Source organism: Loxodonta africana, chromosome 5 (assembly GCF_030014295.1).
Source record: "Loxodonta africana isolate mLoxAfr1 chromosome 5, mLoxAfr1.hap2, whole genome shotgun sequence".
NCBI classification, from domain to species: domain Eukaryota; kingdom Metazoa; phylum Chordata; class Mammalia; order Proboscidea; family Elephantidae; genus Loxodonta; species Loxodonta africana.
In genome coordinates this window covers 30,371,227-30,659,584 of record NC_087346.1, presented here as the reverse complement: position 1 = coordinate 30,659,584, position 288,358 = coordinate 30,371,227, and the positions used below count along the sequence as shown (strand labels likewise).

The 288,358-nt window shown below is 37.5% G+C and overlaps 1 long non-coding RNA gene and 1 pseudogene across 1 annotated transcript; one reads left to right on the top strand and one right to left on the bottom strand.

Moving 5' to 3' along the window:
• Nucleotides 1-54,575: 54,575 nt before the first annotated feature.
• On the bottom strand, nucleotides 54,576-55,962 carry LOC104845946 (uncharacterized protein C11orf16-like; annotated as a pseudogene).
• Nucleotides 55,963-56,731: 769 nt separating this feature from the next.
• Nucleotides 56,732-179,124, top strand: LOC135231420 (uncharacterized). The gene is made up of 3 exons (XR_010322031.1): nucleotides 56,732-56,870; nucleotides 155,578-155,715; nucleotides 176,014-179,124. It is a non-coding gene; the product is annotated as an uncharacterized LOC135231420 (long non-coding RNA).
• The last annotated feature ends 109,234 nt before the right edge of the window (nucleotides 179,125-288,358 follow it).

Below are 288,358 nucleotides of genomic sequence, written 5' to 3'. Positions count from 1 at the left end.
AAAGCTTAAGTGGTTTAGGTAAAAAGCCAGAAAAACCGCTGTCATCGAGTCTATTCTGACTCTTAGTGACCCTACAGGAAATAGTAGGTTTTCCAAGGAGCAACTGGTGGATTTGAACTGCTGGCCTTTTGGTTAGCAGCTGAAATTTTAACCCACTGAACCACCAAAACCAAGAAAACTAAACCCATTGCCATCAAGTCGATTTGGGCTATATAAAACCCTATAGGACAGAGTAGAATCACCCATAGGGTTTCCAAGGAGTGCCTAGTGGATTTGAATTGCCAACGTTTTGGCTAGCAGCCAAAGTCTTAGCCTCTACACCACCAGGGTTCCCCACCAAGCCACGAGGGCTCCAAAGAGTCAGTAACAGCATTAAAACTAGAATCTCAGTATCAGTTATCTAACCATTATTGCGAAATCAATATTAAATGCTTTGTTTTAAAAATATAGTGTTTCTTAAGCTCTATCCTATTTTTAACTAATCTCACAAGCAAGTGAAAATATTGCTTCATCAACAGCTTTTTGTTGTATGTATCAGTGCATTACCAAAAAAAAAAAAAAAAAAGCCTCAAAACAAATCTGTTTTCATCCCATTGATTTCAACTCATAGCCACCTTATATTAGGCTATATAAATACTGTAGTGTCACCTATTTTTTAATTTACCGATAATATTAGTGCTAGTATTATTGGAAAAAGTAGTTTAATAATTTTCTTAAACTGCAGGAACTTTAAACATATGCAACTATTAACCATATAAAGTCAAATATCAAACTAGCAAAAAACATTATAAAGTTGGAAGTGGTGATTGAAGGTATTGTAAGTACAGTAAGGATGCCTGTACAGGATTTGGAAACCCTGATGGCGTAGTGGTTAAGTGCTACAGCTGCTAACCAAACGGTCAGCACTTCAAATCCTCCAGGCGCTCCTTGGAAACTCTATGGGGCAGTTCTATTCTGTCCTATAGGGTCGCTATGAGTCGGGGTTGACTCACAGCAGTGGGATTAGAATGGGTTTGGTATAGGATTTATTTGAGACGATTGCAAAAGTTACCTATGCCCTTTTCTTAGTACATTATGAAAAACTGTTACACACCTGTCTCTTTTATCATATTCACAAGCACAAGTCAAAATTTATTTACATATTTATATCCAGTTACTGTCCTAAAAAAAAGATCATGATTTTCTTTTAATCACATAATATAGGGCCCTGAAAAAGACCGGATTAAGAGAGGTAGAAGTGGTAGCTGTGAAAATGTTCTGTAATGTTATGATACAGGAAGAAAACTTTTCATACCCAGACTGGACTGATTTTGTTAGATTTTATGTGGCCTGGGATGAAAGAAAATAGAGTGAGAAAAAAAGGAATTTTCTGTAGATTTTAATTGTTTTTCTATCAAACACACCATGAACAAGAACTATAAAAGTTTATCATCTGCTAAAATTTCCCCTTTTACTAACGTATAATCTCAGATTTATAAGTCATTGTTTTCTAACCTGCTGGCTCGAAGCTGCCATTCTGTTAGGAAAGTGCACGCGGAGCCACAACGCTTTGCATATGGTGAAATTTATGTGTTACTGCAGCTTTGAAATTGCCAAAAGCCACCCTCAAGCAACTGGTGATGCTTAATTAAGTACAGACTGAAAACATCTGTAAGTCCCCTGTAACTTCTCTCTTAATGATTCCTGTGACAAACTCAAAGAAAATCCCATCCTCAAGGAGTCTATGAAAAAGAAAGCTGCCATTTATAAATCAAGGATTGGTAAATAATACATTCAATTAAAGTGACAGAGTGAGGACTCCTTCTTTCATCTCTGCGGAATTAGCTGTAGGATAAATACCTTGCCACTACAAAAAAAAAAAAAAAAAACAGAAAAACTGGCAAAATGTATAGAAATGAGTTTCAGATTTTGGCCACAGGCGGGAAAGGACTGTGATAACTCAGAGGAGATAGGTAAAGAGTTTAGCACCGTATTTGCTCCATTTTACAGCCTGGAGGCAGTTTCCAAGCCATAGGGTAGAGTTGTTTTTATTAGTTGCCCTCCAGTCAGCAGACTCAAGGTAGCCTTACATATAACGGAACAAAAATGTGCCCAGTCTTGTGATCCATAGGGTTTTCCTAGGCTACTTATTCAGGTTTGGCTATGGATCACAACAGCGTAATCCACAATCCACCATGAGGATAGCAAAGGAGGAGCTCTATTTAGTTACCTTGTGCTTAGAGTTACCAGGTTTGGGGGCTGACTCCATGAGAGCTGACAACGCCAACAAAGTTCACAATATGATTCCTGAGTTTTCATGGCAGGGTAGTGATTTCACAGGCCGTAATGACACTGGTGGAAAAGCCATATACTGAGAAAAATACAGTGATGAGAAATTCATGAAGAAACTAACTGGTCCTGACATCTTGTTTGTAGCAAATGTTGTAATTGTTGTTGTTGTTAGGTGCTCTCCAGTCAGTTCTGACTCATAGCGACCCTATGCACAACAGAATGAAACACTGGTCTTGCACCATCCTCACAATTGTTGCTCTGCTTGATCCCATTGTTACAGTCACTGTCACTGTGTCAATCCGTGTTGTTGAGGGTCTTCCTCATTTTCACTGAACCTCTACTTTACCAACCATGATGCCCTTCTCCAGAAACTGATCCCTACTAATAACATGCCCAAAGTATGTGAAATATAGACTCATCATCCTTGCTTCTAATGAGCATTCTGGTTGTACTTCTTCAAAGACAGATGTATTTGTTCTTTTCCAAGTCCATGGTATATTCAATATTCTTCACCAACATTGCAGTTCAAAGGTGTCAATTATTTTTGGGTCTTTCTTATGCATTATCCAGCTTTTGCATGCATATGAGGCAATTGAAAACACCATGGCTTGAGTCAGGTGAATCTTAGTCGTCAAGGTGACATCTTTGCTTTTTTAACACTTAAAAAAAGTCTTTTGCAGCAAATTTGCCCGATGCAATGGGTCTTCTGATTTCTTGACTGATGCTTCCATGGGTGTTGGTTGTGGATCCAAGTAAAAGGAAATCCTTGACAACCTCAATCTTTTCTCTGTTTATGATGCTGTTGATCATTGGTCAAGTCGTGAGGATTTTTGGGTTTTTTATTTTGAGGTGTAACCCAAACTGAAGGCCGTGGTCTTTGATCTTCATTAGTGAGTGCTTCAAGTCCTCTTCACTTGCAGCAAGCAAGGTTGTGTCATCTGCGTAACACAGGTTGTTAATGAGTCTTCCTCCAATCCTGATGCCCTATTCATATAGTCCAGCTTCTTGAATTATTTGCTCAGCATACAGATTGAATAGGTATGGTGAAAGAGATCCATCTGACATCAGCAATGATATCCCTGGTTCCACATCCTCTTCTGAATCTGGCTTGAATTTCTGGCAGTTCCCTGTCAATATACCGCTGCAGCCATTTTTGAATGATGTTCAGCAAAATTTTGCTTGCATGTGATATTAACAATATTGTTCATTAATTTCTGCATTCAGTAGGATCCCCTTTCTTGGGAAAAGGCATAAATAGGGATCTCTTTCAGTCCATTGGCCGGTAGCTGTCTTCCAAATTTCTTGGCATAGACGATTGAGCACCTCCATTGCTGCAACCCTTTGTTGAAACATCTCAATTTGTACTCTGTCAATTCCTGGATCCTTGTTTTTGTTTTTGTTTTTTTTTTTGCCAATGTCTTCACTGCAGCTTGGACTTTGTATATTACCACGTGAAGGGTTGAATATTGACCAGTTCTTTTCGGTATACTGACTCAATTTATTCCTTCCATCTTCTTTTTTTTTAATTACTATTCATTTAATTTTATTGTGCTTCAAATGAAGGTTTACAGAGGAAATGAGCTTCTCATCAAACAATTAACACACATATTGTTTCTTGACATTGGTTGCCAACCCACTGACATGTCAATACTCTCCCCTTGTCAACCTTCGGTTCCCCTCTTCTATCCATCCATGTTCCTATCCCCTCTTGCCTTCCGTCCTTGCTTTTGAGCTTGTGTACCCATTTAGTCTTCTATACATGGCTGAGCTACATGTATTATTTATTGTTTTATGGACCTGTCTAATCTTTGTCTGAAGTGACCCTCAAGAGTGACTTCACTACAGAGTTAATTATTGTCCAGGGGCCATATTCTCTGGGTTTCTCCAGTCTCTGTCAGACAAGTAAGTCTGGTCTTTTTTTTGTGAGTTTGAGTTTTGTTTTAAATTTTTCTCCAGCTCTGTCTGGGACCCTCTATTGTGATTCCTGTCAGAGCAGTCAGTGGTAGTAGCCAGGCACCATCTAGTTATGTTGACTCAGCCTGGTAGAGGTTGTGGTAGTTGTGGTCTGTTAGTCCTTTGGACTCATTTTTCCCTGCGTCTTTGGTTTTTCTTTGGTTTTTTTCATTCTCCCTTGTCCCAGAAGGGTGGGACCAGTGGAGTATCTTAGATGGCCACTCAGAAACTTTTAAGACCCCAGACGCTATTCACCAGAGTAAGACGTAGGATTTTCTTTATAAACTATGTTATGCCTATTAAGCTAGATATCCCCCTAGACCATGGTCCCCAGCCCTCTGCCCAGTCCCTCAGGAGTTTGGTTGTGTCTATGAAGCTCCTGTGATTTTCCACTGGTCAAGCTATGTTGGCTTCTCCAGTATTGTGCACCATCTTACCTTCAGCAAAGTTACCACTTACCTATTATCTAGTTGATGTTTCTTGCTCTCCACCTCTCCCATCTCTGGTAATCATCAAAGACTGTTTCTTTCTCAGTGTAAACCTTTTCATGAGTTTTTATAATAGTGGTCTCATACGTATTTGTCCTTTGTGATTGACTTATTTCACTCAGCTTAATGTCCTCCAGATTCAACCACGTTGTGAGATGGTTCACACTTCATCATTGTTCTTTATCAGTGCATAGTATTCCATTGTGTGTATGTACCATAGTATACATGGTTGAGCTACTTGTATTGTTGTTTGGGACTAGCTGCTGCAGCCCCTGGTCTACTTTCGTATCCTGGCGCCTTTTTGCTTTTACTTGTTGCCTTTCTTTGTCTTTCATTCCCTTATCTGCTCCCTAATTTTGACTGAACTACAGGGTAAAGTTTGCATATTAAAATAAGAGATACAGTTCTAAAATTATATATAAAGGATGTATGTCTACAAGAAGCACAGGGAAGTGAGCTGGTGGTCTGAGATCCACTAATCTGGTGGTGGAGGTGGGGAAAAGAGCTCCAGTGAATGTGAATGGAGCTCAGTAACAAAAAATAGTATTATGAGAGAACCAATAACAACACTTAAGGACCATGCAAGATATTAACCACTTACTATTTATGAAAACGATGGCCCTAAAGGCTAGGCTATTCTTAGGAACAAGATAAAAGTCCTCTTATGTGTTGTGGGCCAGAGTAAGCCTAGCAGAAAGGACACGCAAGTGTTGAACTATGTACGTGATTTATTGCAAAGCCTAAGGAACCGATCAATGTAGTGATAGGGGTTTGGGAGACCCGGATACATAGATTAGATATCTAGAAAGATGGATTAAAGGAAGTTACTACAACATGAAATCAATTGAACATGCAGAAATTGATTTGTATTTGTAATTTTGTTGTATATTTAGATCTAGGTAAAAATTCCTGTGTACTTTTTTCATTATGATTTGATTTAAGACATTTTCTAAGTGGTTACTTTTTATCATCATAGTTAGAAAAGAATTAAGTATTTAATGATTATACTACTTTTTACCTTCACTGATTTAAACAAGAAATTAAGTTAAAGGTCATAACAGACCTAAAATCTGATAGTCTCCCAAAGTACGAAAATTTTATATATTTCCTGAAGTTAATCAACTCTATGCTGAGCATAGCATGATTTGGAACTGAAGAAAAATTTCATTAACATTAGGAATTCTTGGTTTTACTTAAGTCTGTCAATCTCCCTGGTCAGACAGAAGAAAACAACATACTGCATGGACACAAAATGGAAAACTATTTTTCTTTGATAAATGACCGTAAATTTTTTTTTTTGGCATTTGATTTTTCCTGAGTTTTCAATTATTTCCAGTTCTAATATAGTATAAAATTTGAACATCAAGGAAGCTGGACAAAGTAGAGCAGAACATCACAGTAAGGACGTTGACTGAACCCCAGAGGATTTATCTGTAGATCAGATTGGAATGCATCTCACACGCAGAGCTCACTCTCATATACTTCAGATAAATCCAGCTTAATTGTGAAATTCAGAAACTGCTAAGGTTGGCTAGCAATGCTGCTCAACAAGAAAAGAAGTATGTGGGAAACCAAGAGGCTTAGAAGACAAAAACTTACTTCTTTACTTACCAGTTGTCTCAGAATGGGTTGGCTGAATTCAGAATTACTGTTCTCAGGCTGAATATTTTCTTATAAAACTCAAACTATCTGATTGCATTGGAAATGTACTAGAAACAATCTTTTTGTTAAAAAAATATATATATTTAAAATATATATATCAAAGAATAAATAGGGGAAAATATGAACAAAAGGTAAAATGAATAAATCAAATCAATTTCAATTGTGTTTTCTGGAACCAAGTCACAGTGACAAAAGTTTCAAATACTGTCACAAGATATAAAGCATAGTCTCTACTTTAAAAGCAGCTTATGTTTTAACCTAGTAGTGAAGGGATATACATACATGGAGTTATAAATTACTATACATGCTAGAAATTACAAATAATTTCTGTACAAAAGACATGAGGTAATACATGACAAATTACCAATGAAAGGAACAATCAATAGAGAATAAAAGAAATTGTTTAAACTGTGGGCATTTCAGAAAAAAAAAAAAGTTATAATAATGTAGAATTTGAATTCAGTCTTGGAGAACAGTTGTTTGTAGAGATATATCATACTTTACATATTAGATATGTAAAAAAATATATAATTATTTTCTTAAAGTCAGTGCGGCCACTTGATTGTAAATGAACACTGCTTCTATGCTCATTTTGGACACAAAAGTTTGGACACAAAACTCTTTGCTTCTGTTGGAAACCTCTTACCTAAGTTCTCTCCTTTTTGTGGGTACTAGGAATCAAGTCATTCTCTTCTGATATGTGGCCACCCTTCCTGGCCACTGCCAGTACTGTTCTCCGATACTCATTAATTTCTAATTTCCTTCATCTCCCATCTCTTTTTTTTTCTCTCCCATTAACATAAGTAGAAACCCCTCAAGGCATTTGGCCTTAGGAGACAAACAAAGCTAAGAAAACAAGTTCTATGAAGTGCTCCTACTTTCTTCCTGGGAAAACAAATTTCCCTTTGTCAAGAATCTATGTGCTTGGGAAGCTGCTTGACATCCAAAAACACACACCAAACTCTTTGCCCTTAAGTCAATGCCAACTCATGGTGACCCTATAGGACAGAGTAGAACTGCCCCATAGAGTTTCCAAGGAGTGGCTAGTGGATTCCAACTGCAGAGCTTTTGGTTAGCAGCCAAGCTCTTAACCACTGTGGCACCAGGACTCTTGCTTGAAATGTTGTTGTTAGGTGCTGTCGAGTTGGTTCCAACTTGTAGCAGCCCCATCCATGAACAATGAAACACTGTCCGGTAATGCACCACTCTCACAATCATTGTTATGCTTGAAAGAGTGAGAGGAAAATACAAGGAAAGCAAAATGTGAAGTAAATTCTGAAAAAATTATCCTGGCAAATGTGAAAAAGAATAGGCTGGGAAAAAAATTTTGGAGAACTAACAATGAAAACAGTGGCTTGAATGATAAGGTTCAAGAGACAATAAATACACCAATCTAATATCTAAGGATAATCAATTTTAATTCTCTTTTAGAGAATTAAAATAGGAAAATGGTTTAAATAATATTACAATTAATTTTCAGCAAAATTTAAAGAACACTGGATACAAAGATAGGGCTTATACATAACACTAACTACTAAGGATAATTAAAGACTGGCAAAATAATTTACTCAAAGCAATGTCTTAAAAATTATTGAAATTAGAAAACGGGATAGTTTGAGGAAGGAAAAGACTCAAAAAAAGAAGAGTAGACAGACACAGAAATAAGGGATTAACTTTTTTTAGCCTGTTCCTTTTATGACCATTGTGTTTCCTTACGTGAAAATCCATTGTAACTGAAAGTGCCTGTCTTAGTCATCTAGTGCTGCTATAACAGAAATACCACAGGTAGATGGCTTTAACAAACAGAAGTTTATTCTTTCACAGTTTAGAAGGCTAGAAGTCCAAATGCAGAATGCCAGGTCTAGGGGAAGGCTTTCTCTCTTCTGTCAGTTCTGGAGAAGGTCCTTGTCTTCAATCTTCCCCCTGGTCTAGTAGCTTCTCAGCACAGGAACCCTGGGTCCAACATGCTCTGCTACAGACTCTGCTTTCTTGGTTTTAGGAAGTCCCCCTGCCCCCCATCTCTCTGCTCATTTCTTTCTTTTATCTCTCAAAAGAGATTGACTCAAGATATAACCTAATCTTGTAGATTGGGGCGTGTCTCATTAACACAGCTGCCTCTAATCCTGCCTCATTAACATCATAGAGATAGGATTTACAACACATAGGAAAATCATATCAGATCACAAAATGATGGACAATCACACAATACTGGGAATCATGTCCTAGCCAAGTTGACACACATTTTTTGGGAACACAATTCAATCCTTAACAGTGCCATTCAGTTGACTGGCAAAGTTGGGGGCAGTAAATTAATGAAAAAAAGGAGTGAGGAAAAGGGAGATGGCATTGAGAAGAAATTCAGAATACAAGTGGCAACTTAAAGCTAGTACAGAGAATGTAACCAATTATTCATAAGAAAATTTAAAATATAAATGAATATTGCAAATCATTTATTGTTCTAAAAACTGCAAGAATGCACAGAGGTCAACATACTGAAAATCTACTGCTTAAGGTAGAAATTTGAGAAATAAGCTAGGCTGCACAAGAAAGCTCTTCTTAAATTATGTCTTATGTGCCAATTTATTGGGGTGTAGAAAATGACAAAGTTTCAACATTTCATACAAAATGCAAATTTGTTGGTCAAATTAATTTTCATTTAATTTTAAGATTAAAAGAGTTGTTGGCTTTAATATCAGCAGAAGGATTCACTTTTTTTTTTTCTTAATTGGATTGAGCTGTTAAGAAAAAATTGGGGTTTAGAAGATTTAATAAAAAAGGAGGTTTTGAAACAAAGCATTTGAATTGCCAGTTACTCAGAGGGAAAAAAAAAACTTAATGCTTTATACATTTAAATATTTAGGAACGTTAAAAGGTATTTTATTATAATTCTCATTTAAAAATTAAAATTGCATTTGTTTGTAAATTTGGCATGCTTAGTAATTCTTAATTAGCATAAAAATATATTGTGTGGCAAAAACAATCCAGGAGCCTTGTGTGTCAGTACTAGCCATGTGCTTAATTAGCTCTGTGACCTCCAAGTAGTTGTTTCACTTCATAAAACTTACATCTTAATTTAAAAAATATAAAAATTTGAGGTAGAATCAAATTACAAACTAGATATGACATGCAAACATGGCCATGGTTTACTTGGCATATGATATATTAGTATGTGTGTCTGCATATAGATATACATATATATGCACTGTGTATATATGCACACATATATAGGTGGAATAAACCATACATATAGGGTTTCCTATATAAGTATATATGTATATACACACATATATATGCACATAGGTGTATGTGTGTGTGGTTTATTCCTACATCAAACACATCCCTAGGCTGCACAAATGGTTAAGTGCTCCTCTACTAGCTGAATACTTGTTAGTTTGAATCCACTCGCAGCCACCTTTGAAGACAATCCTAACAATCTGCTTCAAAGGATCACAGCATTACAAACCCTGTGGAGCAGTTCTATTCTGTAACAAATGGAGTCGTTATGAGTTTGAATAGACTGGACAGCAACTAACAGCAATAACATTAAACAAAACAATTTTTTCATCAAAATCTAGATATCTAGCCTCTTTTGAGCACTGGGTCTACTTTCTCATTCATTCATTGCTACCCTATCTGGACTGGTCATACACTGTAAATGGAAACGCAAAGCTTTATTTCTGTTGCTGACCTGGTCTTTACAGGTATTAAAGCTAACAATCCCTGATCCAAATGATTATTAAGGTCCCTGAAATATCTAAGAACTCACATTGGACACTGTCAAAGGATGAAATGTGTATAGCTGTGTGTATGTATGTACAAGTTTTTAATTTAGTTTTGCAAATAATTTCTTTTATTATTTTAATTGTGTATTTTTTGTCAAACAGCATACTGTTCCTCTACAAATTTAGTACTCAATATTTTAACTTTGTCATTTTGTATATTATTCTATTGTCAGAAGTCACAGATACTTTTTGAAATTACAATTATGATACAGTCGAATGCCTTTGCATAGTCAATGAAACACAGATAAATATCTTTCTGATATTCTCTGCTTTCAACCAGGATTGATCTGATATCAACTGTGATATCCTTCGTTCCACCCACCCTTCTGAATCCGGCTTGAATTTCTGGCTGTTCCTTGCCAATATACCGCTGCAGCCGTTTTGAATGATCTTCAACATAATTTTACTTTTGTGTGATATTAATGATATTGTTCGAAAATTTCGGTATTCTGTTGAATCACCTTTCTGTGGAATGTGCACAAATATGGATCTCTTGCAGTTGGTGGGTCAGTTAGCTGTCTTCCAAATACCTTGGCATAAACGAGTGCCCATTGAAACATCTAAATTGATACTCCGTCAATTCCTGGAGCCTTGTTTCTCACCAATGCCCTCAGGGCAGCTTGGACTTCTTCCTTCAGTATCATTAGTATTTGATCAAATACTACCTCCTGAAATGGTTGAATGTCAAGCAATTCTTTTGGTACAGTGATGCTGTGTATTCCTTCCGTCTTCTTTTGATGGTCCCTGTGTCGTCTAATATTCTCCCTGTACAGTGCTTCACTATTACAACTTGAGGATTGAATTTTTCTTCAGTTCTTTCAGCTTTAAAAATGCTTAGTGTGCTCTTCCATTTTGATTTTCTAACTTCAGATCTTTGCACATTTCATTATACCATTTACTTTGTCTTTTTGAGCCGCCCTTTGAAATCTTCTGTTGAGCTCTTTTATTTTATCATTTCTTACCTGTTTCTCTAGCTACTCTACATACAAGAGTAAGTTTTAAAAAAAATCTTTTGACATCCATTTCCGCCTTTTTTTTGTTGTTGTTCTTTCCCGTCTTTTTAATGATCTCTTGCTTTCTTCTTGTATGATGTCCTTGATGTGGTTCTACAACTTGTCTGGTCTTCAGTCATTAGGGTTCAACGTGTTAAATATATTCTTCTGATGGTCTCTAAATTCAGGTAGGATATACTCAATGTTGTACTTTGGTTTTCGTGGACTTGTTCTAATTTTTTTCAGCTTCAGTTTGAACTTGCATAAGAGTATTTGATGGCCTGTTCCACAGTTGCCCCTGATGTAGTCAATTTGATTCCCATGTATTCCTTCTGGGAGGTCCACGTGTATAGTTACTGTTTAGGTTGGTGAAAAAACATATTTGCAATAAATAAGTTGTTGGTTTTGCAAAATTCTATCATACGATCTCTGGTGTCATTGCTATCACCAAGGCCATATTTTCCAATTACTGTTCCTTATTCTTATTTCCAACATTTTGCATTGCAATCACCAGTAATTATCTGGTGATAAACATGCATCTTTATTGCATGTTTGATCAATTTCAGGTTGCATAAGTTGGTAAAAATCTTCCATTTCTTCATCTTTGACCTTAGTAGTTTGTGAATAAATTTGAATAATAGTCATATTAACTCGTCCTTCTTGCAGCTGTATGGATATTATCTTATCACGACCACATTATACTTCAGTATATGTCTTGAAATATTCATTTTCAAGATAAATGCAACACCATTCCTCTCCAATTTACCATTCCTGGCACAGTATACCATATGATTGATTCAAAATAGCCAATACCAGTCCATTTCGTTCACTAATTCCTAGGTTATTGATCATTATGTGTTTCATTTCATTTGTGACAATTTCCCTTTTTTTTTTAGATTCATGTGTTGTACATCCATGTTGCTATCATTAATGGATGTTTCTTTTCATTTTGAGTCATGCCACATCAGCCAATAAAGGTCCCCAAAACTTGATTCCATTCACATTATTAAGGTTGACTCTACATTGAGGAGGCAGCTCTTCTCCAGTTGTATTTTGAGTCCCTTCCAATTTTTCCAATCTGAGGGGCACATCTCCTGGTACTGTGTCAGACAATGTTCTGGGGCTATTCATAAGATTTTCACAGGCTAATTTTTTTCCGAATTAGACTTCAAGATCCTTCTTCCTAGTCTGTCTCAGTCTGGAAAAAAAGTCTACCATCGATGACCCTACTGATATTTGAAATACTAGTGGCACAGCTTCTAGCATCACAACAGCAACCCAAAAGCCACCAGAGTACAACAAACTGACAGATGCCTATATACATTATACCTATTTTTGCTCTAAGCTTTTCTGTGTTTATCCTTTCTTCCCTCCATTTTCTCTTCTCTTTCTTTTTCTCCCCCACCCCTTCTTTCCAAGGCTTCTACTAAATCTCTTCTTCTTAATCTTAATCTTCCTCCTGCTACTTAAGCTTTTTCTTCTTCTTTTGATGTATTTACACAATGTACATTCCTGATAATGGAATTATTGAGTTAAAGGCCAAAGATATATTTCTGTAGTTTATGACATGTATTGGCACATTGTTTTTCAAAATGATGTATGAATTTCCACTGCTACAATTAATGAACTAGTTTTGTTTTCTACTCAGAACATTTGGTTTATACTAATTAAATTACCTCATGTTTACTTCATTTTATATTCCTTCCATCTTCTTTTAATGCTTCTTTTAAAAGAAGATGGAAGGAATACAGAGAGTCACTATGCCAAAAAGAATTGGTTGACACTCAACCATTTCAGGAGATAGCACATGATCAGGAGCCAACGGTACTGAAGGAAGAAGTCCAAGCTGCACTGCAGGCATTGGCAAAAAACAAGGCTCCAGGAATTGATGGAATACCAATTGAAATGTTTCAACAAATGGAGGTAGCACTGGAAGTGCTCACTCATATATGCCAAGAGATTTGGAAGACAGCTGCCTGGCCAACCAAGTGGAAGAGATCTGTATTTACACCTAACCCTAAGAAAGGTGATCCAGCACAATGCAGAAATTATTGAACAATATTATTTATATCACATGCAAGTAAAATTTTACTGAAGATCATTCAAAAGTGGCTACGGCAGTATATCAGCAGGAAATTCCAGAAATTCAAACCAAATTCAGAAGAGGATGTGGAACCAGGGATATCATTACTGATGTCAGATGAATGCTGGTTGAAAGAAGAGAATACCAGGAAGATGTTTACCTGTGTTTTATTGACTATGAAAAGGCATTTGACTGTGTGGATCATAACAAATTATGGATAACATTGAGAAGAATGGGAATTCCAGAACACTTAATTGTGCTCATGAGGGACTTGTACGTAGATCAAGAGGCAGTCGTTCAGACAGAACAAGTGGCTGCTGCATGGTTTAAAGTCAGGAAAGGTGTGCGTCAGGGTTATATCCTTTTACCATACCTATTCGATCTGTATGTTGAGCAAATAATACAAGAAGCTGGACTATATGAAGAAGAATGGGGCATCAGGATTGGAGGAAGACTCATTAACAACCTGCGTTATGCAGATGACACAACCTTGCTTGCTGCAAGTGTAGAGGACTTGAAGCACTTACTGATGGAAATCAAAGACTACAGCCTTCAGTATGGATAATATCTCAACATAAAGAAAACAAAAATCCTCACAACTGGGCCAGTAAGCAACATCATGATAAATGGAGAAAAGATTGAAGTTGTCAAGGATTTCATTTTACTTGGATCCACAGTCAACACCCATGGAAGCAACAGCCAAGAAATCAAAAGACGCATTGCTTTGGGCAAATCTGCTGCAAAAGACCTTTGTAAAGTGTTGAAAAGCAAAGATGTCACCTTGAAGACTAAGGTGCACCTGATTCAAACCATGATATTTCCAGTTGGCTCTTATGCTTGTGAAAACTAGACAATGAATAAGGAAGACCAAAGAGTTGATACCTTTTAATTGTGGTGTTGGCAAAGAATATTGAATACATCATGGACTGTCAAAAGAATGAACAAATCTACCTTGAAGAAGTACAACCAGAATGCTTCTAAGAAGCAAAGATAAAGAGACTATGTCTCATACACTTTGGACATGTTATCAGGAGGAATCAGTTCCTGGAGAAGGACATCACGCTTGGTAATGCAGTGGGTCAGTGAAAAAGAGGAATACCCTGAATGAGATGTATTGACACAGTGGCTGCAGCAATGGGCTCAAAGCTAACAATGATTATAAGGATGGCACAGGACTAGGCAGTGGTTCATTCTGCTGTACCTGGGGTCACTATGTGTCCAAATGGAATCAACAGTACATAACAACAACGACACTTAAATTTGTGGCTTTAATATTATGTTGAACACTTCAGTATGGGACTTGCAGTACTGGCTGGATGAAACAGATAGATGTTCTAAATTAGTAAATAAAACATAGAAATGAAAAATCAGTGTAACAAGTTCTAGCACTACAGGAGCAATAGGAGATGAGCAAGTGATTGAAAGATCTTTCCTGAGTTTTTCTCAATTTAAATTGTTACTGGTGCGATTCTTTTTCAAGAAAACCTACATACATTCAGAATCTTTTTTATGTCACTCCTGACAGCAGTGAACTGTTGTATCAATTGCTACTTTATTTCTCAACATTTTCATTTGCCTTCAAAATAGCTGAGCATTTTGATGATTTGAATTATAGAAAATGAAAACCAGTTACCAAAAAGTCAATTAAGACTCACGGTGACAACATGTGTGTCACAGTAGAGCTATGCTCCAAAGAGATTTCAATAGCTGATTTTTTTTTTTTCTTTCAGAAATAAATCTTCAGACCTTTCTTGCGAGGTGCGTTTTGGTGGACTTAAACCTCCAGTCCTCTGGTTAACGGGCGGCCCCTTAACCATTTGCACCACTCGGGACTCCAAATTAGCCTTTGAAAACACTATGGAGCACAGCTCTCCCCTGACAGACATGAGGCTACCAGTAGGCAGAACTGACTTCACAGCAACTGGTTTGGGATTTTTATAGGAAATGAGCTTTATTTAAAATATGTGCTTATCTAGACCTCAAAAAAAAAAATGGAAATGAATTGCTTAATGATTGACAACTTGATAGTAAATAATGCCAACAGTTTAATTCAAATACAACATTATAATTTCAACTAAGCAATCATGTGAAATATTCTTAGGAAGACTATTTAAAACCAAAGTACAAAACAAGTTGTCTATTTTTAAAAGCAATAATTTATGTGGTGGGGGGAAGAACCATAATTAGGATGATCTGAAGAAATGCATGAAAATTAGATAGGTAGATGATGATGGATGGATGGATGGATGGATGGAAGGAAGGAAGGAAGGATGGATGGATGGATGGATGGATGGATGGATGGATGGATGGATGGATGGATGGATGGATGGATGGATGGGAAGAAATATAGATAGATTAGATAGAGAGAGAGATAGAGAGATAGAGAGAGAGATAGAGAGATATATAGATAGACCAATAGGCACACAATGTATGTTAATTTATCTGGATGAAGAAAAATAACCATATTCTTGGATAGAAAGACAGTGCTTTAGAAATGTTGGTTATTCCCAAATAATTTGTGGGTTTAACAGAATTTTCACACCTGAATAATTATGGAAAAAATTCTAAATTATTCAAAAAAGAATATCAGTCAAAAATAAATATTGTTTTAAAAAAATAGGAAGTCTTTTTTTTTTTCTATTTGACATTCAAGCATGTTATAAAGCAAGGTAATTGAAATAGAGCTATACAGATGCAAGAACAGACAGGTATTTCAGAGAAATCAGAAATAGATCTTCTTACGTGTAAACATTTCACATATGACAAAAGAAAGATCCAAGTCAATAGGAAAATAGTGGGTTTTCAGATAATTGGCATTTTTGTGTGAAAAATACAAGCAAGTATACCTACTCCTCATTTATCAATTATTTTGTTGTATGATATTTTGCACTTATGATCCAACATTTTGCATTTATGACAATAGCAAAATATTTATTATCTGACTATTTTGCACATTGATGCTGTACATCTGGCAGTAATGAAAGCCAAGGTGCTAGGCAAGATTAACAGTCTCTGTGATGGTTAAGGTTATGTGTCAACTTGGCTGGACCATGATTCTCAGAAGTTTGGCAGTTATATAATGAAGTAATATTGCAGTTATGTAATGATGTCATTTGGCAGTTGTGTAATAATGTAGTCATCCTCCATTTTGTGATCTGATGTGGTCCTCTTCCATTTTCACAATAATGTCGATTTTCACATAAAGACCTGGGTTTTTGAACCTAAATATGTTAATAAGTGAGGAGTGGGTATAGTGAATCATTTTCCGTCACTCGGCAAAATTTATTTAATATAGGTTAAAGAAAACAACATGAAACAGAAAATAAATATGTAGTAGCATAAATTTGAGGGAAAGATTTATCTGAGTCGTGGGTGGGAAACAATACAATACACTATTTTTATTATTTTTTTAAATAATTTTTATTGTGCTTTAAGTGAAATTGTACAAATCAAGTCAGTCTCTCACATAAAAACTTATATCCACCTTACTACATACTCCCAATTACTCTCCATCCAATGAGACAGCCCACGCCCTCCTTATACTCTCTCTTTTTGTGTCTATTTTGCCAGTTTATAATCCCCTCTAACACTTCCATCTCCTCTCCAGGCAGGAGATGCCAACACAGTCTCAAGTGTCCACCTGATACAAGTAGCTCACTCTTCATCAGCATCTCTCTCCAACCCATTGTCCAGTCCAATCCATGTCTGAAGAGTTGGCTTTGGGAATGGTTCCTGTCCTGGGCCAACAGAAGGTTTGGGGGCCAGGACCACTGGGTTCTTCTAGTCTCAGTTAGACCATTAAGTCTTCTCTTTTTATGAGAATTTGGTATTTGCATCCCACTGCTCTCCTGCTCCCTCAGGGGTTCTCTGTTGTGTTTCTTGTCAGGGCAGTCATCAGTTGTAGCCGGGCACCATCTAGTTCTTCTGGTCTCAGGATGATGTAGTCTCTGGTATGTAGCCCTTTCTGTCTCTTGGGCTTGTAGTTACCTTGTGTCCTTGGTGTTCTTCATTCTCCTTTGATCCAGGTGGGTTAAGATTCACTGATGCATCTTAGATGGCTGCTTGCTAGAGTTTAAGACTCCAGATGCCACTCTTCAAAGTGGGATGCACAATGTTTTCTTAATAGATTTTATTATGCCATTGACTTAGAAATCCCCTGAAACCATGCTCCCCAAACCCCTGCCCCTGCTTCGCTGACCTTCGAAACATTCAGTTTATTCAGGCAACTTCTTTGCTTTTGATTTAGTCCAGTTGTGCTGACCTTGCCTGTATTGTGTGCTGTCTTTCTCTTCACCTAGAGAAGTTCTTATCTACTATCTAATTAGTGAATACCCCTCTCCCACCCTCCCTCCCTTCCCCATCTTGTAACCACAAAAGAATGTTTTCTTCCCAGTGTAAACTATTTCTCAAGATCTTATAAGAGTGGTCTTATACAATGTTTGTCCTTTTGCAACTGACTAATTTTGTCCTTTTGCAACTGACTAATTTCACTCGGCATAATGACTTCCAGGTTCCTCCATGTTATGAAATGTTTCACAGGTTCGTCACTGTTCTTTATCAATGTGTAGTATTTCATTGTGTGAATATGCCATAATTTATTCTTCCATTCATCTGTTGGTGGGCACCTTGGTTGCTTCCACCTTTTTGTTATTGTAAACAGTGCTGCAATAAACATGGGTGTGCATATATCTGTTCATTTAAAGGCTCTTATTTCTCTATGATATATTCCGAGGAGTGGGATTGCTGAGTTGTGTGGTGGTTCTATTTCTACCTTTTTAAGGAAGTGCCAGATTGATTTCCAAAGTGGTTGTACCATTTTACATTCCCACCAGCAGTGTATAAGCGTTCCAATTTCTCCACAGCCTCTCCAATATTTATTATTTTGTGTTTTTTGGATTAATGCCAGCCTTGTTGGAGTGAGATGGAATCTCATTGTAGTTTTGATTTGCATTTCTCTAATTATCGAGAGCATTTCCTCATGTATCTGTTAGCCACCTGAATGTCTTCTTTACTGAAGTGCCTGTTCATATCCTTTGCCCATTTTTTAATTGGGTTGTTTGTCTTTTTGTGGTTGAGTTTTAGCAGAATCATGTGGATTTTAGAGGTCAGGTGCTGGTCAGAGATGTTGTAGCTGAAACTTTTTCCCAATCTGTAGGTGGTCTTTTTACTCTTTTGGTGAAGTCCTAAGATGAGCATAGGTGTTTGATTTGTAGGAGCTCCCAGTTACTATGGTAATGTTTTGTATTCTGTTTATGCTTTGTATTAGGGCTCCTAACGTTGTCCTTATTTTTTCTTCCATGATCTTTATCATTGTAATCTTTATGTTTAGGTCTTTGATCTATTTGGAGTTAGTTTTTGTGCATGGTGTGAGGGATGGGCCCTCTTTCATTTTTTTCCAGATGGATATCCAGTTATGCCAGCACCATTTGTTTAAAAGACGACTATCTTTTCTCAATTAACTGACACTGGGCCTTTGTCAAATATCAACTGCTCATATGTGGATGGATTTATGTCTGGATTCTCAATTCTGTTCCATTGGTCTATGTGTCTGTTGTTGTACCAGTACCAGGCTGTTTTGACTACTGTGGCTGTATAATAGGTTCTAAAATCAGGTAGAGGCCTCCCAGTTTCTTCTTCTTCTTCAGTAATGCTTTACTTATCCAGGGCTTCCTTCCCTTCCATATGAAGTTGATGATTTTTTTCTCCATCACATTAAAAAATGTCGTTGGAATTTGGATCGGAAGTGCATTGTATATATATATGGTTTTTGGTAGAATAGACAATTTTACAATGTTAAGTCTTCCTATCCATGAGTAAGGTATGTTTTTCCACTTATATAGATTCGTTTGGGTTTCTAGCAGTAATACCCTGTAGTTTTCTTTATATGGGTCTTTTACATCTTTGGTAAGATTTATTCCTAATTATTTTATCTTCTTGGGGGCCACTGTGAATGGTATTGATTTGGTGATTTCCTCTTCGATGTTCTTTTTGTTGATGTAGATGAATCCAACTGATTTTTGTATGTTTATCTTGTAACCTGATAGTCTGCTGAACTCTTCTGTTAGTTTCAGTAGTTTTCTGGAGGATTCCTTAGGGTTTTCTGTGTATAAGATCATATTGTCTGCAGATACATATAATTTTAATTCTTCCTTGCCAATCTGGATGCCCTTTATTTCTTTGTCTAGCCTAATTGCTCTGGCTAGGACCTTCAGCACAATGTTGAATAAGAGTGGTGATAAAGGGCATCCTTGTCTGCTTCCAGTTCTCAAGGGAAATGCTTTCAAACTCTCTCCATTTAGGGTAATGTTGTATAAATGGCCTTTATTATGTTGAGGAATTTTCCTTGTATTCCTATTTTGCTGAGAGTTTTTATCATGAATGGGTGTTGGACTTTGTCAAATGCCTTTTCTGCATCAATTGATAAGATCATGTGGTTTTTGTCTTTTGTTTATATGATGGATTACATTAATTGTTTTTCTAATATTAAACCATCCTTGCATTAAAAAACTGGTATAAATCCCACTTGGTCATGTTGGATTATTTTTTTGATATGTTGTTGAATTCTATTAGCTAGAATTTTGTTGAGGATTTTTGCATCTAAATTCATGAGGGATGTAGGTCTGTAATTTTCTTTTTTTGTGGTGTCTTTACCTGGTTCTGGTATCAGGGATATGTTGACCTCATAGAATGAGTTGGGGGAGTATTCCATCCTTTTCTATGCTTTGAAATATCTTTAGTAGGAGTGGTGTTAACTCTTCTCTGAAAGCTTGGTAAAACTCTGCAGTGAAGCCGTCCGGGCCAAGGTTGTTTTTTTTGTTGTTGTTGTTGTTGTTGTTGGGAGTTTTTTGATTACCTCTTCAATCTCTTCTTTTGTTATCGGTCTATTTAGTTGTTCTGGTTCAGTTAGTGTTAGTTTAGGTAGGTACTGTTTTTCCAGGAATTCATCCATTTCTTCTAGGTTTTCAAATTTATAAGAGTACAATTTTTCATAGTAATCTGATATGATTCTTTTAATTTCAGTTGGGTCTGTTGTGATGCGGCCCATCTCATTTCTTATTTAGGCTATTTGTTTCCTTTCCTGTATTTCTTTAGTCAGTCTGGCCAATGGTTTATCAATTTTGTTAGTTTTTCAAAGAGTCAGCTTTTGGCTTTGTTAATACTTTCAACGGTTTTTCTGTTCTCTAATTCATTTAGTTCAGCTCTAAGTTTTATTATTTGTTTTCTTCTGGTGCCTGATGGATTCGTTTGTTGCTCTCTTTCTATTTGTTCAAATTGTAGGGACAGTTCTCTGATTTTGGCTCTTTCTTTTTTATGTACGTGTGCATTTATCGATATAAATTGACCTCTGAGCACTGCTTTTGCTGTGTCTCAAAGGTTTTGATAGGAAGTGTTTTCAGTCTCGTTGCAGTCTATGAATTTCTTTATTCCCTACTTAATGTCTTCCATAATGACTTTTTTGAGCAGGGTATTGTTCAGTTTCCAAGTATTTGATTTCTTTTCCCTGGTTTTTCTGTTATTGATTTCTAGTTTTATTGCCTTGTGGTCTGAGAAGATGCTTTATAATATTTCCATGTTTTGGATTCTGCAAAGGTTTATTTTATGACTAATATGTGATCTAGTCTAGAGAAAGTTCTACGCACACTAGAAAAAAATGTATACTTTGCAGCAGTTGGGTGGAGTGTTCTGTATAAGTCTATAAGGTCAAGTTTGTTGATTATAGCAATTAGATCTTCTGTGTCTCTATTGAGCTTCTTACTGGATGTCCTATCCTTCACCGAAAGTGGTGTGTTGAAGTCTCCTACTCTCGTTGTGGGTGTGTCTATCTCAGTTTTCAGTTCTGTTAAAGTTTGTTTTACGTATCTTGCAGCCCTGTCATTGGGTGCATAAATATTCAATATGGTAATAACTTCCTGGTCAATTGTCCCTTTAATCATTACGTAGTGTCCTTCTTTATCCTTTGTGGTCGATTTAACTTTAAAGTCCATTTTGTCAGAAGTTAATATTCCCACTCCTGCTGTTTGTTGATTGTTGTTTCCTTGAAATAAGTTTTTCCATCCTTTGGGTTTTAGTTTATTTGTGTCTCTAAATCTAAGGGGTGTCTCTTGTAGGCAGCATATAGGCGGATCTTTTTTTTTTTTATGCTTTCTACACCTCTCTGTCTCTTTATTGGTGCATTTAGTCCATTTACACTCAGCGTAATCATAGATAATTATGAGTTTAGTGCTGCCATTTTGATGCCTTTTTGTGTGTGTTATTGACACTTTCATTTTTCCGCTTATTTTTTTGTGCTGAGTTTTCCTTTGTAAAATTGTGTATTCCTCATTTTCATAGTAGTTGAATTTATTTTTGCTGAGTCGTTGTGTTTATCTTGGTTTTATTTTGAATTGTTGAATTGTTAGACCTCTTTGTGGTTACTTTAATATTTACTCCTATTTTTCTAAGTAAAAATCTTACTTGTATCGCCCTATATCACCTTGGTTTCCTCTCCATATGGAAGATCCATGCCTCCTGTACTTAGTCCCTTTTTTTTTTATTATTGTAATGTTTTACATAATGACTTCAATGATTACCTGTTTTGAGCATTTTTTTTTTTAATTAATCTTATTTTGTTTTTGTGATTTTCCTATCTGAGTTGATATCAGGATATTCTGTTCTGTGACCTTGTGTTGTGGTGGTATCTGATATCATTGATTTTCTGACCAAAGAATTTCCCTTAGTAATTCTTGTAGCTTTGGTTTAGTTTTTGCAAATTCTCTAAGCTTGTGGTTATCTGTAATTGTCTTAATTTCACCTTGATATTTGAGAGAGAGTTTTGCTGGATATATGATTCTTGGATGGCAGTTTTTCTCCTTCAGTGCTCTATGTATGTCATCCCTTTGCCTTCTTGACTGCATGATTTCTTATTCTTATTGATTCTCCTTTGTAGGTGACTTGTCATTTATCCCTGGCTTCTTTTCAAATTTTCTCTTCATCTTTGGTTTTGGCAAGTTTGATGACAATGTGTCTTGGTGATTTTCTTTTGGGATCTATCTTGTATGGGGTTCAATAAGCACCTTGGATAGATGTCCTTTTATCTTTCATGGTGCCAGGGAAGTTTTCTGCCAACACATCTTCAACTATTCTCTCTGTATTTTCTGTTATCCCTTCCTGTTCTGAAACTCCAAGCACATGCAAGTTATTCTTCTTGAAAGAGTCCCACACGATTCTTAGGGTTTCTTCATTTTTTTTAATTCTTTTATCTGATTTTTCTTCAGCTATATTGGCGTCATTTGCCTTATCCTCTACATCCCCCACTCTGCATTCCCATTCCTTGATTCTGGTCTTCTTACTTCCTATTGGGTTGTCTAATTCTGTAATTTTATTGTTAATCTTTTGGATTTCTGAATGCTGTCTCTCTATGGATTCTTACAGCTTATTAAATTTTTCACTATGTTCTTGAATAATCCTTTTGATTTCTTCAACTGCTTTATCTGTGTGTTCTTTGGCTTTTTCTGTAGATTGCCTTATTTCATTTCTGAGGTCATCCCTAATGTCTTGAAGTATTCTTTATATTAATTTTTTTATATTCTACATCTGGCATTTCCAGGAATGTATCTTCATCTGGAAAGATTTTGATTCTTTGATTTGGGGGTTTGTAGAAGCAATCATGTTCTTCTTCTTTATATGATTTGATATCTACTGCTGTCTCTGAGCCATCTATAAGATATTGTAATGATTTCTTTTATATTTGCTCACTGAGTCTTATCTTCTTGTTTTGTTTTGTTTCAATACACCCAGATGGGCTACTAGATTGTGCTATCTTGATTGTTGTAGCCTTTGAATCACTTATGTCCTGTTACCAGCTGGTTTGAGCTGTTACCAGATATATGAGCCTATGAGTCCATTCACTATTCTTGAATAGAATCAGCTTAAGTGTCCTGATAGTGCATCACCTAGTGTGTGGTGTAGGCTGTCACTTATTAACTTAGAGGTGTAGTGGTGATGGTTGTATGCACCAGATTCTAGTAGCAACATGGGGTCACACTCCAAGGGGGACAGGATGCTGACAGCCTTCCCCCATGTCCCAGTGAGATAGAAGTGTCTCTGTTTTCTACAGCACTCTGATGGGTGGGCTCTGCAGCTGTACCTTAGGCACCCAATGCTTGTACCTCTGAAGACTGGTAGGCATCACTATCCTCAGACCCCTTTAGCAGGTGGCTAGGTCGTGTGGGTGGAACTTCAGCCCTCAGTTCCCTGCTATGGATCAGTGAGGGCTCTGTTTAATAGGTAGAGAGGTATCAGACCTCCAAAACTTACCTTTCTACTGCTCCGCTAAAACAATTACAGTCAGATCTCTATCAAAATTGCCTTTGCATTATCATAGCCACCTGGTTCCCTGTAGGGATGAAAGCCAAAGACTGCATTTCTTATGCCTTGCTGGAGCTGGTTCTGTATTATTATTCCAGTTTAGGGAAGTCGGGGAAGGATTTTTCACTGTGATTGTTAATTGGTGCTTTTCTCAGGGCAGGAGAATGGGTTAGAAAAGAAAAAAAAAAAAACCCTTAGAACATGTCACTCCCTGGCCCAGAGAATCCCAATGTTAATGAAGCTAGCTGGGGCAGGGAGGGTAGAGATCAGATAGATAGGAGAGAGAAGTGCACTACTTATCTTGTTTGGTGAGAACTGTTTTATCTGAGATTCCAGAGGGGTGTGTAGCCTGTGTGCGCTAGCTGGGTCGAGACTGCCCCAGAGGGTTAGGACTGCATCCCGTGCTTGTGCCATCTCAGGAAGCCGTGATCAGCCCCTCTGTGCTTAGTGCAAAGCCCAGCACCAAGGTCTCCTGGCTGGGATGCTGGGCTCCAAGGTCTAAATTCAGTGGCTGCTTCACTGTGATTTCTCATTGTCCTGTCAGCCGTGTCAGTGTGCAACCTACGCGTGCTGGCTGGGTCCCTACTGAGGTTACTCCAGGGGGCTAGGGCTGTGTCCTGTGCTTGTCCCATTTCTGCAAGGCACAATCAGCCCCACCACTCTGGCTCCAGGGAACTGTGAGGGCTCAAGGCTGTGGTGCAGCACACTGGTTCCGGAAGCAGTCGCTGCTTCATCGCTACTTTTCACTCCACTATCACTCGGGTCAACTTCTTAGTTTTGTGTTTGATGGCCAGGGTTTGTAGATTGTCATGTATGTAATTGATTCTCTTGTTTTTTCAAGTCTTTGTTGCAAGAGAGATCAGTGGAAGCTTTTACCTACTCAGGCATTTTGGCCCCACCCCCAATACAAAACCCTTTAAATCAATTTCAAAAAACATAAAGCAAAAATAAGAAATTATTACATAAATATTTTCAAATTACATATCAAAAGCATAATCATAATATTAATATCAAATCAACAGGGTAAAACATAGCAAATTATTGGTTAATAAAAAAAATATTTTAAAATGTTTGTGGAATATGTAAGTCCCAAATCCCAAAATAAAATAAACGTACTAGTAATTCATAGAAAACAAAACAGAAGTAAACTACTTTTAAAAATCATTCTCAATAACAATCAAAGAAATTCAAGTAAAGATAGCATTGAACTTTCAGTTTTCACCTACAAAATATTCCAAGACCTTATTAGTTATAGCATTCATAGGTAGAATATTCAACATAAGCATTCATACACACAGTGGAATGTATTAAATGATAATGCTAACCTCAAAAGCAAGTTTAAAATTATGTGACAAATATTGAAAAAATATTCATAGCCTTTGCTTAGGCTGGGTTCTCTATAGTAGAAAAACCAGTGAAGCATCTCTCTCCCTATATATATACATATATATATATAGGGAGAGAGATCAAGGAAATGGTTCACACAGTTGTAGAGGCTTGAAAGTCCAAAATCCATGAGTCAAGCCAGAGGCTTCTCCCAACTTACCTGGCTGCAGGGGCTGACCCAAGATCCAGACCACAGAGGCTGATGAATCCCAAGATCAGCAGGTAAGGTGCCAGCTCAAGTCCCAAGAACTGGAGGTCAGATGAACAGGAGCCAGATGTAAGATCCACAGCAAGCAAAAGCCAGCAAGACTTGCCAGAAATTTTCCCTATATTGGATACAGGCCACACTCCCAAGGAAACTCCTTTTCAACTGATTGGTCATTAGAGCAAGTCCCATCATGGAGGTGATCATATTATATCAGATCTCATCATGGAGGTGACTGCATCATTGTACTACTGCCAAACTACATCACAACTGCCAAACCAGGTAATCATGGCCCAGCCAAGGTGCCATCACCTTAACCCTCACAGCATTTGATGGAATTTTGCTACCTTTAGAAACCTATCCAAAGGAACTAATCAGAAATATTAAATAAGCACACAAACACACATATACATATATACACACATATATATACATACACATACGTACACAAGTATGCTATTTTGCATATTACAGTTTATGATGACAAAGTATTGAAAAAAGCCAGAATATTCAAGAGTATAGCAATACTAAGTTATGTAAAAAAATTGGCAAATATTAGAAAAAATACTTGAATATACTAGATTAAGATGTTCATAAAGTATTCTCAATAATAGGATTATATCTTATATATTTCTATCTTATAAAAACACTGATGTTTTTGTTGTTAGGTGCAATCAAGTTGGATCCAACTCACAGCGACCCTATGTATAATAAAATAAAACCTTGCCTAGTCCTGCACCATATTCAAAATCATTGCTATGTTTGAGACCATTACTGGAGCCACCATGACAATCCATCTCATTGAGGGTCTCACACTTTTTTGCTGACTCTCTACAAAGCATGATGTCTTTTTCTAGGATTTGGTACCTCCTGATTACATACTCAAAGTAAGCAAGACAGCCTCTCCATCCCCTCTTCTGAGGAGCAGTCTGGCTGTACTTCCTCCAAGACAGATTTATTAGTTTTCTGGCAGTCTACGGTATATTTAGCATTCTTTGTCAACATAACAATTCTAATGCATCAATTCTTCTTCAATCTTTCTTTTTCATTGTCCCACTTTTCACATGCATATGAGGTGATTAAAAATGCTATGGCTTCAGTCAAGTGTATCTTAGTCATCAGTGACATCTTTGTTTTTAACACTTTAAAATCTTTTGCACCAGATTTACCCAATGCAATATGCCATTTGCTTTTTTACTGCTGCTTACATTGACATTGGTTATTTATTCAAGAAGAATGAAATCCTTGATAACTTCAATTTATTTGCCATTTATCATGATGTTGTTTATTGGTCTAGTTTTAAGGATTTCCATTTTCTTTATGTTCCAGTGTAAACCATATTGAAAGCTGTAGTCTTTGACTTTCAAAAGTAACTGCTTCAAGTCATGTTCACATTCAGCAAACAAGGCTGCCATCTGCATATCTCAAGTTCTTAATGGATCTTCCTCTAATTCTGGTGCTGTGTTAGTCTTTGTATAGCTCAAGTTCTGGAATTCTTCGTTCAGCATGTAGATTGACTAAGTAAGGTGAAAGAATACAACCCTGCCACTGCATCATTTCCAGTTTTAAACCACATAGTATCCTTTTGTTCTGTTCAAATGACTGCCTCTTGGTCTATGTACAGATTTCACACGAGGGCAATTAAGTGTTCTGAAATTCATATCCTTCCCAATGTTATCCATAATTTGTTACGGCCAACACAGTCGACTGCCTTCTTGTAGTTGATAAAACTCAGATAAATATCTTTCTTGTATTCTCTGCTTTTGGCAAAGATTTATCTGATATCAGCAGCGAAATCCCTTGTTCCACATCCTCTTCAGAATTCAGCTTGACTATCTGGCAGTTTCCTGTTATATAAGGCTGCAGCCATTTTTTTTTTTAATTATCTTCAGAAAAAAAAATCACGAGCATATGATATTCATAGTTTTCAATAATTTCTGCATTCATTTTGATTGACTTTCTTTGGAATGAGCACTAATATGGATCTCTTCCGTTTGGTTGGCCAAGTAGCTGTCCTTCCATCTTATTTTGACATTTCTTCTGTCATTCAATTTTTTTGCCCACAAAATCCTTTGATATTGCAACTGGAGACTTCAGTTTTCTCTTTAGTTTTTTCAGCTTGAGAAACAGACTACATCTGTGCAAAGAGATGATGAAGAAGCTCAACATTATCAAACAAGACAATGCCAGAGGCTGACTGCAGAACAAACTATCAGTTGCTCATACGCAAGTTAAAGTTGAAGCTGAAGAAAATCAAAGTATGTCCAGAAAAGTCAAAGTATGACCTTGAGTATATTTTGACTGAATTTAGACACCATCTGAAGAATAGATTTGACGCAGTGAACACTAATGACTGAAGACCAAAAGGGTAGTGGTATGACATCTAAGATATCATTTATGAAGAAAGTAAAAGGTCATTAAAAAGACAGGAAAGAAAGAAAAAATCAAAATGCGTGTCAGAAGAAATCTGAAACTTGCTCTTGAGCTCAGAGTAACTAAAGTGAACAGAAAAAATGATAAAGTATAAAAACAATAAAAGCTATTTAAAATAGAAATATATAGTTGAATTTCATTTGTTCATTTCAGAAAGAATGTGTAAAAAAATAAGGAAATCAATCTGTTGGTACTGAATAATTAAGTAGCCACAATTATCCAGAACATATAAGCCACATAGACAGATTCTTCAGTCAAAAATGTAATATCATTTTAGACTCTAGAATTATTAAAACTATAATTCCTTTTTATTTCATTTTCTTTCAAATAAGATGAAATGAATTGTGTTTTAATGTCTATAATTCATTTATTTAGAAAGTTTATTAATTTATGCATTCTTCCATTTCATCACCTTAAAAATGGGAAAAATAATTAACTAAATTGCTTACAAATAATTGAATTACCTCCTCCCTGCTAAAAAGCTAATACAAAATTAAACTTAGTTTACTGATCTAGCAAAAAGTTCCAAAAATCTATGTCTCTTTTCTGTGTTCACAAATACCATTGCAAAATCATGTTAATGGATTACAAAATCATGTCAAAGGTATAAAAATTCTATAAATATCAAACATATAGATTCTAAATATACTATTTGTTATGGCTTGAAATATGTGCCCCCCAAATACATGCTGCAGTCCTAACCTCTGATACCTGTGAAGGTGTCTTTGTTTGTAGAGATAATCTTGGAAGATATTATTAACTAAATTGACATGTGGTTATACTGAAATAGGGTAGGTACTAATCAGTTGGAAAAAAAAAAAAGAACAGAGTTGTTGGCAAGTTGATTCTGACTCATGATGACCCCCATGTTTTGCAGAGAACTCTGCTCTATAAGCAGGCTGTGACCTTTTGGAAGTAGATCACTAGGCCTTTCTTCAGATGCCTTTGGGTGGGTTGAAACTGCCAACCTGTTAGTTAGTAGCTGAGGGCTTAACCATTTGATTGTCCTTATAAAAGAGAGGAGACACAGAAACAGAGACCCAAAGAAAGAACGCTATGTGACCATGAAGGCACAAGCTGCCTCAAGCCAAGGAATGCCTAGGGCTACCAGAAACTAGATGAGACAAGAAAGAATATACCTTAGAAGACAGCTTTCAGAGAGAGCATTGCCCTATCAACACTGTGAATTGGAACTTTTAGCCTCCAGAACTTTGAGACAATGTACTGCTGTTGTTTTGGGATACTGAGTTATGGCAATCTTAAGGAATTAATATACTATTATAATCTTCCTTGATCGGAATAAAGTTTTGAATTTCATTGTCCGGAACTTTTCATGCAAATACGAACAACAGCGTATTTTGTTAAAAATGAGGTCTATTTTATTTATATTTTGTAACAAACAGGCCTTTCAGCATTCATATTGTTAAACTTTTCTTAACAATGATGCTTCAGCATATCAGCATAAACAGAGGAGAAAATCAAAGGGCCTCCATAACACTAGACTTCAAGGCATCAGGAAACATATTTCACGCAAAAAAAAAAAAAAAAAAAAAATTCCCTAATACAAAATAGTGATGTAATACAGCCTTTCTTTTGCTTTATAGAAACTTTTTTTTTTTTTGATTTGGCAATTGTCTTAGACTGGATTCTTAAGAGAAACAAAACCAGTAAAAAAAAAAAAAAATTCAATGCCATTGAGTCGATTCTGACTCTTAGCAACCCTACCGGACAGAGTAGAACTGTCCCATAGGGTTTCCAAGAATCGGCTGTTGGATTCAAACTGTTGACATTTTGCTTAGCAGCTAAGCTCTTAACCACTATGCAACCAGGGCCGTATGAATACATAGAGATCTTTGTATCAAGGAAATGGCTCACATAGTTATAAAAATAATACTTTAATTAAATTTACCCACATATAGCAAAAACTTAAAAATTATGCTTTTGGAAAATTTCTATGGAAATAATACATGAATAAATAGTATGAATAGAAAGGTAAAGCCTAAAGTTATTGGATTCCATTGACAACAAAATACGACTGAGATTTTCACAGGGCCACTGAGATAAAGTATATTTCAGATACCAACCAGCGAAAAACCAGTGAACAATAGGTTAAAACACATTTTTCAGTGGACCAAGTCCTAGGAATCAACAAAGATTGATTCTGGGGAGCAGGATGTGTGACTGAATAGCACCATAATTATTCTTCATGTAGTAAGATGAAGGAAACACTCAAGTATGCATTAATCATTATAAGTCTATTAGTAGCTGGACACCCTCAGATGGGAGTACCTTGAACAGTGTTTTTGGCAATGAGAGGAAGTACAGTTTAAAGGAATATTTATTTGACAGAAACACTTCTACAAATCTATGATTAGGAACAGCTCCAAATGGCTATCAAAATTAGGAAAATCAAAGGTAACATAAAATAATGTAGAAAATTCACTCTCAATAAATGCTTAATGATATGACTGAATAAACAAAGTCAAAAAAATAGCTTCAAATACTAGCTGTTCTAAATTTTTCAAGAGAAATATTTTTATCAGGTAATACAGCATTACTCATAAATGCAATCATTGATTTTCTCTGCTGGAAAAGTTTAAATTATATTTTCTGAATTCCCTACGCAATGAGCAGATTAGACATTAATAGATTGTGTGAGAATTTATTTGGGACTCTAAATTAAGTTCCTATTCATTCTTTCTCTCTTATACTTCTTTTCTTTGGTCAGAATGTACTTACTGGAGAACTGTTTTAAAGATAGTATAAGAAGAATAAGAAGCATATACACAGTAGAAGGCACATGTTGTAGGGTATCATGTTTCCCATAAAAATTATTATCACTATTGTCACGGATTGAATTATATCCCCCCAAAAACGTGTATATCAACTTGGTTAGGCCATGATTCCCATATGGTGTGGTTGTCCTCCATTTTGTGATTTTAATTTCATGTTGAGAGGATTATGGTGGGATTGTAACACCACCCTTACTCAGGTCACCTCCCTGATCCAAGGTAAAGGGAGTTTCCCTGGGGTGTGGCCTGCAGCACCTTTTATCTCTCAAAAGATAAAAGGAAAGGTAAGCAAGCAGAGAGTTGGGCACCTCATACCTCCAAGAAAGTAGCATCAGGAGCAAAGTGCATCATTTGGGCCCGGGGTCCCTGTATCTGAGAAGCTCCTCAAATAGGGGAAGATTGAGGACAAGGACCTTCTTCCAGAGCCGAAAGAGACAGAAAGCCTTCCCCTGGAGCTGACGCCTTGAATTTGGACTTTTAGCCTTGAATCTGGACTGTGATGAAATAAATTTCTCCTTGTTAAGCTACCCAAGTGTGGTATTTCTGTTATGGCAGCACTAGATGACTAAGGGAAACCCTGGTGGCATAGTGGTTAAGAGCTATGGCTGCTAACTAAAAGGTCAGCAGTTCAAATCTACCAGGTGCTCCTTGGAAACCCTATGGGGCAGTTCTACTCTGTTCTGTATAGTCACTATGAGTGAGAATTGACTCGAGAGCCAGGGGTTTTGTTTTGTTTTGTTTTTTAGGATGACTAAGACAACTATGTTTATTCTTTAATCTGCCCTATGTATATACAAACACGCGGCATGTTTTGTATATACAGTTCTATGATTCTTTAAAAAAAAAAAAATCCCCTAATTGTTTACTTTTTGCTTTTGGTTCTATGATAACTAGAATTGTGTTCTTAAATTTTTGTTTTAAAGTCAATATTTAAGTAGCTTAAAGCATACTTTGAAATATTCTAAGATATATTCTGTATTCAGATTAAAAATCTTTATTGTTTTAGTAAGGATATTACCAGATAATGAAGATCGGTTTGCTTGAAAATTGGAAGCCAAGGAGTTAAGTGCTTTTCTTCAGTACCATCATCTTGCTCAAAGAAAACCCAACTCTGTAATTATTATAGTTCTTGTTGTTAAGTTTGTAAGAGCTTCTCCTTCATCTTCATTATGTATCTGCTTCCAATGTAGAAAATAAATGCCAATATATTTTTTATGGAAACATTTTTTTGACAGCACATTTAAAAGCCAAGAGCAAGAGGAGTCACATAGCTCTAAGATATTTTGGTATTTTAGATCAATTAATAGTGCAGTTAAGTATACAATTAATGGATTGTAGTTACCAGTAGACTGACTGAAACAAACTATTATTATACATACTTTTAGTTTATTTATTTATTTTATTTAATGAAATCTAGTAAAAGTTTTAATTAAAAAAACAACTATTGCCCCAATTAAGGACTACTGTATCATTATGGAAACCCTGGTGGCGTAGTGGTTAAGAGTTATGGCTAATAACCAAAAGCTTGATAGTTCAAATCCATCAGGCACTTGTTGGAAACCCTATGGGACAGCTCTACTCTTTGTTATAGGGTTGCTACGAGTCAGAATCAACTTGACAGCAATGAGTTTTGGGGTAAATATTATTAAGAGTTTGGCTGCTAACTAAAGGTCGTCCATTTGAATCCACCAGGCTCTCCTTAGAAACCCTATGGGTCAGTTCTACTCTGTCCTATAGGGTAACTACGAAACAGAATTGACTCGAGAGCAATGGGTTTCGGTTTTGGTAATTATTATGAAGCCCTGGTAGCACAGTAGTTAAGAGCTCAACTGTTAACTCAATGGTTGGCAGTTTGAATCCACAAACTGCTCCTTGGAAACCCTATGGGGGCTTTTCTACTCTGATAGGATCATTATGAGTCAGAATCTACTTGATTGCAATGAGTTTTTTACAGGTAATCATAATATCTGATACAAAGCTAAAAGTTCTGAAAGATATCATGCTGGCTTTATAGGTATGGAACACTTAAGCAGTACAGGTAGAAATAGATGTTCTTATGAATCACTTGAGGTTTGTGATAAAAATGTAGATTCTCAATATATTACTGTGAAAGATTCTAATTATATACATCTGTATACTGCCCTCAAAGATTTACATTTTAACCAGATGATTTTGATCCAGGGAATCTATTTAAAAACACTGACACTGAAGTACAAAAATGCAGGGGCCCTAACTTCAAATTCAATGCTTTTTCTATAATACCAAAATGTTCAATAACTTGATAGAATTTTAAAATTCCATTTAAATGAGGTGCTATTAGCTTGATATATAGGTCAAGCACATCATCACTGTTATTATTTACTATGTTTTGACCAGAAAATTAATATTTTGACCATGAATTACAGAAATTAGTAATTAGGATAGTCATCTTTTTTTTTTTTTTTTTCTGGAAAGCGCTCTATTACATCTGTTCAGTTATCACTTTTAGCTATCACTGTTAGCTATTTTGGAGCCCTGGTGGCACAGTGGTTAAAAGCTTGGCTGCTAACAAAAAAGTCAGCTGTTCAAATCCACCAGCTGCTCCTTAGAAACCCCAAGGGACAGTTCTATTCCGTCCTATAGGGTCACTACAAGTTGGAATACACTCAATGGCAATGAGTTAGCTATTTAGCTATAACTTTGGATATTCCCATATTATTGTTATTCCAAGTCCAGAGAGGATGAATAAAATCACATTGATGACTGGTAGAAGATATAAAAGGGAACTTAGAACATGAGCCTTGTGCTGTAAGAGAAGTAAAATTTACAAAGAAAACATAATTTGCACTAAAGCAACTCTAGAAACCACCAGTGACAGCACCCCTTTTGCTATTAATAAATAATCTCAAGCAAAAAAAAAAAAAAAAGTGCTGACATACTATTTTGAAATTGGGAATTACTATTAATTGTCAAATTATTAAAACATTTTGCTTTACATAAAACTGCAACCAAATGGACTCTAGAATTTCTGTATAACCAATCCAAACCCATTGCCATCAAGTTGATTCCAACTTAGAGAGACCCTACTCTACAGTGTGAAGTAAAAACTTTCAATTTTCCCCAAGCTTTCACCAGCTTTCCACTTTAACGTATGTAGGCAGTTTACCATGCCCATTCTCTATTGATCAAGCAGAAAACGGACTAGATCAATATACAAAATGTAAATAACATTTTTAAAATGTTATTCAATTTTCAAAAATAGAGAAAAATATGAGGTTATAATATCTTTGCTGGGCATTTTCAAATAATAATCTTTTTCAGTATTTAAATAAGCAAAATTATTTCTAGCATTTAAATATGAGGTATAACTGTTTTAACCCAGACCACCAAAATTAAAGCATACTTTTTGAAGAAACAGTGTTGTTTACTATAAGGAGTAGGAAAATTTTGAGTAAAAAGGACTGAATTGCAGGTTTCATTTCAAAACTCACTTATAGGTAGAACAAGTTGTATCTCCCTTCACCTATAAAGATTAGATGTATAATAATATATCCGTATGAAGGGGAAAGAGACTTTTTGAGGCCAAACATGGCACCCTCATGGTTGCAGCTGGTTCACTACAGCTTGCATCCTTATCTAAGTGGCATGTAGCCACTGTTGTCTACCACCACTATAAAACATCTGCCCTCCCACTGTGGGGCACAGAGAACTTCTTTGGTCCTGTGGCTGCCCAGGACTCACTTTGTCTGTAAGTCTCCCTAATAAACTCCTTTGCTGCTGCCCTGGAGTTGCCCACCTCGTTCTTCAGGCTCTTGGCGCCCTCCATTCTTAGAGGCACATTTCACATTACTGATTCAATTGGCAAGCCAGCCAGGAGACCAAGGAAATGGTGAGTAGGAATGAGGCTTCTGTGGGAGATATGTGGATATGGCCAGTAACTCCATGTTTGAAGGTTTGGCCCGTATGCTTCTCTTCAGGGAAAATTCTGGGTTGGCCAGTAATCTCCAGGTACGGAGGTCTAGCCTGTATGCTTCTCTATGGGGGAAATCCCAGGTTGACTGAAGATTTTCATGTCTGGGGGTCTGGCTTATGTGATTGATGCCTGTGGACCATCGCATGAGTACAAGGATGCCCTGAAAACTCCAAGGGCATGGGCTGGTTGTGGGCAGATGTGCATCTTCATAAGTGTGGAAAAGAAGCTAGGACATCAGTAGCAGCCATGAGGTGGCCACTATGCTGGGCTGTTTAGCTGGCTGCTGAAGCCTAGCCAGCTGCTGAAGCATGCATAAGAGCTTTGGAGGAAGAGTTACATTAAAAAAAAAAAAAAAGATGTGCAGCTGTTGTGTGGGCCATGAATGACATATTTAGCAGCTGCCTCTGTGAACAGGATGAACAACCGGAAACACTTGCCTTCAGGTTTGTAAAGATAGGGGATTCAAGGGCTAGGGGAACAATTCCTCAGCCATTTCTCAAAGTCTTCCAACAATGGGACCAGATAATTGGAGGGGCTAACCAGGTTCCCAGCACTGAGAACACACTGTAATATCCAGCAGAAAGCAAGAATTAAAATAGGAGGAAAAAAGAAGAAGAAGAAGAAAAAGCCCTTCAAGATAGCTTGTGTTGAGTCACCTCGAAGAGACCTTAGAGGCCCTCTCTGGATTCCTCTGACAACTTCCCCCACCAAGACAATCAGCGGCAACACAGTTGCAGTACAAAAAAAACCAAACCCAGTGCCATCGAGTCAATTTTGACTTATAGCGACCCTATAGGACAGAGCAGAACTGTCCCATAAAGTTTGCAAGGAGCACCTGGCGGATTCGAACTGCTGACCCTTTGGTTAGCAGCTGTAGCACTTAACCACTATGCCACCACGGTTTCCACAGTTGCAATAGGAAGGGGAAAACTAAAATAGGAAGTACTGCCTCCATGTTACCAGACAGCGGGGCTGAACCCATACTTGCACTTGGTATGGTGGAGGAATGGCTCCACAAATGACAGAGTTTTTTGCTAACTTTGCCCAGATCTTCTGACTTTCAGAAACAGTTATGACTGAGGATTATGACAGAGGATCAAAGGCCTTGTTGTTGTTGTTAGGTGCCATCCAGTCGGTTCCGACCCCATAGCGACCCTATGCACAACAGAACATAACAGTGCCCGGTCCTGTGCCATCCCTACAATCATTGTTATGCTTGAGCTCATTGTTGCAGCCACTGTGTCAATCCACCTCGTTGAGTGTCTTCCTCTTTTCCGCTGACCCTGTACTTTGCCAAGAATGATGTCCTTCTCCAGGGACTGGTCCCTCCTGACAACATGTCTAAAGTATGTAAGATGCAGTCTCGCCATCCCTGCCTCCACGGAGCATTCTGGCCACACTTCTACCAAGAAAGATTTGTTTGTTCTTTTGGCAGTCCATGGTATCAATATTCTTCACCAACACCTCAATTCAAAGGTGTAAACTCTTCCTCAGTCTTCCTTTTTCATTGTCCAGCTTTCACATGCATGTGATGTGATTGAAAATACCATGGCTTGGGTCAGGTGCACATTAGTCTTCAGGGTGACATCTTTGCTCTTCAACACTTTGAAGAGGTTCTTTGCAGCAGATTGGCCCAATGCAATGCATCTTTTGATTTCTTGACTGCTGCTTCCATGGCTGTTGATTGTGGATCCAAGCAAAAATAAATCCTTGACAACTTCAATCTTTTCTCCGTTTATGATGATGTTGCTCACTGGTCCAGTTGTGAGCATTTTTGTTTCCTTTATGTTGAGGTGTAATCCATACTGAAGGCTGTGGTCTTTGATCTTCATCAGTAACTGCTTCAAGTCCTCTTCACTTTCAGCAAGCAAGGTTGTGTCATCTGCATAACGCAGGTTGTTAATGAGTCTTCCCCCCATCCTGATGCCCTGTTCTTCTTTATATAGTCCAGCTTCTCGGATTATTTCTTCAGCATACAGATTAAATAGGTATGGTGAAAGAATACAACTCTGATGCACACCTTTCCTGACTTCCAACCAATCAGTATCCCCTTGTTCTGTCCGAACAACTGCCTCTGGATCTAAGTAAAGGTTCCTCATGAGCACAATTAAGTGTTCTGGAATTCCCATTCTTCACACTGTTATCCATAGTTTGTTATGATCCACACAGTTGAATGCCTTTGCATAGTCAATAAAACCCAGATAAACATCTTTCTGGTATTCTCTGCTTTCAGCCAGGATCCATCTGACATCAGCGATGCTATCCCTGCTTCCACACCCTCTTCTGAAACTGGCCTGAACTTCTGGCAGTTCCCTGTCGATATACTGCTGCAGCTGTTTTTCAATGATCTTCAGCAAAATTTTTAGTTCAGACTAAGACAGACTAGGAAGAAGGACCCGACAGTCTACTTCTGAAAAGCATTAGCCAGTGAAAACCTTATGAATAGCAGCCGAACATTGTCTGATATAGTGCTGGAAGATGAGCCCCTCAGGCTGGAAGGCACTCAAAAGATGACTGGGGAAGAGCTGCCTCCTCAAAGTAGAGTCCACCTTAATGATGTGGATGGAGTAAAGCTTTTGGGACTTCCATTTGCTGATGTGGCACGACTCAAAATGAGAAGAAAGAGCTGCAAACATCCATTAAAAATCAGAACCTGGAATGTACAAAGTATGAATCTAGGAAAATTGGAAATCGTCGAAAATGAAATGGAACACATAAACATCGATATCCTAGGCATTAGTGAGCTGAAATGGGCTGGTATTGGCCATTTTGAATCGGACAATCATATAGTCTACTATGCTGGGAATGGCAACTCGAAGAGGAATGGTGTTGCATTCATTGTCAAAAAGAACGTTTCAAGATCTATCTGGAAGTACAACGCTGTCAGCGATAGGATAATATCCATACGCCTACAAGGAAGGCCAGTTAATACGACTATTATTCAAATTTACCCACCAACCACTAGGGCCAAAAATGAAGAAATAGAAGATTTTTTTTGGATGCTGTAGTGTGAAGTTGATCAAACAGGCAATCAAGATGCATTGATAATTAGTGGCGATCGGAATGCGAAAGTTGGAGACAAAGAAGAAGGAGCGGTAGTTGGAAAATATGGCCTTGGTGTTAGAAACAATGCCGGAGATTGAATAATAGAGTTTTGCAAGACCAACAACTTCTTCATTGCAAATACCCTCTTTCACCAACATAAACGGTGACTATACACATGGATCTCACCAGGTGGAACACACAGAAATCAAATTGACTACATCTGTGGCAAGAGACGATGGAAAAGCTCAATATTATCAGTCAGAACGAGGCCAGGGGCCGACTGTGGAACAGACCATCAATTGCTCATATGCAAAACCGAAACTGAAGAAAATCAGAGCAAGTCCACGAGAGCTAAAATATGACCTTGAATATATCCCACCTGAATTTAGAGACCATCTGAAGAATACATTTGATGCATTGAACACTAGTGACCGAAGACTAGACGAGTTGTGGAATGACATCAAGGATATCATCCATGAAGAAAGCAAGAGGTCACTGAAAAGACAGGAAAGAAAGAAAAGACCAAGATGGATGTCAGAGGAGACTCTGAAACTTGCTCTTGAGCGTCGAGCAGCTAAAGTAAAATGAAGAATTGATGAAGTAAAAGAACTGAACAGAGATTTCAAAGGGCCACTTTTCAAATTAAGTATTATAATGACTTGTGCAAAGAGCTGGAGATGGAAAACCGAAAGGGAAGAACACGCTCGGTGTTTCTCAAGCTGAAAGAACTGAAGAAAAAATTCAAGCCTCGAGTTGCAATAGTGAAGGATTCCATGGGGAAAATATTAAACGATGCAGGATGTATCAAAAGAAGATGGAAGGAATACACAGAGTCATTATAGCAAAAAGAATTAGTTGATGTTCAACCATTTCAAGAGGGGGCATATGATCAGGAACTGATGGTACTGAAGGAAGAAGTCCAAGCTGCTCTGAAGGCATTGGCCAAAAACAAGGCTCCAGGAATTGATGGAATATCAATTAAGATGTTTCAACAAACACATGCAGGGCTAGAGGTGCTCACTTGTCTATGCCAAGAAATATGGAAGACAGCTTCCCGGCCAACTGACTGGAAGAAATCCACATTTATGCCTATTCCCAAGAAAGGTGATCCAACCGAATGTGGAAATTATAGAACAATATCATTAATATCACACACAAGGAAAATTTTGCTGAAGATCAAAAGCCTTAGGCTGCAATTAAAGTTCAATGAAGAAATGAAAAGAATTGCATGTCTTGGGTTTTTAGATACCATTGCACAGGTGACTGTGATCTGTTTAACAGCTGGCATCAAAACGAAGAAAACTTTTGGGTCTGAGGTCACCAACACTGAGACCCCTGCCCGTGTCTGACTATGGATAAGTTCTTTTTGGCCCTTACAAGCCCCTATTATATGTACTGGTGATGTTGATGTATTAATACACACTTTTGCCTCCAAACCCTGACAGGAATTGTTGTAGTTAGGGCAATTTTAGCGGGGCACATGGAAACTGTGATGTGGGCTATAGCTAATAGCTTGGACATTCAATATGGCCACTGACAACCCTCAGACCGACATATAAAGCAAGCCCATGTGAGAATGAGACATAACGATAAAAAAAAAAAAAAAAACTGTTCTGCTTCGGACAAACTTTTGTTACTTGTGTGGATGGTCACCAGAAAAGCCCCTATGCTGAGAGGGGAAGACAACCAACGAGCAGACCACTCTTGCCATCGTATAAAGGCTGAAGCATCCTGTGCTCCAGAGCAAAGAGATGTGCAACTGACCACCTCCTGGATTTAACAGAGGACAGTCCATGGAGACTCACACACTAGGCCTTTGTGAAGGGACTTCCACTGACATTGGGAAACATTGAATGGCATAGAAAAGCTGACCTGCCTAAGAGACCCTGGCCAAAGCTAAAACCTGCCTAGGGACAGATTGCTGACCCAACAGGCTAAGGCATTCTTGGCAGGTAAATCATATCAGGGCCTCTTATCCTATACAGAGGCTTTCACTGGATCTTGAACGGACTTTTCACGTTCTCTATCGCCCCCAGGCCACAGGAGTGATTGAGCTATTCAAAGGACAGGCTTAAGTGGCTGATTGGAGGGGACAAGACAACCCCAGCCTGAACTATACATTTCAGGGAAGCAGTCCGGGTCTCAATGCAGCAATTCCCTGCAAGAGCATATCTCATTTGTACCATATGTTTGATCAAACTGTCTATTCTAAAAAACATGTATTTTTAGTATACAACTGTTTCTGACAAAAGATCAGGATTCCCACAGAGGTCACTGCCCCAAGAACAGGACATACAGCGTGGGTGGCTATACCTGGGCAGCCCTCACCTCAAGTCCCACAGGAGAAAGGGGAGGGGAGGAAGGAATTGTTAATGTTGCTGCTTTTTATTCCCAGATTATCTCACAATGATGAACAGGACACTCACCCACGGGCTCCAGTGATAACGTTTTGCGAGAGCTACCAGTCAAGACAACTGTTGGCTCTGTCAACATTTTAATCAAGATGAAGAGTCACCTCCCCACGTTTTTCCAGCTTATCTGTCAACGAGGAGGACACCTTGTGGACCAACTGAGTGTGTAACCTGTACTGAAGCAATCATGTAGTAAATGAATATAGTCAGTTCCAGCACTCATGGAAAACATCTTTTGAAGCATGAAACCTTGCCTCTGTGGAGTGCTCCAAATTTAAAAGGAAATTTCTCTCTGTGTGTTAAAATGTAAATGGCGTGGGACTAGATGGTTTGACACTGAGAATGGTACTTTTAAGACTCAGTTTGATGTTACTCTAGGTAAGGAAAACTTTCATAACATGACAAGGTGTTGTTGTTGTCGTTAGGTGCTGTCAATCAGTTCCAACTCATAACGAGTACAATATGTACAAAAGAACCAAATGCTGCCCCATCCTGGGCCATGCCCAAAATCGTTTTTATGCTTGAGCCCACTGTTGCAGCCACTGTGTTGATCCGTCTCATTGAGGGTCTTTGCCTTTTTTACTGACCCGGTACTTTACCAAGCATGATGTCCTTCTCCAGGGACTGATCTCTCCTAACAAGACGTCCAAAGTATATAAGATGTAGTCTCGGCATCTTTGCTCCTAAGGAGCATTGTGGTTGTACTTATTCCAATACAGATTTGTTCATTCTCTTGGCAGTTCATGGTATATTCAATATTCTTTACCAACACAATTCAAAGGGCATCAATTCTTCTTTGGTCTTCCTTATTCATTGTCCAGCTTTCACATGCATATGCTGCAACTGAAAATACCATGGCTTGGGTCAGGTTAGTCACCTTAGTCTTCAAGGTGGCATCTTTGCTTTTCAACACTTTAAAGAGGTCTTTTGCAGCAGATTTACCCAATGCAATGTGTCTTTTGATTTCTTGACCGCTGCTTTTGTGGGTGTTGATTGTGGATCCAAGTAAAATGAATTCCTTGACAACTTCAATCTTCTCTCCATTTATCATGATGTTGCTTATTGGTCCACTTGTGAGGATTTTTGTTTTCTTCATGTTGTGGTGCAATCCATATTGAAGGCTGTGGTTTTTGATCTTCATCAGGAAGTGTTTCAAGTCCTCTTCACTTTCAGCAAGCAAGGTTGTGTCATCTGCATAACACAGGTTGCTAATGAGTCTTCCACCGATCCTGATGCCCCCATCGTCTTCATATAGTCCAGCTTCTCAGATTATTTACTCAACATACAGATTGAATAGATATGGTGAAAGGATACAACCCTGAGGCACGCCTTTCCTGGCTTTAAGTCATGCATCATCCCCTTGTTCTGTCCAAACAACTGCCTCTTGATCTATGTACAAGATCCTTATGAGCACAATTAAGTGCTCTGAAATTCCCATTTTTCACAATGTTATCCATAATCTGTTATGACCCACACAGTCAAATGCCTTTACATAGTAAATAAAACACAGGTAAACACCTTTCTAGTATTCTCTGCTTTCACCCAGGAATTGTCTGACATCAGCAATGATATCCCTGGTGCCAGTCCTCTTCTGAATTCAGTCTGAATTTCTGACAGTTCTCCTAAATATATTGCTGCAGCAGCTTTTGAATGATCTTCAGCAAAGCCCCTACAGTGCAATAGACACATGTGAGATGACCAGATGGTCCAGTGTATATTGACTGACTACACCAAGTCTGAATTAGCCTGGTCTGGTAATACCTTGTTCAACTGTGCTGAGAAAGGGCAGTTTTGTATTACGTGTACTGAAATACGTACTGTTCATATAATGTGTCATATTACGGAAATATGCTGTTTTTACATCAATGCACATGTCGTACATACATAAGATTGGACAAATGCAGCCCTTTGATCTACTCAGTGGGCTAGGGTTAAGCCACAACTGATGTGGCTGGTTGGGATCTCTCTTCCAAGCAGGCCTGATCAATCTGCTGGGGACAGTGCTATTGGTAAAAAACCAAAACCAAACCCACTGCCACAGAGTCCATTCTGACTCATAGAAACCCTATAGGACAGAGTAGAGCTTCCCCATAGGGTTTCCAAGGAGAGCCTGGGGGATTCAAACTGCTGACCTTTTGGTTAGCATCTATAGTTCTTAACCACTACGCCCCCAGGGTTTCCATCCTATTGGTAACCCTCATTAAATGCTGCCTCAAATGTTGCAGAGATATAGCGTCCACCAGAGTTATGCAACAAACCACAGACATGTAGCTCAACATCCAAAATGGTTGATGGTCATACCAGGACTTGGTACTGCTTTGTTTCTTTTTCTAGCACCCTGATGGTAGTCAGGGAGTAGACTGTTGGGGAAATGGTTTGCCTCTATGCCTTCCATTCAGGCTGCCTAAGTAAAGGCCTTGGGCCCTGAACATTCTCTGATAAGGTGGCTGGGAATTGGGTCACCTCCTCTCGCAGGTCCTTCTCCTTATTAGAGAAGCCTTTCCCTGTTCTGGGCATACAGTAACTTTCTCTTACTCTTACATGTAAGGTAAAATCAGAAGTTGTTAACGGTAGTCCTGCAAAAAACAAACTGACCAACTACAGTACAGTTTTTGTTCAGTTCTTTAGAATTACTCTAAGAAAACCCTCTTTCTCAGAGTTGTGTAGTCAGCTTCTTTCTTCCCATCTACATCAGTAAAGTTATGCCATGTATTTGCAAGAGACCCTAGCTTCTTAACAAGCTGGGTTTTTGTTTTGTTTTCATTTGAATACAGCAAAAGTCACTCTTTGTGGTGTGCACTCATATGGAGTTTGAAAAAGGAATAATGTATCTACAAACAACCACAACAGGCAATCTCACCAACCTAAACATTCCCTTGTTAGGCCCCCTTTTAGGGAAATATTCCTCATCCCCAACTCTTGGCAATCACTATTTTATTTTCCTACAATTCTGTCTTTCCCAGAATGTCAAATGAATGAAATTATACGGTATGTAGCATTTTGTGTCTGATTTCTCTCATTTAGCAAAATCCATTTAAGATTTTGATGTGTTGCTGCATGAATCAATAGTTTATTCATTTTTGTTGCTGACTGGTGTTTCATAGTATGGATAAATGGCAGTTTGCTTATTTATCCACCTATTGAAGAACATTTTGATTGTTTCTTAAGCAAATCAATTTTTAGTGATTACCAGTAAAGCTGCTGTAAGTATCTGTGGAAAGGTTTTTGTGTGATGGTACACTTTCAAACCACTTGTGTAAATACTTAGAACTAGGATTACTAGTTTGTATAGTAAGTATATGTGTAATTTTACAAGAAAATGCCAAACCGTTTTCCAAAATGCATGTACCATTTTGCATTCCCAAAAGCAAATGAATGAGAGTTTTTCTTGTTCTGCCTCCTCAGAAGCCCTTAGTGTTTTCTTTTTTTTTCCTTTGCTATTCTAATACGTGTGTAGTGGTATCTCATTGTGGTTTTATTTCATTTCCCTAAAATTTTTCATATTCTTATTTTCCATTCCTATATTTTTTTTATGAAAAGCCTCTTCAGATCCTTTGCTAATTTTTTTTAATTGGATTTTACATTTGTTTTGTTATATTTCAGTTTTAAGCGTCCTTTATGAATTCTGGATATAAGTTCTATATTAGATATGTGATTTGCAGATATTTTCTGCCAGTCTCTGGCTTGTCTTTTTATTCTTTTAAGAGTTCATTTGTCTTTCCATAAACATTTTACAATAATCCTGTTGGTAACTCCTAAAAAACCTGTTGTGGTGTGTTTCTAATTGTGTTGAATCTATAGAACTAACTGGAAAGAATTGACACATAATAATATTGAGTCTTGTAATCCATGAACATAGTATATTTCCCCATTTATTTAGATCTTTGTTTTGTTTCATCAGTGATTTTTATGTTTTCATTATACAGATCCTATACATATTTTGTTAGATTTAAACATAATTTATTTTATTAGTGGGATGGTAAATGGTGTTTATTTTTAAAACCCAAATTCCAAATTTTCAGTGCTGGTGTATAGGAATGCAGTTGACTTTTCACTATTGGCCTTACATCTTAGGAACTTGCTAAATTCACTTACTAGTTTTAGGGAATTTCTATAGATTATTTGAGATTTTTATATGAACAAGAATGCTGTCTACAGATAGAAATGTTTTTATTTATTTATTTCCAACCTGTATGTATCTTTTTCTTGCCTTATTACAATGATAGAACTATAATTTTGAAGAGGAGACAAGGCAGTTTCTGGCATTGTTCCCAATCATAGGGAGAAAGTATTGATTATCATGTTATTTTGCTTCATGTGAGCTGTAGGATTAAAGTTGATGTCCTTTATCAGGTTAAAAAAAGTCCCTTCTCATTCCAGTTTGCTGAAACTTTTTCACATGAATAGATATTAAAGTTTTTAACTTTTTAAAATATATGATGGAATAATCATATGGTTTTACTTACTTAGTCTTTTAATATGGCTAACTACATTGGGTGATTTTTAAGTATTGATCCAGCTTTGTAATCCTGGAATGAACCTACTTGATTATGATGTTTCATTCTTTTCATACATTGCTGGGTCCTATTTGCTAATGATTCTATTTGGCAATGGTGCTCTTAAATAGAGTTTCATTACAGAAAAAAAAAAGGGATTGGAGGATGGTTATCAGATTATATCATATTACAATAAATAGATCTTGTAGGAATTATGCAAGGTGGTGTACATGACAATTTGTGACATAGATTAAGCATTCAATAATGTTCTCTGATAACCACATTACAACTACTAATCTTACTACTATCTCTAGTTTCATTAATAAAGTGGTTGTAATCTAAGAGGGCATGATTTTCAACGGAGAAATTGTGTTCTCTTTTTTTGTGTACTTATGTTTATTTCTAGAGTAAATCAGTCAAGTAACAGAGTCCTAAAAAAAAAAAAAATGTTGCAGTCGAGTTGATTCCAATTCATCCCAACCCTGTAGGACTGAATAGAACTGCCCCATAGGGTTTCCAAGGCTGGAATCTTTATGGAAGCAGACTGCCACATCTTTCTACCATGGAGAGACTGGTGGTTCAGACTTTCAACTTTTTGGTCAGCAGTTGAGTGCTTAACCACTGAGCAACCAGGATTCCTTAACATAATCCTACAGTTAATCTTTTGTCCCTGCAAATGTGATCAATCTGATAAAACCAATAATATCAATAATGGGAATAATAATATTGTGTATCTTTACTGTCCTTTTTCATACTCATAGCATGTTTCATGTGTTTTCTAATTTTCAAAACAGCACTCTGGTGTTAGCATTGTTGTTTTATTTAGCAGATAAAGATATGATAGCTGTCAAAGTCAAGAAACCAACAGGTGTCATAGTCAAAAGTAGGGTATGGATTGCCTGACTCTCCACATGGTCCACTATGCTATAATGCTGTCATGGATTGAATTGTGTCCCCCCAAAAAATGTCAACTTGGCTAGGCCATGATATGGTATCAGTGGCTGTCCACCATTTTGTGATTTGATGTAACTTTCCAATGTGTTATAAATCCTAACCTCTGCCTGTTGTTAATGAGGTATGTTTATTATCATTGTTTAATAAAAATGGGCTTACATATATTATTTCTGTATGTTGTTTTCTTATCTCATAGAAATTTTTACAGGGGACCAGATGTACCAGTAATGACTCTTTAATTGTTGTAGACTATGATATGGCTTTAAGCTTTTAGGAAAATGCTGACTATCATGAGATCAGGATAAAGCCTTTTCAGATTCAAAGTATGTCACACAGGGTCTCACCGAGGAATGGAAAGAAGAGCAAGTTCAAATGCCTGAAACCGGTCATTGATTGACCTGCCTACACACGAATTTGGTAAGACTGAGGAGCTTACAGATTCAGTTATCTTTATTCCCATTCATAGGGAAGCTCTGGCTCTGGTCTTGGAAAACAAACACGATGTTAACATAACTACTGCAGCTGTTCCAAGCCTTGAGAAACAAGAGAATGCAGGTTTACACCATGTGTCTGAAGTTACTAGAGCAATCTCATTTCTCAGTAAGATAACTCTGAGGTGATGTTTTCTGATGATGGCATTACGGATGTTGTGGAACATCTCAAATACAGGCCATTTTTAGAATTCTTGTCCAAACCTGCAAAGTTTAAGGAAGTTTTGAACTTCTGAGGTGTTGTACATTAAGGACATTTTTTTTAATATAATTTTTATTGTGCTTTAAGTGAAAGTTTACAAATCAAGTCAGTCTCTTACACAAAAACCCATATATACCTTGCTACACACTCCCAATTACTCTCCCCCTAATGACACAGCCCGCTCTCTCCCTCCGCTCTCTCTTTTCATGTCCATTTTGCCAGCTTCTAACCCCCTCCACCCTCTCATCTCCCCTCCAGGCAGGAGATGCCAACATAGTCTCGTGTCCACCTGATCCAAGAAGCTCACTCTTCACCAGCATCCGTCTCCAACCCATTGTCCAGTCCAATCCATGTCTGAAGAGTTGGCTTTGGGAATGGTTCCTGTCCTGGGCCAACAGAAGGTCTGGGGGCCATGGCCACTGGGGTCCTTCTAGTCTCAGTCAGACCATTAAGTCTGGTCTTATGAAAATTTGGGGTCTACATCCCACTGCTCTCCTGCTTCCTCAGGGGTTCTCTGTTGTGTTCCCTGTCAGGGCAGTCATCAGTTATAGCCAGGCAGCATCTAGTTCTTCTGGTCTCAGGATGATGTAGTCTCTGGTTCATGTGGCCCTTTCTGTCTCTTGGGCTCGTAATCACCTTGTGTCCTTGGTGTTCTTCATTCTCCTTTGATCCAGGTGGGTTGAGACCCATTGATGCATCTTAGATGGCCACTTGCTAGCATTTAAGACCCCAGACACCACTCTTCAAAGTAGAATGCAGAATGTTTTCTTAATAGATTTTATTATGCCAATTGACTTAGATGTCCCCAGAAACCATGGTCACCAGACCCCTGCTACGCTGGCCTTCAAAGGATTCAGTTTATTCCGGAAACTTCTTTGCTTTTGGTTCAGTCCGTTTGTGCCGACCGCCCCTGTATTGTGTGCTGTCTTTCTCTTCACCTAAAGTAGTTCTTATCTACTATCTAATAGTGAATGCCCCCTCCCACCCTCCATCCCTCTTCCCTCTCGTAACCACAAAAGAATGTTTTCTTCTCAGTTTAAACTATTTCTCAAGTTCTTATAATAGTGCTCTTATACAATATTTGTCCTTTTGCAACTGACTAATTTCACTCAGCATAATGCCTTCCAGGTTCCTCCATGTTATGAAAATATTTCACAGATTCATCTTTATCGATGCATAGTAACAGCACTGGGTACTACTGGGAGTATTCCACTGTGTGAATATACCATAATTTACTTATCCATTAATCCGTTGATGGGCACCTTGGTTGCTTCCAGCTTTTTGCTATTGTAAACAGTGCTGCAATAAACATGGGTGTGCGTATATCTGTTCGTGTAAAGGCTCTTATTTCTCTAGGATATATTCCAAGGAGTGGGATTGCTGGATCGTATAGTAGTTCTATTTCCAGCTTTTTAAGGAAGCGCCAGATAGATTTCCAAAGTGGTTGTACCATTTTACATTCCCACCAGCAGTTTATAAGTGTTCTAATCTCTCCACAGCCTCTCCGACATTTGTTATTTTGTGTTTTTTGGATTAATGCCAGCCTCGTTGGAGTGAGATGAAATCTCATTGTAGTTTTGATTTGCATTTCTGTAATGGCTAATGATCGTGAACATTTTCTCATGTATCTGTTAGCTACCTGAATGTCTTCTTTAGTGAAGTGTTTATTCATATCTTTTGCCCATTTTTTAATTGGGTTATTTGTCTTTTTGTAGTTGAGTTTTTGCAGTATCATACAGAATTTAGAGATCATGCACTGATCAGAAATGTCATAGCTAAAAACTTTTTCCCAGTCTGTAGGTAGTCTTTTTACTCTTTTGGTGAAGTCTTTGGATGAGCATAAGTGTTTGATTTTTAGGAGCTCCCAGTTATCTAGTTTTTCTTCTGCATTCTTAATGAGGTTTTATATACTGTTTATGCTATGAAGGACATCATTTTGACTGTACCATCTCTTTTTGAATAGATTTTTCTTCCTACTTTGCTCCTACTACCTTATATTAATCAAGAAAATTGAGATAGAATGTTTGTGGAAAATACCTTTTTGTTTGAAACTTACGCTGTTAACAGATGAGGCCATAGATAATATATGGCACAAACTGGTTAACTTGTTTCAAGGAATTTTGTGCAATCTCAAAAAAGGAAAGTGTTTTTCAAAGCTTTGAAAACATTGCGAATCCTTCCCTATCTTGAAATTGTGATGGCCATGAATGATGTTCAAGTCCAGTCAGCTACTACCGATATATTTTCTTAATTAGTAATTTCGTTCAACCAGGGTCCTACAGTTGGTAATTCAAGAGGTCTAGTTGAGCGATTATATTCTTTTCGTTAATGAGGTAATTGAACATATTAGCCACAGCAGAGCTAGGAGGTGTTGTTCACTTAATGAGACTTTTTTTTTTTTTAATATATGTAATTGATTCAGTGGAACACGTGCACTACAATGGTTTAGAAGAGATGCTCTTCTATATACCCTGGATGTGTCTTCCCTCACAGAGTTCAACCCATTTCTAGCTTCCGACTGGCTTCCGGGATTTCTTGATATTCCTTGGTTTATAGATGCTTCACTCCAATCTCTGCTTCCATCAACAAATAAGACTCTCCGATCTGTGCCTGTGTTACTACGCCTATATTTCCCTCTTCTTATAAGGATGCTAGTCATTGGATGAGGACTCACTATAGTCCTAACTTAATCTTATCTTAACCTGAATACATCTACAAAAATTCTATTTCCATGTATATCACATTCACAAGCACCAGGGATTAGGACTTGAACATAACTTTTTGGCAGACATAATTCAACCATAACAGAAGGGTAATACAGTTCCATAATATGAAACTATGTATTTTTGTCTCTGGCCTGGCCTTGGAAACCTGCTGAACAATCCCTGAAACAATCCATTTCACCAGAGAAGAAAAATGCTTCCATTGCCATGTGCACCCATGGAGTCAGGGCATGTATTAGCAACATCTGAATGGGCTGGAAGTGCGGGGTGATTTTTTGTTAAAAAGTAAAACTGAGGTACAGTGACTTTTTGGGGGTGGGAATGCTGGACAGCAAACCTGCAAATATCCAAAACAATTTACCATTAGTAGATGCCTACTTACTAAATCTTTACATGCTCTGTGTTACTGGGAACAAAATATAAATTAAAAACCACAACTACAACAAAAAGGAATTAGAGATCCTTTATCAAACACTAAGATCAGTGGTTGCACAAAGGTTAAGTGCCAGCTGCTAACAGAGAGGTTGGAAGTTTGAACCTACCATGTGGCCCCATGGGATAAAGACCTGGCCATCTGTGCCCTTGAAGATTTAAAAAAAAAAAAACTCACAGAGTCTATTCGACTTACAGCAACCCTATATGATAGAGTAGAACTGCTGAATAGGGTTTCAAAGGCTGTAAATCTTTACAGAAAGGAGACTCTCACTTCTTTCTCCTGGATTGGCTGTTGGGTTCAAACTGCTAACCTTTCATTTAGCAGATGAGAGCTTTAAGCACTGCACCACAAGGACTCCTCCTATAAAAAAAAAAACTAAAAAAACCTGCTGCCGTCGAGCCCATTCTGGCTCATAGCGATCCTATAGGATGGAGTAGAACTGCCCATAGAGCTTCCAGCCTAGACAACCCGATATGGCAATTCTGTTCTGTCACATGGATCACAATGAGTTAAAAATCGACTGGACGGCACCCAACAATAACAACAACCATCAAACAACTAGTTTAGACAGCAAAACCATACGTTTTTATGTCCAAAAATCTTATTTTAATTACTGTCTCCCCAGGGTCAGTTTACCTAATAAACGAAGTAAACATGTGGTTACAGCATCAACAAAACGGGGTCATGGACTGTCCAAAGCAAAGACCCACAAACGCCAAGTAGACAGGACACAAGGAAAAGTGAGCACTGCAGTGGAAGGGAACTGGCAGGGCACTAAATGAAACAGACACCATTTTATGACACCATTCTATATGATAAAAATCATATCTTTTTCATTTTTGGACCTATTGGGTAAAACCTCACATTCAGCTCTCTGTCATTGGCCATATAAGAATGAGCCAGTGGCACCATAGTCATGTGACTGTGACACGCACAAATGGAACAAGAACATACTTCAGATTAAGCATACTTTTGTATTTGTATCATCCTCTTCGCAATCACTCTAGCCCTCGTCAGGTATCAGCAGTAGTCCAAAAAACTGTGAAGACTTAGCGTCAAAGGGGTGAAAGTGAGTGTGCAAGTTTTTAAGCATTATTTCAAGATGAAAAATACTCCTGGAGATCTGAGAAGGGTCTACCAACAAACATCGTCTTAGACAAATGAATGCAATTATTTCTGACTGCCTTTTAAGTCCTATTTCTTTTGACTCTCTCGGACCTGAAGAACAAAATTTCATATTCCAAATCAATTTTAAATTATCGAACAATATCATTAATATCGCATGCAAGTAAAATTTTGCTGAAGGTAATTCAAAACTGATTGCAGCAGTGCATCAACAGGGAACTGCCAGAAAGTCAAGCCAGATTCAGAAGAGGATGTGGAAAAACGGGTATCATTACTGATGCCAGATGGATCTTGGCTGAAAGCAGAGAATACCAAAAAAATGTTTATCTGTGTTTTTATGACTATGCAAAGGCATTTGGCTGTGTGGATCATAACAAATTATGGATAGCATTGCAAAGAATGGGAATTACGAAACACTTAATTGTGCTCATGAGGAACAGGCACATAGACCAAGAGGCGGTCGTCTGATCAGAATAAAGGGACACTGCGTGGTTTAAAGTCAGGAAAGGTGTGCATCAGGGTTGTATTCTTTCACCATACTTGTTCAATCTGTACGCTGAGCAAATACTCCGAGAAGCTGGACTATATGAAAAAGAACGTAACATCAGGATTGGAGAAAGACTCATCAACAACCTGTGAAATGCAGATGACACAACCTTACTTGCTGAAAGCAAGCAAGACTTGGAGCACTTGTTAATGAATATCAAAAGCCCACAGCCTTCAGTATGGGTTACATTTCGACACAAAGAAAACAAAAAATCCTCATACCTGGACCAATAAGCAACATCATGATAAATGGAGAAAATACTGAAGTTTTCAAATCGAAGGATGTATTGCACTGGGAAAATCTGCTACAAAAGACATCTTTCAACTATTAAAAAGCAAAGATGTCACTTTGAGGAGTAAGGTGCTCCTGACCCAAGTCATGGTATTTTCAATTGTAACATATGCATGTGAAAGCTAGACAACAAATAAGGAAGACAGATGGAGAATTATGGTGTTGTCAAAGAATACTGAATATACTATGGACTGCCAGAAGAACCAAGACATCTGTCTTGGAACAAGTACAGCCAGAATGTTCCTTAGAAACAAGGACGGCGAGACTTTGTCTCATGTACTTTTGACACATTATTAAGAGGGTTCAGTCCCTGGAGAAGAACATCATGCAAGATAAAATGGAGAGTGAGCAAAAAAGAGGAGGACCCTCAAGGATATGGACACACACAGTGGCTTCAACAATGGACTCAAACGTAACAAAGACTGTGAGGGTGGTGCAGGCCCGAATATGTTTCATTCTTTTGTACATAGTGTGGCTATGAGTCGGAATCAACTGGGTGGCATCCAACAACAACAACATGTGGAATAATATACTGTAGCATTTTTATCAGACCAGTCAAGCTCTTCAAGATTCAGAGGTAAATTTATAGACATGCACAGAAATCTACCAGTCATTAACAGGGTGTTCACCTAATTTAAGAGGAAATTTTGAAAACACAACAAAACAAATTCTGTCAAATACTGATTATCAAGCAGTCCACCATTGCAGAAGCATTAGAAATGACTAAATGACAGAAGTGATCCCAGAAGTGTCATTGAGTGCCAGAGATCAATTTCCTGTAACCACATACTACACCATTATTGACACACTTGAAATCCGCATGAAAAGAAGGGCAAAAGTATATGAAGTTTTTTCAAACAGATTTTCCTTCTTAGACAGTATGGACATTGTTTAAGAAGCAATAATGCATGAAGGCATTCAAGAAATTAGTGCAGGCTTATCCCAATGATTTACATACAAATGGTTTATGGAAAAGTGACACAATTTCATTCTTACATGAGAACTAATTTTACAGATTCAGGAAAGACAAATTTTACTCATGTAGGCATGTATGATTCCATAATAGAAGATAAAATACAATGCACATTTCCCAATATTGAAATTGCTTTAATATATTTGTAACTTTAATGGTTACAAGCTGCACGACAGAATGCTCATTTTTGTCCCTAAAGAGACTCAAAAACCCTCTGTGTACAACGATTCAAGAAAGACTCGATTCATTATCCTTATTAAATACAGAAGTAGATACTGTTCAGCAGCTTAATTGTGATGAAATGATTGAAGAATTTTAACAGCAAAGAATAGAAATAAACGTTTTTAATTATAATACATTAGCGATGCAGGAACTGTCTAAAAATATAGTAATTTGTTGTAATATTTGTTTTCTGATCATTACATTTTGTTTTATAACACCTTTTTATTTTTTCATTTATAATTATAACATTTATTTTTATAATTTTATTATGAAACAAGCATCAAAATTGAAGTAAGCACCGTTTAAAGCAAAATTGGTAAAAGTCAATTTTCTGTTGTGGGAGATCAATAGAATTTTACATTGATTGTTGAATCAACTAAGTTTACTGACTCATTTTCAATGTGGAACGTTGTTTTTGTAGAAAATGTGGTATATAGTAAAACTCTTAGTACTCCGCATCTACTGAAAATTTTATAATCCAGTGCATTTCATTCTACTAAAATTGCATACTCCACTTTTTCATTCAATTGCTAATATTACAGTCATATTTCAAAAGAAAATACACTCAGTAGTGAAGTCACTCCTGAGCTTCACCCTTCAGTGAAATATCGGACAGGTCTATAGGGCCGACAATAACACACCTGAGGAACCTGCTTCATAGATCAACCATGTATACAAGGCTACGGGAACACCAGCCCAAAAAGCAAAGAAGAGAAGGCAGGAAGGGACAGGAAATCTGGACAAATGGAACCACGGAACCTTGGGTGGAGAAGGGGAGGGTGTTGACACATTGTGAGTTTGGCAACTAATATCACAAAACAATTTGTGTATTAACCGTTTAATGAGAAACTAATTTGCTCTGTAACTGTCACCTATATCACAATAAAAAATAAATAAATTAAAAAAAAGAACACGCCCTCCCTAAGGGCCCCTCCCTGCCCTCACGGAAAAATATTCCCTGATCAACTGTCAGTTCACTACACCTCCCACATCTGGCTCCTTCTAGCCTTGCTTACTCTTCCCTATAATGAAAAGCCCATTTCTGCCTGACCTTTGAGCTGCTTACAGAGCTTCTGTTCTATGGTAGGAGAATTTTCCTGTATTGCAGTAGTCCTCCTCCCCCGATTATAACAACCCTTTTGAGTAAAGTCTGTCCTTACAAAATAATAATAATAACTAATAAATGCCTTATTCTGTCAGAAGAAAAGGCTAAATAAATAAAGTTGGGGCTCACTTTGGAAAAAAAAACATAATAGCAAACTTATCAATACATCCACACCTATTCCAAAGCCCAGGGGTCCAAAAGAAGCATTCAAGAAAGCTTCCCATTGTAGAAACAATTTCTCAATTTTCCAGAACTGAAGACTAATAAAGTCCTTACCCTTAAGGCAGCGTTGAAATTCTCGAGAGCTGAGAGGTTCTTCCTGGTAAGCAGCTGTCCTGGAAATAGGACAGCTTCAAACAGGGACTCACAGTGTCTAGGGATCCTTAAGCCCTTAAAACAGGTGGTATTCCTTAACCCTTACAGTACCCCTGCCCCATGTACCACCTCCATTGGACTTTAAATCAGTGACCTCAGGTTCCCAAGAAATCTAGTCTAGGGCCAGGCCTATCCAGACCAGCACTTCACGTAGCTCTGCCAGCTGACTTAAGCTTCTGCTCTCTTTTGGTTTTCTTATGAATTTAGATAGGGTGGTTGTGAGGCAGATCAATGATATGCTGCTCCTCGGACTTCCAGGAGATGTCACACCGTTCTTAGATGAAGGTAAGGAAGTATAAATACGGCTGCAGAAGGCAACAACAATTTAAACACTACTTACCCCCTAGTTGGGAAGAATTGGCAGCATATATAGCGCCCTAGTCCTTCCCTTTCTAACTAAGGGGCTCATCTTGGACGAGGGGCCTAAAGAGCAGTGTTTACCCTTAGGTTTCTGTACTTTTCAGGGAGTTGACCACCCTAGTCAACACCTGGAGGCATTTTGACAGTTTATCCAGAGAAAAATCAAGTCCTTCAAGAAAAAAAAAAAAAAAGATGGAGAATGGCAAAAACAGACAATGGCAGTGCCCTGTCTGTAAAGGCCAGTGAAGAAAGAAAAGACAGGTATCAAACAAGGATGCAAACCTTAGCACAAAGATCAGCTTGTTCTGTCTTGCTGGGCTTTATTGCTTAAATGGAAATCTATAATTTCCCCGTTATCACAGCCTCCCCTTCAACATGACCATACTCCAGAGTTACTTCCAATCCCAACATAGTGGAAACCTGTATCAGATTCCCGACAGACACATGGGTAGGAATGCAGCAGTGGGCCTCAGTCACTGCCCTAGCTGAGAACCCCACACCCCTGGTACACCTGGCTTCCTAGGACGAGGCTCAGGGCCGTTTCTCCTCTGATACCTCTACTCTGGCTTGCAGAGGCCACTCTGCCACGGAGCCTTCTCAAGAGGGTTAGGGTCTGTGTTGACTGTGCTGTTTCACCACCAGTATTCGCAGAGGGCCCATCTCCAGATCATTCTCCAAATTCTCTTCCGCAGAAGAGGAAGAGGAGGAAGAAGAAACATTCTTGTGTGCAGGTTCTGCTGCCTCCTCCTCTCTGGGACCCTTTAGGGGCAAAAGTTGAGCTGTGGGTTTCAGCTCTGGCTCTACAAGTTCTCTGCTGTGACCTCTGAGGTCCGGGTTAGAGGCCACCAGGTGGGTCCAGCTGAGGGACAGCAGCAGAGGCAACCCTGTCACAGTAGCCAGCAGCAGGTGTAGGGATGGCAGGGGGCACAGGAATGGAGTGCCCAGAGGAAGCCCACTGGTGACACATCCAGTAACTGGCCCCAGCAGAGAGCGGCAAGGAGCACGGAGGAGGGGGCTGGGGTACTCCCTGGTGAAAAGCTTGTGCAGCCTCTCCACAGCCACCCTCCAGACAGCTGGGGGCACCCACTTGACTCCACCTAGAAATGCTTTAGCTGTCTTGCCATTCCAGAAATGAACAGATTTTTTTATCCTCTGACGCTCTAGAACAGAAAAGGGCAACAGCTGTGTTATAATTAGTTCTTTATTGTGGGGATAAGGGTTCTCACACTCCCAAAAGCAAAACCTCAGTGCAGCCCCCTCTGCTCTGTCTGCCTAGCTTCTCGTGCACGCTACTCCCTGGAGAGCCTTCAGAACATTCCCCTCACCTGCTGCATATTTTACCATCCCTTCCTGGTGGACTTGAGTGAGCCTGTCTCCTGGACTACAAGATTACCTGGAGGGACCCATTCTTTCATGTCAAAACCAAAATGCGTCCTGGGGTAGGGGAAGGGAAGTATAAATAAATAAGAAGTTACATTATGGCTCGCTAAGACGTGTGTGTGTGTGTATAAAAGCAAACCAAACCCATTGCCCTCCAGTAGATTCCAACTCATAGAGACCCTATAGGACAGAGTAGAACTGCTCCATAGGGTTTCCAAGGCTGTAATTTTTATGGAAGCAGCTGCCACATCTTTCTCCCGCAGAGCTGCTGGTAGGTTCAAACCACCAACCTTTTAGTAGTTGAGCTCTTAACCACTGTGCCACCAAGGCTCCTATATTTATATATACATACAGATACAGATACATAGATAGAGCTAGAGATATAGATGTGTGTGTGCGCATATAACTCACATATTTCCCTGAACGCGTGAGCAAGCAGAGGAGGGGGCACCACAGACTATCAGTGTTTAGGGCTCTCATGCCTTAATCGGGCCCTGGGTCTCTCATTTGTCTTCTAGAGCCTGGAACACGTGGCCATTCGGAAGGTGAAGGATAGAGGAAAACTCCTGATTAACTATCTTGCAACAGTTCATTCATTCTTTCATTCATTTAACAGACAGATCTGCTGTAGCCTACTCTGTGCAGAATCATTGTGCTGAATTTGCAGATTTACAAAGTCTCAGTCTTATTTCTTGTGGCCCTCCGGCTCTGTCCAATAGGTGTGCACACGGGAAGTAAATGAAACTCCAGGAAGACAGCGAAGGTCAACGGAGCTGTGATTACAGATAAATTACTGACAAGGCCAAGCGGCCAAGTCGTTAATAAAACATTACCGTTATTAAGTATAGGGGTCTCTTCCCACCCATCCTCCCAAGGATGGGGAGTAAAAGTCCTTGTTTGTGTGTGTGCCCAACTATGAAGTGTTAGGTATAGCCGCCCGCCTGGTGCTGCCTCAAAGGCTGTGGTCCTCTTCCCAGCTGGAGCGACCTCAGCGCATCTTCTGCAGCCGCCACCAACCTCACCCAGAGCGGCCGTCGGAACAAGCCGGCAGGTCAGGACGCTCGCGCTCCCTCTGCTGGACGTGTTCCTGGCTTCCCCCCGGGTTCCGCACCTGAGCTCCTGCCCCGGGTCCTCGCTCCGACGTGCGCGCGCGGCCGGAAGCGGGGAGACGGCGTGAGAGCCGCGGCGCCGCGTCAAGGCGGGTCCGAGGGCCGCGGTTCGCGTCCGAGCGAGCGCTGGAGTCCCCGGCACGCCCTGCGCGCTTGCCCGGCAGTCGCGCCCTCCCCGCGGCGCCCCCTCTCCCGGCCGACCCCGAGTCACCCACGGCCGCTGTCTGCCGAGGGGCAGGACCGGGGGACGGAGGATACCTGCGAACGGCTCAGCTCGAGGTAATCACGGATGGAAGGCCGGGCGGGGCGCCCTCGCCGGGACGCAGGACCTGGCAACTTGAAATGCGGACTCCAGAAGCGGCACACGCTGCTCAGGGCAAGCTGCTTCTGACACGAATTTTATTATTGCGCTTCTGTTTTAAATAAGTTAATTTAGAGAAGGCAAGAATGGCCCCTTGGATGGTTTTGGGTTGAAAACGTAATCTTGAAAGTTTTAGCATGCTGTGGTTACTTGAGTAAGGATATTTGTTACAGAGACCCTTCAATTTAATGTAGTTGTGAAGACAGTTGCAGGTTAGCTGTCGCGTTCCAGCACCCGTGTTATTAATCAGCTTCGAGAGCATCTGTCGGGGAACCTAGTGGTGACAAAACCGGTCTTTGATGATGGGTTTTGCATGTTACACTCTGGCGCCATGACCCTCACCAGATTGATAGATTTTGTGTGCCTAATTTGAGTCGCTTGCATACTGCAGTTCTCCGCTTTTTCCTGTCTTAAAATATTCTCAAGTGCTGTTTCACTTTGTGAACGTACTTTAAGTTCAGGTAAGTGTGTCTTTTACTTTCCCTACCCAATAATCATGGCTCAATCATAAATATATTAACTTTTAAAAGAAATAAAACGACTCTACTGACTACGAGAACTTCCGAGTTGATCCAGTGCCTAATTTTGTTGTCTTGATTTAAATAAATAAATTAACCCAGCTAAAACAAAAGAGACCACCTTTTATCACTCCATGCTATTTTTAAAGTCTCTTCTTTGCAAAATTCTGATATTAAGAAGAGGGACCATCCCTTTATAATTGTTTAAGATAGATTAAAAAAAAAAAAAAAACTTGTAATTGTCTCTTCCATGTATTTGTTAAATAAACCACATCCTCTGTTGCCTTAAGACCTAGCTAGAATTTTGTAACATTTACAGGGAGGTTTTGGGTTACAGGGACTGGTACTTGATACAAGGCATTTTCTCATCCTTTAGTAATTACTCTGACTTGGAAAACCATTTGGACCTTAAATTTATGTAAGATGGAAGTTTGACTTTAAAAAAAATAAACATTGTGCTATGGCAACATATGTCATCTGGAAGAATTTTGAGAGAAATACTCATTTAAAAATATGTAAAAGTCCGTATTAAAATGCTGATACTTAAATATGGAAGCATGGGTGAAACTGGTCAAAAACACGTAGACGTTCTTTCTTTGCCTTTAGAGAGCCATGTTAGAGCAGAATGCTGTCAATAATTTTTGAAATGTCTACTTTGAAAGTGCATTTCCCCTTCTTTGCTCCCATGGGTTTCTGTAAATATTAAAAGAGCTTCGAAAAGAAAATGGAGACTCTTAATTATCAAGAGGCTTCTCCTAACAGAAACTTGTCTGCTCTTTTTCTGTTCTCTCTAGTTACCACGCTGTGTATCTTCGCTATGATATTCTAATTGTTTTTATTTAGGTCTTGTTGTTAGTTGCCATACAGTCCATACCAATTCATGGTGGCCTCATGTGTCCAGAGTAGTACTGCTCCATAGGATTTTCAGCTCTTTGATCTTTCTGAAGCCCTGGCTCTCCCAAGGAGCCTCTGATTGGGTTTTAAACACCAACCTTTTGGCTAGTAGTTGAGTACTTAACTGTTTGCACCACCCACAGACCAATTATAAAAATGTTTGTAGCAAACACTGAGGGCTTATTTTCTTGCATATGTAAAATGTTGATACTAAACTTGTCTTTTTTTTAGGATTTAAAAATTTTCTCCACAGTATTTAAAATAAAGGACCCTAATAAAATAATAAATTAAGTTAATAAAATGTAAAATAAGAACAGTTAGTCTAAAGAGATTTGTTATTTAATTTGGTTGATTTATAACATGGCATTCTCTTTTAGTTAATTTTCTTGGGAAAAGTAGCAAATATCTGAATAATTTTGATAAAATGTAGTTTGCTTTAAACAATAATGATACTATTTTAATACATTTTTCTGTACCGTTCATCATGCAGATAATGATGAATTTTTATTTATGAAATAGAATTTAAATTTTATTATGAAATAGAATCTAAATATAAAATGGTTAATGTGGGTTTAGGCAAATCGTGATTTATTTTTTAATTATGGGGTATTTTACTGTATAACTTTGTTCTAATCAAGCTGTGTCTCGGTTACTCTTTGGTACTGAGAGCCAATTTTTGAACTTGAAGATGTGATGGTATGTCAAGCACAGTGCTAGACTTCAAGAATATAGAGGTGAAGAGGACAGGTTCTACCATGGATTGAATTGTGTCGCCCCAAAAATGTGTATCAACTTGGTTAGGCCATGAGGCCCAGTATTGTGTGGTTGTCCTCCATTTTGTGATTGTAATTTTATGCTAAAGAGGATTAGGGTGGGATTGTAATACCACCCTTACTCAGGTCACCTCCCTCATCCAATGTAAAGGGAGTTTCCCTGGGGTGGGGCCTGCAACACCTTTTATCTCTCAGGAGATAAAAGGAAAGAGAAATAAGTAGAGATTTGGGAACCTCATACCACCAAGAAAACAGCACCAGGAGCTGAGCACCTCCTTTGGACACAGGTCCCTGAGCCTGAGAAGCTTCTCCACTAGGGGAAGATTAAGGGCAAGGACCTTCCTCCAGAGCCAACACAGAGAGAAAGCTTTCCCCTGGAGCCAACACCCTAAATTCGTACTTGTAACCTACTGGACTGTGAGAGAATGGATTTCTCTTTGTTAAAGCCATCCACTTGTGGTATTTCTGTTATAGCAATATTAGATGACCAAGACAGGTGCCTACTGATGCTTCCTGTTTGCTTAAGAGATTTATCATGCAGAAAATAGTTTGACAAACTACCGTAACTGGAACATGCCACACTAGGAAGGTAGAGGGTGATGTGTGAATGTATAAGAGTGACCTGACCTGATCAATTTGGGGAGTCAGGGAAGACTTCTGAGGCAGGGACATGAAACTTAGAGCCACAGAGAGGGAAAGATGAAGCCAGAGGACGAAGTGGGGAGAGAATTTTCATAAAAAGAAAACGTGATATGAGAGGACGCTGAGACAGAAAAAGTTTGGCTTGAACTGAAAGAGGACCCGTTTGCCTGGAATTTAGTGGGGAGCAAACTATACAATCATCGTGGAAGAAATGAGAGAAGGAAGGAGGGATCCATCTCAGAGGATCTCGTGGAACCTTTATAGCAATTTGTGTTTGAATCAGCAGGTGAAATAGCCATTAATGGATTTTCAGCTGGGGAGAAACAATGACTTCAGTGCTGCATTGAGAAAATGCATAGAGGTGACCAGGCGTGTTTACAGTGAGATGAGCTGTTACAGTATTTGAAGTAAGAGTTATGTTGCTGGATAAGGAGAGAAGCACACTGAGTCTGAGTTTTAGGAAATGGAAATGAGAGGACTTGGGGGTTATTTAGATAAGCATATATGAGAGGGAAGGAAGAGTCAATAATTATCCTGATTCTGGGAATGAGCCACTGGGTGGTATTTTAGTTACCTATTGCTGCTGTAACAGAAATACCACAAGTGGATGGCTTTAACAAACAGCCACCTATTCTTTCACAGTTCAGGAGGCTGGAAGTTCGAATTCAGGATGCCAGCTCTAGGGGGAGGCTTTCTCTCTCTGTTGGCTCTGCGGGAAGGTCCTTGTCATCAGCTTTCCCCTGGTCTAAGAGCTGTTCAGCATAGGGACTCCTGGTCCAAAGGGCACACGCTCCTGGCTCTTCTTGCTTGGTGGTGATGAGATCCCCCTGTCTCTCTGCTCACTTCTCTCTTTTATATCTCGAAAGAGATTGACTTAAGACACAACTTAATCCTGTAGATTGAGTCCTGGTTCATTAAAATAACTGCCTCTAATCCTGCCTCATTAACATCATATAGGTAGTATTTCCAACACCTAGGAAAATCACATCAGATGACAAAATTATGGACAATCACACAATACTGGGAATCATGGCCTAGTCAAGTTGATACACATTTTTGAGGGACACAATTCAGTACATAACAGATGGTTATGGGAAGTTTTAAAGAGGAACAAGTTTTAAGTGAAAGATCATAAATTCAGTTTTGAGTAATTTAAGATTGTTTGTGACATGATCCTGCTGGTGACAAATAGTGACTGGCATGCAATATGTAGGGGCTCAGTAAATGTGAGTTGTTACCATATCATCTTCAGGTTTAGTCTCAGAATACAGAGGTCTTAGTTAGAAATAAACATGTAAAAGTTATAAGTTAATGGGAAACTTGATCGTAATGGAAGCCACTGGCATAGGTGAGGTTGTCTATGGAGAAGAGAAGGCTTGGTAATGGTTATAACTCCAAATAGGTTTCCTCCTTTGCTCTGAGAGACCCACCTGACAACACATCTCTGCACCAAGAGTCAGCCACCTGCACTATATAGAACTCTACAGTTATTCTACAATGCTTTTTCAATGAGCACTGCATTTTCACGGCATTTCTTAGACCTCTTACCCAAATGCTCTGCATTATTCAGTATTCACTTCAAGCACCATCTTCTATTTGAAACCTTCCCCAACTTCCCTAAACTTCATTGATCTCTCTCTCTGTCCTCAAATCCTGTACCACACATACTCAAAACTGCATATGTTAGTATTTATTTTAAACTGTTATGTAGTCTTGGCTATTATATCTCATACTTCTTAGTGTTATTTCTCTAAAAAGATTATAGAAGAACCCTACATGATATTATTTTTGTGGCTTTATTAGGCGCCTAGTATGGCATGGTATGCAACAACGATAATATGGCACTAAGCCCAAAACAAGTAGTCAATCAATGCTTCCAGTCCAGTGGTTAAACGATTGGTTAATATTTTGGGGTGGGTGAGGATTTATATGTTACTATGGCAGCATTTCTACTTTATGGTGGGATATTATAGGTCTGTTGTCCTAGCACTGAATGCAGCAGAATTAAAATGTTTACGTATATGCCATCTAAAAAATCCTTGACAACCTCAATCTTTTCTCCATTTATCATGATGTTGCTTATTGGTCCAGGTGTGAGGATGTTTGTTTTCTTTATGTTGAGTTGCAATCCATACTGAAGGTTGTAGTCTTTGATCTTCATCAGTAAGTGCTTTGAGTCCTCTTCACTTTCAGCAGTCAAGGTAGTATCATCTGCATATTGCAGATTGTTAATGCATCTTCCTTCAATCCTGATGCCCCATTCTTTTTCATATAGTCCAGCTTCTCAGATTTTTTGCTGAGCATACAGATTGAATAAGTATAGTGAAAGACTGTGAACCATTCCTGACTTTAAACCACACAATATCCCCTTGTTCTGTTCGAACGAATGCCTCTTGGCATATGTACAGTTTCTACATGTGCACAATTACGTGTTCCGGAATTCCCATTCTTCACAGTGTTATCTATAATTCGTTATGATCCACACAGTTGAATGTCTTTGCGTAGTCAATAAAACAAAGGTAAACGTCTTTCTGGTATTTTCTGTCTTCAGCCAAGATCCATGTGACATCAACAATATATCCCTCGTTCCATGTCCTCTTCTGAATCTGGCTTGAACTTCTGGCAGTTCTGCTGCAACCACTTTTGAATAATCTTCAGCAAAATTTTACTTGTGTGTGATATTAATGATATTGTTTGATAATTTCTGCCTTCTGTTGGATCACCTTTCTTTGAAATGGGCACAAATATGAATCTCTTCCAGTGGGTTGGGTAGGAAGCTGTCTTCCAAATTTCTTAACATAGACGAGTGAGCACCTCCAGTGCTGCATCTGTTTGTTGAAACGTCTCAGTTGGTATTCTGTCAATTCCTGGAGCCTTGTTTTTTTCCATTGCCTTCAGTGCAGCTTGTACTTCTTCCTTCAGTACCATCCCTTCTTGATCATTTAGTTTCTCTTAAATGGTTGAACATCCATCAGTTCTTTTTGGTGCAGTTACTCTCTGTATTCCTTCCATCTGCCTTGTTCAGTATTTTTTCTATGTAATCAGCTCTTTCAGCTTGAGAAATGCCTTGCGTGTCCTTCCCTTTTGGTTTTCTAACTCCAGGTCTTTGCACATTTCATTATAATATTTTACTTTGTCTTCTCCAGGTGTCCTTTGAAATCTTCTGTTCAGCTCCTCTTTTTCATTGTTTCTTCCTCTCAGTTTAGTTACTCTAAGTTCAATAGTGAGTTTCAGAATCTCTTCTGACATCCATTTTGGTCTTTTCCTTCTTTCCTGCATTTTTAATGGCACTTTGCTTTCTTCGTGTATGATGTCCTCGATGCCATTGCACAACTTGTCTTCATTCGTTAGTGTTCAGTCCATTGAATCTATAAAGGTTACAGTTAAGAAAACCCTATGGAGTACAGTTCTGCTTTTAATTTACGGGCTTGCCATGAATCGGAACCAACTCAATGGCAATGGATTTGATTTGGACTCTAGGTTTAGGCTCTTGCTATACAGATTCTGTGAGATTATCAATGTGTGTTCTTTTGAGATGCTTAATTTGTTGAATTTTATTTTTTTTTACACAGAATGAAAAACTAACAAAGAAGTTCAGAGGCTTCACAGGTGATTATGTGTAACAGAGATGCCCAGAAGAGAAGCTGCTTAATTTTCCACCTCTATATGGCCTCCTGGAAACCCTGGTGGCGTAGTAGATAAGTGCTCTGGCTGCTAACCAAGAGGTCTGCAGTTCGAATCTGCCAGGCACTTCTTGGAAACTCTATGGGGCAGTTCTGCTCTGTGCCATAGGGTTGCTATAAGTCAGAATCGACTCGATGGTGGCAGGTTTGGTTTTTGGTTTATATGGCCTCCTAGTGATGCCCAAACAGTGCAGGCTCAGGAGAAGGTTGCATCTTTGTCTCTGCTTGCTCGTACATGCCCTCCCCTGCAGAAGAAGGAGTGAAAGCAACAGGTCAGCCCACCCTAAGGCTTTCAGAGAGAATAGACACATACCAGAACTCAGATGTAGCTGTTGCAGGAGCAAATTGCAGTAGGAATAGTATCTTTAGAGAGTTCATGTCAAAGACTAAATTTGGCCACACTAAAGAGAGGTGTGCAATGGAAAAAAAAATGCAGAAAACCTTGCTCTCAGGAGAATCTTAAGGCATCTAATCCATTTAAAGGTATCAGAACACGTCCTGCCCTCAGGGACATATATTGTAATGCCTTTTGTCCTGAGGAGGAAATATGAAGAGATTGGGCTTTTTACACCTGCAAAAAAGGAAAGTAACCCTGATGGCTTCTTAATATCAGTCGTAAGTGTTGGAGGCAAATAGGTCTCACAGCTCTACATCATCACAGCTAAAAGCATGTGGCACATGATTTTCACTTGTGGCCTTTGGAAGCACACTGCAGTGCTATCTGGGATGTGAAATGTTACCTTTTTTTTTTTAATTCAGTCCAAAACACTTTGCAGAGGTACACCAAAAACCAGACCTGTTGCCATCAAGTTGGTTCCGACTCAGCGAGTTTAGGGGACAGAGCAGGACTGCCAATTAGAGTTTCCAAGGCTGTAAATCTTTACAGAAGCAGACTGCCACATCTTTATTCTATGGGGCAGCTGGTGAATTTCAGCCACAACGTTTTAGTTAGCAACCACACGTTTAACCGCTGTGTCACCCAGGCTCCTTTTCATAAATTTAAATCTAAAATTTAAATTCACAAACTTAAATCTAACATAGGCATACACAGATAAGTATTATTTATAAGCAAATTACAGAGTTTTAAAAATGCCATATTTTTAGGCATTATTGATATGAAATAATTTTAATTTCAGTAATACATTTCAATTATTCCAGGTTATAGATGTATTTGCTGAAATTAAGCATAGCTGGATGGATACGAGGAGCCCTGGTGGGACAGTTGTGAAGAGCTTGGCTGCTAACTAAAAGGTGTACAGTTCAAATCCACCATCCACTCCTTGGAAACCCTGTGGGACAGGTCTACCTTCTACGGTCTCTGTGAGTTGGAACTGACTTGATGGCAACAGGTTTACTTTTTTGGGCATAGATATGGACTTGCCCTAGCGAATGCTTTAAAAATGTCAGCTTTTTAAAAATAGGTTTATTTGAGAGACCTTCAGATTGTTTGGGCTTTTTACTTGGCAGGAAGTTGATGTACCACAGATCTCAGATCAATGGTAGAAGTAAACAAAGATACGAGGTCTCTTGCTAGAAATAAGTAGTCGCTGCCTGTCAGACTTTTTTTTTTTTTTTTAAATCTCATTCTGCTGTAAAATATCCTCTACCCTACTGAGAAATTCATCTTCCTGAAAATTCCCTCTCTTGCCCTGTTCCCCCTCTGCTTAAGAACTCGTAATGATTCTCTCTTGTCTGTCACGGTTACAGAGATCCTTTTTATGTATTTATTTATTTGGTACTTAAATGTCTGGATAGTTTGCATGCTACAAGTCTTACTATATTTTTAATTTGTTACTATTTTAATATTTTTACAGACATGCTCTTTGCTTCTACTCTTTATGAGACAATTCCTGACCCGTTACTGAGTTCCCTCCACCTCCGAATCTAAAACCTACTTGTTTTTCAAGCTCTGCCCCAATTCTGCCTCCCCTTGGTTCAGTGCACTGACTTCTCCAGTTACTGTGGTCCCTTTCTTCTCTAATCTCATTACAGTCATTTGTCTCTACTCAGCATGTTGTCCATCATTCTAGTTCCAGTCTCTTCTTTATAATTCAGAACTCTATATATTTATGTATACAAGGTGTTCTGCTGTAGCAGTTGTTTTGGAACACGAATTTGATCCCACACCATTGGTATATCAGAGAACAATTTGAGCATAATGCAAATTTTATGTATATGTGTATGCATGATTCCATCTGCAAGAAACACTGGCTGAACAAGAAAACCGCACTGAGGTGAACTAAGCCACATAGGATTACCCAAAACAGACAGACACACACACCCCTCAAACTTCTATTAACTACTGCACTTCACACATGTGTTATGAGCCACACCCATGAACGTTTGCTATTACAATATTCTGTCACGTTTGTTACCCTCCTGCCACCACTTTACAACAACTCACAAGCTGCAGCCCTTCTGATGCCCGCTTCCACAAGCAAATCTCAGTTCTTTTTCTAGGTTACAGTGCCGTATTGTAGTACTTATGTATTTCTTAACCATTTAACATCTGTACGATTGTGCTGCCATTTTTAGTATGTTCCTGTCTTTATGTGTCATTGATAGTTTTGATTGTTGGGCCCCTAATCTCCTGTTTCCCATAAACCCTCTGGTTTTTATTGCAGTTTTACATAGATCAGTGAGTTTTAGTAATGCCTATGAATATTGGATGTCACATTATGGCAGAGCTGACTGCGTATGTATATATGCACATTTTATAAGTATTTGTTGAATGTGTGACCTGAAATATATAATTCATAGAATAAATGATGGAATTATTATAATGCTTAGAGATATTTGTTTCATTTATCTATTGCTACATAGCAAACTATTTAAAAACTGAATGGCTAAAGCAACAGCATATTAATATTTGTCCTGGTTCTGTGGGTTCCTGGGACCAGCTGGGCAGTCCTGTTGCTATTGCTTGGGGTCTCATTGGTTGTAATCAGATGGCAGCTGGGGAATGGGAGCATCTGAGGTTCAACTGGCAAGCTATGATGGAATTACTTTCCTGTCTCTTGAAGTAGCCCTGGTGACCTCCCCTCTCCATCTGTCATATCCATGTGTTCTTCCCAGAGTGGTAGCAGAATTTTTCACATGGAAGCTCAGGGCTCCTCAAAACAACCAAAAGGTAAAACTGCAAGGTCTTCCTAAGCCTTAGACCTAGAACTGGCACAGCATGTCTGCCTCCTTTATGCTAAGTAGTCACATGGCCAGCCCTGGTTTTAGGAGAGGGGAAATAACTGTCATCTCATGATGGAGGAAATGACAAAGAATCTGCAGCTATCTTTAATCTATTACAATATTCTTCACCAATAACTTTATAGGTAATAGTACTAGATTTTAACGCCAGGAGGGATTTAGTAATCATTTAGCCTACCATCAGCAATTTATGTGAAAGGGCAATGGAGCAAACCTTCACAGTATAAGGCAGAACTAGAGGTATGACCCTGTCTTGTGTTTTTTTTTTTTTTCTTTTTGTAACCCTTGGGAAACTGCCTAGAATATAGTAGGTAATCAGTAAATACTGGTTGACATAGACATTTATTAGTAAACACAATATAAGATTCTAATAATAGTCTACTTTAAGAAGCCACCCACATTTCTAACTTGTTAGAAACATGCTTGAATCTCCCAGAAGTCATTAAGATGTTAATGAAATTTTAAACTATAATACAACAGGATATTTCAGGAAGTTTTAGCAATTTTCATATAACCATCATGCTTTCTCCAAGCGCACATACACAGACACACACACAGACACAAATGGAATGTTACAGACAGTGAATATAAGGTAGATAATAATTTTATTTTATTCTTTAGGAATTCACATAACACTCTCCTGGTCTCGTACCAGAGGTCTTTGTGCTTTGAAAATTGTTTGACTGCTCATATTCATCTGACCCCAAGAATTTCCTAATTCAGGAGAAATTCAACTGCATAAATACACACTTAGAAAATTTGGCTAGGGAACATAGTGGTTTTTTTTTGGTGTTGTTTTTTGTTTTTAATTACCCAAAGAGAATGCTAATGAAAAACAAAACAAAACAAAAGGGAAATATTATTTTTCTCCTGAATTTAAATATAAATGTATTAATAAATTTTATTATATATACAACTTAACATTAAAAAAAAGGGCTTAAGTGAGGCAAAGCAACATAATGAAACGTTTGCAAATTTTCTTGACTTTTAAGTATGTGTAATAAGTTAAAAACAGATAGGTTGGCTAGGTATTACATACCTTCAAGATTACAGAAAATGGCATATATTATCCAGGTACCATTACTGTGATCCTAAATCTTGAACAGTGCACAAGTACCAGCTCTTTATAAATCTAGGACTATGGGGTGTGTGATTGCGTTATAGGAGGTTACCACAGCCCAGAATTCACTTCAAGGTTAATGGAGTTTTATGGTTGCATTTTTCTCCTTCATTGGCTTATCAGCTATAACTCTTGGATTTATTATTACAGGGTCTAATTTTGGATTTATAATGTACATCTTTAACTGTCATGGTCTATTCTCAAGTGATGGTATACAGTTTCTAGTATAAGTATCTTTGACACTTTACATTTTTTCCTATATGTACACTAACACAGCTCATCCTTTCTACCAAAATTTATAGCAAACTGTATACTAGAAAGTGCCTTCTGTTATCTCTTTAGAGATGTGTTTAGAGTTAGGAGGACACAGTGATAATGAGGCATTTCTTTGTGGTAGATCACTGAAAGAACAAGAATTGAGCACAATTCATATAATTTAGCAGTTTTTTAAAATTATTTTTTATTCAAGTAATAGCAGGAATTAATTTCCCACTTTTATGTACTAAGTTTAACAATTCTTAAAATGACTTAATTTCTCAAAATTCATTGTCATTGTTCTCCTTGCCAGGCAGATGAAAATAACGGTAGCTTAAAAAAAAAAAAAAAAAAGTTTTTTTTTTTTTTACGGCCAGGTAATGAATTTACTTTCTAAATTATTATCAACAAAATAAAGGAAATCATAGCTCTGTGACTCACTGGGAAGAGAGGATAATCTTTCATGCTCCTAAGAGGGTAACATGGTTGGTCAAGTGGTGTGATCTAGCACATCCATTGTCCGCCTTAGGGAGGCAGTTCTGTGAGAAGGGAGGAAAGAGCTTTCCAGGTATTGCACCGAATACGTGATCATTTTCAGTCAACTATTTAATAAGTTTCCAATTGTTATGCTTTTGGAATTACAACAGTTTTAACTTATAATTAAAGAGCATGAATTAAAAAACAAAAAGCAGTTGATTAGGACTGCAACACAGTCAGAAGCTTCTGTCCCCATTGCCATTGCCATGCTGTTTTTATTTTCTTCCTTTTTTTCCTCCTCAATTATCTTCTCTTTCTCCATGAGCCTATTTGTCCATCTATCTCAGTTTTAACTTCCCTTTTCCATGGTGTTTTCACCTGATAATCTCTACACCAATTACCGCACTTAAAAAAAAAACCTGCTCCTCTTTTTATTTTAATAAGCATGCTACAAATAGAATGGTATGTGTCCTGGTTAATAAATGAAGCTCTAGTGCCTATGTTTTCATAGAGCTACGTAAACCTTGTAAACTTGGCTTAAGGGAATCTCAGTGGTAGTGTAGACTGAGAAAGGCTTATGCAACCTCTTTTAGGAGACCGTTGATAGTTGCTTTCTAGTCGATTCTGACTCATGGTAACCTCAGGTGTACAGCATAGAACTGCTTCTTAGGGTTTTCAAGGTTGTGACCTTTCTAAAGCAGATTGCCAGGACTGTCTTCCAAGGCACCTGTGGGTGGGTTTGAGCCACCGGCCTTTCATTAGTAGTCCAGCACTTAACCATTCGGGCCACCCAGGGACTCCTTTTAGAGAAGATATCAAGTCTGTATGTCTTGTATCCCTTCTCAGTTTAGTCCCTGTTCTGAGGAACCCTATGGATCACAGCTTTTGCAGCTTAATGACTATGTAACTTTTCACAGTTCTGTCACAACTTGGAGTATGATTCCTCCTCTGTAAATATGAGAATGAAAATAACCATACATCCTAGGTCACGTTTTTTTTTTTTTATGAGAATGCAACAAGCATGTGGATGTGAAAGCTCTTTACAGATTATAGATTTGTTTTCATCAGTTGGTTTATTAATTTTTTGGTTTGTGAGATGTGAAGATCTACTCATTTCTAAGGTCTCTATCAGCTCTAATTAACTATGTGAGATCCTCTAAAACATTACTAAGGGAAGCCCAGCATCCGTTGACTTGAACAGAGTAATTATACGGTAAAATGGAGTGAGCAGAACATCCTCTTCTTTTGTGAATTGTTGTTGTGGTTAGGTGCCTTCCAGTAGGTTCCTACTTATAGCCACCCTGTGCACAACATAACAGAACACTGCCCAGTCCTGCACCATCCTCATGATTGTTGTTATGCTTGAGCCCACTGTTGCAGCCACTGTGTCAGTCCATCTCATTGAGAATCTTCCTCTTTTTCACTGTCCTACTTTACAGAGCATGATGTCTGTCTTCAGGGACTGATCCCTCCTGATAACATGTACAATGTATGTGAGACGAGGTCTTGCCATCTTCATTTCTAAGAAGCTTTCTGGCTGTACATCCTTCAAGACAGATTTGTTCATTCTTTTGGCAGTATATTCAATACTCTCTGCCAACACCGTATTCAAAGGCATCAATTCTTTGGTCTTCCTTATTCCTTTTTCAGCTTTTGCATGCGTACGAGGCGATTGAAAACACCATGGCTTAGGTCAGACGTACCTTTTTCCTCTAAGTGACCTCTTCGCTTTTTAACACTTTAAACAGGTCTTTTGCAGCAGATTTGCCTAATGCAATGTATCATTTGATTTTTTGACTGCTGCTTCCGTGGGTGTTAATGGTGGATCCAAGTAAAATGAAATCCTTGACAACTTCAATATTTTCTCAGTTTATCATCATGGTCTTATTGGTCCAGTTGTGAGGATTTTTGTTTTCTTTATGTTGAGGTGTAATTCATACAGAAAGCTGTAGTCTTTGGTCTTCATCAGTAAATACTTCAAGTCCTCTTCACTTTTAGCAAGTAAGGTTGTATCGTCTGTGTAATGCAGGTTGTTAATACGTCTCCTTCCAATACTGATACCTCCTTCTTCTTCACATAGTCCAGCTTCTCGGATCATTTGCTCAGCATACAGATTGAATAAGTATGGTGAAAGGATACAACCCTGACACACACCTTTCCTAACTTTAAAACATGCAGTATCCCTTTGTTCTGTTTAAACGACTGCTTCTTGATCTATGTACAGGTTCTTCATGACCACGATTAAGTGTTCTGGAATTCCCTGTCTTCACAATGTTATCTATGATTTGCATAATCAATAAAGCACAGGTAAACATCTTTCTGGTATTTCTGCTTTCCGCCTTGATCCATCTGATATCAGCAATGATATTCTTGGTTCCATGTCCTCTTCTGAATCTGGCTTGATTTTCTGGCAATTTCCTGTCTATGTATTGCTGCAACCACTTTTGAATAATCTTTGGCAAAATTTTACTTGCATGTGATATTAATGATATTGTTCAATAATTTCTGCATTCAGCTAGTCTCCTTACTTTGGAATAGTCATAAATACAGATATCTTATAATGTGAATTAGAATTCCCATTAACCTTCTACATGGTGTGCTTTGCCTAACAGATCTATCAAGACTGTTTGAGGGTACAGTTGACCTCCCTAATTTGAGCCTCCTCTGGTGAGAGAGAAAATTCTAAGGCACTGTGGTTTCCCTGAATAACTTATCCATCTATTAAATAACATGTGAAACATTTGAAGATATTTATGTATCTACCATCTGTTACGTGGTAAGTTCCAAAAGCTGATCTCTTATTTGAAATGAATTGACCAGCTCCTCCTCCATAACCAAGTATGTACCATTCTGTCTGTATACTTATAAACTCAACAATTTTCCTCTTGGCTTTCACATTTGCAAGAGTAAAAAGTCCTTTTTCATCTCTTTCATTGTTTATTTACCCTTGTCAGATGCATAACTGGGTACATTTGAATCAGATCGAGATTTAACTTGAGCTAAACCTTTGTTTAAATTCCAATCTTGCCATGTTTTATCTGTGGTCCTGGGAAAGTTCCTTAACCTCGATTAGCATCAATATCCTTTCTGCAAAATAAGAACACAGACTTCGTAGGCTGTATATGTTATCTGTGAGAATTAAAAGCGTATAAAATGTAAAACACAGTGAACTCGTTAGTAATTGATACTGTTTATCCTGATGATTATTACCATGAGTGAGAATAGTATAATTAGAAAGCAGTTTTGAAGAGGTCCTAAAATGAGTAAAATAAGTTTCTTTTAAAAATTCTGGAGATGTAAACTCAGAGAGTAGAATTATTTTCAGCCATTCGTTTATTCAAAAAAATATTTAAGTGCCTGTTGTCTGCTAAGTACACGTTCAGGAGGTTGTTATAAAGTGATAGAAAACAAAGGCAAGTCCCTGCTCTCTTCGTCTTTCTTTCTAGAGAGGAAAGGCAGAAAGTCAAGTAATAAATAAATGGGATGATTTCAGATGCTATAAGCACTGTGTAGAAGACAAAAGTGTATGGGATAAAGAGGGACAGGATGTGCACAGGGGAGGGAGTTCTCCTTTGGTGAACGTTCCTAAGGAAAGACTCTCTGAGGTGACATTTGAGCTGTTTATCTGTAAGTTGGGAAGAATCTACAGTGTGATGATTTGGGCTAGGGGACCCTAAAGTCCCTTAAGCTTGGTGTAGTCAAGAAAAAGAAGGAAGGCCAGTGTGACTGGAGCTCAGTGGATATCAGGGACCCTTGTGTGAGATTAGATAAGAAAGGCAGGCGGGGACCTGATTATGTAACATTCAGTGGTCATGGAAAAGAGTTTATATTTTATGCCTGTGTCAGGGGACAGCTATTAGAGGATTCTTGGAAAATAATCACACTGGCTGTTATAGCAGAGAATGGACTTTAGGAAATGGGGGAAGGTGAGAGACCTGTTAAATGGCTAGTGCAGTAGATCAAGAGCGAAAGAATGGTGGAATGCTAGAGAATAATGGTAGTAAGGATGGTGAGAGTAATCGGGTTTGAGGCAATCAGGTGGAGGTAGTGCTGAGAGGACATGCTTAAGAATTGTATGTTGAGATGTACTGGAGTTAAGGAAATGGGAGAAATCAGGGATAAGTCCTGGGGATTTGGTGGGACTGACAGCGTGGAGAGGGGGGCATCCCTGCTTGGAGAAGATTGGGAGAAAAGAGCTATGTAGTGTATTGTTTGTGAGAGCATGGTCTCTGGAGACAGACAGGGTTTGCTTCCCTCTTTCCCACTTACTGGTCGTAGTCAAGGCCCTTAACTTCTTTATGTAGAATCAGAGTCATAACACCCATCTCATCATTTATGCTAAAGACTAAATGAGTTAATGCATTAAAATTGTTTAGAACAGTCCTTGGCATGTGGTACATTTTATTACTGAGATAAGAACAAAAAAAAAATTTTTTTTGTTTTGTTTTCATTTTAGGGGGTAGAACATGTAAGGCTTGAGACACCTATTAGACATCTGAGTAGACATACATATGTATGTCACAGAGGAATGGCAGTGAAGATGTGGGGAAGTAGTCAGTTTGTGATGTATGTTGGAAGTATAGTTGGAAACATGTAATGATAAAATGTGGTTGACTGCATGGAATCTGAAGGCAGACTGGATGTGCATCCACCTACACCGTTACTAGCCACGGGCATGTTTCGTAATCTCTCAATGCCTCAGTGTCCCCATACTTGCACTGAGAATCCTGATGGCAATGATTCTGTAAGTTTGTTCTAATGATTAAAAATTGAATGCACTGTACTAAGTGCCATAGAATTGTTCATGTTAAAATGGTGCATTTTATGTTCTGTGAATTTCATTTCAATGAATTTTAAAAGTCTGTTTTGACTAAGGGGAGATTGGTCAAGATTCACTTTTGGAGTGACGAGTTTGATACAGGTTTTAGACATGGCAGTGAAGATGTGTTGAATATACATGCCTAGAGTTGAGGGAAAATCAAAGCTCAGGATATAAATTGGGAATTCATTAGCATATTGATGGTATTTAAAACCCCAAGACTGGATGAAATATCTCTGGTTTGTTCTAAGGATCCAAAAGTTATACATGGTATGTACCAGGCACTGTTAAGGAGGGAATGATCAAATGAAGTAGAGAAGAGAATCAAAGACTGTAAACTCTGGATCACTTTGCCATTAAGGTCCTGGCATGGGCGTACTCATATGATATGGAAGTAGAAGGGATCCTGAAATAATTCTGCACTTCACTATTTTACAGGGAAATTCTTATTCCTAAATTAACTCATGAAACAATCTCATCTGAAGTTTTAGACCGCAAACTGCCCTCCATTTAACATTGCACTTATATGCCTTCTGATGAGATACTAGACTTCTTATGGATGAAATAATGTGGTACGTTTGCTTTGGTCTGTGACTGTCCCTAACATGGTGTAATACAAATAGCAAGCCCTCATTTTAATGTCCTCATCAATTGATTATTTAATGTGGTGACTAAAGTATCTTTTCCCTAGTACCACACAGTAGACTAGCTGCTGAGGACCTGGATTGTTTTGCTCTAAGGAAGACATGTATTTTGACATCTCTCTTTACTTCTTTCCTCCCCAAGTCTAGGCTCAAAGTATAACTAACTTAATGCTTGTAGAACCAAGAAACTATTGTTCTCTTACTAGCAAAGATTAGAGTAAGGTGAAAAGATCATGGGCTTTGGGCTTGAGAAGACCACTGCTGGAATTTCAGATGCACACTAAGCAAACCTTTTGTCAGTTTCTTAATCTGCCACATCTTAGTCATCTCATCTTGAAAATAAAAACTCACTGCTGTTGAGTCAATTATGACTCATGTTAACCCCACATGTTTTAGAGTAGAACTGCTCCATAGGGTTTTCTTGGCTGTACTTCTTAAGGAAGCAGGTTTCCAGGCCTTTCTTCTGTGACACCACAGATGGATTCAAATGGCCAATCTTCATGATGGTATTCAAGCGCAAACCATTTATACTATTCAGAGATCTCATCTATAAAATAGAGATGACAATACCTACTTCGTAATATTTGTACAAGGCTGGATGAGGGTGTGCCCTCAAATGATTGCTTTATTTTCTATCCTTCAAAATGTGCTTCATCTCATGAAATGTATTTGGTGTTCACACATTTTCATTTTATTGTGTACACAGACTACAAACGCATCCTTCATCAATTATTGTGTGCTTGGAAAGTTCAATCCATTTCGAAAAGGATGTATCCTAGCTGTGAATATAAAATTACACAGATTTATGGAAATGTATAATTCTACAGAAGCAAATTTACTTTCCTTATCATTTCTAAATGACTCTTTACTAGAAATTAGAGGTATTAATTTTTTTGTCGTTTACATTCATAGTATCTGTTGCTTTTAAAGAGCTTTAGAACATTCATAGTCAAGGACAGCCATGCTCGCATTATTTCTTGGCTCCCATAGGATGAGCTGTGCTAATTAAGTACAGTTAATGGGGAAAATGAATGCTTCTTTGTCTGTGCTCGTTAAGCTACTATTTCTTTTGTTACTAAAGCTTGTTAAAATTTATTAACTGTGAATTGTACATCCAATCAAATAAGCCCTCATGGTGCCTTCCTCCCTGCCCCTCCCTTACACTCAATTAACCAGGTGTAAAAGTTGCACAAAATTACAAAGCAGTCAGGTGGCTTCTTGAGAATGAAGTTCAGTTATTGAACAGTTTCCAGCCATGCTTTTGTGAATGCAGAAGTGTTGCTCACTTGCAAGCTGGGAGCTAAAATTATAAATCATGTTCAGCACAGTGTACCTGTTTTTAGAAAGCTGTTTACAGTCATGTATATTTATTTAAAAAAAAAAAAAAATTTTTTTTTTTTTTTTTAATATTTATTAGTTTTCCCTGATTTAAGCTGCAGGCCTTCTTTTCTCTCTTCCTCTTTGCGCCAAGCAAAACACACACACACACACACACACACACACACTCAATTCTCCATCATAAAGGTGGCACATTTTATGACACGTTGTGGCATAATTATTTTTCCCACCTACATCCTCCCGTTATTGTTTCATTGATAGTTTAAATAACCTGGCTTTTTTGCTGTGTATGGCTGTTTACAAGGTTCCATTTTGTCACAAAAGTTTGTTCTCTGGGTACTTTGTGTAATATATTAATACTGCGTCCAACTCATGTGCTTTCAAAATTTTCGTTGACTCATTCTGTGCCATTGTGGAATCCTCAAATCATATATTTCTCCTCTAAAGGAATAGCTGTCAATTCTTTAGTATTTTTATTATTAAATGAAGATTCAGTTTGTTAGGGCTTGTCCAGTTTACTTAACCTCTCTGTGCCTTGATTTTTTCATCTGTAGAATGGACTGTGTAATTGAATGAAATAATCCGTAACAAGTCAGTCTCGGAAGACATAAAATCAGAATGTTCTTTAGCAGCAAGGATGATGAAACTTCTTGCTTGCTTTGGACACATAATCAAGAAAGACTGATCACTAAAAAAAAAGATATCATGTTTGGTAAAGTAGAGGAACAACAAAACAAGGGAAACCCTCAATGAGATGGTTTGACATAATAGACAACGATGGACTCAGACATACCAAGGAGCAGGAAGAAGGCAAAGGATGGGGTGACGTTTTGTTCGGTTATACATAGGGTCGCTGTAGCTTGGAACCAACTTCATGGCCACCAACAACAATGATATTTAGTACAGAGCTTAGTAAACAGTGACTGTTTGTAAATGATTGTGACCGTTACATCTTAGAAGCCAGAAGTTGCCACGTAGTATTTTCACTACACCTGAGACTGTTGTGTTGCAGAGGCCTTGTGTAGGTGCTCTGGTAATCAGTCCCAGGTGAGCCTGGCTTTCCAGCCATTTCCAGCAATGTATCGAAAACATGAATATTTGGACTCTCTAGACTGTTCCGTCTTGGACCCTCTAGACTATTCCGTCTACCAGCTGCATACCAAAAAGACACCTCTGTCGATGCTACATAGAATAGTATATTCAAGCCAGACCTTAATTGCTGACTCACAAAATCTTAAGATTAAAGAAAATTTTTGTTGTTATAGGCTACTAAGTTTTGAGCAACAGTAGATCACTGGAACAGTGATATATAGAAATACAGCATCTTTTATATCCTGTGACAATACTAACATCACTTATTAACTTTTAATATTTTATGAATATATATTCTTTATGTACAATTCAGAATAAATAAAAATGTATGTGATTTTAAAATACACAGCCATTCACTTAAGAATTGTAACATTTATTTCTTCCTGTCTAATTTTTTTTTTTTTTTTAATGTTAATTAATATGTCTTCTTTCAGTGACTAGGCCTTTGGTACAGTATTGAATAAAAGAGTTGCTACTAAATATCATCCTCACCTTCTTTCTGATTTCAGGGGAAAGCTATCAAGAACTCTTAAGTATGGGGATGGGACCAAGATGGCTGACTAGGTAGATGCTTCTGCTGATCCCTCTTGCAACAAAGACTCAGAAACAAATGGATCTGTTATAAACATGACATTGTCTGAACCCTGACCATAAAACACAGAACTAAGGAGTTGATCTGAGTGATGGGAGTGAAAAACCACGTGCTGAAGCAGTGTCCCCTTCTGCAGCTGGTGAGCCGTGCCACAGCCTTGAGCCCTTGTGGTTCCCTGGAGCCAGAGTGGTGGGGCGGATCATGGCTTACTGAGACGGAGCAAGCACGGGACGCAGCCCTAAACCCCTGGGGTAACCTCGGCGGGGGCGCAGCCAGTGCACGCAGGCTGCACACTGACACAGCTGACAGGAGAACGAGAAACCACGGGGAAGCAGTGGCTGGTTTCAGAGCCTGGAGTGCAGCGTCCCAACGAAGAGAACTTGGCGCTGGGCTTTGGACTAAGTGCGGAGGAGCTGATCACAGCTTCCTGAGACAGTGCAAGCACTGGACACAGCTCTAACCTTCGGGGGCAGTCTTGACCCAGCCAGTGCACACAGGCTACACGCCCTTCTGGATTCTCAGATAAAACAGTCGTCACCAAACAAGTAATGCTCTACTCTCTCCTATCTATCTGATCCCTCCCCTCCCTGTCCCAGCTGGCTTCATTAACACTGGAATTCCCCAGGCCAGGGAGTGAAGGGCTCTGAAGGTTTTTTCTTTTTTTTGCTTTTCTAACCCATTCTCCTGCCCTGAGAAAAATGGCAATTCAGAGTCAGGGTGAAAAATCATTCCCTGACTTCCCTAAACTGGAATAATAATACAGAACCAACTCCAGCCAGGCATAAGAAATCCACAGTCTTTGGCTTTCATTACTACAGGGAACCAGGTGGCTATTATAATGCAAAGGCAATTCTGATAGAGATCTGACTGCAATTGTTTAAGCTGAGCAGTGGAAAGGCACGTTTTGGAGGTCTGATACCACTCTACCTATTAAACAGAGCCCTCACTGATCCACAGCAGGAAACTGAGGGCTGAAGCTCCACCCACATGACCTAGCCACCTGCTGAAGGGGTCTGAAGATGCCTACCAATCTTTAGAGGTACAAGCATTGGGTGCTTAAGGTACAGCCTCAGAATGCACTCACTAGAGTGCTGTAGAAAATAGAGACACTCCTACCTCACTGGGACGTGGGGGAAGTCTTTCAGCATCCTGTCCTCCTCGGAGTGTGACCCCCTGTCGCTACTAGAATGGTGCATACAAGCATCACCACTACTCCTCTAAGTTAATAGGTGACAGCCTATACCACACAGTAGGTGACCCACTATCAGGACACGTAAGCTGATTCTATTCAAGAATAGTGAATGGACTCATAGGCTCATATATCTGGTAACAGCTCAAACCAGCTGGTAACAGGACATAAGTGATTCAAAGGCTACAGCAATCAAGATAGCGCAATCTAGTAGCCCATCTGGGTGTATTGAAACAAAACAAAACAAGAAGATAAGACTCAGTGAGCAAATGTAAAAGAAATCATTACAGTATCTTATAGATGGCTCAGAGACAGCAGTCGATATCAAATCACATAATGAAGCAGACCATGGTTGCTCCTACAAACTCCCAAATCAAAGAATCAAAATCTTTCCCAAATGAAGATACATTCCTGGAATTGCCAGATGTAGAATATAAAACAAAACAAAACAAAACAAAAAAAACTAATATACAGAATGCTTCAAGACATCAGGGATGACCTCAGAAATGAAATAAGGCAATCTACAGAAAAAGCCAAGGAACACACTGATAAAGTAGTGAAAGAAATCAAAAAGATTATTTAAGAACATAGTGAAAAATTTAGTAAGCTGCAAGAATCCACAGAGAGACAGCATTCAGAAATCCAAAAGATTAACAATATAATTACAACATTAGACAACTCAGTAGGAAGTCAGAGGAGCAGAATCAAGAAATTGGAATGCAGAGTGGAGAATTTGAAGGGTAAGGCAATTGACACCAATATAGATGAAAAAAAATCAGATAAAAGAATTTTAAAGAAATGAAACCCTAAGAATCATGTGGGATTCTATCAGGAAGAATAACTTGCATGTGCTTGGAATTTCAGAACAGGGAGGGATAACAGAAAATACAGAAAGGATAGTTGAAGATCTGTTGGCAGAAAACATCCCTGGCATCGTGAAAGATGAAAGGATATCTATCCAAGATGCTTACTGAACCCCATACAAGATAGATCCCAAAAGAAAATCACCAAGACATATTGTCATCAAACTTGCCAAAACCAAAGGTAAAGAGAAAATTTGAAAAGCAGCCAGGCATAAATGACAAGTCACCTGCAAAGGAGAATCAGTAAGAATAAGTTCAGATTACTCAGCAGAAACTGTGTAGGCAAGAAGGCAAAGGGATGACATATACAGAGCACTGAAGGAGAAAAACTGCCAGCCAAGAATCACATATCCAGCAAAACTCTCTCTCAAATATGAAGGTGAAATTAAGACATTTACAGATAAACACAAGCTTAAAGAATTTGCAAAAACCAAACCAAAGCTGCAAGAATTACTAAAGGAAATTCTTTGGTCAGAAAATCAATAATATCAGATACCAACAAAACACAAGGGCCTAGAACCGAACATCCTGATATGAACTCAGATACAGAAATCAAAAAAACAAAATTATTAATAAAAAAAGAGCTCAAAACAGGGAATCATTGATGTCGTTATGTAAAAACCAAAAACCAAAGCAAACCCAGTGCCGCCAAGTTGATTCTGACTCATAGTGACTCTATAGGACAGAGTAGAACTGCCCCATAGAGTTTCCAAGGAGTGCCTGGTGGATTCAAACTGCGGACCCTTTGGTTAGCAGCTGTAGCACCTAACCACTATGGCACCAGTGTTACCCAATATGTAAAAGATTACAGTAATCAAAAACAGAGGGACTAAATACAGGCGGCATAGATTTTCCATACGGAGAGGAAACCAAGGCAATATAGGGTGATAAAAGTTAGGTTTTTACTTAATAAAATAGGGGTAAATATTAAGGTAACCACAAAGAGGTCTAACAATTAAATACTTCAAAATAAAAACCAGGATAAACATAACGACTCAGTAAAAACAAATTCAACTACTATGAAAATGAGGAACACACAATTTACAAACAAAAACTCAGGACAAAAAAGTAAGTGGAAAAATGAAATTGTAAATAACACACAAAAAACCACATCAAAATGACAGCACTAAACTCATACTTATCTGTAATTACACTTGATGTAAATGGACTAAATACACCAATAAAGAGACAGAGAGTCTCAGACTGGAAAAAAAAAATGATCCATCTATATGCTGCCTACAAGAGACACACCTTAGAGACACAAATGAACTCAAAGGGTAAAAAAAAAAAAAAAACTATATCAAGCAAACAACAATCAAATAGAGCAGGAGTGGCAATATTAATTTCTGACAAAGTAGACTTTAAATCCACTACAAAGGATAAAGGAGGACACTACATAATGATTAAGGAGACAATTTACTAGGAAGGTATAACCATATTAAATATTTATGCACCCAATGACAGGGCTGCAAGATACATAGAACAAACTTTAACAGAACTGAAAAGTGAGATAAACACCTCCACAATTACAATAGGAGACTTCAACACACCACTTTCGGTGAAGGATAGGACATCCAGTAAGAAGCTCAATAGAGACACAGAGGATCTAATTGCCACAATCAACCAACTTTACCTCATAGACTTATACAGAACACTCCACCCAACAGCTGCAAAATACACCTTTTTTTCTAGTGCACATGGAAAATTCTTTAGAATAGATCACATATTAGGTCATAAAACAAACCTTTGCAGAATCCAAAACATCCAGTTTTACAAACCATCTTCTCAGACCACAAGGCCATAAAACTAGAAATCAATAACAGAAAATCCAGGGAAAAGAAATCAAATACTTGGAAACTGAACAATACCCTGCTCAAAAAAGACTGGGTTATAGAAGACATTAAGGAGGGAATAAAGGAACTCATAGAATGCAACGAGACTGAAAACACTTCCTATCAAAACCTTTGGGACATAGCGAAAACAGTGCTCAGAGGTCAATCTATATCAATAAATGCACACATACATAAAGAAGAAAGAGCCAAAATCAGAGAACTGTCCCTACAACTTGAACAAATAGAAAGCGAGCAACAAAAGAATCCATCAGGCACCAGAAGAAAACAAATAATAACAATTAGAGCAGAATTAAATGAATTAGAGAACAGAAAAACAATCGAAAGAATTAACAAAGCCAAAAGCTGGTTCTTTGAAAAAATTAACAAAATTGATCAACCATTGGCTAGCCCGAGTAAGAAATATAGGAAAGGAAACAAATAACCTGAATAAGAAATGAGATGGGCCATATCACAATAGACCCAACTGAAATTAAACGAATCATATCAGATTATTATGAAAAATTGTACTCTAACAAATTTGCAAACCTAGAAGAAATGGATGAATTCCTAAAAACACACTACCAACCTAAACTAACACAAACAGAAGTAGAACAACTAAATAGACCCATAACAAAAAAAGAGATTGAAAAGGTAATCAAAAACTCCCAACAAAAAAAAAGCCCTGGCCCGGACAGCTTCACTGCAGAGTCCTACCAAACTTTCAGAGAAGAGTTAACACCACTACTACTAAAGGTATTTCAAAGCATAGAGAAGGATGGAACACTCTCTAACTCATTCTATGAAGCCAGCATATCCCTGATACCAAAAGCAGCTAAAGACAGCACAAAAAAAATAAAATTAAATTAAAAAATTACAGACCTATATCCCTCATGAACCTAGATAAAAAAATTCTCAACAAAATTCTAGCCAATAGAATTCAACAGCATATCAAAAAAATAATCCACAATAACCAATTGGGATTTATACCAGGTATGCAAGATTGGTTCAATATTAGAAAAACAATTGATGTAATCCACCAGATAAGTAAAAAAAAGACAAACCACATGATGTTATCATTTGATGCAGAAAAGGCATTTGATAAAGTCTAACACCCATTCATGATAAAAACTCTCAGCAAAATAGGAACAGAAGGAAAATTCCTCAACATAATAAAGGCCATTTATACAAGGCCAACAGCCAGCATCACCCGAAATGGAGAGAGCCTGAATACATTTCCTTAGAGAAAGTAAACCAGACAAGAATGCCCTTTATCACCGCTCTTATTCAACATTGTGCTGGAGGTCCTAGCCAGAGCAGTTAGGCTGGGCAAAGAAAGAAAGGGCATCCAGTTTGGCAAGGAAGAAGTAAAATCCTCTCTATTTGCAGATGAAATGAGATCTTATACACAGAAAACCCTAAGGAATCCTCAAGAGAACTACTGAAACTAATAGAAGAGTTCAGCAGACTATCAATTATGAGCTAAACATACAAAAATCAGTTGGATTCATCTACATCAACAAAAAGAACATTGAAGAGGAAATCACCAAATCAATACCATTCACAGTAGCTCCCAAGAAGATAAAATACTTACGAATAAATCTTACCAAAGATGTAAAAGACCCATACAAAGAAAACTACAAGGCATTACTGCTAGAAACCAAAAGGGATCTATATAAATGGAAAAACATACCTTGCTCATGGACAGGAAGAGTTAACATTGTAAAAATGTCTGTTCTACCAAAAGCCATCTATATATACAATGCACTTCCCATCCAAATTCCAATGTCATTTTTGAACGTGATGGAGAAGCAAATAACCAACTTCATATGGAACGGACAGAGCCCCGGAGAAGTGAAGCATTATTGAAAAAGAAGAAGAAAGTGGGAGGCCTCACTCTACCTGATTTTGAACCTATTATACAGCCACAGACGTCAAAGCAGCCTGGTACTGGTAGAATAACAGACACATAGAACAATGGAACAGATTTGAGAATCCAGATATAAATCCATGCACATATGAGCAGCTGATATTTGACAAAGGCCCAGTGTCAGTTAATTAGGGAAAAGATAGTCTTTTTAAACATATGGTGCTGGCATAACTGGCTTTCCATCTGGAAAAAAATGAAACAGGACCCATACCTCACACCATGCGCAAAAACTAACTCCAAATGGATCAAAGACCTAAACATAAAGTCTAAAATGGTAAAGATCATGGAAGAAAAAACAGGGAAAATGTTAGAAGCCCTAATACAAGGCTTAAACAGAATACAAAACATTACCAAAAATGACGAAGAGAAACCAGATAACTGGGAGCTCCTAAAAATCAAACACCTATGCTCATCTAAAGACTTCACCAAAAGAGTAAAAAGACCACCTACAGACTGGGAAAAAAATTTCAGCTATGACATCTCCGACCAGCGCCTGATCTCTAAAATCTATATGATTCTGTTAAAAATCAACCACAAAAAGACAAATATCCCAATTAAAAGATTGGCAAATGTTATGAACAGGTACTTCACTAAAGAAGACATTCAGGAAGCTAACAGATACATGAGGAAATGCTCACGATCACTAGCCATTAGAGAAATGCAAATCAAAACTACAATGAGATTCCATCTCCAACAAGGCTAGCATTAAACCAAAAAACACAAAATAATAAATGTAGGAAAGGCTGCGGAGAGATTGGAACACTTGTACACTGCCGTTGGGAATGTAAAATGGTATAGCCACTTTGGAAATCTATTTGGCCCTTCCTTAAAAAGCTGGAAATAGAACTAGCATACAACTCAGCAATCCCACTCCTCAGAATATGTCCTAAAGAAGTAAGAGCCTTTACATGAGCAGATATATGCACACTCATGTTTTTTGCAGCACTTTTTACAATAACAAAAAGATGGAAGCAACCAAGGTGCCCATCAACGGATGAATAGATAAATTATGGTATATTCACACAGTGGAATACTACGCATGGATAAAGAACAGTGATCAATCTGTGAAACATTTCGTAACATGGAGGAACCTGGAAGACGTTTTGCTGAGTGAAATTAATCAGTTGCAAAATGACAAATATTGTATAAGAACACTATTATAAAATCTTGAGAAATAGTTAAAACTGAGAAGAACACATTCCTCTCTGGGTACAAAAGCGGGGAGGGAGGGAGAGTTGGAGAGGGGTTTTTACTAATTAGATAGTATATAAGAACTACTTTAGGTGAAGGGAAGGACAACACTTAATACAGGAGAGGTCAGCTCAACTGGACTGGACCAAAAGCAAAGAAGTTTCGTGAATAAACTGAATGCTTTGAAGCTCAGTGAAGCAGAGGCAAGAGTTTGGGGACCATGGTTTCAGGGGACATCTAAGTCAATAGGCAAAATATCTATTAAAACATTCTGAATCCCACTTTGAAGAGTGGTGTCTGGGGTCTTAAATGCTAGCAAGCGGCCACCTAAGATGCATCAATGAGTCTCAACCCACCTGGATCAAAGGAGAATGAAGAACACCAATGACACAAGGTAATTACAAGCCCAAGAGACAGAATGGGCTACATGAACCAGAGACTACATCATCCTGAAAGCAGAAGAACTAGATGGTGCCTGGCCACAACTGATGATTGCCCTGACAGGGAACACAACAGAGAACCCCTGAGTGAGCAGAAGAACAGTGGGATGCAGACCCCAAATTCTCATAAAAAGACCAGACTTAATGGTCTGACTGAGACTAGAAGGACCCCTGCGGTCATGGTCCCCAAACCTTCTGTTGCCCCAGGACAGGAACCATTCCTGAAGCCTACTGCTCTGGCTAGGACCTCCAGCACAATGTTGAATAAGAGTGGTAATTAAGGGTTTCCTTGTCTGGTTCCTGTTCTCAAGGGGAATGGTTTCAGACTCTCTCCATTTAGGATGATGTTGGCTGTTGACTTTGTATAAATGCCCTTTAATATGTTGAGGAATTTCACTTCTATTCCTATTTTCCTGAGAGTTTTTGTTATGAATGGGTGTTGGACTTTATCAAACGCCTTTTCTGCATCAATTGATAAGATCATGTAGTTCTTGACTTTTGTTTTATTTCTGTGATGGATTATATTGATTGTTTTTCTAATGCTGAACCATCCCTGCGTACCTGTTATCGATCCCATTTGGTAATGGTGAATTATTTTATTGATATGTTTTTGAAATCTATTGACTAGAATTTACAGCAACAATCTTTACTGATGCATATTGCCAAATCTTTCTTCCATGGAGCCACTGCGTGGGTTTGTACTGCCATCCTTTGGGTTAGCTGCCAATTGCATAACCATTATGCCATGGGGGAGGGCACTCCCTCTCTTCTGTATCTCTTTGTCTCTGTCTCTCTCTGTAAATACATGTACACACATACACATGGGTGGAACTTGGCAATTTTTCTTTCATTTATACATGGGGTCACTATGAGTAAATGATTATGAGAATGACAGAGGACTGGGCAATATTTTGTTCTGTTGTACATAGGGTCGCTGTGAGTCAGAATCAACTCGATAGCACCTAACCACAACAGCATGAGTACGAACTGACTTGACTGCACCTAACAGCAATATCAACTATGTGCATGTATATATGTTGTTGTTAGGTGCCGTCGAGTCGATTCTGACTCAAAGCGACCCTATGCACAACAGAACGAAACACTGCCCGGTCCTGCCCCATCCTTACAATCGTTTTTATGCTTGAGCTCATTGTTGCAGCCACTGTGTCAATCCACCGCGTTGAGTGTCTTCCTCTTTTCCGCTGACCCTGTACTCTGCCAAGCATGATGTCTTTCTCTAGGGATTGATTCCTCCTGACAACATGTCCAAAGTATGTAAGACGCAGTCTCGCCAACCTTGCCCCTAAGGAGCATTCTGGCCGCACTTCTTCCAAGACAGATTTGTTCGTTCTTTTGGCAGTCCATGGTATATTCGATATTCTTTGCCAACACAATTCAAAGGCGTCTGTTCTTCTTCGGTCTTCCTGTTCAATGTCCAGCTTTCACATGCGTATGATGTGATTGAAAATACCATGGTTTGGGTCAGGTGCACCTTAGTCTTCAGGGTGACATCTTTGCTCTTGAACACTTTGAAGAGGTCCTTTGCAGCAGATTGGCCCAATGCAATGTGTCTTTTGATTTCTTGACTGCTGCTTCCATGGCTGTTGATTGTGGATCCAAGTAAAATGAAATCTTTGACAGCTTCAATCTTTTCTCCGTTTATCATGATGTTGCTCATTGGGCCAGTTGTGAGGATTTTTGTTTTCTTTATGTTGAGGTGTAATCCGTACTGAAGGCTGTGGTCTTTGATCTTCATTAGTAAGTGCTTCAAGTCCTCTTCACTTTCAACAAGCAAGGTTGTGTCATCTTTATAATGCAGGTTGTTAATGAGTCTTCCTCCCATCCTGATGCCCTGTTCTTCTTCATATAGTCCAGCTTCTTGTATTATTTGCTCAGCATACAGATTAAATAGTGGTGAAAGAATACAACACTGACATATACATATATATATGTATTTATTTCTAAGTTTTCTAAATATATACATATTTATTTCTATGTTACTATCTTTTGCCTATTTTATAGCATATGAAATTAAGTCATGGTGTGGTTGTATAATTTGTCAAAGATCACATAGCTATTCAAGTCCATCTGTCAGTCTGTCTACCTACCTATCTAAAAATGTCTGTAATAGACTGATGACACTGGATGTATCTGGACAGGGAAGTGGAAAAAATAAAGGGCAGAAATGAAATAGACTTATTTTTTGTTTTATTGTCTTTCATACTTTGGAATTTTTATCATACATGTGTTATGTATTATAGTAAATAAATATGGTGTTTTTTATCTGCTGCTATATTAAATAATTTATTATGACATGGCATGTTTTCCTACAACTGTACATGATTTTTAAATTTTTCATTTTTACTATTGTCAATATTTGTATTTTTGACATCTTTTAAGGAGTTAGTAAACACGAAGATTGTCAGAATTCTGCTTATGTACCAATAACATTGTTAGGATTTTCATGTGTATATGAATAATAAGAAAAATAATTTTTAGAATAAGTGAATTCTTATTTTTATCTGTGGAATTTATTGAATCATGGACTTGATCCTAGTACGTTTGATATTATATTTCAATGAATGTTTGGGCTTCCAATTCAAGATTTTTGAAAGCTGTAACTGTAATCTTAAGGGACCCTAAAGGCCTTATTCCCTTAAGTTTCTTAGACCAAACAAATAAAAATACTGGGGAATAATATTGGGGAATATCATAAAAACCCCATACCCACAGCTCATGTTTTAAAATTATGTTATGATTGACTACGTCTTTTTTTTTTTTTCCAGTAGCAAAAATGACAAAAATACAGTGCAAGGTGTGATGTGTGAATTTTTTTTTTTTTAAGAATGTTTCATGCTGCATTTTCAGAGGAGTAAATAAAACCGTTTGCTATGCTTAAGTATGCTTTCCAACAAAAATGCTCCTTTGTTTGTAATTTTTTTCTCAAAAGTAATTGAATTTGGAAATATATTTACCCCATTATGCCTGCACATATGGCTGCTGTGCTCAAAAGACATAAACACCTGCTGTACCCCAAAATTGTAAACATATTTTGCAGAATACTGAAAAATTCTGGAATGCATCGATAAGGAGATGACTAACTTGTAAATTACTTCATCAGTGCTATGGTGTTTTATGTTATTTTGCATGTAACATATCAGAATATGGTGGATGCAACTGCAAAACAAAAGAATGTGAGGCACACCCAGAGCACCAGAATTGCCTGGCCTGCCAGACATGATGAGTGTTGACATTGACTCCTTGCTTCTTTTCTAGGTGAGCTGAGGTGGTTTTAGTATGCCACATGCCAACCATAGGGAGACAACTGACCCTCCTGGAAAATGGGGCAAAGACTTTTGCAAGCAGAAACCGTTAGATATGCTGGTTGAGAGCAAGTGGTGGCTGAGGCAGAGAAACTGGTCAGTCTCTATACAGGGAGCACACACCTTCCAGTCCATCATCTGCTATATGTTCACAGTTGCTGCTTACCCTTACTGGTGCAATTGCCATCGAGTCGATTCCGACTCATAGCAACCCCGTGAGTGAGTTCCCGCTTATCTCTTTGTAAAATCTGGGCAAAATTCAACAAGAAAAATGAATAAAGAGAGATGAGAAAACAAGTACAGGAAAATATAGGAGGTTAGTTGGCAGGAAATAGAATAGTAAGAAGAGGTGACACTTCACTAAGTCAAATGGGGTTTGTGTGAAATTTCTCTTGATGTTAGCTACTGTTCGCTATTTCCAACCTAGGATCTTGTTCTGCCTTTGAGATGTAATTCCTCAGAATAAAAAAGATAGAAAGCTTTAAAAACCTTTCTTAAAATCCCTTGCTTATAGGAAATTTTGCTAACTTTGCAGAACATGGGGTGAGACCTTTTCATTTATGTATAATAGTTATGCAAGTATCCCTGACAAAATTATACCACAGCAATACTAAAGTCACAACATAGGAACACCAAGATATTAGGAGTTGAATGTTGTACATAATGTCTTCCTAATCTTGGGCCTACTCAGAGGGTGATGATTGTAGTTTCCTGAGCATTCTGTTTATGTGTGTTGGGGTACATGTTGTACCTGTTGTCGTCGAGTCGATTCCAACTCATAGTGACTCTATAGGACAGAGTAGAACTGCCCCATAGCGTTTCCAAGGAGTGACTGGTGAATTTTGAACTGCCTAACACTAGTTTTTTTTTTTTGTTTTTTTTTTTTAACCTTTGGCTAGCCCATAGCTCTTACCACTGGGAAACCAGGGCTCCTTGTGTTGGGGTGGAGCTGTTGAATTGTCAGACAGATAAAAAGAATACCACAGTGTATCTATAGGGAGAGCTTGAAATTATGGGAAGAACTATACAGAAGTACCTGAATTTACCCAGGAAACATTACATGACAATTGAGATTCTCTTTTCTACTCTTAAAAGTCCTGAAAAATGGAGGTCTGTACATTTTTGGCTCCCTAACCATAACCTGAGCCTCTTTTCCTCCTCTTCTCCCAAGATCCCTTTTTTGCCTTTCTTTGGGGAATTCCCAGAGCTCACCCAATAGTTTTCTTGCTCTGTGCAAAGGAACATGGACTGTGGGAGGTTGCTGAAACCAATGCTTAAAATAGCTGTTGCTATCTCTAAAAAAAAAAAAAAAAAAAAATTTTTTTTTTTTTTAATCTCTGTAAGATATGCAGCTACCCCAACAATAGAGTTGGAATTGTCTAAGAACAGGAAGATCATATTACTGTGAAAACTGTTACTAAATTGTAATAGCTACTCTGAAAACTTTAAAACTCATTTGTAAAATTTGAATCTCAAATACTTTTCTTGCAAACTTTTTCCATTTATTTTATTTTATTTTGGAAGAGAGTTTTGGGTGTGTTTCATCTTCTTTTATTTCTCTTGATATTCTGAAAATTTTGTGTATTTTTCAGAGAAATATAAAGATGCAAACAAAATTAATGGTTGCAATTTATCAAGCAGTCACCTTGTTCCAGGCACTGTGCTAAGTGCTTTTCCTGCACCATCTCATTGAATTCTGGGAGATAGAAACTATGTCATCTCTGTTTGTAGATAACTAGCTTAAAGATGGCCAAGGTTACACAGCTAATAAATGCCAAAGAACAGTCTTAATCTTCTTTCAGTCTTACTCTATAGTTTGTAATTTAGAAAAAATATATATAGTTGTTTAATTGGCAATCCATGGCTAAGCATTCCCTTATCTGTAGGTTTTTTAGATTTATACTTTATCCCAAAAAAAAAAAAAAATTATCCCAAGTCACTCATTAATAATAATATTTGTAAATTCCAAATTAAGTCATAGAATTAATGGACAATTAAACTATATTTAATTATCAAATGCCAAACTTACTTCTAAACTACACTCCATATAAAGTCCTTAGGGTTCCAAGTCGCTCAAATTGGATTTTTATTCAGGTTGTTCCCCACTAGCTCTGTTGACTTGGGTGGGGCAAATTTATTCTTTTTTCTCTGAGTCTTAATTGACTCATCTATAAAATGGGAATAAATGTAATTTACTGTCTTGGGGTATTATGAGAATTAATTGAGATAATCTTATAACACAGCACAATGCCTGACACATAAAAAAAAAAAAAAAACCCGTTGCCATCGAGTCGATTCTGACTCATAGCGACCGTATAAGACAGAGTAGAACTGCCCCATAGAGTTTCCAAGGAGCGCTTTGTGGATTTGACCTGCTGACCTTTTGGTTAGCAGCCATAGCTCTTAACCACTATGCTACCAGGGTTTCTGCCTGACACATGGTAACCTCATATTCAATGATAGTTTTTTATTTATTATCAGAGAGGGCCTTCTATGGATTAAATGCTGTTGTGTTGTTACAAGTCATGTAACAGATGTACAGTATTAATAAGTAATAATTGGTAATAACCAAGAACATAGTTTTTTAGTAATTCAGGTCAGACCACTTAAAATTAGGAATTTGTGTTCTGGGTTGAAACACTTCTCTCATCCTTAAATGGGAAAAAAAAAAAATCAGGGTAATTCAGAGACCAGGAAACTCCAGCTACAAATAACTAAATTTCAGCTGCTTTTTATCATGCATATATGAGTTTGAATTCGACTCTTTGGCAACCAGTTTAATGGTATAAAGTAATAAGCAAGGGGCAATTATAGGCAATGTAGTCAACTCTCATTTAAAATAGCCCCAAAGTAAGAGTTAAGGAAATCAAATAAGAAAGACCAATGGATATGTTTATCTCAAATTTAATTGCAATATTCAGGAAAGAACATAGATGCCTGCATCATTTTTCTTGGGGAGGGGGAACCCCATGATCTGTTTCTCTCTCTTTGTAAAGTCTGGGCAAAATCCAACAAGAAAAATGAATAAAGAGAAATAAAAGATACAGGAAAAAATAGGAATTTAGGTACAGGAAATAGAATAGTAAGAAGAGGCAACTCTCTATAAATCTCACCTCGCTTGACTTACATCATATTGCAGGGGAAGGTGAAATCAGGTAGGATATGATTAGATTGTTTGATTTTTGCCATAACCCACTAAGGGACTTCTGCCAGTTCTCCAATTGAGAACATATAACTGCAACAAGTAACTGATTTTCATGCTGGCCATTGTGTTCTAAAGAGATACAAAATGTTAAGCAGCAGGGGGATATCATGGGTAAAAGTGGAGATGTTTCATCATGGGGAAACAAAATAATACCACCTTCATGTTGTTATGTCTGTAGTATCACCACCTACAAGGTAGCAGGACCTGGAGCCCTCTACAGATATTCTCAGCATTGTTTTCTATCTTCCTCTTCGTTAACATTCTGAACTGTGAGGCTTCCCTGAGCTGTAAAATAAGCACTAATGAGACTCAGGAATGCAAGAGTTGATCAACCATTAATCAAAATTAAGGTCATCATAACAGTTTGGTTACTCCATGAACCCAGTGTCCAGTCTGCCTCTGAAGTGCAGATGAAGTGACAACAATACAAGGAGATTTAGAAAAGACATCAGAAGAGAGGAGTGTTGGAACCTACAAATGAGTTAACATTTTTCAACTCCAAAAGCTATACTTTCAGAGTATATACCACAACAGTATGGTACCTAGAGTATATGACAAAGATGGAAAAACAAATGCAAATTAATGAACTACAAAGAGATACTACTACACACCTATCAAAATGTCTAAAATTAAAAAAAAAAAGGTAGCAACACCATATGCTGGTGAGAATGTAGAGAAACTGATCACTAATATATTGATGGAGAATATAAAATTACACAGCCACTTTGAATAACAGTTTGGAAGTTTCATTAACAAAATAATAGTAACTCATACCAAACCCAAAAAACCCAGTGCTGTAACTCATACCATACAGCCCAGGAATTGCACTCCTGGGCATTTATCCCAGGTAAATTAAAACGTATGGTCACACAAAAACCTGTACATGGATGTTCCTAACAATTTTATTCATAATAGCCAAAACTCAAAGTAGATGGCTTTCATAAGTGAATGGTTAAACAAATTGTGGTGCATAGTGAGGTATGAACTGGTACAATAAAAGAAAAATGTAAAAGAACTTGTATATTGATATACACAGTAACTTTGATGACTGTCCAGAGAATTATGCTAAGTGAAAAAAAGTAAGAAAAGATTTAAAACCATATGAATTAATTTATCTAGCATTCTGGAAACGTCAAAGTTATTAAAATAGAGAATAGTGACTTTCAGGAATTAAGGAGGCAGGGAGAGAGAAGGGAGAGGAGGAAGTGGGTGTGACTCCAAAAGGGCAACGTTAGAGATTCTTTGGATGGTGGAAATATTCTGGATCTTGACTGTACCAGTGTCAATATTCTGGTTTGTACTGGCATTGTGCTGTAGTTTTGCAGACTGTTACAATTGGAAGAAACACAAAGTACACTGGGTCTCTATTATTTCTTACAATTACATGTGTATCTGCAGTTATCTCAAAATAACATGTTGAATAAAAAGGGGCATCAATGAGAATAGAATGGAAGAAAGTCTAATAGCATTTGTTTTGACCAAAAACTTTACTTACATTATACCCTTTTTTGTGTGTTTGAATTGCGTACTTTCATTATTCCTTCTGAGGACTGAAGAGGCTATATAATTTACACAAGATTCCCAATGAATGAAAGGAAGAACTGAGATTTAGCTCAGAGTTCGCTAACTTCTGAACCTGCGCTCTTCCCAGTGCACTCTCTTGTGTTCTGATGCTGAGATTTCCTGAGGGAAACTAGTAATTTCATTATACATATTTAGCTGGCTTTTGAATCTTGGAAGAATGTATTTCTGTTCTCTCTAAGTAATGAAGCAGTGCACAGTCTTTGCAGAAAAGTTTTATAATTATAGAGTGATGACTTTTTTTTCATTTCGTTCTCTTCACAAAGGTGAAGTTTACAGTGCACTGTTTAGAAATGTTAAATTAAATTTCAGTTAGCCCAATGACACCTGTAACCTAAGAATTTTGCTACTGGATAGTTCTGTCATGCCCTTTGTTATCAAAACTGTGAGCAAAGGCTGTACCTGTAGTCCATATTTTTAGGGTTTCCCAACCTATACAAATACAGTAAAGTATTAAAAGTCTTTGTAAGCTATATCTAGTATTTCTGACATTCTAGCAGAAATTATGCTTCCTGCTAAAAAGTTAGAATAAATTAATTAGAACCTCAGATTTCTTTCCTTTGAGTAGAATTTGAAAATCAATTTAATGTGTTCCAACCAAATATGTTCCTATCAATGGCAGACTTCTTTGATCATTACTTAATGTATTTAGTTTTATTAATGGAGACAACTTTTTAAAACAAGGATATCAATGGAAGAAAGAAACTATAACTAAAGATATTCTTGGGAATTACAATTTTATTTCTATATTAGCTTTAGTGGACTATTTAGATGAGTTTAAAATCAATTCAACATTTATTGAATTTTGCTTGGTACTAGAACTTTGCTGGTATTTATTTAGTAGTGGTGTTTTACTTTGTAAATAGTGATGCAATTTGATATTTTTCATCAAATACTTCATCTATTTTTTGGTGTAGTGAATTGAGTCTTAAGGCTGATCATGGATTAGCAATTTGTATGATTTTAGTCAAGTCATTTCAGCACTCTCAGTGCCTCATTTTTTCATTAAAAATGAAATTAATGTACTGGATGATCTCTAAAATCTAACATATTCTATTGTTAATGTCTCCAAATAGGCAAAGCTATTAGCTTCCTCTTATATTTGTTCTTTGCGTAGATAAATCATCCTGGGGAAAATATGCTAATATTTCTACCTTCATCTACTTACATCTGCTTGTAATTGGACATTTTAAAATACAATTCAAAGAGATTGTTCATGTTTATAAATCTCCATGTCAAGTTAATAAGCTTTTTTTTTTTTTAATTTGCTCTGAGAATAACATATATGTTATCATATCTCAATGAGGAATGAATTTGATTTACCTGTATCTATTATTTTTAAGGTGGTAATCTAGTCATATGCCATAGATAATTAACCCTGTAAATCTGCTCATTTCTAGAAATAATAGAGAAATATATTTACTAAGAATGACATTGGAACACTCCTTAATTTTTTTCCTAAGTTCAATTTCATCAAGACAGTTCCTAAAATTGTCACAGTAAAATGAGTGAAACTGTTACCGCAAAGCACGGATTCGAGCCGCCTGTCTCAGAAGCCAAAACTGAGACAGGGTTGAGGTGAGAAGCAAGAGGGACTTTACTGTACACCAGTATACAAGAGACAGAGGGGAATAAGCTCCTCCAAAATCTCTCTGTCTTCTGGAGGCTGACCAGAGGGTTTTATAGGGATGGGTTTGGGGTCTGAAGAACTCAAGAAATTTGTTTGTTCCTCTCTGAGGTGGGCACAATGACTACCTTCCGGACATGTTGACCTGCGAGTATTCTCAAAGATCCTCTGACGTCATTTTAGTTCCAGTCACCAGATTGGCCCTTTGTTTAGTCTCTCTCTCCTCCAGATTTATCACTTGTTGTTCTACTTCTCAAAAAGGAACATAGGTTAATTTCAAGCTTTATAGGCTGATGGAAAAGACAAAAAGGTGGGGGAGAGGGAAACTGCAAAATCACAGAATCACTCGGGTATGCAAAAGTTAAAGTGCAAGCTAGGTAAAAACAATACCACAGTGCCCAGGACGTTAGGCCTATACACCCTATACACCCTCTTTCCCACGCTGCCTCTTTCAAAATTATGATGAGATTAGGATGAGAAACTGTGCTGCATTCCTGAGAAAAATGTAAAGATTAAATATCACCAAGAATTATTCTGTTACATAGCAGGATGGAATTAAAAAAGATTTGAGAATTCAAAAGAAAAGTTTAACAACAGTAAGGATGTAGTGGTCAGTAAAGAAAGATTTTAAAACCCTTAGTCTGTTCAAAAGAACAAGATCATCAGAGCAGGCTTTTCACACACCAACTAGCAAGCAGAAATTGACATGATAAATCAAAGGTAGCTGTGTAAAAGAATGAGAAAAATCTGGTGGCATGTTTTGTAAATATTAGCCAAATAATACTAAATACAATTGTCAGATTTTTAGGAGGTTATTGTCTTTCATAGGGCGAGATAAGATACTTCTTTAGAAATATGTAGACCGTAGAAAAGTATATTTAGATTTCCAATATAATATCATTTAAAAATGATTATGTCAGAGATTCACATACATTTAAAATTGAACCTTGGAGATTGTTTGCACAATCTTCTTATTTTATGATATTTTAAAAAAGTGATTTCTATGAAGAGGTAATAATTTCTCTCATTTTTTTTTTTTAACTTTTTTAAACCAAATTAGAAAGGAACTTGTGATCCTTAAGGTTGTGTATCAATTTGGTTAGGGCATGATTGTCAGCAGTTTGGTAGTTATAATGTAGTTTGGCAGTTGTGTAATGATGTAACCATTTCCATGAAGAAATCTGATATAAGGTGATCACCCCTGTGATGGAATCTGCTGTGAGTAGCCAATCAGTTGAAAGGGAGTTTCCTTGATGGCGTGGCCTCATTGAATGTAGGTGGACTTTTTGGCAAGGCACTTGGGTTTTGCTCACCTGCCAGCTTACCTGCCAGTCTTGGAATTTGTCAGCCTGCATGGCCTGTGAGCCAGAGGCCCGTTGTCTGACCTGCTGATCTTGGGTTTCACAGCCCCTGTGGCTACACTCCAGCCTGACCCACAGACTTGGGACTTTCTAGCCTCTACAACTGCGTGAGCCATATCCTTGATATAAATCTCTCTCTCTCTCTCTATGTATATACATATATATGCATCTGTATGTGTGTAGAGAGAGAGACTTCACTGGTTTTGCTTCTCTAGAGAACTGAACCTAAGACAGAACACTTTGTAATATTTAAAAATCTCCGTAGGCAAAACTAAGTTTTAATTCTCTAACATGGAGTAATAGCCAGATTTTGCTGATTTATTCAGCAGCTTTTGAATATCAGTATACCAACTGTCCTTGAGTTGATTCTGACTCATGGTGACCCTGTGCATGTCAGAGTTTTTAATGATTGATTTTTTAAAAGTAAATTGCAAAGCTTCTCTTCTAAGGTGCTTCTGGGTGGACTCGAACCATCAACCTTTTGATTTGCAAATAAGCATGTTAACTGCGCCGCTAGGGACTCCATCTTTTGAAAAAAAAAAAAAATATATATATATATATATATCGGGCTGCCTTGCCAACAGTCACTACCATTTCTTACTCTCCCCAAGATATAGTAGTCGCTACGGAACTCCTTTTACTCCAGCTATCAGAGAACACACATTCTACCAAAGAATGAAACGTGTGTGTGACTCATCAGAATTTCACCTTAGGAAAACACATTGGCTTTCGTGACAACTTCATGAATTGATTCCCTCCCACATATACTGTTTGCACACGTGCACACATACAAATATATACGTGTATGTGTGTACTATGTTCTGAAGGCTGTAATTCCATTTTTCAAACGTGCACATGCATACACCCAGCTAACACCTGGAGAGATGTCTTTTCTTAGATATGAAAAAATGGTTCAAATGCCATTGCTTTTTGAAGTTGCAAACATGGGGAAACTCTGTCTTGAGTTTATGTAATTGTAAATGTAAATGTAAAATTTTCAATACTTTAAGATCGTTAACCAAAGTATGACTTTCAATTTCTCCTATTCCCAGGAAATGGGACATTTTAAGCAAAGTGATTGTTTTAGGTTTGTACTCATTTTATGGTTCAGTGAATCTGCTTAACTTTCCGTCACTGTGAGGATTTTTAAATTAACATTATGTACAGAATGTGGAAATATGCAAAAGGTTTCTTTGTCATCAGTGGAAATGTGAGCGGTTTTTCTTGTTCAAAAAGATTGAAGTGGAGAAATTGGTTAAAAGTAAAATGGCAACCTTAATTGCTTGCATGAATTTAAAGAAAGAATTATTATCAAGGATAGTGATAAAAATAATTTTTTCAGTAGTGAGGCTTACTGTGTTGCTGAAAACAGCTGAACACTGATTTTCTTTTTTTATTTGGGAAATATTAATAGAAAATTATTTTCTAAGGAGAACAGTATCACTTCAAGCTTGCTAAAGTTGTGTTGTCCTCAACATCCTCTATCTGGAAAATATTTGATACAGAATGAGGGAAAACAACGCAATGTTTAATTGTATATACTGTTGTAAATACATAAATGTGTAAAATTTAAGTACAAAGTATCTATGTGGAAAAAACAAAAATTTTCAACTGCAGAGCCAAAGTTGTTCTTTACACATTCATTATACAAGTATTAAAACTCCTCTGTAAGGGATCCTGGGTCTGTTTGCAGACTCAACAGTTTAACCTTACTAACATAATTGAAGAAATGAAGACTAGAAAGGGGATGGGAACTATGGAACCAGTTTATTTTTCAAAAATATTTAGTGAGTGCTGTTGGCAAAGCCCTGGATTTATAGCCATAAACAAAATAGATGCACTTATTAATCTTCATGGAGCTGTTTACAAATAAAATAATTATGTAAGGATATTCATTTACAGACTACTACATACTTGAAAGACAAGTGATGGCTTCTATGAGAAGTTGTAAGGCAACAAGGGTTAATTTAGAACGAGAGTTGGTTTTGCTATTTTCCCTGTTTTTATGCAAAGATAAAGATTAGAAAATTCTGTTACCGTAACTACCTGCCCAGAAATCTCATAGCGAATGCTTTAGTAATATATATTTTCTACTATTTTTGATTTTCCCCTATTAGGAAGTAAAAAAATTTGGTCTCAAATTCAAAGAATCAGAAAGAGGGAATAAACTAAGGAAAAAAAACTCATTGTCGTCGAGTCGACCCCAATTCATAGCAACCCTATTGGACAGAGTAGAACTGCCCCATAGGGTTTCCAAGGAGCAGCTGGTGGATTCGAACTGCTGACCTTTTGGTTAGCAGCCGATCTTAACCACTGTCATTAGAGCTCCAAACTAGGAATGTAGGAATACATTTAGACGTTATAAAATGTGATACCCTACAATATAGAATAGTCCATCCTCAGTCTTAGTCCCAATTTTTCTAATGTATGATTTCAGGTAATTCTCAACAGCATGCAGATATTGGGTTGATTATGTCACTATTAACCAAAACTCACGTAAATGACACTCCCTGTTAACATTCCATTTGACAGGTTGCTACCTCTTGTTACTCCAGGAGGGTTTAGTTAGAGCAAGAGGGTAGCAAGCCCAAGGAATGGTCCAGGAAGTAGAGAATGATTCATTTTTATAAAGGGGGGGGGGAACGGTAACATCATAATATCCTCTATATAATTAAGTGTGAATAATGTAGAGTATCAGGTGAATAAAAGCAATGGAGCAAGGATGGAACTAACAATTATAGTGGAAAAAGTTGATGTTTATCATTTGTCAATAATTGCATTTAATGCTTTACCTATGTTATTTTATTAGTCATTCCCAAACTGTGAGGTAAATCCTCTTATTTTTAGCACTTCAGAGAGCTAAACACTGACGTTTAGAGAGTTTGAGTCACTTGCTAAAAGTCACATAGTTAGTTAGGGAGATGAAATTAACCAACTTTGCCCATCTCCAAAAATGACATTTCAACCACTTGCATGTAAAAGACAAGACTAAAAATTCTCAGTTTCCTTTGAGTGTTAAAAGCTGCAAAAAATAAATAAAAAAGGGTGTGTGTATGTTGATAAATATGGTTTGGGCAATCCAAAGTAAGGAAAATGTTTACACAACAGTGTTGGACTGTACTTTATAGGAGCCCTGGTGGCGAAGGGGTTAAGAGCTCGGCTGCTAACCAAAAGCTTGGTAGTTTGAATCCATCCATGATTTCCTTTTGTAAGAAATACATATCTCAGTATATTTCCCTTTAGGGGACTGTATTAGCCAAGGCAAATTGATGATGATGAGCACTGTGATAATGTAGAGAGATTTATAATGACAAATGAAATTACTTAGCACTAATTTACCTTGGGAAATTGCCTAATAAAACGCTAGGGATTGGTGAGTGCTATTTAGGGGTTGCCATAAGTCAGGATGGACTCCTCTGCAACTGGTTATCTATACACTATCCTAAGCTTTTTTTTTTACAGAAATTTTTTATAGGGCTGTTATGTCCTTTTAAAGGTCTTTTTTTTTTTTTTTATAAATAAGTGCAAATTTAAGAAAAATATCCACACCATTATGTCACAACTATGATGTTACTTAAGATTATACACCAAAAAAAAACCCATTGCCGCCAACTCATAGCGACCCTATAGGACAGAGTAGAACTGCCCCATAGGGTTTCCAAGGAGTGGCTGGTGGAGTCGAACTGACGACCTGTTGCTTAGCAGCCACTGTGTTACCAGGGCTCCCTTAGGCTATAGGCATTGGGGATCCATTTTTTTCTGCATTTATTGTGTTTTAGAGGAAATGCCACTTTCAGTTTCTTCCTAATGAATTTGTGTCCCTTAACTAGTTTTTTTTTTTTTTAACTAGTTGCGACAATACATCTTACAACAAGATAGCTCACAGGTTTGTTGTAAACCATGATTTTTACATCATAACAAATCAAAATTTTTTGCTAGTCAGTATTTCTAAAATACGGATATTTTCTCACTATTAAGTTTTACAATACCTACATGTTCCATTAATTAAAGGTGGATTGGTATGTAGGGAGTTACATAACCATTTTGAATACCTAATGATGGCTGGAGGAAAGATAAGTACATGAAGAATTTGCTCTAGCTCATTGGCAAATGGTAAACTCATACTGGTATTTGTAACATTTTACTTTCCAAAGATGATCACATATCCCATTTCGCATGCTCTTCTTACAGTGTGACTGACACTGTTCCTTCAAAAGGTGAAATCTGTGATCTTGCTTCTTGCATTCTGGTTGAAATCACAACTGCGTCCTTTTCATAGAGGATGGTGGAAGTGAATTCTACGTAATTCCCATGTTGTTAGGTGCCCTCGAGTTGGTTCCGACCTTAATGACCCTGTGTAAAACAGAATGAAACAGTGCCCTATCCTGCACCATCCTCACAGTCCTTGTTATGTTTGAGTCTGTTGTTGTAGGCACTGCCTCAGTCTATCTTATTGAGGGTCTTCCTCTTTTTCACCGATACTCTGCCAAGCAGGGTGTCCTTCTCCAGAATCTGGTGCCTCCTGATAACACGCCCAAAGTGTGTGAGATGAAGTCGCATCATCCTCGCTTCTAAGGAGCATTCTGGCTGTACTTCTTCCAAGACAGATTTGCTCTTTCTTTTGGCCATCCATGGTATATTCATTATTCTTTGCCCACACCACAATTCAAAGGCATCAATTCTTCTTCGATCTTCCTTATTCATTGTCCAGCTTTCACATGCATATGAGGTGATTGAAAGCGCAATGGTTTGAGTCAGGCACACATTAGTCCTCAAGGTGATATCTTTGCTTTTTAACATCTAAAGAGGTCTTTTGCAGCAGATTTGTCCAATGCAGTGCATCCTTTGATTCTTGACTGCTGCTTCCTTGGTTGTTGATTGTGGATGCAAGTAAAATGAAGTCCTTGACAACTTCAGTCTTTTCTCCATTTATCATGATGTTGCTTATTGGTCCAGTTGTGAGGATTTTTTTTTTTTCTTTATGTTGAGGTGTAACTGATTCTGAAGTCTGTAGTCTTTGATCTTAATGATTTTCATCTTTAAGTCCCATGTTAGGTCTTAAAAATGCTGCTGTGCTTTCTCTTACTCTGCATATTCTCTCTGGATCCTAGTCACCATATTATGAGAAATCCTAAACTAACCCCTCTGAAGAGACCACACAGAGAGGCACAATTAAGAGAAACTAGGAGCTTTTTTTTTTTTTTTTTAGGAGCTTTAGAAGAAAGCCATCATCAACCACCAGCTGTGTGAGTAAATGAACTTTCAGAAGATTCCAGACCTCAGCCTTTGAGTCTCACAGCTGAGGCCACAGATATTGTGGAACATAGACAAGCCATTCCTGCTGTGTCCTGTTTGAAATCCTGACCCACACAACCCAGTGGCTGTTTTATGCCAGGAATTCTTATAGTAATTTGTTATCTAATATTAAATAAGTGGAATAATGCTTACTATTTTTAAAGCAGTGAGTGTATTTTGGAATAATATACATAATAGATCAAAGTGCTTGTTATTGTTCATGATACTTGGCCATACAATTAATTTATGTCTATGTATTGATGACAGTGGTGATTCAGTGGTAAAATTCTCTCCTTCCACACAGGAGGCCACATTCAATCCCAGGCAATGCATTTCATGTGCAGCCATCACCCATCTGTCAGTGGAGACTTAGGTGTTGCCTTGATGCTGAACAGGTATCAGCAGTGCTTCCAGACTAAGATGGACTAAGAAGGAAGACCTGGAGATCTACTTTTGAAAATTACTCATTTAAAATCCTATGGAAAACAGTAGTCTGATCCCATTGTTCATGGGGCACCATGAGTTGAGAGCTTATGGGACAGCAGGTAACAACAGCATGTATTAATAGGCTTTGTCTCACTAATAAACCATTTAAATCCATTTCATTAAGCTAAAACTTCCTCTAAATTTATCTTAGTGGTAGAGCTATCAATAAAATATAAACTTCTACATTTTGTATGAAAAAATTAGGGATTAGAGCCACCAAGAGTTTGCCCATTTCTGAATTAAATGAGCTGATAAATGGGATTACTATTAAAGGTCTAAGGCCTTGTCATAAACCCTGGTAACTCTGGTTCACATATCCTTCCTTTTTCAGTGTTTTGCTGAGACTACAAACCCCCTCTGATTTTGAATAGTATAAATGAAGTGAAACATAGACCAAGAGCCAAGAGTTCCCCTGATATTACTAGGGGAAAATGACTTATTTATGAGAGCAAAATAACCTGGGACCAATAAGGGAGAATTGAGAGGTGGGTAGTCCCTACCGCTTCCTTTTCTCCATGGATAGAATTATTTTCTTCATAATGTACCTAGGGTGTGCAAACTAGTTCAAAATCAACCTTGCAGGTAGAGTAAAATGGAAAGAAGCTGAATTTTTGAAGCCAGATAGACACAATATATTTTTTCCTTGTTATATAACTACATGACTTGTTGTTAAGTGCCATTGAGTTGGTTCCAACCTATAGTGATCCTAAGTACAACAAACAGAAACACTGCCCAGTCCTGCACCATCCTCAGAATCGTCGCTACGTTTGAACCCATTGTTGTAGCCACTGTGTCAAGCCATCTCGTTGAAACTCTTCTTTTCCACTGACCCTCTACTTTACCAAGCAGGATGTCTTTCTCCAGGGACTGATCCCATCCTGATGACATGTTCAAAGTACGTGAGATGAAGTGTCAACATCCTCGCTTCCAAGGAGCATTCTGCCTATATTTCTTCCAAGACAGACCTGTTCATTCTTCTGGCAGTCCATGGTATGTTCAATATTCTTTGCCAACACCGTAATTCAAAGGCATCAATTCTTCAGTCTTCCTTATTCATTGTCCAGCCTTCACGTGCATGTAAGGTGATTGAAAACACTATGGCTTTGGTCAGGCACAACTTGGTCCTCAAAGTGACATCTTTTTTTTTTTAAAAAAAAAAACACTTTAAAGTGGTATTTTACAGCAGATTTGCCCAATGCAATATGTCATTTGATTTCCTAACTGCTGCTTCCATGGGCATTGATTGTGGATCCAAGTACAATGAAATCCTTGACAACTTCAATATTTTCTCTGTTTATCATCTTGTTGCTTACTGGACCAGTTGTGAGGATTTTTGTTTTCTTTATGTTGAGGTGCAATCCATACTGAAGGCCGTAGTCTTTGATCTTCATCAGTAAGTGCTTCAAGTCCTCTGCACTTTCAGCAAGCAAGGTTGTGTCATCTGTGTATTACAAGTTGTTAATGAGTCTTCCACCAATCCTAGTGCCACATTCTTATAGTCCAGCTTCTCAGATTACTTGCTCAGCATATAGATTAAATAAGTATGGTGAAAAGATAAAACCCTGACAAACACTTTTCTCAGTTTTAAACCATGTAGTATCCCCTTTTGTATTTGCATGACTGCCTCTTGACCTATATACAGGTTGCTTATGAGCACCATTAAGTGTTCTGGAATTCCTTTTTTCACAGTGTTATGATTTACACAGTCGAATGCCTTTACATAGTCAATAAAACACAGGTAAACATCTTTCTGGTATTCTGTCTTCAGCCAAGATCCATGTGACATTGGCAGTGATATCCCTCATTCTACGTCGTCTTCTGAATCCGTCTTGAACTTCTGACAATTCCCTGTCTATATACTGCTGCAACCACTTTTGAATGATCTGATGTCAGGAGCAGAAGACAGCACCTAGCTGTAAGAACTTTTGGCTTGGCACACATAGATTGGGTGCTAGCAAGGAGAAACCATGTTGTGTGCCACATTCAAGTAGGGTGATCCTACTTGAGGAAAATCCATAGGTTATAGCAATTTAGCACAATAGTGTAGGAGTCACTTTTGCAGAAATAACACGATTCGTTTTTTTAAATATTTTATTGTGTGAAAGTTTAACCAGCAAGTTAGGTTCCCATTTAACAATTTTTACACAAATTGTCCCATGACGTTGGTTATAATTTTCAGAATGCATCAACATTCTGATCCTTAACATTCAGTTTGTTCTGTTTCCATTGATCTAGCTTCCCTGCCTGTCCTTGCCTTCTCATCTTTGCTTTTAAGTAGATACTGACTGGTCGATCTCATATAGTTGACTGTTTAAGGGAGTATATTTTTATATGGGTGATATAGTTTATTTTATAAGCCAATCTATTATTTGGCTGAAACGTGACCTCTGGAAGAGGCTTCAATTCTAAGTTCAAAAGTTATCTTAGGGCAATAGTCTCGGGGTTCCTCTAGTTTCTACCAGTCCAGTAAGTCTGGCCTGTTTTAGGAATTTGAATTTTGTTCTACATATTTCCCATTGTCTCCATGACTGTCTATTGTGACCCTCATCAGAATGGTTGGTATTGGTAGCTAGACATCATCTAGTTCTTCTTGTCTCAGGCTAGAAGAAGCTGTGGTTCATGTGGGCAATTAGTCCTGTTCACTAGTTGGTTTTTTTTCTTTGGATCTTTGTTTTCCTTCATTCTCTTTTGCTTGACAGGAGTAGAGATGAATAGTTCTATCTTAGATGGCTGCTTGCAAACTTTTAAGACTCCAGGAGCTACTCACCAAACTAGGATGTAGAAAATTGTCTTTATGAACTATGTTATACCAATTGACTGAGTTGTACATGAGACTGTGGTCCTAAACCTTTTAACCCAGTAAACCAATCCCTTGAGCTGTTTTGCTATGTCTAGGAAGTCTCCATAACTGTGCCTGTGTGCTTTTTTATATATATAAATATATATGCTGCACACTCAAAAACATATACATGTTCCTACAGATACATCTATACATGCATGTGCATGTACTCATATGCTTTTCTGTAGACATGTATGCATACATATATACCTTTGTAGCCATACTCATGGTTTTTGGTTGACATTGCTGCTGTTGCATACTTCTTAGTGTCTTCATTTGCCTTTGTCAAGTTGTATAGACTTCACACTATCCCCTCTCCTGTCCCCATTAATGATCAGAGGACATTGCTTTCTGTGTGTATACCTATTCTTAACTTTTTATAAAAGTGAGAACATAAACAATATTTGTCCTTTTGTGATTGAATTATTTCACTCAGCCTAATGTCCTCCAGATTTATCCATGTTGTTTTGTTATAGTTGCATTGTATTCCATTGTATGTACCACAATTTGTTTATCCATTCATCCATTTATGGGCACTCATGTTGCTTCCATCTTTTTGCTGTTGTGAATAATGCTGCAGTAAAGGTAAGTGTGCAAATTTCTGTTCATGTTGTCACTACTGTCATATTTCTAGGAAATATACCTAGGAGTGGGATTGCTCGATCATATGGTATTTCTATTTTTAGCTTTTTGAGGAAGTGCCATCCTATTTTCCATGATGGTTGTACTGTTTTACAATCCCACCAGCTGTGTTTAAGAGTTCAAGTCTCTCCACAACCTTGCCAGCATTCATTTTTTTTTTTTTAAATAAGTGCCATTTTTGCAGGGTTAGCTATTATCTCATTGTAGTTTTGATTTACATCTCCCTAATGACTAATAATTGAAAGCATCTTTTTGAGTGTTAGCTGCCTGAATGTCCTCTTTGGTGAAGAGTCTATTCATGTTATTTGCCCATTTTTTAATTGCATTGTTCATCTTTTTGTTGTTGAGTTGTTGAAGTTTTTTTATGTATTTTAGAGACTAGACCCTTATCAGATATGTTGTTGCCAAAGAATTTTTTCTAGTCTGTAGCTTCTCTTTTCACTCTTTTGGTAAAATCTTTTGATGAGTGTGTTTAATTTTTAGGAAGCCCCAGTTATCTAATTTATCTTTTTTTGTTGTGTTTGATAGACTACTTATGCCAAAAATTAGGTCCCCTAGTTTTATCTTCAGAAATGTATAGTTTTAGCTTTAGTATTTAGGTCTTTGATCTATTTTGACTTAGTTTTTGTGTGTGATGTGAGGTGTGGATCCTGTTTCATTTTTATGCAAGTGGATATCCCGCTTTGCCAGCACCATTTGTTAAAGAGACTGTCTCTTCTCCATTGAATGATACTTCGTCCCTTTGTAGAAGATCAGCTGCCCATTGATGGATGGACTTACTTCTGAGTTCTAAATTCTATTCAGTTGATCTGTGTGTCTGTCACTGAACCAGAAATAGGCTGTTTTGATTACTGTGTCTTTATAAGTTTTGAGATTGGAAAGTGTGAGGCCTCCTACTTTATTCTTCAGTATTGTTTTAGCTATTCAAAGCCTCTTTCCTTTCCATGTAAAGTTGGAAATTAGTTTTTCCATTTCATTAATGGATATTTTTGGGATTTGGATTGGGACTACATATAGATCATTTTGAGTATTATTGACATTTTCACAATATTAAGTCTTCCAATCCATAAGCATAGAATGTTTTTCCATTTATGTAGGTTTCTTTTGCTTTCTTGCAGTAGCATTTTATACTTTTCCTTGTATAAATCTTTTACATCCCTGGTTAGGTTTATTTTTATTCATCCTTTTGGGGACCATTGTATACGGTATTGTTTTCTTGATTTCTTTTTCAGAGTTCTCCAACCCAGTTGTTTTTTATGGCTTGACTTCTAGTTAGCAGTTAAAAAAAAAAAAAAAAAAAATCAGTGATTGATAGGGATTTTGGTGTGTGAGGGTAGGGGAAGGAATGAATAGGTGCAGCACTAGACATTTTTAGGACAGTGAAACTACCCTCAATAATAGTGTAATGGTGGACATCTGATATAATTTGTTTGCCAAAAACACATAGGACTGTACAGCACAGAATGAACCCTAATGTAAACTATGGACTTCAGTTAATAATAATGTATCTGTATGGGTTCATTATGGTGACCCCGTGTATTCACCGTTAGTTGGAAGAGATTCCATAGAAACTGATTTGGTTTTGATTTTATGGGTTCATCAATTGTAACAAATATGATTGTTATACTGTTGTGTAGAAGAGGTATGTTTTGTGAAGAACAACAGTAGGAGATAGTAAAATTTGAAAACACAATCATGAATATAGAGGTCTCAGCGTTGTATTGTATAGAAAGCGAGAATGAATTCCCTAGGCTGGTGCAAATTATCAATGTGCTCAGCTACTAACCCAAAGGTTAAAGGTTTGAGTCCACCCAGGGACACCTAGGAAGAAAGGCCTAGCAGTCTACCGCAGAAAAGTAATCCATTGAAAACCCTATGGAGCACAGTTCTACCCTGACACACATGGGGCCACCATGAGTAAAATTAACTTGCTTGCAACTTTTTTTTTTAAGTGTAGAAAAGGGAGCAAATGCTAAATGCAATTTGAAGACAGTGAATTATATCAACACTGGTTATACGAATAACTGTTTGTGGTGAGGCAGGGAAAAAAGGTGGTGAAGGATAAAAGGAAGACGTTGAAGTAGAGCTGTAAAACTTGCATTAGAGTATGGATCAAAACCTTTAAAAATATTGCCATCCTCTTTTGTGATTATGGGTCTGTGTGGAATCGAAATATCGGTAACATCAACAAATATTTTATTTTCCACTTTATTCTTAACAAGATTTGCAACACATCTTACAAATTCTATTTATTTATTTTCTCATGCTTCTTCTAAGTCTATAATCATGCTGTCTTTCCGTTTTCTCTATTAATTTTTGCCTACAGTGGAAAATAGAACATTTTCCTTTTATATTCAATGTAAATGAATTTTCTTTTTACTAAAAACTTCCCTGAAATTTTACCCTTCTGAGTACCCAATTTATGTTCTAATTTATTTTCTCTTTTTCCACAGCTAATGATTTATGTGGAAACCATGGTAGCATAGTGATAAAGAACCACATCTGCTAACCAAAAGGTTGGCAGTTTGAATCCACGAAGAGCTCCTTGGATACCCTATGGAGCAGTTCTACTCCATCCTATAGGGTCACTATGAGTTGGAATTGACTTGATGGCAACGGGTTTAATGATTTATGTGGTTTTAAATTTTTTTTTAAATAATTCATCCATTGTATGTGTCCCCCACCTGCACCATAGTGCAGTACTTTCTTAACACTGGCTATATGCTGGAGTTCCTGGGGTGAATACAGGTGAGTGGTGCCCATATTCTACCCATAGATAAACTGACTTATTTGTTCAAACTCATTTCTAATGTTCTTTAAGCACCTCTAAATGGTTTTAATGTGGTCTTAATATTCATATACAGGTGAGAATCATGGAATTAGAATTTTTTACCATGATTTACTGCTCCCTCTTTCACTACAGTTTTATACAAATGAAAAATTCTGCTCCGGGGTTTGGTCAGCACTGTGCCACAATGTCATTAAATGAGATGTCTTGAGGATGCCAGCATCTGGTGATATGTGTCTAGTAAAATGGCATTTCATACATAAGCCACTTGGCAACAACATGCCAGAGCTTTATATAGTCTCTGACATTTTCAGTTTTTTTTTTTTTTTTTCTGCATTAATCAGTTGGTCCATGCATTTGAAGGGATGGATCACAGGCAGCTCCTTCATTCTCTTTCATCGCCAAACACAGCCTCTTCTCTCAATAAAAAAGCACTATGAGTAGAGTGAATCTCATACAAAGTGCACCTGGTAGGAGCTTGCTGAAAATCTGGCTGTTTTTGTTTATATGGATTTATTGAAATGGTCTTTGTGTACAGTCACAGATGGTCATGTTTATTTTGTTTTAAACACCTGCAGAGGTTTCTGGAAGTGTCTCAGGTATAACTTGATTTATTTCAGAACTTTTGTACCACCTGCTGGTTGATAGCTTTAACAGAGTTTTACCTTGGAAAGTTGTATTCAAGAATAATTAAATCTATTTAGTGTTTCTAGCAAGCACAACACCGAGAGGGCAAATATTGTTGTTTTTGACTCTTTGAAAGGTTACAGTACCTATTCGTTCATTCAAGGTTATAATTCTAGTATATTCAGTCATTACTTCATTTTTGTTTTTCTTGATTCCTTGCTTAGATCGCCTACTCATTCACTGCTTCCTGTACACACAGGGGACATTCAAGAGGCTATAAGACATTTCTTTGATAGCTCAGAGACATTAAATCTATTCTGCCAATACACTGTTTGAGATCTCAATCCTCCTCTCCCAGATTGTCAAATTGCCAGTGGGAGGTCCATTTACTATAAATTCATGGCTTTTTGTGTATATGATACATGTTATGAACTGAAGTCCAGAGACTAAGTTCTTGGTTAGTTACTATGATATACTTTATACCCAAATAAAGTGTGTGGATAAAAAAGCACAAGTTTTGTAGTCATACAAAGCTGAAGCAGAATTCTGTTGCTAGCTTCAATATTCAGACAGTAAGTGTGAAATTACTTCTCCCTTTCTTTTTATATCTATATGGTAGAGCAATTTCAAGGATTGAATCAGAAAATTTATGAAAATTTCCCAGTACAGTGTCCAAAATAGCGTATGATATTAGTAATATTAATTGGTATTATTAGCATTAGATATTAGCGAATAATCCATGTATTTTTTTATTTGAAAATTTAGAAAATTATAAATTTTTACTTGTAAAATTTCAGGTAATATATATGAGTAGAAGAAACGTAAGCATACCTTAGAGGAAGAATTCTAAGATAATAGTATGTTTTGCAAGCTGCTATTTTTTTACTAAACAAGACTCATTTTCAACTTTTTTATCTGAATTTTTTAAAAATAATTTTTATTGTGCTTTAAGTGAAAGTCCACAAATCAAGTCAGTCTGTCACATATAAACTTATATACACCTTACTACATACTCCCATTCACTCTCCCCCTAATGAGTCAGCATGCTCCCTCCTTCCAGTCTCTCCTTTCGTGACTGTTTTGCCAGTTTCTAACCCTCTCTAGCCTCCCATCTCCCCTCCAGACAGGAGATACCAACACAGTCTCAAGTGTCCACCTGATATAAGTAGCTCACTCTTCATCAGCATCTCTCTCCAACCCATCGTCCGGTCCCTTCCATGTCTGATGAGTTGTCTTTGGGAATGGTTCCTGTCCTGGGCCAACAGAAGGTTTGGGAACCATGACCGCCGGGATTCCTCTAGTCTCAGTCAGATCATTAAGTCTGGTCTTTTTATGAGAATTTGGGGTCCGCATCCCACTGTTCTCCTGCTCCCTCAGGGGTTCTCTGTTGTGCTCCGTGTCAGGGCAGTCATTGGTTGTGGCCAGGCACCATCTAGTTCCTCTGGTCTCAGGATGATGTAAGTCTCTAGTTCTTGTGTCCCTTTCTGTCTCTTGGGCTCATAGTTATCGTGTGACCTTGGTGTTCTTCATTCACCTTTGATCCAGGTGGGTTAAAACCAATTGATGCATCTTAGATGGCCGCTTGTTAGCATTTAAGACCCCAGATGCCACACTTAAAAGTGGGATGCAGAATGTTTTCTTAATAGAATTTATTTAGAAGTCCCCTTAAGCCATAGTCCTCAAACCCCCGCCCTTGCTCCGCTGACCTTTGAAGCATTCAGTTTATCCTGGAAACTTTTTTGCTTTTGGTCCAGTCCAGTTGAGCTGACCATCCCTGTATTGAGTATTGTCCTTTCCCTCACCTAAAGTAGTTCTTATCTACTAACTAATCAGTAAATAACCCTCTCCCACCCTCCCTTCCTCCCCCCACTTGTAACCACAAAAGAATGTGTTCTTCTCAGTTTATACTATTTCTCAAGATCTTATAATAGTGGTCTTATACAATGTTTGTCCTTGTGCATCTGACTAATTTCACTCAGCATAATGCCTTCCAGGTTCCTCCATGTTATGAAATTTTTCACAGATTCGTCACTGTTCTTTATCGATGCGTAGTATTCCACTGTGTGAATATACCATAATTTATTTAACCATTCATCTGTTGATGGACACCTTTGGTTGCTTCCAGCTTTTTGCTATTGTAAACAGTGCTGCAATAAATATGGGTGTGCATATATATGTTCGTGTAAAGTCTCTTATTTCTCTAGGGTATATTCCAAGGAGTGGGATTTCTGGATTGTATGTTAGTTCTATTTCTAACTTTTTAAGAAAATGCCAGATAGATTTCCAAAGTGGTTGTACCATTTTACATTCCCATCAGCAGTGTATAAGAGTTCCCATCTCTCCACAGCCTCTCCAGCATTTATTATTTTGTGTTTTTTGGATTAATGCCAGCCTTGTTGGTGTGAGATGGAGTCTCATTGTAGTTTTAATTTGCATTTCTCTAATGGCTAATGATCGAGAGCATTTTCTCATGTATCTGTTAGCTGCCCGAATATCTTCTTTAGTGAAGTGTGTGTTCATATCCTTTGCCCACTTTTTGATTGGGTTGTTTGTCTTTTTGTGGTTGAGTTTTAACAGAATCATGTAGATTTTAGAGATCAGGCGCTGGTCGGAGATGTCATAGTTGAAAATTTTTTCCCAATCAGTACATGGTTTTTTTACTCTTTTGGTGAAGTCTGTAGATGAGCATAGGTGTTTGATTTTTAGGAGCTCCCAGTTATCTGGTTTCTCTTTGACATTTTTGGTAATGTTTTGTATTCTGTTTATGCCTTGTATTAGGGCTCCTAACGTTGTCCCTGTTTTTTCTTCCATGATCTTTATCATTTTAGTCTTATATTTAGGTCTTTGATCCACTTGGAGTTAGTTTTTGTGCATGGTGTGATGTATGGGTCCTGTTTCATTTTTTTTGCAAAAGGATATCCAGTTATGCCAGCACCATTTGTTAAAAAGACTATCTTTTCTCCAATTAACTGACACTGGGCCTTGGTCAAATATCAGCTGCTCTTCTCAATTCTGTTCCATTGGTCTATGTGGCTGTTGTTATACCAGTACCAGGCTGTTTTGACTACTGTGGCTGTATATGTTCTAAAATCAGGTAGAGTGAGGCCTCCCACTTTCTTCTTCTTTTTCAGTAATGCTTTACTTATCTGGGGCTTCTATCCCTTCCATATGAAGTTGGTGATTTGTTTCTCCATCACATTAAAAAATGTCATTGGAATTTGGTTCAGAAGTGCATCATATGTATACATGGCTTTTGGTAGAACAGACATTTTTACTATGTTAAGTCTTCCTATCCATGAGCAAGGTATGTTTTTCCACTTATGTAGGTCCCTTTTAGTTTCTTGCACTAGGACTTTGTAGTTTTCTTTTTATAGGTCTTTTACATCTTTGGTAAGATTTATTCCTAAGTATTTTATCTTCTTGGGGGCTACTGTGAATGGTATTGATTTGGTGATTTCCTCTTCAATGTTCTTTTTGTTGATGTAGAGGAATCCAACTGGTTTTTGTATGTTTATCTTGTAACCTGAGACTCTGCCGAACTCTTTTATTAGTTTCAGCAGTTCTCTGGAGGATTCCTTAGGGTTTTCTGTGTATAAGATCATGTCATCTGCAACTAGAAATAATTTTACTTCTTCCTTGCCAATCCAGATGCCCTTTATTTCTTTGTCTAGCCTAATTGCTCTGGCTAGGACCTCTACAACAATGTCGAATAAGAGGGCATTCTCAAGGGAAATGCTTTCAGGGTCTCTCCATTTAGAATGATGTTGGCTGTTGGCTTTGTGTAGATGCCGTTATTGTGTTGAGGAATTTTCTTTCAATTCCTATTTTGCTAAGAGTTTTTATCACGAATGGGTGTTGGACTTTGTCAAATGCCTTTTCTGCATCAATTGATAAGATCACGTGGTTTTTGTCTTTTGTTTTATTTATATGGTGGATTACATTAATGGTTTTTCTAATATTGAACCAACCTTGCATACCTGGTATAAATCTCACTTGGTCGTGGTGGATTATTTTTTTGATATGTTATTGAATTCTATTGGCTAGAATTTGTTGAGGATTTTTGCATCTATGTTCATGAGGGATATAGGTCTGTAATTTTCTTTTTTGTGTGTTGTCTTTACCTGGTTTTGATATCAGGGATATGGTGGCTTCATAGAATGTGTTAGGTAGTATTCCATCATTTTCTATGCTTTGAAATACCTTTAGTAGTAGTGGTAACTCTTCTCTGAAAGTTTGGTAGAACTCTGCCCTGAAGCCATCTGAGCCAGGGCTTTTTGATGTTGGGAGTTTTTTGATTACCTTTTCAATCTCTTTTTTTTGTTATGGGTCTATTTAGTTGTTCTACTTCTGACTGTGTTAGTTTAGGTAGGTAGTGTTTTTCTAGGAATTCATCCATTTCTTCTAGGTTTTCAACTTTGTTAGAGTACAATTGTTCGTAATACTCTGATATGATTCTTTTAATTTCAGTTGGGTCTGTTGTGATATGGCCCATCTCGTTTCGGGTTATTTTTTTCCTTTCCTTTATTTCTTTAGTCAATCTGGCCAATGGTTTTCAATTTTGTTAATGTTTTCCAAGAACCAGCTTTTGGCTTTGTTAATTCTTTCAATTGTTTTTCTGTTCTCTAATTCATTTAGTTCAGCTCCAATTTTTATCATTTGTTTTCTTCCGGTGCCTGATGGATTCTTTTGTTGCTCGCTTTCTATTTTTTTAAGTTGTAGGGACAGTTCTCTGATTTTGGCTCTTTCTTCTTTATGTATGTGTGCATTTATCAATATACATTGGCCTCTGAGCACTGCTTTTGCTGTGTCCCAGAGGTTTTGATAGGAAGTGTTTTCATTCTCGTTGCATTCTATGAATTTCTTTATTCTGTCCTTAATGTCTTCTATAACCCAGTCTTTTTTCAGCAGGGTATTCTTCAGTTTCCAAAGATTTGATTTCTTTTCCCTGGTTTTTCTGTTATTGATTTCTAGTTTTATGGCCTTATGGTCTGAGAAGATGGTTTGTAATATTTCAATGTTTTGGATTCTGCAGAGGTTTGTTTTATGACCTAATATGTGATCTAGTCTAAAGAATGTTCCATGTGTGCTAGAAAAAAAAGTATACTTTGCAGCTGTTCGGTGGAGTGTTCTGTACAAGTCAATGAGGTCAAGTTGGTTGATTGTAACAATTAGGTCTTCCGTGTCTCCATTGAGCTTCTTAGTGGAAGTCCTGTCTTTCTCCGCAAGTGGTGTGTTGAAGTCTCCTACTGTAATTTTGGAGGTGTCGATCTCACTTTTCAGTTCTGTTAAAGTTTGTTTTATGTATCTTGCAACCCTGTCATTGGGTGCATAAATATTTAATATGGTTATATCTTCCTGGTCAATTGTCCCTTTAATCATTACGTAGTGTCCTCCTTTATCCTTTGTGGTGGATTTAACTTTAAAGTCTATTTCATCAGAAATTAATATTGCTACTCCAGTCTTTTTTGATTGTTGTTTGCTTGATATATATTTTTTCTATTCTTTGAGTTTTAGTTTGTTGTGTCTCTAAAGTGTGTCTCTTGTAGGCAGCATATAGACAGATCATGTTTTTTTATCCAGTCTGAGACTCTCTGTCTCTTTATTGGTGCATTTAGTCCATTTACATTCAGCATAATTATAGATAAGTATGTGTTTAGTGCTGTGATTCTGATGCCCTTTTATATGTGTGGTTGACAATTTCATTTTTCCACTTCTTTATGCTGAGACGTTTTTCTTTGTAAAGTGTGTGTTCGTCATTTTCATAGTAGTTGAATTTGTTTGCTGAGTCGTTATGTATTTCTTGGTTTTTATTATGAGTTATGAAATTGTTAGACCTCTTTGTGGTTACCTTAATATTTACCCCTATTTTTCTAAGTAAAAACCTAACTTGTATCGTCCTGTATCGCCTTTTTTTCCTCTCCATATGTCAGTTCTATGCCTCCTATGTTGGTATCAATTGCCTTATCCTCCAACTCCCCCACTCTGCATTCCAATTGTTCGATTGTGCTCCTCTGACTCCCTATTGAGTTGTCTAATTCTGTAATTTTACTGTTAATCTTTTGGATTACTGAATGCTGTCTCTCTATGGATTCTTGCAGCTTATTAATTTTTCCACTATGTTCTTGAATAATCTTTTTGATTTCTTCAACTGCTTTATCAGTGTGTTCCTTGGCTTTTTCTGTTGATTGCCTTATTTCATTTCTGAGGTCATCCCTGATGTCTTGAAACATTCTGTAAATTAGTTTTTTATGTTCTGCATCTGGCAATTCCAGATTGTATCTTCATTTGGGAAAGATTTTGATTCTTTATTTTGGGGAGTTGTAGAGGCAATCATGGTGTGCTTCTTTATGTGGTTTGATATTGACTGCTGTCTCCGAGCCATCTATAAGATATTGTAGTGATTTATTTTATATTTGCTCACTGAGTCTTGTTTTGTTTTCTTTCAATATACATAGATGGGTAACTAGATTGTGCTGTCTTGATTGTGATAGCCTTTGAATCACTTATGTCCTGTTACCAGGTGGTTTGGGCTGTTACCAGATATATAAGCATAAGAGTCCATTCACTATTCTTGAATAGAATCTGATTTTGGGTCACCAAGTGTGTGGTGTAGACTGTCACCTATTCATTTAGAGGAGTAGTGGTACAAGTTGTGTGCACCAGATTCTAGTAGCAGCAGGAGGTCACACTCCAGGACAGGATGCTGACAGCCTTTCCCCAAGTGCCAGTGAGGTAGGTGTGTCTCTATTCCTAAAGCACTTTGGTGGGTGGGCTCTGCAGCTGTACCTTATGCACCCAGTGCATGTACTTGTACAGACTGGTAGGTGTCACTATCGCCAGACTCCTTTGGCAGGAGGCTATGTGGTTTGGGTGGAGCTTCATCTCTCAGTTCCCCGTTGTGGGTCAGTGAGGGCTCTGTTTAATAGGTAGAGATAGCAGACTTGGAAAACTTGTCTTTCCAGTAACCTGCTAAAACAATTACAGTCAGATCACTATCAGAATTGCCTTTGCATTATAATAGCCACCTTATTCCCTGAAGGGATGAAATTAAAGACTGTGGATCTCATATGCTTGGCTGGAGCTGGTTCTGTATTTTTAGTCCAATTTTGGGAAGTCAGGGAAGGATTTTTGGTCCCTGGGTTTTTTGTAGCTGCTTCTCTCAGGGCAGGAGAATGGGTTAAGAAAAGAAAAAAAAAAAAAAAAACACAGAGCACTTCACTTCCTGGCCCAGGAAATTCTGAAATTAATGAAGTGGCCTGGGAAGGGAGGGGAGGGAGCAGATAGATAGGAGAGAGTAGCACCCAGGAATATAGACAAAGTTACTTATCTTGCTTGGTGATGAATGTTTTATCTGTGATTCCCAAGGGGTGTGTAGCCTGTGTGCGCTGGCTGGGTCGAGATTGCCCCCGAGGGTCAGGTCCCTGTCCTGTGCTTGTGCTATCTCAGAAGACGTGGTCAGTTCCTGTGCTCCCAGTCCAAAGCCCAGCACCAAGGTTCCCCAGCTGGCACGCCACACTCCAGGCTCCAAAAGCAGTCTCTGCCTCCTGGTGACTTCTCCTCCTGTCAGCCGTGTCACTGTGCTGCCTGCATGCACTGGCTGGGCTTCCCCCCAGGTCAATTCAGGGAGCAGCTAGGGCTGCGTCCCGTGTTTTTGCCATCTCAGGATGCCGTGCTCAGCTCCCCTGCTCCCAGTCCAAAGCCCAGCGCCTGGGTTTTCTGACTGGGACACTGGCTCCAGGCTCTGAAAACAGTCGCTGCTTCCCCGTGGTTGCTCGTTCTCTCATTTGCTACATCAGTGTGCAGCCTGCTTGTGCTGGGTGAGTCTCTACGAGGTTACCCCAAGGGTCTAGGGGTTAGGGCTGTGTCCCGTGCCTGCCCTACCTCAGAAAGCTGCAATCAGCCCCGCCATTTGGCACCAGGGAACCGCGAGGGCTCAATGCTGTGGTGTCGGATGCCGGCTCCCGAGGCAGTTGCTGCTTCAGGACACAGCTTTTCACTCACCTGTCACTCAGGTCAACTCTTTAGATCTGTGTTTGATGGTCAGGGTTCATAGATTGTCACGTATGTGGTCAATTCACTTGTTTTTCCGAGTCTTTGCCACAAGAGGGTTCTGAGGTAGCGTCTACCTAGTCAGCCATCTTGGCCCCGCCTCTCCATTTTCAACTTTAAAGAAGCATTGAAATGTTAATACAATCTGAGTCCATTCCTTGCATGTTAAAAAGGAAGTTATAGCAAATGGAGAAATAATTTGGTGGGATTTTAGTTGTATTTTTTAGTTCTTATTTTATCACTATATTAGTTTTCTTTGTCATACACATGTGAAAAATAATGGCTAATATACTGTTATTTCATTCAATATACTGTAGAAACTAATAGAGAACTTTGACACTCAAGACAAAATGTTCAGGGGAAATTTTAAAAAAAGGGCAATTAATTATTTTCTAGACTGAGAGGTAACAGTGTTTTGTCATAGGTCTTTTTTATTCTTTGAGTATTCAATTGCTTCATAAAACATTTTCATATATTATACACTTGTATGTCTTTTCCATTTTTTTTTACGTTATGAATACAAAAACAATCCTCAGGTTTTGATATTTAATAATTGAGGCTGTTAATAGAGAAATTTGAAACCAAAAATTAAATGCTGATTAATCAATTGTGGTAAAATATGAAATTATTTTTTCTCTGAAAATAAGTAAATTATCTTAGTAAATGAGATCTGACTTCATAATATAATGTTTAAATCACAGAATATCTGTCAACCTATATAAAAAAGGATCTGTTAGCCTTGGTTAGTTTAGTAAAAAAATTCATTTAGGATATTAAAGTGATAGCTTGCTGCATAAATTACTACAAAGAGCCTGTATTAATATAAAAATTCTATTCAGAACAAGGGAAGCTATTTCCTTGTTCTGTTATTTCTTGCTCAGTAGCATACTACCCCAAACTTAATATTTTATGAAAGAAGAATTTTTTTTTTTTTTTTTTTATCATTAGCTTTCATGGTCCTGGGGTTGATAGTTTCACGCAGAGATTTCTTGACTAAAGTTCTTCGTCAGATGATTACATCAGATGGTGCTTGAGCCATCCAGAAAGGCTAGATTTCTAAGTTGTCTTACTTACACAGACATGGCTGGCAATTAATGCTGGAAACCACCTATTGGTTCAGCTGTAGTTGTCTATAGGAACAGTTACTTATGGCTTTTCTATGAGACTTGAGTTTCCACAGGATGGAAGCAAAATTTTGATAAACAGCATTCCAAGAGCAAACGTCATGAGTGTGAACATTCTGAGGCTAACAGATCCTTTTTTATATAAATAGATTGATAGATATTCTGTGATTTAAATACGATATAAAGTCAGATCTCATTTACTAAGATAATTTACTTATTTTCAGAGAAGAAATAATTTCATATTTTACCACAACTGATAATCAGTATTTAATTTTCTGTAGGACCTATTCTCAGAAGTCCCTGAATGTCACTTCTGCCATTCTTTAGGTCAAGAAATTCACTAGGGATGGCCAGTTTTCAAGGGGAATTAACCTCCAGTTGTTGATTGCAGGTTTAGCAACGGATCTGCACACCTCTTACTATCTCATAATAGTCAGTGGTTTCTCAGATCAAATGTTCAGTACTGATTTGGCTAGGTCCACTTGCTGATAGCACAACAGAAGCATATGTAAAGAAGGACTTCTTGCAATTATGTCATGTGAGTGAATATAAATTCATTCACTTTAGAGAAATGTAAGTGCTATATCTTCATTCTTTTTACCATGTGAATTTCTTCTATGCAAAAAGGTGAATAGATTTGTCCTGTTTTATTTCATAATTTGGAACAAGATCTAAAATGTAAATGTCAAACAAACATATTTAATTTAGAAGAAATTAAAATAATTAGAGCCTTCCAAAACTAGAACACTCTATCTCAGAAATTTTTATCTTTTATTATCACTGTAACTACAGTTTTATTTATCACCTATTAAAGAAATAATAGATGCTTCTTTTAGATGATTTCATAAGTTCCTTGCATCTGTATGTACTAATGATTTCAGTAAGATAACTGTTATGGATTGAATTGCATCCCCCAAAATTATGTGTTGTGAGTCCTAAACTCTAGTCCTGTGGTGGAGCTCTGGTGACTTAATGGTTAAGTGTTTGGCTGCTAACCACTAATGTGGCCGTATCTCTCCACATAACCATAAATAGTGTTATTACAAAACTCTTTATTATTTTGCTGTTATATGGAAAATGACACCTTTTTTTTTTTTTTAACTATCTAATATATTCATGGAAACCCTGGTGGCATAATGGTTAAGTGCTACAGCTGCTCACCAAAGGGTCAGCAGTTCAAATCCACCAGGTGCTCCTTGGAAACTCTATGGGCAGTTCTACTTTGTCCTATAGGGTCGCTATAAGTCAGAATCGACTTGACGGCACTGGGTTTGTTTTTTTTTTTTTAAATATATTCACTTAAGTAATTTTATCATCAATGGATTCCTTTAGGATGATGGTTTACAGATCCTGGAACACCTAGCTATTTCTAGAAATACACTATTACTCACAGACATGAGCCACTGCAATTTAAAAACCACTGCTTAGGAAAGCTAGGCAATATTTATAAAAGATAATCAGTCTCGTCTCTTAGTTATTTGATAGCTATTAAACAGACTGCTAAAATTCTACACAAATGAAATGAGAACTGGCAAATGTTCAAACCAAGAATAATCAGACTAAAAAATATTTTTTGTGATGAATTGTCACACACAGAACCTATGTAAAGATGGTGCGAAATAAATGATATTAAAATCTGTTTAAAATTAGCACAAGCAATTCAGCAATATACAATAGCTCTTCATAAGCAATTTCAAGTATGTTACTATTGAATTCAATTTGAAAATGACTCTCTAATATATTAATGGAAACATTTAAATTTATTCCATGTAACTTGATCAGAAATATTAGTAGAACATTAGATTTAGATATTATATCAATATTTTATGATGGGCTTATTTTTCGGGGCAATGTGTGCCAGATTAAATCTTGGAAGGAAATTGATGTACCATTTGATTCTGTAATTATTGACTTGGCCCTGGACATGCTGCTTACGTAGATAGTTATGACTGAAACTTGATTGCCCAGCTGTTGCTGGCACATAGAAAGACTATGTAACTGAGCAATGATTTCAACCCCCTATCCCAGATTATCTGACTGATCGAAGCAGATATGATAGATTGTTAGAATTTTGAGATTTTTTAAATGAACCTATTAAAAATCCTTTATATGTATATGCCTCATTGTAGTTTTAGTGACCTTGCAGTGGCAGCATAAATTAGAGGAAGCACACATTTCTATCTGATCATGTTTAGAATTAACTTTATTCTCCCCTAAATATTATGGGAGAACAGACAAATTGTGAGATGACATCAAAGACATCATACATAAAGAAAGAAAAAAGGTCATTAAAAAGAAAGAAAAGAACAAAATGGACATCAGAAGAGACTCTGAAGCTTTCTCTTGGATATAGAGTAGCTAAAGTGAATGGAAGAAATGATAAAGTAAAAGAGGTCAACAGAAGATTTGAAAAGGCAGGTGAAGAAGACAAAGTAAAGTATAATAATGAAATGTGCAAAGACCTGGAGTTAGAAACCAAAAGGGAAGAATACGCTCAGCAGTTCTCAAGCTGAAAGAACTGCAGAAAAAAATCAAGCCTTTGAGTTGCAATACTGAAGAATTCTAAGGGCAAAATATTGAAGGATGCAGGAGTTATCAAGAGAAGATGGAAAGAATACACAGAGTCCCTGAACCAAAAAGAATTGGCTGACATTTAATCATTTAAGGATGTTGACTATGATTAAGAATTGATGATACTGAAGAAAGAAGTCTAAGCTGTACTGAAGGCTTTGGCAAAAACACGGTCAAGGAATTGACTGAGTACCATTTGAGATGTTTCAACAAACGAATGCAACACTGGAAATGCTCAGTAGTCTATGCCAAGAAATTTGGAAAACTGCTACCTGGCCAGCCAACTAGAAGAGACCCATATAAGTGCCCGTTGCGAAGAAAGATTCAGTGGAATGCAGAAATGATGGAACGACATCATTACTCTCGCATGGGAATAAAATTTTGCTGAAGATAATCCAAAGCACTTGCAGCGTACGTTGACAGGGAACTGGCAGAAATGCATGCTAGATTCAGAAGAGGATGTGGAACAGGCATATCATTGCTGACATCAGATGGATCTGGGCTGAAGACAGAATGCCAGAAAGACATTTACATATGTTTTATTGTCTATGCAAAGGCATTCAACTTTGTGGATCATAACAAATTATGGGTAACATTGTAAAGAATGGGAATTTCAAAACACTTAATTGTGTTCATGCAAAAACTGTACATAGACCAAGAGGCAGTTGTTCCTACAGAACAAGGGGATGCTGCATAATTTAAAATCAGAAAAGGTGTGTGTTAAGGTTGTATCTTTTCACTATATTTATTCAATCTCTACATTGAGCAAATAATCCAAAAATCTGGACAAAGTAAAGAAGAATGCAGCATCAAAATTGGAGGAAGACTCATCAACAACCTGCAGTATGCAGATGACACAACCTTGCTTGCTGAAAGAGAAGATGACTTGAAGCACATACTGATGAAGATCAAAGACTACAGCTTTCAGTATGGATTGCACCTCAACATAAAGAAGACAAAAATTCTTACTACTGGTCCAGTAAGCAACATCATGATAAACGGAGAAAATACTGAAGTTGTTAAGGATTTCATTTTACTTGGATCCACAATCAGTGTCCATGGAAGCAGCATTCAAATCAAAGAACATATTTGCATTGGGCAAATCTGCTGCAAAAGATCTCTTTAAAGTGTTAAAAAGCTAAGATGTCACTATAAGGACGAAGGTGTGTCTGACCCAAACCATGGTATTTTCAGTTGCCTTATATGAATATGAAAGCTGGACAATGAATAAGATAGACTGCACAAGAATGGATGCCTTTGAATTATGTTGTTGGGAAGAATATTTGATATACAGTAGACTGCCAGAAGAAAGAACAATTCTGTTTTGGAAGAAGTATACCCAGAATGTTCCTTAGAAGTGAGGATGACAAGACTTCATCTCATTTACTTTGTACATGTTATTAGGAGGGACCAGTCCCTGGAGAAGGACATCATGCTTGGCAAAATAGAGGTCGGGGAAAAAAAGGAAGGTCCTCAACGAGATGGATTAACACAGTGGTTCCAACAGTGGGCTCAAACATAGCAACAGTTGAGAGGATGGTAGAGTCCTGGGCAGAGTTTTGTTCAATTGTGCATAGAGTCACTATGATTCAGAACTGACTCAACAACACCTAACAATTACAACACAAGTATTAATAAATGAAAATCTAGATATAAGGAACACAGATGTTAAACAGTAAAACATCAAGAACAAGGAAATCACCCGGGTATTCGTAACACTATTTTGGTGAATCAAGAGAATAATATGCTACATTTTCATAGAATTTAGAGAGCTCATTAAAATGACACTGGCATATGTTTTAGATACACAAATATTTTGGATTGAAAATAGTAATTTTTAATTTTTTTTCATGATGTTAATACCATTTCGGTTTGAATATGAAATAAATCTTATTTACCTAGTAAGAGACGCCATTTTCAACTTGGCTTCTATTTAATTTTCCTTTTCCAAACAAGACAACTTATAAATTCTTGACAGAAGGTTCTGAGGACAGAAGCAGCATACATCCTTGTTGGTTGATGGCATATTTTGTAGGATGTATTCATGAGTTGGCAGAGACAGAGGCCACATAGCCTGGCGTAGTTGGTTATCATGTCTCAGGAAATGAAGAGACTCCCAAGGCATTATGAATTCTCAGCCATTAATATTGGTTTGCCAAAATGTCAGTTATATAAACTGACATTTTGGCAAAGGCAGCATTTTTGCTTATCCTTCTACTGGTTGCTTCTGAAATTCCATTAAAAGTAAAATGTATTCTCAGTTACTCACTACTAAAGTGTCAGGCTTTCATTTAAGACACAAAAATTATCACTAGTTTGGTGTGATGATAACGTACATTCATTACACTTCAAATTATAAAATTATATACTTTGGTTTTTAGCTGTGAAAATACTGTGAAATGGAGAATTTTGTTTCCTAAAAGTAGCAGCCATTCAAATGGCTGTAATTTTGTGTGTAAAATTGTCCTATAAATTATATAAAGAAAATTTAACATTTATAAATATTAAAAGACACACACACAAAAAAAACCTGTTGCCTTCAAGTTGATTCTGACTCACAGAGATCATATAGGACAGAGTAGAACTGCCCCATTGGGTTTCCAAGGAGTGGCTGGTGGATTTGAACTTCCAACCTTTTGGTCAGCAGCCAAGTTCTTAACCACTGAGCCACAAGGGCTTATTAATATTACAGGACATTTATTCCACATTGTGTACAACCTCATAGTGCAGTGACTGCAGGCATTTAAGGGTGATTCTGCATGAAAATATCATGAGAAATCAAACCCTTGCATGAGAAGCATGATAATGAATCTGATATAGGTACTGGGATTTGAGGATTAGTCAGTGTAGGAAAATACTATTTTAGGATTTTAGTGACATCTCCTTTTTCAGTTATTTGCATTTTTAAAAAGATCTTGTTACCTTACAAATGACCTCAGATGTATGAACATACCCCAGCGCATGTATCTATCATGTCTTTATAAGTTTGTCTTTGTTTATTTGTTTGCTTGTTTGTTTTTACAAGGACACAAGTATAGAAACCCAAAGGTACAATGATTAAATCGCCCCCTGGAGTTGGTTGGGACCTAACAACCAACTGGAGCTGGCTGGTTGGATAAGAGTTAAGTTTCAAGTTATTTTATGATGGTTAGAATAAAAGGCTGCTGCAGAGCATAAAATCCTTAAGTATGAGATTAGAGAAGCACAGCATACAATTGTTGTTGTTAGGTGCCGTCAGGTTGGTTCCAACTCATAGCAATCCTCTGTACAACAGAACAAAATATTTCCCAGTCCTGCACCATCCACACAATCATTCTGTGTTTGAGCCCCTTGTTGCAGCCACTTGTTAATCCACTTGGTTGAGGGTCTTTGTCTTTTTCGCAGACCCTCTACTTTACCAAGCATGTCCTCCATGGGCTTATGGTAGCAGACATAAAATAGGTATATTTGGTATATCGAAAATAGTCTATGGGTATTAGGTGAAATGTAGAATAAGACTATAAGGCCCAAGCATGAAAAAATATTTTTTTCTTTGCCCCCACTATCCATTTAAACTGTCAGTATCCTTTCTGTCCTTATTCCAGATGAAAGCTTAAGAAGTTTCCAAAGTAATTTGATCTCATTAAAGTGGCATCTGAATATGCCACCTTGTCTCTTTTACCGAATGAATATAACTATAAAGCCTGAATTGAATGCTATTCGAGAACTCTGAAAGGTAAATAACAGCCAGCAGGACTGTGAAGTATAAAATTTGGAGTACCATTGAATTGTCTGAGTTTACTGTTTTACTTTTCTCTGTACCCACCCTCTTTTTGCTATGCTTGAATTTAGCATGGAACAATATGGTACAGACACATAGAACTCCAAGAGAAGCTTTCTGCTTTTGGATTAAGGAATAGGAAACTGAATTCCTAAAGGTCAGAGAGAATGGAGGAAATCTATATATTTTTTTCTTTGTTGTTTCCTCTTTTTCTGTTCTGTCATGCCCCAGCCCTTAGGCAATTCAATGGTATTAGCAGTAATAGTGAACAGCAGAGAGAGAAATAATATATTAGCTATAAGGGAACAATGGTAATGTTCATATCCTAATTCTTGTTCGTAGTATAATTCAAATCATTATAGATTTCTCATCAGAAACCATGTGTTCCACTGGAATTGGGACAACACTAAATTCTAGGTCTAGTGAAAATATCCATCAGGAATGAAGGTGAATAAAGATATTCCCTGATGGAAAAAAAAAAGAATGTCCAGCCATCAGTCATGCTCTGGAATTGTTAGTAAAGAAAGTTCTTCAAGCAGAAGGGCAACGATACCAGATGGCAACCTAAAATATCAGAAAGAAAGGAAAGAAGAGAAACAGAAATGGTAAATATCTAGTTAAATGTAATTTACTCTTAGTAACCCATCAGTCAAAGAGGAAGCATCGGTGGGATCAAAAAAATATTTTAAATTCAACAAAAATATAAAAAGATTCTTTCAAACATCATGGGATGAAACTATAACAATGCGTTGGGTGTAATTTATAGCATTCCATGCTTATAGTAAAAAAAGTTAAAATAATAAAAAAGAATGGTCTGAAAATTAAGCTTTTACTTTAAGAAACTACAAAAAAGAACAAAAGGAAACCAAATCCAGCAGAAGGATGAAAATAATAATGGTAAAAGAATGAATCAATGAAATTAGAAATAAAAAAACAGAAGTAAATTAGAATCAATGAAACCCAAACTAGCACTGGTAACCGTACCTTCTCAGTAACACAAAGAAGATAGTAAACATACTTGCAAGCCTTATCTCACTGTACAGAAGCTAAAAGACAAAAAAGTTTCAAACAATCACTCCTCCAGGAAGCATCCCCTCATATGAATGGCTTTCAACATTCAAATGTGGCCCAGCCATATCCTTGTTTTTTAGGCAGTTGTACCAGTATCTGCCGAGATGCCAGAATTTACTAACATGGCTCAAATGCCTGCCAGTAAACCTCCAGGGCAGAAAATGTAACTGGAATATGCATGTCCCAGAAAATGTAAAAAGGTTATTACAATAACAAAATATAATCAAGTAAATATAAAAAGAGGACATTTCATTTTGATAAAATGTGTAATTATAATAGCCACAATTTCAAAATGTATTAAAACAAAAGTAAGCAAAAACAAAATGAAAGAATGAGCTACCGTGTATAATATTTAAATATCTGCTGCATTCTGTAAAGGAGTCCCTGGGTGGTGTAAATGGTTAACGTGCCATTCAACAAAAGATTGGAGGTTCAAGTCCAGCCAGAGGTGCCTCAGAAAAAAGTCCTGGAGATCTACTTTGGAAAAATTAGCCACTGAAAATGCTATTGTGAAAAGTTCTACTCTGACTCACATGGAGTCACCACAAGTCAGAGTTGGCTCAAGAACAAATGGTTATACTCAATAAAAGCTAAACAAATTTGACTAAAAATTAACAAATATATGGCTCACCATTTTAAAGATATTAAAACAGGAAAGACAGTCAAATATAGTAATTCTTAACTAAAGGTGGAAATAGTAAGACCATCTGTTTCCCATGCAGTCTCCCTCGCTCCACCTTGAGGATAAGATGTATCAAGGAGGTATAGACCCGTGAAGGAAACACAGGCATTAAACAAAAGGGTGGAATAGTATAAATTGTGTCGTACATGTTAGGTAAATTTCAAGGTAATGAAGTGAGATTTCTCAAAAAGCTAGGGTATTTTTGAGACTGACAGATGAAAAACTAAGAAAATTACATAGTATTCTGTATTTATTGCATAATAAATTAGATAATTATTGGTGTACTTTTGGAATACTTCTGTCCAAAAGCTATGCTTAAAATGTATAACTATTTATAAAAATTAAAAATAACACAAAGGCCCAGTGTCAGTTAATTGGGGAAAAGATAGTCTTTTTACCAAATGATGCTGGCATAACTGGATATCCATTTGCAAAAAAAAGAAACATGACCCATACCTCATACCATGCACAAAAACTAACTCCAAGTGGATCAAAGACCTAAACATAAACACTAAAACGATAAAGATCATGGAAGGAAAAATAGGGACAATGTTAGGAGCCCTAATACAAGGCATAAACAGAATACAAAACATTACCAAAAATGACGAAGAGAAACCAGATAACTGGGAGCTCCTAAAAATCAAACACCTATGCTCATCTAAAGACTTCACCAAAAGAGTAAAGAGACCACTTACAGGTTGGGAAAGAATTTTCAGCTATGACATCTCCGACCAGCGCCTGATCTCTAAAATCTGTATGATTCTGTTAAAACTCAAGCACAGAAAGACAAACAACCCAATCAAAAATTGGGCAAAGGATATGAACACGCACTTCACTAAAGAAGATATTCAGGCAGCTAACAGATACATGAGAAAATGCTCTCGATCACTAGCCATTAGAGAAATGCAAATTAAAACTACAATGAGATTCCATCTCACTCCAACAAGCCTGGCATAATCCAAAAAACACAAAATACTAAATGTTGGAGAGGCTGCGGAGAGATTGGAACTCTTATACACAGCTGGTAGGAATGTAAAATGGTAGAACCACTTTGGAAATCTATCTGGCATTTTCTTAAAAAGTTAGAAATAGAACTACCATAAAAAAAAAAACATACAAGCCAGAAATCCCACTCCTTAGAATACACCCTGGAGAAATAAGAGCCTTTACACAAACACCCATGTTTATTGCAGCTCTGTTTACAGTAGCAAAAAGCTGGAAGCAACCAAGGTGTCCATCAATGGATGAATGGTTAAATAAATTAAGGTATATTCACACAATGAAATACTACGCATCGATAAAGAACAGTGACGAATCTGTGAAACATTTCATAACATGGAGGAACCTGGAAGGCATTATGCTGAGCGAAATTAGTCAGAGGCAAAAGGACAAATATTGTATAAGACCACTGTTATAAGATCTGGAGAAATAGTATAAACTGAGAAGAACACATACTTTGGTGGTTACGAGGGGGGGAGGGAGGGAGGGTGGGAGAGGGTTATTTACTGATTAGTTAGTAGATAAGAACTACTTTAGGTGAAGGGAAGGACAGTACTCAATACACGGAAGGTCAGCTCAACTGGACTGGACCAAAAGCAAAGAAGTTTCCGGGATAAACTGAATGCTTCAAAGGTCAGTGGAGCAAGGGTGGGGGTTTGGGGACTATGGCTTAAGGGGACTTCTAAGTCAATTGGCAAAATAATGTCTATTATGAAAACATTCTGCATCCCACTTTGAAATGTGGTGTCTGGGGTCTTAAATGCTAACAAGCGGCCATCTGAGATGCATCAATTGATGTCAACCCACCTGTATCAAAGGAGAATGAAGAACACCAAAGTCACAAGGTAACTATGAGCCCAAGAGACAGAAAGGGCCACATCAACTAGAGACTTACATCATTCTGAGACCACAAGAACTAGATGGTGCCTAGCCACAATTGATGACTGCCCTGACAGGGAGCATAAGAGAGAACCCCTGAGGGAGCAGGAGATCAGTGGGATGCAGACCCCAAATTCTCATAAAAAGACCAGACTGAATGGTCTGACTGAGACTAGAGGAATCCCGGCGGTCATGGTCCCCAAACCTTCTGTTGGCCCAGAACAGGAACCATTCCCGAAGACAGCTCATCAGACATGGAAGGGACTGGACAATGGGTTGGAGAGAGATGCTGAGGAAGAGTGAGCTACTTGTATCAGGTGGACACTTGAGACTGTGTTGGCATCTCCTGTCTGGAGGGGAGATAGGAGGGTACAGAGGGTTAGAAACTGGCAAAATTGTCACGAAAGGAGAGACTGGAAGGAGGGAGCGGTCTGACTCATTACGGGGAGAGTAAGTGGGAGTATGGAGTAAGGTGTATATAAGCTTATATGTGACAGACTGACTTGATTTGTAAACTTTCACTTAAAGCACAATAAAAATTATTAAAAAAATTAAAAATAACATCAATACATTTTTAAAAGATATAAACCTTTCTACTGATTACATTAAAAGCAAAAATATTTTGTATATATATATATATTTGGCAATCTCAGTTCCTAATTATGTGTCACTAGTATTATTTGGGAGCCCTGGTGGCACAGTGGTTAAGCATTTAGCTGCTAACCAAAAGGTCAGCAGTTCGAATAGACAAGCTGCTTCTTAGAAATCTTGTGAGGCAGCTCTACTCTGTCCAATAGGGTTGACATGAGTAAGGATTGGCTTGATGGCAATGGGTTTAGTTTGTTTTTTTAGTATTATTTGGGTAATGCATAATTAATCTTTTATTCATTTTATTGCAATCTTTAAGTTTGCAATTCGTGATTAGTTAACATGAAATTGTTGACAACTTTAGCTGACTGTGTGTTATAGATGATGATAATGTTAAAGATGCACATTGGTTTCTAAATTTAATGAAAACACTGTTTTAACCTCAACACCGTGCTTTACTAAGGTGTGTAATCATAAGGTGCGTAATCATATAGTCACAAAAAAAAAAAAAATTCAGTGCTAAAAGTTTTAACAAAAATTATCATCGCATTCACAAAATGGAGGTGGATTCAACTTCGAGAAAAATTAATTTTAATTCCGTGACTTGTTTGAACAATTTAATCGATAGTGGATTTACCTTATAATATTTTCTTTTTTGAAGCATTTGATGACACTGATTGTGGCCAAATGCATTTTCCAAAGATGACTACACTAGTTCTCAGCCACACATGCATTTCTGCAATATGATCCTACCGTTCCCTCCCAGAGAGTGGAGTTTATTTCCTCATTCTCTTGAATCTGGGAGGGTCCTGTGACTGTTTGACCATTATATCCTTAATTGGCCAGGCAGCTTCCAGTTGCTTGGAAGCCAGATGTCAGTGAAGAAGTACTACGACCTTTAGACCAACGGGCTGGGAGAAGTTTCAGCAGTGTAGAAAGACAGCATTAGGTTAGAGAGGACAACCAAAAATCATATAGGCATCAAACATGGCAGTGAGTAAGCTATCTTTGAAATAGATACTCCAACCACATCTACCTCTGCTCATTTCACATGAATAAGATACAAACTGCCCAGAAAGTTGTGCCCAGTTTTCTGACTCCAAAAAAAAATGTTAACAGAATAAAACAATTTTATAAGGTACTAAATTTTTAGTTAGCTGACACGTAGCAGTAAATAACAAAACCACAGTTCTGTACATAGGATTGGGCTGCTACAGTAATAAAAACCTAAAGTATGATGTATGGGTTTTGGGCCAGGTGATGCGTATCTTTTGATGGGGATCTTAAAGGACATGAAAAAATTGTCATTGCAGGCTAGAGCAAAAACATGACTGTAGTTATATAGTGGCAAGAAGTTTGACAAAAGTGTTGCCTACAATAACAGAAAAAAAAACAAATTAAAAACACCATATAAATAGTTCGAATTAACTGCCAGATCTGGCTAAAGAGATTTTCAGGAAGAATGCTGAAAGTGCTAAATGATTTCCTCTAGCAGCATATAGTGAGGAACCCTGGAGGCCCAGTGGCTAAGGACTTGACAGTTCAAACCCACCAGCCTCTTTGCTGGAGAAAGACATGACAGCCTGTTTTCCTAAGGATTTCAGCCTTGGAAAGCCTATGGCAATGAATTTTTTTTTTTTTTTTTTTAGTTACAGATAGAAAGAAGTAAGCTATAGAAAAATATTTCAGTTTTCCAACAAATATTTGAGGAAATAGAAGGGAACCAAGACTTCCTGTATTTGAAAATAAAATTGATTTTCATTTTCAGCCTTTCCAGATGACAAAATATTTTCAAATTAAGAAATGGCTTCAGAACAAAGACCAAAGCGCAGGTAATACCAATAAATTGCAACCTATGGTATGGCTACAAAACCTTTTGCTGAAAATTCAGGAAGTTTTAGACCTAGACTCCCAATTCCAAAATAACACTTTATGCAATATCTGATACAGGTAGACCTCATCTTAGGATTGGGTTCCATTTCACAGAGTGCATCATAATTCTATTCTGACTTCAGTCAAATACTTCATTTATTTCTTTATTTAGTTAGTTTTCTTTACTGTCTTTTATTGTCATTAATAACAAATCAACCACCCAATTTAAGAATTAAAGTATTACACATATTTTTAAACTGATCTATCATCCCTCAGGCAACCACTCCTCTGAAATTAACTTTTATCATTTCTTAATTTTTAACAATTTACCACTTACGCATGAAATTCCACAATGTATATTGCCTAGCACTGTTTCATTTTTGAACGTTATAAAAATATTATACTGTTTGTACCTTCTGTAAATATTACAGTCCTCATATACATCCATGTCGTGTGTAGCTTTAGTTTTTTTTTTTTTTTCCGTTTTTGTTGCTGTTTAATAATACACTGTGGGAATATATCACAATTTAAAAACTAATCTAGGAACTGAAGGTAAGAAGTGACCACAAATCATTATCCTCAGTAAGTTTATATTCTAATGGAAGGTGACAGAAAATCAACAAATAAGTTGGTATGTATTATGTCAGATGGTGATAAGTACTACAGAGAAAAAGCAGGAAGAAAGTCCAATAGTGCTAAAACTGTGCTATTCATAGTCAAGGGATGGGTCATTAATAGACTTTTTAGCAAGGACTGAAGAGGGTGCAAAAGGGTGTACCAGGCAGAGGAAGTAGAAGATGCAGAGGTCTGAAACAGAAACATGTTTGGAGAGTTTAAAGAAAGAGACAAATTGGCCTGGATAAGGGTAAACAAAGGCAAGAGTGAAAAAAGTGTTGGCGATACTGGCTTTAGGATGAGGAGAATGGCAGAGGTGCAGCAGGTTTATGAAAGAGCTTTATAGGACATTTTAAAACTTCTGTTTCTAATAAGATAAAGCACTCCAGGGTTTTTAACAAAAGAAAAATTAGACCAACCTAAAACGAATACTCTGGATTCTGTTTTGAGAACAGACTGTAAGAGGTCAAGGATTTAATTACTTAGACCAGTTGGTGATTTATTCCTGGAATATGTTCTCGAATTTTAAACAGCATTTGCTTTCTGGTGGACTGGTTGTGGATTGTGAGAAAAAGAGAAAAGTTAAGGAACAGACCTGATGCACCTAACAACAATAACAGTAACAATAATCATCATTAAGGTCCTTGGCTGGACAAAAGATGCCCTTGACCGGTAACCAAAAAGTTGGGTGTTTGAACAGACCCAACAGCACCATGGAAGAAAAGGCCTGGTGATTTGCTTATGTGAAGATTATAGCCAAGAAAACTCTATAAAGCAGTTCTACTCTGTAACCCATGAGGTCACCATGAGTTGGAATTGATTTGACAGCACACAACAACAGCAACGATCATCATTAACTTGCTTAGTATTGAACTCTACCATGACCAAAGTAAACACTACATTCGTTTTGTGAATAATTTAATATCTAATAGCACCTAAATTGCTGTTATAATAAGGTAAACTTAAAACTATTCAGTGCAGAGCAGACCTACTAACTGCAGACCTTTAACATTATCTTCAAGGTTCAGAAAACTATGTCTTTGTATTTAGAGCACATAATTTTCTAAATAAGTATCAGTTTTTGTTTTTGGGATAATAGGTAGATGATAGAGAGATGGAAAGATACATAGGTAGTGGAGACAGATAGATAATTGCCCTTCAGTTGACTCTGACTTATAGCAACCTCATGTATAACAGACAAAATGTTGCCTTGTCCTGCTTCCTCCTCACAATTGCTGACATGTTGGAACAAGGCATTCTTGGGCTATTGTGCCAATCCATCTTACCAAGAATCTCCCTCACCTTTGCTAGTCCTCTACTTCACCAAACCTGATGTTCTCCTCCAGTGATTGATTCCTGATGATGTGTTCAAAGCATATGAGTCAGACACTGTTCTCTTGTGATCCGTAAGTTTTAATTGGCTAATTTTTAGAACTAGATTACCAGGCCTTCCTAGTCTGTCTTAGTCTGGAAACTCCTCTGAAACCTGTCTACCGTGGGTGACCTGCTGGTATGTAAAATACCAGTGGCATACCTTCCAGCATTTTTGCAACATACGAGCCACTACAGTAAGACAAACCGACAGACAGGTTGTTATTATTAGGTACTGTCCAGTCAGTTCCAACTCACAGCAACCCTATGTACAACAGAATGAAACATTGCTCCGTCCTGTGCCAGCCTCATGATCATTGTTATGCTTAAGCCCATTATTGAAGCCACTGTGTCAATCCACCTCATTGAGGGTCTTCCTATTTTTCACTGACCCTCTACCAAGCATGATGTCCTTCTCCAGGAACAGATCCCTCCTCCTGATAACATGTCCAAAGTATGTGAGATGAAGTCTCATCAGCCTCTATTCTAAGGAGCATTCTAGCTGTACTTCTTCTAAGATAGATGTATTTGTTCTTTTGGCAGTCCGTGGTATATTCAGTATTCTTTGCCAACACCACAGCTCAAAGGCATCGATTCTTCTTTGATCTTCCCTATTCATTGTCCAGCTTTCTCATGCATATGAGGTGATTGAAAATATCATGACTTGGGTCAGGCGCACTTTAGTTCTCAAAGTAATATCTTTGCTTTTTTTTAAGAGGCCTTTTGCGGCAGGTTTGCCACAATGCATCATTTGATTTCTTAACTGCTGCTTCCATTGACGTTGATTGTGGATCCAAGTAAAATGAAATCCTTGATGCCTTCAATCTTTTCTCCACTTATCAGGAAGTTGCTTATTGGTCCTGTTGTGAGGATTTTTGTTTTCTTTATGTTGATATTTGGTGAAATTTCTTCCCAGAGTGTTTGGTAAAACATTTGTTATAAGTTTTATAAGTACTTTTCTAAAACCATAAAATATCTATAATAGCACCTAAATATATAAAATATATAATATAAATATATATAACAAATATATTTATGTTATAAATATTAATAATTGAATTAGAAGCATGAATATATAGCCAATCTTTTCTTATATGAGAATATAAGTAATTCTAAAAATATTTAAATATAAGAAAAAGTTCATGCTCTTTAACTTTTATTGGTGAATACTGCACATATTTTAATAATAATCAGAAGATAATTTGTTAATATGGTTGGATGGAAAATAGTTTGAGAAATCGTAAATCTACTGACTGAAATGTAGAAAAAACGTGTGTGTGTGGACAAGGCTGTCAGTAGGAAAAAATGTAATTTGACATTAAAATGTTCTGGGAAATGTGAAGCGTCTTCACGAGCAGATTGTACCTAATAATACTGCATGAATATATTAAGATTTAAAAAATTTCTAGTAGAATGTGGTTTTAATTGATTTAATCCTCACTGTATTTTTTTTTTTTTTGTATTGTCAAGGATGTCTGAGTCTAGTTGGAAATCCTGTTTGGCCTTCGCACACTGCAGCAGATGCACTATTTGCATAAGTAAGGTGTTTTATGTGGGCTTGTGTTTTTGGATGCCTCCAGATTTCTGTTACCAAATAATGTTGGAAGAAAAGCTGATGAAGTCATGGATGTCACTGTAAAGAGGAGTTAATTTGGTTCTATTTAAAAATAGTATAAGTTTTAAAAGTTACTCTGGTATAATTTTGTTTATATGAATTGATTGCTTCATTCATGGACGTATGAATCACAGAGAAATTTTTTAAAGTAAATAAATGGTTATATTGATTAGAAAGTTTCCAGTTTTTTTTTTTTTTTTTTTTTTTAATTCCTAGTTTCATTCAGTTTGAATCACATGCTTGAAATTCTGTAGTAATTATGTAATGGGTTCCTCTAAGGTTAGGGATATTATCTGCCGTGCCTAAGAATTATATATTAACTTGCTTTTGTTGTGGGGTCAAGTCAGTTTTAACATGGCAACCCTATAGAACAGAGTAGAACTGCCCCATTTGGTTTCCGAGGAGTGGCTGGCTGGTGGATTTGAATTGCTGACCTTTTGGTTAGCAACCAAGTTCTTAACCATTACACACCAGTGCTCCATTGTGCCACCAGGGCTTTTTATATATTAATTTAAATAATTTAATTTTAAATAAGTATAATGGCATGCTTAATACAATTTTAAAATACATGATAATTATGGATTTTTTATGTAAAAATATATTCAGAGAAAAAATGTTTGAAAAAGGAGTTTCTAGTTTAAAATGTAATAAACCAAACCTGTTGCTGTCAAGTGGATTCCTCTTCATTGTTGTTGTTAGGGGCCGTCGAGGCAGTTCTGACTCATAGCATCCCTATGCACCACAGAACGAATCACTGCCCAGTCCTGCGCCATGCTCACAATCCATGTTATGCTTGAGTCCATTGTTGTAGCCACAGTGCCAGTCCATCTCCTTGAGGGTCTTCCTCTTTTTTGCTGACCTTCTACTTTACCAAGCATGATGTCCTTCTCCAAGTACTGATCTTTCCTGACAATTTCTCCAAAGTATGTAACATGCAGTATCGCCATCCTTGCTTCTAAGTTGCATTCTGGTTGCTCTTCTTCTAAGACAGATCTGTTCATTCTTTTGGCAGTCCATGGTATATTCAATATTCTTCTCCAACACCATAATTCAAAGGTGTCAATTCTCCTTTGGTCTTCCTTATTCACTGTCCAGCTTTCACATGCATATGAGGCAATTGAAAATACCATGGCTTAGGCGAGGCACACCTTAACTTAGTCTTCAAGGTGACGTTTTTGCTTTTCAACACTTTAAAGAGATCTTTTGCAGCAGATTTGCCCAATGCAGTGCGTCCTTTGATTTCTTGACTGCTGCTTTCGTGGGTGTTGATTGTGGATCCAACTGAAATGAAATCCTTGACAACTTCAATCTTTTCCCCGTTGCTTATTGGTTTGGTTGTGAGGATTTTTGTTTTCTTTATGTTGAGGTATAATCCATACTGAAGGTTATGGTCTTTGATCTTCATCAGTAAGTGCTTCAAATCCTCTTCACTTTCAGCAAGCAAGGTTGTGTCATCTGCATAATGCAGGCTGTTAACGAGTCTTCCTCCTCCAATCCTGATGCCCCATTCTTCTTCATATAGTCCAGCTTCTCAGATTATTTGCTCAGTGTACATATTGAATAGGTACGGTGAAAGGATACAACCCTGATGCACACCTTTCCTGACTTAAAACTGCGCAGTATCTCCTTGTTCTGTCCGAACAACTACCTCTTGATCTATGTACAGGCTCTTCATCAGCACAATTAAATGTTCTGAACTTCCCATTCTTCTCAATGTCCTATTCATAGGGACCCTATATGAGAGTAGACCTACTCCGTAGGGTTTCCAAGGCTGTAATCTTTACAGAAGGGGATTACCACATCTTTCTCCTGTAGAGCAACTGGTGGTTTCTAACTGCCGGCCACTTAACCAATATGCCACCAAGGCGCCTTCAAAATTAAATTTACCCGTTTACCTTATAATCACCTCATTTAATTCTGGCATATCAATTAGAGACGTGTAGTATAAAGACATAAACGTTAGCTTTGACTCAAGCATTTTGAGTTTAAATCTGGGCTCCATAGTTCTTACAGGTGTGAACAGAGATAAACTAATTAGCTTGGTTTCCTTATTAACAAATGAATGATAAAATTACCTCACACTAATGTTGAATCGTTTTATTGGATATTCATGTGCATATGTGCATGCATTTATATATATCTTTGTGTGTATATGTGTAGCATTCACAGTTCATATTCACGTCTACATATACATATCTACACACACATATATATATAAATGTTATTGTTTTTAGTGGCCATTGAGTTGGTTCCAATTCATGGCAATCTTATGACCTTATGTATAACAGAACAAAACCTTACCAGGTCCTGCGCCACCTTTATGATCACTGGTGTGTTTAAGTCTATTACTATGGCTATTATGTCAATAAAAAAAATACATTGTTTTTTTTAATGATATGTCCAAAATAAGCAAGCCAAAGTTACATCATCCTAGTTTCTAAACAGCAGTCTTGTTTTATTTCTTCTAAGATTGATTTGTACATTTTTTTGGCAGTCAGTGGTATATTCAATATTCTTCACCAACACCACAGTTTGGACTTTGAACTCACCAATTATTCTTCTTTCTTCCTTCTTCATTGTCCAGCTCTCTCATGCATTTGAGCAATTGAAAAGACATGGCTTGGGTCAAAAGCACCTTAGTCATCAAAGTAGTATCTTTGCTTTTTTAAGACTTTAAAGAGGTCTTTTGCAGGAGATTTGCTGAGTTGTAATATGCTGTTTGATTTCTTGACTTCTGCGTCGCTGGACACTGTTGTTAACCCAAGAAGAAAACAATCATTGACAACTTCCATTTCTTCACTGTATATCATAATGTTATTGTTTATCGGTCCAGTTGTGAGGATTTTTTTTTTCATTCACATTAATATAATCCATACTGAAGGCTGTAGTCTTTGACCTTCTTCAGTGGGTGCTTTAAGTTGTCTTCCTCCTTTTTAGCAAGCAAGGTTAGGTTGTCAGCATTTTGCAGGTTGTTAAAAAATCTTCCTCCAATCTAGATGCCGAGTTCTGCTTCATGTAGTCCAGCTTCCTGGATTATTTGTTTGGGGTAGGGATAAGGTGAAAGGGTACAAGCCTGAGGTACACCTTTTCTAATTTTGAACCATGCAATATACCCTTATTCTGTTTAAACTACTGCCTCTTGATCCATGTATAAGTTCCATGTGAGCACAACTGTGTGTCTTGTAATGTTATCCATACTTTGTTATGATCCATACCATCAACTGCGTTTGTATAGTTGATAAAAATACAGGTAACATTTTTTTTTTCTGATACTCTTTGCTTTCAGCAAAGATCCATCTGACAAAAACAGTGATATTTCTCATTCCACATCCTCTTCTGAATTCAGCTTGTACTTCTGAAAGTTCCTTGTCAATGTACAGATACAGTCATTTTTTAATTACCTGCAGTAAAATATTGCTGGCATGTGATATTAACTCTAATGTTTGATAATTGCCAAATTCCTTTTGTTCACCTTTCTTTTGGAATGAGCACAAATATGGATCTCATCCAGTTGGCTGGCCAGGTAGCTGCCTTCCAGATTTACTGACAGATGAGTGTTTTCAGTGTTGAGTTCATTTGTTCGAGCATATCAATTATTGTTCATCAATTCCTGAAGCCTTGTGTTTTGCCAATGCTTTTGATGCAACTTCCGTTTCTTCCTACACTACTAGCAGTTGTTGATCATAAACTGCCTCTTGAAGTGTTTGCATGTCAACCAATTCTTTTTAGTACAGTGACTCTGTGTATTCATTCCATCTTGGTTTGATGCCTCTTGTGCCATTTAATTCTTTGCCCATAGAATCCATCAGTAATGCAACTTCGGGACTGAAATGTCTCCTCAGTTGTTTTAGTTTGAGAAAATGGATTGCGTTCTTTCCTTTTGGTTTTCTAACATCAGGTCTTTGCACATTTCGTCATAAGACTTGACCTTGAAGAGGCAAAGAGCTGTCATTTGAAATTATCTATTCATATCTTTTACTTCATCATTTCTTCGTTCGATTTAGCTAGACTTGGCCAGGCCATGATTCTCAGTGGTTTGGGAGATATTATGTAATCATCCATCATTTTGTGAACTGATGTGAGCAGCCAGTCATTTGAAAGCAGAGTTTCCTTGGGGGTGTAGCCTGCATTCAATATATATGAATGCTCTGGCAAAACTCACCTTTTCTCGATCATCCATCTAACTCATCATCCTCTGACCTCTGGTTCTTGGAACGTGAGCCAGCAACCTACCATCTGACTTGCCAATTTTGAGTTTGTTCAGCCCCTGCAACCATGTGAGTTAGGAGAAGCCTCCAGCCTGACACTTGACCTATGGATTTGGGACTTACCAGCCTCCACAAGTACCTGAGCCATTTCCTTGAAATAAATCTCTCTATATATTTACATATACACTTTACTGGTTTTCCTCCTTTAGAGATCGTAGCCTAACAGCACTTAAAAGCAAATTTCAGAGTCTCTTCTAACATTCCTTCTTTCCTATATTTTTAATGACCTTTCACTTTTTTCATTTATTATGTCCTTGATTTCTTCCCACAGCTCTTCTGATCTTCAGCCATTAGTGTGCAGCGTATTAAGTCTGTTCTTGAAATTGTCTTTAAATTCATGTATGATGCATTTAAAGTCATACTGCCTGTACTCCCTCCATGACTGATTTTTTCTTCCTCCATGACCGATTTTTTTTGTCCATGATTTATTCAACATCCTTGGCAAACAGCAAAACACTAAAGTGCCAATTTTTCTTTGGTTTTCCTTTTTATTGTCTAATTTTCACATGCACGAGGCAATTGAAAGTACCATAGCTTGAATCAGGCACACCTTAGTCATCAAAGATATGTATTTTTTTTCTTAAGACCTTAAGTATTCTTTTGCCCAATGCAAAATGTTGTATCATTCCTGAATTGTTGATCCAAGTAGAATGAAATCCTTGACACTTCAAATTCCTAACCATTTATCATGATGCTGTTTATGGGCCCGGTTGTGAGGATTTTCATTTTTTTCATGTTTAGGTGTAAGGTATACTGAAGGCCGTGGTCTTCTACCTTCATCAGTAAGTGCTTCAAGTCTTCCTCATTTTTGGCAATCAAGATTGCCTCAGCTGCGTACAACGGGTTGTTAATGAGTCTTTCTCTAATCCTGATATCACATTCTTCTTCATATAGTTCAGCTTCTCAGATCATTTGCTCAGCGTACAGATTGAATAAGGTAAAAAGATACTACCCTACTCATTACCTTTTCCAACTTTAAACCACGAAGTATCCCCTTGTTCTATCTTGATCTGTCTAGAAATTCCACATGAGCACAGTTGATCTATCTACAGATGCCAGATGAGCACAATTCTAGAATTCCCATTCTTTATAATATTATTTATAATTTTTTATGATCCATACAGTGGGATTCTTTGTGTGGCCTATAGAATATAAGTAAACATCTTTCTGGTATTATGTGCTTTTGGCTAAAATGATAATTCATGAAATTAAATTTTTAATTATTTTTGGCTTATTTAGGTCCTATATTATTTATCTTTTCATATAAATAAGTTTGTAAATATCTACCAAAAAGTTGTCTGAAATTTTAATAGACATTTTGTGGAATCAATAAATCAATTGGAGAAAAATTAACATTTTAACAATATTGAGACTTCTTTCTGTTCCATGTGCATAGTATGTCTTTCCACTTATTTAGATCTTCTTTAATTTTCCTAAACAATGTTTTGAGGCTGTGTTACTCTGTGCAGTTACCTAAATTGGAAATATACTATTTATACATAATGACTGCTAATAGCAAAGAAAAATGTCTTTGAAAGAACAACAGAGAAATATTTCTAAAAGTAAATATTACACTAACAGCATGTTAATTAAATATCATTTTAACTCTATCTTTTAAAAATAGACTCAGTCACATTGTCCATGGCTTAGTTTTATTTACTTCTATTTTATGGGGCCTGAAAGCACTCAGCCACTAACCAAAAGGTCAGATGTTTGAAACCACCAACCATTTTGTAGGAGAAAGATGTGGCTTCCAGAAAGATTTGCAGCCTTGGAAACCCTATGGGGGCAGTTCTGGTCTGTCCTATAGGGTTTCTATGCGTCAAAGTCAACTGGATGGCAGTGGGTTTTTGGTTTACTTTTGAGCTTAAGCGGCCTACAAATGCATTCAACAAATTGTATTTGTAATTGAAATTTGCATATACAATAACACCTACCAAAGTCAGAACCTGTGTAAGGCAGAAATCTGTCAGAGAAGGAAAACTCAAATATTTTCCACTAAAACGAGTGACAGAAAAGTGGTAAGACTGCACCCTCTCAAAGGTGGAAAACTTATGAGACCCTGAAAAACAAGGCAGTCCTATTGAGTTCTGGCTCTCCCAGGATCCACTGTATAATTAATGATCTGTGTTACTTTCTAAAAGCTTTTGTATAAATAATATTTACTCTTCAGTTAATTTTTATTTTTTGTAGCTATTACACTTCTGTTGATATACAGAAAAACATTAATTTCTAATCAATCACCTTAGTAAATTGTTTTTTAGTTTTAATTTTTTTTTAATATTCTCTGGGTATTTCAAGTAGAGAGTTCTATGAATTTTCAATAATGATAGATTTGCCTCCTTATTTCTGATATTTATGACTTTCTCGTTGGATTTATTGCCTAGCAGTTAGAACATAATGTTAACTATGGGTGGTGATAGTGCTTCTGCTGCTACTGACTTTAATGAAAATGTCTTCAATGGTTCACCCCTAAATAAGGTGTTAACTATTTGTTTGAGGAAAGTAGGCCTTATATTTCTGTTTAATCAAATCTTAACGATTAGGACTCAATGTTGAATTTTTCACAAATTATTTAGGCATTCTTAGAAAGGATTTTGTGTTTTTCTTCTCCCTTGATCTCTTTTTCTTTCTTTTTTTTTATCAGTTAGTTTTGTTTTTTAAAAAAGGCTTTTATTGACTGATTTTTAGGAGTAGATCACAGGCCTTTCTTAATAAAAGGAAAATATGTCCTTTATAATTATGATAAGTGATAATTTCAATATTTTAATAAAATGTTCCTGGCAATATTGAATGATGGCCTTAAAGATAATAAGTAACAAAAAAACAGTGACCAATTATATAGATTCACTTGTATTATAGAAACTGATGCTTTTCTAAAATATGGAATTCATAAAAGTATGCCTCAAAAGGGAGTTTGCTCCTTCCTTTAAATGTTTGTATTCCCATATAAATAATCACAATATTTAATCAATAGAGGCTTATATACATTATAACAAGTTTAAAGAAGTGATATAAGATTTTCATTCCTGAGTTATTAGAAGGCCAGAGTCTGCACTTGCCGTATTAAAGTTAATAAATTATTTTTACTGTTTATATTTTATTTTTTCATGTAATTTTAAGAATATCTGAGAATGTACGATCAATTTCTGTATGTGCATAAACAAAGTCTGGGACATTAGTTTTCCAAAATCTAGTGAATGTTTCTATGTGTAAAATAATAAAATTTAATTATCGATCAAAATGAAATCCAAAAATGAAAAAAAAAATAGCCAATAAACAAAGGCAGATTCCTAGAAATTACATAGTAAAGGCTGGCAATACTTTAATGGAGCTCAGATGTTCTGATTTCCTGTTAAATTTTCCTTCCATTGTGTTCTACTTCCTGTTCTGCAACTACTCAGACTACCTATGATAAATAGCTATATAGTCAATGCTATGAAACTTGCGGTCTGTTGTCATGGATTGAATTGTGTCCCCCCAAAATATCTGTCAACTTGACTAGATCATGATTCCCAGTATTGTATGATCATCTACCATTTTATCATCTGACATGATTTCCATATGTATTGTAAATCCCATCACTATGATGTAATGCAATAGATTAGTGGCAGTTGTATTGATGAGATCTACAAGATTAAATAGTGCCTTAAACCAGTCTCTTTTGAGATATAAAAGAGAGAAGTGAGCAGAGAGATACAGGGACTTCATACCACAAAGAGAGCAGCACCAGGAACAGAGCGTGTCCTTTGGACCCAGGGTCCTTGTGCCTAAGAAGCTTTTTGGCCAGGGGAAGATTGATGACAAGGACCTTTATCCAGAGTCGACTAGACTGTGAGAGAAGAAATCTCTCTTAGTTAAAGCCATCCACTTGTGGTATTTCTGTTACACCAGCACTAGGTGACAGACATCTGTCTTGAAAGAAGTGCAGCCAGAGTGCTCTTTGGAAGCGAGGATGGTGAGACTTGGTCTCATGTACTTTGGACATGTTATTGAGACTGGCACATTGAATAAACAAGGGGCAGTGCCAAGGGGCCATTTCTGCTATTTTTGTAACATAGAGAGTTAACTCCCAGTATTTAAGCTATCCCCTTATTAGGCAATATAGGAACTAACCTCTGCTTTTAGAGTATCCCTTTTTTTAGGTATACTTACAGTTCTGACTCAGTTAAAGAAAACAAGAGACTAAGGTCTTCATTTCAGCAAAAACCAGTCATGCACCAGTTCAGGCCTGCCTGAACTGGTGCAGTACTGAATACCTTGCACCTCAGAGGATTAACTGATGTCAGAGGCTGAAAAACACACCCCCATCTATGCACTAAAAAAAAAAAAAAATGCACTGGATGTGGTCAAAATGCCATCTTTGTGCCCCCCCCCCCCACCATTTCAGACTGAACAGGCACAGAAGATCAGACTGCCAGAGAATGCCCTCTCATGTCAAACCAAAGAACATCTGGCCCCACCTTGGGGTATTCCTGGGGACCCCAGACCCGATTTACTTTACCCATATAAACTTTTTGCACTATTATTCTGGGAGACACCTTGGTGACCTGAGTCCCATTGTGCTCCTTTACTTGGCCAACTAAATAAAGCTTCTTCTTTCACTTTTCGTCCACTCTGTGTGTCTTCCTATCTGCACAAGCAGACCTAGAAGTGTCAGGTTACATTATCAGGAGGGATCAGTCTCTGAAGAAAGACATCATGCTTGGTAAGTGTGTTGGTCATCTAGTGCTGCTATAACAGAAATACCACAAGTGGATGGTTTTAACAAAGAGAAGTTTTATTTCCTCACAGTAAAGTAGGTTACAAGTCCAAATGCAGGGTGTCAGCACCAGGGGAAGGCTTTCTGTCTTTGTTGGCTCTGGAGGAAGGTATATGTCCCCAATCATTCCCTGGTCAAGGAGCTTCTCAGGAGAAGGGACCCCAGGTCCAAAGGATGTACTTTGGTCCCAGTGCTACTTTCTTGATAGTATGAGCCCCCCAACTCTCTGCTTGCTTCCCTTTCCTTTTATCTCTTGAGAGATAAAAGGTGGTACAGACCACAATCCAGGGAGACTCCATTTACACTGGATCAAGGAGGGGACCTGTGTAAGGGTGGTGTTACAATCCCACCCTAATCCTCTTAACATAAAATTACGATCACAGAGGAGGCGGGGCCAAGATGGTAGAGTAGTCAGATGCTTCCGGCGAACCCTCTTACAACAAAGACCTGAAAAAACAAGTGAAATGATAACATTTATGAGAAACTAGAAGCCCTGAACATCAAAGGCAAAGTTAGAAAATAGACTGAGTGGCAGAGGGAGGGAGAGATGGTTGAGAAGTGGAGAGGAGTTGCTGGACCTGAATTGCTGGGAACCGTCAGGCTGTGGTGGGCTAGTGGTAGCTTTCGGCTGCAGTTTCCTCAGGGAGAAACAGCCAGCTGCACAGCCTACTCACACCTCTGGAAACAAAAAAGAATGGCATTCTCAGAAAAAACTAAGTACTTGTGTATATTTTACCATGCCTGCAGTGCCCAGCTGGGCTTCAATCGCTGTTGATTTCCCTGGGCTTGAGATAGGTTCTGTTGCGTGTTCTGAGCCATTCTCCTGGCCTTGGAGAAGGAATAAATTCACAACTGGGGAAGAGATAATCTGCCAGGTCGACCAACCTGGGGAGCTCAGGACAGAAGTGGCTCCTGTCCAGGCATAAACAGTCCATAGACTTTGAATACCTTTCCCCCTGCACGGACCTGTGTGGGCCTATTTTAGGAGAATAGGTGCTTGTTGGCAGATTGCAACTGTTTCAGCTGTGTGGTGGAGAGGTGGGTGTTTGATGTTTGACACTGCTTTGCCTATTAAACAGGGTCCTCAGGGGCCTAACGATGGGTGACTCCACTCAGGTCATCCAGCCATCTGCGACAGGGATCCAAGGATAGCTGGTACCTCCCAGTCCTTACAGCCAAAAGCATTGGGTGCCCATAGTCTGTCTGCAGAACCCGCCCACCTGTGTTTTCTAAGGAACAGGGATGCACTTTCCTCACAAACACTGGAGGGACAGTTGTCAGCCCCCGCCTGGTTCAGACTGTGGTCCCCTCCTGCAACCAGATACCGGTACCTACACCAATCACCACTGCCCCTCTAAGACTGTAGGACAGAGCCTGTACCACACACTTGATGACCAGCTACCTAGACAACTAAGTAGAATCCTTACAAGAGAAGTGAATGGACCCTTAGGCTCATATACCTGGTAACAGCTCTAGCCATCTGGTGGCAGGACATTAGCTAGCTCACTCAAGCAACCTAGTTGGGCAGATCAAAACAAAACAAAGCAAGAAGCTAGGATATAGTAAACAAACATAAACTAATACAATAACTTATAGATGGCTCAGAGACAACAGTCAATATCAAATCACTTAAAGAAGCAGACCAAGATTGCTTCAACAAGACCTCAAAACAAAAAATCGAAGGATGTTCTGGAGAAGGTGCCTTCCTGGAATTATCAGATGCAGAATACAAAAGATTAATATACAGAACTCTTGAAGACATCAGGAATGAGATCAGGAAGGAGATCAGGCAATGTGCAGAACAAGTCAAGGAACACACAGATAAAGCAGTTGAAGAAATTAAAAAGGTTATTCAAGAACATAATGAAAAATTTAGTAAGCTGTAGGAATCTATAAAGAGACAGCAATCAGAAATTCAGAAGATTAGCAATAAAATTACAGAATTAAACAGCTCAATAGAAAGTCAGAGGAGCAGACTTGAGCAAGTAGAAGGCAGAGTTGGTGAGATTGAAGATAAAGCAGTTGGCACCAATATATTTGATGAAAAATTCTTTTAAAAATAATTTTAAAAAATGAAGAAACCCTAAGAATCATGTGGGACACTATCAAGAGAAATGACCTATGAATGATTGAAGTACCAGAACAGGAACAGATGACAGAAAATACAGAGAGAATTGTTGAAGATTTGTTGGCAGAAAACTTCCCTAATATTCTGAAAGATGAGAAGATATCTATCCAAGATGCTCATCTAACTCCGCATAAGGTAGATCTTAAAAGAAAGTCACCAAGACATAATGAAACTTGCCAAAACCAAAGATAGACAATTTTAAGAGCAGATAGGGATAAACAAAAAGTCACCTACAAACAAGAGTCAATAAGAATAAGCTTAGACTACTCAGCAGAAACCATGCAAGAAGGCAGTGTGATGATTATATAAAGCATTGAAGGAAAAAAATTGCCAGCCAAGAATCATATATCTAGCAAAACTGTCTCTCATATATGAAGGTGAAATTAGGACATTTCCAGATAAGCAGAAGTTTAGGGAATTTGTAAAAACCAAACCAAAACTACAAGGAATACTAAAGGGAGTTCTCTGGTTAGAAAATCAATAATATCAGATATCAATTCAAGACTAGAACACTTGGCAGAGCAATGAGATGTCAGCCCAGACAGGGAAATCAAAAAACCTGATCAAGTTAAAAAAAAAAAAAGCTCAGAACAGGAAAACAACGATGTCATTATGTCAAAGAAGAGAAGATTAGAACAGTAAAGAGGGACTAAGAAACGTAGTCATAGATCTTTCATATGGAGAAGGCAAGGTGATGTAAAAAAATAAAAGTTAGGTTTAATCTTAGAAAAATAGGGGTAAATATTAAGGTAACCACAAAGGAGACTAACTATCCTACTCATCAAAATAAAATACAAGAAGAAAATAGACACTCAGCAGGAAAAAAATCAACTACAACGAATAAGACAAAAAGACAATATATAAAGATAAATTACTCAGCACAAAAAATTAAGTAGGAAAAAGAAACTGTCAACAACATGAACAAAAAGACATCAAAATGAGAGCACTAAGCTCATAAAAAAAAAAAAAATACCTATCCATAATTACGCTGAATGTAAATGGACTAAATGCACCCCTAAAGACATAAAGAGTGGAAGAATGGGTTAAAAAAAAAAAAAAAAAAACACAATTCAAGTATATACTGCCTACAAGAGACACACTTTAGAATTAGAGACAAACAAACTAAAACTCAAATGATGGAAAAAAAATATATCAAGGAAACAACAATCAAAAATGACCAGGAGTGCCAATATTAATTTCTGACAAAATAGACTTTAAAGTTAAATTCATCAGAAAGGATAAGGAAAGACACTATATAATGATTAAAGGGACAATGCACCAGGAGGACATAACCATATTAAATATTTATGCAACCAATGACAGGGCTGCAAGATACATAAAACAAACTCTGACAGCATTGAAAAGTGAGATAGCACCACAATTACAGTAGACTTCAACAGACTACTTTCGGTGAAGGACGGAACATCTGTAAAGAAACTCAATAAAGACACGGAAGATCTAAGTGCCACAGTCAAACAGCTTGACCTCATAGACATATACAGAACACTCCACCCAAAAGCAGCCAAGTATACTTTCTTTTCCAATGCACAGGGAACATTGTCTAGAATAGACCACATATTAGGTCATAAAGCAAGCCTTAGAAGCATCCAAAACATTGAAATATTACAAAGTATCTTCTTGGACCGTAAGGCCATAAAAGTGGAAATCAATAACAGAAAAATTAGGGAAAAGAAATCAAATACTTGGAAACTGAACAATACCCTGCTCAAAAAAGACGGGGTTATAGAAAACATTAAGGATAGAATAAAGAAATTCATAGAATCCAATGAGAATGAAAACACTTCCTATCAGAACCTTTTGGACACAGCAAAAGCGGTGCCCAGAGGTCAATTTATGTCAATAAATGCACACATACACAGAGAAGAAAGGGCCAAAATCAAAGAATTACCCATACAACTTGAACAAATAGAAACAGAGCAATAAAAATAAACCCACAGGCACCAGAATAAAGCAAATAATAAAAATTAGAGCAGAATTAAATGAAATACAGAACAGAAAAACAATTGAAAGACTTAACAAGACTCCTTCAATTTGAAAAAATTAACAAAATTGATAAACCATTGGCCAAACTGACAAAGGAAAAACAGGAGAGGAAGCAAATAACCCGAATAAGAAATGAGGTGAACGATATTACAGCAGACCCAACTGAAATTAATAGAATCATATCAGATTACTATGAAAAATTGTACTCTAACAAATTTGAAAACCTAGAAGAAATGGATGAATTTCTAGAAACACACTATCTACCTAAACTAACACAGACAGAGCTAGAACAACTAAATAGACCCATAACAAAAGAAGAGGTTGAAAAGGTAATTAAAAAACTCCCAACAACAACAACAACAACAACAAAAAGCCCTGGCCCGGATGGCTTCACTGAAGAGTTCTACCACACTTTTAGAGAACAGTTAACACCACTACTACTAAAGATATTTCAGAGCATAGAAAAGGATGGAACACTCCCAAACTCATTCTATGAAGCCACCATATCCCTGATACCAAAACCAGGGAAAGACAACACAAAAAGAGACAATTACAGACCTAAATCCCTGATGAACTTAGATGCAAAAATCCTCAGCAAAATTCTAGCCGATAGAATTCAACAACATATCAAAAAAGTAATTCACCATGACCAAGTGAGGTACATGTCAGGTATGAAGGGATGGTTCAACATTAGAAAAACAATTAATGTAACCCATCATATAAATAAAACAAAATACAAGAACCACATGACCTTATCAATTGATGTAGAAAAGGCATTTGTCAAAGTTCAACACCCATTCAGGATAAAAACTCTCAGCAAAATAGGAATAGAAGGAAAATTCCGCAGCATAATAAAGGGCATGTATACAAAGCAGCACTGGGTTTGGGTTTTATACAAAGCTATCAGCCAACATCATCCTAAACGGAGAGAGTCTGAAAGCATTCCCCTTGAGATCTGGAACTAGACAAGGATGCCCTTTATCACCACTCTTACTCAACATTGTGCTGGAGGGCCTAGCCAGAGCAATTAGGCTAGATAAAGAAATAAAGGGCATCCAGATTCACAAGGAAGAAGTAAAAGTATCTCTCCTTGCAGATGACATGATCTTATACACAGAAAACTCTAAGAAAACTATTGAAACTAATAAAAGAGTTCAGCGCAGTATCAGGATACAAGAGAAACACACAAATCAGTTGGATTCCTCTACACCAACTAAAAGAACATTGAAGAGGAAATCACCCAATCAAAATACCCTTTATATTAGCCGCCAAGAAGATAAAATACTTAGGAAAAATTCTTACTGGAGATGTAAAAGACCTATACAAAGAAAACTAGACAGTACTGCAAGAAACCAAAAGAGACCTACGTAAGTGTAAAACCATACCTCGCTCATGGATAGGAAGACTTAACAGTGTAAAAATGTCTATTCTACCAAAAGCCATCTATAGATACAATGCAATTCTGATCCAAATTCCAATGACATTTTTTAATGAGATGGAGAAAGAAATCACCAAGTTCATGTGGAATGGAAAGAGGCCCCAGATAAGTAAAGCATTACTGAAAAAGAACAAAGTGGGAGGACTCACTCTACCTGATTTTAAAACCTATTATACTGCCACAATAGTCAAAACAGCCTGGTACTGGTACAACAGCAGATACATAGACCAATGGAATGAGTTGAGAATCCAGACATAAATCCATCTACATATGAACAGCTGATATTTGACAAGGGCCCAAAGTCGATTAAATGGGGAAAAGACCATCTCTTTAACAAACGGTGCTGGCATAACTGAATATCCATCTGCAAAAAAATGAAACAAGACCTATACCTCACACCATGCACAAAAACCAACTCAAAATGGATCAAAGACCTAAATATAAAACCTAAAACGATAAAGATTATGTAAGAAAAAATAGTTACAATGCTAGGAGCCCTAATACATAGCATAAACAATATACAAAACATTATTAATAATGCAAAAGAGAAACTAGATAACTGGGAGCTCCTAAAAATCAAACACCTATGTTCATTCAGAGACTTCAGCAAAAGAGTAAAAAGATTACCTACAGACTGGGAAAAAGTTTTTATCTACGACATTTCTGATCAGCGTCTGATCTCTAAAACCTGCTTGTACTGCAAAAACTCAGCTACAAAAGACAAATAACCCAGTTAAAAAATGGACAAACGATATGAATAGACACTTCACTAAAGAAGACTTTCAGGTAGCTAACAGATACATGAGGAAATGCTCATGATCATTAGCCATTAGAGAAATGCAAATCAAAACTACAATGAGATTCCATCTCACTCCAGCAAGGCTGGCATTAATCCAAAAAACACAAAATAATAAATGTTGGAAAGGTTGTAGAGAGACTGGAACACTTACACACTGCTGGTGGGAATGTAAAATGGTGCAGCCACTTTGGAAATCGATTTGGCACTTCCCTAAAAAGCTAGAAATAGAACTACCATACAATTCAGCAATCCTACTCTCTGGAATATATTCTAGAGAAATAAGAGCCTTTACACAAACAGACATATGCACACCCATGTTCATTACAGCATTGTTTACAATAGCAAAAAGATGGAAGCAACCAAGGTGTCCATCAACAGATGAATGGATAAATATGGTATATGCACACAATGGAATAGTATGCATCAATAAAGAACAATGATGAATCCGTGAAACATTTCATAACATGGAGGAACCTGGAAAACATTATGCTGAGCAAAATTAGTCAGTTGCAAAAGGTCAAATATTGTATGAGACCACTAGTATAAGAACTTGAAAAATAGTTTAAACAGAGAAGAAAATATTCTTTGATGGTTACGAGAGAGGGGAGGAAGAGAGAGGAGTTTTGACTAATTAGGTAGTAGATAAGAACTATTTTAGGTGAAGGGAAAGACAACACACAATTCAGGAGAGGTCAGCACAACTGGACTAAACCAAAAGCAAAGAAGTTTCCTGAATAAACTGAACACTTCGAAGGCCAGTGTAGTAGGGGTGGGGGCTTGGGGACCATGGTTTCGGGTGATATCTATGTCAATTGGTATAATAAAATCTATTTAGAAAACATTCTGCATCCCACTTTGGAGAGTGGCATCTGGGGTCTTAAATGCTAGCAAGTGGCTATCTAAGATGCATCAATTGGTCTCAACCCACCTGGAGCAAAGGAAAATGAAGAACACCAAAGTCATAAGGTAATTTTGAGCCCAAGAGACAGAAAGGGCCACATAAACCAGAGACCACATCATCCTGAGACCAGAAGAACTAGATGGTGCCTGGCTATAACCGTTGACTGCCCTGACGGGGAACACAACAGAGAACCCCTGAGGGAGCAGGAGAGCAGTGGGATGCTGACCTCAAATTCTCGTAAAAAGACCAGAGTTAATGGTCTGACTGAGTCTAGAAGGACCCCAGAGGTCATGGTCCCCTGACCTTCTGTTAGCCAAAGGCAGGAACCATTCCCAAACCCAGCTCTTCAGGCAGGGATTGGACTGGACTATGGGATAGAAAACGATACTGATGAAGAGTGAGCTTCTTGGATCAAGTAGATACCTGAGACTATGTCGGAAGCTTCTGTCTGGAGAAGAGATGAGAAGGCAGAGAGGGTCAGAAACTGGCCGAATGGACACCAGAATAGAGAGTGGAGGGAAGGAGTGTGCTATCTCATTAGAGGGAGAGCAACTAGGAGTATATAACAAGGTGTATATAAGTTTTTGCATGAGAGACTGACTTGGTTTTTAAACTTTCACTTAAAACCCAGAAAGCACAATAAAAATTAAAAAAAAAAAATTGCAATCACAAAATGAAGGACAATCACACAATACTGGAAATCATGGCCTAACCAAGTTGACGCATATTTTTGGGGGGGCATAGTTCAATCCATAATATTCCACTCTTTGGCACCCAAAAAATCACATCCTTGCAACATGCAAAACATATTCATCTCATCATATCATAGCAAATGTCTTAATTCCAAGTCCAAAATCCATAAATTCCTCTTCATCTGTGAAATCTAGAATACAAGTTGTCTGCTTCCAATGGTACAATGGCAGAACAGGCACAAGCTAGACATTTCCATTACAAACGGGAGAAACTGAAAGGAAAGAATGCGTAACAGCCACCAAGCAAGCCAGCAGAACACATTACATTAGCCCTCAAAGTTTTGAAAATAATCTTCTGTTCTCTGAGACAATTCACACAATGGCCCTGCCCTCCAGCCTCTAGGTATTGGCCATACTCTCTGAATTCTGAGTGTAGGCCCCTGGGCCCTGGGCTTCAGCTCTGCCTTCCAGGCCCACTGGGACAGCAACCCTGCTCCCTCAGCTTTAAGAGCACCATTCTTAGTCTATCTGTTTAGCAGCTCCACCCTTAGAAACACTAAGAGGCCATGGCTCCACCCTTTGAGACCCCTGAGGTCATGGCCATACCTTTTGAGACTGAGGCAACTCAGCTGTTTGTGTTCCTTGTCTCTGCCACTTCTGCTTCCTGCTTTCTTGGCCCCTCAGTTCCTTGGGCTTCATACCCAAGTCTGCCCTGCTGGGACAAGTGCTCCAAAGCTCAGTAGCTCCACCAATAAGTACCTGGAGGCACCCCACTTTGCCAGGAAGGCTCCTGCACACAGGCACTCAAGCTTTCTCACTCTGTGGGTCGGCTCCAGTCCCATTTTGCACTGGTCTCCTGGTTCCGATGCTGTTGCCACTTCTCTGCTGCTGCAGGTTCTCTGCTGTGCTGGTCATCTGCTGCTATCACAACTCTATCCATTCAGTTTCAAAACCTCTTCCACATTTTAGGTATCTGTTAGAGCAGCAGTGTACTCTCAGTACCAATTTCTGTGTTAGTCATCTAGTGCTGCTGTAACAGAAATACCACAATTCAATCCATGACAATAAGGTAGAGAGGGTCAGTGAAAAAGAGGAAAAAACCCTTGAGGAGATGAATTGACACAGTGACTGCAACAATGGGCTCAAACATAGCAATGATTGTGAGACTGGTGCAGGACCAGGCAGTGTTTTGTTGTATTGCACGTGGGGTCGCCATGAGTCAAAACCGACTTAGTGGCACCTAACAACGACATGAAACGTGTGTATGTAACTTTTTATAAGTCATTTTTGACCTTTTTATAAACAAAATAGTTAACAGTCAATGGTGAAATTAGACGGGGAAACAGGCAATTATAATAGTTCTATGAGAACCCTGTTTTTTACGAAGAGGAGACTCAGGTGATACCTCCCAGTGAAAAGAGACATAATGAAAAGACCTGAATGATAAGTTATGAGTTGGGGGGAGTAATTGTATTACATATATATGACAGTAATTATGTATTATTCAACATATCATCAGTATATAATTCACACTATATGGATCATATATGTTCTACATTATCTATATTATTACGTATGCATTATGTATAGCATACATGTATAATTATATGTTATATATTATACACTGTGTATTATGCATTAGGTGGGGTCCCTGAGTGGCACACTTAAGTGCTTGACTACTAGCTGAAAGATTGGCAATTCAAACCCACCTAGAGGCACCTCAGCAGACAGGCCTGGCAATCTGCTTCCAAAAAGTCAGTCTTGAAATCCTTATGGAGTAGTTCTACTTTGCATATTTATGGTTGTCCTGAGTTGGGTTCCACTCAGTGGCAACTAACAACACTATATATTATATGTGTTCAGGGTCAGTGTTTTTGTTTAATACTGTTATCTAATTTAGTTATGAATTTTCAGCTTGTTCCATATATACATACTATTTCATGTATCTAAATAGTAGCTTTATGTTAATCTTTTCTTTGAAAGTTAGCCTGAAATAAAATTTGATATTCAGTTTATTCCCAGTCTACCTATATCTATTGATATTTCCTTTAAATAATGAAATAAAAATATTAGTTTGAAACTTTCAGTTTTATTCTTATTGAATTTATCTAAAGATCTTAAAGATATTTATTTGTACACAATACAAATCCAATATTTTAAAAATATTCTATGAATTATATCTATCGCGAGAAGAGTCCCAAAGCTTTGAAGTGATGCTTTTATATGGAGAAGAAAGAATATTAGCCCCAATTCCTACATTGTCAATCACTAGTTGTAGTGCCACAATATGCCTTATAATTACGCTATACGTAAGTTTTTTTCGTGGTCACAACACAGCAAATTGAAATAGCCAGGGCGTGAATGAGTCAAAATTGGAAATGACCCCATGGTTGTCGTTTCATTTTGTCTGCAGGTGACTTTTGCTCCAGTTAAAAAAAAAAAAGCAAAAAAACTTCTATTTGGAGAATGATGACTTATTTTCTGAAAGAGAAAGTAGGGGCAGTGCCAAAAGGGTACCCATCTTATGAATCTAGAAGTTATTTCTTTAAAAAAAAATGTATGCACCATAATACTTTCAAATGAATGTGCCTAACATATATTATTAGCTTTCATCTATATTAGTTTGGGTTCCTTGGTAGCAAACCACTGGAACATTGACTCTGTGAGGCTTAAACCAAATAATGAACGAAAGTGATCCTGGGTAACTCACAAAATCACAGAAAAGCCACAGAACCCCGGCCTTGAAAGTTTAAGAGCCAGGAGAGCCCAATAAATTACTATCAGGTTGCCTAATCTCTCACTGTGTACTGTGCTTATTAATCTGCTTCAGATATAAATTTCTAGGAAAGAATATTTGATTGAGTAGAGTGTGATAGGAGGTGTTAAAATGAGAAAGATAATTGTCTAGCAAACAAGAGAGGTGTTGTTAAAACCAGGATAACAATACTGGACAATAAAAATTGAAAATTTTCCAGTGCATTAATTAGGATGGGGAAATATAAAGATGTTTAGATCATAACTACTTCAATTTTTCTTACTTCCTTTCCTCTAAATTGTCACTATTTATGTTAAAGGCCAGTAGTAAAATTCATTCATCAGCACAACATTCATTGATTCTGTATGGTTTACAAAACTTTATTTTAGAAAATTAGGGCCAGGTTCCTGATCTTTAGGAGCTCAAAGTCTATTTTTAAAATTATATACACAATTTCAAATAAATATGTTAAGAGGATGGGAAGACTTCATCTCACATGCTTTGGACATGTTATCAGGAGAGACAAGTCCCTGCAGAAGGACATCATACTTGGCAAAGTAGAGGGTCAGCAAAAAAGAGGAAGACCCCCAATGAGATGAATTGACCCAGTCGTTACAACAATGGGCTCACTCATAGCAACAATTGAGAGAATAGCGCAGGACCGGGCAGTGTTTTGTTTTGTGGTACATAGGGTCATTATGACTCAGAACCAACTCAAAGGCACCTGACAATAATAACAACAAAACCAGTTGTAGAAACACATTGTAAAGGGAAATAAATTATCTCTTGAGTGAGGAATGAGTAATATATGACCTGTGTCTGGAGAAGTATGATATTGAGAGAAAAATGGGTAGTGGCAATGTAGCCTAGACCAGTATCTTCCAAGCCATTAAGTTATGCATGATGGTTAATTTTATGTGTGAGCCTGTCTAGGCTATGATTCTCAGTCATTTGACAGACACTGAACTGGTAGCTGTTCCGTGATGCAATGTAATGCAATGCAATGTAATGTAATCATCTTCCATGATGCAATCAACCAATTAGTTGAAAGGGGAATTTTCTTAGGGGTGCATTCTGCCTCCACAATATAAATGGAGAAACTCGCTCTCCCTCTTAACCCTTCACTCTTCTCATTGCCTGACCTCCAGATCTTGAGACATAAGCTTGCAAAAATCTCCAGCCTGCTGCCTGACCTGTGGATTTGCAACTTGCAGCTGCCACAATTTCCTGAGCCATTTCCTTGAAGTAAATCTGTCTGTCTGTCTCTCTCTCTCTCTCTCTCTAGCAACATGTAAAAAAAAAAAAAAAAATTGGCATAGTGGCACGACAGTACTTCGTGGGGGGGGAGGAGTGGTTGGCAAACAGACATAGAAGGTGTGTGTTATTTGCATAAGAAATATGGTTTATGTCTCACTGTTTTGCTCCTCTAGAGAACTTCATTAAGGTTATTGGAACTTGGGAGAGTAGTGAGAATTTCTGTGTAGCTGGTACGGGGGAAGTAAAATGAGTTGAGTTTTGGGTTTAAGTTAATATCAAATTTTCAATGGAACAATCTTCAGGAAGGTAATATATTAATTGTACTCTAAATGACAGGTGTGATAATGTGTTTTAAAACGACTTCAGTATGGAATAACTGAGAATTTAAAATGTATCTTTGTACATATTTGTGTATTGGAATCTGGCTAAATATGTTAAATTTTACATATGCTTACTATATATACATCTTTTGATTTCTCTGTGTGTGTGTGTGTGTGTGATCATTCTCTCTGTCTCTCTTTTACTGCTCTGTCTTTGCTGAAAAATCTAAATGCAAATTTTCACAGTATAATTTTCCAGGCAAGTACTTTTGAACAATTTATTTAATCTTTCAAATTTTCTATTTCTTTAACTTCTGTATAGAAAGAGTAACACTCGTCCCAGATTGGTACATAGCTCTGCAGTTGTAAATTAGTACAGAAAGGTAGCTAGTTTTTGACTGAATAAGCAAATGGGAAAAACAAAACAAGAATACAATTCTGAATTTATCAACAGAGCTAATTACATCAAAGTCATGTTTTAAACTATGAATGTGAGTGAGGCTACATACAATATTTCTAGAGTATACATACAGTATTTTATAAAACAGGACTGATATGTATTTTATGTGTCTTTTATGCAGCTTGAATTTTAGTACAAAATCCCTTTATGTCTAGTCCAATGATTCTTAACATTAACAGCAATTTAGAATTGCCTGCAAAACCTGTTTAGAATACTTGAGCCTCATTCTCAAGAATTATGATTTAGTAGAGCTGGAAGGCAGTATAGACGTCTGTGTTTTTAACCACCTTACCAGACAATTTTGAGGTACAGGTTGAGAATTACAGCTGGAAGTAACTTACCTCATCTTCCTATGCCTTTATTTTTTGACATATACAACAGGTGCAGTGGTTAAGAGCTTGGCGGCCAACCAAAAGGTCAGCAGTTCAAATCCACCAGTCACTCCTTGGAAACCCTATGGGGCAGTTCTACACTCTCCTATAGAGTCACTATGAGTTGGAATCCACTTGACAGCAACAGGTTTGGTTTTTTATTACTTTTTTTAATAGTCACCAAACATTTCTATTGAATTTGATAAAACCGTAAAAAATTATTTGAAAAGTTGAAAAGATTATTTTCAGAGTTTTGTATCTTAAGTGGTCTGATTTAAAATTTATTAATTTTCAAAACAGACTTTTTTTTTAAAGCTTCAGTAAAAAAAAAAAAATTTTTTTTTTTCAGTTAAAACAACAATTGATTTCGGTAGGCTTTTCTGTTATGTGGAGCAATTTTGAAGTTTCTGTGTGTTACGGGAATCAAAAACATCTTTAGAAATTCCACTTATAATACTTAACCCTTCATTAAAACATAAGTGGTGAAGTGGGAAATTGCACAGGAGATTATTGACGTGGACAGATGGATTTTCATTACATGCAGTAATGAACCACCATTTATATGCTAGCAATGGCAACACAGTCTGTCCAGAAGTTGGCAGCTTATCTATCTGTAAGGGAAACATATTTCTGCCAAGTATTATACCAAAACAAGGGCAAATAATATCTTTATGGTAATTGAGAAAATTTAAAGTGGGCATATTAACAGGAAAAATCATGATATAGTATCTAAAATAATTTCATTATGTATATACATTTGCTATTTACATTTAACATTTTTTTTAAGTCACAGTTCTGAAGGATTCAAATTAATCCAAATTACTTAAAGCAAGTTATACAGTCTTTATGAGGTAGACTATTATATTTTGAATATTATTAAGAATTAGAGTTGAAAAACAAATTTATTAGAGGGCCAGAAGATGAAGGTTCATTAGTATACATATCATATATCCTACATGTATCCTAGAAGGTTTTGGATTAAGTGCCAAAATTTCATCATTAAAGTTCAGCTATTTGCTAGAAATTTGAGTGAAATCTTAGAAGTCCGTGTAGACAAATTCCATTCACTTTAGATTTGGTCTAGGAACAAAATTATTTGGTACAAATGTGTTTTTATTATATGCACAGTATGCCTGGTAGAAATAATTCTACCCACCACAGTGTAAAAAGATGAACCCATGTAATGTTGTATCACAAATGGCAGGGTATTCCCATTCAGGCAAGTTTAGAAGAGAAGTGGAATGTTGTGTGAAAAATATGGACATAGGAAAGTAAATCAGATAATGTTTGAGCTTCAAGCATCCCTGGGAATTCACAGTCAATTACAATTCCTTGTCCTTGAAGAGTTGAAAGGGGAGCACATTGTCATTATGCAGCTGTAAGTTTAAGGCAATTTTTTTCTTACATGGATACACATATTTAAACTTTTTTTAACATTGTAAAAATAAAACTGAGTTAGTTTGGATTTTTGTATTTTAAGCATCAATTCCAGCATTAAAAGAAAAACACTGTAGTATCTCTACCTTTTTCCCCTTTTCTTTGTGGAATGAGATAAAATAAATAAATAAATAAACCATCAAAATCCAGTGCATTTCCTTACAATTATACCAAGGAGTGGGTAATGGGAGTAGTTTCCTGTAAGTGGTGTTTATGAATATTATAGTTCTCTGAAAATTTTCTGTGATATTACTGGGAGAAATGTATATTCACTTTTTAATTGTTGAAGCTATTTTGAATGAATATAAAGCTGTGGTGCATGGGGAACATCAGAAGGATAGCCTCCTATGAAGCATTTGTAAGCATGATTGTGGGTATTTATTTTTCCTTGTGGCTCAGTCTCTACACCTGACTCTCCTACCCCCTTGGAAAATCCATAAGCTACCCAATATACATTTAATAAATTGTTTTCCCACTTAAGTTGTCCAGAGTCAGTTATCCAGACTTAATTTATTTAAAAATAAAATCGTTAACTGATACATGAACATAACTGCATTCATTAATATAGGCAGAAGGCCCTTTAGACCAAAACTTCCTGTCATCTTCACTCTGCTCTGAAGAGTCTGTCAAGCTTCTCATCTCTTCCCCACTGAGTTCATTATTTGCATATTTCTTTTATGGATTTCAAATAAAATTGTTTCTGTTATCAAAAGAATGATGATTTAGCTTCCTTATCCATTGTCGTTGCTGCTGACTTGATTCCAACACTGTGGACATTTATTTTAACTGCCTTAGATATATATAATTACTTTTAATATTCTCATGAGTACAAATGTAAAGAAGGAATAGATTATAGGAAGTTCTGGAAATTTGAGAATGCATAGATAAAAAGGAGAGCTCATTTCTGTAGTTTCTGTTCAAGGGGGTCATCTGTGCAAGCAATGATTACTTTGGGTCTTAGGGTTTTTTCTTATAGGTAGTACATGTCAGTTTACGAAACATTCCATTTGAATTCTGATTCTCTAAATTATGCACTTTATTAAAAAAATCAAAACTTGAATTGTTTAGCTGGGGAAGATGAAAAGGAGAAAGTTGACAAAGGCAAGAAGAAGCTGTGTATTTACATATGCATTAGCATAACACAAATCACACTAGAAAACTGCTAAATGTCAGATGGAAGCACATTTTTAACTAAGACCAATAGCAGTTTTCCTCCTTTGTTCTTTTATCTTGCACAAACTCAAAATTAATGACAGAGATTAAACAAAATATTCTGTGGGGTTATTCTTTATCCTAGTTGATCTTTTTTCTTTTATGCTTGGCCAGCATGGGGAATGTCTGTATAATCCAGTGTAATGAAAATCAGTGTCTTCTGATTGCACATATTTTAAGGTAGAAATACTTTTTAGAAACTCTTCAAAGGAGTAAATCATCAAAGAATAAATATTTAACAACTATTCATCACATTTGGATTGTAAAATATAAGATATTGGCACTAACATTACCATATTTCCATAAGAATTGCTTAATGTGAAGCTGAGAAAATGGTGGCATAGACAGACACCTCACAATGTCCCTCTTAAAACAGTGACCCCAGAAAACAAATGAATCAGATAGAGATGACAGCTTTGGAACCCTGAGCATCAAAGGCAAGGCTAAAGAATAGGACCAAGTGCCAAGTGGAAGGAGAGACTGTACAAAAGCAGTGGACATGGACAATTATAGATTGTCACAGCCTGCCAGCCAAATCCGCATAGTGCAGTTATATGAAGACAAAGCTAGCAGTGTTCCCGGCTGAAGCCCCCATCACTTGGTGTAGCTAAACAGAAGCAGCTGTGCACCCATGTCCAGAGCCAGCAGGAGTGCTCCCCACCTTGCAAAAGTTGAGTGTACTCACCTCCCCCGGCCTGTTACACTCAGCCCCCTGTGCTGGAGGCCTACAAACCTGCAGTGTCCTCCATCCTGTCACTCATCCCCCCCCAAACATGATTGCCGTCCAGCAGTACCCACCACCACCCCATCCCTGAGCCAGGGGCCCACAGACCAGCGGTACCCATCTTTTTGCTCAAACACTCACACAGTGGACCTGCAGACCAGAGGTGCCCACCTCTTCACCCAGCCACCACTGCTGGGGCACATAGAATGATAGTGCCCACTTCAGTTAGCCACCTGCACTGGGAACCTTTGAACCAGCAGTATCCCCACTTTTGCCCATCCAGCCTCCCTAAGGGCCTGTGGATCAAAGGCATTCACTTCTCTACCTTGCTTCTACCACCAGTGGCCCAGGGCCCAGTGGCCCCCCTCTTCCACCCATCCAAATTTACAGGGCGCCTGAAGACTGTTGGCAACCTTTCTTATGCCCAGCAGCTTCTGCTGGGTCCTGCAGAGCAGTGTTGCCTCCTATTCCTACCAGCCACCTGCATCAGGGGCCCAAGGACCAGCAGTATATCCTTCCCCATGTCATGCCCTAGCGGACTAGGGCATCCCCTCCTGGTGGGCACCTGTTAACTGGTGGCATTCCCATTGCCTCACTCTTTGTACCACCCCCACCTGCAACCATAGGCTTGTGCCTGCTCTGACCACCCCCACGTAACCCTGCCCACCTTGGACCATTGGTGAGTGTTTCCGTCCCACCCACCCAGTGACCAGTGACACAGCTACTCTTGCCCCAATCACCCAGCAACCAGCAGTGCACTCAGACAACACCGAATCCAATGACCAGTGAGAATGTTGCCTGCACTCACATCCAGGTAACTGGCCAGAGAGACACATCATCTCACCAGCAAAGCCAGCTAAATCTTCACCAGCCCCACAAAACCAGCAGAGACACCCAGTCACTGCCTCACCCGCATGAAGACAAATGGCAAAAGCTCCAGAGCAACCAGACTAGTGATCAGAGTAGTACACACAGCCCACCTTCTCAGATGTATCAAAACAAAACAAAAAATCAGGATGCATTAAACAAACTTACAATAAATAAATACAATAACACCTCAATACCTTGGAGACAACAGACATCAAAAGAAAGAAGCAAGACGATACAGCTTCAGCAGGTGACCAAAATAAAAAGAAAAAACAGAAAACCTTCTGGAGGAAGATATGATAATGAAACTACCTGATAGGGAATTCAAAAGACTAATGTATTTGGCTTTCCAAGAGATCAAGAAAGATATCAAGGAAAACACAGACAAAATCAAGGAAAAAACAGATGAAGGAATAGAAGAATTCAGGAAAACAATACAAGAACAAAACAACAAAATAGACAATTATGAACCATACATAAACAGCACCTAGAAATCCAAAATATTAACAATAAAATTTTGGAACTAGACAACTCAATAAAATGACATAGGAGCAGAATTGAATCAATGGAAGAAAGAATCAGCAAAATAGACAAATTCCTTGGCACCAATTTGAGGGGAAAAAAAAAGAAGAAAGCCTAAGAACTATGTGTGACACTATCAAGAGGAAAAGTGTACGCAAGATCAAAATTCCCGAAGAGGAGGCAAAACAAACAAAAAATCGTATAGGAATTGTTAAAGATTTGCTGGCAAAAAACATCCCCTAGATGAGAAGATATCCATTAAAGGATTTCAACAAAGCCTGCATGGATGGACCCCAAACGAAAGTACCAAGATATATTATAATCAAACTAGGCAAAACCAAAGACAAAGAATCCTGAGAGCTACTTAGGGAAAATGAAAAATCACCTACAAAGGGGAACCAATACGATCAATCTCTGATTACTTGGCAGAAACCATGCAGGCAAGAAGGCAACTAGATGACATATATAAAACACTGAAAGAAAATGGTTGCCAACCAAGAATTGTATATCCAGAAAAATTCTGTGATGGTTAATATCGTGTGTCAACTTGGCTGGGCCATAATTCTCAGTGTTTATATGTGATCACTCCCATGATGGCATCTGCTGTGAGTAGCCAAACAGTTGAAAGGAAGTTTCCTGGAGGGGGGGCGGTCTCCATCCAAATGAAAGCAGACATTCTTGCTTTTGGCTGGCTGCCTCCTGTTCGTCTGACCTCCGGCTCTTGTGACGAGCTATCAGCTTATCTGCAGGTCTTGGAATTCGTCGATCTTCACAGCCTGAGAGCAGGAGCCCTGCTCTCCAAACTGCTGATCATGTGTTCGCCAGCCCCTGCGGCTACGTGAATTGAGAGAAGCCTCTATCCTTGTCCATGGACTTGGAACATTCCAGCCTCTGCAATCACGTGAGCTGTTTCCATGATATAAAGCTTTCTCTCTATATATTTATATACTGGTTTTGCTTCTCTAGAGAACCCAGCACAAGACATTCGTCATCGAGAGTGGTTCTAGAGAAACAAAATTGTAAAGATGAGTTTTCTAAATTGGTCCTCAAGTCTTGTTAGTCTTAAAGATGTTGATGACTCTGCTCCTAGCAGTAAAGAGGGCACTGCTAATGCATGAGGTGGTGATACAATTACACAAAATATCACCACCAGCAGATCAGGTATTGATGAAAGGCTCCAGGTGAACACATAAGTGATATCTTTCTACAATTTTGTCAGAATGCAAAGTATAAAAAACAAAAAAAGCCAAACCTAATGCAGTCGAGTTGATTCTGACTCCTAGTGACCCTATAGGACAGAATAGAACTGCCCCATAGAGTTTCCAAGGAGCGCCTGGTGGATTCAAACTGCCGGTCCTTTGGTTAGCAGCCATAGCACTTAACCACTATGCCACCAGGGTTTCCAGGAAGTATAAGGAAGCTGGTTATTTGATGCTACTTTCACTAGACAAACTGGTGAAAAAAAGAGATGTGCTCAGGGCTTCAGAGTCAAAGCTCAAGTGCCTCATAAATGACCTTAAGTCTTCCACTTGTGCTTTGAAAGAAAGCCTTATTTCTTGTATTAACAGAGCTGAAATTGCTGAAAATGAAACCAAGAGCCTTATTGTAAAAGTGGCTGAATTACCATGGCACATCGATTGCCAGCCTTGAGAAGTGTCTGAAGTTAAAGTAACGGCATTGATTGGGGAGAAGTGGGATCCTGAAACTTGGGATGGGGACATATGGGCAGATAATCAGGAAGCTGGATATGCTGAGCCCCTAAATTCCATTTAATCACTCCTGCCAGCAGAGCTACTATCCATCTGAAGAGATTACTTCATGTTCGTCTGCTAAACCACCCTGCCCAGAGAAACCATTAGCCCCTCCACTCCCATCTAACGAGATTAGCCATAGCCTAGCTGCCTCTCAGGAGCCCTTACCTGAGACATTGCCAGGGGCATCACCTGAGATAGATGCTTTACAAGACAATGCTGAATGTTCTCAAAACAATTCCACCCTACTGATCCTGTCTTCTAGACCTATAATTAGACTTAAGTTCCAGTGAGCCCCAAAAGGTGAAGTACAAAGTGTGACCCAGGAGGAGGTATGTTATTCTCCAACAGAAATGCTTGAATTTTCTAATATGTACAAACAGAAACCTGGGGAATATGTGTGGGAATGGCTGTTAAGGGTGTGGAATAATGATAGAAGGAACATAAAGTTGGATCAGTCTGAGTTATTGATATGGGTCCACTAAGTACAGATTCTTCATTCAATGTTTCAGCTCAAGAAGTTAGGAAATGATCTTATAGTTTACTTGGGTTGCTAAAGCATGAATTACGAGGTGACCTACACTAAAGCAAGGTGAAGAACCAGACCTGCCTTAGTATACTGTAGAAGTAGGCATCCAAAGGCCTAGGGAAATTGGCATGCTAGAGTAGATTTATCACATTAGACCCACGAACCCACACATGGAATATCCATAGGACACACCTTTTACCACAACTGTGAGGTACAACTTTGTGAAGGGAGCTCCAACATCCTTGTAGACTGCTGTGATTGCTATTTTATGTAAATCAGATTTGACAGTGGGAACTGCCATAATTGAATTAAGGCACCTAACTACAATGGGCTGATTGAACCCTGTGGTAGTATTGGCCAAGTGGCTGCACTCAATCAACAAAGACAAGTTGGGTGTGGTTACAGTAATGGACAGCAGAGTCAAAGCAGTAATCAGAACAGTCTGACTCATATGGACTCATGGTGTTGGCTACTTAGTCATGGTGTCCCTAGGAGTGAAATAGATAGAAAATCTACTAAATATGTACTTGATCTATACAAATGGGTGAATTCTAGGTCAGGTGAACAGCAGTCTAACTCTAGGAGCCAGAAGAGAGAATCACGGTCCCTCAATCAATTCCTGGATTTGAGCAAGTTTAAAGATCCACAACGCCTTGAATGAAGGGAAGACTGAGTCCCCTTGAGGAAGGACTCCAGTACACTGACAAAAATTTTTACTGCTAATCTCTCTCCCACCCTTCTCCGAAGGGATCTACAGCCTTTTACAAGAATGACTGTTCATTGGGGAAAAGGCAATAATAAGACTTTTCACAGATTACTGGATACTGGCTCTGAACTGACACTAATTCCAGAAGACACAAAATGTCACTGTGGCCCACCAGTCAGAGTTGGGGCATGTGGAGGCCAAGTTATTAATGAAGTCTTGGCTCATGTCCATCTCACAGTAGGTCCAGTGGGTCCCCAAACCCATCCTGTAGTGATTTCCCCAGTTCTAGAATGCATAATTGAAATAGATATACTCGGCAACTGGCAGAACTCCCATGTTGGATCATCGACAAGTAGAGTAAGGGCTGTTATGATAGGAAAAGCAAAGTGGAAGCCAGTATAACTGCCACTACCTAGGAAAATAGTAAACCAAAAGCAATACCAGATTCCTGGAGGGATTGCAGAGATTACTGCCACCATGAAGGACTTGAAGGATGCTGCTGCGGTGATTCCCACCCCATCCCCATTCAACTTGCCTATTTGGCCTGTGCAAAAAACAGATGGATCTTGGAGAATGACAGTAGATTATCAAAAGCTTAAGTAGGTGGTGACTCCAATTGCAGCTGCTTTTCCAGATGTAGTTTCATTGCTTGAGCAAATTAATATATCTCCTGGTACCTGGTATGTAGCTATTGATCTGGCTAATGCCTTTTTCTCCATACCTGTTTTGAATGACCGTCAGTAGCAGTTTGCCTTCAGCTGGTAAGGCCAGCAATTCACCTTCACTTGCCTACCTCAGAACTGCATCAACTTTCCAGGTCTATGTCATAATTTAGTCTGAAGGGAGCTTGATCACTTTTCCCTTCCACAAGACATCACACTGGTCCATTATATTGATGACATTATGCTGATTGGACCTAGTAAGGAAGAAGTGTCAATGACTGTGGACTTACTGGTAAAACATTTGCGTGCCAGAGGTTGGGAAATTAATCCCACAAAAACTCAGGCACCTTCCACCTCTGTGAAATTTCTAGGGGTCCAAGTGGTGGGTCATGTTGAGATATTCCTTCTAAAGTGAAGGATAAGATATTGCACCTGTCCCTTCCCACAGCTAAAAAGGAAGCACAATATCTAGTGGGCCTATTTGGATTTTTGAGGCATCACATTCCTCATTTGGGTGTGCAACTCTGGCCTGTTTATCAAGTGGCTCAAAAACCTGCTAGTTTTTTTGTGGGGCCCAGAACAAAAGAAGGCTCTGCAGCAGGTTCAGGCTGCTGTGCAAGCTGCTCTGCCACTTGGGCCGTATGATCCAGCTGATCCAGTGGTGCTTAAAGTGTCAGTGGTAGATAGAGATGCTGTTGGAGTCTTTGACAGGCCCCTATTGGTGAATCATACCGCAGACCCTTAGGATTTTGGAGCAAAGCCCTGCCATCCTCTGCAGGTAACCACTCTCCTTCTGAGAAACAGCTTTTGTCTTGTTACTGGGCCCTAGTAGAGACTGAACGCTTAATCATGGGACACCAAGTCACCATGCAGCCTGAACTGCCCATTATGAACTGTGTGTTGTCTGACCCACAGAGTCATAAAGTTGGACGTGCACAGCAGCACTCCATCTTTAAATGGACGTGCTATATACAAGATTGGACCCGAACAGGACCTGAAAGCACAAGTAATTTGCAGGAGGAAGTGGCCCAAATGCCCATGGTCTCCACTCCTATCTCGTTACCTTCCATCTTCCAGTCTGCACCTATGGTCTTATGGGAGGTTCCTTATGATCACTTGACTGAAGAAGAGAAAACTCGTGCCTGGTTTACAGATGGTTCTGCAGGATATGAAGACACCACTCAAAAGTGGACAGCAGCAGCACTACAGCCCCTTTCTGGGACTTCCCTGAAGGACAGTGGTAAAGGGAAATTCTCTCAATGGGCAGAACTTTAAGCAGCGCACCTGGTTGTTCACTTTGCTTGGAAGGAGAAATGGCCTGATGTGCGATTGTGTACTGACTCATGGGCTGTGGTCAGTGGTTTGGCTGGATGATCAGGGACATGGAAGGAACATGATTGGAAAATTGGAGACATGAATTCATGGGGAAGAGGTATGTCTATAGACTTCCCTGAATGGGCCAAAGACGTGAAGATATTTGTGTCTTATGTGAATGCTCACAAATATCTTTTAACAATCAAGTAGATAGGATGACATGTTCCATTGAACTGGAAGCTAAGAATGCTACCTGGCCATTTTGCGCTCCTTATGCCTCTGGATCAACAGGCAAAGATAGGAGTTACCATACTGGCTAGTGTGATTGATTCTGATTACGAAGAGGAAATCAGATTGATACTGTATAATGAAAGTAAAGAAGAGTATGTCTGGAATTCAGGAGATTCCGCAGGATGTCTCTTACTACTACCATAATCTGATTAAAGTCAATGGAAAACTACAGCAACCCAATTCTGACATGACTTAATGACCCAGACCCTTCAGGAATGAAGGTTTATGTCACTCCACCAGGCAAAGAATTATGACCAGCTGAGGTGCTTGCTGAGGGCAAAAGGAACATGGAATGGGTGGTGGAAGAAAGTAGTTCTAAATATCAGTTATGGCCATGTAGCCAGTTGCAGAAACAAGGACTATAATTGTTATTTCGGCTTTATATGTGTGCATCAAATATTTTTATTTTCTTCGCTTATAAAATATAAGATGTAAATGGGCCTAGTGTGTTTTCAGTTGTACGCATGTTAGTTGTATCATGTTAGGCACAAGTATGACTTTATAATTGTCTTTATTCAGAGATTATGTGTGGTTTAAGGAGATGTGTACATGTGCCAAGTTGACAAGGGGTGGACTGCGATGGTTAAGATCGTGTGTCAACTTGGCTGGGCCATGATTCTCAGTGTTTATATGTGATCACTCCCATGATAGAATCTGCTGTGAATAGCCTATCAGTTGAAAGGGCGTTTCCTTGGAGGTGTGGCATGCATCCGAATATAAGCAAATGTTCTGGACCCTGTGGCTGCCTCCTTTGCTTCTGATTGCCAGCTCTCGGGGACTTGCGCTATCAGTTTATCTGCAGATCTTAGTATTCATCAATCTTCACAGCCTGAGAGCAGGAGCCCTGCTTCCAACTGGCTGATCTTGGGTTTGCCAGCCCCAGCGGCTATGTGAATCGATAGAAGCCTCTGTCCTGATCCACGGACTTGGGACTTTCCAGCCTCTACAATCACGTGAGCTATTTCCTTGATATAAATCCCTCTCTATATATATTTTTATGTGCTTTACTGGTTTTGCTTCTCTAAAGAACCCAACCTAAGACATTGTCTGTCAGTGCTGATGGCAAAATTAGGATATTTCCAGATAAACAGGAATTGAGAGAATTTGTAAAAAACCAGGCCACACTTAAAAGAAATATTAAAAGGAGTCTTTCAGACCGAGAACCAACAACATCAGACAACAACCTGAGATTAGGACACAGAACAGAATCAGTCAGACACCAACATGGATAAAGAACTTTCAAAAATAAGACAAAGATAAAAGACTGAAAACAGAGAACCAGAGACATCAATTTGTAAATGATGGTATGAAAACAAAAAGGGGAACTAAATGGAGTAGTTGTAGAACTTTCATATGGAAAGGAAGTCAGACAATATCAAGAAATAAAAGACTACTTTAAACTTAGGAAGATAAAAGTAAATTTCAAGGTAATCTCAAAGAGAGTTAACAAACCTACTGATCAAAATAAAAAAGAAAGAAAACATAAAGACTCAATAACACACAAAACCAAAAACAACAAAAGAAATCAAAAGAAAATTCACAAACAAGAACTCAGCACAGAAAATTAAGAATAACAAAGAAACTGTTCAACACCACAAAACAAAACACGAAAAAGTGACAGCAGTAAACTCATACATATTGATAATCACATTGAACCTAAATGGCTTAAATGCACCAGTAAAAAGACATGGAGTGGCAGAATGGATTAAAAAAAAAAAAATCAATATGATGTCTACAAAAGACACACATTAGACACAAAGACATTAATAAACTAAAATTCAAAGACTGGAAAAAAAAATATATCAAGCAAAAATAATGGAAAAAAAAGACAGAAGCAGCAACATTAATTTCATATAAATTAGACTTTAAAGGCCAATTTTACCATAAAAGATAAGGAAGGACATTATATAATGATTAAAGGGTCAATCTACCAAAAAGACATAACCATAATAAATATATATGAACCACCAACAGGGCTCAAAATATATAAAACAAACTCTAACAACATTGAAAAGAGAAATAGAGAACTCCACAATAATAGCAGGAGACTTCAATACACCACTTTCAGTGAAGGACAGAACAACTAGAAAGAAGTTCAACAAAGATACATAAGATCTAAATCCCACAACCAACCAGTTCTACCCCACAGATGACATACAGAAGACTTCACCCAATGGCAGCAAAGTGCACATTCTTTTCCAATGTGCATGGATCATTCTCCAGAATAGACCACATTTTAGGCCAGAAAGCACGCCTCAATAAAATTCAAAACATCAGAGGTAATACAAGGCATTTTCTCTGATCACACTGCTGTAAAAGTAGAAATCAATAATAGGAAGATCAAGGAAAAGAAAAAATCAAATACATGGAAACTGCATAATACCTTGCTTATGCATCACTGCATAATAGAAGAAATCAAAGATGAAATAAAAAAAAAAAATCCTAGAATCAAACAAGAATGATAATGCCACATACCAAAAACTTTGGGACACAGAGACACATTGCTCAGAGGTCAATTTATAGCAATAAATGCACACACACACACAAAAAAGAAGAAAGGGCCAAAGTCAAAACATGGATCGTACAGTTGAAACAAATAGAAAAAGAGCAGTAAAAGAAGCCCACATTCACCATAAGAAAGTAAAGAATAAAAAATTAAAGGAGAAATAAACAGAGCAGAAAAATAATAGAATCAAAAGACTAGAAGTTGGCTCTTTGAAAAGATCAATAAAATCGACAAACAACTAACCAGATAGACCAAAGAAAAGCAGGAGAAGCAGTATACAACAGCATATCAAAAAAAGTAATACATCATGACAAAGTGGAATTCATACCAGGTATGCAACTATGGTTCAACATTGGAAAACCAATCAACATAATCCACCACACAATATAAAATATAAGAAAAGAAGCACATGATCATCTCAATTGACACAGAAAAGGCATTTGATAAAGTCCAATGCCTATTCCTGACAAAAACTCTCACCAAAATAGGAATAGAAAGGAAATTCCTCAACCTAATAAAGGGCATTTATACAAAACCAACAGTCAAATCATTCTAAGTGGAGAGAGACTGAAAGAATTCTCCCTGAGAATCGGAACCAGTCAAGGATGCCCTTTATCACCAATCCTTTTTAACATTGTGCTGGAAGTCTTGGCTAGAGCAATAAGACAAGAAAAGGAAATAAAGGCATTCAGATTGGTAAGGAAGAAATAAAACTATTTATATTCACAGGTGATGTGATCATATATATATATATATATATATATATATATATATATATATATATATATATATAAAATCCCAAAGATTCCACAAGAAAGTTACTGGAACTGATATAAAGATTCAGCAAAGTAGAAGGATAAAAATCATTTGGATTCCACTACACCAACAAAGAAAACTTTGAAATGGAAATCAGGAAAACAATATCATTTACAATAGTCCCCCAAAATATAAATTACTTAGGAATAAATCTAACCAGGGACGTAAAGACCTATACAAAGAAAACTGCAAAACACTACTGCAAGAAACCAAAAAAGACCTGCGTAAATGGAAAAATATACCATGCTTATGAACAGGAAGACTTAACATCATGAAAATGCCAATACTACCCATAGTGATCTATAGATATTATGCAATCCCGATCCAAAGTCCAACGACATTTATTAACGAGATGATAAAACTAATCACCAACTTTATACAGAAAGGGAAAAGGTCCTGGATAAATAAAGCATTATTGAAGAAGAAGGACAAAGTAGGAGGCCTCATACTACCTGAACTCAGAACTTACTATACAGCCAACGTAGTCAGGACAGCCTTGGACTGGTACAGTGACAGATGCATATACCAACAAAACAAAATTGGGAACCCAGCTGTAAATCTGTCCACCTGAGAACAGCTGATCTTTGACAAAGAGCCAAAATCCATTAAATGGGGAAGGGACAGTCTCCTTAACAAACAGTGCTGGCAAAACTGGATGTCCGTCTATACAGAAATGAGACAGAACTGTCTTACACCATACACAAAAACTAACTCAAAATGAATCAAAGACCTAAATATAAAACGTAAAACTATAAAGATCATGGAAGACAAAATATGGACAACACTATGGGCCTTAATTTATGGCATAAATATAATACCAAACATAGCTAAAAATGCACAAAAGAGCAGAAGATGAACTAGATGAATAGGACCTCCTAAAAATTAAACTTATGCTCATCAAAAGACTTCTCCAAAGGAGTAAAAAGAGAACCTACAGACTGGGAAAAAAATTTTGGCTACGGCGTATCTGACAAAGGTCTAATCTCTAAAATTTATAAAAAATACGATACCTCAACAACAAAAAGAAAATAATCCAATTAAAGAATGGGCAAAGAACATGAACAGACATTTCAACAAAGAAACCATTCAATGGCTAACAAACACATGAAGAAATGCTCATGATTATTAGCCATTCCAAAAACCAAACCTGTTCCCTTTAAGTCCATATCAACTCATAGTGACTCAATAGGATAAAGTAGAACTGCCCTGTAGGGTTTCCAAGGAGTTGCTGGTAGGTTCACACTGCTGATCTTTTGATTAGCAGTTGTAGCTCTTAAACACTTCACCACCACGGCTCCAATTAGCCATTGTTATTGTTAGGTGATGTGGAGTTGGTTCCGACTTATAGCAACCTTGTGTATAACAAAACGAAACACTACCTGGTCCTGCACCATACTCAGAATCACTGTTATGTGTAAGCCCATTGTTGTAGCAACTGTGTCAGTCCATCTCATTGAGGGTCTTCCTCTTTTTTGATGATCTTCTACTTTACCAAGCATGATGTCCCTCTCCAGGGACTGATCCCTCCTGACAACCTGCCCAAAATATGTGAGAAGTAGTCTTGCCATCCTTGCTTCCAAGGAACATTCTGGTTGTACTTCTTCCAAGACAGATTTATTTGTTCTTTTGGCAGCCCATGATATATTCAATATTCTTCTCCAGCACCACAATTCAAAGATGTCAATTCTTTGGTCTTCCTTATTCATCATCCAGCTTTCACATGCATAGGAGGCGATTGAAAATACCATAGTTTAGGTCAGGTGAAGCCTAGTCTTCAAGGTGATATCTTTGCTTTTCAACAGTTTAAAGAGGTTTTTTTCCTGCAGATTCACCCAATAAGTGTGTCTTTTGATTTCTTAACTGAGGTTTTCATGGGTATTGATTGTGGATCCAAGTAAAATGAAATGCTTGACAACTTCAGTCTTTCCCCATTTATCATGATGTTGGTTATTGGTCCAGTTGTGAGGATTTTTGTTTTCTTTATGTTGAGGTGTAATCCATTCTAAAGCTGTGGCCTTTGATCTTCATCAGTAGTGCTCAAGTCCTCTTCACTTTCAGCAAGCAAGGTTGTGTCATCTGCATAAGGCAGTTTTGTAATCAGTCTTCCTCCAATCCTGACACCCTGTTCTTCTTCATATAGTCCGACTTCTTGGATTATTTGCTCAGCATACAGATTGAATTAAGTATGGTGAAAGGATACAACCCTGACGCACACCTTTCCTGACTTTAAACCACTTAGTATTCCCTTGTTCTGCCCAAACAACTGCCTCTTGATCTATGTACAGACCCCTCATGAGCACAATTAAGTATTCTGGAATTCCCATTCTTTGCAATGTTATCCATAATTTGTTATGATGCACACAGTCAAATGCCTTTGCATAATCAATAAAACACAGGTAAACATGTTTCTGGTATTCTCTGCTTCAGCCAGGATACATCTGACATCAGCAATGATGTCCCTGGTTCCATATTCTCTTCTGAATCTAGCTTGAATTTCTGGCAGTTCCCTGTTGATATACTGCTGTAGCCACTTTTGAATGACCATCAGCCATTAGAGAGATCCAAATCAAAACTGCAGTGGGATACTATCTCATGCCTATAATATTGGCACTGATCAAAAAACAGAAAATAATTAATGTTGGTGAGGTTGTGGGAAGATTGGAACTCATACACTGTTGGTGGGAATATAAAATGGTAAAACCACTGTGGAAAACACAGTGGCACTTCGTTAAAAAAATAGAAATAGAAGTACCGTATGATCTAGCAATCCTACTCCTAGATATATACCTGTCTTAGTCATCTAGTGGTGGTATAACAGAAATACCACAAGTGGATGGCTTTAACAAAGAGAAATTTATTCTCTCACAAACTGGTAGGCTACAAGTCAAATTCAGGGTGTCAGCTTCAGGAGAAGGCTTTCTCTGTTGGCTGTGAAGGAAGGTCCATATCATTGATCTTCCCTTGGTCTGGGAACATCTCAGTGCAGGAACCTGGGATCCAAAGGATGTGCTTTGCTCCTGTCACTGCTTTCTTGGTGGTGTGAGGTCCCCATGTCTCTCTGCTTCTTTCTTTTATATCTCCAAATAGCTTGGCTTAAGACACTATTTAGTCTTGTAGATCTCATCAATATAACTGCCACTAATCCATTTCATTACATCATAGTGATAGGTTTTACAGCACATAGGGAAATCACATCAGATGACAAAATGGTACACAATCATACAATAATGGGAATCATGGCCTAATCAAATTGACACATATTTTTGGGACACAATTCAATCCATGACAATATCCTAAAGAAATCCAAGCCATGACACAAATAGACATGCACACTCATGTTCATTTCAGCATTATTCACAATATCAAAAAGAAACAAGCTGAGTACCCATCAACAAATGAATGGATAAACTAACTGTGGTACATACAAACAATGGAATATTACACAGCAATAAAGAATAACAACAAATCTGCAGAACATCTCACATCATGGATGAATTTTCAGGACATTACGCTGAGTGACCACCATTTCAGAAGGTAGCATGTGATCAAGAACAAATAGTCTTGAAGAAAGAAGTCCAATCTGCCCTGATGGAATTGGCGAAAATGAGGCTCCAGGAATTGACAGAATACCAATTGAGATGTTTGAACAAACGGATGCAACACTGGAAGCACTCACTTGTCTATGTTAAGAAATTTGAAGACAGCTACCTGGCCATCTGATTGGAACACTAACAAGTTTGTGCCCATTTCAAAGAAATGTGATCCAAATGAATGTGTAAATTATTGAACGGTATCATTAATATTACATGCAAGTAAAGTTTTGCTGAAGAGAATTCAAAAACAGCTGCAGAAGTAGATGGACAGAAAGTCAAGCCAGATTCAGAAGAGGACATGGAACAAGGGATATCATTGCTGATGTCAGATGGATCCTGACTAACAGAAAATACCAGAAAGATGTTTAACTTTGTTTTATTGATTATGCAAAGGCATTTGACTTTGTGGATCATAACAAATTATGGATAACATTAAGAAGAATGGGAATTCCAGAACACTTAATTGTGCTCATGAGGAGCCTGTACATAGACCAAGAGGCCATTGTTCCAACAGAAAAAGGGGATACTGTGTGGTTTAAAATCAGGAAGGTGTGTATCAGGGTTGTATCCTCTCAACATATTTATTCAATCTGTATGCTGAGCAAATAATCCAAGAAGCTGGACTATATGAAGAGGAATGTGGCATCAGAATTGAAGGAAGACGCGTTAACAACCTGCGATATGCAGATAACACAACCTTGATTGCTGAAAATGAAGTGGACTTGAAGTACTTACTGATAAAGATCAAGAACTTCAGCCTGCAGTATGGATTACATCTCAACATACAGAAAACATAAATCCTCACAATCAGACCAATAAGCAACATCTTGGTAAATGGAGAAAATATTGAAGTTCTCAGGGATTTCATTTTACTTGGATCCGCAATGAACACCCATGGAAGCAGCAGCCATGAAATTAAGTGATGTACTACATTGACCACATCTGCAGCAAAAGACCTCTTTAAAGTGTTAAAAACAAAGATTTCATCTTAAAGCCTAAGGTGGTCCTGACCTAAGCCATGGTATTTTCAATCTTCTCATGTGCATGCCAAAGCTGGACAATGAGTAAGGAAGACTGAAGAAGAATTGATGCCTTTGAATTATGTTGTTTGTGAAGAACATTGAATATATGGTGGACTTTCAGAAGAATAAACAAATGTGCCTTGAAAGAAGTATAGCCAGAATGTTCCTTGGAAGCAAGCGTGGTGAGACTTTACCTCACGTACTTTGGACATGTTTTCAGGAGCGTCTAACACCTGGAGAAGGATGATGAATATTGGATGAGACTATTATTATTTAAAAAGAAAAAAGAAAATGTTTACCCACAAAGGAAAAAAAAAAATTATTCGATGGTTACCAGGAATAGGAGGGGAAGGGAGAAAAAAACTGCTAGCTTTTTTGATAGAAGATAGAAGACACATGTTAATATTGGAGAAGGGAAATGCAGTACACAATATGGGGAAGTCAGTACATGACCAAGGAAAAGGAAAATACTAAGAGGAACACAAGAGTAAAGGGCAACTATGGTAATTACTGTAACAGAGACAATCCTGAAATGATAGTATTAACAAATAAAAATTTACAAGTGGTTACATAGGTAGATAGATATGCTGAAGAGGTGTCAGGTTGTGTAAGTTAGCACACCCACCTGCAGATGTAGATTTGGTTGTGGATATTTCTACATAGTTGTAGGTTCTGCATGTATATCGATATAGACAATAGTGCACACAAGGGGGGCAGTCGTGGAAAATTCTTAGACATAACCAAACATCTCGCAGGATGACATTCATAGGCTTGAAGGCAATGATCTGTAGACCTGGGGGTCGTCTGTGTCAATTGGCACAACATAGTTCATAAAGACAATGTCAGGCATCCTACATTAGTGAGTAGCATCTTGGGTTTTAAAGGCTTTTGAAACCATCTGAGATACAACTATTGGTCACTTCCTGTCTGGAGCAAAGGAGAGTTAAGAAAACCAAAGACTCCAGGGAGCAATTAGTCTAGAAGACTAGTGGACTGCATGAACCACAGCCACCACAACCCCAAGACCAGAAGAATTAGATGATACCCAGCTACCACTACTGACCACTCTGACTGGAATCACAACACAGGGTTTCTGACAGAGCAGGAGAAAAATACAGAACAAAACATCAAATCCACAACAGAGACCAGACTTACAAGTTTTACAGAGACTAGAGAAACCCCTGAGACTATGGCCCTAAGACATCCTTCTGTCCTGGAACTGAAGCCATTCCTGGAGACTACCTTTTAGCCAAACAATGGATAGGCCCATAAAATAAACAATAACCATTGAAAGGAATGTGCTCCTGAGAACAATCAATTATACAAGATCAAAAGTACAACATTTGCCCAAAAGCAAAGATGAAAAGGCAGGAAGCAGTAGAAAATCTGGATGAAAGGAAATGAGGAAGCCAGAACAGAAATGAGAAGAGTGCTGACACAGAGTGGGGAATGCAACCACTGTCTTGGAACACTTATGTACAAACTATTGAATGGAAAACTAATTTGCTCTGTAAACATTCACCTAAAGCACAGTAAAAATTTAAAAAAATATTTGCTTAGTGTGAAGCATAACAAAGCAACTTACTTTAATGATTTAAAATTATTTGTTATTGTTGATTAGTTACCTCTCTTTTGTTTAACCAAATTAGCATATAAAAGAAAACAATAAGTTCATAAATTTAAAATATTTTGTGAAACATTTTGCAAATTGTTTTCATAGTGTAGAGGGAAAATCAATTCTAGTAGTAGATTTTCTCATTAAATAATAACTTTATATTTTTTTCTAATTCCTTATTGACGTTTTAAGCATAAACACTAATCTGTAATCAAAATAGGAAAAAGTATATATGGGAAGTTTTCTTTTTGCTAAAGAACTGTATCTGTTCCTCTAAGATTATTTTTATATTGGTCGGTAGTATTGACTATGCTTGTGTATGATCACAGAGAGAGCAAGTATAACTGCATTGTTAGAGATCTATTGGTTGTCTTTTACTGAAGAAATTTGTCTTATCTTGTGTCCTTCTTAGACTTTTGTATCTCACAAAACATGTGAGACCCTCCAACTCTTAAACAAAATGTTAAAATAACAAAAATAAAACAAATTAATTTCATATCTATGAGCAACATCATCTGTGGATTTGGTAGAAATGATAAGATTTGATGGTTATCTCTCACATTCAACCATTTCTGGTTTCTTAAGACAGTAACCTTCAAATTTTCTAGCCAAATAAGCAATTAGAAATACATAATGTAGTGGATTGAATGGTGGTCTACAAAAAGATACGCTCCCGAGAACATATGAATGTGACCTTGTTTGGAAAAATGATCTTTGCAGATATAATTAAGGGTCTTGAGATGAGATCATCCTGGATGTAATAACACATTAGATTTAAAAAATGACTCGTAGTTGGGATGATGTGTTACTTTGACCTAGAAGGTGTTTCTCAAGTCTGAAAGAACGATATGTGTCACAAAGTCCAATTTTACTTTGCAGATGTGGTGTTTAAAAGACACATATGTCAGTGATGGAACACACATCTTCCACCAAAGGGGTGAGCACCTCCATGAATAGCTGCTTCTCGGAGGACATGAAGATGTACCTGGTAACAACTTTGACTGAACTCTGGCATAAGAGGTACCCCGCAGATGTTCTTCCTGGCTGCCCATGCCCTGACACTGCATGGTCAGATTTCCTGGTTGGCATCCCCCATAAGGAGCCCTGGTGGCATAGTGGTTAAGAGCTTGGCTGCTAACCAAAAAAAAACCAGTTTGAATCCACTAGCCACTTCTTGCAAGCCTATGGGGCAGTTCTACTCCATCCCATGTGGTTGTTATGAGTTGGAATCGACTCAACAGCCATAGTTTTGGTTCTTTTGGTTTGTTACCCCTGTAAGTGCTAATAAACTGCTATGCATCGTTTTTTTACATGGGTAGACCTTTTGCTTTTTACCTTCCTCAGATCATGAGAGGAAAAGCTCTCTGATCAGGTAACTCAGCCTTGATCAACAAAACACAGGATTACCTGCATAGGGCCTGAATTCAATGACATGTGTCCTTATAAGAGACAGGAGACGCCAATGAAGAGGAGAAGATGCACAGGGAAGAGGATAAAAACCTTGTGAAGATGGGTGTGGGGATTGAATTTATGCAGCCAAAGGATGAGGAACACCTGGAGTCACCCAAAGCAGGTAAGAGTGAGGAAGGATTCCCTTCTACAGCCTTTGGAGGAAGTGTGGCCCTGTGGACAACTTAATTTCAGAGTTTTGACTTCCAGAATTGTGTGAGAATAAATTTCTGTTCTGTTAAGCAATTGAGTTTATGGTGACTTGTTATGGCAGTCCTAGGAAACTAAAACAGGCACTATACCTAGTACATACAAAGACACTCACACATACACACAGACATTCCACATTTTATGTAATACACAATACCCTTATATAATGGAAACAAGAGTTACACAAAGTAACATGTACTTTTATTATGTGAAATGCACTCTGATGTTCCCCCCCATAATACTTTATTAAAAACTTAATTGGGATCAATTGATTTCATAGCCCAATAATAGGTACTACCTGTGGTTTGAAAAATGACTTTCTGAAAAGACTACAGATCAAGACCTATTACTGGATGTACTACTCTCTATTTTTAAATATTTCTCAGTGTGTATCTTCTATTCTGGCAGTGAGAAGAAGGATGGCTCACTCTCCCTTATGCATTATTCTGGTTAAGTCCATACCTCTTTTTGAGTGGGTATATTTCAGATCAGCAACCTGAAGGTTTCTAAGAGCGTATGTGTGTTATTCAGCCATCTATACCTTGTGATAGCAAGATAAACATTATACTAAAAGTATAGTTAAAATACATAAATAAACAACCTGGGTTCCAGGCTATATATTGATTAAAAAATTTAGTGATATATTCTTATAATCTCCTTCTTTAAATAGTTTAATGTTATTAGATGCAATTTTCCTTGGAATTTTCATGACATTCACATTGGTGTAGGGCAATGTCCACTGAGCTGCTTATATATTCCTTTCTTTTTTTCTTTCAAAAGTCTCTTCATTCCAGGTGCCAATAGGTGTTACTCTAATTAACTGTTTCATTGCTGGATATCATAGGCTACCAAATCCCTGACTCTCATCACCAACTGAACTTTCACTGTCTTCACCCCCAATTTTGCTGATGATACATTTCATTTTTCCCCAATTTCCCTCAGCGCCTATTGCTTGCAATTGACTTCAGGGTATCAGTTTTTATACTAGCAAAGACGAGTCTCTTTCACTGTAATAGGCCTTAATTCAGTATTTCTATAATAAGTGACTAGTTTAGAAAAACCAAACAAACAAACAAAACATAGCCACCAATGTGTTACAGAGTCTTTACTTGGCTGTAATCTTTGCAAAAGTAATCTTTGCAAAAGTAGGTTGGTAAACCTTTATTCTGTGGCACCACTGGGTAGGTTTGAACTGCCAACCTTTAAGTTCCTAGTTGAGCACAAACATCTTGTGCCACCTAGGGGCCTTTTGAAATAAAAGTCATCTCCAAATCTGGTTTTACATCATGCTGCTATTAAATTCAAAGAAAAGCTAATATCTTAACTTTTGTCATCTCTTTTTCTGTAATGGTTATAAGAGAGTTTAATGTAATTGCTGAATCATGTAAATATTGAAATCATGAAAATAACCAGCTAATACCTTCAATATTTAACCAACTCATTTTTCTAAGGATGACCTACAAATAATATTAATTAATTAAAAAATGCAGCTTAATTGCACATGTATTTAAAAAATTCTACTTTAAGTATATAAATGGATGAAAACCCTGGTGGCTAAGTGGTTAAGTGCTACGGCTGCTAACCAAAAAGTCGGCCTATTGTAATATACTGAATACTGGATAGTATTTCTCAGCATTTTGGGGGAAAATTATGGATTGTGGTGCCTTTACATGCTCAGATGACACTCTCCTGATAGATACAGCTCATGCCATATCTATCAAACTAGTACCAAGGACTATTTCTCTTATAGAGAGGAGGTGACAGCAAGTCATCAGATGGTTCAAGGGCAGATCACCCTCAACTCATTTGTATCTGTGCTCCTAAGGGATAGTATGATGATCCCTTTGATGAGGAGAAAAGTTGTCTTACACTGTAGCAGTGGTGGTAGCAAGAAAGGAATTCTGTACTCTGTTGCTGTAGTTCTGCACAATTGGCTGCATTTTTCTTCTCAGCACCTTGTGTGTTAGTACCATTGACAAATAAGAAAACAATCATGGTATGCACAAAATGGCAATATAAGTTAATGGAAAGTTGCATAATATTTTAAATTAATAGTCATGCCTTTAAAAATTACGAATTTTCCTGCAGCTATCAGTGCTTTCCTGAATTGTCACGCATTTGCATTTGCCTGTAGGTTTCCATGCTCCTCCGAGACTCTGTAGTCATTTTAGGAGTTTCTTGGTTTGCAAAAACAAATTGAAATTCAATATTCATTCATAAATTATAAGTACAAGCATAGACCTGCATTTTCCTTTAGAAACAACATTGTTAATGTTAAGAAGGTCCAAGCAAGACTAGAGAAACATATTTTTAGCCTTTGAAGAACATGAGGCATAGCACCTTCAGAATTTATTGATTGTATAGTAACGATCATTTATTCATTAATGTCTTGAAATAATTTTATTTTTATTTATATGATTTTTCAGGTAGGTAAATCTATAGAGACAGAAGGTGACTACTGAGATCTGGGGGATGGGAGGTGTGGGGATGGAAGTGACTGGTGGCAAATGAGTACTATGCTTCTTTCAGGAGGATGAAAATGTCTAAAAGTAGATTGTGAATATATTGCGAATATACTATGAATATACTAAAAAAAATTGAATTGTACAGTTTGAACCAGGTGAATTTTGTGGTATGCGAAATACATCTCAGTAAGGCTTGCTATCTCGTTCTCTCTCAGTATGCATGTGCACACACACACACACACATCCACACCTCTACACACACTTTATCTTGAATTTCAAGATACCAGTAATATCACCTGCATTATTATTCCAGTGCGCAAGTTGCTTCTTCTCTCCTTCTAAGATTTTAGTGTGTATAAAGAAAAAACTAAAAACAAACCCATCACCATCAAGTCAAGTTCAACTTATAGCACCCTATATAGGTTTTCCAAGGCTGTGAATCTTTACAGAAGCAGGCTGCCTCATCTTTCTCCTGCAGAACAGGTAGTGGGTATGAAATGCTGACCTTTTTATTAGCAGTGCGGTGTTTAACCAGTGTGCAGCCAGGGTGTATCTTTCTTGGTATGTCTTTGACAGGCAAATATCAGTTTCTCGTTATTTCTCCTGTTTTCTCTTTTGCTTGCTTCCCCTTTTTTGCCTTTTGCTGCCTTTTTTAACTTACTATTTTCATATTTTTCTCATCCTATATTTTTACATATCTTTTTCATTAAAAAAAAAAATGTAATGCAAGCATTTAGAAAGCCCACTCCTTTGTTACTTTATTTCTTGGTTTTATTAGCTCTGAGGGAGGTCTCGTGTCTGTGGCTTGGTTGCCTGACCTTCCAGTTTTTCAAACACAAATTTATTGGGGAAAGATGAACATTTTATCACTTCTCAAGCCTAGAGAATTTGTGTTTCTTCCCCTGAGTTAAATCTCTGGTGGATAACTCATAAAATGTATACATATTTTCAACTAGATTGAATAATACTTTTATCATAAAATAATTTGATGCTTTCTTGATAACATTTCATATATGATTTAAGGGCTGTCTAATCAACTAGCCTGTAAACAAGCATTTCTTCCTTTCTATAGAAGTGAGTTTGCTATTGATTTATCCCTCCCAGAATAAAGATGTTCAAAATTGATCTGATTTGATTACAATATAATTTCAGACAGCAGCAAGTAATCTCTTCACACTTTAGCAATTTATGATGACATCACTTGTGGTTGGGGAGAAAGGAAGAAGGTACACATTGTGAATATAGATTGCTTTAGAAAGATTGATTGAACCTGGGCAATGAAAATTATTATTTTCTTTATATGCAATGAAAATTATTATTTTCTTTATAGATCAGCTCAAATGAATATAGCATATATCAGCCCCACAAATTCTGACACATCATTTGTATATTTAATGTGATTTTATATATTAAGATTATAGCATTTTTTCTTTGTTGCTGTTGTTAGGTGCCATCGAGTCAGTTCCGACTCATGGCAACCCCGTGTACAACAGAACAAAACAATGCCTGGCCCTGCACCATCCTCGAAATCTTTGTTATGATTGAGCCCGCTGTGGCAGCCACTGTGTCAGTCCATCTCCTTGACCATCTCCCTCTTTTTCAATGACCCTTTAATTTACTAAGCATGATGTCCTTCTCCAGGGACTGATCCCTCCTGATAACATGTCCAAACTGTGTGAGATATAGTCTTGCTATCTTGCTTCTAAGGAGCATTCTGGTTGTACTTCTTTTAAGACAGATTTATTCGTTCTTTTGGCAGTCTGTGGTATATTCAATATTCTTTGCCAACACCACAATTCAAAGGTGTCAGTTCTTCTTCAATCTTTCTTATTCATTGTCCAGCTTTCGCATGCACATAAGGCAATTGAAAACGCCACGGCTTGAGTCAGGAGCACCTCAGTCTCCAAGGTGACATCTGCTTTTCAACACCTATAAGAGGCCTTTTGCAGCAGGTTTGCCCAACACAATGCTTTGTTTGATTTCTTGACTGCTGCTTCCATGGATGTTGATTGTGGATTCAAGTTAAATGAGATCCTTGAAAATTTCAATCTTTTTTCCTTTTATCATGATGTTGCTTATTTGTCCAGGTGTGAGGATTTTTGTTTTCTTCATATTGAGGTATAATCCATACTAAAAGCTGTAGTCTTTGATCTTCATCAAAATTGCTTCATGTCCTCTTCACTTTTAGCAAGCAAGGATGTGTCATCTGTGTACTGCAGGTTGTTAATAAGTCTTCTGCCAGTCCTGATGCCCCATTCTTCTTCATACAGTCCAGCCTTTCTGATTATTTGTTCAGTATTCAGATTGAATATGTATGATGAAAGGACACAACCATGACGCACACCTTTCCTGACTTTAAACCACTCAGAGTTCCCCTGTTCTGTCCAAATGACTGACTCTTGATCTGTGTACAGGTTCGTCATGAGGACAGTTAAGTGTTCTGAAATTCCTATTCTTTGTAGTGTTACCCATAATTTGTTATGATCCACACAGCCGAATGCCTTTGCATAGTCAATAAAACACAGGTAAATATCTTCTGGTATTTTAGCCAAGATCCATCTGACATCAGCAATGGTATCCCTGGTTCCACGTCCTCTTCTGAATCCAGCTTGATCTTCTGGCAGTTCCCTGTCAATGTCCTGCTGCAACAGCTTTTGAGTGATATTCAGCAAAATTTTACTTCCATGAGATATTAATGAAATTTTTTGATAATTTCCACATTCTGTTGGATCACCTTTCTTTGGAATGGGCACAGATATGGATCTCTTCCAGTCAGTTGGCCAGAAGGCTGTTTTCCAGATTTCTTGGCATAGGTGAGTAAGTACCTCCAGTACTGCATCCATTTGCCAAAACATCTCAATCGCTCTTCTGTCAATTCCTGGAGCCTTGTTTTTTGCCGGTGTCTTCAGTGCAGCTGGGACTTCTTCCTTTAATACCATCAGTTCTTGATCATATGCTATCTCCCGAAACGGTTGTTAGTTGATCAATTCTTTTTGGTACGGTGATTCTGTGTATTCCTTCCATCTTCTTTTGACACTTCCTGCGTCCTTCAACATTTTCTCTGTAGAATCCTTAAATATTGCAACTCCAGGCTTGAATTTTTCAGGTTTTTTCAGCTTGATAAATGCTGAGTGTGTTCTTCCTGTTTAATTTTCTAATTCCAGGTCTTTGCACATGTCATTTTAATGCTATACTTTGTCTTTTTGTGCTACCCTTTGAAATTTTCTCTGTGACTCTTTTACTTCATTATTTCTTTCATTTTTCTTAGCTACTGTACATTTAAGAGCAACTTTCAGCTTCTCTTCTGACATCCTTTTTGGTGTTTTCTTTCTTTCCTGTCTTTTTAATGATCTTTTGCTTTCTTCGTGTATAGTGACCTTGATGATACTCCACAACTCATTTGGTCTTTGGTCATTAGCATTCAATGCCTCAAATCTATTCTTGAGATGGTTTCTAAATTCAGGTGGAATATACTCAGGGTTGTACTTTGACTGTCATGGACTTGTTCTAATTTTCTTCTACTTCAACTTGAACTTGCATATGACCAGTTGATGGTCTTTTCTATGGTTGGCCCCTGGCCTTGTTCTGACTGATGATATTGAGCTTTTCTATGGTCTCTTTCCACATATGTAGACAGTTTGATTCCTGTGTATTCCATCTGGCGAGATCCATGTGTATATTCGCCCTTCATGTTGTTGAAAAAGATATTTGTAATAAAGAAGTTGTTGGTCTTGAAAAATTCTTTCATTCAATCTCTGGCATTGTTTCTGTCACCACGGACATATTTTCCAACTACTGATCCTTCTTTGTCTCTGACTTTCACATTCCAATCACCAGTAATTAGTAATGTATCTTGATTGGATATTTGATCAATTTCAGATTGCGGAAGTTGGTGAAAATCTTTAATTTCCTCATATTTGACATTAGTGGTTGGTACATAAGTTTGAATAATAGTCATATTAACTGGTCTTCATTGTAGGAGTATGAATATTATCCTATCACTGACAGCATTGTACTTCAGGATAGATCTTAAAATATTCTTTTTGATGACGAACACAGTGCCATTCCTCTTCAATTTATCATTCCCAGCGTAGTAGACCGTGTGATTGTCTGACTCAAAATGGCTAGCACCAGTCCATTTCAGCTCACTGTTGCTTAGGATGTCAGTGTTTATGCGTTCCGTTAAATTTTTGATTATTTCCAATTTTCCTAGGTTCGTAATCATACATTCCATGCTCTGATTATTAATGGATGCTTACAGTTGTTTCTTCTCATTTTGAGTTGTGCCACATCAGCAAACGAAGGTCCAGAAAGCTTTACTCCATCCATATCATTAAAGTCAACTCTATTTAGAGGAGGCGGCTCTTCCTCAGCCTTATTTTGAGTGCCTTCCGACCTAAGGGAATTATCTTCAGGCACTTACTAGACAATATTCCGATGGCATTCATAAGTTTTTCCTTGGAAGCTCTGCCGAAACCTGTCCACCGTGGGTGACCCTGCTGATACTTGAAATACTGGAGGCATAGTTTTCAGACCGTTTGTCATAGTGTCGTGGATTGTGTGTTGCTGTGCTTCTGGAAGCTGTGCATTGTCCAGGATCTGCAAAATGTCACATTAGAAGTAAATTCACCAAGTGAAAGTAATACAAAGAGACCCTAGTATTTGGACAGAGAACTTTTAAATTTGTTTTGATTTTAAAAATCAATTCACTGTTGTCATCTGTATATCTTAATAGGCCTGGTATAAGAAAACGAGGCAGATTTTGGATCATTTTTGACTAAGCAGAGATTTCAAACTCCTTTCAGGTAAATGAAGTTAAATGAAATGCAGTTGTCCATGATAAGCATTAAACTTGCATAGTCTCATGCTTAATTATATACCATAGATGACCATATTAAGCTTTTTGTGTCCCAATGTCTCAAAAAAATCTCTTTACCAAGTTAGCAAGCACAGAAAACATGTACGTATATTAACCAAATATACCTTTTTATAATGTGGGTTATGATTTATACCCTTAGTGTTGTCAAGGCAAATGGTCTCTAAACATTCTCAGTCCTTACCTAAGTTGCCATAAATGCCTCTGTCAATGAAAATCTCACCTCTGTGCTTTGCCTAAGCAAACAACTCAACTTCATGGATTTCTTCATCCCAAAGTACAGGTTAGAGCCTGGCAGTCTCTTGCCACAGCTTGATTTTAAATAGCCAGGGAAGGAACCAGTGAAATGGGATTGTCTTTACTTGTTTGTTTGTTTGTTTCTACACCTGAATCTCTCACTGAATATAATAGAGGATCCAATTCATAACTCCACACACAATATTGTTGAATAACTCGTGAAAACAGGCATTCATCTGATTTCATTCTCTCTATTCTTTTAACTTACCAATGCTAGATGGTTCTTTGGGTATTTTCCTTTCTACTTATTTTATTCTTTGGTTTCTCACACTGAAGAAAATACAGCAAACAGCCCCTGGTCCTCCTTTCCAATCTTAGTTTTCTATACTGAATTTCTTTGGTTTTGAACAGAAATATCCAGGAAGCTGGCCAGTAAACAATGTTGGTAAACCTAATGCATAAATGTACATGTACTGTGTTACTTTCGCACTTCTCAAACTTTGAATATCCTTACAAAGACAGGCCAAAATGTTCATAATGTCACCACTTATATACATGCTTCTCATATTTCTACTAGGCAGAATCTAATTTCTTTTGGAAGACTCTGGAGATTTTACCAGACTCATTCCTCTTCTGGAACACTCTGAAGCGGTGGAATAAAATTCTTCCCAGGTAAAGGCAGTAAGAATAGGTAGAGGATAGCATGCCTGCATTAGGCTCTGTGCTTTTGAGTTACTTATACCTCAGTATGAAGATTAAATACGAGATGTTCATCATTCTCGTAAATAACAGTGTGAAAGACTCTCTCACGCTCAATGCTTATGTACTTTCACTAAATACTTAGGGAAAAAAAAAAGCTAAAGGAAAATGTAGCTAAATAGTAATGATTCCACTGTCAATTCATCATGACACACTGAAAGCTAATTAGTGGGTTCTTCCTCTAACCCAAGAAAGAGGATGGGTCTAGAAGACCCTTGTTAAATATCGGCAACCTTTTACCAGGATCTCACTTTCCAATGACCTACGTGAGTACATTTAAACATAACTGTATCACTCCTAGTTCATGAACCCTATTCTTGTCTGATATCTGTATTTATCGTTTGGTCTTGTTATTGGGGAAATTCCATGATAGTTTTAGTATTATAATTCTCATATATCCTGTTTGGGTTATTATGAACTCCAAAATTATTTAATAAACAACTTAGTTATAAACCAACATTGATTCAAAATCATGTTTGCTTGAAACTGTACACTCATTTATTGATTTTATAAACCATGTTCTGCTGCTCCCTTAAGAAATCCCTAGATCATACAAACCACAGGCAGGTAAAATACTTTGCTCCTTTTCACTGAAAAGAAATTATGAATTCAGAGCATGTATCCCAGACACTCTTTGCACTGATAATGAATAGGTAGGACATGAAAGATAATTTTTATAAAATATGAAGCCTTGCAGATTCTGACTCACATGCTTCCAGATCTCAGGCCCTTGAGTATCTTTATGTCTATACCACGTACATATTATGACAACCAGAACTCAATATCCTCTCCCTTGGCTGTTGTCGTGGCACTTGCTGAAAATTTTTCTACTAGAAAGTGATTTTAAAACTTACTTAATTGGAAACTCCACAGAAATGAATCCATTCTCAAGTTATCTGGATTTTGCTGACTTAATTTAATCATATCTGGCTTGTATACCCTGCCCTATCCCTCTCTAGGAAAGTCTTAAAATATTGCTTGTTGTCAGAAAGTTGTGTCCATGTATAAGTGTTTTTGTGGAAAATACAAACTTGAGAGCCATAAAAAAAAAAGGACTGAAAAAAAAGCCACAAAAGCATAAGATTCATTTCATTCAGGAGGCATGAAAATAACCATGGTACAGTCCTACACATGGTGTTAAGAGTGAATAATCCAGATTATTTTGTTAATAAATATATAACACAGTATTTTGATACATTGTAATTCACTCCACTCTGAGATACTGTCAATATCTGGTGAATTTCACATTCACAATCATTCTACGGAGCGGTCCTGGGAGTGGCCTTGGTTTCATGCTTTAAGCCTTGGACTCCAAGGCATGGTGAACCCATATAAAGCCAAGTGACTAGAGATAAACTGACTCTTGCAGTGTGGGAGCCAAGCAAGAAGAAAACCTAGCAAGAGGGATTGATATAAGTATGGATCTTTGGGCTTTGAATGTAGTGTCCAGATGTAGTTTCCACATGAATTCATTTGTAATGCCCTTTTCTACTTTTTCTGTGAATAATATAATTCTGTTAGTTAAAAAAGCATGAGATCCTAGAACTACTTCTAATGCTTTTACTTAGCAATATATCTTACATCTCTTCCAAAATTGCTACCTTCTTACTTCCTACTTTCGTTTAAAATTCATCTTTTTTTAATAGCGAAACTGGGGTCACCTACGTATAAACAACAACAAAAAAAAAAAACTGTTGCCGTGAAGTCCATTCTGACTCATAGTGACCTATAGTAGAGCTCATATCATACCATTAACCACCACAACAACTTATACTGGATATTCTTGTTATTGAAGTTAGAGATCTTAGCCTACGATTTCAGTATTCAGCTCTAACATCAGCTCACATCACATGTCATTGCTCTTGTCTCTCTGCTGTACACATGCTGAGCTGCAACCAAACAGGTGTACTCATTATTTTGCTAGTGCAAAATATGCCTTCACATAATGCATGCTGTTTTGCTCAGCTATTAATGGCCTTCATGTGCTTTTAACCTGTTCTGGAAATAAAGAGGGAAACAGAGAGAGAGAGAAGAAGGAAGAAAATACTCCTAGATTATTTTTTGAGAACTAGGGCTTTGATACAATCATTTTGTAAATTACTGGGGCCTACGTGTCTTTCACTCAATACATATTTATTCGTTATATGAAAAATTGTTATCTTATTGAAATAATTGTTTTTATTTTAGCAATACCCATTAGGTGACACACTCTAAATGGCCATTACAAGAAACTCAAAACAAACAAAACATGTTATACTTGAATTATAAAACTACAAATAAAAATTCAAATTTCATGCTGGAATTGAAAATAGAAAAAAAGAATCATAAATACATCAAATTATAAGTACCCAACTCATAAATATATGTGTGTGTATATATATATTATATGCATAATACCACATTCCACATAAACGATCATGAACAATTTCTCTTTAGTTGTACAGGAGAAAAACTTTCCTCCTCTAATGACTAAATTATGAGCCACAATCAACACCGAGGGAAGCAACAATCAAGAAATCAAAAGGCACATTTGAACTGGGCAAATCTGCTCCAAAAGACCTCTTTGTTAAAAAGCAAAAATGTCACCGTGAAGACTAAGGTGCACCTGACCCAAGCCATTGTGTTTTCAGTTGCCTCATATGTATGGGAAAGCTGGACGATGACTAAGTAAGACCAAGGAATTGAAGTCTTCGAATTGTGGTATTGGCGAAGATTATGGAATACACCATGGACTGCCAAAAAGAATGAAAAAATCTGTCTTGGAAGAAGTACAACCAGAATGCTCCTTATAAGCAATGGTGGCAAGGTTACGTCTCACATACTTTGGACATGTTACGAGGGATCAGTCCCTGGAGAACGGCATCATGCTTGGTAAAATGGAGGATCAGTGAAAAAGAGGAGGACATTTGAGATGGATTAATACAGCGACTGCAACAATGAGCTCAAGCATAACAATGATGTGAGGATGACGCAGGACCAGACAGTGTTTCGTTCTGTTGTCCATAGGTTCTCTATGAGTCCAAACCGACTGAATAGCACCTGACAACAACAACATGAGTCTTTCTAACTTACAGTGAATGAAGACAATGTAGAGAAGGTAAAACAATCTTCCCTTTCCAGTCCTGGGAAATGTGGAAATGAAGCAGGAAGCAAGAAAAATGTCATGCAAGAAGATTTGGTTTCAGGATTCTTGTTTTCTTATACTTCCACTTCCACTTATATTAGGGAGTAGGGGGGTGAGACTTCAGAATCATCAAGAGTTTTTTGTGTGTTTGTTTGGCATAGCATATCAGGTTTGATGGTATAATTTTTTTTTGTCTTACTCATGCATGGATGCTTCCAAGCCTTCTGAAAAGCTTTGAATGTAACCACTTTAAATATGGTATGAGGCAATGGCACATTGTAAAAAGTAGGAAATAGGTGAACATCAAGAAGTACTCCAGAATTACCGTGCCTTAGAATTGTGCACATGGTTCCACAGTTCCCATTTATCCAAATAACGGATAAGAAATATTTAGAAGGCATGTGTTTAGGAGAATCCTGGGTTTCAATAAAGAGATATTTGAGGTTAGAAATGTTAAGTCCTAAAGTAAATGGACTGGACCGTACATTCCAATGTTAGATACCAGCAGTCCAAACAGAGATACAAGTTACACTTCAAAAGTCACCACTTACAGAAACAAACCAGCCTGGCACCTCTGCAGAATATGTTCAGAAGTCATTGTGTAGATCTAAAGATACCGTCTGTCTTTTACATATAGGTTGCATAAGCCACAAATTCTTTGACTCTTAGCCAGAAGTAGTTTGGGGAATAAAAGAGGAAGAAAGTGGTGACAAAACTTTGAGAGTTTGAGTGTTTGTGTGAAAAACTCATTTCTCAAGAGACTGTTCAAATAAATAGTTCACTATTACCCACTAGAAGAGGAATGGCCAATATAGGAGATCAGATCAAATACAAAGAAAAAAGCTACATATTATCTTCACAGAGGAGTATGAGTAAATTTACAACTCAGTATAATGATGGTGTGTGTGTGTGTATATATATATATAAAAAACACCTAGCTCAAATAAGCTACAATAGCCCAACCTTTCTCAAACCAACAGTTAGCACATCCTCAGTCTAGAAATTGCTCTTAAGCTATCTCAAAAAGCAATGGGTCATTAGCTTCCATTTCAACTATACAAAAAAGCACGGATGGACGAGGAGAAGTACGGGAAAATTATCAATTGTTCCTCAATAAGAACAAAACAAAGCAATGTCTTTGGAGAACGGAACAGATAAACATCCCAATTCCAAAAACAATTTGGTAATTTCATGAATACTAGTGCGATGGAAATCCTGGTGGCGTAGTGGTTAAGTGCTAGGGCTGCTAACGGAAAGACTGGCAGTTCAAATCCATTTGGCGATCCTTGAAAACTATGGGGCAGTTCTACTCTGCCCTATAGGGTCGCTATGAATCGGAATTGACTGAACAGCAACAGGTTTGGTTTGGTTTTTTGGTAGTGTGAGAGGCAGTGGTCGCACAGAGCTAAAATATGAATTAAATAGATTGGCAAAAATGTGATGTTGGGGTATTATGATAAGAAAGTAATATGCCCATGAATTTTATGTTATTATCACCTACTAAAAGACAGATGAATCGTATTTGTTGAATTTATATTTCTTACTAAGCATCTTTCATTAACAAAGAACTACAAATCATTATCATTTAATCTATAGATTCTTTTACTTTTTTTAGAAAATATCATTTAATTCTTAACATGATAAATTAAGCTATTTTCACACACAGAATTGCAAAGTGCAGTAAATTCAGAGACTGACAAAGTGATATTCTATTTATTGTAGGTAAAAAATATATTTTTAAATAAAAATTTGAAACAAAAAGGCAAATTATTTGGTAATACAAATAAAAACAAACAAAAAATAATTTGTGACATAATAGAGATAGTCTGCTATTCTATGTATGTGAGATTTGCATTTCAGACTTAGCCATGCATGTGATTTGTGTCAGATTAACTGGCAACAAGTGTTTAAATGACCTCATGAATGTAACTGAATTTGCTGTGCTTTTCCAGGAGGTGGAGAGAAGGCAGTTGTTACCATTAAGTGCTTTTCTTTTAATTCACTCTGTGGGTTGGCATCAGATCAATGCGGTGGCTTCTCACTTTTGTCCCTAAACATTACTGTAAGTAGAGGATTATATCTATCACACGATCTCCTAGGGGAAATGGCTGGGTTTATACTGGGGGTAGATCTAGCCACTGTTTATGAGTACCAGACGCAACAGTAATTAAATATCTGCTGTTACACTCCCAACAGTAACTGCCCTCTGCCAAATTTGAAGCAAATTAATAAACTTGTTTACTAAAGGGAGATGATAGCATTACAGTTTTGAAGGTGTTGTCACCCATTCTATGGTAAGGTACTTGTTTTAGGCTGGATTCTCTAGAGGAGCACCAGTGAAGCCCGTATATAATATAAAGAGAAAGAAGGTGGGGTTGCCACTTAGTGGAATAGGAGAATGGGCTGCCCAAAGCTTAAGGAGCAGAGTTACCATCCGAGTGGGCCTGGAGAGCAGGGCTGAAGCCCATAATTTGGAGGGCATGGCCAATACTCAGAGTCTGGAGGACAGGACCATTGCCCAGATAGTCTCAGAGGACAGGATTATTTTCAAGCTTGAGAACTAATGTAATTTGTTCTGCAGAGTTTTATCCTCCTAAAGGAAACCCTTGGAAACCCTGGTGGTGTAGTGGTTAAGTGTTATGGCTGCTAACCAAAAGCAAGTATTACTTTCTTCCTCAATTTATTGTCTGTTATTCACTTTAGTTCTTGGTAGCTCACCTTTTGACTGGTAGTATAAATAATAAAAATTACCATGGGGCTATACTGAGAAGAGAGAGAAAAGAAAAAAAAATACATCTTACAATGTAGTCGAAGTAAATATCCTGAAGATTCCTTTTATTTGATTGAATAATTTCTTAAGAAATTCATTAATTTGAGCTTCTCAAATGCCAACATTAATTAAGAACCAATTTCCCGAGTATTAGAGTACAATGTGAAAAACACAGTATTTAACTGAAATTCTCTTCAAATGTCTTAAATTTTTACAAAATGATGCTGAATGAATCCACTATTAGAAGTTGCACAGGCTGGTGAGGTGAACAGGGATTAATCGTGTTTATGGGATTTTTGTTCATCTTGACTGATTTTAACTCTCTGAAACAGTATTTGGAAAGTCTGCTGCTCTTAGGTTTGGAAGTAACTTCACCCTGCAGTACAACAGCATCTTTTTTTATTATTATTATTTGAAGAAAAGAGGTCAGGGAGAGATCTTGTGCTTTACTTAATAATTCTCCAATTGCAGTTTTCAATCTCCTTCAGAGATGAGATATACTAACAATAGAAACCCAGTATTTTTGCTTAAAAAATGACCTATTTAATACAGGGAGAGTTTTTCAGCTTAGCATGATCATCCTCACATATAAAGACCATGTTAATTCATAAAATGGAGCTTTTATTTTTTTTTTTAGAAAGCTATAAGAAAAAGACAGCATCAACTAGTGCTTCTCTTTTTAAAATTCGTTGGTAGATTTGTTTGAGAAAAAAAATTAGTGCTATTGCAAATGGTGAAATACTGACTTAATCTCACCCGTCTGTTGAATGCAATAACAGCAGCCACTTCTTTACTTTCACCGTCAACTATTTAATGACAGAGCATTCATCGTAGGCACACTTGATTATTTACCGGTTCATGAAAGTACACTCCTCATCCCAGCGATCCTACTCTTATAATTCAAATGGACATTGCACAGCAAGGGAGGACAGATGGTCCTCTCTCCACACTCTGAAAGTCACTATGTGTTGTATTTTCTATGACTGAAGAGCAATTTAACTCAAAACATTAGGACATTTGCCTGCTGCGTGGTTTCAGGAGTCATTCAAGTTTTCTATTTCTTTATGGATAGAAAGTAAGTCTCTGAGGAGATTCCTAGTAAAGGAAAGAATGAGGCTGAAAACTATATCTTGGTGAGTGAAAACAGTTAATTCAGAATTTACTAACTTAGGATATATCAATCACTGTGCTATGTATTTTGCATAAATGGCCTCACTTAATTTTTAAAGTAACTTAAGAGATGGGTATTATTATTAATGTTCCATATAGGTCACCATGAGTCAGAATCAGCTCAATGGCAATGGGTTACAGTTGTGGTGGTTGTTGTTGTTGTTAGGCGCCATCATGTCGGTTCCGACTTGTAATGACCCTGTGTACCATAGAACAAAACACTGCTTGGTCCTGCGCCATGTTCACAATCGTTGTTATGCTTGAGAACATTGTTGCAGCTACTGTGTCAATCTATCTTCTTGAGGGTCTTCCTCTTTTCTACTGACCATGCATTTTACCAAGCATGACGTCTTTATCCAGGGATTGATCCCTCCTGACAACTTGTCCCAAGTATGTAAGACAGTCTCGCCATCCATGCTTCTAAGGAGCAGTCTGGTTGTACTTCTTCCAAGACAGATTTGATCATTCTTTCGGCAGTCCATGGTATATTCAATATTCTTCGCCAACACCACAATTCAAAGGTGTCAGTTCTTCTTTGGTATTCCTTATTCATCATCCAGTTTACACATGCATATGATGCAATTGAAAATGCCATGGCTTGGGTCGGGCACACTTTACTCTTCAAGGTGACATCTTTGCTTTTCAACACTTGAAAGAAGAGGTCCTTTGCAGCAGATTTACCTAATGCATTACGTCCTTTGATTTCTTGATTGTTGGTTCCATGTGTGTTGATTGTGGATCCAAGTAAAAGAAAATCCTTGACATCTTCAATCTTTTCTCCGTTCATCATGACATTGTTTAATGGTCCAGTTGTGAGGATTTTTGTTTTCTTTATGTTGAAGTGTAATCCATGCTGAAGGCTGTGGTCTTTGATCTTCGTCAGTAAGTACTTCAAGTCCTTTTCACTTTCAGCAAGAAAGGTTGCGTCATCTGCATAACACAGATGGTTAATGAGTCTTCCTCTAATTTCGATGCCCTGTTCTTCTTCATACAGCCCAGCTTCTCGGACTATTTGCTCGGCATACAGTTTGAATAGGCATGGTAAAAGGATACGACCCTGACGCACACCTTTCCTGACTCTGAACCACGCAGTACCTCCTTGTTCTGTCTGAACAACTGCCTCATGATTTATGCACAGGTTCCTCATGAGCACAATTAAGTATTCTGGAATTCTCATTCTCCTCAATGTTATCCATAAGTTGTTATGATCCACACAGTCAAATTCTTTTGCATAGTCAATACAACACAGGTGAACATCCTCCTGGTATTCTCTGCTTTCAGCTAGGGTCCATCAGACTTCAGCAGTGATATTCCTGGTTCCATGGCCTCTTCTGAATCTGGCCTGAATTTCTGGCAGTTCTCTGTCGATATACCGCTGGGACCACTTTTGAATGATTTGTGTGTGATATTAATGGCATTGTTTGATGATGTCCACATTCTGTTGGATCATCTTTCTTGGGAACGGGCATAAATATGGATCTCTTCCAGTCAGTTGGCCAGGTAGCTGTGTTCCAAATTTCTTGGCATAGACAAGTGAGCACTTCCAATTCTGCATCCGTTTGTTGAAACATCTCAACTGGTATTCCGTCAATTCCTGGAGCCTTGTTTTTTGCCAGTGCCTTCAGTGCAGCTCGGACTTCTTCAGTACCACTGGTTCCTGATCATATGCTACCTCTTGAAATGGTCACATGTTGACCAATTCTTTTTGGTATGATGACTCTCTGTATTCCTTCCATCTTCTTTGATGCTACCTGCGTTGTTTAATATTTTCCCCATAGAATCCTTCACTATTGTAACTTGAAGCTTGAATTTCTTCTTCAGTTTTTCAGTTTGAGAAATGCCAAGTGTGTTCTTCCCTTTTGGTTTTCTATCTCCAGCTCTTTGGACACGTCATAATATTTTACTTTGTCTTCTCTCGCTGTCCTTTTTGAAATCATCTGTTCAGTTCCTTTACTTCATCATTTCTTCCTTTTGCTTTAGCTGCTCTGTGTTCAAGAGCAAGTTTCAGAGTCTCTTCTGACATCCATTTTAGTCTTCTCTTTCCTGTTTTTTAATGACCTCTTGCTTTCTTCACATATGATGTCCTTGATGTCATTCCACAACTCGTCTGGTCTTCTGTCATTAGTGTTCAATGCATCAAATCTATTCTTGAGATGGTCTCTAAATTCAGGTGCAGTATACACTCAAGGTTGTACTTTGGCTCTTGTGGACTTGTTCTAATTTTCTTCAGTTTCAACTTAAACTTGCATATGAGAAATTTATGATCTGTTCCTTAGTCGGACCCTGGCCTTGTTCTGCCTGATGATATTGATCTTTTCCATCGTTTCTTTCCACGGATGAAGTTGATTTGATTCCTGCATATTCCACCTGGTGAGGTCCACGTGTATAGTCACCGTTTATGTTGGTGAAAAAAAGGTGTTTGCTATGAAGAAGTCGTTGATCTTGCAAAATTCTATCATGAGATCTCAGGCATCGTTTCTGTCACCAAGACCATATTTTCCAACTTTCGATCCTTCTTCTTAGTTTCCAACTTTCTCATTCCAATTACCAGTAGTTACCAATGCATCCTGATTGCATGTTTGATCAATTTCAGACTCCAGAAGCTGATAAAAATCTTCAATTTCTTCATCTTTGTCCTTAGAAGTTGATGTGTAAATTTGGATAATAGTCATATTAACTGATCTTCCTTGTAGGTTTATGGATATTATCCGATCACTGACAGTGTTGTACTTCAGGATAGACCTTGAAATGTTCTTTTTGACAATGAATGCAATGCCATTCCTCTGCAAGCTGTCATTCCTGGCATAGTAGACCATATGATTGCCTGCTCAAAATGGCCCATACCAGTCCATTTCTGCTCACTAAAGCCCCCATGTGTCTTTCAGTTTGTCATGCTATGGGGGCTTGCATATTGCTGTGATGCTGGAAGCTATGCCACTGGTATTCAGATACCGGCAGGGTCACCCATGGAGGACAGGATTCAGCTGAGCTTCCACTCTAAGACAGACTAGGAAGAAGGACCCGGCAGTCTACTTTTGAAAGGAATTAGCCAGTGAACACCTTATGAATAGCAGTGGAACATTGTCTGATATAGTGCTGGAAGATGAGCCCTCAGGTTGGAAGGCATTCAAAAGATGACTGAGGAAGAGCTGCCTCCTCAAAGTAGAGTCAGTCTTAATGACATGGATGGCGTCAAGCTTTCGGGATCTTCATTTGCTCATGTGGTAAGACTCAAAATAAGAAAAATCAGCTGCAAACATCCATTAATAATTGGAGTCTGGAATGTACGAAGTATGAATCTAGGAAAATTGGAAATCATCTAAAATGAAATGGGAAACAAACATCAATATCCTAAGGCATTAGTGAGCTGAAACTGTTATGGTTAAAGGGACACAAATCACTGAGTCACCTTGCCGAGGTTCTAAATAGATATTGTTGTCTGCCTTACAGGATTTTGAGCTATTCCTGATCCTTTTTTAGAATTGAAATAGAAAAGAAAATGTTTGCCAAATCAATGGGTTCATGCCATGGAACTGGAGACTTATTAACCTGCCATAGCAACGACAGTAGAGGATGCAAAAGCTTCAATTGAGGCTGCTCTGTCTGTGGTGGTTTAGAGCCATTCTACAGGACCCATTTGTTCTCTGAAAGAATTAACCTGGCAAATTAAATAGAGTTATGGAAGGAGTGTGTCCCTTATATTTTTTAGGTCTTTAATAGTGGCACTAATTGTACCCATGACTCCAAGGTAAAATACATGTGTGTGTATATATATATGTTTATATATATATATATATATATAATTTCTTTACTTACTTACTAAATAACTATCTCAGCCAGCATAGAGAGCAGTTTCAGAGATTCCTACTGGCCACCTCCACTGCAATGGCTCATAATCCACATATCAGAAATCCAATGTGGAGGTTACTACCGACTACATCAATTGCAATACTGGTCATCTGGAGAAATCATCACTGGTTGCATACAAGGAACCAGAGAGCACAATGGGAGCTGGAATTTAGCCCAGACACTATTAATTGTTTTGCTTCTTTAAGGTACAACTCTGTATAAGAGGCCATGATGACACATGAATTTCTGAGTATCAGTATCAACAAAGAACCTTTAGCCAATAGTTCTTGAAATGTCTGATTATTCCCTCTTCCCATTAAACAGCTATCCAAGTAAATGATCATAGTTCTCTTTGGGCAAGGTCTGGAAATTATCATGACCTATGTTTGTGATGGTGTTATACTGTTCTTTTCCCTAGGATCTGGCTACTTTTTAAGTCAATAGTTTTCTTGATCTGAAAATTAGTTCATGATATGTTATTGGGGCAATATCCCTCAGCCTCCCACTTCTCTATTTTTGCAATTTTGGGGAGATAGTTATCCATGTTAAGCAGCACTCACGTATTGCCCTTGGGGCCAGCAGGCTCTACTAACATACTCATACTTCTTTGCAGACCAGGTTCCCTTAATGAAGCACTTTCAAAATCCAATTCCGGGAGTACTTCCCTGACTCCTGTCAGTACATCCTGGCTACTTTTTGCAACTCTGGCTAATTATTCCAATTTCTGCTGTCAGCTTATGCTGAGATTTAATGAAAATTTTTTGCCTGGAAGCCAAGAGAGGAGATAAGGGCAACTCCTGAAGGAGGCACCTGTTACCTTGTTGAGAAAGAGGTCCTTGAAGAATCTTGCAGCATAAAAGATATGCTAGCCCTTACTAGATGTGTTATGTGGTATTCTCAGAATCCTACTATTCTGTCCTCAACTATGAGGATATAACAAATTCTCACTTTTCATTACTCTGTTAAGTTCTGACACAAGCCACCCATACAACACTTCTTTTCTGACTACAGCCACCTGGAGCTAGGTCAAATCTCACACATGTCCTTCAACGAAGATGTCAGATTCCAGCTGAACATACAGCACTTCTCTCTCTGATTCTGGTCACCTGGAGTAGGTTAGATTTCGTAAATTAAAAAGAAGCCACCCTACACACAGCCAAATAGCAGATGCCAGCCACAAGTTTGGAAGTCTACACTGCACCCTCACTTCCAGCCAGCTGGCTATAAATTCCCTCTACGCCTTTGTGATGTCAGCCAAAAAAGCTCAGAAGACTCCCCACACCCAGGCTTCCTGTTAGCTACCACTATTTTTTTGGGTTTGATAATTCACTGAAATCACTCACAGAACTGATGGAAACTGCTACACTTATGATTCTGCTTTATGAAAGTAAAAAGAATACAAACAGATGCATAGAATGAGGTCTGGGAGAGTTCCCAACTCAGAGCTTCCATGCCTTAAAGGGTGCTACATTCCCATGAGCATGGATATCTTTCACCGACCAGGATGCCCGAGGAGCAACCCAGTCTAATTATGTAGTCATAATTGAGGCCACATTGCATAGTAATGATTGAAACCTTACTTCATAGGCATGAATGATTGGTTCATGCTCCCTTTCCTCCTTGAGTTCAGCTGATATCAGGCTACCAGGGGATCTTTGTGGCCTGGCCAGCGCTTGACTCATTTGCACAAATCCTCAGGTGTTTAGATAACAAAGTACCTCAATTAATCAGGAAATTTCCAAGGGTTTAGAGTTACCTCTCAGAAAACGACGGCAAAGACTAAATTATTTTAGGTAAAGTTAAATTCTTCACACCACACTAAAGAATTGTGAGCCACTTCGGTGAGGCAGATAATACTCAGAGGCATCCATGGAGATGTGTCATTGTGCTGTCAAGTCAATTCTAACTCATAGCAACCCTATAGGACAGGGTAGAACTGTCCCATGGGGTTTCCTAGGCTGAAATTTCTGTGGGGCAGATTGCCAGATCTTTTCTTCTACAGAGCAACTGGAGAGTTTGAACCACTGACCTTTCTGCTACCAGCCAGGTGCTTAAGGATTGCACCAGCAGGGCTCCTTCCCTGGAAATGTACCCATCCCATATTTCAGGGCCCCAGGTTATCCACAGTATCTGGACTTTTCTTGCAACAGACCTTCCTTGTCTGGCATTCAGATACATTTGAATCTTGAACAATTAGATTTTATGCACATAGGAGTTAACATAGCAGGCCTGAGACTTCTATCCTTAGAAAGGTCTGCTTGCAAGGTCAGCCCTTGGTTAACAGCTAGGAATTCAGATTTCCAAACCGTTCTTCCCATTTCTTGATAAAAACGGTTCACTGTACCTAAATTGTTTGTGTAAAAAATGTGATTTATGCTAAACATTTGCTTTCCATGTGGGAGTGTGGAGTTTTGGTACACAGTAAACAGGGGGTCCCTACGTGACCAGATCTGATACAAACCCTGGTCACTGAGTCCCTACTGAGTGTCCCTGGTAGACATCATTTCACACATGTTGTCCAACTTCATTGCTGGAGAAATTAAACACATCCTGTGTGACTCCACTGAGAGAGAACTCTTGGGAACTTAAACCTAGTTTCCTCTAGACCTCATCCCATGTACCTTTTTCCTTTGCTGACTTTTCTTTGTACCTTCGACTGTAATAAAGTGGAGCTATGAGTAAGCCTGTACCTTGACTTCTGTGAGTCTTATTAGTGAATCAGCAAGCCTGAGTGTGGCCACTCAGCTGTGTCTGTTCTTCTACTGCAAGTGGTAAAGGGGTGGTTATGAATTGAATTGTGCCCCCCTCCAAAATATTTATTGGAATTCTAACACCTATGCCTGTGGAAGTAATCTCATTTAGGAACAAGGTTTTCTTTGTCATGTTAATGAGCTATATCTGTGTAGGGTGTAACCTAAACCTAATTACTTCTGAGTTATAAGCAGCAGCGTAGGCCCAGAGACAGGCACACGTGAAGATTGCCAAGGAACTGAGGAATGCTGAGGCTGTGGATGATACTACAAGGATCTTCTCCCAGAGATGATGGAGAGGGAGCCCTCCCCTATATTCAGTCTCCCTGAATTTAGATTTCTAGCCTTTTTTTTAAAAAAAAAAACTGTTAGAGGAAACCCTGGTGGCATCGTGGTTAAGAGTTCAGCTACTAACCAAAAGTCAGCAGTTCAAATCCACCAGGCGCTCCTTGGAAACTCTATGGGACAATTCTACTCTGTCCTATAGGGTTGCTATGAGTCAGTTTTTTGTTTTTTCCTAAAACTGTTAGAAAAAAAAATCCTATTCTTTAAAGCCACTTACTTTTGGTGTTTTTGTTACAGAAGCACTAGGAAACTAAAACAGGAGTCCTTTAACCTATTATAGAGGGCTTATGGCTCTCAATCTTATACTTTAACAACTTGCTAAAAGCCTTCAGGTAATCATAATCCTTCTGGAGAATATCACTAAAATTGGCGGTAACCAGTCTAATTCTCTATTATTTTAGGCATTACACCCCTCTTACCTTATTTCCAAATATCAGCATCATACTAGTGTCACAGCATTCTCATCCATTGAGACCTTTTCCCAGGTCACCACCATGACATTTTTTTCAATTTTGTTGCCACGTTGTGCTGGGAACTATTTATGCCCCATCAGTAAGGATATATATGCTTGGCCTGCTGGTAACACACACACAGACACACACACACACACACACGTGTTCAGGTGTATGCATTCACAATAAAATAATGTGACAAAAATTAGTTAAGAAAAGAAAGGCAAAGAGCAAGAATAGTAATTAGCAAAAGAAGAAATGCCCTTCTAAAGGTGTCCCAGGTGATCAAATAACGGGTACACTTTCTCCTTGCCCTGAGTCTAAACAATTTGGAAAGAAAGAATAAAAGAGTACCTCTAATATAGGGTCACTGTGAGTCGGCATCAACTTGACGGCACTGGGTTTGGTTTTTTTTTTTTTTTTTTTGGTAATATTGACAAGAACACATTGGATGCTGAAGTTTATCTGGAAACCAAAAGATTCAGCTCTCCGTGACCCAGACTTACCTCTAAGAAGCAGTAACTTTGGACTAGCCAGGTTCAGCCACATGGGAGGCCACATGAAAGTGTTAGGGCAGGGTACAGCAGTGAGATCTCATGAAGTCTACAGGAGAATCTGACCTCCAGAGAGAAAAAAAAAAGGATGTAAATGAGCCGTGCATACCCACTTTACTCTCCCCACTAATTGAGTGGAATGAAGGAGAGAGAGGTCCCAGAGAACTTCCTTGTAGGAACAAAGGTGAAAAATACATGCTATTTATTCTCAGTAGTAAAAACATAAATAAACTTACAGCAAAGAGTATGTCTCTAAAAATATTATATAACTATTTAAAATTACTATAAAATATGTATGGCAATTAAAAATAAGGCTTATTTTTGGGGACAAAGATTGTCAATATAAAAGGCAAAATAATAACTAGAATCTGAAGGCACTAATTAAGTACAGGCAACACAAAACACAGAAGTAGAAGTTAAATGCACACAGTGGAAAATCACAGAGGATAGCAAAATTTGGAACACAAATAGAATTGGATAATCTTATAAAAGTTTGCCATAAGGAAAATAGAATTGTGATCATAATGCGCAATTAGCTGAAGCACAATGTACACTTACGTTCGTTGCTCAATGTAAAGATAAGCACTTGGGAGGAACATGGGAAGCTGAAGAAGATAGAAGTTACGGCAATACTTTATTATAAAATATTTTTATGTAAGTACATGCCTTTAATGGGAAGGAATTAGAGTAATGAAAAACCTATACTCAAGTTTATGTGAGGTTAGATAATGACAAGACACTATACTATGCAGTCTGATAGTTGCTAGTCTCATATTAAATTTCATTTTAAAATAATTAAAAATAAAGTAAATTAAAATCTACTTCCTTTGTAACACTAGCAGCAATTCAAGTACTCAGTAGGTACAAGTGGCCGGTGGCTAGTGACTAACGTATCAGAAAACACAAATCTATAGAACATTTCTATTGGACCGCGCTGAATTAGAACTTATTATGTTCCTGATCATAGAACAAATATTTTCTTAATGAATCCCTGGAATATTAATTTGAACCATAAAAATAAGTTTTAAAACTGTGGCAATAGAAACTACTAATTCTCTTCAGTAAATAAGCATTCATTCATGTATATATTTTAAGAAAGCCATCTCTAAAAATAATATACTTTTTTTATTTTGGTAAATATATAGTAACAAAACACTTATCACTTCAACATTCTTCACTTTTGCAATTCAGTGACATTAATAATGTTTATCATATTGTAAGCTCCTAAGTATTTTCAAATGACAATGTTAGCCAGAAGATTTTATGAAATACTCCCACATGGAAAAAAAAAAAAAAAACAGCAAAAGGACTATTTAGGATCTCAAAGGACTAATGTAATCTAAAACTAATAGACGGCCCCCGTGTGAAGATGAAACAATAGGATTAAGGATTCCTGAAAATAATTCAGAAAGATTAAGAACCTTTATTTTGAAATAAGCTAGTATGACATGTGCCACACAATACAAAATTTATGCTGTCATATTCAAAGTGTGTGGTAGAGTAAAATTCAAAAACATTTAAACAGACTTTTTATCATTAAAAATATTCAGACTACAGTACTTGGCATTTTAAAATAATTCGAGTTTTGTTTTGAATAAACTGAACTAAAATTGAGGGAAATAAACAAATATAAGCTAGTAAATCCTAAAAAAAAAAAAAATTTTAAAGCTGCCATCATGTCCATTATGAGCTGTGCTTCACAGGGCTTCCAACAGCTGATTTTTCAGAAACAGATTGCCAGGACCTTTTTTTCCAGTAGTCTTTGGGTGGATTCAAATCTCTAAAATTTTGGTACACATCTAAACACATTAATCACTTGCCCCACCCAGGGATTCCTATCAAATCTTAACCTACCGTACACAGGGTTTGGGATTTCAATAAGGTAACCAATTTCAATATGACTGAAATTCAAACACAGGACTCAAACCAAACCAAACCCACTGCCCTTGAGTCGATTCCAACTCATAGTGACATTATAGGACAGAGTAGAACTGCGCCATAGGGTTTCCAAGGCTGTAGATCATTATGGAAACAGACTGCCACATCTTTCTCCCAGGGAGCGACTGGTGGGTTTGAACTGCTGACCTTTTGATTAGCAGCCCAGAAATTTAACTACTACTCCAACTCAAAATAAAACCAAACCTGTTACCATTCAGTCAGTTCTCACTCATAGCGACCCTAGAGGACCTACTCATAGTGACCCTATAGGACACAGCTGAACTGCCCTGTAGGGTTTCCGAGGAATGGCTGGTGGATTCAAACTGCAGACCTTTTCAAAAACTGTGCCGCCAGGGCTCCATTGCTCCACCAAGGCTCCTCAAACACAGGAAGCACAAAAACAAACAAAAAAACACAAAACAAAAATATATATATTTACATCAAAACTGGCCTTCCTGTGTAGAAAGGTAGTAAGAGTTTCATTTTTCTTTCAATAGTCATCGGAAAAAGAAGTTGTTATTGTTGTTAGGTGTCCTGGAGTCGGTTCTGATACATTGTGACCCTATGTACAACAGAACAAAACACTGCCCATAGCACCCTCACAGTCCTTGTTATGTTTGAGCCCATTGTTGCAGCCACTGCATCAATCTGTCTCCTTGAAGGTCTTCTTTTATGCTGACCCTCTACTTTACCAAGCATGATGTCTTTGTCCAGGGATTGGCCCCTCCTGATAACATGTTCAAAGAAGACGACTATCAGCCTTTTCTGTTCTCTCTCTTTCTCTTACACACACAAGGACACAACTCTCCTTTTATTCTCTAAGGTCCTATGGCTAGAAATACAAGTAGGCATACAAAGCTAATCAGAAAAATTTTCATCTTGAATCGTACTTGCTTCACTGCATACCCTTGCCACGTCATCAAGCAACCATTAATATCAATATTGTTGGAAGGGAAAAAAGTGAAGTTTTATTAAGTACCATTTTTCTATGGTCAAACAAAATAAAACAATGATTTTGTTAGTAGTGTTCAGATTTTTGGTTTGTTTCTTGGCTTGTTCAACTACTTTTTAAAGGAACAGTTCACTTTGACATGACACAGATGTCTACTGTCCACTTCATTAGCACAACATTAAGTGGAAAATAATTTTGAAAAGCAACCAGGCCCAGTATCTTTCAATGTAGGAAATGTGGACAAAACAATTGTGGATCATAATATAAACAAACTGGGTCTGGCCTGGTAAGCTACTAAAGAGTTAAAAAATAAATAAATAAAAAGTGCCATAAAGTTGATTCCAGCTCATGGCAGCTCCATGTGTTTCAGAGTAGAAGTGCACTAACTGCACATAGGATTTCCAATGGCTGTGACCTGGTGGTGCAGTGGTTAACAACTCACCTACTAACCAAAAGGTCAGCAGTTCCAATCCACCAGCTTCTTCTTGCAAACCCTCTGGGGCAGTTCTCCTTTGTCCTAGAGGGTTGCTACAAGTTGGAATGGACTCGACAGTAACAGTTTAAATTTTGGTGACCTTTCAGAAGTAGATGGCCGTACTTTTCTTTAAGGCACCTCTGGGTGGGTTAGAACTGAGAGCTCAACAGTTTGCACAGCCCAGGGATTCCTTGTTGAAGGGTAGAATGTTGCTAATTACGGTAGATGGTGATTTCGTATCACATTGTCTGGCACATGGTAGATACACAACAAATATTAGTTCTCTTTCTTCCTTTCTTGTAGCCTTAGAATTAGTACTTTTTTCAAAGGGTTAGTTAAGTGTGCTAATTTAAGAGGGATCACATAAAATGGTGGTGAGCAGCATGATTAGATTGCTCCAAATTTATGTGACCGTCCAGTTATACTCCTGCAGAATCTGAGAGCTGTAACTATTTATAAGACATCTTCCTCCCCAGGACAGAAGTGAAGTTCCTTCAAAGAAGGTTTGTTTAAATCTTTTTTTTTTTTTTCATTCGTATTTCTTGTAATTTTCTTTGCAATTCCGTATATCATTGTGTAATATGCACACACACATACACACACATTGAGATGCTTCCATACACTGGAATATTACCCAAATGTTAATCAAATGAGCTTTCTGTACCATGTCCTCTACTGAGGAAGAGAAAAATACAGCATTAACAAGTTAATAAATTATTAGTGATCAATGAACCTCTTTATTCCTTAGCACATGGATAAATATTTAGATGCTCTAAAATAGTGGTTATCCTGTTTCACTTAAAATAAAAAATGTAGTTTACTACTGAAAAAGAAAGGAAAAGTAGAAAAATTTGGATTAGGACTAAATCTAGAATGAGTTTCCATTTTCCTTTCCCCCAGATAGAATTTATTCACAGCAAGAGAACTGCACACATTATCTGCAAGGGAAGCAAACTTATCTCAAGGGAAATTGACTGTGGCAGCAGAAAGGAGAGGGAACACTATCTTTCATGGCTGTATTTGTTTGAAAAAGCTTAGAGGGATAAGTTGCATATAGCCTGCATTTGGTAAGCAGGAGAGATGTCTAAATGCATTTTAATCCACATCACACAATTTACCTGGTGTCATTGGAATTGGCTCAGTGCTGTCATCATCTGATTATAAAGGTCCAGCATCTCAGCCAGCTTTCTTCTCAAGAGGCAGAGGCCACTTTTTCCAGATGTGTGCTCCAGCAATGCTTTTCTCACTTCACTTTCATTTGATTTGTTAAAGGGCGGGGGAAGGGGGAGATAACAGATTTTTTTCTTCTATGCAAAATAACAAATTATCTCATCTGGAGACAATACGATTGGCACCATGAAATACGTTATCATATCAAATAGGCACTACTGATGTCAGAGGAGCCAACTTTCAAATTATAAGCATTTAAACAAATTGATAGTTAGATTTACAGTTACTCCAGTGATGTTGATAGTTGAAATATTTATATACAATAAGAAAAAATATATTGCAGTTGCTAAATATAGAACGTGGAATGACAGTCTCATCAGAAAAGAGTTTAGAGCTGGTAAAAAAAGATTAATATGCATTTAGAGATGGTAATTGGTTTTGCAGTTTGTGCGTTTAATCAGTAAAATTACTGATCGGACTAAACTGTAAATTTTTTCACTGTTTTTCAAGATGTATAAAATTATGTGAAAAAGAAAAAAAAAATTAAGCTTTGCCTCCCTTACATAGATGAAAACTATTAAATTTCTCTATATCATATCTAGCATATATGTATATAAAATTCTTGCCGTAGGTAATTAAGTTTTCTTGTGCATAGGTGTTAGGTGCAGTTGAGCCTGTTCCGACTCAGAGTGACCCTATGTACAACAGAACGAAATACTGCACCATCCTCACAATCGTTATTATGCCATTGTGTCAATCCATCTCGTTGAGGGTCTTCCTCTTTTTCAGTGACCCTCTACTTTTTAACAAGCATGATGTCCTTCTCCAGGGACTCATCCATTCTGATAACGTGTCCAAAGTACTTGAGACAAAGTCTCACCAATCTTGCTTCCAAGGAACGTTGTGGTTATACTTCTTCCAAGACAGACTTGTTCATTCTTCTGGCAGTCCACAGTAGTATATTCAATATTAAAGACTCCACTAAGTGAGAAATGTAAAATATTTATAATAATACTTATGAATACAATTCCAAGCTTTTCTAGATGAAAATATTCAGAAGTTTCTATATAAATATCAAATCATGAATTAAATAAAATTTCCCAGAATGATTGCCTGTTTATCTGTATTTTTCTGTAGTTACTTGTTTAGAAATACATAGATAGATGTCTTCAAATATTTACCCAAATTTTCCAACTAACTCTTAGGTAATTTTCCTGTTGCACTAAATTTGATTGTATAAAAATATTCAAAATGCAAAACTCTATCAGTTAAAACACACATCTTTTATCTAAATTTGCTTTATTTATATTTCTGACTGTCAATATGCTATTGACCCTTATTTCTATCTCTAACTTCTACTTCATCTCTGACCTAAAGATTTGTAAATTTACATCTTTCTCAGTGCCTTTAACTGGATGATTAATAGATTAAGATTAATCTCAAACTCAATATACACAAAACACTATTCTTCTTCATAGGTCAGTTCCTCCCTCATCCTCCTTTATCTGAATAATTACTACTTTTCAGTCAATGCCTAAGAATAACTCCTTGATTTCTCTCAGCCCTTCTCCTCCATATTATCTAGTCTATAAGAAAGCCCACTGAGACTCCAACACTAAAATAAATCCTAATTCCTCCATTTTCACTGAGACCACACAAGTACATGTGAGGCTTATCTTCTCAAAGATGGCTGCCATAGCCTTCAAACTGCTCTCTTTCTCCATAGCAGCCAAAGTAAAATTTTAACCATAATTAAATTTACATTACTCCCATACTAAAACATCTTTACCGAGCTCCCCACCACACTTAGGAAAATCATCCAAAATTCATATTTTGGCTTGCAAGGCTCTACAAGATATAGCCAACCTACGCTTACTGCCTCCTCCCTTTGCTACCCTCCAAACAAAATTTGTTCCTCATTTATCCCTAGGTCCCTCTCACCTAAGATGCTGTGATGTGATTTTGCTGTCTCTACTACCTGTAATAGTATTTTCTGAGTTTTTTTTAACTCCATTGTATATCACCTTCTAAATGGCCTTGCTCAATAACCTATGAAAAGTAGCCCTCACCGTAGATTGTCGCTGTCAACCACTTTTCTCATTTTATTTTCTTCAAAGCCATTAACATTTTCTACAGCAATCTTGTCTGTTTGCTCACTTGCCTATTTTTCATCCTTGCTCAATAAAATGAAAGCACACCTATCTCTTGCTCATTTTTTTTTTTTTTTTTGGTGTAATTCCCAGAACAATACCTGTCACATAGTAGGTACGCTGTAATAGAATAGTTTAATGATTGAAGATCAACCTACAGAAATGCAAGTTTTTCAGCCTGTTTTAACTAATGATATTCATGGCATGTGCAATCTCTAACACATCATTTAATAGGGGGAAGTTGGTTGTCATTTCTTATTCCAAAAAAAATTTTTTTTTTTAATGGATTGTCGTCTTTATATGTTCAACTTTTTAAAGGCTAAACAGTAGATTTTCTATTGCATTGGTCATGCTGTTTTGTTATTTTGTTGTTGTTAGGTGCCACCAAGTCAGTTCCGACTCACAGTGACCATATATATGTGCAACACAACAAAATGCTGAGGGTCCTGCGCAATCGTCACAGTCATTGCCACACTTGAGCCCATTGTTGCAGCCCCTGTGCCAATCCATCTTGTTGAGGGTCTTCCTCTTTTCAATAACCTTCTGCTTTACCAAACATGATGTCTTTCTCCAGGGACTGGTCCCTCCTGATAACATGTCCAACATACACGAGATGAAGTCTATCCATCTTCTAAAGAGCGTTCTGGCTGTGCTTCTTCCAAGAGATTTGTTTGTTACTCTGGCAGTTTATGGGGTATTTAATATTCTTTGCCAATAACTTAATTCAAATTAATCAATTCTTCTTCAGTCTTGCTTACTTATTGCCCAGCTTTCACATGTGTATGAAGCAATTGAAAATTCCATGGACCAGGTCAGGGGCACCTTAGTCCTCAAAGTGTGCACCAGTGTTCATTTCAGCACTATTCACAATATCCAAAAGATGGAAGCAACCTAAATGTCCATTAGCAGATCAGTGGATAAGCAAAATGTGGAGTGTGTGTGTGTATGTATATATATGTATATATATATAACAATGGCATATTAATCTACCATAAGAGAAATGAATTCTTGATACATGTATTGCAGAAAAAAGGACCTCCTTGTTTGAACTTAATCCCATCTGAAAAACTGAGAACATCTTGCAAAGACAGCTCAGAGAAAAGGCAGTTAAGCAGGTTTTAAAATAGCCAAGTTGTAGAAAACCTAACCACAAACGATTAAGCACAGAGTCACTATACCAAAAAGGATTGGTCATAATTCAAACAATTCAAGAGGTAGCATATGATCAGCAACCAACAATACTGAAGGAAGAAGTCCAAGCTGCACTGAAGGCGTTGGTGAAAAACAAGTCTCCAGGAATTGAAGGAAAACTGAGTTGTTTCAACAAACGGATGCAGCATTGGAAGTGTTCACTTGTCTATGCCAAGAAAATTGGAAGACAGATAGCTACCTGGCCAACCAACTGGAAGAGATCCATATTTATGCCTATTCCAAAGAAAGGTGATCCACCCGAATGTAGAAATTATCAATGTCGTTAACATCATATGCAATCAAAATTTTGCTGAAGATCATTCAAAAGCAGCTTCATCAGTATATTGACAGGGAACTGCCAAAAATTCAGGCTGGATTCAGAAGAGGACATGGAACCAGGGATATCATTGCTGATGTCAGATGGATCCTAGCTAAAAGCAACATATATCAGAAAGGTGTTTACCTGAGTTTTATTGAGTATGCTAAGGTATTCAATTGTGTGGATCATAACAAATTATGGATAACATTGCAAAAAATGGGAATTCCAGAACACTTAAATGTGCTCATGAGGAACCTACACATAGATCAAGAGGCAGTCATTAGAACAGAACAAGAAGAAACTGTATGGTTGAAAGTTAGGAAAGGTGTGCGTCAGGGTTGTATCCTTTCACCATACCTATTCAATCTTTATGCTGACCAAATAATCAGAGAAGCTGGACTCTACAAAGAAGAATGGAGCATCAAGGTTGGAGGAAGACTCATTAACAACCCACATTATGCTAATGACACAAACTTGTTTGCTGAAAGTGAAGAGGACTTGAAGCACTTACTGATGAAGATCAAAGACGACAGACTTCAGTATGAATTAAACCTCAAAGAAGTCAAAAATCCTTACAACTGGAACAATAAACAACATAATGATAAGCTGAGAAAAGATTGTAGTTGTCGAGGATTTCATTTTACTTGGATCCATAATCAACAGCTATGAAAGCAATAGTCAAGAAATCTAAAGATGCATTGCATTGGGCAAATATGCTGCAAAAGACTTCTTTAAAGTGTTGAAAAGCAAAGATGTCACTTTGAAGACTAAGGTTCACCAGACCCAAGCCATGTGTATTCAATCGCCTCATATGCATGAGAAAGCTGGACGATGAATAAGGATGACTGAAGAAGAATCAGTGCCTTTGAATTGTGGTGCTGGCAAAGAATATTGAATACACTCTGGACTGCTAAAAGAATGAACAAACCCGTCTTGGAAAAAGTACAACCATAATGCTCCTTAGAAGCAAGGATGGTGAGACTTCATTTCACATACTTTGGACAAGTTATCAAGAGGGATCAGTCCCTAGAAAAGGATATCATGCTTGCTAAAGGTCATCGAAAAAGAGGAGGACCCTCAACAAGATGGATTGACACAGTTGCTCCAACAATGGGCTCAAGCATAACAACGATTGTGAGGATGGCACAGGACTGGGCAGTGTTTTGTTCTGCTGTACATAGGGACGCTATGAGTCGGAACCGACTTGACTGCACCTAACAACAGTAACAACAAACTAAGATTATAGATCCACCCATGTAACAACCAATCTGAACCAAAGCCCTCTTTTTAGATAGGAGATGCTCCGCTAACTAAGCAAATGCCAACCAATTACTGTAACTTCCCCTTCAGAAAGCTCCAAAGTGATTGTACAGAAAGCCCCTAACTATAGTGTGTATGTGAATCATCTAAAATTGTAATCTAAGGAGTTAATCTCCTCATTGAGGATATCCCCCACTCTGTAAAGACCGTTCTTCAATAAAGCTTATTTGCTCATATTCTAACTTGACTTAATTTATTTTTGACACATGCTACAACATGGATAAACCTTGAAAACATTATGCTGAGTGAAATAAGTCAGTCAAAAAAAGAACAAATATTGTATAGTGCCACTTAAATGATATATCTAGAATAAGCAAGTATATAGAGACAAAATTTTATTAGTGGTTACTACAGGCGGGCTAGAACAACATTGAGCTTCTGATAAATGTCATGAAAAAACTTAGAAATGGGTAATGATGATATTTTAACATCTTGATAAGCATTATTAATGTTACTTACTTTTTACTATCCTATATGCTGTCCCTGGGTGGCACAAATAGTTAAGTGCTCAACCTCTGTCCACAAATAAAGCACACTTTCTATGTTTGTTTGCCAATCACTCCCTTCCCCAGAAAGTATTTTCCAAAGTGCACTGTGCTACTTTTTTTTTTTTTACAACAACATGCAAAAAAATTGGCATAGTAGCACTTAAAAAATATCTCACAGTGGGAGGGAGTGGTTGGCAACCAAATGTAGACGCTGCCTGTTATTTGCATAAAAATATGGTATTAGCTGACAAATTGGCAGTTTGAATGTATGCTGAGGCCCCTCGTAAGACAGGCTTGACTATCTGTTTCTGAAAGGTCACAGTCTAGAAAAACCTGTGGAGCAGTTCTACTCTGCACACATGGGGCCGCCAGCGACTCGACAGCAACTAACAACAACAATATACCATGTACACTTCAACAAATACATGATCAAACCTTAGTTTGGATCAAAACTGCCATTTCAAAGCTGCAAGAAGTTTTTTGTTTGTTTTATTTACTTATTTTTGATTATTGTTGTTTCTCCAAAGGTTGTTACTTGAAGAAAATATAGAAGGGAATGTCCCTGTATTTGGGGCAAAAAAGAAGCCATGAGAATAAGTCATTTTGTTATGCATTATCAACATAATACCTTTGATGATCCTAGCTCTCAGGAGCTACATTGTTTAGTGAGAGCATAAGGCAGAGAGGCATTTCCCCAGATAATGTCATTATGAAAGAACTGTGTCATTGTTGAGTGGGACTTGCTTCTTCCCAGTTGGATGGTTTTGAGAGGGATTATCCCCCCACCCCTGACAATATATACATATTAATTTTTAATGTTGTTCTTAATAGTGCAAACACAAAGATTCAGAAAGAGCAGGTAGTGGAAATATTTTATATGAAGTCTGTACTGGAAAGAAGTGTCTGAGGAAATATTGTTCTCTCTCAGGGTGTGAAGGAGTTGATCCAGATACTTGGCACAACCAAGTGAACCATGTGACTGTTGAAATTCTTTAGAAGGGACTTCATGAGGAAAACAAATTCAAAGTTTAGAATCACTAAAGAATAGAATATTTGAGGTGCAGGAAACTTTATTGCAAGATGCTCCATATTTTGAGTTAGCAGATATATATAGAGATTTTTTTCTTCTCTGGAACCTCAGCCACTGGAAGGAGGGTGGAGAAAGGACAACCCTGGTGTAAAGTTGTGTACAGAGTTTAATTTGAAAATTCACTACAAATTTTACTATACCGTTATATGGATTTGGACTGTCATTAATGTCTTTGTGCTTTGGTTACAAAGTTGCAGAGGTTTGAATGACCACTAATCCTGTTTTTCCCATATACATAATATTACTATACATCTGTGATTTTAATTATTCTTAACACCCAGGAACCTATTGCACAAACTAATGTGTCATAATTACTCAAATAGTTGACTTTCTTTTTTAGGAGACATAATTTATTTATACACTGATCTTTAACCCTGATATTTCATCAATACCCTATGAAGAAGGTAAAAAGAGATCTAATTTGCATATATGTACCTAATGGACATCTAGTGGCACTAAAGTAGACTTTTTAATTAAATTAATCACATATCCAACACCAAACAGAATTTAGGAAATAAAGTGGTAAAATCTGGATATTTGATTTCTTTCACGATACTTTTATGGAGTTATACATTGTACATATCAAGGAATGAAATTTTCCCTTTAATTTTTTTTAAGTTGTGTGATTCTACAAACATTTCAGGTCATGAATGAGAGATTTTTGAAATGATAGGTGAAAAGAGAATACAAAACACTGTCACCATGTCAATGGAGCCTTGCAATCCTGATGGTTTCTTAAATATAAATAAAATGGAAGTGAAGTAAAAGTTAGCATAGAAGTCATAAGTAATAAACATAAAGAGAAGGGGTAATGTAATTGCTTTTCAGTAAAGCCTTAGCAAATGAATAAAGCAAAACAGTAGAAGAGAAAATTCTGCAGCTTAGAAAGTAATTTGCCATTGCACAGTTTCATTTCAAGTTTATAATAGGTTTTATGTCCCTGTCTTTCCAGTAACATATTCATTACACATCCAATTTAAAGCAATGTTAGCCAAAGAATCTCTTAGAAATATAAAGCCAAGTTATTTTTCATATGATCTTTTGAGCTACGTCATCCTCACATTTGGTAACCTAAAGGATCCTAATGCAATATTGAGATAAAATGTGGACAAGAATTTTCTAGGTTCCACTGAAGATGATTGTTTTGACAACACATGCAGCTGCAGTATATGCAGCTATTACAGATATATTTGAGTTGACTTAATTCTCAACTTTTAGGGACAACATGTTCTCTTTTCTGTGTATGTCACTAAATTGTCCAAAGTGAGGAGAGACTCAAGCAGATCAGCAACAGCAAGCCAGTTTTATCTCTCCTTTTCACATTCTAGCTTGTGAAGAAGTAAAACAAATCCTTCTATCAATTAATCAAACAACAGGTCAATTGAATTTAATACAAATGAATGACTCGTAAGACAACTTTTCAGAAAAAGAAATTTTCCATCAGCAAGCAATGGCTAAACAGCAATAGAAATGTGATGTCTTGTTTAACTGGATGATCATGTTTTAGTAAACGGTGGTTCACACTGACCTATTTATTGTGCATGGTTACAAAATACAAAGCTAGCACACCTCTGGAAGCCCTCTTGGTCCTGTTCAATTGGGTTAAGAAGTCTAGTTTTCTATTGCCCTCGTTATTTATATCAACCCCCCTTTTTTATTGTCAATATTAAAATTTTGGTTTACAGATTAACAGTGGACTTCTAAGGAATGTAGATCCTGTTTTTAATCTCTTTCTCACCTTACCAATCAGTAGTACAAAAAGATAAAGAATAAATGTTCCTAAAATGAATAAATGAATATACATGCAAGATGCATATACCGATGATATATAGGTTGGAATGAAAAAGAGAAAACAAGATTAAATAATTGAGTCTAAATATTTTGTTTGGAATATACATATTTTTAGTGAATTTTGGCTCAGACAATATAGACAGTTGATAACAATTATGCATAATAAGTTGCAAAATAATATTGGTACCATTATAATATCCACCTATAAGAAACAAAAAAAATCCAAGGTAATAAAATCTTTACTATTTTAATCCCAAGTACAAAAATCTTAAATCTTTTCATAAAAAGTATGCACTTTTTCCTCTTATATCTCTCTCATAGGACATCTTGCTAATAATTGTTAATTTATTTATACTTTCAATGCCATAATCAATTACAATATTTTTGAGACTAAATTTATGAGCATAATTAGGGTAATCATCGAAAACGTCCTCTCTATGCTGAATAGACTTACTTTCAGTTCTTTACAAGCACACATAATTTTGTTACTAGCTGAAATTAATATACCAGTTCTCTGAAGCAAGTTTTCCATGAATGCATTTATCAAGGGTGTTTGGGAATTAAAATTTTTAATATTTATATATCTGAAAAATATCTATTTATGCATAAAACAATTCAAATCCATGAAGCAATTTTACTTAAAAATGTACTCTTCATTGATCAATGATATTATTCCAATGCCTTCATACATTTAAGATTGAGGTTTTGCTTTTTTTTTCCTTTGAAAACATATTTTTTCTTTGAAGTTTAAAATTTTGTTCAATTATGCCTCTAGTGAATCTCTAATGAAAAATGCTTGCAATGCATTTCTTTCCTTTTTTATCTGTTTTTAATTTCTTTGTGTTAGAAACATATTTCTCCCCTCCTGGTTTTCTTGTGGACAGGTTTCCCATAAGCCTGCTCTCAGACTCTTTTTTTCCCTTCACACACTTTATCCCTAATAAGGGAGGAAATTCACATGATTGGAAATTTGTGAAGAGCAATAGGTATGGTTGACTTACAACTATCTTTCTTTCTCTCCAAATAAAGTCTGCTCAGTGGAGCTCTGGTTCTCCTGTGCTTTCCCATGCGGTAATTTGAACAGGTCTACCCTGAGAACACATGCCTGATTTGGGATTCTATATGAGGCTAAAATGTTTAGAACTCCTAAAGCCAAAACATCAATCCGGTTTCTATCAGTAATAAAGTTGATATTTTTACCCATCTACAGCTCTGGGGCTGCAGTGGTTGAATCTACCAGCTGCTTTTTGGAAAATTTATGGGGCAGTTCTACTCTGCCCTATAAGTTTGCTATGAGTCGGAATCGACTCGGCAACAATGGGGGGCCCTTTTTAAAAATTTATTTGTGAAAACATCTCAGTTGGTATTCTGTCAATTCCTGGAACCTAGTTTATCACAAATGCCTTCAGTGCAGCTTGGGCTTCTCCCTTCAATACTGTCAGTTCTTGATCATATGCTACCTCCAGAAATGGTTGAATGTTGACCAATTCTTTTTGATACAATGGCTCTGTGTATTCCTACCATCTTCTGCTGTTTCCTGCATCTTTCTGTATTTTACCAATATGATTATTTAAAACTGCAATTCAAGGCTCAGTTCTTTCAGCTTTAGGAATACCAAGCATGTCATCCCTATTGGTTTACTAACTCAAGGTCTTTTCACATTTCATTATGATACTTTGTCTTCTTGAGCCACCCTTTGAAATCCTCTGTTCAACTCTTTTATTTCATCATTTCTTCCATTCACTTTAGCTACTCTACATTACAGAACAAGTTTCAGAGTCTTTTCTGACATCCATTTTGGTCTTTTCTTTCTTTCCTGCATTTTCAATGTCCTTTTCCTTCCTTCATGTATGATGTCCTTGATGTCATCCCACAACTCATATGGCCTTTGGTCATTAGTCTTCAGTGTGTCCATCTATTCTTGAGATGGTCTCCAAATTCAGGTGGGATATACTCAAGGTCATAAGTGGATTCACTGCTGGAGGTGTTCATGCTCCTGTGCCAAGAAACTTGGAAGACAGCTACCTGGCCATCTAACTGAAAGTGATCCATATGTGTGCCCATTTCAAAAAAATTATCCAACAGAATGTGAAAATTATTGAACAATATTAATATCACACACAAGTAAAATTTTGCTGAAGATAATTCAAAAATGACATGAATGGAGTCAAGCTTCCAGGACCTTCATTTGCTGATGTGGCATGGTTCAAAATGAGAACAGCTGCAAATATCCATTAATGATTACAACATGCAAGGTACGAAGTACGAATCTAGGAAAATTGGAAATCATCAAAAATGAAATGGAACGCATAAACATCAGTAACCTAGGCATTAGTGAGCTGAAATGTACTAGTTTTGGCCATTTTCAATCAGACAATCATATGGTCTACTATGCTGAAATGACAACTTGAAGAGGAATGGCATTGCATTCATCATCAAAAAGAACATTTCAAGATCTATCCTAAAGTATGATGCTGTCAGTGATAGAATAATATCCATACACCTACAAGGAAAACCAGTTAATATAACTATTATTCAAATTTACACCCCAACCACTAGGATGAAGAAATTGAAGGTTTTTGCCAGCTTCTGAGTCTGAATTGATCGAACAGGCAATCAGGATGCATTGATAATTACTGGTGATTGGAATGCAAAAGTTGGAAACAAAGAAGAAGGATTGGTAGTTGGAAAATATGGTCTTGGTGATAGAAATGATGCCAGAGATTGTGTGATAAAGTTTTGCAAGACCAATGACTTCTTCATTGCAAATACCTTTTTTTAATCAACATAAATGGCAACTATACACGTGGACCTTTCCAGATGGAATACACAGGAATCAAATGGACTACATCTGTGGAAAGAGACTATGGAAAAGCTCAATGTCAGTCAGAACAAGGCCACGGGCTGATTGTGGAACAGACCATCAATTGCTCATATGCAAGTTCAAGTTGAAACTGAAGAAAATTAGAACAAGTCCACGAAAACCAAAGTACAACCTTGAGTATATCCCCCCTGAATTTAGAGAACATCGCAAGAATAGATTTGATGTGTTGAATGCTAATAATAGAAGACCACAAGTTGTGGAATAACATCAAGGACATCATACGTGAAGAAATGAAGAGGCCATTAAAAAGATGGGAAAGAAAGAAAGGACCAAAATGGATGTGAAAAGAGACTCTGAAACTTGACCTTGAATGTTGAACAGCTACAGCAAAAGGAAGAAATGATGAAGTAAAAGAACTGAACAGAAAAATTCTTGTTGAAACATGGTACCATAGAAAGAAGCACCATGCCGTCCCTCCACAGCAAAGACCAAAAAAACTAAGTAAAACAGACAGACGTCATTCCTGTATAATCTGAAGTGCCAAATGAAGAGACAGAGAACTCAACCAAGCACTGAATGGAATAAGAAACTGACAGATGGCAGAGAGTGAGGAGAGATACGTGCAGAGGGCCCCATTAGCTAACACAGCATGAAACTGCCATCTTGAACTCCAGTTGGGGATCAGCATACAGGAAGCACAAGAAAGCAGCTTTGCAGAATTCCTGGCAGGAAACAGAGCATCTAGTAACCAGTGATACGTGCTTTCCCACCCCCCATTCTCACCCTGCTACTCTACCGCCGGGCTTCCTGGCTGGTTGTGGTGGCCCAGCCCACCAGGAAGTGCAGCATCTGTGCTGCTTGGATTTGCCCCACCCATGTCAGCAGACAGGGAGTACAGTAAAGCAGCATCGTGAAGATCCCAGCAGGAGAGAGACCATCCAGTAATGAGCGATATATGCTTTCCTAGCCCACCCCCTTCATCCCCCACTTTGGCCTCCTCTGCTTCCCACCAGCTGCAGTCTCTTGTCAAGGAGGAAACTGCTTTGACCTCAAGCTGCTTGGTTTCGCCCTGCCCACACTGGCCGGGCCCCTGAGCTGTTATTGCTTCCTTCCGTCTCTTTTGGTTTCTTCTGTGCCTCATACCACCTCCCCCTCCTTTCTCTGGAACACTTGGCTAAGTGTGCCATCTTTGCTTCTTCTTGAAAGGCTGTGAAGCCATGCTTGACTGGGGAACCACTTCCCCGGCCCACGACACCAAACTGGTGGAATCGTTGGGGCTTTTTTTTTTTCCTCGTTTTGCTTTGTTTTGTTTGTTTTCTTTTTCTTTTCACAGCTTGAGAGCCCCTTCTATCCAGGATGCACTGCACAGCATAGGAACCACTCCCCCAATCTGTGTAGCCATGTAGGTGGGATCCCTGGGGGCATTTTTTTTCTTCCTTTTTTCTTTTTTTATTTTCTCTCTCTTTTTCCCTTTCTGTCTTCATTTTTCAGTTCTTATCTCTCTATATTTATCTTTTTTTCCTGTCTCCTGAATACCTGCTGCTGCTTGACCTCCTGCTATACCTCTTCTAGCCAGGCTATGCTGTGCAGCCTGGGAGCCACTTCCATGGTCTTAGCAACCCCACCAGTGGGACTCCAGGACTCCTGGGGGGCTTTTGTTTTTTTTTTCTTTTCCAAATTTTTATCTAATCATTTTTTTTCTTTGTTCCCCCCACCCTTTTTGCTTTTCTCCATCTCTTGAATTCTCATCTCTCCACTCCAATGGCAAGCTCTGTTAGCACTCTTTTTCTTTATTTGTTTCCTCTTTTGTTTTTGGCTTCTATTTTTCTCTCCTCTTTCCCATATGCCTATTAGCTTAACATATTGCAAGCTCCACCCTTTTTCTGCCCTACCTGCACCATGTACTGAGCATTGAAACTCCAAGCAGTATAGTCAAGGCCTACTGGAAGCTGCCCAGCGCTGATTCCTGGCCCGCCCTGTTGGCCCTAGTAGGTGCCACAAACAATCTATCCCAGCCCCTTCCGTTCAGCTGGACCTGCTCTGCACCATAGCTGAATGACTGGCCCTGCCCATTGGACAAGGAGGTGAAAAGTATTGTGACTACAGGAGAGCAAACAAAAAAGAATGCATAGCCCACCTGCTCAGATATAACTAAATAAAACAAAAAAGCAGGATGAAACAAACAAATCTACAATCGAGAAATGAAGAAAATAACTACTGAATGTCCCCAAAACAGCAGACAATATCAAAACATATTTAAAAAACAGGTCAGGATGGGTCGAGTAGGTGTCCAAAATAAAAAACCAGATGACTTTCCAGTAGAAGAAAAGGCACTAGAACTACCTGACAGGAAATTCAAATCTCTGATATTCAGAGCAATCCAAGAGTTTGAAGCAAAAAGCAGACAAAAATGAGGAAAAAATAGACAAATTTTTGGAAAAGGCAGGCAAATTCATGGAAAATACAGACAAAAAAATGGAACAATCCAGGAAAGTAATACAGGAGCAAAATGCCAAAATAAATTCATAACTAGAAATCATACAAAAACAACAATTAGAAATCCAAAAGATAAACAAGATTTCAGAAATGGACAGTGTCATAGAAGGGCTGAAGAGCAGATTTGAAACAATGGAAGACAGAATCAGTGAAATTGAAGACAAACACTTGGATACAACCCTGTTTGAGAAAAAATCAGAAAAAAGAACGAAGAAAAAGAAGAAACCCTGAGAATTATGTGGGATATAATCAAAAGCAAAAATTTTCGAGTGGTCAGAGTTTCCGAATGGGGAGAAAATGGAAAACACAGAGAGGATCATTGAAGAATTGTTGACAGAAAACTTCCCTAATATCATGAATGATGAAAAGCTGACCATCCCAGAAGCAACGAACCGCATAAGGAATACACCCCAAAAGAAAAACACTAAGGAATATCGTAATCACCCTTGCTAAAACCAAAGACAAAGAAAGAATCCTTCGAGGAGCATGTGAAAAACAAGAAGTCACACACAGAGGAGAAACAATAAGACTAAACTCTGATTATTTGGCAGAAACCATGCAGGCAAGAAGGCAATGGGATGACATATATAAAACTTTGAAAGAAAAAGAATTGCCAAGCAAGAATAATATATCCTGTAAAACTTTCATTCAAATATGATGGTGAAATTAGGACATTTCCAGATAAACAGAAATTAAGGGAATATGTAAAAACCAAACCAAACTTACAAGGATTATTAAAGGGAGTCCTTTGGTCTGAGAACAAACAACATCAGACCACAGTCTGAATCTCGGATGCAGCATTGTACCAGCCGGATACCAACCTAGGAAATGAACTTTCAAGGACTGTGCAAAACCAAAACAATTGCAACAGAGAAACAGAGAGTTTAATCTGTAAATGACAACAATATGAGAAAAATAAAAGAGGGAATAAATGGTATAGTTATAGAACTCTCTGATGGAGAGGAAGCCAAGTAATAATAGACTGGTTCAAAACTAGGAAGAAAAGGGTGAATTTAAAAGTAACCACAAAGGAAGTTAACAAACCTACTCATCAAAATAAAGAAGAAAAACATAATGCCCCAATAAAAACAAAATCTACAAAAAACAAAAGAAATCCACAAACAAAAAGAACCCAGCACAGGAGAGTAAAAGGAACAAAGAAAATGTTAGCACCACACACACACACAAAAAAAAAAAAAAGCACTACAAAATGACAGCAATAAAATCAACGATAACGAACGACACCGAATCTGTGAAACATAACATGGATGCATCTGGAGGACATTATGCTGAGTGTAATAAGTCAATCACAAAAGGACAAATATTGCATGAGACCACTACTGTAAAAACTCATGAAAATGTTTACATACAAAAGGAAACAATATTTGATGGTTACAAGGGAAGGGTGGAGATGGAAAAACACTTAACAGACAAAAGATAAGTGGTAAATTAGGTGAAGGGTAAGACACTACACAACACTGGGGAAGCCACCACAACCTGTATAAGGCAAGGCACGGTAGCTCCATAGACACATCTAAACTACCTGAGGGACCGAATTGCTTGGCTGAGGGCTGTGGGTACTGTGGTATCAGGGAACATCTAGCTCAATTGGCATAACAGTTTATAAAGAAAATGTTCTACATCCTACTTTGGTGAGTAGCATCGGAGGTCTTAAAAGCCTGTAAACAGCCATCTAGGCTACTTTACTGGTCTCATCCTTTCTGGAGCAAGAAAGACTGAAGACAACTGAAGACCCAAGGGAAAAACTAGTTCAAAAGACTAATGGACCACATCTACTGCAGCCTCCACCAGACTGAGTCCAGTAAAACTAGATGGTGTCCAGCTGCCACCACTGACTGCTCTGACGAGGATCACGATAGAGAGTCATGGACAGAGCTGGAGAAAAAGGTAGAAAAAAAAATTTAACTCAAAAAGAAAGACCAGACTTGCTGGCCTGACAGATACAGGAGAAACCCTGAGACTATGGCCACAGACACCCTTTCAGTAATGAGGCCACTCCTGAGATTCATCCTTCAGCCAAAGATTCAACAGGCCCATGGAACAAAACAAGATTAAAGGGGCAAACCAGCCCTGGGGCAGGGACTGGAAGGCAGGACGGAACGGGAAAGCTGGTAATAGGGAACCCGGGGTTGAGAAGGGAGAGTGTTGACATGTGGTGGGGTTGTTAACCAATATCATACAACAATTTGTGTGCTGTTTGATGAGAAACAAGTTTGTTCTTTAAACCTTCATCCAAAGTTCAATAAAAAAGAAAAAAAGCACATAAATAAAAGAACTGAACAGAAGATTTCAAAGGGTGGCTCCAGAACACAAAGTATAATATTATAATGACATGTGCAAAGAACTGGAGATAGAAAACTAAAACTGAAAATATTTTCAGCATTTCTCAAGCTGAAAGAACTGAAGAAAAAATTCAAGTCTCCATTTGCTATAGTGAAGGATTCTTTGAGGAAAATATTAAACAAGGCAGGAAGCATCAAAAGAAGATGGGAGGAATATACAGAGCCGTTATACCAAAAAAGAATTGGTCAATGTTCAACCATTTCAAGAGGTAGCATATGATCAGGAATTGAAGGAAGAAGTCCAAGCTGCACTGAAGGCTATGGCAGAAAACAAGGCTCTGGGAATTGACAGAATATCAATTGAGATTTTTCAAGAAACGGGCGCAGCTCTGGAAGTGCTCACTCATCTATGCCAAGAAACTTGGAAGACAACTACCTGGCCAACCAACTGGAAGAAACCCATATTTATGCCTATTCCCAAGAAAGGCAATCCAACAAAATGTGGAAATTATCAAACAATATCATTAATATCACACTCAAGCAAAATTTTGTTGAAGATCATTCAAAGCGGCTGCAGCAGTATACCGACAAGGAACTGCCAGGAATACAGGCAGATTTAGAACAGGACATGGAACCAGGGATATCATTGCTGATGTTAGATGGATCCTGACTGAAAGCAGAGAATACCAGAAGGATGTTTTCTTGTGTTTTATTGACTATGTGTGGATGATAACAAATTGTGGATAATATTTTGGAGAATGGGAATTCCAAAACAATTGTGCTCATGAGGAACCTGTATATAGAACAAGAGGCAGTTGTTCTGACAGAACAAGGGCGTACTGCGTGGTTTAAAGTCAGGAAAAGTGTGTGTCAGAGTTGTATTCTTTCACCATACCTAATCAATCTGTATGCTGAGCAAATAATCTGAGAAGCTGTATTATATGAAGAAGAATGGGGCATCAGGATTGGAAGAAGACTTATTAACAATCTGTTTTATGCAGATATCACAACCTTACTTGCTGAAAGTGAAGAGGACATGAAGCACTTACTGATGACGATCAAAGATCACAGCCTTCAGTATGGATTACACCTCAACAAAAGAAAACAAAAATCCTGACAAGCAGACCAATAAGCAAAATCATGATAAATGGAGAACATATTGATATTGTCAAGGATTTCATTTTACTTGGATCTACAATCAACACCCATGGAAGCAGTAGTCAAGACTTCAAAAGACGCAATGCATTGGGCAAATCTGCAAAGGACCTCTTTAAAGTGTTGAAAAGCAAAGATGTCACCTTGAAAACAAGGTGCACCTGACTCAAGTCATAGTATTTTCAATCACATCATAAGCATGTGAAAGCTGGACAATGAATAAGGAAGACCGAAGAAGAATTGACACCTTTGAATTGTGGTGTTGTCAAAGAATATTGAACATACCATGAACTGCCAGAAGATCAAACAAATCTGTCTTGGAAGAAGTACAACCAGAATGCCTCTTAGAAGCAAGGATGGCAAGACTGGGTCTTACATACTTTGGACATGTTGTCAGGAGGGATCAGTCTCTGGAGAAGGACATCATGCTTGGTAAAGTAGAGGGTCAGCAGAAAAGAGGAAGACCCTCCACAAGATGGACTGACACAGTGGCTGCAACAATGGGCTCAAGCATAATAAGGATTGTGAGCATGGTGCAGGACAAGGTAGTGTTTCCTTATGTGGTACATAGGGTCACTGTGAGTTGGAACCAACTCGTCGGCACCTAACAACAACAAGAACAATTCAAAAGTGATTGCAACAATACATTAACAGAGAACTGCCAGAAATTCAAGCTGGATTCAGAAGAGGACATGGAACCAGGGATATCATTGCTAATGTCAGATGGATCCTCGCTGAAAGCAGACAATACCAGAAGGATGTTTACCTGTGTTTTTTTGACTATGCAAGGCATTCTACTGTGTGGATTTTAACAAATTACGAATAACATTGCAAAGAATTGGAATTCCAGAACACTTAATTATGCTCATGAGAAACCTGTACATACAGTAAGAGGCAGTTGTTCAAACAGAACAAGGGGATACTGAGTAGTTTAAAATCAGAAAAGGTGTTCATCAAGGTTGTATCCTTTCACCATACTTACTCAATCTGTATGCTGTGCAAATATTTTCAAAAGTTGGACTATATGAAGAAGAACACAGCATCAGAATTGGAGGAACACTTATTAACAACCTGTGATATGCAGATGACACAACCTTGCTTGCTGAAAGGGAAGAGTCTTTGAAGCACTTAATTATGAAGATCAAAGACTGTAGACATCAGTTTGGATTGCACTGTAATATAAATAAAACAAAATTCTTCACAAGTGAACAAATCAGCAACATCAGTATAATTGGAGAAAAGACTGATGTCAAGGATTTCCTTTTACTTGTATCCACAATCAACACCCATAGAAACAGCAGTCAGGAAATCAGATAACACATTACATTGGCCAAATCTGCTGCAAAAGACCTCTTTAATGTGTTAAAAAGCAAAGATTTCACTTGGAGGACTAAGGTGACCCTGACCCAAGCCATGATATTTTCAGTTGCTTCATACACATGCAAAAGCTGGACAATGAATAAGGAAGACAGAAGAATTGATGCCTTTGAATTATGGTGTTGGCAAAGAATACTGTATACTCCACGGACTGCCAGGAGAATGAACAAGTCTGTCTTGGAAGAAGTACAAGAAGAGTGCACCTTGAAAACGAGAATGGGGAGACCTCTTCTCATGTACTTTGGGCATGTTATCAGAAGGGACCAGTCCCTGGAGAAGGACATCATGCTTGTTATGTAAGTAGAAAAGTCAGCAAAAAAGAGGAAGACCCTCAATGATATGGATTGATACAATGGCTGCAACAATGGGCTCAAATACAGCATTGTGAGGATTGTGCAGGACTGAGCAGTGTTTCATTGTACATAGGGTCACTATAAGTCAGAACCTACTCGAAGACAACTAACAACAGCAAGAACCCCTTTTTAAAATTTATGTCTCAGCTTGTTCAAAACCCAGCAAGGATGAAAAGTATATTTATCATTTTATTAGACTCTGTGTTTCCTCCTATATCCAGACACTTAAATGAAACTTAACCTCCTCCTTTTGTTAAGTTATATACAATATTTTTTTCTTCTAATATGAATTGAACTTTAATATGATTGCCAGCCTTGAATATCGATATAGTATTCTCCAGTCTTTTCTAAGAAAGCCCAGCTGTTGTTGTTAGGTGTCAACAAGTCAATTTCAACTCATAGGAACCTTATGTATAACAGAATGAAATGTTGCCCAGTTCTTTTCCATCCTCACTGTTGCAACCACTGTGTTAATGCATCTCACTGAGGGTTCTCCTCTTTTTCACTGACCCTTTACTTTACCAAACATGATGTTCTTTTCCAGGGACTGGTCACTCCTGACAACATGTCCAAAGTAAGCCAGAGGAATCCTACATGTATTTAAATTAGCGATGTTTTCTACCTTCTTGAGCATGTGAAACATGTTTGCATTTTTGTCTTGGAATTACTTATTTTAAACCTCTAACCCTGGGTTAAATGGATTGACACAATGGCTGCAACAGTGGCCCCAAATATAGCAATGATTGTGAGGGTGGTGCTGGACTGGATAGTGTTTCCTTCCATTTTACATAGGGTTGCTATGAGTAAAGAACTGACTCAACAGCACCTAACAATAATCCTGGATTGTGAAAAGACTAAGTGCTGGCCTACCTGCCAAAAGATTGGTGGTTTGAACCCACCCAGAGGCATCTCAGAAGAAAGGCCTAGTGATCTGGGTCAAAAAGGTCACAGCCATGAAAACTCTATGGAGCAGTTCTACACTGTACACGTGGGGTCACTATGAGTCAGAATCAACTGAATGGTAAGTGGAACCCTGGGAACCTCAATACAAGCAGCAGTAAATGTGGAGACTCTACCAAAATCCTCATAGCATGTCTAGATAAAGCAATGAATCTAAACAATAATCCTTCCCAGTAAGCTGATGTTCCCATAATTAACCAAGACAAAAAGTCTATATGAGGTCCAATGCAACAAGGTCACTGCTGACAATCTTCTGCATGGCCTGGTGTGCCCCAATCTACTTGAATACTCTTTTAACTAATACTCGACAAATACTGTGGTTAGTTAAAATCATGAGGTTTTATATTCCTATTATAAATGTTCATTAACCAAGATTGAGTCCCCTTTGGATGCATGTCCTCTCCCACACTTTTACCTCATATGGGCCTCTCATCCCTTCAGTCTCACCCAAAGCTCTGTCTTCAATGCTCAAATCATTTCACTATATACTCTGGAACCTCTACTTTTTAGAAAACCAACTGTAATCTCTAACTCTTTCCCTTCACAGTCCCTTCATCTCCTTGCTTTAACTGAAACTGGAAACTCTCCCTGCTACTTACTCAGGTGAAAATTCTTTATTCTCCTCCTCTATGTCTTGTTTTTTTTTTTTTTTTTTTTATGTCTTGGCCCTAAAGACGGAAAGGTGAGGAATGAGACTTTTAGATATTCTGTTTGATATTGCTCCTGGACTCCCCACCCCTTCCTTTTATAAACTAGTCTTGATTCAGTGAAGTTAACAGAATCAACTACAGGACTTTTTACCTCTTACTGTTTTCAAGTGAACTTATATTCGTTTACTCTTGATTTTGGAACCTAGATCAAAATTTCCTATTCTTTTGAATATCTTTGCTGACTTGGAAACCCTGGTGGCATAGTGGTTAAGTGCTACAGCTGCTAACCAAAAGGTCAGCAGTTCGAATCCGCCAGGTGCTCCTTGGAAACTCTATGGGGCGGTTCTACTCTGTCCCCTACGGTCGCTATCAGTCGGAATCGACTCAATGGCAGTGGGTTTGGTTTGGGTTTTGCTTGCTTACTATTCTATCTTGAATATCCAACATCATCAAGTCTCTTAGCTGCTTCTTACCCTCATAACGATTGAATTTCCTTTCATGTCCATTCTCAGAGATACATGCTGTTCTTTTTAATAATACTCTCTTTCTCCATCTTTGAAATCTTGACTTGAAGCATCCTGTATTTTATACCAATTCTTCTCATTGCCTTATTCCCAGTATATTTTCTTTTGGCATTATTGAGAACTCAAATCCCATGACCCCCTAAGTTTTTTATTTTAGCTTTGTTAGTTTCTTTAATTAGATTTCTTATTTGTCTTGTCAAATTTCTAGCTTAAGTATAATAACTAGAATTTCAACTCTTTTTCTATTATCCTTCTGAACTTATCTAGTAAAACAATAAACCTGGAAATCATCAAAAGTTGGTTACTACGCATTCTGTATACCAAATCTGAAGTTGCTGAATACTCATGGATAAAATAATGTAACTTTAAATGTGTTGCCACTATTAATTTACATTCTTCAACTTCAATTCTGCCCTCAATCTTTCAGGACTATCTTCTATTTTTCTCCCATTTTTCACAAAAGCTACTTCCATTCTTTTCCAGTCTCTTTAAATATCTGACCATGTAACTCTAAGCATAAAAAAAACTTACACTTTTTCACAGAGAAATCAGAAACCAATCTTACCTTTCATTAATACATGGAATTTAATATAATATTATGAAGGTACTGAACTGAGTTGGAGGAAATTGCACAATTTCAACTCCATTAAGATCATTTTTTTAACTTAGCGGCGAATAAAATGGAAAAACATGTGCATCACATGATAAAAGTGAAACTATTGATTTTGATAAAGGCTTTCAGACCTCAATGACCATTTAACTTTCACTCCAGTATTCACTTTTACAAACTAATGATTTCAATATCAGATTACTAAATTATTTTCTCTTTTTCTTCTTCTTATTATTGTTAACAAAAGATTTAATTTGTACCTGGAATTCTACTGATTTTATCATTTTATGAAGGCATTTAAATAACCCAGACTCTATATAAACAATTATTTCAAGAGAGGTACTAAAATTTTAGCTTCAATAGCTAAACAGTAGCTATTTCTGTGTGTAAATATAGAGATATTTATATATATATACACATATATATGTATATCATATACATATGCGTTGGGTTTGGGTATGTATAAGTTTATATATCATATCCAATTTCTTCTTTAGGGGTAGGAGTTTTTTTTTTTTTTTTTTTTTTTAACTAGATTGAATTGGTAAATTGAAACAGAAAATTACTTTAATGACCTTGCCTATAGAGCTAACATCTAATTAACTTGAATTATGGGGAAAATATCACTTCTTTTTTAATCTCTAGTCCCTCTTTTCATTTATACATCCATCGACTCAATTATTTTAAGTTCATAATGTGAACTTAACATTTTTTCAAAACCTGGTAAAATTTGGAATGTTTCATGTAATTGAATAAGATCAGTAGGGATCTATTTAAGAGTTATTATTCTAAGCATCTATGAAATTCTAAGGTTACTTTTTTTTTAAGATTGCTTCAATTGCTTTAGACAGCAAAAACTGATGAAATACTCAAAGTTGTTAGTCAAATCAATAAAGAGATTAAGGAATCGCTTTCAATTAGGTTGCTCAAATAAGTATTTAATTTGCAAGTACACAGTTATTAATTAAATGCCATTTGATTGCACTGTGAGTTTATTGATATTTAATGATAGTTAACCCACTAAAGTATAATATCCTTATTTTATAATTTTGCACATGTATTTTTTTTCCCATAGGGTTTTTCTTGTTCGGAATTATGCAAACATTCATTTATCACTGCTCTTGTTCAACATCGTGCTGGAGGTCCTAGCCAAAGCAATTAGGCTAGACAAAGAAATAAAGGGCATCCAGATTGTCAAGGAATAAATAAAATTATCTCTATTTGTAGACGACATGATCTTATACACAGAAAACCGTGAGGAATCCTCAAGAAAACTACTGAAACTAATAATAGAGTTCAGTAGAGCATTGGGATACAAAATAAACATACAATAATCAGTTGGATTCCTCTACACCAGCAAAAAGAACATCAAAGTGGAAATCAACAAATCAATACCATGTAAATCTTACCAGAGATGTTAAAGGCTTATACAAAGAAAAATACAAAACACTTCTGCAAGAAACCAAAAGGGACCTACATAAGTGGAAAAACATACCTTGCTCATGGATAGGAAGACTTAGCATTATAAAAATGTCCATTCTACCAAAAGTGATCTATAGATTTAAAGCAATTCTGATCCAAATTCCAGAGACATTTTTTAATTAACTTTTATTGAGCTTCAAATGAACGTTTACAAATCAAGTCAAACTGTAACATATAAATTTATATACACCTTACTCCATACTCCCACTTGCTCTCCCCCTAATGAGTCAGCCCTTCCAATCTCTTGTGACAATTTTGCCAGCTTCCAACTCTCTCTATCCTCCCATCCCCCCTCCAGACAGGAGATACCAACACAGTCTCAAGTGTCCACCTGATACAAATAGTTCATTCTTCATTAGCATTTTTTTTTCCTACCCACTGTCCAGTCCCTTTCATGTCTGATGAGTTGTCTTCGGGAATGGTTCCTGTCCTGGGCCAACAGAAGGTTTGGGGACCATGACCGCTGGGATTCCTCTAGTCTCAGTCAGACCATTAATTATGGTCTTTTTGTGAGAATTTGGGGTCTGCATCCCACTGATCTCCTGCTCCCTCAGGGGTTCCACAGACATTTTTTAATGAGATGGAGAAACAAATCGCCAACTTCATATGGAAGGGAAAGAGGCCCCAGATAAGTAAAGCATTACTGAAAAAGAAGAACAAAGTGGGAGGCCTTACTCTACCTGATTTTAGAACCTATTATACCACCACAGTAGTCAAAACAGCCTGGTACTGGTACAACAACAGATACATAGACCAGTGGAACACAGTTGAGAATCCAGTCATAAATACATCCACATATGAGCAGCTGACATTTGACAAAGTCACCAAAACAGTTAAATGGGGAAGACAGTCTTTTTAACAAATGGTGCTGGCACAACTGGATATCCATCTGCAAAAAAATGAACCAAGACCCATACCTCACTCAATGCACAAAACAGGCTCAAAATGGATCAAAGACCTAAATGGAAAATCTAAAATGATAAAGATCATGGGAGAAAAAATAGAGGCAACGTTAGGAGCCCTAATACATGCCATAAATGGTATGCAAAACATTAATAACAGTGGAGGAGAAAAACTAGATAACTGGGAGCTCCTAAAAATCAAACACCTATGCTCATCCAAGGACTTCACCAAAAGTGTAAAAAGATTACCTACAGACTGGGAAAAAGTTATGACATTTCCGATCAGCGCCTGATCTTTAAAATCGACATGATACTGAAAAAACACAACTACAAAAAGACAACCCAATTAAAAAATAGGCAAAAGATATGCACATTCACTTCACTAAAGAAGGCATTCAGGTAGCTAACAGATACATGAGGAAATACAATCATTAGCCATTAGAGAAATGCAAATCAAAACTACAATGAGATTTCATCTCACTCCAACAAGGCTGGCATTAATCCAAAAAACACAAAACAATAACTGTTGAAGAGGCTGTGGAGAGATTGGAACGCTTATACACTGCTGGTGGAAATGTAAAATGGTACAACAACTTTGGAAATAAATTTGGTGCTTCTCCAAAAAGCTAGAAATAGAACTACCATACAATCCAGCAATCCCACTCCTTGGAATATATCCTAGAGAAATTAGAGCCTTTACAAAAACAGATATATGCACACCCATGTTCATTGAGCACTGTTTACAATAGCAAAAAGATAGAAGCAAGGATGCCCAACAACAGATAAATGGATAAATTATGGTATATTCACACAATAGAATACTACTCATTGATAAAGAACGGTGATGAATCTGAAACATTTCATAACGTGGAGGAATCTGGAAGGCATTATGCTAGGTGAAATTAGTCAGTTGCAAAAGGACAAATATTGTATAAGACTACTACTATAAGAACTCAGGAAATAGTTTAAACAGAGAAGAAAATATTCCTTGATGGGTATGAGGTGGGGAGGGAGGAAGGGTGGGAGACCCATGTTCACTAATTAGACTGTATATAAGAATTAGTTTAGGTGATGGGAAAGACAACACAAAATAAAGGCAAGGTCAGCACAACTGGAGTAAACCAAAAGCAAAGAAGTTTCCTGAATAAAGTGAATGCTTCAAAGGCTAGCAAAGCAGGGGTGTAGGTTTGGGACTATGGTTTCAAGGGACATCTGAGTCCATTGGCATAATAAAATCTATTAAGAAAACATTCTGCATCCTACTTTGAAGAGTGGCATCTGGGGTCTTAAATGCTAGCAAGCGGCCTTCTAAGATGCATCAATTGGTCTCAACCCACATGGATCAAAGGAGAATGAAGAACACCAAGGACACAAGGTAATTACAAGCCCAAGAGACAGAAAGGGCTACATAAACCAGAGACTACATCAACCTGAGACTAGACGAGGTAGGTAGTGCCCAGCTACAACCAAAGACTGCCCTGACAGGGAGCACAACAGAGAACCCCTGAAAGAGCAGGAGAACAGTAGGATGCAGACCCCAAATTCTCATAAAAAGACCAGATTTAATGGCCTGACTGGGACTAGAAGGACCCCCTTGGGCATGGCTTCCAGACCTACTGTTGGCCCAGGACAGGAACCATTCCCAAAGCCAACTCTTCAGATAGGGATTGGACTGGACAATGGGTCAGAGAGAGATGCTGGTGAGGTCTGAGCTTCTTGGATCAGATGAACACTTGAGACTATGTTGGCATCTCCTCCCTGGATGGGAGATGAGAGGGTGGAGGTGGATACAAGCTGGCAAAATGGACGTGAAAAGAGAGAGTGGATGGAGGAAGTGGGCTGTCTCATTAGGGGGAGTATTTTTTTTTATCAAGGTGTATATAAGTTTTTGTGTGAGAGACTGACTTGATTTGTAAACTTTCACTTAAAGCACAATAAAAATTAAAAAAAAAAACCAGAGTACAAAATTTAAAGTAAAAAAATAAATAAAAAGATTTAAAAAATGGCTGAAGTTCAAGAAAAAATAGTAAAACACACGAAATTACAAGAGAAGAAGGACCAATTATAAACAAAATATGAAGAGGAGGAACCCTCTTCTATGGAGTCCAGACTAATGCAAAGAATTGATAATTTTCCTAGTATAGCACTAAATATGTTTACATAAAGGAAAGAGCAATAGAAAATAAACTAGCAGAAATCAGGGTAAAAAATGAGAAACTAAATGGAGAAGCAAAATCAGAGACTCAACAAGGAAATTGAAAACATCAAAAAACAAAACAAAACAAAACAAAGATAACTTCTGGGACTAAAGAATAAAGCAAATGAATTTGAAAAAGCAAGTGAAACACTCAAGAATAGAATCAAACAGACAAAAGATAGAGTAAATGAAGTAGAAAACAAAATAACTGAACTTACCAAGTCTCAAGAGAAAAGGAAACAACAAAGAAAAATGAACGAACCCAAAAGGGAATATGAGATTCAATGAAAAAATGTAACATTAGAGTTATTGGAATCTCAAAGCACCATGACAACAATAAAGGCATAGAAACAATTCTCCAACAGAAAATTAGAGAGAATTTCACAGACTTTAACAGAGAACAAAGCCTACAAATGCAGGAAACTACATGAACCACGATTAGAAGAGACATGAAAATATCATCTCAGTGTCATATCCTAATAAAATTCTTGGAAACCAAAGATAAGAAGAGAATTCTGAAAGCAGCCAGATAAAAAATGCAATATAACATACCAAGGCACTTTCATAAGAATCAGTGCATATTTCATCCCAGAAACTCTAGACGCTAAAAGACAATGGAGCAACATATATAAAATAGTGAACGAAAACAATTGCCAACCAAGAATTCTTTGACCAGCAAGGTTGTCATTCAAAAATGAGGGAGAAATCAAGACATAACCAAACAAACAGAAGCTCTGAGAATTTGCCACTACCAGACCATTTTTGGGAACCCCAGTGGCGTAGTAGTTAAGTGCTACAGCTGCTAACCAAAAGTTCGGCAGTTCAAATCCACCAGGCCCTCCTTGAAAACTCTATGGGGCAGTTCTACTCTGTCCTATAGGGTCACTATGGGTCAGAATTGACTCGACAGCAATGGGTTTAGATTTTGGTTTTTTTTAGACCAGTTTTGCAAGTAATACTCAAGGGAGTACTCCAAATGGGAAGACAAGATCATTAAATAAATACTAGTATCTATAAATGAATAAATAAACAAAAAATAAGAGAGATAGAGCTACAAAAAATGCAACAACATGGACAATCCTAATGACCAAGTATGATTTCAGGGAATAAACTCAATAATTAAATCTCACAAACAATACAACATCAAGTTTGTAAGAAATAAGTACAAAGTAAACTTATCAAATACAGGTTGTATATTGATGTTAATGGAGACCCATCAACAAAAATGGGGGAGGGAGGAGCATATGAGGAATAGATGTATTATGTCAAAGTTAACTGTTGTTCATACATTAAACATTGTTGCTATTTTAAGTTGTGTAATGTAGTTTTTTTTAAATGTAATATATGTGATAACCAGTAAGAAATTTCTAAGAAAAAACATTCAGAAGAAAAGCAGAAAGGAAAAAAAAAGGCTTATCAAGAGAACGCAGCCAAATACAAACAAAACAGAAAAATCAGAATTTAAAAAAAGGCAATATGAAACACTCAAAAAAAAAAAAAAAAAAGGCAAAACAAGTAGACACTTTGTTTTCAGTAACATCCTTAAAGGCAAATGGTCTTAACGGCCCATGCAAAAAGCAGAGTGGCAGAATAGATTTAAAAAAAAATGTGATCCATCCTTTTACTGTTTAAAAGAAGCACACAGTAGACATAAGGACACAAACAGACTGAAAATAAATAGATGGAGAAAAATATTCCACGTAGCCAGTAAAAAAAAAAAAAAAAGTCATACTGATATAAGATGAAATAGACTTTAAATCAAAATTTATTGCAAGAGATAAAGAAGGATATTGTGTAATAATAAAAGTGTCAATCCACCAAAAAGGCATAACAATTATAAATTTATATGTACCTCACAGCAATGCATCAAAATACATGAAAAAAAATACTGATTAATATGAAAGGAGAAATAGAAAACTCCAGAATAAAATAGGGGATGTCAACACACCACTTTTAGCTATAGACAGAACATCTAAAAATAAGATCACTAAGGTTATTGAAAGCTTAAATAAAATCATAAACCAATGGACATAACCAACATATATAGAACACTCTACTCAGCATCAGAACAAAGTACATTCTTCTTCAGTGTGTATGGATCATTTTCAAGAATAGACCATATGCTAGGACACAAAACAAGTCTCAACAAATTTGAAAAGTTTGAAATCATACAAAGTGTTTTCTCTGGCCATAACAGTACGAAGCTAGAAACCAACAACAGGAAAAAAATAAATAAATGTATGGACACTAAATAATACACTGCTAAAAAACTATTGGGTTATATAAGAAAACAAAAGTGAAATTAAAAACTTTCTAAACCAAATGAATATGAAAACAAAACCAAAAAACCTACTGCTGTCAAGTCAATTAGAATTCATAGTGGCCCTATATGATAAAGTAGAACTGCCTCATACGGTTTCCAAGGCTATAATCTTTACAGAAGCAGGAGCAACATCTTTCTCCCACAGAGTGGCTGGTGGGTTAGAAATGCTGACCTTTTGGTTAACAGCCAAGTTCTTTAACTACTGTGCCACCAAGATTCCTGAAAATGAAAACACAACATATTAAAACCTTTGGGACACAGGTAGAGCAGTACTAAGAGGGAAAGCCTTAGCAATAAATGCCTACATTAAAAAGAAATATTGACAATCCTTAAACAGACAACTTGATCAAATAGAAAATGAAGAGTAAAAGAAACCGAAAGCTACCAGAAAAAACAAATAATAAAGATCAAGGAAGAAATAAATGAAATAGGAAACAGTGTTAAGAATCAACAAAACCAGAAGTTGGTTCTTAGAAACGATCAATAAAATTAGACAAACCACTGGCTAGACTGACAAAAGAAAGAAAGAAAGAAAGAGGCAAATAACCAGAATAAAAAATGAAATTGGTGACATTAAAACTGATCCAACAGAGATAAAAATTGTGTTTACTTGAAAAATTGTACTCCAACAAATTTGAAAACATAGATGAAATGGACAAATACCTAGAAACATACTACATACCTGAACTAACACAGAGATAGAAAATGTCACATACCCATTTAAAAAAGGAGTTATCATTAAAAAACTGCCAACAAAAAACTGCTCAGGACCAGATCTACACTGGGGAATTCTACCAAATATTCAGAGAAGAACTGACACCAATCCTACTCCCATCTCTTCAAAAACATAGAAAAGGAAGGAACACTACCAAACTCTTTCTATGAAGCCAGCATAACTCTGAAATCTGAACCAGGAAACATATCACAAAAAATAAAATTACATACCAATGTCCCTTATGGACATACTTGCAAAAATTTTCAACAAAATTCTAGCTAACAGATTTCTGCACCATAAAAAAAAAAAAAATCAGATACCATGATCAAGTAGGATTCATATTAGGATTACAAGGGTGTTTCAACATTAGAAAATCAATCAATGTACTTCACCACATAAATAAAACAAAGGAAAAGAACAATATGATCTTATCGATTGAAGCAGAAAAGCCATTTGATGAAATTTAACACCCTTTTCTGATTAAAACTCAGCAAAGTAGGAATAGAAGGGAGATTTCTCAACATAATTAAGGGCGCATATACAAAATAAACAGCCAACGTTATACTCAATGGAGAAGGGCTGAGATCCTTCCCTTTGAGAACAGGAATGAGACAAGAATGTCCATTATCGCCACTCTTATTCAACATTTTACTGGAAGACAAGCCAGAGCAATAAGATGCATTGGAAAGGAAGAAGTAAAACTACCTCTATTTGCAGATGACATGATCCTATACAGACTGTAAAGATTCCACAAGAAAACTGCTGGAACTAATAGAAGAATTTAGCAACATTGCAGGGTACAAGATCAATACACAAAAATCAGCTGGGTTCCTCTATACTAACAAAGACTACTCCAAAAAAGAAATCAAGAAAACAATACCATTTACAATAGCCCCCAACTCGATAAAATACCTATGAATTAACATAATCAGGGACATAAAAGATTTTGCATTTAAATATTATAAAACACTACTAGAGTAGACTGAAAGAGACCTACAAAAATGAAAAGACATGCCATGCTCATGGATTGGAAGACTTAATACAGTGAAAATGTCAATTTGACCTAAAAGCAATCTATAGGTAGAATGAAATCCTGATCCACATCCCAACATTATTTACTGAAGTAGAGAAACTAATGACAAACTTCATATGGAAAGGAAAAAAAAAACAACCTAAATAGTCAAAACAATATTGAAGAAAAAGAACAAAGCAGGAAGCTTCATACTCCCAGGTGTCAAAATGTACTACACAGCTACTGTAATAAAAACAGCCTGGTATTGGTTCAGTGATAGAAACATAGACCAGTGGAATAGAATTTCGAGCTCAGAATTAAACCCAGCTATCTATTTTATCTAAGGACAACTGATTTTTGACAAGGAGTCAAAGTCCATTCGGTGAGGAGGAAACAGTCTGCTTAATAAATGGTGCTGGCGATACTGGATATCCATGTGCACCAAAATGAACAGGACTGATACCTCACACCATACAGAAAAACTAACTCAAAATGAATCAAAGACTTAAATGTTATACCTAAAACAATAAAATTCCTGAGAGAAAACTATAAGACCTAATTCTTTTGTAAAAATTGGATAACAAACTAAAACAAATGCACAAACAGAAGACTATAAAATAGATAAGCAAGACTTCATAAAAATTAAATATTTATGCTCATCAAAAGACTTTATTAAAAGAATAAATGGACAATCTACAGACTGGGAAAAAATCTTATGAAACGACTTAATGGGTAAGGGTCTAATCTCTAAAATCTATAGAAAACGGCAACAACTCAACAACAAAAAGACAATTCAATCACCAAATGGACAAAGGACATGAACAGAAACTTCATCAAAGAGCACATCCAAGCAACAAACAAACATGAAAAGATGTTCATGATTATTAACCATTAAAAACCAAATACCACACCCAGTGCCGTTGAGTTGATTCTGACTCATAGCGACCCTATAGGACAGAGTACAACTGCCCCATAGAGTTTCCAAGGAGCACCTGGCGGATTCGAACTGCCGACCCTTGGGTTAGCAGCTGTAGCACTTAATCACTACACCACCAGGGTTTCCTATTAATCATTAAAAACAAAAACAAACCCCAGTGCCGTCAAGTCAATTCCGACTCATAGTGACCCTATAGGACAAAGTAGAACTGCCCCATAGAGTTTCCAAGGAGCGCCTGGAGGATTCGAACTGCCGATCCTTTGGTTCGCAGCCGTAGCACTTAACCACTACGCCACGAGGGTTTCCTATTAACCATTACCCAGTGAGAGAGCTAAATCAAAACTGCAATGAGATACCATCTTAACCTGGCTAAAATGGCATTGATTAAAAATAAAAGAGATAACAGCAAATGTTTTCAAGGATGTGAGGAGGTTGCATCCCTTATCTATTGCTGGTGAGACTGTAAAATGGTATGGTGCTTTCTCAAAAAACTAGAAGTACAATCAACACCCACAGAAGCAGCAGTCAAGAAATCAAACAATGCATTACATTGAGCAAATCTGCTGCAAGAGACCTCTATAGAGTGTTGAAAAGCAAAGATGAACCTTGAAGACTAAGGTGTGCCTTACCCAAGCCATGGTGTTTTCAATCACCTCATGTGCATGTGAAAGCTGGACAATGAATAAAGAAGACCAAAGAAAAATTGATGCCTTTGAATTATGGTGTTGGCAAAGAATATTGAATATACCATGGACTTCCAAAAGAAAGAACAAACTATCTTGAAAGAAGCGCAACCAGAATGCTCCTTAGAAGCAAGGAATGGTGTGACTACGTTTCACATACTTTGGACATGTTATCAGCAGGGACCAGTCCCTGGGGATGGACATCAAGCTTGGTAAAGTAGACAGCAAAAAACAGGAAGCCTTTCAACAAGTGGATTGACACAGTGCTTGCCACAATGGCCTCAGGCATAACGACAATCGTGAGATGGCACAGGTCCTGGCAGTGTTTCGTTCTATTGTACACAGGGTTGCTAGGAGTCAGAACACAGTCAATGGCACCTAACAACAACATGATCCAGCAATCCCATTTCTAGGTATGTATTCTTGAGACCTAAAAATAATGACACAAACACACATGTATGTACACTTATGTTCATTGCTGCTTTATTCACAGTAGGAAATAAATGGAAACAACCAAGCACTCACTAGCAGATAAATGGATAAGCAATTTGCAGTGCATGCATATAGTCTGAAATCAAAAGGAAAATACATTATAAAGTGTATGGACGTGATGGGCATACCGTTAAGTGAAATAAGTCAAACACATAAGGACAAGTATCGTATGATCCCTCTTTTGTGGGAAAATAAGAATAAAATACAGAGAGACCAGTGTTCATTGGTGGTTGCCAGGGAGAAAAGAGAAGAAGGGAAAATATGCTTTAGACCCTAGACTATTGTTATTTTTGGTGACGGGAAAAGTGGCACTGAATGTGTATGTAATGAGCACAGCACAACCAAAGTAAAAATGAGCGTATGAGCACATATGGATGGGTATAGGCATACTGGCAAATGGGTAGGGACAGGTGTGTACATAGGTGAGAACAGAAGTATTTGTAGTTACATATAAATACAAATATATGTGTGCAGGCACATATATTCACTGAAGACACAAATACACATACTGCTCAGACATAACCAAACACCTTCCAAGATTAGTTTTATGTGTGTGAAAGCTTAGGACCATAGTCTCATGGGACAACTTAGTCAATTGGCCTAACATAGCTCACAAAGATCATGATCTGAACCCTAGTGAAATGAGTAGTGTCTGGGGTCTTCAAAGCTTGTGAACAGCTACTTAAGACACAACTACTAGTGTTTACTCACCAGGAGTAAAAGAGTAAGACGGCAACCAAAACCTCAGAGAAGAAACAAGCCAACTCTACGAGTCACAACCTCATCTACCCTGAGGAGAGTAATGCTAGATAGTGCTGAGCTACCACCACTGATTGTTCTGGCTGGGGTCATAAATAGATGGTCCTGGATAGAATGGGAGAAAAATGTGGAGCAGAACTCAAATTGTTATTAAAAAAAAAAAGAAAGAAAAAAAGCCAGATAAGCTGGAACAGCGAACAGAGGAGTCCCCTGAGACTATTGCCTTGAGACGCTCTTTAAACCTAGAACCAAGCCTATCCCCTGAGATCACCTATTAACAAAATTGCAGAATGAAACACTAAATAAAGGATATTACCAGTAAGATTGGTACTGAATTTAAAAACCATCAGTATGAGACCAAAAAGTCAACAATTACTCAAAAGCAAAGATGGGAAGATAAGGGGACAGAGAAACTAGAGTACTGGAAACAAAAAGAATGTCGACACATTGTGGAAAAAAAAAAGAAGAAAATGCTCATTCAATTAGCTCTAGTCCTCTTGCTAAGGATTAGGTACAGTAGTTAAAAAAAAGCTCTAGGTGAACCTGATATGAGTTACTTTAAAGTTCAGCAATAATTAAATAAGAATTTACTGAGTAAATAATATGTATATGTATGTTACTACTCAACTGCATACAAGAAATGAACAATTACATCTGACACTGTCAGTGTCCTCACAGATATTTTAGTCTTTGGAGTGCTGTGTGTATGTGTATGTATTACAGTGACTGTCCCAGGGTTACTATCAGTTCTTGAGCCCTTTGTATTTGTATTGTACTAGCTGAGGGGGAAGTATTTCTATTTCTGACAAGTCTTTAGTCTTGCAGAATTCTGTCATAAGATCTCTGGCATAATTTTTGTCATCAAGGCCATATTTTTGAACAACTGACCCTTCTTTATTTCCAACTTTTGAATTCCAATCATAGTAATTATCAATATATTTTTATTGCATGTTTGATCAGTTTCAGATTGCAGCATTTCATAAAAATCTTTATTTTGAACATGTTATCAGGAAAGACTAATGGTTAGAAAAGGACATCGTGCTTAGTAGAGGGCCAATAAAAATGAGGGAAACCCTCACTGAGGTGGATTGATACAATAGCCACAACAATAAGCTCAAACATACCAATGATCATGAAGATGGCACAGGACTAGGCAACATTTCCTTCTGTTACGCATAGGATCTCCTTGAGCTCATGAGCCGAGATCAACCGGGTGGCCACTAACAATAGTTCATTGTACTGAACTATCTAAAATATGACCACCGCCTCATGTGTATAGGATCAAATAATTGCCACTGTTGGAATTACATAATTTTGAGAAAAAAATATATATGTACATATATATATATATATATATATATATACACTTCTGTTTGGATTTTAAGCAGATAGAAGTAGTAAGAAATTAAACAAGAAAAAAAAAACTTGTTTTTTTTTTTTTTCAACAGAGATTTTTAAGCAATTCCAGTTTGGTTTCTTTGTTTCCTCATAAAAGTTGTTTTCCATCTCTCAGGAACATAATCAAAGAAAGTGCTTTCCCTAAACACTGTTCAGGGATTCTACCTTGGTATGTACAGAAAAAGAAATTATTTTCCTTAAAGCCTACACAATCTTTATAGGGTTGCTGATTTGTTGGACTTGATATTAAGAAGAGAAGCTGTTATACCAGGGAGCAACACTCAGACATATCTAGAGGCAGTGAATAAATAATATGAATGTGAAATACAGTTGAGAGGGATATTTCAAGAACTGAAATTTTTTTTTCTTAGAAACTAATGCCATTCCTGAGGACCTAAGTAATCTTGTGTGAGAGTACCAATTTTCTTTAATTTCCCCAGTATACCTGAAGTAGCCGTATTTGAATCACCCATCAGCCTGTTCTGAACACTTATTTCAGAAAGCAGTTTAACTTCTCAGCAGGGACTCAGAAGGTCAAATTCAGAAAAAAAAATGCATGAAAATACCAACTATAAGCAAGATGAAGGGCTATTATCAAATGGCCAGGGATTTTCTGAGCATTTCATCCACAAAGAGAATCTTTATATTTGAAAAGGTATTTAAAGAGAATAATGAATAAATTTATTCTTTTGCATTATTTTCATTCAATTTTTGCTGAATAGAATCAAAAGCAAGTGATTAATAGAATATAAAAGCAACAAATAAATTGAAAAATTCAGTCAAATTAGTTGTTTGACATCAAACAACCTATGTTCTTTGATAAATTTCATGTGTCTCAACCGATACTTTGAGTACTCCACAAATTCAACCCATTGCCATCAGAGAGACTGTATAGGACAGAGTAGAACTGCCCCATAAGGTTTTCAAATAGTGGCTGATGAATTCAAACTGCTGACCTTTTGGTGAGAAGCTGAGCTCTTAACCCCTGCACTACCAGGGCTCAGTTTAAGTACTAATAGCATAAAATTCCTCCCTCTGCTAGATTGCTATAGTGAAGGATTCTATGGGGGAAAATATTAAACGTCACAGGAAGCATTAAAAGACGATGGGAGGAATACACAGAGTGATTATACCAAAAAGAATTAGTCGACGTTCTACCATTCCAAGAGGTAGCATAAGATCAGGAACCAATGGTACCGAGGGAAGAAGTCCAAGCTGCACTGAAGGCATTGGCAAAAAATAAGGCTCCAATAGTTGACGGAATATCAATTGAGATGTTTCAAAAAATGGATGCAGCACTAGAAGTGCTCACTTATCTATGCCAAGAATTTGGAAGACAGCTACCTTGCCAGCCGACTGGAAATATATATATTTGTGCCCATTCCAAAAGGAGGTGATCCACCAAAATGTGAAATTATTGAACAATATCGTTAATATCACATGCAAGCAAAATTTTGCTAAAGGTCGTTCAAAAGCGGCTGCAGCAGTATATCAACAGGGAACTGCCAGAAATTCAGGCTGGATTCAGAGAGGATACAGAACCAGGGATATCATTGCTAATGTCAGATGGATCTTGGCTGAAAGCAGAGAATACCAGAAAGATGTTTACCTGTGCTTTGTTGACTATGTATAGGCATTTGACTGTGTGGATCATAAAAAATTATGGATAACATTGCAAAAAATGGAAATTCCAGAACACTTAATTGTGCTCTTGAGGAATCTTTACATAGATCAAGAGGCAGATGTTTGGACGGAACAAGGGAATACTGATTGGTTTAAAGTCAGGAAAGGTGTGCGTCAGGGTTGTATCTTTTCACCATACCTATTCAATCTGAGCAAATAAACTGAGCAAATAAGCTGAATTATATGAAGAAGAACGGGGCATCAAGATTGGAGGAAGACTCATTAACAACTTGTGTTATGCAGATGACACAACCACGCTTTCTGAAAGTGAAGAGAACTTGAAGCATTTACTTAAGAAGATGAAAGACCATAGCCATCAGTATGGATTACCCATGACATAAAGAAAACAAAAATCCTCACAAATGGACAAATAAACCATATCATGTTAAGTGGAGAAAAGATTGAAGTTGTCAAGGCTTTCATTTTACTTGGCTCCACAATCAACAGCCATGGAAAGAGAAGTCAAGAAATCAGAGGAAGCATTGCATTGGGCAAATCTGCTGCAAAGGACGCCTTTATAGTATTGAAAAGCAAAGATGCCACCTTGAAGACTAAGGTGCACCTGACCCAAGCCATGCTATTTTCAATTGCATCATATGCATGTGAAAGCTGGACACTGAATAAGGAAGACTGAAGAGAAGTGACTTCTTTGAATTGTGGTGTTGGCAAAGAATGTTGAATATACCATGGACTGCCAAAGAAATGTATAAATATGTCTTGGAAGAAGTACAACTAGAATGCTCCTTAGAAACAAGTATGGCAAGGCTGCATCTTACATACTTAGGACATGTTGTCAGGAGTGTGATCAGTCCCTGGAGAATGACATCATGTTTGGTAAAGTACAGGGTCAGCGGAAAAGAGGAAGACCGTCAATGAGATGGAATGACACAGCGGCTGCAACAATGGGCATAAGGATATAAAGATTGTAAGGATGGCACAGGACCAGGCTGTGCTTCATTCTGTGATACATAGGGTTGCTATGTGTCAGAACCACCTCGAAGGCACTTAACAACAACTGCTAGATTCACCCACATCTTGAGTTTTCTTTCCTCTGTAAAAGTTAAGTTTTAAACTTCCTTTCTCCTAAGGTATCAGAAAATTGGAGAACTCATAAATGAGGGCAGTGAAAGAGCAGGGCTTCATTATGAACATATATGTTCATATAAAATTTCAAAGTACAAAAAGTTATTAATATTTCTGTTTAATTTGAGAGTGTTGACCTAATGGCACAACTATTAAATGTTCGGCTGCTAATCTAAAAGTTGGCTGTTCGAACCCACTTAACGTCTCGGCAGGAGAAAGACCTGGTGATCGGCTTCCATAAAGACTGTAGCCTAGAAAACTATATGGGGCAGTTCTACTCTGCCACATGGTATCACAATGAGTTAAAATCAACTCGAGGGCACCTAACAATCACAATATTTTTCCTTCCAAAATTATAGGCCACTTTTTCAGACTCACTCCATATATTCTGGACTCACATTCTAAACAGCTCTAATAAGTTGTGCTTGACTTTACTGTTTCTACCACTAGACAAAGAGCTCACTGGCAGTAGAAAATGAACCAGCACCTATAATAGAATTAGGGTAATGCATTTGCCGTGGGAAGTATACTTGAATGAATGACTGCCAGGCAAGGCGTCTTAATTAGTTCCCAAGTTGATATCAAACTACACATGCTAATCCCTTGGCCTGATTCATGCCAAGCTAGACCTTTACATAATGTAAACCCTTTTTATAAAAACAATTATTTTCCCTCCAGGTGCCAGATTATCTTGCTTATGTTAAAGGTAAAAATTTTCATTGTTCAGATTCAGCAATTTCACATATTGTTTAGTACCATTGTTTGATGTATATATATTTTTAACCAAGCAATGACTTAACCAACTGTGAAATACCATGTAATAAAATTGTATATACTTTGGTATAAACAACTGCATTTAGCATATACAAACTAAATTTAAGAATATACACATACATAGGGGAAAATTGAGTATGATAATGAAATCAGTGATTCAACCCGTTTTATTTAAAATGCGATCATTTTCTACAAAACTGTTGGTCTGAGATGAGAAAAATCTGTACTTATAGTATTTCTGTGAAAAGAAAGGCTCTCCATAAGTCATCACACACATAAGGGCTGCCATTGCTAGCAGGATACACAACCACCTTAAAAGCTAACTATCAACTGTGTAAATAGCAAGTGCTGTGACAGGCTGAGGGACTGAAAGAAACCATTTATTTATTTATTTCCTGCTGAGTTGACACACTTAACTCTGAGTGACTTCAGAAGTTGGTAATCTTTCTGTGTTAATAACATTGAATTGTGTTCTACCTTGTATTACAATTTATAAAGCATTAACAATAAGGAAATGAAACCTGTCAGCTTTTTTTTTTTTTTTTCCTAATTTGTGGGATGCACACTTAATTTTCTGAGGACTCAATTATACTATTAAAAAAAATTATTTTTAATTTTTATTAATTTTGGACTCAATTATACTAAGGGATGGTAAATTGTCACAAGATTCCTTCAAAAGTATAAACAAGGTACAAATACCCATCATATTCTTCTTTTACAAGTTGCAAATGAATCTAAGGCATTTCTAAATGACTAAATACCAATGTAGGAATTTATCTTTTCCAAAAATTTGGTGAGGAGATGTCGTGGATCCAATTATGTTCCCCCAAAAATGTGTGTATCAATTTGGCTGGGCCATGATTCCCAGCATTGTGTGGTTGTCCTCCATTTTTTTACTGTAATTTTATGTTAAAAAGGATTAGAGTGGGATTGTAACACCACCTTTACCCAGGTCACAGCCCTGATCCAGTGTAAAGGGAGCTTCCCTGGGGTGTGGCCTGTACCACCTTTTATCTCTCAAGAGATAGAAAGGAAGGGGAAGGAGCAGAGAGCCAGAGAGGGGAACTTCATACCACCAAGAAAGCAAGGCTGGGAGCAGAGCATGTCCTTTGATTCCTGAGGTTCCTGCATAGAGATGCTCCCAGACCACGGAAGACTGAGGCATCACAAGGACCTCTCTCCAGAGCTGACAGAGAGAAAAAGCCTTCCCCTGGAACTGACGCCCTGAATTTGGACTTGTAGCCTACTTGTCTGTGAGAGAATAAACTTCTCTTTGTTAAAGCTATCCGCTTATGGTATTCCTGTTATAGTAGCACTAGATGACTAAGACAGGATGTTTAAAATAATGCATAAAATAATGGTATATTTATTTCTAATACTATAAAAAAATTACACAGGGCTATTGCTAGAAATCCTCTTTTATAAAATAAAGGAACATTTAATTAACATAAATACATATAAGGGTAATTAAAAGGAAAATTATGACCCTTATGCAAAATGTGTCAATTATTTTATTTAACTCACTAATTATTGAGAGAATCAGTAAGTTGTGAAAACCAGTACAAATAAGAGTGCTAAAATGATTTTGCTAATAGATTCAAATCTGACCTCACCTAAAAGGTAGAAATAATGGCTGAATTTTTCATAAAGAAAATTTGATTGGAACCCCAGCATTATGATGTATTTATAACTATGCATGCATATACATGGATTATACCTCAACATAAAACAAAAGTCCTCACAACTGGACCAATAATCAAAATCATGATAAACAGAGAAAATATTGAAGTTGTCAAGGATTTATGTCATTTTACTTGAATCCACAATCAACGCCCATGGAACCTGCAGTCAAGAATAAAATGCCTCATTGCATTGGGCGAATCTGCAACAGACCTCTTTAAAGTGTTAAAAAAACAAAGATGTCAGATTGAGAACTAAGTTGCCCCTTACCCAAGTCATGGTATTTTCAAGCGCCTCATATGCATGTGAAAGCTGGACAATGAATAAAGAAGACTGAAGAAAAATTGATGCGTTTGAGTTATTTGAATTACGGTGTTGGTGAAGGATATTCAACTGCCAGAAAAATGAACAAATCTGTCTTGAAAGAAGTAGTACAGCCAAAATGCTTCTTAGAACAGAGTATGGAAAGACTTTGTCTCACTTAATAAGGACTTGTTATCAGGAGGGACCAGTTCCTAGACAAGGACAATCATGCTTGGTAAAGCAGAGGGTCAGTGGAAAGGAAAAAGACCCTCAATGAGATGGATTAACACAGTGGCTACAACAACTGGTTCAAATAGAGCAAAGATTACGAAAATGGCATCATTTCATTCTGTTATACATAGGATTGCTGTGAGTTGGAACCGACTCCAGGGTACCTAACAACAACAACAACAACATATATGCGCATATTGCTTGCAGTTGACTCATTTTAATATCTGGAAGCTGTAATTGAAACAATGTTGGAGAAAAATTTATTTTTTCTTATACAACAGGTCTAGAGTTTTATATTTGATTACCCGAAGTTCATTCTTCAGAGATGTCCTGTCACTGTCTTATAGTAAAAGAAACTATATAATGAAAATGTACTGATGAAATAATAGAAATAGATGATGTGCACATTATTTTTCCCCCCAAAGATCGTGGCTCCGTGCTGCCAAATAGAACGTGAGGAAGGCAAGATTAGATAGTTAAACTATAACAAAAGGCAGAATTTTCAACCCTGTGTGTACTGTGTTATCTTTGCATGATAACGTAAATGATAAAAAAAAATGATAAGTTCACACTAATACAGCCAGCAGGAGAAAGGATTTTCCCTTAGTCAATGAATGAAAAATGCAAAAAGAATGTAGGGCATTTGTTCATCTAAATCTGGACACTACCATGAAGGCAAGTGCATTTGGTTCTCTGGAAATTAAAAACATACATCAGGTAAACATTAGTTAAGTAATAAATATCTAGTTAATCAACTCGACAGCACTGGGTTTTTGGGTTAAAAAACAGGTATTGGTTTTCCTAATTCAGCAGTCAAGATGATTAGTTTGTAGCAGTTAAAATAAAAATCAGGGTTTTAGGTCAAATATATATAGGGCTATTCTCAATATGTTTCCTCTTTTCTCACTTGCATGAAAGTGTCACTTTCATACTAATGAAAATACGAAGAATCTTCTGATAAAAATGTAGATCAAGGGCATTGCTTATAAAAATGGTTGCTGTTGTTAGATGCCGTCCAGTTGGTTCCGACTCATAGCGACCCTATGTACAACAGAACAGAACACTGCCTGGTCCTGCGCCAACCTCGCAATCATTGTTATGAGCCCTTGTTCAGCCACTGTGTCAATCCACCTCATTGAGGGTCTTCCTCTTTTTCACTGACCTCCAAAAGGACAACTCCTTTCCAAAAGCAAGATGAGAAAGTAAGAAGGGACAGGAACTGGATGAGTGGACACAGGGCACTGGGGTGTAAAGGCGGAGCATGCTATTACATTGAGGGGATTTCAGTCAATGTCACAAACAATACGTGCATTTTTTTTAAGGAGAAATTAACTTAAGCTGTAGACTTTCACCTTTAGCACAATAAAATTTAAAAAGAAAACTGGTAGTTTTCTTTTTGATAGGCAAGAAGTACTGAAAGAAGTAGGAAAAAAAATTTAAGAGTGAATATGGTTATATGGTTTATACAAAGAAGGTCTTCCCTTGCAGTGGACGAAGAGGCACTTAAAAAAAAAAAGTCCTCAAAGATTTCGTTTTCTTTGTGATGCAACCTATGGATCTATTTTTTTTCTGATTAGATATCCAGTAACACCAAGACTTTCTATCAAATAACTCATTAACTTTCCCAGAATTGAATCACCCTCTTTATAATAACTGAACTCACATATATACTCAGAGCTATTTTACATTTTCCATAATCTACCCTAATCTATTTGTTCCTTTTTCTCTTCATGGCATATTGTTTGCACCAGCTTTATAGTGTATATTGCTAGCTGATAAGGCTAGACCCAACCTGATCATCGTTTCAGTTTAGTTTATATGTGCATTACTTAATTATATGTACATATTTTAAGAATGTTTTTCCAACAAGAAAACAAACAAAAGAAAAATAAAGTAGAAATTCTAATTAAAGTCAAATTTAGATAATGTTTTGAAAGAAACACAAATAGAACATATACATATGACATATTTCTCTCCTAGTTTGGATCTTGTTTCAATATCATTTTATATTTTTCTTCATATAGATCTGGATCCTTTCTACTATACTTAGTATTTTGTAGTTTTTTAAAAAAAAATGTAACTGAACTATGTCTCTATTTTCCACATCTAATTATTTTTCCTCAAGTAGACAAATGTATCAAGTTTGTGTATATATATATATATATATATAGTATCCAGCCTTCTTATCAATTTTCTTAACTGTTCAAATTTATTAAAAAGCTCACTGAATTTCTCAAGTATAAAAACATATCAGCAAACAAAAAAATATTTTATTTCCTATACTAATTATTTTGTGTTTTTTCACATAAATTTGCCACAAATACAGAAAATATAATGGAACCGACTCATGGAGGAGAGAGCTGAGTGCCTCTATGCAAGAAGCTTCCTGGAGGAAAGGGGTGCTTCCAGGCACTTATTGGTGGAGCTACAGAGCTTTGGAACATTTGTCCCAGCAGGGCAGATGTGGCCGTGAAGCCCAAGAACTGAAAAGCCAAGTAACCAGGAAGCAGAAGCTGAAGAGACAAGGAACAAAAGAAGCTGAGCTGCCTCAGTCTCAAAACTATGGCCAGGACTTCTGGAGTTTCAAAGGGTGGAGCAATGGCCTCTGGTGTTTCTAAGGGTGGAGTCACCACTCAGATAGACTAGGCAAATAGTGCATCTAAAGCCAAGGGAGCAGAGTTGCTGTCCTAGTGGGCCCAGAAGCCAGAGGTGAAGCCCAGAGCTGAGGGACCGCCTATCAGAATCCAAAGAGTGTGGGCAATACCTAGAGTCTGGAGGGCAGGGCCATCGTGTAAATTGTCTCAGAGAAGAGAGGATTGTTTTCAAAGCCTTGAGGGCTAATGAAATGTGTTCTGCTGACTTGCTTGGGGCCTATTATCACTTCTTTCCCTGAAGTTTCTCTCATTTGTAATGGAAATTTCTATCTTGTGCCTGTTCTGCCATAGTACCTTGGAAGCAGATAACTTGTATTCTAGATTTCACAGATGAAGAGAAATTTTTAGCTTTTGGACATGGAGCCCATTTAAGACTTTTCCTATGATATGATGGGGTGGATGTGTCTTACATGTAGCAAGGACATGAATTTTAGGGGGCCAAAGGATGGAGTGTAACGGATTGAACTGTCTCCCCCAAAAATATGTGTCAGCTTGGTTAGGCCATGATTCCCAGTGTTGTGTGGCTGTCTTCCATTTTGTAATTTTCCTATGTGTTATAAATCATAATCTCTGCCTGTGGTTAAAGAGAATTGAGGTGGGATATAACACCCTTGCTCAGGTCACATCCCTGATCCAATATAAAGTAAGTTTCCCTGGATTGTGGCCTGCACCACCTTTTTTTTTTTTTTTAAATAATTTTTATTGCACTTTAAGTGAAAGTTTACAAATCAAGTCAGTCTGTCACATAGTAAACTTATATACACCTTACCACATACTCCCATTTACTCTCCCCCTAACGAGTCAGCCCGCTCCCTCCTTCCAGTCTCTCCTTTCGTGACCGTTTTGCTAGTTTCTAACCCTTTGTACCCTCCCATCTCCCCTCCAGACAGGAGATGCCAACACAGTCTCAAGTGTCCACCTGATACAAGTAGCTCACTCTTCATCAGCATCACTCACCAACCCATTGTCCAGTCCCTTCCATGTCTGATGAGTTGTCTTTGAGAATGGTTCCTGTCCTGGGCCAACAGAAGGTTTGGGGACCATGACCGCCGGGATTACTCTAGTCTCAGACCATTAAGTCCAGTCTTTTATGAGAATTTGGGGTCTACATCCCACTGATCTCCTGCTCCCCCAGGGGTTCTCTGTTGTGCTCCCCGTCAGGGCAGTCATCGGTTGTGGCCGGGCACCATCTAGTTCTTCTGGTTTCAGGATGATGTAAGTCTCTGGTTCATGTGACCCTTTCTGTCTCTTGGGCTCATAGTTATCATGTGACCTTGGTGTTCTTCATTCTCCTTTGATCCAGGTGGGTTGAGACCAATTGATGCATCTTAGATGGCCACTTGTTAGCATTTAAGACCCCAGACGCCACACTGCAAAGTGGAATGCAGAATGTTTTCTTAATGGAATTTATTTTGCCAATTGACTTAGAAGTCCCCTTAAACCATGGTCCCCAAACCCCTACCCTTGCTCTGCTGTTGGGTGGAGTGTTCTGTATAAGTCAATGAGGTCAAGTTGGTTGATTGTAGCCATTAGGTCTTCCGTGTCTTTTTTGAACTTCCTACTGGAAGTCCTATCCTTCTCCGAAAGTGGTGTGTTCAAGTCTCCTACTATAATTGTGGAGGTGTCTATCTCACTTTTCACTTCTGTTAAAGTTTGTTTTATGTGTCTTGCAGCCCTGTCATTGGGTGCATAAATATTTAATATGGTTATACCTTCCTGGTCAATTGTCCGTTTAATCATTATGTAGTGTCCTTCTTTATCCTTTGTGGTGGATTTAACTTTAAAGTCTATTTTGTCAGAAATTAATATTGCTACTCCTGCTTTTTTTTGATTGTTGTTTGCTTGGTATATTTTTTTCTATCCTTTGAGTTTTAGTTTGTTTGGGTCTCTAAGTCTAAGGTGTGTCTCTTATAGGCAGCATATAGACGGATCATGTTTTTTTATCCAGTCTGAGACTCTCTGTCTCTTTGTTGGTGCATCTAGTCCATTTACGTTCAGTGTAATTAGAGATAAGTATGTGTTTAGTGTTGTCATTTTGATGCCTTTTTGTGTGTGTTGTTGACAATTTCATTTTTCCACTTACTTTTTTGTGCTGAGACTTTTTTCTTTGTAAATTTTGTGTTCCTCATTTCCATAGTAGTTGAATTTATGTTTGCTGAGTTGTTATGTTTTTCTTGGTTTTTATTTTGAGTTATGGAATTGTTAGACCTCTTTTTGGTTACCTTAATTTTTACCCCTACTTTTCTAAGTAAAAACCTAACTTGTATCGTCCTATATCGACTTTTTTTCCTCTCCATATGGCAGTTCTATGCCTCCTGTATTTAGTCCCTCTTTTTGATTGTTGTGATCTTTTACATAATGACTTAAATGATTCCCTGTTTTGAGCATTTTTTTCTTTTTAAAATTAATCCTAATTTGTTTTTTGGTATATCTATTTGAGTGGATATCAGGATGTTCTGTCCTGTGACCTTGTGCTGTGTTGGTATCTGATATTATTGATTTTTTGACCATTTTCCTTTAGTATTTCTTGGTTTGGTTTTTGCAAATTTTCTAAGCTTGTGTTTATCTGTAAATGTTTTAATTTCATCTTCATATTTGAGAGAGTTTTGCTGGATATATGATCCTTGGCTGGCAGTTTTTCTCCTTCATTGCTCTATATATGTCATCCCATTGTCTTCTTGACTCCATGGTTTCTGCTGAGCAGTCTGAACTTATTCTTATTGATTCTCCTTTGCAGGAGACCTTTCTTTTCTCCCTGGCTGCTTTTAAATTTTCTCTTTATCTTTGGTTTTGGCAAGTTGTTGGTAATATGTCTTGGTGATTTTCTTTTTGGATCAATCTTAAATGGGGTTCGATGAGCATCTTGGATAGATATCCTTTCATCTTTCATGATGCCAGGGAAGTTTTCTGCCAACAGATCTTCAACTATTCTCTCTGTATTTTCTGTTATTCGTCCCTGTTCTGGAACTCCAATCACATGCAAGTTATTCTTCTTGATAGAGTCCCACATGATTCTTAGGGTTTCTTCATTTTTTTTTTTTTTGATTCTTTTATCTGATTTTTCTTCAACTATGTTGGTGTCAATTGCCTTATCCTCCACCTCCCCCACTCTGCATTCCAATTGCTCGAATCTGCTCCTCTGACTTCCTATTGAGTTGTCTAATTCTGTAATTTTACTGTTAATCTTTTTCGATTTCTGAATGCTGTCTCTCTATGTATTCTTGCAGATTATTCACTTTTCCACTGTGTTTTTGAGTAATCTTTTTGATTTCTTCAACTGCTTTATCAGTGTGTTCCTCGGCTTTTTCTGTAGATTGCCTTATTTCATTTTTTAGGTCATCCCTGATGTCTTGAAGCATTCTGTAAATTTAGTTTTTTATATTCTGCATCTGGCAATTCCAGGATAGTATCTTCATTTGGGAAAGATTTTGATTCTTTTGTTTGGGGGAGTTGTAGAAGCTATCGTGGTCTGCTTCTTTATGTGGTTTTATATTGACTGCTGTCTCCAAGCCATCTATAAGATATTGTAATGAATTATTTTATATTTGCTCACCGAGTCTTACCTTGTTTTGTTTTGTTTCAATATACGTAGATGGGCTACTAGATTGCGCTGTCTTGATTGTTGTAGCCTTTGAATCACTTATGTCCTCTTACCAGCTGGTTTGGGCCGTTACCAGAAATGTAAGCCTAAGAGTCCATTCACTACTCTTGAGTAGAATCTGATTTTCGGTCACCAAGTGTGTGGTGTAGACTGTCACCTATTCACTTAGAGGAGTAGTGGTGATAGTTGTGTGCACCAGATTCTAGTAGCAGCAGGGGGTCACACTCCAGGGGGAGCAGAATGCTGACAGGCTTCCTCCAAGTGCCAGTGAGGTAGGTGTGTTTCTATTCCTAAAGCACTTTGGTTGATGGGCTCTGCAGCTGTACCTTAGGCACCCAATGCATGTACCTCTACAGATTGGTAGGTGTCACTATCCTCAGACCCCTATGGCAGGAGGGTAGGTGGTTTGGGTGGAGTTCCCTGTTGTGGATCAGTGAGGGCTCTGTTTAATAGGTAGAGATGTCGGACCTGGGAAACTTGTCTTTCCAGTAATCCATGAAAACAATTACAGTCAGATCTCTATCAGAATGACCTTTGCATTAGAATAGCCACCTTGTTCCCAGTAGGGATGAAAGCCCAAGACTAGGGATCTCATATGCTTGGCTGGAGCTGGTTCTGTATTTTTAGTCCAATTTTGGGAAGTCAGGGAAGGATTTTTGGCCCCTGGGTTTTTTGTAGCTGCTTCTCTTGGGCCAGGAGAATGGGTTAGGAAAAGACAAAAAAAAAAAAAAAAAAACCCAGAGCACTTCACCCTCTGTCCCAGGAAATTCCAATGTTAATGAGGCCGCCTGGGAAGGGGAGGGGAGGGATCAGATAGATAGGAGAGAGTAGCACCCAGGAATGTAGACAAAGTTACTTATCTTGCTTGGTGATGACTTTTATCTGAAGTTCCCAAGGGGCGTGTAGCCTGTGTGCTGTTGGCTGGGTCAAGATTGCCCCCAAGGGTCAGGCACGCATCCTGTGCTTGTGCTGTCTCAGAAACTGTGGTCAGTTCCTCTGCTCTCACTCCAAAGCCCAGCGCCAAGGTTCCCTGGCTGGGACGCTGCACTCCAGGCTCCAAAACCAGTCGCTGCCTCCCACTGACTTCTCCTCCTGTCAGCTGCGTCACTGTGCTGCCTGCGTGCACTGGCTGGGCTTCCCCCAAGGTCACTTCTGGGGGCTAGGGCTGTGTCGCATGTTTGCGCCATCTCAGAATGCCATGCTCAGCTCCCCTGCGCCCAGTCCAAAGTCCGGCGCCAAGGTTTTCTGATTGGGATGCTGGCTCCAGGCTCTGAAAACAGTCCCTGCTTACCCGTGATTGCTCGTTCTCTCATTAGCCGCATCAGTGTGCAGCCTCCTTGTGCTGGCTGAATCTCTGTCACTCAGGTCAACTCTTTAGATCTGTGTTTGCTGGTCGGGTTTCGTAGACTGTCATGTATGTGATTGATTCACTTGTTTTTCCGAGTCTTTGTTGCAAGGGGGATCTGAGGTAGCTTCTACCTAGTCAGCCATATTGGCCCCGCCTCCTGCACCACCTTTTGTCTTACAAGAGGTAAAAGGAAAAGGATGCAAGTAGAGAGTATAGGACCTCATACCACCAAGAAAGCAGTTCTGGGAGCAGAGCGCATCCTTTGGACCTGAGGTTCCTGCACTGAGATGCTCCCACACCATGGGAAGACTGATGCATTACAAAGACCTTCCTCCAGAGCCAACAGAGAAAGAAAGCCTATCCTTGTAGCCAATGCCCTGAATTCGGACTTCTAGCCTACTGGACTGTGAGAGAATAAACTTCTCTTTGTTAAAGCCATCCATTTGTGTTATTTCTGTTATAGCAGCACTAGATGACTAAGTCGCCATCCTTACCTCTAAGGAGAATTCTGGTTGTGATTCTTCCAAGACAGATTTGTTCATTCTTCTGGCAGTCCATGGCATATTCAATATTCTTTGCCAACACCATAATTCAAAGGCATCAGTTCTTCATTCTTCCTTATTTATTGTCCAGCTCTCCCACACATGTGAGATGATTGAAAATACCATGGCATACCTTAGTCCTTAAAGGGACATTTTTGCTTTTTAACACTTTAAAGAGGTCTTTTGCAGCAGATTTGCCCAACGCATTATGTCCTTTGATATCTTGACCACTCCTTCCATGGGCACTGATTGTGGATCCACGTGAAATTAAATCCTTGAGAACGTCAATATTTTCCGTGTTTACCATAATATCGATTATTGGTTCAGATGCAAGTATTTTGTTTTCTTTATGTTGTGGTGTAATCCATACTAAAAGCTTTAGTCTTTGATCTTCATCAGTAAGTGTGTCAATTCCTCTTCACTTTCAGCAAGCATGGTTTTGTCTTCATATTGCAGGTTATTAAGGAGTCTTCCTCCAATCCTGAGGCAGTGTTCTTCTTCATATTGTCCAACTTCTAGGATTATTTGCTCACGTGTAGATGAATTAGTGCGGTGAAAGAATGCAACCCTAATGCACACCTTTCATGATTTTAATCTGTCCTAATCCCATTGTTATACAAGATATTACATTTTATTTTTCAGATCCATTTTTGTTCACATAATAGTTGTATTATCATTGTTATCACTTTCAAATTCTACACTATGATTAGATGGTTAAGTAAATTTTATCATCTGTAATAAGATTTATTTTTTAATGTCATAAATTTTTGTAAATAACTCACATATATTTTTAAGAAATTATTTCCTTACGTAAGGAAGTGTGGTTATATCATAATTTTATAATCAAATTTAATGATATATTAATCTATTACTTATGTTCTTTTTTAATCTCTAAAATTTAAGCCTATAATTTTAGGTTTATCAAGTCTACTTAGCATTTTAAATTTCTTGCTGTTTTGCTTCCTATGTCCACCTACATAAAATTTCATGAGTGTCATATATCTTCTTTATTGCTTCTTTTATCATTCCATGAGAATACTTTACTGTACTAATTTTAAATTCATATTCATATTAATTTATTATCTGATAATAATATTGTTACTACTACATACATTTTTTCTCCTCTCTTTTCTCTCAAGATCTCTCTACATTACCTGATATTTTATCAACTCCTGTTAAACACTTTAAAAAACACTATTTAAACAGTATCTTTTTCAGACATCGTATACCTGGATTTCATTTGTAAATCCTATACAACCAAGGGGAAAATTCAATCCAGTCATATTTGTTATAGTGGCTGACTTGTTTGATGTCATTACTTCCATCCTGCTTTATTATTTATTTTTAATTGTTTTCTTCCTATTTTTCTTTTTTTTAGTAAATTCAGTTGGATCAAGTTGTAACAAATTTCATTTATTTGTCCATGACAATTGGAAGTTTTAAAATTATTCCCTTACACCTCCTCACTTTAACAATGCAACAAAGTATTTATTAATATTTGAGAAAAAAGTAACAATTTCCCACTGAAGCATTTTCTTCTCTATTTTGTCATTATGTAAATAACAATTCTATTTTTTTCTGTACTGCCATGAAACTTTTCATTTTTTGAGACAGTGGTAATTTTAATTATTACTTAACTTTAGACATTCCTTTGTAATATATCCTTTCAGCATTTATAGTACATATTCTCAGGCTTTCTAACTTTATCCAATTAATCTCTTATTAATTTTATCCAATTATAATTTAATTTTAAAACAAATTAATCAAATGCATTAATTTTAAAAGATTCCTATATTCATTCTTACAGTGCAATGAATTACTTAATATGGCCCTTCTAGCCACAGTCTTGCCCCACGCATCTGTCAGTTTGTCATATTTTGGGGGCTTGTGTGTTGCTGTGATGCTGGAAGCCATGCACCGGTATTCAGATACCAGCAGGGTCACCCATGGCAAACAGGTTTCAGCTGAGCTTCCAGATTAAGACAGTTTAGGAAGAAGGACCCAGCAGTCCACTTTTGAAAAGAACTAGCCAGTGAAAACCTCATGAATAGCAGCAGAGTATTGTCTGATATAATGCCGAAGATGAGCCTCTCTGGTTGGAAGGCACTCAAAATACTACTGGAGAAGAGTTGCCTCTGCAAAGTAGAGTCTACCTTAATGAGGTGGATGGAGTTGAGCTTTCAGGACCTTCATTTGTTGTTGTGGCAAGACCTAAAATGAGAAGAAACAGCTGCAAACATCCATTAATAATCAGAATCTGGAATGTATGAATTATGAATCCAAGAAAATTGGAAATTGTCAAAAATGAAATGGAATGCAAATAGACTGGTTTTGGCCATTTTGAATCAAACAATCATATGGTTTACTATGCTGGGAATGACAACTCAAAGAGGAATGGTATTGCATTCATTGTCAAAAAGAACATTTCAAGATTTATCCTGCAGTACAATGCTGTCAGTGTTAGGATAATATCCAAAAGCCTACAAGGGAGACCAGTTAATGTGACTATTATTCAAATTTATGCACCAATCACTAAGGCCAAAGATGAAGAAATTGAAGATTTTTACCAACTTCAGTCTGAAATTGATCAACATGCAATCAGAATGCACTGATAATTACTGGTGGTTGGAATGTGAAAGTTGGAAACAAAGAAGGATTGGTAGTTGGAAAATATGACCTTGGTGATAGAATCAATGCCATAGATCACATGATAGAAGTTTGTAAGACCAATGATTTCTTCATTGCAAATACCTTTTTCCACCAACATAAACAGCAACTATACACGTGGACCTTGCCAGGTGGAATACACAAGAATCACATGGACTACATTTGTGGAAAGAGAAGATGGAAAACCTCTATATCATCAATCAGAACAAGGCCGGGGCCAATTGCAGATGAGACCATCAATTGCTCATATGCAAGTTCAAGTTGAAGCTGAAGAAAATTAGAACAAGTCCAGGAAAGCCAAAGTAAAACCTTGAGTATATCCCACCTGAATTTAGAGACCATCTACAGAATTGATTTGATGCATTGAACACTAACAATTGAAGACCAGACAAGTTGTGGAATGACACTAAAGATATACATGAAGAAAGCAAAAGGTCATTAAAAAGACAGAAGAGAAAGAAAAGACCTAAATGGATGTCAGAAGAGACTCTGAAACTTGCTCTTGAACATGGAGTAGCTAAAGCAAAAGGAAAAAATGATGAAGTAAAAGAGCTGGACAGAAGATTTCAGCTCAAGAATACAAATTATTATGATGACATGTGCAAAGACCTGGAGATAGAGAACCAAAATGGAAGAACATGCTCAGCATTTCTCAAACTGAAAGCACTGAAGAAAAAATTCAAGTCTCAAGTTGCAATAGTGAAGAATTCTACAAGGAAAATATTAAACAAAAGAATTAGCCAACATTCAACCACTTCAGGAGGTAACATATGATCAGGAACTTACTATGATACTGAAGGAAGAAGTCCAAGCTTACTGAAGGCATTGGTGAAAAACAAGGCTCTGGTAATTGACGGAATACCAATTGAGATGTTTCAACAAATGGATGTAGTGCTCAAAGTACTCACTCATCTATGTCAAGAAATTTGGAAGGCAGCTATCTGGCCAACCGGCTGCAAGAGATACGTATTTATGCCTATTCCCAAGAAAGGTGACCTACTAAATGTGGAAATTATCAAACAATATCATTAATATCACATGGAAGCAAAATTTTGATGAAGATCATTCAAAAGCAGCTGCAGCAGTGTATCAACAGGGAACTACCAGAAATTCAAGCCAAATTTAGAAGAGGATGTGGACAGGGATATCACTGCTGAATTCATATGGACCCTGTCTGAAAGAAGAGAATACCAGAAAGATGTCTACCTGTGTTTTATTGACTATTCTATGGGATTTGACTGACCGTGTGGATCACAACAAATTACGGATAACACTGTGGAGAATGAGAATTCCGGAACACTTAATTGTGCACATGAGGAATCTGTACATAGATCAAGAGGCAGTCTTTCCAACAGAACAAAGGAAAGACTGCCTCTTGATCTATGTACAGGGTTGTATCTTTTCACTATACCTGTTCAATCTGTATGCTGAGCAAATAACCCTAGAAGCTGGACTATGTGAAGAAGAACGGAGCATCAGGTTTGGAGGAAGACTCATTAGCAACCTGTGTTAGGCACATGACACAACCTTGCTTGCTGAAAGTGAAGAGGACTTGAAGCACTTACTGAAGAAGATCAAAGACCACAGCCTTCAGTATGGATTACAATTCAACATAAAGAAACAAAAATCCTCACAACTGGACCAATAAGCAACATCATTATAAACAGAGAAAAGATAGAGGTTATCAAGGACTTCATTTTACTTGTAACCACAATCAACACCCATGGAAGCAGCAGTCAAGAAATCAAAAGATGCATTGTATTGGACAAATTGGCTGCAAAAGACCTCTTTAAAATATTGAAAAGCAAAAATATCACCTTGAGGACTAAGATGTGCCTGACCCAAGCCATGGTGGTTTCGATCACCTCGTATACACGCGAAAGGAAGACCTAAGAAGAACTGAAGCCTTTGAATTGTGGTGTTGGTGAAGAATATTGAATATGACATGGACTGCCAAAAGAACAAAAAAATCTGTCTAGGAAGAAATACAACCAGAATGCTCCTTAGAAACAAGGTTGACAAGACTGCCTGTCACATACTTTGGACATGTTATTAGGAGGGATCAGTCCCTTGAAAAGTATATCATGCATGATAAAGTAGAGGATCATGGAAAAGAGTAAGACCTTCAATGAGATGAATTGACACAGTGGCTGGAACAATGGACACGAGCATAGCAACAATTTTGAGGATCGCGCAGGACAAGGCAGTGTTTCCTTCTGTTGTGCGTAGGGTTGCTATGAGTTGGAACAGATTCCAAGGCACTTAACAACAACAACAGCCACAATCTTTTTGACTCACATGCAAAGACTGAGTGGGTATGCAAATAGGGTATTTGGAACCCTAACAAAGGAATTGGTCAGTTTTGCTATCCTGCTAGGCTTAAAGTGAGCCATCTCAGAGGCAGAAAGAAGAGGATCTCACCACCACTAGGAAAAAAAGCCAGGAGTGTAGTGCCTCTTTGGACCAGGGATCCCTGTGCTGAGAAGCTTATGGAACAAGAAGATCGAGAGAGAGAGAGAGAAGCTGTAACACTGAAGAGAGGAAGAAATGGTGACAGAAAAACTGTGGCAAGAGAGACAAGCAGGAGATGGCCTGACCCATGGAACTAGAGCTGAGCTCTTTTGGGCAGAGGCAGACAATTGAAGTGGGGTGTCTCGGGGCACTTATCAGCAAAGCTAAAAGATCTTTATAATGCTTGCCCAAACAGGATAGAGGTTGAGGGGCCAGAGAGAGGTATGCTTGGGGTCATGGCTGAGAAAAGGCTGCCCTGATGTAAGATCTGTATTCTGATCTTGAACTGCAACCTGTTACTTCCCTAATAAACCCCATAATCTTGAGTATTGTCTGTGAGTTCTGTGTGGCCATTGCAGTGAATTACCAAACTCAGCAGGGAAGCAGAGAGTGCCATGGAAGGGACAGTTGGTGTCCGTATTTGGTAAAAAGGTTGGAGGGGGAAGGCATATCTGACCTTCTCCCTGGTGGCATAGTGGTTCAGAGCTTGGCTGCTAACTGAAAGATGGGCAGTTCGAATCCACCAGATGCTCCTTGGAAACCCAAGGGGCAGTTCTAACCTGTCCTGTATGGTCACTATGAGTTGGAATCGACTTGACAGAAACGGGCCCTCAAGAATCAGCCTTGGGCTATTATTGACGTTGGCTCTCCGTTGTGAAGTTAGAGGTTAGAAGCTGCCTTTGCCACACCATTTTTACCATTATTCACCACACATACCTCTCCTTTATTTGTTCATTTTCCTCATTTTGAAACTCATAATGTTTGCATTTTAAGTCTCCTGGAACTTTCTATTTCTTTTTATGTTTATTTTGTTTCTTTCGATAGTTATTATTCTTATATTGCAGGCCTCTAATTCACTTCTCAACAGTTCAGATACAATTCTCCAATTCAATTCATCAATTACAAATTTAGGAAATCTTGTTATAAGGAAGCAGAAACATTGTTTTTGTGCTGGATTTTAATATTTTTAATTACTCTTTTTTTAATGGAAATTGATACCTTTCTTTTACAAAGCTCTCTTCCTGTGAATATTTATGATTCAACTGATCTTTTTCTGTCTTGCCATCAAGTAATTATTTTTGTTTATCAGCTTCTTTATGTCCAGGCCTGGATTTGATGTACTCCAAATGACAGTGGTCTTATCAAATGGTGGAAGGAAATATGGTCCTTAAGTGCTGGTGGTTTTAAGATTCTTTTCTTTGGAAACACTTTCAGTGCCAAAACCTGCATTATTCAGGGCTCAACCAGAGAAACCCAGCGAATAGGAGATGTATATTAAGAGATTTATTGCATGGATTTGTCTAATGTGATTGTGTTGTTGTCTAGACAAGAGAGAAATTAATAGGGCAGTCAAGAAGAACAGGCAGGAGCTCTCATGCACAGGCCAAAGGTGCTATCCATAGGAAGACTTTGTTCTTCTCTCCTTTTAAGGCTTCTCCACTAATTGAATCAGGCCCACTTGGATTATCTGTAATAATCTCTCTTGCTTCAAATTAACTGATTATGAACTTTGGTTATGGGTTTTAATCACATCTACAAAATACTTTCATAGCAACTGTTAAATTAGTATTTGATTTAATAAGTGGAGACTGTAGTCTAGCCAAGGTGACACATCAAAAAGACCATCACACTTGCTTTAGGGAAAGAAAGCTGTAGACCTCCATGAGTTCTAATGACCATAAGCTCCGTTTACCAAATGGTGTAGTAAAAGCGATTGTATTTTAGTTGAGGGTGGAAGAAAATTAAGTAATTTTCAGGTGATTTTCTCACTGAGATCCAATAAGTAAGTCAAAGTTCACTGGTAGGACTTCTTCCTAAATATTGTCCACAGTAGGCCTTCTTTATTACTTGAGATAGCAAAGATTTTTAAGAAGTATTTCCTTGTATATATGCTTTTGAGCTTTTTCTTCTGAAGGGAACATGTATAGACTCACAGGCTAAAATTCAGTGATACGGTTGGGTGTCCCGCTTATACATCATACATGGATGGAATTCTTCTAGCTTCCATTCTTGTTGTTTTCCTTGTTGCTATTAGGTGCCATCGAGTCGGTCCTGACTCATAGTGACCCTGTGTACGATAGAAAAAAACACTACCCAGTCCTGCACCTTTAGCACAATCTTTGCTATGTTTGAGCCCATTGCTGCAGCCACTGTGTCAATCAATCTGGATGAGGGTCTTCTTCTTTTTCACTAATGCTCTGCTTACCAAGCATGATGTCCTTCTGCAGGGACTGTTCCCTCTTGAAAACATGTCAAATGTACGTGAGACAAGATCTCGCCATTCTCTCTTCTAAAGAGAGACATTGTGGATACAAATAAAATGAAATCCTTGACAACTTCAGTTTTTTCTCCATTTATCATGATGTTATTTATTGGTCCAGCTGTGAGGATTTTTATTTTCTTTATGTTGAGGTGTAATCCATACTGAAGGCTGTAATCTTTGATCTTCATCAGTAAGTGCTTCAAATTCTCATCACTTTCAGCAAACAAGTTTGTGTCATTTGCATATCACAGGCTGTTAATGAGTCTTCTGCCGATCCTGATGCCATTTTCTTGTTCATAAAGTCTGACTTCTTAGATTATTTGCTCAGCACATAAATTGAACTAGTATGGTGGAAGGATACAACCCAGATGCACACCTTTTCTGATTTTAAAACACTCACTATCCCCTTATTCTGTTCGAACACTTCCTCTTGATCTATGTACAAGTTCTGCATAAGCACAATTCAGTGTTCTGGAACTCCCATTCTTCGTACTGTTATCTGTAATTTGTTATGAATCCCACAGTCAAATGCCTTTGCATAGTCAATAAAACACAGGTAAACATTTTTCTGCTGTTGTCCGCTTTTGGGCAGGATGCATCTGACATCAGCAATGATATCCTTGCTTCCACGTCCTCTTCTGAATCTGGCTTCAATTTCTGGCAGTTCCCAGTCAATGTACTGCTGAAATTGTTCTTGAGTTATCTTCAGCAAAATTTTACTTGCATGTGATATTAATGATATTGTTTGATAATCTCCTCATTCTGTTCCATCACCTTCCTTTGGAATGGGCACAAATATTGTTGCCCAGTAGCTATCTTCCCAATTTCTTGGGATAGACAAGTGAGTGGTTCCAGCATTGCATTTGTTTGTTTAAATATCTCAATTAGTATTCAGTCAATTCCTGGAGCCATGTTTTACACCAATTCCCTCAGTCCAGCTTGGATTTTTTCTTTCAGCATCTTTGGTTCTTGATCATATGCTACCCCCGAAATTGTCATCCAAATCTTTTTGGTATAGTAACTCTGTATTCTCTTCAACTTTTTTTTTCTTTTTGATAAGTTTATGTACTTATTTCCCCATCCTTTTTAGATGCTTCCTGTGCCATTCAGTATTTTGCCAATAGAATCCTTCAATATTGCAAAACGAGGCTTGAGTTTTTTCATCAGTTCCTTCAGCTTGAGAAATGGTAAATGTGTTCTTCCGTTTTGGTTTTCTAACTCCAGGCCTTTGCACATTTCATTATAATACTTTATTTTGTCTTCCCCAGATGCCCTTTGAAATCTTCCGCTCAGCTCTTTTATGTGATCACGTCTTTCATTTGCTTTATACTCTATATTTAAGAGCAAATTTCTGTCTCTTCTTATATCCATTTGGTCTTTGTTTCTTGTCTTTTTAATGACCTTTTTCTTTCTTCATGTATGATGTTCTTGATGTCATCCCACAATTTGTCTGGTCTTCAGTCATTAGTGTTCAATGCATCATATCTATTCTTGATATGGTCTCTAAATTCAGGTGGGATATACCTGAATATGACCTCACGGTCGTATTTTGGCTTTCATGGGCTTGTTCTAATTTTCTTGAGCTTCAACTTGAACTTGCATACGAGCAATTTATGATCAGTTCTGAAGTTGGCTCCTGGCCTTGTTTTGACTGATGATATTGAGCTTTTCCATCATCTCTTTCCGCAGATGTAGTAGATTTGATTCTTGTGTATTCCATTTGGCAAAGTCCACATGTATGGTCACCACTTATGTTGTTGTCGAAAAAAGGTATTTTCAATGAATAAATCTTTGGTCTTGTAAAATTCTATCATGCGATCTCCAGTGTAGTTTCTATCACCAAGCCCATATTTTCCAACTACTGACTATTCTTCTCTGTTTCCACCTTTTGCATTCTAATCACCAGTAATTATCAGTGCATCTTGATTGCATGTTTGATCAATTTCATACTGCAGAAGTTGGTAAAAATCTTCAGTTTCTACATCTTTGATATTTGTATTTGATGCATAAATTTGAATAATAGTCTTATGAACTGGTCTTCCTTGTAGGCATATGGATATTATCCCATCACCGACAGCATTGTACTTCAGGAAAGATCTTGAAATGTTCTTTTTGATGATTAGTGTGCTGCCATTTATCTTCAATTTGTCATTACTTGTATAGTACCCACATGATTTTCTGATTCAAAATATACTTCACATTATTTATAAATGTAGCTAGAACATTAAACCAAATATTTTTCCATTTTAGAGAACACAGTGAGAAGTTGTCATCTAATTAAAAAAAATTTTTCATACACTTATTTTTGGATGCCACATAATATCAAAGGCATGTGTTGTGAATGAAGAATAACAGATGCATGTTAAAAAAGATGCATAGTTTTTCATCTTATAAAACCAATAACCTACGTAGTACATAGAAATGATACATGAATAAAGGAGATGATCTAAATTAATATTGACCTATTTCTGAAGCTCTGTGCTACAGAAAATTATTGCATTTTATTAACTGGCAACACTATTGATGGAGAACAAAGTATACAACACTAAAGTGAAATGAAGTGAAGTTCTATGCAGAGAAAATGTCAGTCAAAATTTACACTTCTTTTTCCAGTGTTGAAGGAAACAATGAAAATTGTGAATATAAAGATGCTGAGCTCATCTCACCAATTTTAGAGATGAAAGATAAGAAAAAGCATGACTTTGAAACACTGACAATCCCAATGTATTTCTGTGATTGCACGTGACTTGCTCAAGTAGAGCTTTGCAGGAATGCAGTCAGGATTGAAATTTGGGGCTAAAATACATATATTTTTTGTGACTGAAAATAAGATAATTTTTAAAATCATTACATCAGCTCAAACCCTTAGAATTCAACAATTGGCTCCCAATATCTGATTTTTTTTTAATCTGTTAGTAAGAGAATTGATGATGTTTGTTCTTTATTTTAGCAAACACTTCTGAATACTCCAACGGATAGGAAGAATTATACTTAAGACTTGGATGAGAACACATTTTCCACTGCCTCTCAAGATAAAAATTGCAATTTCAACTTATGAGGGTGATAGGTTTATTAATTTAGCTTCTGAATATACTGCGGAAGGTAGTCTTCAGTGACAAATTTATCTATAATTTCACAATCCATATTCAATCTGAATATACAGAGTTTAAGAATTGTCCGACATTTTCCGACAGTATCCATATACATGATCCTGAGTTATAATATTCTAATTTAATAGAAACAAACGTTCAAAAAATAATTATAATGATTGTGAAACCTTACCTATGGATTGTGTCATCCCCCCCGGCCCCCGCCATTAAGCCAGATTTGCTTTGCTTTGCTATTGAAGGATCGTAAACAACATTATTATTTATATTGTGTGGTATGTTTTTTTATTTGTTTTGTATTTAACTGATTTGAATCTTTGTAAAAGTTCATGAAATAATCTTATGGATACATGAATTTTCATTAACTGCTCTGTGGATTCCAAAAGCTAGAGAAATAATGCATTGTTCTGTGAACTACGTTACCTGAGGATAGCAGGATTCATGTAGTGTTTATCTTTGCAAAGTGGTGACAATAATATTTTTGGCATATAATACTTTTTAAATAACTTGCTAGAAATAAATTGAATTGACTAGGAAGGTGATAAGATAATGAAAGGCTGAGACGTTTCTTCAAAAGGGAAAATAAAAGACAATACTCCAGTGAAAAGGCAAGAAAAGGAATTATTTTTTGGAAACAAGTAAGTTTATTTAGGCTAACCTAAATGATGTTTCCCAAAGGATTGTTTCTGTATAAAGGATATGTCATGGCCAAAAAGGTACACGTTTCTCCTTTTTTAACTTGTAAAAGGAGGTTGAGAATGGTTGCGAAACTCAAAGAATGTAGTTAATGTCTCTGAATTATACTTGTAGAATTGTTGAACAGGTGTATGCTTTGCTGTGCATATTCAACAACAACAAAAATAAAAAAAATTAAAAAAAAAAATCATATTCAGGCATTCAAATCCTGCACTGAAGGCCCTCACTGCCAGAGAGTGAGAATAAATATCACCAAAAATGGTGGTAGACAAAGACATTGGTATGATCATATCTACGCTTTACCAAGGCAGTAAGCCAACATATTTATTTTGCTCATGAAATTAGGTATCTAGATCTAGATCTACAAATGCCAAACCACCAGATGGCACTGAGTATGAGCTCCATTCTCAAAAGGAATATTGAATGAACAATCCAGAAGTGTAGGAATATCCAATCGTGTAGGACATAAAGATAAATGTTTTCAAAAGAGTACTTCAATAAAGGAAGGGAATAATTTACAAATATATCAGGTTTGTAAATGGTTTTAGTAAGTAAGTACTTTTGTTTTAAATTGTCTTAAAAATAGAATTTAACAATAGCAATATTTTCAACTATACCGTGCAAAATCAGTTTGTTTTGTTGTTGTTGTTAGTTTGTATGTTTATTTGTTTCTTAATTTCTTTAATTTTAAGTTGCAAAATTGTAATGTGCTCACTAGGGAACAAAAAGCAAGCACTTAGAGATGAAGGAAGAACATTTGCAATATTATCCCCCGAGCCTGTATTCAGTCTAAGTCCACCCACTTACTCCACAAATCAAACAAATGAATAAACAAATATGTAACCCAAACAAATAATGAAACAAAGGTTAAAAAAAAAAAAAAAAAAGAATTTTCCCCACATCACACAGTTATTATATGTCAGAATTGGGGTATGGATCCAGGCACTTCCATTCCAGAATCCATGTTCATCATATAAACCTAACTCATTTGTTTAGCTACACAATATTTAAGAGTCAGTTTTGCATGTTTTAATAAATTTGAGAAATTTTTAACCCCACCAGGAGTATCTATGTCTGCTACTCCTTAAAGCCCTGGATGTAGTTTATTCAAGCATTTAATTTTTTTTTTTTTAATTTCAGTAGGCTTGGCAAATCAAGTAAATAGATAAAAATAGATTTGGAAAAAAAAAATACCTTTAAAGCAGGAGGCCTATGATTCATCATTAATATAAAGGAATTGAACACTTAAAATTTACAGATTAGACAACTCAGTAGAAAAATTGACAGAAAATAAGGTTATGAATGGATAATTCACAAAAATATCTAAATGGCTAGACTATATATGAAAAGATACTCTGTTGAAAATTAAATTAATAAGATTTTCATTCATCAGATTACTAAAGATGAAAATATCCTACCATTACTGTCTTTGAAAATGTGGAGTATCCTCATATATATTTCTGGAGCAAATATGAAATGCTTTTTCCAGGCATATCTGGTAATGTATTCCTTCAGGACATGGGTCTTCATTAACATGTATAATTATTGCAAAGAAAAATCTCATAAAAATTTTCACAGAAAAATCACTCCTTGATATAGACTAATATACTTTTTTAAAAATTAAAGTGTACTCAGATTGGACAACAATTTTGGCTTCTGCTATGAGAATAAACCTTCAGGTCATTTCAGCTTTCAACAAAGAAGGAATGATTAAATTCAGAGGGGGTTTAACCTTAAGCCAAGCCATCAGATATTTAACATTAATAGTAGCCCAAAGCAATATTTTAAAGTTGTTTACAATAGAACAAAAATGAACAGCATTTTTTTTTGTTCTTGTTTCATGCCAAGAATTAGTAATTTCAAGTCCTCAGAGTCTATGTTGAATTCAATAGGTAGATAGTAGTTGTGATATTATTTTTAACAGGCTATAACTTTTTGTAGCTGTTTTTGTTGTTAGGTGCCATCGAGTTGGTTCCAGCTCATTAGCAACCCTATGTACAACAAAACGAAACACTGCCAGATTCTGTGCCATCCTCACAATTATTGTTATGTTTGAGCCCATTGTCGCAGGTACTTATTGAGGGTCTTCCTCTTTTTCACTGACCCTCTAGGTTACCAAACATGATGTTCTTCTCCAGGGACTGGTTCCTCCTGATAACATGTCCAAAGTACCTGAGACAAAGTCTCACCATTTCCACTTCCAAGGGGCACTCTGCCTGTACTTCCAAGACAGACTTGTTCGTTCTTCTGGCTGTCTATAGAACATTCAATATTCTTCACCAATAAAAAAAAAAAAAATCACCAATACCATACCATAATTCAAGGGCATCAATTCTTCTTTCATCTCCCCATTTATTGTGTAGCTTTTACACGCATATGAGGCAACTGAAAATACATTGGTTTGAGTCAGGCACATCTTAGTCCTCAAAGTGACATTTTTGCTTTTCAACACTTTAAAGTGATCTTTTGTAGCAGATTTGCCCCGTGAAATATGGCCTTTGATTTCTTGACTGCTCCTTCCATGGGCATTGATTGTGGATCCAAGTAAAATGAAATCCGTGACAACTTCAATATTTTATCCATTTACCATGATGTTGTTTATTGGTCCACTTGTGAGGATTTTTGTTTTCTTTTTTTTTTTTTTATGTTGAAGTGTAATCCATACTGAAGGCTTTGATCTTCATCAGTGAGTGCTTCAAGTCCTCTTCACTTTCAGCAAGTAAAGTTGTGAATGTAGTACCTGATTTCCTAGCAAATATTTCTGTAAATGTTTATTTAAATAATGTACATAAGTAAGATTACATGAAGCAAAAAAAAATCAGTTTCATAAGTATAAGCCTTTCACTTGATCTTGCTCCTTGGTAGATGCTGACAAACTTGAAAACAAATTTTAACACTGATAATTCAGAATCTCTTCTATAAGTTATGCATTAAATATCAGTTAGGGTTTTCACCTAATTTATTTAAATCAATTTATGATATAAGTTGTATTCTTCTTGTCAATGTCCTGTAGTAAGCTGAAAAATTCAAACGTTTCCCTGGGAGTTCTGTAAATTGGCTGTTGCTACGCTTTATCTATGTCTTCCCAATTTTTTTCATCCTCTCCCCTTAAATTTCCCTTGGGGTTTCCAACTAAAAAAAAACACCAACTTTAGGGCACAAATGAGAGAGACTGTATTTGAAACATAACAAAACAGAATAAGAGTTGGAATGGAGAAGAGTAAAGACTGTAAGTAAGTCATTCCACTCTTGTCCTCTGCAATAGAAAAATGGTCTCAGATTTCACATGCATATGAACCAATTGAAAATACAGATTGTTTATAGGCATTGCATTTTTACCGTTGGATGTGATGTACCTGTATCAGTCAGAAAATGCCCTGTAAAATGATGACTACTGAATCATATGTAATTGATTTGATGTTTATGGAAACACTACAATTCAAGATAAGTATACTTTTTGCTGTTATGCAATTCATAAAATTGTCAAAAAGTCTCTGTAATAATTCAGAATTACTAAATTTCACTTTTATTTTTGAAGACTGATCTTAAATATCACAATTGAAAACTTCTAGTGAAACAATGTGCCACCATCTTAATTCTTGCGTATGCTCATTTTAATTTATAATATAATTTACCTTTCTGTCTTATAAATATGATGCATAAATTTTAGTTAAATACTTACTTTGATTTTAGACAAGTTCTATTGACAAGTAGAGCTTTTGTTACTCTGGATTTCCCGTATATAGGCAAGTTCACGATTAGCTATAATTTAAAGGAGCTGAGAAAGGAGGTAGAAGCTGGTTCATGAAACTCTTCTTCCTTATCTTCCATTTATTCTCTCTCAGGTATCTTTTTACTATTTGAGCAGAGACAGTGATTTTATTTAAGCTTTGAACTGAAACGATATAGCTAGCTATTCAGAGAGAAATTTGACTGGTCTGAACTAGACATGCTGGATTGAACTAGAAGGCATTAAATCGAGGCCTGCATGCAATTCATAATATCTTTGCATAAGGGAAATTTAGCATCTATTTAATTTGTAGTTAGACAATGACTTGCACATGAATACACTTGCCAAAACGAGCCTGGATCAAAATTAACAAATAAATAAGATTCTATCTTGTTATATTTTCATAACTTTTCCTTTCCCAAACTTCCATTTCCTATTTCTGGTATTGAATGCCTGCTGCTTTTAGATAAAATTCCCACCACTTAAAATCCACAAACTCATTGCCATCATACATTTATCCAAGAACCCCAAAATTTGTATTTAAAACGTTTACCATTAGGTCCTCAAAGATCTCAATTCTCTGTCTGTTTAATATTAGTGTAATTATTTTATTAAAGTTATTGGCACAAAAGTATGACTGTAGGTTAATCCTCCTCATGTATATCTACTGATTTAAAAGAAAGATTTTAGTGAAATACAGTGGAGAGAGGATGTTTATACAGGCTAAACGTTATTACCCGTGCATCTCTTGATCATTTGTCTCTTAAGTATTTCCTTTGTCTCTTAAATATTTCATCTAGCGGAAAAGCATATGGAATATATACATTGTTTCACACTTTGCAACTGAGCACAATTCATTTCGTGGGCCTCTCTTTAATGTCGTAAGTAACTCTGCAAACCTGGAGATTCTTTACTTGAGAGATAAAGTAGTTTGTCATAATAAACTAATAACAGCTGAAACTTAATATAAAGGACTTTTCATTTCCTTTAGCTAAGAAAACAATGGCTTTCCCATCGTTATTTCACCTGTAACTGTGAACTATTTGAAAGATGATATCTTTAATATAGCTGACCTGAGAGAAAATAATAAGCAAAGGAAATGAGATATTTCCTGAGCTTTCTCAAAAATGACTATTTCAGATGCTGTTATACTATTTACTTTAAAGCTCAACTTGGGTTTTAACTTCTCAAATGAAAACCAGTACTGAGAAGAAATGAAATCCATGCCTCCTTGAAAAATGAAAACCAAACGATGGTGTTACATTTGGAAAGAATTTCAGATGCTTGAAATTGGATGGATTTTTATTTCCTGCCTTGAAGAGGTACAATAAAAATCCACACCAATCAAATATGGCAATGAAAACTCATTGTTTGATTTGAAAATTCCAGAAATTTGTTTTTTAAAATAGAAGTAATTTAATTTCACACCCTGGTGGCTTAGTGGTTAAGAGCTCGGCTGTTAACCAAAAGGTCGGCAATTAGAATCTACCAGCTGCTCCTTGGAAACCCTATGGGAGAGTTCTACTCTGTCTTAAAGGGTTGCTATGGGTAGGGATCAACTCGACAGCAACAGGTTTGGTTTTCTAGTTTTGTATATAAATTTAGCCTTTAACCTATAATCTAAAAGTATTGAAATATTTTTGGATAAAAATATTTATTATCCTTCCTTAGAAAAAAAATATTCAAAATTAAACATTTATATCCAAGATCCCAAGAGGCTAATTAAAATAAAAATTAATTGTGAGAAGTATGAAAACTGCCAAAACCTTTTCAATCAGAAAATGAGAGAAAGAACTAATATCTTGACATTTCATAAATAATAAAAATCTAAATATTTAAGTTTTATTTATTCTCATCATAACATCTGGTTACTAATATGGCTACTTAATATTGGTCCCATGCCATAAAAATATGCACTTTTTGTAACTTTCGAATGTGCTAATGGCTCAGAATACTCTACTCACTTTGAGACACATTGGGTCATCTATTTCCATCCCATTTGTATGGATTCTGCACTAGTGCAATTTAAATTTTTTAAATGGCCATTTTTTTTGTCTTCAGAATTTTCTCCTAGATCTGGGAGTCTCTTTTTGGTGTCTTCTGCTAACTGCTCACCATTTGACCATTTCTTAAATATTCATGCTCAGCTGAGTTTAATGTTGGGTCTTCTAAGTCTAGATAGACTTCCTGCATCATCCAATTCTATCCAGTGGATTAAATTATTTCCTATGTTCTGATAATTCCCTAATTTACATACACAGTCAATAAAGTACTCCTGAGCCCCAGATCCATATGCCTTACTGCCAACTAAGTATATTTATTCTGGTATTCCAGAGATAAATGTCTAAAATATATATCATTATTTTCTTGTCTTTCCCATCTTTGCAACCTTCTGTTTCTTAGTAACATGAATAATACACATGGAACCAAAGTGAGTAGCTTTGATATCACTCTTCCTCAGGCCCCATATTCAAGCAGTATCTCCCAAGTACTGTTAATTATGAATCTGTGGGTTTCTTTGTTAAGTACTACCACTGTGATAATACATATTCTGTGACTGTACCCATTGAACAGAAAATAAAATAGCAGGAGAAAAACATGGAGTTACGCTAACAATTCTTTTTTTAAACCCATGATTACAAGCATCAAATGAACTCTTTAAATTATGCAGCATTCATACAGAAAATTGCTAGTACTCTCACTGTACCACTCTCCTACCTGATTATTTTATGCTTCCTCCTCTCTCCTCAAGTCACAACAGCTGGTCTTCCATTGTCACTCACCCAGTGGTTTGCTTTCTAATTCACTGAGAACACTGAAGCCATAAAAATTTGCAGACTCTGACAACCACAGCTACCAAGTTACTAGCATGAGCAACCACTTTGTCTGCATTATTACTTTTGACCTTAGATGAAATTTCATGCTCCAATGATACTACAATTCCATGTGTGCATTAGAGCCAATCCACCTTGTTTTAGGAAGACTTCCCACTTTTTTTCTGCAACAGTTCTTCACTCTCCACTGCCTAATTTTCATGAGCATACAAGAATATAAGCTTCTTCTGTCAGTTACTGCCTACTTTTTGGCTCCATTAGGCAACAAATCTTCCCAGGTAAGTTGTTTATACAGACTGTCTCCAATCCCTCTCCTCTCATGCTCTCTTAAACACAATTTAGTTTGTCATGCTATAGAAACTATTCTTGCGAAGATCAATAATGACCTCTATTTTGAAAAATCCAATAGTCAATCTTTAGTTCAATTATTGTTTGAGCTAAAAGCAGCATTTGACATAGCTATGTACTCCCTCTTCCTTGATCCTTTTCTTCACTTGGCTTCACTTTATCTCAATGGTCACGCTTCAGTTTATCTCAGTGGTCACTCTATCTCAGGCTCCTTAGTGGAATCCTCCTCCCAACTTGTTATTTTTTGTGTGAATTCCTGTGTGTGTATTTTTTTTCTAATCTGCTAACAAAATAATGCATTTCTATGAAATATGCTGTGGTTATTTATCAAATTGATATGTCTGAAGTGATATAATCATTTACTGAGTGAATATCTTTCTCATTTGAGCCCTAAAAACTCAACATTTTCTTAGAAAATAATTTTCTATGACTTCTGTCATTTCTCTAAATGAAAAGTTGACTTGTAACATTGTAATAATTGAATTACTCAAAGTTGATTCATTAACACATCAAACCCGTTCAAATGTATAGCATGGTTGTAATGTAGAGTTATTTCTAGTATATGCTAACTAAATTAATAGAGTATCAAAGTGTTCATATTATCAAATTGTTGCCTATTTTTTCCAAGCTTCACCAACAATAAAATGATATTCTCAGAACATTAGGTAAGTAGGGAACATATTTTAATTTTACCTACTCATAATATGCTCTCTCTGTTTCCACTGGACATTGTTTATCAGGTATATATAATTTTCACTTTTTAAATGCATTCCATTTTGGCATCCATATTTGAAAATTAAGCACAATAAAATTTATTCAACTCTTCATTCTTCAGATATATTATCCGTTCATAAAAATAGAAGATCAGACAATTTATGGGATGACATCAAGGACCTTATACATGAAGAAAACAAAAAACCAAACCCATTTCCATTGAGTCAATTCTAAGTCAAAAGACAGGAAAGAAAAAGACCAAAATGGATATCAGAAGAGATTCTAAAACTTGTTCTTTAATGTAGAAAAGCTAAAGCAAATGGAAGAAATGAGGAGGTAAAAGAGCTCAAAAGAAGATTTCAAAGGGCAGCTTGAGAAGACAAAGTTTTGTAATGAATGGCAAAGACCGGGAGTAGGAAACCCAAAATCTAAGAACATGCTCGTCTTTTCTCAAGCTGGAAAAACTAAAGAAAATATTCAAGCCTTGAGTTGTAATTTGAAAGATTCTATGGGCAAAATATTGAATGATGCAGGAAGCGTTATAAGAAGTTGGAAGTAATACACAGAGTCACTGTACCAAAAAGAATTATTGACATTCAAACATTTCAAGAGACAGCATATGATCAAGAACCAATGGTCTTGAAGAAAGAAGCACAAGCTACACTGAAGGCACTGGTGAAAAACAAGCCTCCAGGAATTAGGGGAGTACCAATTGAGATGTTTCAAAAAAGATGAAGAGCTAAAGGTACTCACTAGTCTACACCAAGAGATTGGGAATACAGCTATCTGGCCAATGAACTGGAAGAGATCCGTATTTGTACCCATTCCAAAGAAATGTGACAAAACTTCGTCTTATGTACTTTGGACATATTAACAGGAGGGACCAGTTCCTGGAGAATGACTTTATGCTTGGTAAAGTAGATGGACATCAAAAGAGAGGAAGACCCTCAATGAGAAAGATTGACACAGTGATTGTGATGCTAGGCTAAAGCATAGCAACAATTGTAAGGATGGTCCAGGACGAAGAGTGTTTTGTTCTGTTGTAAGATCTCTATGAGTCAGAATCTACTCCACTGCAATGGATATAGGGTCACTGTGAGTCGGAATCAACTAGAAGGCACCTAACATTAAAAACACGAAAATAGAAGCCAGTGGTTCTACTACTAGTGCATTGGACACATCACAAGGAAAATGCCCAAACATTATTCTCTACAATACAATTCCATGTGTTTATCAGATTTAATAAAAATTCACTACTAGTTAAGAGCACAACTTGTGAAAAAATAGTCTATATTTGCAAAACATTTGTCGGAAATGTAAAATATTTTAGTAACTTTGGCATAAATCTTTGTTCTCCAAGGAATGGGATTTCATTAAGGCATTTGAATTTCTTTTGATATTCTTTATTAGTAAAATCTAGCATGCCAAGCTTGTACTTTCTATATTCAGATACCTTTCATACAATGCAGAAACCTAGCACTTTTGAGATTTTGCAACTCCTGCATAGGACACTTGTGCAAAAACTCTCAAATGACCAGATTCTCTGTGATGCTGGACTTGGTGATATAGCTCACATGCTTCAGAGAACCAGGGTAAGCATTTAAAGTCTCTAGACCAAGCTTAATATCCTGCCTTCCCCCTGCCTTTTAAAAGTAACTACCTGAAGGGAAGAAGAAGCCCCTGGGTGGTTCTAGTACTGTAGCATCAGAAGCCACCTAACTTCAGGAGGAGGAGAGAGAATCACCGTCAGCCCAAAGCTGATTCCTATGAGGTGGAGATGTGATATGCCCCCACTCCAAATTTTTTACCTTTTCTGACACCAGCCATCCCTCCCACGGCACTCTCTACTTCTCTGCTGGGTGTGATAATTCAAGGCAATAGCGACACAGCACTCACAGACATACTCACAATTATGCGTTTTTTTAGAGAAGCAACAAGCCACAACTTGAGATTAGGATCAATTTGGAAGTAACAGGGTATGACTCAGCAGACACAGTACAGCTCTTCAATCAGGACACCTTCTAACCAAGGAAGCTTTCAGTTTCTCATCAGCCACGCCTCCCACTGGGACTCACTCTCGGCCTGGCCTCTGCCATGTTTGGGCAAGTGTTACAGCTCTTTATCTCTGCTGACAAGTGCCCAGAGGCACCCCACTCCTCCAGCAAACCTCCTGCCCAAAAGTGCTCAGCTGTCTTGCTCGTTGGATTGTACTGTTGCTGTCACTGTTTCTCTGCCACTGGGTTCTGCTGTGCATACTGTGGTTTCTACCACATTTTGCCATCTTCAGTATTACAGCTGTCTCTCTCCTGAGTCTATGAGGTTCTTAGCACAGGGACCCCAGGTCCATGGTCCAAAGGAAGTGCTTTGCTCCGGACTGTTCCTGATGGTAGTGAGTCTCCTCTCAATCTCTATGGGATTGGCCTTTTTTTAAGCCTACTTCTCCCACCAAGACCACAAATGGACCAACCCTTTCAGCAGACTACAGTCCCCTAATTTATGTAGTAATCAACCAATCTCCAGGAGTGTTTTATGTACCTTATTTTTACAGTAAACTCTCCAATTCCTTCAAGGTACGTAAAATAGACCAACCACCAGGCCAGCTGTAGCCCAACCAACCATCATTTTGGCAGAACACAAACCCAGGACCAGGAAGTACATATATCAAGAGAAACCTGTTGCAATGCAGTGGTGCAAATGGTTAAATGCCCAGCTGCTAACCAAAAGGCTGGTGGTTCAAATCCATTCAGAAGTGTCTCAGAAGAAAGTCCCAGAGATCTACTTCTGAAAAATCAGCCATCAAAAACCGTGTGAAGCACGGTTATATTCTGACACACATAGTATTGACAGGAGTCAGAAGCTGCTCCACTGGAACTGCTTTGGTTTGGTTTGTTTACTGTTGGGAAAACCGTAGAAATTCTGATACTTGAATGCTCAGGTGCCTCATGTTTCTGATTTTGTTCTTTCCCACTCTTTTAGTGATCTCAACAAGTCCCATGCCTTTATTATGTGTGCTGACAGCCTCCCAAATTTATATCCACTGCCCAAATGTCTCTCTGGAACTGCAGACCCGTATATCAAACTGTCTGCTTGACATCTCTTTAGAATGTGAAATAGACATCCAAACTTATCTTACCCAAAATTAAACTCATGCTTTCTCCCCAAAGCTTACTCCATAGGCAGCCTTAGCTATTTCAGTCTGGATCTGCAATTTTTAATTCGCACAGTCAAATTAAAGCAATCCTGACTACTCTTTCATACCACTTACCCAATACATCAGAAATTCCTGCACCTTTAACTTCAAAGTATTTTCAGTACCTAATAGTTTTTTTTTTTTTAATAATAATCTCATAATCTCTATTGTTATCACACAAAATATACTTTGATGGGGGTTAGTATAATAGCTTCTTAAGTGGTCTCCCTGTTTCTACACCTGCCTCTTATAACTGCTTCTCAGAGTAGTAGATAGGCTTATTCTTTTAAAAGTTTGAATATGTCACTACTCTATTAAAACCTCTGCAATGAATTCCCCCAGTAGTCGGAGTAATAGCCAAAGTCCATGCAGTAGCCTGTTGTTATTAGTTGCCATCGAGTTGATTTTCGATTCATAGTGACTCCATGAGACAGCGTAGAGCTTCCCCATAGGGCTTTCTAGGCTGTAACTTTACGGAAGCACATCTCCAGGTCTTTCTCACTCACAGCTGCTGGGTGGGTTAGAACCACCAACCTCTGGTTAGAAATCTAGCACTTATCCATTGTGCAACCAGGGCTCTTATGCAGTGGCCTGTGAAAGGATTAACATCATCTGCTTTAATATCTCTTTGACAGGCTCTTCTCTCCTTCTTTCACCTGCTCACTCTGCTCCAGCCAAACTCACCTTCTTGTTCTTCCTAGAAATCTCTATCCAGGCTCTAACCTTAGATTCTTGCTCTAGCTCTTATTTATTTTTTTCATGGCACTTGTCGCTTTTCAACAGAATATGTAATCTATGTTTTTATCATAACAAATTTTATGTCAAAGAAATTAATATAAAATGAAGGCAGAAATCTGTATCTGTTTCATTCACTTATGCGTCCAAGTGCCTCAAGCTTAAGCAATATTTGTGGAATGGCTAAATGTGTCATGATCTTCTAAAGTATCTTTCTGTGTCTGATAATTCCTAATTTAAAAAATTATTTACTTTGCAGCTATGGTGGCGTTGCTAAAATGCAAATCTGAGGTTATTGTAGCCTTTCTTGTTTTATTGTTACGTGCCATGGAGTCAATTTCAACTCAAAGTGACCCTTCTAGAATGGGTAAAATACAAAGCTCTGACACCTTCGTGCTGCCAAAGATGTGGATCAAGAGAATCTCTCATTCTTTGCTGATGGGAATGCAAAATGGTACAGCCACTTTTGAGGACAGCCAGTTTCTTACAAAGCTAAATGTAGGCTTACATATGGTTCAGCAATCATGCTTTTATGAATTTATCCAACAGTTTAAAATGTACGTCTACATAAAAATCTGCACACAAATGTTCTTAGCAGCTTTATCCATAATTGCCAAAAATTGGAGGTAATCAAGATGTCTTATGATAGGTGAATGGATAAACTGTGATGCATATAAACAATGGAGTAGCATTCAGCTACAAAAAGACATGAAGTCTAAATTCATATTGATAAGTGAAAGAAGTCATTCTGAAAAAGCTACATACTGTGGGACTCAACTATATGACACCTTGGAAAAGACAAAACTATAGAGAAATTAAACAGATCAGTGGTTGCCAAGGGTTCAGGAGGAAGGAGAGAGGGATGAATAGGTGAAATGCTGGTCATTTTTAGGGCAGTGAAACTATGCTGTAAGAAACTGTAATGGTGGACACATGACATTATGCGTTTGTCAAAACCCATAGAACTTTAAAATGTTAATAGTGAACTCAAATCTATGAACATTAGCTAGTAATTAATATAACAATATATGTCCATCAGTTGTAACAAATGTACCACACAAATGCAAAGGAGAAACATTGTGCAGGAAGAGATGGGAATTCTCTGTACTTTCTGCACTTTTTTTTTTCTTTCTGTAAACTGGTGGCAGCGTAGTTAAGAGCTAGAGCCACCAGGTTCTCCTTGGAAACTCTATGGAACAGTTCTACTCTGTCCTATAGGGTCACTGGAGTTGGAATCGACTCAAAGACAGCAGGCTTTTTTTTTTTTTTTTTCAATTAGACACAAAATATCTTAACTTTTGGGTATGGATTGGATGGGGTAGTAGAATAATCCCATGAACATGCCTTGGGTGTCTTAAACAATACGTGGCTTTTACAGCTCCATTACAGCCTGGTGAAAACTTACCCTAATAAGCATTCTTGAATACACTTAAGAACAATGAACCAATTTCAGGGGAAGAGGTTTTAGTCATTTGCAAATGGGAATCAGTGACTGGCCCATTTCTTCACAAGCTGTGACAGAAAAATTAACCAAATTGAGATTCTCCTTTGTTCTGCATGTTTTTATGATACTACAAAATCCAAAAAGGTATAAGTCACTATGAAGCTTTCAAAATACCTATGTATAATCACTCGTAATATGAATTTACAAATAGAAACATGCCTTTCTTTGTGAGGCTTTCTAACATTAACTATAAATCATTAGAAACCTCTAAGTCATTAAACAGTTATTTATAAAACTTCTGAGTGTAGACATAGAAACTTGTAAAGAATGTACTAGGAAAAAAAAAAAAAAACTTTTAAATTAACTTAGACCTGGCCTGCTGTGATAAAAGAAGATGTAACATAGTATTTGTAAACTATCCTTAAGATCTAAGTCTAAACAACCTCTCTAATCTCTATCCTTGAAGAAAAATGTATTATTAGAGTAATATCTGACCCTGGAGAAAAGATATACCTGGCTTTGATGTCACACTTGCACTTATTGTATGAGGCCAAGGTGAGAATTTCACATATAAACCTTGAATTTCTGCTTACTCACTGAGAGAAAGCAGAGGTAAAAAATCTTTGTCTAGTCTCTTACTCTCTGAAGACAGAGAGCCTGCTGAGACTCTGCCCACTGCCACCAACCTCCATCAACATTGAGCCCTAGCTACAAGGGACCTCCGCCAATTTCAAGCCATGGTTAAGCCTCCCTCCCAAGAACACATGTAAAAGGTAAAAACTTATACCTAAATATTTGAACCCTACTATTGAACTAACATTATAATTGTAACTGTTAATTATGATTCTCTAGTTCTGAATGAATGTTGTGAGGACTTACTTGTATGCCTTGCCAAGACTACCTTGCAATAAACTGAGTTTATGCATGATGAACCTGAGTGTCTAGGAGGATTTTATCCTTAAAAAAAAATGCTTGAGTTTGTCATGCATAACTCAGTGGCATCAATGGGGGGGTGCAGGGAGTGCTGACCACACAGTGTGACACTTTTAGAAAGGGTGACACCAAAATGACTGTCTATAACATTTTTGTTTACTGTTTCAGCAGAAATTTATATGTTATAAAAAATATCCCTGAAGATGGCGGACTAGGCAGACGTTACCTCGGATCCCTCTTACAACAAAGACACGGAAAAACAAGTGAATCGATCACATACATAACAATCTACGAACCCTGAACAACAAACACGGATTTAGAGACGGAGAACGAACTAATACGGGGAAGCAGCGTTAGTTTCCAGAGCCTGGAGCCAGCGTACCAGTCAGGTACGGCACAAGCACAGAGACCTGCTCCACCCCCCTGAACTAACCCCGGGAGGGGGACCAGCTGGTTCCACGGGCGGCGTGGGACGCAGCCGGTAGGAGAAGTCCCCGGGAGGCAGTGACTGATCTTGGAGCAGAAAGAGCAGCATCCGAGCCGGGGAACCGTCCCGCAGGGATTTGGACTGCTCGCAGGTACGCCATAAACACGGAGAGTTGCTCCACCCCCTGAACTAACCCCGGGAAGGGGACCAGCCGGGTCGCGCGGGCGGCGTGGGACGCAGCCGGTAGGAGAAGTCCCCGGGAGGCAGCGACTGGTATTGGAGTGGGGAGAACAGCGTTCCAGCCGGGACACTTGGTCGCGGCACAAGCACGGGGAGCTACTCCACCCATCTGAACTAACCCCGGGAGGGGGCCCACCTGGTTCACGGAGGCGGCACGGCCACGCGGCTGGAGGGACGAGAAGTCCCCGGGAGGCAGCGACTGATTTTGGAGTTGAGAGTGCACCGTCCCAGTAGGGGAGCCTTGACGCTGGGCGTGGGGCTGGAAGCGGAGGATCTGACCGTGACTCCAGCGGGCCAGACCCCCTGGGGGCAATCTCCACACAGCCAGCACACATAGGCGACGCGCCCGCGGGAATCTCAGATATAACAGTCATTCCAAGCAAGACAAGCAACTCTGGCTATATTCTGAGGTGCTACTCTCCTATCTCTCTGTTCCCTCCCCCACCTTCCCCAGGCGGCTTCATTAACATCTGAATAGCCTGAGCCAGAGGGAGAACTCTGATAGGGATCTGACTGCAGTTTTTTTTTAGCGGATTTTCTGGAAAAACTAGTTTCCCAGTGATGGCTCGGAGACAACAATCCATATCAAACCACTTAAAGAAGCAGACCGTGACAGCTTCTCCAACCCCCCAAACAAAAGAATCAAAATCTTTCCCAAATGAAGATACAATTTTGGAATTATCAGATACAGAATATAAAAAACTAATTTACAGAATGCTTAATGATATCACAAATGAAATTAGGATATCTGCAGAAAAAGCCAAGGAACACACTGATAAAACTGTTGAAGAACTCAAAAAGATTATTCAAGAACATACTGGAAAAATTAATAAGTTGCAAGAATCCATAGAGAGACAACATGTAGAAATCCAAAAGATTAACAATAAAATAACAGAATTAGACAACACACTAGGAAGTCAGAGGAGCAGACTCGAGCAATTAGAATGCAGACTGGGACATCTGGAGGACCAGGGAATCAACACCAACATAGCTGAAAAAAAATCAGATAAAAGAATTAAAAAAAATGAAGAAACCCTAAGAATTATGTGGGACTCTATCAAGAAGGATAACCTGCGGGTGATTGGAGTCCCAGAACAGGGAGGGGGGACAGAAAACACAGAGAAAATAGTTGAAGAACTTCTGACAGAAAACTTCCCTGACATCATGAAAGACGAAAGGATATCTATCCAAGATGCTCATCGAACCCCATTTAAGATTGATCCAAAAAGAAAAACACCAAGACATATTATCATCAAACTCACCAAAACCAAAGATAAACAGAAAATTTTAAAAGCAGCCAGGGAGAAAAGAAAGGTTTCCTTCAAGGGAGAATCAATAAGAATATGTTCTGACTACTCAGCAGAAACCATGCAGGCAAGAAGGGAATGGGACGACATATACAGAACACTGAAGGAGAAAAACTGCCAACCAAGGATCATATATCCAGCAAAACTCTCTCTGAAATATGAAGGCGAAATTAAGGTATTTACAGACAAACACCAGTTTAGAGAATTTGCAAAAACCAAACCAAAGCTACAAGAAATACTAAAGGATATTGTTTGGTCACAGAACCAATAATATCAGATATCAGCACAACACAAGGTCACAAAACAGAACGTCCTGATATCAACTCAAATAGGGAAATCACAAAAACAAACAAATTAAGATTAATTAAAAAAAAAAAAATACACATAACAGGGAATTATGGAAGTCAATAGGTAAAAGATCACAATAATCAAAAAGAGGGACTAAATACAGGAGGCATTGAACTGCCATATGGAGAGTGATACAAGGCGATATAGAACAATACAAGTTAGGTTTTTACTTAGAAAAATAGGGGTATATAATGAGGTAACCACAAAAAGGCATAACAACTCTATAACTCAAGACAAAAACCAAGAAAAACGTAACGACTCAACTAACATAAAGTCAAACACTATGAAAATGAGGATCTCACAATTTACTAAGAAAAACGCCTCAGCACAAAAAAGTGTGTGGAAAAATGAAATTGTCAACAACACACATAAAAAGGCATCAAAATGACAGCACTGAAAACTTATTTATCTATAATTACCCTGAATGTAAATGGACTAAATGCACCAATAAAGAGACAGAGAGTCTCGGACTGGATAAAGAAACACGATCCATCTATATGCTGCCTACAAGAGACACACCTTAGACTTAGAGACACAAACAAACTAAAACTCAAAGGATGGAAAAAAGTATATCAAGCAAACAATAAGCAAAAAAGAAGAGGAGTAGCAATATTAATTTCTGACAAAATAGACTTTAGACTTAAATCCACCACAAAGGATAAAGAAGGACACTATATAATGATAAAAGGGACAATTGATCAGGAAGACATAACCATATTAAATATTTATGCACCCAATGACAGGGCTGCAAGATACATAAATCAAATTTTAACAGAACTGAAAAGCGAGATAGATACCTCCACAATTATAGTAGGAGACTTCAACACACCACTTTCGGAGAAGGACAGGACATCCAGTAAGAAGCTCAACAGAGACACGGAAGATCTAATTACAACAATCAACCAACTTGACCTCATTGACTTATACAGAACTCTCCACCCAACTGCTGCAAAATATACTTTTTTTTCCAGCGCACATCGGACATTCTCTAGAATAGACCACATATTAGGTCATAAAACAAACCTTTGCAGAGTCCAAAACATCGAAATATTACAAAGCATCTTCTCAGACCACAAGGCAATAAAACTAGAGATCAATAACAGAAAAACGAGGGAAAAGAAATCAAATACTTGCAAAATGAACAATACCCTCCTGAAAAAAGACTGGGTTATAGAAGACATCAAGGAGGGAATAAGGAAATTCATAGAAAGCAACGAGAATGAAAATACTTCCTATCAAAACCTCTGGGACACAGCAAAAGCAGTGCTCAGAGGCCAATTTATATCAATAAATGCACACATACAAAAAGAAGAAAGAGCCAAAATCAGAGAACTGTCCCTACAACTTGAACAAATAGAAAGTGAGCAACAAAAGAATCCATCAGGCTCCAGAAGAAAACAAATAATAAAAATTAGAGCTGAACTAAATGAATTAGAGAACAGAAAAACAATCGAAAGAATTAACAAAGCCAAAAGCTGGTTCTTTGAAAAAATTAACAAAATTGATAAACCATTGGCTAGACTGACTAAAGAAATACAGGAAAGGAAACAAATAACCCGAATAAGAAATGAGAAGGACCACATCACAACAGAACCAAATGAAATTAAAAGAATCATTTCAGATTATTATGAAAAATTGTACTCTAACAAATTTGAAAACCTAGAAGAAATGGATGAATTCCTGGAAAAACACTACCTACCTAAACTAACACATTCAGAAGTAGAACAACTAAATAGACCCATAACAAAAAAAGAGATTGAAACGGTAATCAAAAAACTCCCAACAAAAAAAAAGTCCTGGCCCGGACGGCTTCACTGCAGAGTTCTACCAAATTTTCAGAGAAGAGTTAACACCACTACTACTAAAGGTATTCCAAAGCATAGAAAATGACGGAATACTACCCAACTCATTCTATGAAGCCACCATCTCCCTGATACCAAAACCAGGTAAAGACATTACAAAAAAAGAAAATTATAGACCTATATCCCTCATGAACATTGATGCAAAAATCCTCAACAAAATTCTAGCCAATAGAATCCAACGACACATCAAAAAAATAATTCACTCTGATCAAGTGGGATTTATACCAGGTATGCAAGGCTGGTTTAATATCAGAAAAACCATTAATGTAATCCATCACATAAATAAAACAAAAGACAAAAACCACATGATCTTATCAATTGATGCAGAAAAGGCATTTGACAAAGTCCAACACCCATTCATGATAAAAACTCTTACCAAAATAGGAATTGAAGGAAAATTCCTCAACATAATAAAGGACATCTATGCAAAGCCAACAGCCAATATCACTCTAAATGGAGAGAACCTGAAAGCATTTCCCTTGAGAACGGGAACCAGACAAGGATGCCCTTTATCACCACTCTTATTCAACATCGTGTTGGAAGTCTTAGCCAGGGCAATCAGGCTAGACAAAGAAATAAAAGGTATCCGGATTGGCAAGGAAGAAGTAAAGTTATCACTATTTGCAGATGACATGATTATATACACAGAAAACCCTAAGGAATCCTCCAGAAAACTACTGAAACTAATAGAAGAGTTTGGCAGAGTCTCAGGTTATAAAATAAACATACAAAAATCACTCGGATTCCTCTACATCAACAAAAAGAACACCGAAGAGGAAATAACCAAATCAATACCATTCACAGTAGCCCCCAAGAAGATAAGATACTTAGGAATAAATCTTACCAAGGATGTAAAAGACCTATACAAAGAAAATTACAAAGCTCTACTACAAGAAATTCAAAAGGACATACTTAAGTGGAAAAACATACCTTGCTCATGGATAGGAAGACTTAACATAGTAAAAATGTCTATTCTACCAAAAGCCATCTATACATTTAACGCACTTCCGATCCAAATTCCAATGTCATATTTTAAGGGGATAGAGAAACAAATCACCAATTTCATATGGAAGGGAAAGAATCCCCGGATAAGCAAAGCACTACTGAAAAAGAAGAAGAAAGTGGGAGGCCTCACCTTACCTGACTTCAGAACCTATTATACAGCCACAGTAGTCAAAACAGCCTGGTATTGGTACAACAACAGACACATAGACCAATGGAACAGAATTGAGAACCCAGACATAGATCCATCCACGTATGAGCAGCTGATATTTGACAAAGGACCAGTGTCAATTAACTGGGGAAAAGACAGCCTTTTTAACAAATGGTGCTGGCATAACTGGATATCCATTTGCAAAAAAATGAAACAGGACCCATACCTCACACCATGCACAAAAACTAACTCCAAGTGGATCAAAGACCTAAACATAAAGACTAAAACGATAAAGATCATGGAAGAAAAAATTGGGACAACCCTAGGAGCCCTAATACAAGGTATAAACAGAATACAAAACATTACCAAAAATGATGAAGAGAAACCCGATAACTGGGAGCTCCTAAAAATCTAACACCTATGCTCATCTAAAGACTTCACCAAAAGAGTAAAAAGACCACCTACAGATTGGGAAAGAATTTTCAGCTATGACATCTCCAACCAGCGCCTGATCTCTAAAATCTACATGATTCTGTCAAAACTCAACCACAAAAAGACAAACAACCCAATCAAGAAGTGGGCAAAGGATATGAACACACATTTCTCTAAAGAAGATATTCAGGCAGCCAACAGATACATGAGAAAATGCTCTCGATCATTAACCATTAGAGAAATGCAAATTAAAACTACGATGAGATTCCATCTCACACCAGCAAGGCTGGCATTAATCCAAAAAACACAAAATAATAAATGTTGGAGAGGCTGCGGAGAGATTGGAACTCTCATACACTGCTGGTGGGAATGTAAAATGGTACAACCACTTTGGAAATCTATCTGGCGTTATCTTAAACAGTTAGAAATAGAACTACCATACAAGCCAGAAATCCCACTCCTAGGAATATACCCTAGAGATACAAGAGCCTTCATACAAACAGATATATGCACACCCATGTTTATTGCAGCTCTGTTTACAATAGCAAAAAGCTGGAAGCAACCAAGGTGTCCATCAACGGATGAATGGTTAAATAAATTGTGGTATATTCACACAATGGAATACTACGCATCGATAAAGAACAGTGACGAATCTCTGAAACATTTCATAACATGGAGGAACCTGGAAGGCATTATGCTGAGCGAAATTAGTCAGAGGCAAAAGGACAAATATTGTATAAGACCACTATTATAAGATCTTGAGAAACAGTAAACCTGAGAAGAACACATACTTTTGTGGTTACGAGGGGGGGAGGGAGGGAGGGTGGGAGAGGGTTTTTTTATTGATTAATCAGTAGATAAGAACTGCTTTAGGTGAAGGGAAAGACAACACTCAATACATGGAAGGTCAGCTCAATTGGACTGGACCAAAAGCAAAGAAGTTTCCGGGATAAAATGAATGCTTCAAACGTCAGCGGAGCAAGCGCGGGGGTCTGGGGAGCATGGTTTGCGGGGACTTCTAAGTCAATTGGCAAAATAATTCTATTATGAAATCATTCTGCATCCCACTTTGAAATGTGGCGTCTGGGGTCTTAAATGCTAACAAGCAGCCATCTAAGATGCAGCAATTGGTCTCAACCCACCTGGAGCAAAGAAAAATGAAGAACACCAAGCCCACATGACAACTAAGAGCCCAAGAGACAGAAAGGGCCGCATGAACCAGAGACCTACATCATCCTGAGACCAGAAGAACTAGTTGGTGCCGGGCCACAATTGATGACTGCCCTGACAGGGAGCTCAGCAGAGGACCCCTGAGGGAGCAGGAGATCAGTGGGATGCAGACCCCAAATTCTCATAAGAAGACCAAACTTAATGGTCTGACTGAGACTGGAGGAATCCCGGCGGCCATGCTCCCCAGACCTTCAGTTGACACAGGACAGGAACCATCCCCGAAGACAACTCATCAGAAATGAAAGGGACTGGTCAGCGGGTGGGAGAGAGATGCTGATGAAGAGTGAGCTAATTATATCAGGTGGACACTTGAGATTGTGTTGGCAACTCTTGTCTGGAGGGGGGATGGGAGGATAGAGAGAGAGGGAAGCCGGCAAAATTGTCAAGAAAGGAGAGACTGAAAGGGCTGACTCAAGACGGGGAGAGTAAGTGGGAGTAGGGAGTGTGATGTATGTAAACTTATATGTGACAGACTGATTGGATTTGTAAACGTTCACTTGAAGCTTAATAAAAGTTATTATAAAAAAAAAAAAAAATATCCCTGTAGTTAGTTATAGTGGTGATGCAGTGGTTAAAGCACTTGGCTGCTCATCTAAAGTTCGATGGTTTGGACCCACCAGCCACTCCAATGGAGAAAGATGTGGCAATCTGTTTCCATAAAATTTTACAGCCTTAGAAACCCTGTAGGGCAGTTCTACTCTGTCCTATAGGGTTGCTATGTGTCGGAATCAACTGGACGGTAACTGGAAGTTAGCTACAACAACAAAGAATTTTCACAAGCCCAGCTTACATGCATCACTATACCTACAAAGCTAAAACCATATGCTAATTTACTTTTTAAACCCTCTAATGCACTCCTTCAGAGTTGTCATTATTTCCCGATTACAATGACGCTTCAAATCATGTTGTTTCATCTGTACAGGTACAAGTCAGGGCTGTTGTTTTCCTTGCTATCAGTGTTTTAGCCATAATATTGTGGTAATTAGTATTTATGAACCTCTATCAGTAACTCTTTTGAGAAATGAAATAGTGATTAAAGGGAAAAAGGGAGAAAAATTTAAAAAAGGCTTCAGCTCAGTTACTAATAATGTAACTAATAATATAATTCAATTTAGAAAGGTTTTACAAGACAATTTTGTTGATATTTATACAAAATAATTATAATCTTTCAGCAATTATTGATCATATAACTCTTTGATAGCTAACTAGTTTAAAACAAGGAGTGAGGTAAATTCTATGTTTCTTCATTCATGTTTAGCAGTATACTTTAAATCTTAAATTCAGACTTTTTTAAATTTTAGTCTTTAAAAATTTTTTTTTTAATTACTGTCTTGCAAGTATTAAAAAAATATATATGACTTTAATCAAAGTTGTAGAGTTTAAGTTTGAATTATAGTTTAAAAAAATAGTGACTCATTAAAAAGTGAGTTGGTGAAAGGCATTGATTTTGATGAAGTCATTCACAAGGTTGCAACTTTGAAGACCAGGAAAGGAAAACTCTGATTTCGATGTTCATTAAGTGCTGAAACGCTTCTGTATTCGCTCCTGTTTATTTTATGGTATTATTTTATTTATGGTATTATTACGCATTTGTCTACAACTCCTACATCATTTGGGCTGTTACTGATTATGCAAACCTAATCCATCAATGTATCTCATGCAAAGGTAAAGTTTAATGTTAAAATGAATATAATTTTGATTTAGTTCTTAAACATTTTTACTTCAAATTCTATTTTTTTTACTGACGTTTCACTTTAACTGCATGAAACTACATACATGTAAATACATTTAGGCTGTGAGTGATATTGTAATTAATGGTGTAATATTAATTTTGCTAGTTGTTTCTGTTACTACTATTGCCATTGCATTCACTGATATATGGGAATTACAATTTATGGGTAATATTAGTACAAAAAACATGACTAAGGATTCTGTATGATCTGGTACAGGAGGAGGCCCACATGGAGGGGACAACAAAATGAGTTACTGCACTGGGTGACACCAACCCTAGTGACATCACTGCAAATTGCACTTGACTATTATCACAGACTGACTTATGTCACCCCAGAAATGTGTGTATCCACTTGGTTAGGCCATGATTCCCAGTGTTCTGTGGTTGTCATCCATCCGTTCTGTGATTGTAATTTTATATTAGAGAGGATTAGGGTGGGATCGTAACACCCTTACCAGGTCACATTCCTAATCCAATGTAAAGGTTTCCGTGGGGTGTGGCCTGCACCACCTTTTATCTCTCAAAAGATAAAAGGAAAGAGAAGCAAGCAGAGAGCTGGGGAATTCATACCACCAAGAAAGCTGTGCCTGGAGTGGAGCCCGTCCTTAGGCCCTGAGATTCTTGTGCTGAGATGCTCCCAGGCCAAGGGAAGACTAACGAGAAGGACATTCCTCCAGAGCTGACAGAAAGAGAATGCCTTCCCCTGAAGCCCTTAATTTGGACTTGTAACCTACTAGACTGTGAGAGGATAAATTTCGCTTTGTTAAAGCCATCTACTTGTGGTATTTCTGTTATAGCAGCACTAGATGACCAAGGCAGCTATTGTACCGTAGTCGTGGCAAGGCACACAGATAAGACCTCAAGAAATTCATTTGCCTTGGAGGGTCAGAACTAACGATTGCAATCTTAGTTTAAATGTTGCACTCCAAATATCTAGACTTCAGGCTTTTACCTTCAATGAGTGGTCTCACGGAGGAGATTTGACCACTCCTTGAGCTCAGAAGAGTTCCCCGTAGCTATGGTTTTAGGTCAGTTCAGGTGAGCAATAAAGCTTTTCAGTTTTCAGAGAGTTAGGGAAACTTTTTGCTTCTGTCTTCTTCTCCAAAAATGAGCAGAAATCCATGGGTTTATATACCATGTGTGTTGTCAAACTATAATTGGTGTGATTTATTGCCCGTTAAGGGCATTATTGCATGACATATTTATGTTTTGCTAATTTTCACAGATTTGAATTATTGCTAATCAAGGCATGACATATTTATGTTCTTGTTTATTACCTATGTTTCAAGACCGAGTTAATTAATTCAAAATTATCAAAATTTGCCTAGTGACATATTTATGTTTTGCTAATTTATCAAGGTTTGATTAATGTAACA